This window comes from Adiantum capillus-veneris, chromosome 30, assembly GCF_014529385.1.
Source record: "Adiantum capillus-veneris isolate H3 chromosome 30, ASM1452938v2, whole genome shotgun sequence".
In the NCBI taxonomy this organism is placed as follows: domain Eukaryota; kingdom Viridiplantae; phylum Streptophyta; class Polypodiopsida; order Polypodiales; family Pteridaceae; genus Adiantum; species Adiantum capillus-veneris.
This window is the reverse complement of record NC_140960.1, coordinates 58,616,217-58,866,824: the sequence shown is the minus strand read 5'-3', so window position 1 is coordinate 58,866,824 and position 250,608 is coordinate 58,616,217. Positions and strand designations below refer to the sequence as shown.

The 250,608-nt window shown below is 45.6% G+C and overlaps 1 protein-coding gene and 1 pseudogene across 1 annotated transcript; both read right to left on the bottom strand.

Moving 5' to 3' along the window:
* Nucleotides 1-13,368: 13,368 nt before the first annotated feature.
* LOC147418026 (uncharacterized) lies at nucleotides 13,369-193,614 on the bottom strand. Its single transcript, XM_086506589.1, has 26 exons — nucleotides 193,243-193,614; nucleotides 192,972-193,163; nucleotides 152,954-153,290; nucleotides 152,701-152,785; nucleotides 152,348-152,576; nucleotides 152,150-152,254; nucleotides 119,742-120,106; nucleotides 118,396-118,444; nucleotides 118,205-118,291; nucleotides 105,995-106,114; nucleotides 105,641-105,880; nucleotides 98,939-99,082; nucleotides 97,980-98,491; nucleotides 97,705-97,797; nucleotides 97,538-97,619; nucleotides 62,626-62,676; nucleotides 62,477-62,551; nucleotides 62,298-62,397; nucleotides 61,988-62,123; nucleotides 59,780-59,874; nucleotides 20,449-20,561; nucleotides 20,249-20,358; nucleotides 20,081-20,165; nucleotides 19,843-20,008; nucleotides 14,200-14,318; nucleotides 13,369-14,030 (listed from the first exon to the last, which is right to left on the bottom strand). Exons 1-26 carry the CDS (start codon nucleotides 193,432-193,434, stop codon nucleotides 14,001-14,003), a joined length of 3,912 nt encoding a protein of 1,303 aa, XP_086362715.1. The 5' UTR covers nucleotides 193,435-193,614; the 3' UTR covers nucleotides 13,369-14,000.
* Nucleotides 20,810-21,892, bottom strand: LOC147418027 (uncharacterized; annotated as a pseudogene).
* Nucleotides 193,615-250,608: the final 56,994 nt, after the last annotated feature.

The following is a 250,608-nucleotide window of genomic DNA, read 5'->3' as shown; positions in this document are numbered from 1 at the left end:
ACCCTTACTGTTGGATACTATTCCACAAACATTGCCTTACAGTGGTGGCTTTACTAACTTTGGTGCTGTACCTGAACTCTATGGACACTTGCTTGTCTTTCTGGCATAATCCCCTGAATGAAACTTTTTTTATGAAAGCCCGACTACCTTGAAGTTCAGGTACTTGAAAGGTTGTTGGTATGATCTCAGTGCCCCTCCTAAATTGATATGTCTCTGTGATAAGCTGTCCTACCAACTTAATGGATGGATAATTGGAAGCTAGGATGGCATTTACTCCCAGATGATTTCACTATTCCTAATGATTTATAGTACTCGAGCATAACGGTAGGTGGGTACCTCTACCCATCCCTTTGTTCTATCTTGAATGGGATTAACCCCATTGAACCTTTCAAAACCCCCCTTCAAGGTTGCCCTATTTATTTCAACCCCTATTAACTTACCTGGGTTGCCCCAAGCAACTACCGCCTTGTGGTTAAGATTGCTTTCATATTGATTTCTACACACTTGATTGTGAGATTCTCACTTGCTTCCTGGGATACATCCCTTGAATAAGTACTGGTTGTCAAATTGGACCTTGATACCATTAAATTGGCCGTGACTCTGTCGTCCTTTTTTACTTGTCTCTCCATGCTTGCAGTGAACCTGATCTGAGCTTGAACTCCCTTGTTGAATCGATGGTTCATCGTGCGAACCCTCCAGTTTTGTTCCCCCCGTGGTTTGCTTTTCTACATCTCCACAACATACTTGGAAGATCAAGACATAGTCCTCCCTCTGTGATTTACTAATGGGCGCAACCATAGATGGTAAAGTTGTGTAGGCCTTATTTAATGCTTGAAAGATCGAGACATAGTCCTTCCCCTATGATTTACTAATAGGTGAAACCACAATTGGTAAATTCATGCCTGCCTTAATTACGGCTTGCATTGATTATGACATCTTACATTTATGATGCTATGAAAGCTTGGGTATCTACATCTCGCTAGCATACTTGGAAGATCCAGACACAGTCCTCACCCTGTGATTTACCAATGGGCGCAACCACACACATAAAGTCGTGCATGTCTTATTTACTGCTCACATTGATTTCTATATCTTGCATTTATGATGCTATGAAAGCTTGAGTACCCCTTATTTTCTATTTGATTTTGTTTGCAAAAGAAAGCAAAGCTAGGTTGTCTATGCTGCTTTCCTATTTAGTTGGGAGACTCTTGTCCTTAAGACTACATACATGATACGTCATGCGTTACAACATCTTGCGTGCCTTGCTACGTTGCATCCAATTGAAAATTGGTGAGGTTTTGGGTTTGCTCTAAATCTGAGCCTATGTTGATAGAAGAGGCTCATGTAGTTGCTAAGTGCTTAAAATGCGACGACCATGCTAAGGCTTTGCATGCTAAGTTTATGAATGCCAACTCACTATGAATTTGGCCAATACTTAAGGTGAGGGATTCCTTCCCCCACTGGGATGTTGGTTTTTTCTTTGTCTTTCTTACAAATGAAAAGGTTTTGACACTTGAGGGGTTCTTAGTATCCTGCCTCTAAATATATTTTTTATTTCATGAACAATTTAACCTATCTCTTCACTTTCTACTCTTGCATAACATATTTAACTTGTACCTTTTAAAATTTATATCTGGCAAATTGAAGAATTTGATAGCATTGATGGTTTTGGTCCTAACATTCTAAAATCTATAATATGCAAGCAGTAAGCATTGACCAGTAGTCCTTAGCTCTGCAGTACGGGCTCCGTTGGCTACTTTAAGACTTGAATGACCTTGATAATGGTTACTTGTTCTTTGAAGTTGGGTCTTGGAATGGCACCTGCCATACATAGCCAAGGCCAACAACATATCCTAAAATCTTTGAGAATTATTTAGGTATTTTAAGTGGGAACACAGGTGTAAATCCTTGACACTTATACTTGAGTTATCTTTTTCACAGTTATGATAGTAGTTAATCTAATAACTTTTAAGTAAGACATGGATAACAATTGATAGGTTCTTTGGCACCTGCCATACGTAGCCAAGGCCAACAAAATATGTTGTCTTGCCTATATGGATACAAGTGAGAATTCTATCTTTGCTGAAAAAGGTTTAGCTTTGCTACATCATTTCATCCCCATAGTATGGTTTAGTTCTAATGTACAGGACAACTGGAATGTGATGTCATTCTGATCATATTTTACAAAAATTACTCAAATACATAATCATTTTTGTGCAAACCACCTTCTATATGTCTAAAGCTAGTTGTCTTTGAACAAAATGTTCTTTCGTGTATAAGTAGTATCACAATACAACAACACACACTTTTTTGGGCAAAGCTTTTTGATTAATTTACAAGTGGGAAACCCCAAAGCAAAGAAAACCCACCGAGAAGATTATGTAGAAAGGGAAGGAAGAATATGAGAGTGTTCTACTCTAAAAAGCTCTAAAAGCATACTTATGAAAGGTGAAGAATTTTGGAAGATATATCTCCAGCATCCATAACAAAATGTAGTGATTGCCTAAGTGAAAGCTTGAAGAAGGGAAAGGGATGCGCATCGCATTTGTTGAAAATGAGAGCATGGCATCCCCATAGCGACGAGAGTGTCCAATATCAAACCCAAGAGAAGAAAACCGCACATCTTTGAAGGGAAGAAGGGAAAGTGCCAAAAGCCATAACTTTTTGCAGGACATTGCTGAGGCAAAACGAAGCCGTAAACTGACTGATATGCGGTTAAGGAAAGCCCTGGTAATGTGAAAGTCCCATAGCAAATGACTCTCTTCTGAAGTAGAGCAACAGACACATAGAGAGGAGATGATATGACATGCACTTAGGAAAGTTCCAACGGGAAGGACTCTAACCAAGCAACACCATTAGAAAAATACGTTCCTTCATCGTTAGACCCTTCTTCCAAATCATCGTTAGAGCCTTCTTCCATCAGGGATCAGATTTGGGTACTGACCAGAGCGCATTGCAGTGAGCCGCAAGGCAAGGTTGCGGAAGGAGAAGAATATAGACATGATAGACAGAAATGGAATCCAAAGGGGTGTCTCTGAGAGTCCAATTCAAGATGTGGCATGGGTAGAAAATCAACAAGCATGTGCTTAAGCTCCCTGCAAAGTGGATGATTATGCAAGATGTGGAATGGGTAGAAAATCAACAAGCATGTGCTTAAGCTCCCTGCAAAGTGGACGATAATGCACACCCAAATCAAAGCGGGTAGTGGCCAAAGGAAACCGAACCATGTGCCCAGAAGCATCAACCACATCGTTGACCATGCGTAGGCCACAACAAGAAAGGAAATATGCGTGATGAGGGAACGATCAACCAAAGTAAGAGATGAGGGAACGATCAACCAAAGTAAGAGAGAATACCTTATTCCAATGAAGGTTTTCCCGGCGAAGCAAATTCCCTATCTATTGTTGTGTGCCATGCCAAGATAGATGAATGGTTATTGTTTTCCAAGCAGAGAGCATAGTAGAGGTAAACAAATAGCCAGGAATTTAACAATTCATTTTTCCAAAGATGATCTTCCTTAAAGATAGGTGCTAGTGACCAAACCAAGGAAGTGGTGGCATGTTGACACATGGAGGCAACCATAACAGTCCATGGCTGCGTCTGCCTCATGAGGGCCAGCAATAATATTGCCTTCCCTGCAAGTATGCTCTTGCAGGGAAGGTAATATTATTGCTGACGAGCATACTTGCATAGGTCCAAGATATTTAAGTCCCCCAAAATGCTTTGGAGTGCAGAGTTTCTCCATTGAAAGCATACGCATACCTTTCCTGTGAGAATCGGCCTCTGCCATAAATGGGACAGAATATCTGGCATAAGAGAGGTGAGATGATGATGCGGCCAATGCAACGGTAGGTAAAACTGAACATATGCCATCATGATACTTTGAACAATTCGAAGGCAAACATGTAATGGCCATGTGTATAGCTTCCAATAATGTAATTTGGTATGTAGGCACTGCATAACCCAATCCAATTGCTGAGTATTGTTGACCGTCCAGCCAATTGGGTATCACATGTGGAGGCACAATTTCCCCATGCCACAAGAGATAATGCCAATCTTGTGCATTAAGGGCCAGAAGTTTATACTTTTGAAAATTGATGTTGAGACCTACCGCAAGACCAAATGTGACCAAAGCCTGTATATTTCTCGAACATCATTCGGGTGATTACAAGGCATGAACAAGTCATTTGGATATGCCTCCCAATAAAGTCCGGTCTTGATGGTAGCCATAACCCATGATGGTGACTAGAGTAAGTTAAATCATCTAGATGCAAGAGCAACGGGTGTGTGGCAATGGAAAACAACAAAGCACTGAGAGGGAAACCTTGCCTCACGGAGCATCCAAGAGGCCAAGACTCAGTCAAATCACCATCAAGAATACTTGAGGAAGTGCTAGGAGCATAGAAGAATTGTACAATATTGGCTAACCTTGGACCAAAGCCATGGATGAAAGCTAAGACATTGCATAGTATCCGCAGTGAATTCCCATTGCACAATATCAAAGGCCTTTTCAATGTCAACTTTCATGACAAGTACATCTTGTCGGGTATATTTTGCATATTTTATTCCAAACATGATATTTGCCTTATCTGTGATTTGTTGGACGAGATATGAGACCATATTGTGCCAGATGAATACTTGCAAGAAGGTGATCCTTGATACGAGTGACAATAATCTTGGTGAGAATTTTGTATATGACCGACATGAGAGAGATTGGTCACCGATGAGAGAATTGTGCACAAAGTGCTTGTTTTGGCAATAGCTTAAGAAATCTCTCTTTTCATGAGAATGGCAATTCATGCTTCTCCCATGCCGCATTTAACATGTATAGCAACGACATTTTGAGGGACTCCCAAAAGGATAGAAAGAATCCACAGTGAGCCCATCCCAACTAGCAGACCTCCAAATACCAAAGAGCAAGTGAGGTATTTATCATTATGCTGCAAACACACACAAGCTTTGCATGACTCTGTCAATTGACATTCACTCAATGGTCGTGTATCAGACATAGATAGGAGCTTTTGACAAACATATTTTGCATCCTCTACATCCCCACATAAACATTGCATGTAGTGTTGGCCATGACTTGAATTATATATTGTACGCGCATGACAAAGCAATAGCATGCAATATGAATATCAAGATGCATTTGGTTAAGTAGGGGAATAACATAATGAATCATATCACGAAATGTCTGATGTGTGATATGAGCATTATTGATATGTAGCAAACAAACGTGAGAGAGATATACACCTTCATAAGGTCAGAATAATTTAAACTTACGAATTATAAGAGGAGATAAAACGCTCACAAAACTACAAAAGCAAGAGACACAAGAAAACTAGATTAAAAAAAAAACTTTCTTTGTTACTAAACAAAACTATAAAAACAAACCATTATTCACTAGAAAATGATTTTAGAAAAGGCATAAGCAAAATAGGTTGAAGTAGCTTACTTGACTAAAACTTAAAACAAGTACTCAACTTTAAACTAACAAGGATAAGACATCTCAAAGAATTAATTCTAGAAATCAGACTCCACAAAATATCCTAATATAGGCTAAATATTAGAAATGAATACTACTACAAACCCACAAAGAAGAGGCTAAAAATAACAAAAGAAAGTAAAAAGCTCAAAACTTGACAATATGTGACCTCAACTTTGCTGCTTGTCCAAATAGGAAGAATAAGATTATCACCTTTATCATGCGTAGCTTGGACAATAGCTACAACATCACTACTCAAGTTGTTAGTGCCCAAGAGTAGTTGCAAGTTCGTATAGAGGTCATTCATGCTTTGAACGTACTCTACAAAACCAACAAACTAAGTTTTTATCACCATCCGGAGGTGATAGGTATACTCCGCCATGATAAAGGTTTTTATTTGTCAAGAAAGAGCAAAAATACTAGAAGCACTAAAGATCTAAACAATAAAATAGTGTGTTACTAAGTCAAACAATAAGTGGGCTTTTAGAACTTCCAATCCCAAAGGAATTTGAAAAATCTTAAGTTCTAAAAAGACACAACAATCAGTTTAGTTAAGTTCACAAAACTCATGAGAATATATTTCTCCACCTACAGAACTCGAATCTAAATAAAAATCTCAAAAAGAAGGAACACCAGAAACAAAAAGATCATCTACAAGGCGTCTTACATTGCATAACTTGTGCAAAAATATTGGACTAGTGTTAGCAAGTAAAAATATAGAAATTAACAATAAAGGCAACACAATCGATGCCCATAGGGACCAATTGTTTGCTTAAAAAGAGAGTGACCGACGGGTATATATAACTTATTCAAAAGAAAATACAACCCAATATATGATGTCAATGTTATCTACAATCCCGGTGAATCTCTTTTTCCCTTTTCCTTACCATTTAACCATAAAAAGTCGAAGTTCAAGGCCAACTTTTCTACTAGAAAAAGCCCTTAACCTAGCCTTCTCAAACTTGTATACAAAAACTTTTGAAATAAGACACATGACTTTGGATTTAAGGTTCTCCAAATTCAGCTTTGTATACAACATTGTAAAGTCAAAAGTTTGGAGACATAAAGGAGAATATTTCTCCTTAATGCTTCTTGAAGAGTTCAACAACTTTATAACAAGTATAACACAGATTGAATCATTTAAAATCCAACTTGAATCAGCAGGTATGTCTTCTTCCTTCAATAAAATAATTTTCCAAAGTTTAGTTACCCTAGGTAAAATGGCTTTGAAACAAGAACTAAGCCATTTGAAAACCTCTGTTATAGAGGTGTTACAAGAAGCAACTATAAATCGAGGTTTTAAAGGAATTTTGTGGAACTTCCAGACAGTAAAAAAAAAAGGTAATTTAAGATGGCACTTGAATACAAAATACTTACAAAAGTCTTGATGTTTCAAGATAACCTCTTGCATCAAAAGATCACAACCATTGTAAGTTTGAGAGTTTACTTCACCTCACAAGCATTCTATATAGAACTTTTTGCATGAAACAACAAAGTTATTAGAGCACTTATCTACGTAACAAATTAAAAAATCACAACGAAATTTCCTAAGAGCATGACGATAAAAAAAAGACAAGCGATTCCTTCCTACGAAGAAATGTTCCTAGAGCAAGATGCTAATTTTAAAGAAGCTTTCTTGAGGATTACAAACTTTCAATGCGTAAAAATAAGTTGAACTCCTAAAAATTTTACTATGAAACTAGAAATTTATTCTCTATGGCTTTGAGAAGGCAAGAGTCATCCAAGGAAGGGAGCCTATATTGCAGTAGAGGTCCCAAGACATCTGGATGCAAGAAACTCCACAAATCATGCATGTATGTACATGCAATATGATGGTCCAAGCGTGCGTTTTTGTAATGAACATGTGTGAGTGTCTTGTGGTGTTATCAGACAGAGCCGACGCATTCTTGAAGTGACCAGAAAGGAAGGCATTAGAGATCCCAACACATCTGGATGCAAAAAACTCCACAAATCATGCATCTACGTACATGCAAAATGATGGTTCCAAGCGTGCATTTTTGTAATCAACCTGTGTGAGTGTCTTGTGGTGTTATCAGACATAGCCGACGCATTCTTGAAGTCACCACAAAGGAAGGCATTAGAGGTCCCAACACATCTGGATGCAAGAAACTCCACAAATCATGCATCTACATACATGCAATATGATGGTTCTAAGCGTGCCTTTGTGTAATCAACATGTGTGAGTGTCCTTTGGTGTTATTAGACATAGTCGGCGCATTCTTGAAGTCACCACAAAGGAAGGCATTAGAGGTCCATAAATAAGAAGATATATCATAGCCCGTTGTTCAGATTGTATACACATACGCACCACCTTGCATCGGCCTGGCCATTAATCATACATTGCATAACGATCCAACGGCCGTTATGCGCAAGAACTGGCTGCAATTCATGCCGCACCATTGTCAAAACTCCGGAGTAATTAATTAGGCTAGCATACGCTATCCAATATCCAACACATACTTTAAAAAAAAAAAGTAATATGAGATGGAATCTAATGGGAAACCCAAAACGAGGAAAACCCATAGAAAACATTACATGTGGTAAATTAGAAACAATCAAAGTAGAGCTCATAACGAAGGGAGGAGAGCTCATCCAAGTCATGGGCAAATTGGAGAGACCGTCGAAGAGAGGTTTTTAAGAGGAATACATAATCTACCTGAACGTGCTAAAACATGGAAAAAGTACGTGCTCTCCAATCGCACCCTCCGGGATGTGTGCGTGCACGCGCGCGCTAATTGTAGGTGACAACGTCCACACTACATGGCAAGAACTGCGCAATTGCTCCAACTGTTGACTTGATTGCCGCAAGCTGGAATTTTTTTGATTGCTGACGTGGTGGAGATCGAGTGGCTTGTGAATTCTGGCTGCTGACTTGGCAGGGATCGGGCAAGTCTGATGCATGCCGAGTTGGCAAGGTTTGGTTGGCCTATCGGGCATCGAACAGTTGCACGGGAGGATTACGGCAAGGAGCTGCAACCGTTGGATGGCCCAAATTGGCTGCCCCACGACCCTCGTCCGGAATGGTCATCCAATGAACATTCCAATAAAAACAGCTGGTCGTCCGGAGTGGTCATTGGATGACCACTCCGGGCCCCAAAAAAATCTATGCCTCCATTTTCTTCCACTTTTTTGGGCCTATCAACATCCACATTGGCATGATATGTAAAAATAAGGCCTATCAACATCCACATTGGCACGATATGTTAATCCAACGTTACCTATCTCCACTTGGTCACAACTCTGCATGCTCTTCCCTACCCCAGAAAAATATATGCCTCCATTTCCTTCCACTTTTTTGGGCCTATCAACATCCACATTGGCATGATATGTTAATCAAACGTTACCTATCTCCACTTGAGGTCAGAACTCTGCATGCTCTTCAAGATACTTTTGGAGATGAGATAACTTCAAAGGGAAAATAGAGAGAGAGAGAGAGAGAGAGAGAGAGAGAGAGAGAGGAGAAGAAGAAGAAGAAGAAGATTGTTTTAACATCGTAGGAAACCATCCCAAGAGACCTTAAAGATCTATCCAACAAGGAGAGTTGAACTCAAGACCTGTTATTCAAGAGGGAAATGGCATAATCAATCTAACACACACACACACACACACACACACACACACACACACATACACACACACACACACACACACACAGAGAGAGAGAGAGAGAGAGAGAGAGAGAGAGAGAGAGAGAGAGAGAGAGAGAGAGAGAGAAATGTAATGTAATATTAATGCCTTCAAAAGGCCCAAATGACCTATGAGACCAAAAGGTTACATGTGGTGAATCTAATACCAAGTCTAGGTACAAAAAATACAAAGAATTGAAAAGAAATAATGGGTAGGGGTGGGTGAAAACTGATACAAAGGGGGATGCAAGAGGGGGGGGGGGGGATACAATGGAGCTCTCTGACAGTAAAGACATCATTATCCAAAAGGTTGTAGAGGTTCAATGTCCTCCACGGTAAGCACTCTGTCGTGACAGCTCCTATGTCGTATGGTATGGATCCTCTGTCGCAATCTGCGTCGATGTTGAGAGGGTCCCCTCATCCATGGGTGATGGGACTACCCCAACTCTATCGTCCGATCAAGCAGTATGCCTCTGGTGTTGCTATGTTGTGGGGGCTTTTCGAACTCCTTTGTCTGTGACTCAAAGAAATCTGTAATCTGCCGCTGTCGCTGGTTCTCTCTCATTGTGCCCGTCTTCAAGAGGTCTTCTCTGTGTCTGCTGTTGAGGCTACTAAAGTAGCAAAGAGCCATAACTTTGTCCGAGGTGCCTGGAATTGAACCCGTTAACACATCCTCTTCAAGCCTCCCAAGGCCGCAAAATCTCTAGTCAGTCTAGTCTTTACTGCTCTTCCCAAAGAAAACCTCAGCCTAGTAAAGACAGACCCAAGGTAAGTGTATGCATCTGTATACTCTACAATCTCCTGACCATATGTGAAAGTCGGTGCTGATCTCTTGATCCACTGTGGTGTGGTGTTAAACACCACAACCTTGGTTTTACCAAGGTATACAAACAATCCACTATCCTCTGCAAAACTGTGTTATGCATCCAATTGTTGCTGCATACCCTCTGGTGAGTCAGAGATCAACACAATATCATCAACATATAACAACAATGGGATCCATGTCCCTGTCAGCTGGGCACCTCTATCACCCTCTCTGTCAATGTAATCAGACACCTCATCAACATACATACAAAATAGAGTAGAAGACAATGGGAAACCCTGTTTCACCCCAATGGTGGAGTGAACTAAATCAGATATCCCCTCCGGGTGCGTACATGTCCCATCACTGATCTGTATAGAGCCATAATCCCCCAAATCAACACTATGGGCACCCCCATCTCCTGCAGTCTGCGCATCAATCGAGCTCTCGGTACCATGTCAAATGCTTTGCGGAAATCCACAAAGCTACAATAAATCCGTCTCCCATGTGACCTGCCCTCCTCAATCATGGCTTTGAGTGTGAGAATATGATCAAGAGTGGAGAAACCTTTCCTTAAACCGGCCTGGCCCTTTGCTCGTACACCCTCACCCTCTGTCCAATTACTCAACTGCTGCTCAAGAATGGATGCATACAACCGTGCCAATGTGTGCCCAACCATAATAGTGCGGTAATTCCCAGGCTCTGTAGGATCACCTGCCTTGAAGATAGGCACAATAGTAGACAACCTCCAAGTCTCTAGTAACTCTTCACACATGGCACGATTGAACAACATTGCAAGAACCAGGCTCTGTAGGATCACCTACCTTGAAGATAGGCACAATAGTAGACAACCTCCAAGTCTCTAGTAACTCTTCACACATGGCACGATTGAACAACATTGCAAGAACCTCTACTAGCATATCTCTAGCATGTATAAAGTGCTCTGCTACTAGACCATCATGATCATATGCCCTACTGGTTCTCATCCTGTCAATGGCTCTCTTTACCATCTCAGTGGTAAAGAAGGTGCTGGTAGGTGGGCATGGCTCTGTAGGATCTGGAAGGGGGTCTTGTCCAGGAACCGTATATAACGATGTCGCATACTAGCCCCACACATTAGGAGAAGTAATCACTGGGGGAGGGGACTTCTCATGAAAGAATCGCCATGCCTCTCCTGAGTCTCTACTCAAGAACAATTGACACAAGTCTCGCTCAATCTGGGCCAAGTAAGCTCGTTTCTTCCGTCGCACAAGGCGCCGTGAAGCAATCCGAGACTGTCTGTAAGTGATGACTCCTAAAAGAAGATACCTCTGAAGCTGGGCTCTCATCTCTCTGCACTCCTCATCATACCAAGTATTCTAGGGCATGCTCACAAAATGTCGGCTCCAACCTAGCTGAGTGTGTGGGTATGCCTCTAATGCTGCACCATTCAGTGTCTCGGTCAGTAAAGTGGTGCACTCCTCCACCGAGAGGCCAGGACCAACTGTGCATAGACGGCTATAGATCTCCTCTGTATAAACCGAGTCGAGTATTTGGTGTAAATATTAACGGATATGTGACCTACCTCCTGATGTCTGGGCTGTACTATACTGAAATGAAATGGACAATGTCAAAGATCATGATCCATTGCTACGCCCACTAGTCTGGCTCCCACTATGAAATCCTGAATACAAGGAATAAAGCTTGGCTGTGCCATAACATAGTCCACTTTACTGGCCCCGTGTCTGTGTGGAAAGCATGTGAAACCACCTATTCTAGGAAATTGCTGTAAGCCATTAAGTATGGCTAACCCATGTGTAGTCGTCATCTCCATGAGGTATCTCCCATACTCTGTCTGCTCTCTGTCATGTGAGCATCTGTCAAGCCCCAACTCACCCACATCCAACTCTCTAAGCATCTCATCTGAAGTGTCATAGAAGACTATCTGAAAGTTTCCCGTTCGGGCATTGAAGTCCCCTAGGAGGATGTTATCACCATCCCTAGAATAGTATAGACATGCCTGTCCTCTGGATGCAGCATATACTCTGGATGTAGCATATACTGGCGTACTGGGGGGAAGTAGCATATGGCAATGTATAGAAATCGGCCTATGTTAGCTCTCAGTCTCACCCACATGTATCTAGCATCATCATCTCTCCATACAATATGTAGTAGTGGATCTAACTCCTCCCTAAAAAGCATTGCTACTCCTCCTAAACCTCTACTCCCATGCTCAGATCTCGCGACCGTCCTATGGGCTGTCTCCCATCTGTATCCCACCGCATGTGGCATAAGCTGTCCACGGCCCTGATGAGTCTCCGAGAAGAAAACAATGTCCTTGTCTTTGAAACTGTCCTCAAAGGCACCAACGTCCAACCTCATAGATCCATTACAATTCCCCAAGTAGCTATCTTCAGTGTGGTCCCATAGGTCTCACACCGTCATGTAGAGCGGCACTCTACAATCACCACCCGACCATCTCTGAAAAAGGCAATCTTTCCCTTCTCCCTTGCCGCCGTAATCTCTGGCATTACCTCTCTCATATACGCAAGCTGTGAGAGAGTAAGATCATCACTGAGGAAAATACCTGTCTTCTTGAGTGCAGGCCTCTTTCTCAAGAATTCTTTCTTCTCTTCCAAGGAGGGGAATCTTAGTATGAGAGCTCTCCCTTTTGAAGATTCTCCCGGGCCATCACTCTTCTTGTCCACTCTCCATGCCTTTGTGTGTGAAGGCTTGTCCACCCCCCTCATGGATGTGAGGCTTGTGACCTCTTTTTCCACATTGTTTATGTCCTCGAGGCCGGTTACCCTCACATGTAGAGCCCGCATCTTCCTTCTTTGTTTTTCTTCGAGGGTCATGTTAATAAGAGTGGGTGTACAGGGAGCTTTCTTACCTTTCCCTTTCTTGGCGACCTCAATCAATTTTTCGGCCTCCTCTACTTTCTTTTGTGTTGCGGAGATGACCGCGGCCCATGACTTCTTTCTCCTCATCTTCCTTGATAATCCATATTTCTTCTCTCATGGTATTCAATTCTTCCATCATGGATGGCTGAATTTCCCCTTCTTTGAACCGCCCACTTTTTGCTGCAAGAAGTTCACCTTGGAGAGTTCGGGTTGTGCCTTCTTATGAAGCCGCTTGCTCTTCGACACGAGAAATCCTTTCCCATAGGTTCCTCTTCTCCTCTTTCCATTCCTCCATCTTTCGAAGAAAAGTTGCATCCATCTCTTTCTTCCACTTCTTCACTTCAGCCTCAAGTGTTGATATCCGCTTGTTGGTGATCGAGAACTTCATGTTGAGAGGGTTTAGTCATTGGGGAGGCCATGTGAAAGGTGTCAATGGGTAGCCCAATGGAGGGAGATCATGGCGTGAAAGGAGGAGGCAGCTCGAAGGGGAAGAGAGAGAGAGAGAGAGGAAATGAAATGAAATGTTATATTAACGTCTTCAAAAGGCCAAAATGCAAATCAGATGTACATGGTGTATGTCCTCCATCTATTGAGAAAGGACAAAAGGTACAAAAACTACACAAAGTAGTCATCTAGTTGTGTACAGTGTGGCGCACTGACGTGGGTGAGTTGTGTAGGAGGATGATGTGTACAGTGGCATGAAAGCCCCACAATTGTGAAGATCACCATTTGGAATATGATTGTCATCATGGAGAAATTTCTCCCCTATTACATTTTCTTGTATTTCTTCATTTTCATATGGAACAAGAGCTATTCCACTCGACAAAGGAATACCATGACCAAGGCTGGAGAAACTGATTTTATGGAGCCGACTTTGGATCCTTTTCAGCGCTTTTATGAGAAGGTGAAAACCATACTCGAGGACTGAAAATCTTGAAATTTAAGCTGGCCTCAAATCCTTTCTGTTAAAAATGGAGGCACCCATGTTTTCATTTGAGCTCTGAGCATGACCTAGATATCCTATGAATTCAGAGAACAACATTACGTGCTCTGAAAGCACACGTGCAGCTGATTGGATCTTCATTCAATGATCAAGCTTCTTGCATGTGTACTGAGTTTAAGTCCTTATCCATTTCAAGTCTTTGTCAAAAAGAAAATGCTTCTGTAATTATATACCTTGAGATCTACCTGCGCATCAACCTTATGCTTCCTATCTGCATCACGATAAAAAAGCAGCACTAGGCACTTTGACAAATTCTTTCATGAAGATAATGATAACCTCATTTTTATTATACCCAACCAAAGTATCAAAACATTATAATGCCAAGAGGATATATAGAGAGCAACATATGAATAACAATGGTGGAAGATAAGAGTGTCAACCTCACCAAACTGGGTGACCACTACCAATGTCTCCACAATACCGAATAATATGTTCTCACCAAGTACAGACCGGCGAGTCTCCACAGAAATGCCAAGCTTTCCAACAAGAAATTTAGTTGCTGCGTAACCCAAGCATGAATGTTTTAGCATACTGAGACTGATATGCTTTAAGAATCTATATATTGCCAATAAAACAGTGAAATCCAAACCAACAGATAAGCATAAAATTGAAAACCTTTTCTTCATTTAATCCACAAAGTATACTTAACTCTCCATAAAGCATGAACATTCTTTTAATTTTGTCTTCTGCACACAAAGATATTGTTTCAGACTAGGGAGTTTCCTTGATTCTGCACAAGACATCTGTAGGCCTTGTGCACAAGATAATAGTTCCTCAAAGAAAATTAGGAAATGGAGGTAATACGGGCTTTATGCTTTGCCTTGTAACATAGTAAGTGATCGCGATCGAAAGTTTAACGTTCCTTTTTACAAGGTTGTTAAGAGATTGGGATTCTAAGTACATCTAATGATGCAAAGACAAATGGTTAGAAAGAAAGGGTGAACCAAGTGTTGGAAGATAGACTATGAGCATATGTCAGGAAGAAGAAAACAAATTGGGAAGATTATTTCCCTATTCTTGAGTTTGCTTACAATAGTACAAAACACGTGACTACCGGGTTCAATCCATTTATGCTCATGTATGGTTTCAACCTAGGTCATCATTGTCGATGGGGTTAACCAAAGAAAACTCTAAACCATGTCAAGGACTTCCTTCAGGACCATATGGAAATGTTATCTACGATCGATAGTGCCAAATACCATTCACCACTTGGTGAGGAGTTTTGCACTCGAGATAGGGTGGAGTATGCTAATTTGTGAGTCACATACATAGCTGCATAGAAGAAGCACCCATCTTATCGAGGAGAGAGGCCAAACAATGATTGTAATTCTATGAGGTTTAGAGAGTATTTGTGCACACATGCGGTTTTAGGAGCCATGTTTAAACTATGCCTTATTGATACTTTACGTCATTTGTAAGTCTAGACTTGACAGCCAAAGGAGGTCGGGTCATTTACATGATAGGAACCTGAGGTGTCCATGATATCAAAAGAGAAGATAGGAGTAAGGCTTCAGTTCCACATAAATTCATCAAAGCTGAGATCACAGTTTGACTTGTGTCGGGAGAGGCACTTACCAGAAGAGTTTTTTGAATTTTCCCCCACAGCTCCCTTGCCATCAATATGCACCATTGGCTCTTGAGTCGTCTCACAACAGCTAGCTAGAGACGCTGATAATTCAGGCTGGTATGCATCGAGAATGGATGTCACCCCCTTTTTTTTTTGTTTTTTTCCAGCAAAAAGTGGGCCTTTAAACCCTTCACATTACATAGGTCCATATAAAATATGGGAAAAACCCTGAAGAGATACAATGAGATCATGGGGAGACAAACCACAGGATACATCTAGGATAAAGATACTCCAGTCAAGAAATGAAATGTACCTACTGGCTTGTAATAAGCCTACACAAATGTACCCGAAGCTCTATCCACTTCAGGCCATGTAGCAATAACCACAATGTAGAGTGCTATGTATTTGACTGATAAAAAGCCTCCACTGTAAAACTTCCTATAGGAGGTCACAAAAGCCAAGGGACTGTGAAACCCCTAGGCTGTGCCTCCAAAATCATCCGCATCCACTCTAACATTTCCTGATGCAGTACCCCAAAAAAGGACATAGATCTACGACACTGCCATATTGTAAGAGAGGCATAGATGTCATCCTAGTTTAAGCTACATGGCTGTAATGGATCAATTACCTGACCTATTCATATTCTCTTGATGCACTTTCACGTACTTTGAGCCACTCGGAGTTAATCAAGACCTTCACATCGAAGCTCACATAGATGTCAAGAGATTTTGTTAATGCCAACAAGGATTGGGACAAAAGTGGCGTTCTATTGGAGAAGCTTCGTCCTGCCATGGATGATGGACAAAGCACATGAATACCTGTCAAGAGATTTTGTTAATGCCAACAAGGACCGGGACAAAAGTGGCGTTCTATTGGAGAAGCTTCGTCCCGCCATGGATGATGGAAAAAGCACATGAATACCTTTCCCTCTCATGACCGAGATGTGCTATTGGCTAGGGACATATGAAGAACTCCATTGCACCAAGTAAAGATTGAAGACCGGAAATATACATTTGTGTCTTGCCGCCTATGTTACATTAGTAACATAGTAAGCTAGAGGCCGAGACACAGAAGCATTAGACATGTTGATGTTCTGCCTACTATGAGATTCAAGGGAATTTGTTAGGGATGGCTTTGCACCAATCTCAAGATTCATGCACTACGCTAACCGGAGATGCCCCGGACTCTAGCCATGAGAGGTATACATACTCAGAGATACATCCTTAAGGAGCAGGCCATTATGTTACGTCCCCAGCCATCAATATGGGTGCCTGCAGTATGTCCGACCAGTGTGAACCTGGCCCATAGGTTATGAAGCCCTTGGCAGCTTTGCCCGCACACCCGTATTGGTGTGGGTTTGGCTGTATGGGACACCGGCCCTTGTGGCAGAGGCTTGCCCGCTTGGCTGCAGGCTCCCAGGCTCGGGGATGAGCGCGTATTGGCTCTATAGCTGGGAGGTGAGCCCGATGTCCGCTCACTACGTGTGTCTAGGTGTGAATTTGGCTTGTGTCATGTCATGTGTGCAGGATGGATCCGGCTAGGGACTAACATTGGTATAAGATCCTCTTCCTGCTCGTATGCACGACATGGCGACGTGCACAAAACCACTAGAGCTCATGGGGCCGTGATGGCCCAGCCTGACAGGCTCTCCCAACTCTCGTATAGGGTGGTATGGGATGCTACTAACGAGAGAGGAGGGCAAGGGGGGCAAATGCCAACCGGTGGTGGGAATCTGGTGAAGCATCTCCACAAAAGGGTCTCTCTTTTAAAGAAAGATTGCATTTCCAAATAGCTTAGCTTGAAGCCTTTTCCGCCACCAACATGTGGGTTTATTGATGTTCCATAATGCATTGTAGTGTTCAACAACCCAAGGATCAAGCTGCAACTTTTGATAGAGATGCTTGGCTGAGATCTGCTCAAAAGGAATGCCCAAAATACACCAATCTTTATCTCTAGCTGTAGAAAGAAGAGGAGGCATCAACGTAAAGGGAGATAACATCTCCCGGATTAAGTGCCATAAAGGTCTATAATGCAACCCAAGGCCATAATGACACACAATGTGGGGGAAAAGAAAGCACCTGGCCTTGATCATTTATCACATCCTCAATTGTCCTTACATTCTTCTAAGAAATGAAGCATGCTCTATGACATTGTTGTTCAGCCAAGGCTTCGGAAAAGATGGCACTCCAATGGAAACTTACGAGTCTAAAAGAGTAACTTTGCTGAGCATCTCGCACGTGCCAACAAATATATGTTGTAACCTCTTTCCAATCCGCCAAAAGACAAGAAGCAAAGAGACACATTGAATCATTAGCGTATGCTTGTCCAGGGAAATGTTTGTCTAAAGGAAGAATCAAACCATGCAGCTGATTTGTTTCTGTCAAATGATCTATATATATCAAGAGAGGATGCATTCCAATTGAATACAACAATGCACTCAAAGGACAACCCTAGTGAACCGATCGACCTTAAGTCCATGCATTTGTAACAGAAAACTACATTCCTCATTTTAGTGCCAAAGTCCAAGCGAGCCATAGTCAAAGCAATGAAATCCCAATGTATTGAATCAAAAGCTTTTTCGATATCCACTTGCACAAGCAAGATATCCTGTTGCGTATATTTTGCATACTCAATCCCCATGAAAACATTGGCAATATTATCAATTATCTGGTTTCTAGGCACAAAACGGTATTGAGCAATATGCAAGCCAGAATAAAGACACGTCCTCAAGCGATTGTAGGCATACATTGAGATTCCCATGTATGATTCCTCATGATAAGCAATGGATCTCATAAAAGATTCCAAACTTGTGCAAAAAACTCCATTGTTAAAACATCCTAATTAGGGGATTTCCAAAGCCCCAAATGCTTAAGACTTTGATCCAATTCTGCTAGAGTAAAAGGCTCTTCCATGCTCAAAGCCTCCTGATCCGAGAAAATAGGTTGAACATGAGCCATTAACATTGCCCTAGCATGTAAAACATGTCGACCTGGAACCGAAAACAAAGTTTGATAATGAGCTGAAAAAGCATGGGATAGCTGATGCTTATTGGCCGTCCATTCTCTAGATTCTAACTTTACTTGCTTGATTGATTCCTCTTGTTTGGCACTTACACTTGAGAGCACTAGCATATGAATTTTTTTCCTTCTATAAAATCCAGTGAAGCTCACACTGAATTCCAAAACAGCCAGGGGGCTATGACGGTGGGCCATGTGGAAGGGAATGGGGGTAGCAACGAGGTGGCAATGCGGGAGGGGTAAGCATCGGGAGTAAGGAAGCAGCTATGAATTGCTTTAGCAAGGCAGCAGTACAGGGGTGTTAAAAGCAGACATTAGGCTAGGTGTAGGTGCAGGTCCAAGCTTGACAGTCGGTGATGTTCAGTCCTCTCTATCTTTATTTCTACCTCTCTCTCGCTTATGTCATCTAGAGCCAGAGACAGAGCTACATTACATATGTGGTTGCACAGTGTACTATGAGATACGAGGCCGTGTTCATTGTCTATTCAGAGAGGGTTTTGGGCCTCTATCTAGGGTCATGAGTTATGAGGATCAGAGATGTCTTGGATTGTATCTACTTGAGTTACACAGGCATAGAGACACTTTACTGAGGAGAGCTGGAGAAGTCCTGGAGACAGATTACAGATTTCTTTACACTAGATATTGGACACCCAGAGGAGCAGCCACCATTGCAGAGCTCTGCCCGCACTCATACTACCACTACTGGCATTCTCATAGACCGAGCATTGGAGCTAGGGAGATCTAGACGACTGCGATTGAGGAGAGGAGCTACACAGTATCAACAGAGACTACAGGAGAGGATTCGAGCCATACTTTCTCGACGTTTAGAGTGCAGATGAGGATGGATCTCTACCATATCTTCCCCCCCCCCCCCCCCCGCCTCCCTCTCATTGTAGTACACATTGTACTGGGCACCTTTTGTATTAGCTGGCACATCCATACAGTCTGTAGTAGTTCTATTTTTTGTTTCAGCTCTTTTGATTCCGGACATGGTATCAAATCCACTATGTTGTAATAGCTTGGTCTCATAGGTCATTTTGGCCTTTTGAAGACGTTAATACATCATATCATTTCATTTCATTTCATTTCTCTTTCTCCATCTTTGGGGATAGTTCTCTCCTCTTTTCTTTGCTTGACATTAAGGGGTAGTTCGTCTGAATATCACCTATCTCTACTAGCAGCTTTGAGAGAGGCAATCTTGTCAGATGCATTGGGCGTGCGTAGGCAGTCATGATCATCACCATGAGCTTGGACCCAGTTCTGGCAGAAGCTCTCTTTATTTCAAGCGTTTTGCTCCATGACACACAGAGACATGGACACATTGTACAATTGACTGTCTGGTGGACCAACTTGGTCTTTCAGACGTTAATAAAATCTTCTATTACTTCTTTTCCTTGTAGAGGATCTTGAATCCCTATATTTAAGCCCAGTGTAAATACCTGTAAAAGGCAGCCTTAAGTTCGCACATGATTCCAAACTCGGCAACAATCTTGTGAGGGTCATTTCAGTTTCCTCTTGTCTTGGTACATTATTGTCAGAAGAAGTTTGTTCAGTCTCTTGAGCCCTCCTTTTTGCAATGATGTCTTCGAATTCTAACCTTTCAACCTGCACACAGCTTGATGTTATTAATGTGGGTCACAATGCCACAACCGCAAACTAGTTCTTGCGCACACATACTTGATAGGCAAGTTCCTCATCTTTGTTTCGCAGCATGAGAGTGATCCCTTCTCCATATACAGCCAGAAGCAACTCACGGCTTGAACTGCAAATGATTTAGCCGAAATTATGTAGAATATCCTGTGAGTTTCTAAATTTTTCATAATTTCTTTAGTCTGATGTACATACAGGGGACATGCTGCTTGCACAGGATTATCAAAACGATGTGTTGAGAGAGGGGTGGCCACTGCAGCTTCTTGCACGTGAAAAATGCTGACTCCATAGAGCTCTTCTACAACCTGTCAGGACAGATTAGAGAACTGATCCAAGGAATTCCTGGGGTTACAAAAATCAGGAGAGCTGCACTGCAAAAGTCACAAGTATATTACAAGCAGTGTGTTGTCTGACATAGAAGCTAGTCCCGTGACAAAGCTTTTTCCTGGGCTTGGAAACTCCAGCGCTCTTTCTAGATGGACAATCCGTTTGTCTACAGAAGATTCCCCTGTCCCAAAAGTGGAATTTAGGTACATGAGGCTTTGATAGATGTACAATACATATAAACACTTTTTTTTAAGTATCCCTAAATACGATTGGCGTGCACACACACACACACACACACACTTTTTTTTTTTTTTGTAAATCTATTGGATTAATTTACATGTGGGAAGCCTCAACGCGAGGAAAACCCACCATAAAGATCTATACAACCGAACATGAGGAAGTCACTCCATATAGGAGCAAACTTCCAAACTAGAAACAATCATAGAAAAGTGTCAAAGTCGTGATGTCTGTGTCTTTTAGTCTACAGCAGTCAAACAAGGATTGCCGTAGAGAGCCTCTAAAGTGAGCGTAGAGCTGAAACTGTCGAGATTCAAAAAGAGTAACATTTCTTTTGGACCATATCGAGGAGAAGGCCCAAAATCTGACCCAATGCATGAAAATCGCATGCGGACGCAATTGCAGTGTGAGTTTTCCGAAAACCCAGAAAAGTTTCCCAAATGCAGCAGAAGGAAACCTCGAACGCAATTGCCTTGAAAGCACAAGCAAGAAATCCCGAGAGTTGGGGCAAAACCAAAGAAGATGAGGAACTGATTCCATTCGATTCGAGCATCTTCGGCAAGATGAAGAGGCAATGCGACGAGAAGCCAAAATCTTACCCACCGGTAATATGCCAAGCATGCATCTCCATAGAGACACTCTTTGTTTTAATGGAAACTTGCTTTTCCAATTGATGGAAAGAACCATTTTCCACCACCGCATTGACTTATGTATGTGCCAAAGCAAATTGCCATGAGACTGTATCCACGGAGGAGGCACAATAGCTCTGTAAATTTGCCTTGAAGTCCAATTAGCATAGAAACAGGTTTGGAACCTGGGGAATTACCAATGAGTTCCCAATCTTTAAGCCTATCCTCCTCATTGAGTATTGGTATAGGTATAAGAGGAGCAAGCAAAGCACATATGTCCCTCCAAATTGGCCGATGGTGCATGCCCAAATTAAGTGTGTGACAAGCACGGGGAAAAGATAACACAACCATTTTCATCCACAACATCCTCAATACGTCTGATACCCATTTTCATCAAGTTGTAAGCCTTGACCGGTTGAGTAACTGCCAACGGAAAAGGAAATACTGCAGATCAGTGAAGGCTTTCTTTTGGCAATGAGTTACCATTCAAAGAGGATCTCCCGGACCACTTAATCTGAGAAAGTACATGTTTCCAATCCAATATCAATCTTGTAGAGTGAGGGCAGCCAGGTATGGTACCTTCAAAGCGACCCAATACAACTTCCCATTGATCAGTGATCCAATGACCATATGCCTTTGTGTTCATAGAACTGCACATAGTAGCTGGCATGCGTGAACAAGGTTGTACTTGCGCGAAAAAATCAGCCAGCAGTGTGGCTTTGCGTGCCAAAGGATGGAAATGTATATTCAATATATTAAGCCCACCATGCGATCTTGGTGTACAAGTAGACTGCATTCTCAACAAGCGTAAAGCTTTGCTTTGGGGTGTGTCTTCCATAACAATTCCATTGCCTACGACATAAAGGCTGAAATGTCTTTATGCGTCCAAGATAGTAATGGCAAATAGAATTGAACATGTGCTATCACAATGGATTGTACTATTCGCAGTTGTACATGAAGAGGCCAAGTGGACAATTTCCAATATCTCAGTTTCTGTGCAAGCTTAGCAGTCACCCATTCCATTTGTTGTGTCGTTGTAATGAACCAACCAATTGGATAACCAAGGTGACGTATCACATCATGTGGTGACAACAGTTGTCCAGGCCATAAAATAGAGCGCCAGTCGCAAGAATTAAGAGGCAGCAAAATGGACTTTTTGAAGTTGATATGCAAACCAGCTGCCAGCCCAAAATCTGACAAAATCTTCATCAAAGCTTGAAGATCCGCACGATCATTTTTAGGCATAAAAAAAGAGTCGTCCGCATATGCCTGAGGAAGAAAAGAAGGACTCCCTGGAATTTGCACTCCATGTAACAAACTAGCATCAACCATCTTGTCCACATATAAAAGCAATGGGTGAGTGGAAATTGCATAAAGCAAAGCACTCAACGGACAACCCTGTCTAACAGAACGACCCAGTTCCCAAGGGTCAGAGAGCCCATCCGCAATGATAGCACGAGTCGTAGCCTCAGAATACAGCCAGTAAATAACATTAATCCATTTAGGACCAAAACCCAATCTAGACATAATCTGAGAAATAAAATCCCAACGAACCGAATCAAAGGCTTTGGCTATGTCTACCTGCAATACAAGTACATCCTGAGAGGAATATTTTGCATATTCAATGGCTATCATAGCATTCGCAATATTATCAACAATTTGACGTCTCGGAATGAACCCATATTGATGAGGATGAAGGCCACGATGAAGAATCTCTCTTACTCTGTGCACCATCATCTTGGCAACAAGTTTGTATACGACCGGCATAAGAGTGATTGGTCTCCAATCATCAAAGATTTCAGCCAAATGCTTTTTCGGGAGCAATTTCAACAAACCTTGTTTCCATGAAGATGGAAGCTGCTGTTCCAGCCATGCACTGTTGATCATGAGCAATAAAGCATCTTTCAGTTCATCCCAAAAAGCATGAAAAAATTCAGTAGTAAGACCATCCCATCCTGGAGCTTTCCCCTTCCCTAGTGCTTTCAAAGCATGATACAGCTCTTCATTTGAGAAGGGTTGTTCCAATGCATTCACTTCATCAGAATCCATAATTGGGGAAACAACTTCTAGAAATTGCAGTCTAGCACAAGATTCTGAAGCAGATAAAGGGGCAGGAGTAGCAAACAATCTAGCATAATGCTGAACGCATTCCTGGAATAGTTGCAGTTTCGAAGAAGTCCATGAGCCATCTGAAATTTTGATGCAAGAAATGGAGTGTCTCGGTCGCGAAGCATGCAAACTTTTAAAAAATTGTTTGGATGAATAACCTTTATCCGCTATCTGCTTTTCTCTAGATCGTACTTGCCATTTGTGAACTTTACGCATTTGATTGCATGAAATTACATGGTTTGCCTAACATAACAATTCTTGAACAGATTGAACCAACAAACTATCAGAATCCGAATCCATAATACATTGTCGATGTTGATTTGCCCAAGCGTGCCCGCGCGCGCGCACACACACACACCTTTTTTTGTAAATCTGCTTTGATTAATTTACAAGTGGGAAACCTCAAAGCGAGGAAAACCCATAAAAAGAAAAGGATACAAAAGACGGAGCACTATGAGGCTCCGAAGGCTAGAAACAGTCAAAGTAAATCCTGTAGGCATCAAGAGTGATGTCTCCAGCTTCATAGGCAAAATGCAGCGCTTGACCAAGAGATAATTTGAAATAGGGAAAGGGGTCAACAAAAGTGCCCTGGAATATTAAGGAGTTCCTATGATGCCAGATGGCCCACATAGTCCAAAATCTGACCCAGGTGAAGAAGACCACAAACTGAGATTGTGGTGACCGAAGCACCCCAAAAAGCCAAAATCGTCTGTGAAAAGAGCCAGAAGGAAAACGTAGTCGAAGAGCAGTCGACACTTGCCGAATGAAGGCTCTAGAGTGACGACAACACCACAACAAGTGTGGCACGGTCTCCTCAGCTTCAAAGCATCTGGGGCAGCGGGAAGGCGCAATATGCCGAGCATGCAACACACTGCCAACAAGTAGAGCTCCCACCAAGCATCGCAACAAAAAAACACGTTCCTTCAAAGGCAGATGACTCGGCCAAATGCGAGACAGTGCGTGTTGCCACCACAAGGATGACTCGGAAAGCGACCACAGCTGATTACCCCGATGCACAATCCATACATCAGCCTGAAGAATGGCATAGACACTGGCAGCTGAGATGCAGTCCAATCTAGTAGTAGCCAGATTCCAATCTGAGAAGCGAGAGTTTTCATCCAGAGGAGGAATGGGAGAATGAGCAGCAAGCATGTTTTGAATCTCCCGCCAGAGAGGAGAATAGTGAAGACCCAGCCGAAAGCGGGAGACGGCATCAGCGAAAGAAAGAACATAACCCGAGTCATCAACCACCTGATGCACCTGACAGATTCCTTTTTGGGAAAGAAAATACGCTTGGCGAGGAGACCATTGAACCAAAGTCGAAGCAAAAACCCTACTCCAATGCAGACTCTCCAAGTGAAGAGAGTTACCCCCAGAGGATTGTCGACCATCCCAAGCAAAATGCGAAGTGACAACCTTCCAATCAACAATTAGAGAAGAAATAAATGGACATCCAGGAATGTGTCCTTCAAGCTTCCCAAAAACAACATCCCAGTAAGTCGGTTTTCAATGACCAAAAGAAGGGGTGACAATGTGCGCACACAAATGTGTGACCATGAGAGCCCAGAGTGTAGCGCGGATAATGTGTCGTACTCTCTACAGTGGGTGGTCCTCAGTGCAATGTGCGTGACAATCTCACTCAAACAAACTGAACAGAAAAGGAAACCATAGACATCAACAGAGCTCACAAAGACACAACAGCAGACCACAACATATGACTCGACTACCTCAAAGACTGATACAGACTCTGGCGTGGCAACACACTCAGCTCCAGCCCAAGACTCACAGGTACAATGGGGGTGTCGAGGCTCAGATGTGCAGGGATGGTGAAGACGTGCTCTGTGTATAGACTCACTGCTCTCGAGCACGATGCTGGACCCAAGGTGAAGAAGATGATCACATCACCAACCGCTACTACTCATATGTACCACCATAAAGAGCCACCAATGGCTCATAAATGTAAGCCATGTGGTGACCTGGCCACGAGGTCCACTAGACCACCGTCGGTACCCTGCCACGTGGCACTGCTAGGCCAGAGGGTCCGTCCAGTGTGAACCAGCCTAGACCAACTGTCCTAACTGTCTCCTGTGAAAGTGACACTGTAGCCTGCTACAGGTTGCCCGCCACAAGACCGCTCACCATCTCGGCGAGAGGAATACTGAAAAAGTTGTGAAAGAAAACCACTAGGTACTGCATCCGTACATTTCTTGAAGCAGGTGCTAAGCCCAATCATAATGTGAATTAGCCATAGAAGTATTTCCTTGTGCTTTGAAGGCTTCTGCTAAAATAATTTGTTCTGAAATTCCTGGCTTCCATACTTTCTGTAAAGTTTCCGAAAAGACAGTCTTCGATCTCTTTAAAAGTTCTTCAAACTCAGAAGTGTCACCTGAAAGCCCATGAAAATAGCATGCACTTTCTAATCCTTCCTTGAACTGCTCAAATAGCCTGTCTTCCATACCAGCAGCTGCAGCATCATGTTGAGGAAGTATTCTTATGAGGTTGTGAGGGACTGGCAATGCCCTCAGTTGGATTGGGTGGCTTGTGATTAACGGGTTCTGAATGAGGAATGCTGGGAAATTCTCTTGCCGCACCATTTTCGCCAGATCGCTTGAAAGGCTGAACAAAGTCTTACCCAAGTTTGCAGACTTCCAAACGAATCGAATCACCTTCCTGCCGAGGATTCCACGATAAATGCATCGTAACCTCTTTCCAGGCAGATACTAGAGTGGAATCAAGAGGACATCCAGGAATGTGCCCTTCCATCTTGCCAAAAACCACCTCCCATATAGAGGGCTGCCAATGGCCAAAAGCAAAAGTAACAACATGCTAACCGAGGAATGCAAACATTAGAGTCCAAGGGTGAATTTGTTGCACAAGAATAGACAACAACATAGCTTTCCTCGCAAGAACATGCCAGCGCAAATCCAAGATATTAAGTCCACCAAGACATTTAGGAGTGAAGCTTCTCCATCGACATCAAGCGTAAGCCTTTTTCTTAGAGCATGAGTCCGCCACAAATGGGACATAATGTCTGCCATTAGAGAATCAAGACATCGGCGAGGCCAATGCATCAGTGGCAAAAAGAACTGAACATATGCCAACAGGATACTCTGAACAATTCGCAGACGAACATGCAAGGGCCAAGTAGATAACTTTTAGTAATGCAATTTGACATTCAAACGTTGCATAACCCAATTGACTGTCCGAGAGTGAGTAACATTCCATCCAATTGGATAACCTAAATGCCTAGTGATCACATTTGAAGACACAATCTCACCTGGCCACAACAGAATATGCCAATCAGTAGGAATGGAGAGGTAGAAGCTTTGATTTACAAAAGTTGATTCTAAACCCAGCCGCAATGCCAAAAACTTCCAAGGCTTCCATAATCATTTGACATCCGCCTGCTGATTACGGGGCATAAACAACGAATCATAAGCGTAAGCCTCACCAACGAATGTATGACCCGAAGGTAACCACAGACCATGAAGACGCTCAACAGAGGTCAAGTGATCAAGATAGTCAAGAGCGGGTGAGTAGCAATAGCATACAACAGAGCACCAAGGGGGCAACCTTGCCTGACTGAACAACCGAGAGGCCAAGATTCAGTTAATTCACCTTCCAAGATCCCCGAAGACGTGCTACATGCATACAAAAAATAAACCACATTGGCGAATTTAGGACCAAGCTCTAGGCACCTCATCGAGCTACATGCATACAAAGAATAAACCACATTGGCGAATCTAGGACCAAACTCTAGGCACCTCATCGTGGCGGCAATGAAGTCCCACTGTACAGTGTCAAAGGCCTTTTCAATGTCAACTTGCATACATCCTGTTGAGTGTACTTAGCATACTCCATGCCAATCATAATATTAGCCAGATTATCCATAATCTGGTGACTTGGAATGAAACCATATTGAGGCTGATGGAGTCCTGCAAAAAGATGGTCCTTAATGCGGTGCACTAGCATCTTAGCCAATATCTTATAAACCATAGGCATCAAAGTAATCGGGTGCCAATGAGAGAATCGCTCACAAAGAGCTTGCTTAGGCAGCAATTAAAGTAAACCTTCTTTCCAAGATAGTGGCAAATCCTGTTTCTCCCATGCTGCATTTATCATGAAAAGCAGTGGATGCTCAAGAGCCTCCCAGAAGGAGAGAAAAAATTCCATGAGTAAGCCCATCTCAACCGGGAGACCGCCAACGGCCCAAAGCAAGCAACGCACTATGTAATTTTGAAGCAGTGAAGGGGTCCTCAAGGCCACATGTATCTTGCAGGGATATGAGGGGAGTAACAACGGAAAGCATCAATTGATGCGCATGGCAAGCAGCCGAAGATGCCTGAGAAGGAGTAGCAAACACCTATCGATAATGCAAAACCATGGCATCACCAAGTTCTTGCTTTGAAGAAGTCCAAACACTTCAGGAAAGCATAACCTGCTTGATTGCCTGTGAGAGTCTTGAATGATGCAAACACTTAAAGAATTGCTTCGAAGCATAGCCTTTATCCATGAAAGCCTGTTGATAGGCATGCGTCTGCCATTTAGCAAGCTTTCGCTTGTCATTACGCTGAATACACGCAAAAGCTTCACATAACTCCGACATCTCAGAATTAGATAGAGGCTGCAAATCAGCCAACGCTTGCAGTTGTTGACATCCCCTTGAGTGCATTGCATGTAATGCGTGCCATAGTCACAAATAACACTTTGCACCCTCATAACAAAGCGATACCAGGCGGCATCAAGATCAAGATGCATATGAGCAAGCAGAGGGGGAATAACCTCAGAAATCATGTCACGAAATACTTTATGAGTGAGATAGGCATTGTTAACAAGTAGCAGACATTTCCTAGGAAGAGCTCGATCACAACGAGTCTGCCCAAAACTCACATCCAGCAAAACAAGGTAATGATCCGATAACTGCAAGGAGTAATCGATGTTGACCTCACATACAAATTCCTCATATTGTTGCAAATTAAGCAAATACCATCTATCCAACCACGCTCAATAAGAAGAGTGGGCAACATGCTGAAAAGTAAAACCAGAGGCGTTTGGATGCAAATGCCGCCATATATCAATCATCTGAGTAGAAGCAAAGAGATTATCCCATTCTTGACTTTTTGCAAACAACATATGTGAATTGCCAGTGGTACTATCATCCATCTCAGGGATATTATTAAAATTACCGCAGGGGAATACATTCGAGGTCCATGAGCGAGAAGAGATGTCTTGCCATAAAGCAGCCCTTTGTCTAGATGATGTATACGCATAAATGCCTCCAAATTCATACACCTAACCGTTCAACAAGCATTGAATCACCATCTAGCGGTCGTGCGGATCATTATACAAGAGAACTGGCTAAAGCTCATGCCGAACCAGCATCAATAAACTTGAGTAATCTTGCAAATCAGCATATGCAATCCAATAACCTGCAGAATAAGAACACTGACTAGCAAAGTCATGCTGATTGTGTTCTTGCAAAACCACAATATCTGCTTTACATGTATGTACATAGTGCCAGGTTAGTCTCCATTTATCAGGTTACATAACCCACGCACATTATATGAAATGCATTTAATGCGACTGTGCATTGGAAACCATATTTACAACGGCAAGAAACACAAGGATGAAGTCGAGATGCCCATACGGACATCTCCATCCACCACATCCATGCCAGAATCCATCAGCTGAGTCAAAGCAGGAAACTTGTCTACAGAAACTGCCTGAGAAGTGGAAGCCTCACCCAAAAATACATCCTTATAAGAGTGCATCGCTTTTTCCCAAGTGTCAATCAACGTGCGATTGTGATTGCAGGGAAGCTGCTTAAATGATACATTCTTATTGGCGTTAACCAGAGGAACATAATTACGGGAGGAAGGTGGAGTACGAATTTTCACTGTAGCACCCACGAGCCAACATTAGTTGATGGAACAGTTTTGCCTTTCTTTGCATTTACATTCCCAACATCCGCAGATGGCGGATTTTTGTTTTTCCCTTTATCTATATTGGAAGTCACCTTCATAGTAAGGACTCCATTCGATTTAGCTTCACCAACATATTTGCCTATAGGGGCAGGGGTAGAGGAAGGAACAACTGAAAGAGGGGGCTGCAAAATTGGTTTAGGACATTCAGATTGCATGTGACCGAATTTACCGCATCGAAAACACGACTTGGCAAATTTGCCCCATTTGAGTTTAAAAGGGCGCTTGCCCACCCAAGGATCCCCTGAATCCACCATAATTCCATCTGGGATATGCTTATCCGTATCCCACAAAATGCAAAACCTGTTGGTGTTCGCATCCAATTTCGGAGGGCAAAACACCTTGCCAAGTTGAGCAGCCAACAAAGGAAGAAAATGCCTCCACATGCGAGGAAAATCAACAATTTCCACCCACACACGACATTTGTGACGAATAAGACTTTGATAATCCTATTTGAATTAGTATCCAAGTTTGGGGGGGCACATCACTTTGCCCAACTGAGCAGTTAGAAGAGGCAAGAAATGCTTCCAAGTCCGTGGAAATCCGACTATTTTCACCCAAACTGGGCACCTATGTCGTATCAAGCTTTAATAATCTTTAGTAAGTGCCCATGGCAATACATGTGTCATTTGCATATTGAAAAACAAAGGCGACATTTCCAATAATTGGGAGCGGGCTTCCATGTCTGCCAATAACACCTCATAAAAACCACAGGCACCAAGATACACCCCTTGGACAGCTTGTCTTTTTAACAGAAAATCAACCCATTCACCTACATCTTGTGCCGAGGGCATCTTGTCAGGGAAGAACAAAATAACGGCATTCAACGCATATTGTGCAACCGGATCCATAAGCTGATGAACCGGAATAACCACTTCAGTAACTGGTTGTTGCCGTTCCCAGGCATTCAGAGCATCTGCAAAATCCTTCGACAAACACTCTTTAATGATTTTTGCAGCATCCATTGGGGAAAGATCCACCTGTTTCCTACGCTTATATACACCTTCTTCTGGAATAACCTACGGAAACCGCACTTTCTACACACGAAGGTCTACTTTCAATTAAAGACTACAGCTTGAAGCAGACGCCAGACGAGCATCCATGGGCAACACCAAAACTTTTTTTTTTTGATTTTTCAAACTTTCTTGGAAAGACTCTGCTGAACACAACAACTAAAAGAATCTCCTGCTGCAAATATACACACACAGATACACCCCTCGTTCAACGTCTATCAAATCTATTATCTTGTCAATACCTTTGCGAAAGAGAAAGTAAGCCTGTCTAGGAGAGTGTCGAACAAGAGTCTGAGCAAAAACTCTACTCCAATGCAAACTCTCCAATCGAAGTGAATTTCCACGGGCGTCATCTCTACCATTTCACAACAATTCGCTCGTGACCAACTTCCAATCTGCCACTAGGCTGGAAGCAAAGGGATGTCCTGGAATTGTAGCTTCAACTTTACCAAAAACCACATCCCAATACGACGGCTGCCAATGGCTGAAGACTGGCGTGAAAATCGTATGAGAGCACAAAAACGCAAGCACCTGTGTCCAGGGCTGTTTTTGCTCAACCAACACCAACAACAAAGTAGCCTTCCTTGCTGTAACATGAGAACAAAAAGAGGGATATTTAGACCACCACAACGTTTTGGAGTACAAAGCTTATCCATCGCAAGCAATCGCAAGCCTTTTTTGTGAGAGGAAGTGGACCAGAAGTGCTCCAAAATCCGAGACATAAAATCCCGAAGACGACGGGGTGGCCAATGCAACAATGGCAGGAAAAATTGCATGTATGCCACCAAAATAGACTGCACTATTCTGAGTCTTACATGGAGCGGCCAGGTAGACAATTTCCAATAATGCAATTTAGACATCACTTTATTCTCAACCCATTGCAACAACTTCGCATTGTTTTTTTTTTTCGAGAAAAATATCCTTCTATTAGTTAATGAAATTGCCCATAGGGCTACAACCACCTCTTCAAGAGAGGGCTACAACAACCATGATGGGGAGACTCTCCAAATGAAAAAACAGCATATGTACAATGAGGCTAAATCAAGAAATGGGAGGAGGGAAAAGCCACACAGGTGGACGGTAGTGCCATCTGAGTACACCCTTGACCATGGTGAAAAAAGGCCCAGGATGCCAGATGTAGCCTCCTACAGTGTCACTTTCACTTTCACAGGACAGTTAGTTTACAGTTGGGCTTTGGTCTGATCGGTTCACACTAGACGGACTCATTGGGCAGAGACACTTGGTAGGGTGGTCTAGTGGACATCGTGGCTAGGTCACCACTGCCACCTAGTGGGGATAGACTTAAATGATGTTCTTTATGAGCCGTTGGTGGCTCTTGATGATTGTACATATGAGTAGTCGTTTTGGGCCAGTGGCATTATCTTGTACGTAGTCGTCTAGAGTGAGTCTTTACACAGAGCACGTCTTCACCATCCCTGCACATCTGAGCCTCGACACCCCATTGTACTCGTGAGTCCTGGGCTAGAGCTGAGTGTGCTGCCACGCCAGAGTCTGTATCAGTCTTTGAGGTAGTCGAGTCATATGTTCTGGTCTGCTGTTGTGTCTTTGTGAGCTCTGTTGATGTCTATGGTTTCCTTTTCTGCTCAGTTTGTTTGAGTGAGATTGTCACGCACATTGCACAGAGGACCACCCACTGTAGAGAGCACGACACATTATCCGCGCTATAGGTGCTCTCATTTTGGCGATCATGGTGGGACCTCAAAGAAAGTCTCACTCTTGCGGAGATAAAATCGTGAAGCTAATCGGTTGTTATCGGGCTCCGTACACTTGCTTACACTGTGTAGATAGTCTGCAAGTCTGGTCCTCTCTCGCCCTGGTCCAAGTCCTAGTCCTCGTCCCTGGTCCTTGGTCTTTGGTCCTGGTCTAGTCCTCGCCCTGGTCCACCCTCCTCGTCCTGTCAGCTAGGTGGTCTAGTCACTGGATATGGACCAGGTGGTCTAGTCATTATCCTCACTTGTTCTGTGTTAGACCTGTGTTGTTCACTGCATGACACATACAAGGCGGTCAGTTGAGCGTCAAAGCGCACTACTGAGCCCTCTGAAGCACTATAACAGAAGACGCCCTGTGGTATCTAGTAGAAGTCCATTAACCTCATCAACCATACCTCCACATACGACATCCCCCATTCCTTCATCCCCCATTCCTTCATCCGGTTCCACATCTTCCAGATCACCTTGTAGCCTGCTACAGTGTCACTTCACAGGACAGGCAGTTGGACAGTTAGCTACAGTTGGTCTGGTTCACACTGGACGGACCCTTTGGCTGGGAGTGACACGTGGCAGGGTACCTACGGTGGTCTAGTGGACATCGTGGCCAGGTCACCACCACCACTCAGTTTGGAGATAGACTTAGCTGGCTGGACATTTATGGGCCGTTGGTGGCTCTTATGGTTGTACATATCAGTAGTCGTTTTGGGGGAGTTGGGGGCTTATCTTGCACGTAGTCGTCTAGAGAGTCTTACACAGAGCACTGCTACACCATCCCTGCACATCTGAGCCTCGACACCCCATTTGTACCTGTGAGTCCTGGGCTGGAGCGGAGTGTGCTGCCACGCCAGAGTCTGTACATGGTTCTTTGAGCTAGTCGAGTCCACATGTTCTGGTCCACTGTTGTGTCTCTGTTGTTATCCATTGTTTCTGTGTTGTTATCCGTTGTTTCTGTGTTTCATTCTGTTTGAGAGAGTTTTCATTTGTTTGAGTGAGATTGTCACGCACATTGCACTGAGGGGCACCCACATTGTAGAGAGCACGACGCATTATCCGCGCTACAGGTGCTCTCATTTTGGCGATCACGGTGGGACCTCAACTGAAGTCTCACTCTGTTGAGTAGCTGGGTTCTTCGCTTCGCCTGTGCAGCCTGTTGGTCTGGTCCAGTTTCACCCTTGATAGCTTAATCTAGCTGGTCTAGTCTCTCGCCTTGCTGGCCTGGTCCCCTCTCGCCCTGGTCCAACTTGCCTCGTCTCTGGTCTAGACCTCTCGACCCTGGTCTAGTCCTCCTCGTCCCTCGTCCCTGGTCTAGTCCTCCTCGTCCCTCGTCCCTGGTCTAGAGAGTCTTACACAGAGCACTGCTACACCATCCCTGCACATCTGAGCCTCGACACCCTCTCAGCCCTCTCAGCAGTTCATGGGACACTACCCAGCAGGTCCCTCTCAGCCCTCTCAGCAGTTCATGGGACACTACCCACAGCCCCAGGTCCAGTACTTCACTCAGCAAGAGTCTCAGATCCAGATGCCACACATGCAGAGCCAGAGTGTTCCTTGCTGTGACAGTGTTGCTGGTGCACACCGCCATGGTTGCGTTACTAGGCGTCCGGAGTTCACTTCAGGGCAGGTACTCCCATCCGCTGTGCAGCAGATGGCTGCTACAACCACAGGAAATCAAGGTATGCAAAGCACAGGACAACAACCGCATGGTTACACTATTGATCTGATGGCTCCTCCCGATCCGGAAGCTTCTGGAGCAGCAGTGGGGACGACCCTTTCCCTTGGGTGACAGGACTGTGCTCTTACCTCATCTTTCATGGTACATATAGTTACTTTTGCAGTTTCATTAAGTTTTGGCTCACCGAGACAGTGACCAGTCTTGTGGCGGGCAACCTGTAGCCTACTACAGTGTCACTTCACAGGACAGGCAGTTGGACAGTTAGCTATAGTTGGTCTGGTTCACACTGGACGGACCCTTTGGTTGGGAGTGACACGTGGCAGGGTACCTACGGTGGTCTAGTGGACGTCGTGGCCAGGTCACCACCACCACTCAGTTTGGAGATAGACTTAGCTGGCTGGACATTTATGGGCCGTTGGTGGCTCTTATGGTTGTACATATCAGTAGTCGTTTTGGGGGAGTTGGGGGCTTATCTTGCACGTAGTCGTCTAGAGAGTCTTACACAGAGCACTGCTACACCATCCCTGCACATCTGAGCCTCGACACCCCATTTGTACCTGTGAGTCCTGGGCTGGAGCGGAGTGTGCTGCCACGCCAGAGTCTGTACATGGTTCTTTGAGCTAGTCGAGTCCACATGTTCTGGTCCACTGTTGTGTCTCTGTTGTTATCCATTGTTTCTGTGTTGTTATCCGTTGTTTCTGTGTTTCATTCTGTTTGAGAGAGTTTTCATTTGTTTGAGTGAGATTGTCACGCACATTGCACTGAGGGGCACCCACACTGTAGAGAGCACGACGCATTATCCGCACTACACACCTTCTCCAGTAAAGCTCTCTCCTATTCTGCTACAGCAGGCTATTGAGCAGCAGGCTCAACAAGAGGCCATGGAGGCGTTGGCTAGTGTAATGGCCAAGGTAAACATCAAGTTCCCCACCTTCAAAGGACTCTCCTTGGAAGATGCGGACGACCATGCACGGAGGTTCGTATCTCTCTATAGAGGACGTGGACTTAACAGGAAAGATGCTTATCTGGTAACTTTTTCCATCCACCTTGGACGGCTTAGCAGACAAATGGTACAGCCAGTTTGCAGAGAATCATTTTGCAACTTGGGCAGACTTAAGACAACAGTTCTGTGCAACTTTCAGGCCGGGCGACTACCAAGAGAAAGTGTTGGATGAGTTGGCCAACATGGTGCTCCAGCCAGAGGAGACCTTTGCAAAGCTTATGACCAAAACCAAGTCTCTGGTTGCCAAGCTTCCCCAGCAACCCGGTGAATTCATGGTTAAGAAGTGGGTGGAGAAGGCGCTTTCAAAAACCTCTCAACAAAAACTCCGGGAGAGCCTCCGACTTGACGCCACTTTGGAGGAATTCATCGCAGCTGCTACTAGAATAGAGGGGGCTAGGAAGCTGTTCAAATACTCTCCTCACATAGATACTCCCTCTGTGTTCTCGGAAGGTAGTCCTGCTGATCCTTTGACTTCCTTGCGTAGGGAACTCGAAGCCCTCAAACTACAACGCACCCTCCAAGAAGAGAAATCAATCTCTCTGAGACAAGAGAAACCATCGCACCTTGAGGCTTTGGATCAAATCAAGAGAGAACTAGAAGAGCTTCGGTCTCAGCAGGACACTAAAGCTATGGTAGGTGCAGCTCTTGTCGCTCTCGTGCACATACTCCACAGGACTGTCCCCTTCGGGCTTATTGCCACTTTTGCGAAAAATCTGGGTACGAAGATAAGGACTGTTACTACATCAAAGGATTGCGGCAAATACAACAAAATCTAGGTCCTTCTCTCCAACAAGGGCTAGCACCTGCATCCAACATGGTCTCACCCTATGGCCATCAAAACCCGTTGCCTCCTTTGCTGACAACACCCCCTATGCAGCAAGGTATGCACAACAACTTTGCAGCTCACAGCTTTTATCATGCCAGTACTCCCTCAGTTTCCCAAAGCTTCTACACCTCAGCCTCCAGCACCATGCAACAACAAGAGCAGCGCGACCACCTCGTCCCTCGTTTCGTCCGTCTAATCGGCCAATCTTATGCTACAGATGCGATGAATATGGGCATTACCAAAGTAAGTGTCCTTTTACCTGAAGGGTCTCCTCCTTGTAGACATTGTCCGGAGTCTAAGGACCACTACAGTAAATATTGTCCCAAACAAAGGGCATCCTCATCTTCAGGCCCAAATCAAAATCAACAAGAGTTTACATTCCGGAAAATCAATCTAATCACAGTGAACACCGCCCCTCAGCCAACACCTGCTACACATACAGTTCAACCACAACAAGCAGTAGAGCCTACTGGGGTGCTCACTTGAGCACAAAGAGCAGCCCTGGGTTTAAGTTTGCCAACGGGACCATCCTGTCCAACCCTTCCGCAACCTGTTCAAAATGTCGCACCCGTAAGTGGTGCAAAGAATAGGCCAATCTCTATGCTTTCGGACATTGATGGAGCCTTCTTGGTAGCAGTAGCTGACTTGCAACAGGTCAAAGTTTTCGAGGAAGCCCAGGTTGTAGGAGCTAGGCCCACAGCGGAAGCAATCTTGAAGAACACCTTTCAGCAAGTGTCTCTTTATGAGATGCTCCGGCTAGATGCAACCCTTTGAGGTGACACCCTCTCAATAATTCAGTCTTTGTACCTTGGGACAGGGCCTAGTGGTGGGCATCTACCTGTGCAGCCCTTGGAGTCCTACATGATTTCATATCCAATTGCTCCCCTCACCGACTATAAAAGTCCACGTCTTACTGTATCTATTCTTGGGCAGCCATTCTCAGGCGTCATAGTGGATAGTGGGTCTGGAATCAATCTAATGCCCGAATTTACCATGTCAGCCTTAGGTCTGCAACCTACTCACCCTGCTCCATTCACTGTTACATTGGCAGAACAGAGGACAGTCTACCCTATGGGCATAGTAGAGAAGGTGCCTTTGAAAGTACAAGACTTCACATTTAGCTTGGATTTTGTGGTGGTCAGTCTTCCTCAGGTGGAGGGAGGATTACCTTTGCTGATTGGTAGACCATGGTTGTGGCATACTAAGGCACTTCATGATTGGGGAAACGACGCCATGTGGATACACACTCACGGATCCCAAATGCAACCAATCCGGCTTGAAGGAGGGATGGATCCAGTGGCTCATCATAGCTCATTGTCAGTACAGTCCAACCCCGACCATGAGTAGCCCATCCCACCTGATGGATGTGACGAGTACCTGCTATAGTGGTTGGAAGCTACCACATCGATGCCATGCTACATGGTCTCTATTCAAAACTTACCTGTGCCGCCAGTAACACTCTCTCTTCACACTCCTCAGGAGGACACAGATGTCCAAAGTCCTACAGCGGATAGTACAACAGTCGAAGAAGTAAGTGTGTCAGCCCCAAATTCTCATGCTTCGAATGACCCGCCGATGGAAGCCCTCGGTCTTGGGGAACCTATAACACATCACGGAAGGGGGAAGAAATCTCCTCTGCATGCACTCGCCAAAGATTTCCCCCTTCTTGGAGCATCTCCCAAGTCGGACCCCCTACAAAAGCACTCTGTCATGTCTGCATCTGAAGATTTACCCTTCGAGGAGCTCCCACAGGGATGGTTACAAGAAGAGTATGCAGAGTTTCCAATCGATCAAACACCTACACATGATGTCTTGAAGCTCCAAGAGGCAGCTCACCTCTCATCTTCAGAGGCACCCTCTCCAGCTACACCCCCGGACTCGGTCAGAGAAGTCAACCAGGGAGATCCTGACAACCCTCAGCACGTACTATTAGCAACTTGGTTATGGGAGCATCCCGCATTACTCAATCAGGTAGTCTCTTTCATACACTCCTTTAAAGATGTTTTTGCTTGGTCTTACAAGGATTTAGAGGGGATTCCACTAGAATTGGGTGTCCACACTATACCTCTGGTTGAAGGGGCTAAGCCTCTAAGAGGCCGAGCTTACAAGCTCAACCTGAAGTATGCTGAGGCGGTCAAGGTAGAGTTAGAAAAAATGCAAGAGGCAGGGATCATTGTACCTGTGGAGCACTCTGAGTGGTTATCACCAATGGTGATAGCGCCTAAGAAGCAGTCCAACAAAATCCGTGTGTGCGTAGATTACCGTGCTCTGAATAAGGTAACTATCCTAGATGGTTTCCCAACACCTTTCATTGAGCGTGTGCTCGAAGATGTAGCAGGGCATGTATTGTACAGTTTCATGGATGGGTTTAGTGGATACAAGCAGTTGGGCATCCATCCAGGTGTTCAGCTGAAAACGGCCTTTGTGACTCCTTGGGGTATTTTTATCTACACTCGAATGTCTTTTGGGTTGAAAAATGCCCCACCTTCTTTCAATAGGGCGGTATATCTCATTTTTTGCCCTCTGCTTACGGATCATCTTCGCATCTTCATGGACGATTTTTCGACCTTCTCAGGTGCTCAATGTTCAACCCTAGTGGAAAATCTAGAGGAACACCTCGCTCAGCTCTCTGCTGTCTTCCTCACGGGCAGAGAGGCACGCCTAAAGCTAAATCCTAACAAATGTAATTTTTGGTTACTGAAGGCACACTTCTAGGCCATGTGGTGTCTGCTAAAGGTTTAGCTTGCCTCACCCAGAGAAGATTTTGGCAATGTTAAAGTTACCACCTCCCATCAACCCAAAAGGGGTACAGAGCTTTGTAGGCCACACAGGTTATCATCGCAGGTTTATACGCATGTATGCACAGGTGGCTCAACCCCTAACCCGCCTAACCAGTGCTGCTCTTCCATTTCAATGGTTAAAGGCAGAGGCTGAAGCTTTTGCATACCTTAAAAAATGCCTCACTGAAGCGCCTATCTTGGTAGCTCCCGATTGGTCTCACACCTTTCATGTGCATACAGATGCCAGTCAACTGGCTGTGGGTGCGGTGCTGACTCAACCTAGTAAAGAGTATAACCTGGATTGCCCTGTTCACTATGCGAGTCGCCTACTCACCAAGGCAGAGTGCAACTACAGCACCACAGAAAGGGAAGGTTTAGCTATTGTCTATGCTCTGCAAAAATTTCGGCACTGCTTATTAGGGGTCCACTTCACAGTTATTACTGATCACCATGCCCTGCGATATCTGCTCAACAAGCCGCAGGTTGCAGGTAGAGTATGGCGATGGCTACTCTTATTTCAAGAGTTTGATTTCGAAGTAGTACTCAGGCTCGGCAAGCATCATGTCCTTGCCGACCACCTTTCTCGCGTTCACACTGGTGAACAAGCAACAGGGGTTGCTGATGACTTTCCTGATAGCAGCCTCTTTAAGGTGTATACCACTCCGGAATGGTACGGCGATGTTTTGCATCTGCTTTCTACTGGCCTCTACCCAGAGAATGCTTCTCCCCTGCAGAAGATACGCCTCTTACTGAAGTCTAGGCCTTTCACTCTGATTGGGGGCCAGCTATACAAATCAGGGCAGGATGGTGTTCTGAGGCGGTGTGTCTCCCCTCATGAAGTCGAGTATATTTTAGAGGATGCCCATAGTGGTCCCACTGGTGGCCATTACCCTGGTCATATTACTGCATAGAAGATTCTCCAGTGTGGCTTATGGTGGCCCTATATTTTTCGCGATGCAATTGCCTATGTAAAGGTATGCGATGTATGTCAGTGCTGTGGCCCTAAACCAAGCAAACAGTCAAACCGTCCTCTGCAGGTCTCTATGGCATGGCAACCCTTTGAGAGATGGGGCATAGATTCTGTAGGTCCAATTACTCCCTCTGTCCAACCCGGCAATCGGAAGTATCTCTTGGTGGCTACAGACTACGCAACAAAGTGGGCAGAGGTACTTGCAACAACGGACTGCACTGGCACTACGGTAGCTAAGTTTCTATACGAAAATATTTTGTGCAGGTTTGGATGTCCCTTGGAAATCACCAGTGAGACAGGGGTAATCACTTTGTGAATGAAACAATTTCTACCTTGCTGGCCAACTACAAGATTTTTCACCGAAAATCTTGTTCCTATTACCCTAGAGCAAACGGGCAGGCAGAGAGCACTAATAAGGTTCTGATAGCACTCCTGCGGAAAGCATGTCATCTTCATCCCTCGACTTGGGCTCAAGCTATCCACGGTACACTTTGGGCATATCGAACTTCTTTCAAAGCCACAACCAATCACACCCCATTTCAATTGGCTTTCGGTTTGGAAGCGATAGCACCTTTCGAATTCAACTCAGGATCCCCGCGAGTGGGCAGTCTTCGTGCCATTGGAAATTTGGAGTCGGCATCTGTCTCCCGTCGTTTTCTTTTGGAGGAAAGCCGAGGTTTGGCTTCACTGGCTCTAGAAGCAGAGTAGCTTCGTCATAAAGCCTGGCATGATCGCCATCTCAGGAAGCCGCAAATAACGCAAGGAGCACTGGTGCTACTTTATCAGGCCAAGTTTCTGAAAAAAGCAAAGAAGTTGGTCCTAGCATGGAAAGGACCATATAAGGTCATGGAGATTCTACCCCACGGAGCTGTACAATTAGCCACTCTCGAAGGAGATTCGCTGCCTTTAGTCAATGGATCTCGGATCAAATGCTATCATGCTTAAGCTGCCGCTCAAGGGTCTAACCGCGCGACAATCAAGTGTTGAGCTTCGCCGACTCCTGAACCTTTAAATAACTTCGGAATCACTATCTTCGGCATCTTGTTGTTCCATTTATCTTATCTCTTAGACAGCTCCTTCTGTTTTATCTTATCTCTTAGACCCTCTCCTTAGACAACTCTGCTTCTGCAGACTCTGTTAAGCTCAATAAGTTTGAATCTGGAATTGGATCAACTCTATCCTTCACTCTCTGCCTTCAATCTCTGTCTTTCTTGGGCATAACCGAATCTCCTCAATCTCGACTCAGGTCCTTTTCTTAGCTTTTGCCTCTCAAGTGAAACTGAGTTCTTGGATATACATAAATGCCTTTGTATCTTTGAGTGGGGTATTTATTTATGATGGTACTTCGCGTTTTATCTGCCACTGCTGATTCTTTCTGAGTACCTCGAATTTATCAATGCTTTCTATTAATTTGGTTGTAGCTAAATCTTTAAGGTCTCTGGGATAGTTTCCTACGCGTTAAATCTCCCTCCTTATTTTCTACCCTCCGCTTTGTCTCTCCTCTCAACCCCCTCCCCTAGCCCTAATGCTCGCCCTAGCCATACCCTTCCTCGCCCTTTCCCATCCCTCGCCCTCGCCCCTAGCCCTAGCCATACCCTTCCCCCTTTCCCTCGCCCTTGCCCTAACCCTCCCCTTCCCCCTTGCCCTCGCCCTAGCCTCCCCTTCCCCCTCGCCCTAACCCTCGCCCTTTCCCATCCCCTTGCCCCTCGCCCCTCGCCCTAACCTTCCCCCTTTCCCCCTCGCCCTCGCCCTAGCCTCCCCTTCCCCCTCGCCCTCGCCCTCGCCCTTTCCCATCCCCTCGCCCCTCGCCCTAACCTTCCTCCTCGCCCTCGCCCCCTCGCCCTCGCCCATCCCCATCCCCTCGACCCTCGCCCCTAGCCCCTAGACCCTAGTCCCTCGCCCTCTCCCTTTCCCAGCCCCTCGCCCCTAGCCCCTAGCCCCTAGTCCCTAGTCCCTCGCCCCTTGCCCCTAGCCTCTAGTCCCTAGCCCCTCGACCCTAGACCTAACCCAGCGCCCTCGCCTCTAGACTCTTTCGACAAACCAAAAATAAAAAGCAAGCGCCGTATATCCTGTGCAAAGCACTTCCCAGCAAGGGCGGTATTTTACCTGCGAAAAGCAAAAACGAAAAGCAGAGAGCGTTTACCTGCGAAAAGCAGAGAGCCTTTATTATAGCCTTGGTACTCCATTCAGTCCGTCATCCAGTACTGAATTGGGTCTCGCCCTTGCTCCTGCTACAGTGGGACTCATCAATCAGTATAGATGGTGAGAACTCGGAATAGAGAAAAGAATCTCCAATCGGAGGAAGAGTCCTCTGCCTTTGGGGATAGCTCTCAAAGTAAATCAGATTACACTCCTAGTTCAGAGCAGCTTTCAGAGGAATCTTCAGAGGAAGATTCACCCCAGCCAGTCACTGCTGACAGGGTCACCACTCTCCAGGTGCCTCGCTCGTCTGGTGCCCTCTCCAAGGTACCTTTAATAATGATATATCATTTACAGGCTCCGAATCCAGCACTTAAGGATGTGTTCTCTCAGCAGCAACTCATACACTTGGGTCTTCAAAATTTGGCCGATTTGTCTGCCAATATCTCTACTGCCAAGCTATGTTCCCTCTTGCTCACTTTTCCAAAGCTGAATGGTACTGCACCTACAGTGGAGGATATCAGACAGGCTATGGGAATATTGACTGTGCTGGCACCTCTGCATGCAACCAAAACCTTCTCGAATCTCTCACCAGAAGAAACTGCAAATGCTGTTAGGAACTTTTGCTAGACTCACATCCAGACTATCACAGGAGCCAGCAGCTGTATTCAGTGTTACAATATTATTTTTTACTGTGCGCACCGGAAAGAACAGGGGTTCCATCTTCCCCAAGTTCTCCAGCAATATGCGATGCTCTTTTTTGTCTCTACCACTGCCTGCCGTACCCATTTCACTATCTGCTGTTTAAAGCGCTACAGGACAGGGCAAAGCGTTTTCGGACTCAACGTAAAGGCAAAGCGGAAAGGTTCATTTGCTATGCAGCCCCTATTATGTATTGGGTAGTGCAGATTATGCAGCAAAAGGCAGATGCAACAGCTGTTCTCACCCTTCAAGATGACCCAAAAGAACAAAATCGTTCCAAAATGGCAAAAGGGAAAGGCATCTTGCGCAAGAGGGCAAAGGTACAAAAAGATTCGTCTCAGCAGCTAGCAACACTACCCTTCTCAGAATCACAGGTCAAAATCTCTGACGTCCATACTACAACACCAACAGTGCGTATGTCTACTTTTGTGGCCACCTCAACTTTCACACCACCTCTTGTGAGTAGTGTTGCAGTCACTAAAACACAACCTCCAGTTGTGTCGCCAGCACCACGTACTAATCTTAGTGCAGGGGCACCTAGGGATAATGCAGGGGCACCTAAGGATATTGCAGGGGCATCTAGCTTTGGGACACCTACATCTGACAAGCATGACATATATGATACTTTTACACCTCACGCCGATAGACTTTTAGAGGCGGGCAGAAGATCCATTTCGACGATTATCAATGTGGCCCTCTCATTGCAAGGTACCAACGGTCTGCATCGCGCTTGCTATGACGGTATGACAAGGGAAGTGCAGGCTCATCTTCAACGAGCGATGATTGCTACAGCTCAAGATCGCATAAGAATCTTAACTCAACAGGTAGTGGACCTCAAACATATTGTCCACACTCAGCAAAAACAGTTAAGAGAGGCAAATGATATGACCGCAACAGTTCAGGACCTCTCTCCTGTGGTACATACATTGTGTCCCTCTTGTGCAAAATACCAAGCTGTAGCCATTTCACAGGCAGTTCCAGCTACAGCTACAGCTACAACTACAACTACAACCCCGGTTTCTCCGCAAGTTCCTGCTATGGCAACACAGATACAGACACAGACGGACATTTCCAAAGCACATTCAGGGGATTCTCAAACAACAGAGAAAGCAAATCCTACCAATATGGAGTCTAAGCCAGCAGGCTCGGTCTCATCACAATTTCATGGTCCCTCTATGGCCTCCCCCTCCCAGTCCCTATCCTTTCCTCAGCACTTCTACGGCTTCCTTGGATTCCAACAACCCGTTCCACCTTCGCAGCCTGCCCAGTCTTTTCCTGGGTTTCCACCAGCTCCACCTACTCACCCGCACCCGAATCACCCGACGTAGCCTGCTGCTCATGGGGTGGCTACTCCATACCCGATGTACCCTCCTCATGGCCACTACCCCTCACCATACACTTGGCCTCCATCTCCTTACCCACCTTACTATCAGCCTCCTCCTCCTCCTCGATCATCCGACCACCAACAGTAGATCGCCGATATTTCAGTTCTTCAGTTCCGCTCTCCGGGACGGGAATCGGTCTTGTGGCGGGCAACCTATAGCCTGCTACAGTGTCACTTTCACTTTCACAGGACAGTTAGTTTACAGTTGGGCTTTGGTCAGTTGGTCTTTGGTCTGGTCGGTTCACACTAGACGGACTAGTTGGGCAGAGACACGTGGTAGGGTGGTCTAGTGGACATCGTGGCTAGGTCACCACCGCCACCTAGTGGGGATACACTTAGATGATGTTCTTTATGAGCCGTTGGTGGCTCTTGATGATTGTACATATGAGTAGTCGTTTTGGGCCAATGGCATTATCTTGTACGTAGTTGTCTAGAGTGAGTCTTTACACAGAGCACGTCTTCACCATCCTTGCACATCTGAGCCTCGACACCCCCATTGTACCTGTGAGTCCTGGGCTGGAGCTGAGTGTGCTGCCACGCTAGAGTCTGTATCAGTGTTTGAGGTAGTCGAGTTATATGTTCTGGTCTGCTGTTGTGTCTTTGTGAGCTCTGTTGATGTCTATGGTTTCCTTTTTTGTTCAGTTTGTTTGAGTGAGATTGTCACGCACATTGCACTGAGGACCACCCACTGTAGAGAGCACGACACATTATCCGTGCTACACCAGAGTCGAAGGAAAGCCTCTCTGCGCTCCCGCATGCGGTCGGAGCTGTCCTGGAGTCTCTTGAGCTGTCCTCTGAGAGTGTGGATCAGCTCTAGCCAAAGATCCTGAACAGTCTCTGTTGGTGATATAGGGAGAACATGCTCCGGACGGCGAGGGCAGAACACTTGAACTGAAGAGGTGACTAGCTGTACAGAATAATGCAGGGCATTGACTGTCGAGGCAGGGTCTGAACACACTGTGCGCGCAGAATTGATAGGAGCCAGGGACGTTCAAAGCAGTCCAATGCAGGAGCAGAGCTGCGCACAGTAGGTCGCGCAGAATAGACCAGAGGTCGCGTGCAGAACAGTAGAGGCAGCGCAATACTAAAGAGTACGTGCAGGACTGCAGGGAACTTGCTGGAAGTATCGCACAAGGTAGAATGCTCTCTCTCTCTCTCTCACAGACACTCTCTCTCACACACACACACACACACACACACACACACACACACACACACACTTTTTTTTGTTGTAAATCGATTGATTAATTTACTAGTGGGAAACCTCAAAGCGAGGAAAACCCACTGAAAGAATCATATACAAGGGGAAAAGCACAAAACTACTCAGTTGTAGAGAGTAGCTAAAAACATTCATATGAAAGCTGATGTATCTCTAGGTGATATCACCAACTTCCAAAGCAAACCGTAACGATTGCCTAAGAGAAAGCCTAAAGAGAGGGAATGGATCAGCATGAGTACGATTGAACATGTAAGCATTACGCTGACTCCACAAGATCCAGTAAGCCCAGTATCTGACCCACATAAAGAAGACCGTGAAACGCTGTAGCGTCGGGGAGAAAATACCAAATGCCCAGAACCTTTTGTGAAAAACAACCCTAGGAAAACGGAGCCGCATACAGGCCGATACATGGTGAAGGAAGTCTCTAGTAACGCAGCAATCCCACAACAAGTGACAAATATCCTCTTCTTCAGTCGAGCAACGAACGCAAGAAGAAGGACGAATATGACGAGCCCGAAGAAAAATGCCAATGGGAAGCACTCCAAGCAAACAGCGCCAAAGAAATAGGTGCTCTTTCAAAGGCAAATGGCTTTTCCACAAGGCAGAGAGGAGCCTCCTCCACCAAAGGTCAGATTTGTGCATGCGCCAAAGGGCATTACAATGACCATCAAGCCATGGTTGTGGTAGAAGAAGAGCATAAATTCGACCTGCAAAAATGTCTCGAAAAGGCGTTTCCCGAAGGGCCCAATCAAACATGCGATCACCGTCAGGCAAAGGTGAAACAGGTAAAAAGTCGAGCAACATGCTTTGAAGCTCTCTCCAAAACTGATGGTAATGCATGCCCAACCCAAAACGGCGAGCAACAAAGGGAAACTCAAAAGTATATCCAGTCTCATCTACCACATCCTCGACCACACGAATTCCACGACCAGAGAGAAAGTAAGCCTGCCGAGGTGAGTGGTCGACCAAAGTAAGAGAAAATGCCCGGCTCCAATGGAGACTTTCCAAACGGATCGAATCACCATCCTGCCGAGGATTCCATGATAAATGCATCGTAACCTCTTTCCAAGTAGATACTAAAGTGGAAGCAAGAGGACATCCAGGAATGTACCCTTCCATCTTGCCAAAAACCACCTCCCATAGAGAGGGTTGCCAATGGCCAAAAGCAGAAGTAACAACGTGCTAACCGAGGAATGCAAACATCAAGGTCCAAGGCTGAATTTGTTGCACAAGAGTAGGCAACAACATAGCTTTCCTTGCGAGCACATGCCTACGCAAATCCAAGATATTAAGTACATCTCCCACAGAACTCATACATCTGCTAAAATAACTTTGCCTGTAATACTGTGAATTGTCCCTAATTGAAAATTGTCTGACTCTGATACTGCAGCAGCTCATACAGAGTTCTGACAGCAGCAAGTAGATACAAGGGGTGAGAGAGGCCAAATCTGCAGACCTGCAGTTGAACACCAGCTGTCTCCACGTACTGTCTGCGCGCAGGTTCCAGATTCGCGTTGTGAAACAGTTCGAAAACAGGGAGCTCAGGTTGCGTAAGGCTAACGGCAGAGTAGAGGACAACTTTTACGCTGAAGGCTGAGGGTAGAAACGCGCAGGCTACAGCAACCCTCTCACGCACAGAGCTCAGGACAGAGCGCGCAAGACTCACAGCAGATTGCGTAGGGGCACAGTAGGGAAGATCACGCTCACTTCACACACAAACAAACAAGTTGCGCACACACACACACACACCCCCTCCCCCCCCACACACACTGACACTCATGCACACACACACACACATACCTAGACAAAATGCACATTGAACAAAGGCCTGGAATCAAACTGCGCAGAGGCGAAAGGCTGCTCTGAGGACTTCCTGTCACAAAGCAGAGAGTAGCTTGTGTAGGTCGAAGAGGCTCGCAGCGGGAGAATCTCGCAGAAGCCTAGAGGGTGCAAGTTTCTGCCCCAAGGCCGGAGGGGCGTTGACAGCGGTCACGTAGGATAGGGTTCCCCTCCCCCTCACATACTCACACGCTCGCGTGCACATACACACAGACAAAATAACTGCACACACACACACACACACACACACACACACACACACACACACACACACACACACACACACACGCATGCAGACATGTACACACACATGTGTGTGTGCGTGCGTGTGTATGTACTATATAGATGTATATATACATATATTTATACATCTGTATATATACATATGTATATGTATACATATATGTGTATGTATGTATGTATTAAATGTATATATATGTGTGTGTATATATATTTTTGTGTGTGTGAGAGAGAGAGAGAGAGAGAGAGAGAGAGAGAGAGAGAGAGAGAGAGAGAGAGAGAGAGAGGCACGAATCTGCAACCCTATAACCCTGTGTGTAGGTGTGTGTGTTGGGCTACGCGAATCTGCAACCCTGCGCAAAGACAGCCTGTGCGGCCAATTGCCCTATGCAAAGACAGTCTGCAACCCTGCGCAAAGACAGCCTGTGCGGCCAATTGCCCTATGCGAAGACAGTCTGCACGATCAATCGTCTTGCGCGAAGACTAGTTCTGCGTGAGGAGCGGTGTGCGCGACTTTCTACACTGCGTGTCTACTGTTTTACCTCATCAGTGGTGTTTTGTCCTCGCCGCCTTGAGCCTGCTCGCTGTTGTCAGACCTCTGTATGATCTGCTGTATCATCAACGCCAGGCAATTTACGGCTAGTGACAGTTTACAATATTCAAGGCATAGTTATTTTGCAGATATATACGTTCTGTGGGAGATGTAAATATCTCTGAGGTCTCTGTAAATAGATAAATTAACACAAAACACAAACAAAGTCTTTTGCTTTAGTTTTCGGTCGTGGTCCGGTTGATGCATGTCAGAGTTCCCGTGTGTCTTCAAGCGTCGTAAAGCCATGGACAGTGTTTCGAAGAGTGCTTCTAAAATCAACAGTTGTCTGATGAATACTTTGAAGAGGCCCGAAAAGCTTGGAATGGTCAGCCACCTGCCCTTGAGGTGCGAATTCTAGTACAAGACCTTATGGATCCGGTAGCGCAATATGCCATGAATGCGGTCATCTTGTTTTTCCCTGGAAAAATGCCCGTTGTGCACGATGTCAGACAGTGGGTTGATTTCCTTCTCAAACGCCAGGCTATCCAAGGCATTTATTTTGGTGCTCGAGGTTTCTATGAGGTTTTATTGGCAGATACTGAGGCTAGAAATCTTTTGCTGGAGATGTCTCCCATCTTTTTTGGCACGCAGATGACTCATGTTCTGCCTTGCGAAGGACTATCAAAGTCTTATTCGTCACAAATGTCCTGTGTGGGTGGAAATTGTTGATTTCCTTCGCAGTGGAGGCATTTTCTTCCGTTGTTGCCTGCTCAGCTTGGCAAGGTGATTTGCTCACCGAAATTGGATGCGAACACCAATAGGTTTTGCATTCTTTGGGATATAGACAAGCTTACCCCGGATGGAATTATGGTGGATTCAGGGGATCCATGGGTGGGCAAGCGTCCTTTTAAACTCAAATGGGGCAAATTTGCTAACTCCTGTTTCCGATGTGGTAGATTCGGTCACATGCAATCTGAATGTCTTGAACCAGTTTTGCAGTCCCCTCTTTCGGCTGCTCCTTCCTCTACCCTTGCCCCTATAAGCAAATTTGTTGGTGAAGCTAAATTGAATGGAGTCCCTACTATGAAGGTGACTCCCAATGCAGATAAAGGGAAAAACAAAAATCAGCATTCTGCTAATGTTGGAAATGTAAATGCAGGGAAAGGCAAAAATATTGGGGCAAGTGATGTTGGCTCATAGGTGGTGCCTAAAAAGACAGTGAAAATTCGTATTCCACCTTCCTCCTGTAATTATGTTCCTCTGGTTAACGCCAATAAGAATGTATCGTTTAAGCAGCTTCCCTGCAATGACAATCGCACGTTGATTGATGCTTGGGAAAAAACGATGCACTCTTATAAGGATGTACTTTTGGGTGAGGCTTCCACCTCGGTCAGATTCTATGGACAAGTTTCCTGCTTTGACTCAGCGGATGGGTTCTGGCATGGATGTGGTGGATGGAGATGTCCATATGGGCATCTCACTTGATCCCTGTGTCTCTTGCCGTTGTATATATGGTTTCTGATACACAGTCGCATTAAATGCATTTCACACAATGTGCGTGGGTTATGTAACCTTGATAAATGGCGGCTGACCTGGCACTATGTACATACATGTAGGGCAGATATAGTTGTTTTGCAAGAACACAATCAGCATGACTTTGCTTGCCATTGTTCTTATTTTGCAGGTTAATGGATTGCATATGCTGGTTTGGAAGATTATTCAGGTTTTTTGATGCTGGTTCCGCATGAGCTTCAACTAGCTCTCTTGTATAATGATCTGCACGTCCGTTGGTTCAATGCGTGTTGAACGGTCAGGTATATGAATTCGGAGGCATTTATGCGCATACATCATTTGGGCAAAGGGCTGCTCTATGGCGAGACATCTCTTCTCGCTCATGGACTTCAAATGCATTCCTTTGCAGTGATTTTAATAACACCCCTGGGATGGATGATAGTACCACTGGTAATTCACATATGTTGTTTGCGGAAAGGCAAGAATGGGATAATCTCTTTGCTTCTACTCAGATGATTGATATATGGCAGCATTTGCATCCAAATGCCTCTGGTTTTACTTTTCAGCATGTTGCCAACTCTTCTTATCGAGCGCGGTTGGATCGATGGTATTTGATTAATTTGCAACAATATGAGGATTTTGTATGTGAGGTCAGCATCGATTACACCTTACAGTTATCGGATCATTACCCTGTTTTATTGAATGTGAGTTTTGGGCAGTCTCTTTGTGATCGGCCTCTTCCTAGGAAACGTCTGCTACATATTAACGATGCTTATCTCACTCATGAGGTTTTTCGTGACATGATTTCTGAGGTTATTCCCCCTCTGCTTGCTCACATGCATCTTGATCTTGATGCTGCCTGGTATCGCTTTGTTATGAGGGTGCAAAGTGTTATGTGTGACTATGGCTCACATTACATGTAGTGCACTCCGGGGGATGTCAAGGATGAGAAGCAAGCTTGTCCACGGCTGTCCACGGCTGCAAGTGTTTGGCTGATTTGCGGCCTTTGTCTAACTCTGAGATGTCGGAGTTGTGTGAAGCTTGTGTGTGTATTCAGCATAATGAAGAGCGAAAGCTTGCTAAATGGCAAGACGCGTGCCCGTCAATAGGCTTTCATGGATAAAGGCTGTGCTTCAAAGCAATTCTTTAAGCATTTGCATCATACAAGAGTCTCACAAGCAATCAAGCAGGTTATGCATTCCTCACGTGTTTGGACTTCTTCAAAGCAAGAACTTGGTGATGCCATGGTTTTGCATTATCGACAGGTGTTTGCTGCTCCTTCTTAGGCACCTTCGGTTGCTTGCCATGCACGTCAATTGATGCTTTCCTTTGTTAGTCCGATCATATCCCCGCACGATGCATGTGGCCTTGAGGACCCCTTCACTGCGTCAGAATTGCATAGTGCGTTGCTTGCTTTGGGCCGTTGGCGGTCTTCCGGTTGGGATGGGCTTACTGTGGAATTTTTCCTCTCCTTCTGGGAGGCTCTTGAACAACCATTGCTTTTCGTAATAAATGCAGCATGGGAGAAACAGGTTTTTCCACTATCTTGGAAAGAAGGTTTACTTAAATTGCTGCCTAAGCAAGCGCTTTGTGAGCGATTCTCTCATTGGCGCCCGATTACTTTGATGCCGGTGGTTTATAAGATTTTGGCTAAGATGTTGGTGCACCGCATTAAGGACCATCTTTTTGTAGGACTCCATCAGGCTCAATATGGTTTCATTCCACGTTGCAAGATTATGGACAATCTGACTAATGTTATGATTGCAGGGTGGTCGAGGTCCTTGCTTGATTGTCCCTCTCTCGTGCTCCTAGGCCAGCTCGCGCCTTCTCTGCCTTGCGCATGGTTCCAGCCCTCCGTCTGGCTCCTTGCCCTGCGTACGGCTCCTTGCCCTGAGCGCGTTTCTCTGTCCTGCACGCCCTCTGCGACCTGTGCATGACTTGCACATGCTGCCTGTGCAGAGTACAGTATCCTGCGACCTGCAGCAAACCAGTGCTTTGTGCACCCTTGCGTCAGTGGAGCTTCCTGCAGTATTTGCGCTACCTTTTTTCTGGCTTGGTGTACAAACAGCTCCCTGCGATACCTTTCTGGTTTTTTTTAGCACAGGTGTTCTACGCAGCTTTTGGTCCTTTTTCAGCACAGTTTTCGAGGCACTGTTATTTTGCAGATGTATGCCCTCTGTGGGAGATGTATATAGTTTTGAGGTATTTGTAAATAGCTTAAAATAATCGAATCATAATAAAATAAAAACAATCAAAGTCCTTTGTATTGTAAATTCCATTTGGGTTTATTCCTCGCCGTGGTCTGGCTGCTGCATGTCAGAGTTCTGTGTGTTTTCAAGCATCGTAAAGCCATGGACAATGCTTCAAAGACTCTCTCTGAAATCAAAAGATGTCTGTGTGAAGACTTCGAAGAGGCCCGAAAAGCTTGGAATGGTCAAGCACCTGCCCTCGAGGTGCGTATTCCAGTGCAGGACCTTATATATCCGGTAGTGCAATATGCTATGAATGCGATCATCTTGTTTTTCCCAGGCAAAATTCCCAATGCGGAGGATGTTGGACAATGGGTTGATTTCCTTCTCAAATGTCAGGCTGTCCGAGGCGTTTATTTTGGTGCTCGTGGTTTCTATAAAGTTTTATTGGCATAATTGAAGCTAGAAACCTTTTGTTGGAAATGTCTCCCCTCTTTTTTGGCACGCAAATGACTCATGTTTTGCCGTAAGGACTCACGAAAGATTATCAAAGCCTTATTCGTCACAAATGTCGCGTGTGGGTGGAAATTGTTGATTTCCCTCGCACGTGGAGACATTTCCTTCCGTTGTTGGCCGCTTAGCTTGGTAAGGTGGTTTGCCCCCCGAAATTGGATACAAACACCAATAAGTTTTGCATTCTTTGGGATACGGACAAGCATATCCCTGATGGAATGATGGTGGATTTAGGGGACCCATGGGTGGGCAAGCATCCTTTTAAACTCAAATGGGGCAAATTTGCAAACTCCTGTTACCAATGTGGTAAATTCGATCACATGCAATCTAAATGTCCAGAACTAGTTTTGCAGCCCCCCTCTTTCGGTTGTTCCTTCGTCTACTCTTGCCCCTATAGGAAAATCTGTTGGTGAAGCTAAATTGAATGGAGTCTCTACTATGAAAGTGGTTTGCAATGTGGATAAAGGGAAAAACAAAAATCCGTAGTCTGTTGATGTTGGGAATGGAAATGCTTGAAAGGCAAAAATGTTGGGTCAAGTGATGTTAGCTCATGGGTGGTGCCTAAAAAGACAGTGAAAATTCTTAACTCCACCCTCCTCCCGTAATTATGTTCCTCTGCTTAACGCCAATAAGAATATATCGTTCAAGAAACTTCCATGCAATGACAATCGCACGTTTATTGATGCTTGGGAAAAAGCGATGCACTCTTATAAAGATGTACTTTTGGGTGAGACTTCCACCTCTCAGGTATATTCTGTGGATAAGTTTCCTGCTTTGACTTAACGGATGGGTTCTGGTATGGATGAGGTGGATGGATATGTCCCTATGGGCACCAAGACTTGATCCCCGTGTTTCTTGCCGCTGTATATATGATTCATGATGCACAATTGCAATAAATGCATTTCATACAATGTGCGTGGGTCATTTAAACTCGATAAATGGCGACTGACCCGGCACTATGTACATACATGTAGGGCAAACATAGTTGTTTTGCAAGAACACAATCAACATGACTTTGCTAGTCAGTGTTCTTATTTTGCTGGTGATTGGATTGCGTATGCTGGTTTACAAAATTATTCGGGTTTATTGATGCTGGTTCGATGCTGGTTCGGCATGAGCTTCAGCCTCATCTGTTGTATAATGATCCGCAGGGCTGCCGGTGGTTCAATGCTTGTTGAATGGTAAGGTATATGAATTTGGAGGCATTTATGCACATACAACATTTGGGCAAAGGGCTGCCTTATGGCGAGACATCTCTTCTCGCTCATGGACTTCAAATACATTTTTTGTGGTGATTTTGATAATACCCCTAGTATGGATGATAGTACCATAGGTAATTCACATATGTTGCTTGCGGAAAAACAAGAATGGGATAATCTCTTTGCTTCTGCTCAAATGATTGATTTATTGCGGGATTTATGGCGATACTTGCATCCAAATGTCTTTGGATTTACTTTTTAGCATGTTGCTCACTCTTCTTATCGAGCACAGCTTGATCGATGGTATTTGCTTAATCTGCAATAATATGAGGATTTTGTGTGTGACGTGAGCATGGATTAAACTTTGCAGTTATCGAATTATTACCTTGTTTTGTTGAACTGGAGTTTTGGGCAGTCTCTTTGTGATCGGCCTCTTCCTAGGAAACGTTGCTGCATAATAGCAATGCTTATGTCACTCATAAGGTTTTTCGTGACATGATTTCTGATATTATTCCCCCTCTGCTTACTCACATGCATCTTGATCTTGATGCTGCCTGGTATTGCTTTGTTATGAGGGTGCAAAGTGTTATTTATGACTATGATACGCATTACATGCAGTGCACTCGGGGGGATGTCAAGGATGCGAAACAAGCTTGTCAACGGTTGCAAGTATTGGCTGATTTGCGGCCTTTGTCTAACTCTAAGATGTCGGATTTGTGTGAAGCTTGGGTGTGTATTCAACGTAATGATAAGCGAAAAATTTCTAAATGGCAGACGCGTGCCCGTCAACAGGTTTTTATGGATAAAGGCTACGCTTTGAAGCAATTCTTTAAGCATTTGCATCATACAAGGGTCTCACAAGCAATCTAGCGGGTTATGCTTCTCTAAGGTGTTTGGACTTCTTCAAAGCAGGAACTGGCTGATGCCATGGTTTTGCATTATCCACAGGTGTTTGCTGCTCCTTCTCAGGTATCTTCGACTGCTTGCCATGCGCGTCAAGATGCTTTCTTTTGTTCATTCGCCGATCATATCCCCGCAAGATGCACGTTGCCTTGAGGAACCATTCACTGATTCAGAATTTCATAGTGCATTGCTTGCATTGGGCGGTTGGCGGTCTCCTTGTTTACTGTGGAATTTCTCCTCTCCTTCTGGGAGGCTCTTGAACAACCGTTTCTTTTCATGATAAATGCAGCATGGGAGAAATAGGATTTGCCTGTTTCTTGGAAAGAAGGTTTACTTAAATTGTTGCCTAAGCAAGCGCTTTGCAAGCGATTCTCTCACTGGCACCCTATTACTTTGATGCCGGTGGTTTACAAGATATTGGCTAAGATGCTGGTGCACCGCATTAAAAACTATCTTTTTGCAGGACTCCATCAGGCTCAGTATGGTTTCATTCCATGTCGCCAGATTATGGACAATTTGGCTAATGTTATGACTGGCATGGAGTATGCTAAGTACACTCAACAAGATGTGCTGGTTATGCAAGTTGATATTGAAAAGTCCTTTGACAGTGTACAATGGGACTTCATTGCTGCCACGATGAGGTGCCTAGGGTTCGGTCCTAAATTGGCCAATGTGGTTTATTTCTTGTATGCTTGTAGTACATCTTTGGGGATCCTAGAAGGTGAATTAACAGAATCTTGGCCTCTTGGTTGTTCGGTCAGGCAGGGTTGCCCCCTTAGTACTTTGTTGTATGCTATTGCCACTCACCCCCTATTGATATATCTTTATCACCTGACCTCTGTTGAGCATCTTCATGGTTTACGGTTACCCTCGGGTCGTACCTTCATTGGCCAGGCTTATACCGATGACTCGTTGTTTATGCCTTGTAATTAGCAGGCTGATGTTGAAGTGATCATGGAAGCCTTGGAATTGTTTGGCATTGCGGCTGGACTTAGCGTCAACTTTTGTAAATCAAAGCTTCTGCCTCTTCGTTCTTGTGATTGGCATAGTCTATTGTGCCCAGGTGAGATTGTTTCTCCAAATGTGATTACCAAAAATTTGGGTTATCCAATTGGATAGAATCACTCACTCTCAGAAAGTGGATTGGGTTATGCAACATTTGAATGTCAAATTGCATTACTGAAAGTTATCCACTTGGCCATTACATGTTCGTTTGCGAATTGTTCAGAGTATCCTGATGATATATGTTCAGTTACTTTTGCCAGTGATGCACTGGCCTCGTCGTTGTCTCGCTTCTCTTATGTCAGACATTTTGTCCCATTTGTGGCGGACCCATGCTCAGAAAAAAGGCTTGCACTTAATGTCAATGGAGAAGCTTTGCACTCCTAAACATCTTGGTGGTCTTAATATCTTGGACTTGCGCAGGCATGTTCTTTCTAGGAAAGCTATGTTGTTGCCTACACTTGCGCAACAAATTTAGCCTTGGACTTTGATGTTTGCATACCTCGGTCAGCATGTTGTTACTTCCTCATTTGGCCATTGGCAATCATCTATCTGGGATCTGGTATTTGGCAAGATGGAAGGGCACATTCTTGGATGTCCTCTTGCTTCCACTTTGGTAATTGCCTTGAAAGAGGTTACATTTCATCTGTCATGGGATACTCGGCAGGAAGGTGATTCGCTTCGTTTGGAGAGTCTCCATTGGAGTCGACACTTCAGATGAGATGCTTAGAGAGCTGGATGTGGGTGAGTAGGGGCTTGACAGATGCTCACATGACAGAGAGCAGATGGTGTATGGGAGATACGTCATGGAGATGACGACTACACATGGGTTAGCCATCCTTAATGGCTTACAATGATTTCCTGAAGCAGCCGGTTTCACATGCTTTCCACATAGACATGGGGCCAGTACAGTGGACTATGTTATGACTCAACCGAGCTTTGTCCCTTGCATTCACGATTTCACAGCGGGAGCCGGGCCAATGGGCATAGCAGTGGATCATACTCTCTTGACACTGTCCGTTTCATTTCAGTATAGTATTGCCCAGACATCAGGAGGCAGGTCACACACCCGTTATACATTTACACCAGAGACTGATTCCCTTTATACAGAGGAGGTCTAGGACCGTCTATGGGAAGGCACAGCTGGTACATACCTCTCAGTGGAGGAGTGCACCACTCTACTGATTGAGACACTGCATGGTGCTGCCAGTGGCATACCCACACACTCAACCGGGCAGGAGACGACATTCTACGAGCATGCCCCATAATAGTTGGTATGACGAGGAGTGCAGAGAGATGACAGCCTAGCTTTAGAGGGATCTTCTCTTAGGAGTCATCACTTACAGACAGTCTCGGATTGCTTCCCCGCACCTTGTGCGATGGAAGACGCGAGCTTACCTTGCTCAGATGGAGCGAGACTTATATCAGATGTTCTTGAGTAGGGACTCAGGAGAGGCATGGCGACTCTTTCATGAGCACTCTCCTCCCCCAATGATTAATTCACCTAATGTGTGGGGCCAATATGCGACATCATTATATATGGTTCCTGGATAGGAACCCCTTCCAGACCCTACAGAGCCATGCCCAGCTACGAGCACCTTCTTTACCACTCGGATGGTATAGAGGGCCATTGACAGGATGAGGACGGGGAGGGCATATGATCATGACGGTCTAGTAGCGGAGCACTTTATACATGCTAGGGATATGTTGCTGGAGGTTCTTGCAGTGTTGTTCAATCGTGCCATGTGTGAGGGGTTACCTGAGACTTGGAGGTTGTCTACTATTGTGCCTATCTTCAAGGCAGGTGATGCTACAGAGCCTAAGAACTACCGCACTATTACAGTTGGACACACATTGGCACGGTTGTATGCATCAATTCTTGAGCAACACTTGAGTAATTGGGCAGAGGGTGAGGGTGTATGAGCAAAGGGCCAGGCTGGTTTCAGGAGGGGTTTCTCCACTCTTGATCATATTCTGACACTCAGAGCCATCATTGAGGAGGGCAGGTCACATGGGAGACGCATTTGACATGGTACGAGAGCTCGATTGATGCGCAGACTACAAGAGATGGGGGTGCCCATAGAGTTGATTTGGGGGATTATGGCTTTGTACAGATTAGTGATGGGACATGTATGCACTCCGAAAGGGGTATCTGATTTAGTTCACTCTACTATTGGGGTGAAGCACGGTTGCCCATTGTCTCCTACTCTATCTGGTATGTATGTTGATGTCTGATTACATTGACAGAGAGGGTGACAGAGGTGCCCAATTGGCAGGGACGTGGATCCCATTGTTGTTATATGCTGATGATACTGTGTTGATATCTGACTCACCAGAGGGTATGCAACAACATTTGGATACACTACACGGTTTTGCGCTACACAGTTTTGGGTGCACTACACAGTTTTGCAGAGGTTAGTGGATTGTATGTAAACCTTGGTAAAACCAAGGTTATGGTGTTTAACACCACACCACAATGGATCAAGAGATCAGCACCTACTTTCACATATGGTCAGGAGATTGTGGAGTATATAGATGCATACACTTACTTGGGGGTAGTCTTTACTGGGCCGAGATTTTCTTTGAGAAGAGCAGCAGAGACTAGACTGACTAACGCTTATGCGGCTTTGGGAGGATGTGTTCGTAGGTTCAGTTCCAGGAACCTAGGACAAAGTTATGGCTCTTTGATACTTTGGTTGCCTCTACTATGCTATATGGGGTGCAGGTCTGGGGACCTTCTGTAGGCCAGGATGGTTGGAGACGTATGGAGAGGCCCTTGGTATCTATGATCTCTCGATTGATTAGAGCCAAGGCCTCCGTACCTCATGATATCATTCGAGCAGAGTTAGCTCCCCCCCCTATAGAGATTGAGGCGCTTACCAGATCAGTCTCCTTTGTACACAGCCTATGGGATACTGGTTGGCCCTAGAGTCCTCCAGAAAATTAGCTCTATAGGGGGATACATCATGCTGGTATGCACAGATGACATCATGGTTTCAGACACATGGCTTCACCATGGACAGTCTACCTCCTTTTCAGTACTCTCTATAGGCACCCTTGATGTCTCTGACACGGGTAGAGATTACTAGACTCATTCGTCAGGATTTGATCCAACTGGACATGAGGAGGACATGAATAGAGCCGGTACAGGAGTTGGGCACGAAGATGGCTTTCTATAGAGAGCATCTTCTCCACCTCACATAGGATGGGTTTGTGATTCGACCTAGCCATATGGACACACATCTTTCTCATGGTTCTGATTGTGCCATTGGCCAGATACGCACATCCTCACATCAGCTCGAGATTGAGACTGACAGATTCAGAGGGATACCAGCAGATAGCAGGATATGCCGCTTATGTCATCTAGAGCCAGAGACAAAGTTACATTACATATGTCATTGCACAGTGTACTATGAGATACAAGGCCGTTTTCATTGTCTATTTAGAGAGGGTTTTGGGCCTCTATCTAGGGTCATGAGTTATGAGGATCAGAGATGTCTTGGACAGTATCTACTTGAGTTACACAAGCATAGAGACACTTTACTGAAGAGAGTTGTAGAGAGACAGTCCCAGAGACAAATTACAGATTTCTTTACACTAGATATTGGACACCCAGAGGAGCAGCCACCATTGCAGATCTCAACCCGCACTTATACTACCACTACTGGCATTCTCATAGACCAAGCATTGGAGATACGGAGATCTAGACGACCGCGATTGAGGAGAGGAGCTACACAGTATCGACGGAGACTATAGGAGAGGATTCGAGCCATACTTTCTCGACGTCCAGAGTGCAAATGAGGATGGATCTCTACCATATCCCCCCCCCCCCCCCCTTCTCTCATTGTACTACACATTGTACTGGGCACCTTTGTATTAGCTTGTAGTAGTTGTGTTTTTTGTTTCAGTTCTTCCGATTCCGGACATGATATAATATTTACTATGTTGTGACAACTTGGTCTCATAGGTCATTTTGGCCTTTTGAAAACGTTAATATATCATTTCATTTCATTTCATTTCTTACTCTGGTCGACCGCTCGCCTCGCCAGGCTTACTTTCTCTTTGGTCGTGGCATTCGTGTGGTTGAGGATGTAGTCGCGATGAGGCCGGATATACTTTTGAGTTTCCCTTCGCCGCTCGCTGTTTTGGATTGGGCATGAATTACCGTCAGTTTTGGAGAGAAACATGTTGCTTGATTTTTTGCACATTACACCTTTGCTTGATGGCGATCGCATGTCTAATTGGAATCTTCGCGAACGCCATTTCGAGATATTTCTGCCAGTCGTATTTATGCTTTGTGTTTATGCTCTTCTTCTACCACATCCTTGGGCTTGCTGATCATTGTAATGCCCTTTGGCACATGCACAAATCTGATCTCTGGTGGAGAAAGCTTCTCTCTGCCTTGTGGAAAAGCCATTTGCCTTCGAAGGAGCGACCATTTCTTTGGTGCTGCTTGCTTGGAGTGCTCCCTTTCGGCACTTTTCTTAGGGCACGTCATATTCGCCCTTCTTCTTGTGTCCATTGCTCAACTGTAGAAGAGAATGTCTGCCACTTGTTGTGGGATTGCAGCAATATTTTCTCACCCGACACTACAACGTTTCGCGGTTTTCTTTATATGGGTCAGATACTGCGCTTACTGGACCCTGTGGCGTCAGCGTAATGATTACATGTTTCATCGTACTCATGCAGACCCATTCCCACTCTTCAAGTTTTCTCTTAGGCAATCATTACGGTTTGCTTTGGAAGTTGGTGATATCACCGCAAAGATACACCGGCTTTCCTATGAACATTTCTAGCTACACTGTACAGCTGAGTAGTTATGTGCTCTTCCCCTTGTATATGATCCTTTCGGTGGGTTTTCCTCACTTCGAGGTTTCCCACTAGTAAATTAATCAAACCGATAGTGTGTGTGTGTACTATATATATACATACACGTATGTATATACAAAATCTTTCATTCTAAGATGACAAAACTGTCCATGAAGTTGCTAGAAGGCCAAGTCAAAAGTAATGTAGATAAACAACATTCAAGTATTGGACAGAAAATTTGGAACCTAAAAAGGCCACCTTTTCTACCTTGTTCCAAAGCAAGTAAGTAGAGGACAACTTTTCCGAAGCCACCTACTGCAAGACTCGGAAACTCATCTGCATTGGAAGTTTGTAGAGGCAACCTACGTAGCACAAAATTTTAAATACCTTGAATAAACAGGGAGAGTGAAAAAGAAACAATATAAATTTCTACAGTCCTTTTTTAATGCAAACAAACTTCAAGGAAAGACATATTTGGTGCTATATCAAAGGATGCCCAGACGCGCTAAAATAGTATGATAGTGGAGGTACAGAATCCCATCTAGGAGGTGCAGAAACCATTGCTTATCTGACAAGGGACAGGGCATGGGTCTATAAACTGCCTCTCCCCTCTGTTCTTCAGCTATCAAAACAGTATCAGTATCTAGATCTACTCTTTTCTTCTCATCACCTATAGTTTTTGCTATTGTAGAATTAGCAATTTGACTTTTAATCTAGTTTTTAATCACAAACATGGTCCACATCTCACAGATATAAGGATGTGGTCACACAAGCACCAATTATCTGTATGCAACTCTTTCAAATTGGGCATGGTTACAAAAAGACTTGCATAGTTTCATATAAGCCAAATGCACATGTGACCATGCATACGGAACACTTCTTTCAAACTGATAACCATGCGTCGTGTGACCACTGCGTAGTCTGTGATCTCAAAATGTGGTGATAAGTTAGAAGATCCTAATAGGCTGGGTTCACAACAGCCGGTGGAAGATGAATGAAAAGGAGTGCGGCTCCACTGTGCAACTTGCACATTTCTGGACCCACAAAAGCTTTTGCCAGTAACCCCCCACCCGGAAGAGAAACTGGCAGATCGAGGAGCTTGAACTCAATCCTGTGGCTGTGCACACAATGGCTCTACCATAAAGCTGCAGCTCACTGGACAGCAAAAATAAACTATGGTGCTGCTTCTGTCTCTTGTGAACGAGGGGAGAGGCGGAAGATAAAAAGCAGTGGTTCTGCTGCCGCCTAGTCTGAACCCACCCATAGTTGCTGGCAACCCTTGTCTTTGTGGAAGCTGAGTTGGCATTTGGCGCTCCAAATTCATTAATCATTCATGTTAGGCAGGAAACTTAAGATACACAGCTTGCAAGGCAGACAAAGATTTAGGATAAGCATCCCCACGTGCATGTATTCCCTTGATTGAAATCGCCTAGAATGTCAAAGACAAGAAATCCAAAGCATTCCCACTTTATGTCAGCCCCAGACTTGAGCTGTAGGGACATGTGGTTTGGGACACTACAACTGAAACAGATTCTAAACAACAGGGGGTATACCTCCTTTTACACAGCACGGACCAGTTAGCCACGTTCTTCTGAAGTTCATAAACACCTCAGATTACACCTTTGATGCACTATAATGGAGATACTAGCAGGATGTGGGACGTCTATCCAGAAAAAATATTCCTTAGTTTCCAATGACATAAGGCAGGGTCTAAGCATCTCAAAGTCCTGCAAATAGGCAGATGTTTCTTCTGAGCATCTCACTGTGCACGTTGAAGAAATTTTTTTCTCTACTCCCGTGGAGAATGAGCCCGAGGATAAAGGTGACAAAAGAGGACGCACAGTAGCAACGATACCATGTAGTCGGTATGCGGCCGTGTATTCTGGTCGAAAAATCCCTCATGAATATCTCGTCTGGGGCAGAAGGAAGTGAGGAAAGCCTGTCACTATTTGTGTGGTTCTCTTGAGTAGCAAAACCAAACCCCCAGTATGTTTTGGTTTCAAGATCCCTCTCTGTGCTATTGTATGCTCCAGTTGATTACTCCCTCCCGTTCTAGCTTTAGTTTTAGTTTTGTCATTCACTTTTCCTCTTTTTGAGATGATAGAGGATACACAACAGTTATACACGGATTGGTCTCCTAGGCTGAGTTCGGCCTCAGAAGACGTAAACAAAATCTTCCTTTCTTTCGTTCTCTCTAGCCTGATTCATCTTTGTACTTTGCCTGAATTTTCCCTCCCCCAGCAGCGTTGCTTCCCACAACCTTGTTTATGTCCATCAGGTAGATGCTTTCAGATCACTGATGTTGAAGATGCTTTGTTCTGGGGAAAAAAGGTAAGAAACATGTGGAGAAAATGTGCCTTGTTCTTCGGTCAACATGGCCACCCATCTTCTTAATTCTGATCTCATGCAAACTGCACTCTTCAAATTTGCATGTATTATTGGAATGTTAAACAATGGTAGTAAATTGTTAAGAACCTGCTCATAAGCTCATGTTCATTATTTTCCAGTAATTTCTCTCTTGTACTTTCAAAGAACACACAGTAACAAAGAAAGGATGTTTCTGTTCCATGCTTAGCAACAAGATGGGCTTCGTACTGCATCTGCTGCTTTCCTGTGAAAAGAATTTTAAAAATGTCGACATCTTTCAGAAAATTTATTTCCATTGTCATGAACAAAATGACATGTAGAAGCTTGTGACACGGAGATGCAGGGACTGCAGGCAGTCAAACATCGAGATATTGTCTACATTAATATATCAAGATGGCAGGAAAATAAGCGTTATTACCGGGGCTAAAGGTTTGATAGCTGAGAAACGACAGAGAACCTAAAAGCGCATCCTGAACCTTGGAGCCCACAATAAGGCAGCAATCAACAGGCCTACTTGCCTGAAAAGTAAGTAACAGTATAAGACTATACACCTATAACTAATTATCAAGTCTTTTGAACTTAGCAGAAGATACCAACATTCTGATGATTTGGGAAAGCAATAGTTCCCAAGAATGTAGGTTGACAATGCTCCCCTAATTCAACTGTAAGAACCTGCATCTTACTCTGTGATTACATTAGCCATAAGGGACAATAATGCAAATTGCTATCGTCTGGATTTTGCTTACATTCTGTAGCCCTTGAACTCGTATAAAACACAGCCACGCAGAACTGGATCCCTACAATAAGAAATTTTGCAGGAAATGAGAATAAAAATCCATCTTTATTCATCGACCAAGATCATAAAAAGTTTGCTTCAAATACTACAACAAAAGGACACTAAACAATGATCTATTTCAGAGGACAACATAAAAGGGCAACATTTTCTTCATGCTATGAAACAATCATAGCTATAGGTCTCAACGCTTGTGAGCACCAGCATCAGGGTAAAACACAAGAAAAAGAATGTCTTCAAAAGGCCAAAATAACCTAAACTGAAAATTACAATAAGATTTGTGAAATGTGAGTGTGCCTGTGTGTAAAGAACCTTTTCATTAGTATGAGCTATGATGAGCTCACAGAAGATTGACTTTTGATATGAAATCAGCTCTTTGCATGACTTTCCTTTACTGTCACTCTTGGTCATTTATTTTCACAGTTTACATTGTCACTTATTTAATTGAGAGAACATGTACACGACCATTTTTTTGGGGTGTTGAATCGTTGTTTGATTGCCCATTAACATGTCCCTTGATCCAGAATAAGTGCTTGCACACAATGTCACATCTCCTCAAAGAATATTTTGTCCTTGAAAAACATAATTGGAAGGATCTAGATTGAGAATGGGAAATGGCTATTTAGCCCTTTCTCTCCCTAATTTCCCAATTATGGGATTTCACATCGTGAGGGGCAGAGATGTGAGTCGGGCAAGAGGCCTATATCTAGGCATGGATGAAGGGGGGGGGGGGGGGGGTGTCACTTTTAAGGCATAGCATTCAGCCCTGCAGGGATGATAGGACTGAAGTACGCCCAGTTTAATTCCATGTATTGATGATTTTGTGGTGGGCCCTAGGCTAATTGGGGTGGTAGTGGATCATGCTGTCCCGAATTTTGTGCTTAGTTTCTCATACAGTATAGTTGCATTGTCGCAGACACTCAGGCCCACTCCCTACACATTTATGAGGGAGACAAATCTGTCTATATTGATGAGATATATAGAGCTGTGTGTGAGGGTTTTCTTGATACTTGGCGCATGTCCACGATTGTACCTATTTTCAAATATGGGGACCCTACTTTGCTTGGGAATTACCATACTATCATGATTGGACACACACTAGCCAGATTATATGCATCCATCATTGAGCATGAGCTGAGCAAATGGGCAGAAAGAGGGGGCATCTGAGCGCCAGGCCAAGCTGGTTTCAGGAGGGGTTTCTCTATTCTAGATCACATTCTCACACTATGAGCTACTATTGAGGAGGGCAGATTTTATGGGAGGAGGATTTATTGTAGTTTTGTGGATTTCCGCAAAGCTTTTGATACAGTTTCGAGGGGCAGATTGAAGCGCAGACTGCAAGAACTGAGAGTGCTGGTAGAGCTCATATGGGGAATCATGGCCTTGTACAAGACATTTACAGGACGAGTGCGTATGCCCCTAGGGACGTCAAAGATTATTCACTCCACTGTTGGGATGAAATAGGGCTGCCCACTATTCCCCACTCTTTTTGGCTTGTATGTGGATGAAGCTTCAGACTACATAGAGAGGGAGGGTGACAATGGAGCACAATTGGCAAGGACATGGATACCCCTTTTGCTATATGCAGATGCTATTGTGCTTATTTGATACAACGCCATCTTGATGCTGTACACACATTTGTGCAGGATATTGGTATGTTTGTTAACCTTGGGAAGACCAAGGCTATGGTATTCAATACTACAACCCAATTCTACTTATGGACAGGACCGAGTGGAGTATACGGATATCTACACTTACCTTGGGGTGGTTTTTATTGGCCCGATTTTCTCCATGAGGAGAGCGGTAGAGACTAGATGACTAGAGCATACGCAACTTTGGGAGGTTTGGAGAGGATGTTTTCATAGGTTCAGTTCTAGGAGCCTCACACCAAGCTATGGCTTTTTGATACTCTGGTTGGCTCAGCTATGCTATACGGAATGCAGATATGGGGACCCTCAGTAGATCATCATAGTCGTCAGCATGGGCGTACAAATGGGTCGTGAGAGATGGAGAGGCCACTCATCTCGAGGATCTCCAGGATCAAGGCTAAGGGCCTTGGTTCCCCATGCAATCATCCGAGCAGAGCTGGCTGCCCCTCCTTTGGTGGCTGAGGCTCTTACAAGATCAATGGCATTCATACACAGCTTATGGGAGCTCCCGCAAGATCGCTAGGTTGGCCCTAGAGTCCTCTCGGCACTTGATAGCATAGGAAGATACATCATGTTGGTATGCACAGATGGCAGCATGGTTTGAGCTACATGGTCTCTCTATGGACATGCTTCCCCCCTTTCGGGCCACAGCCAGCACGTGGGCTGCCAACTCCTAGAGGAAAAAACAACTAAGCTCCACGTGGCAAGTGACCACTCTAGTAGCAGGGTCCCCAGTGTGTTTAGACTCACTGTCCAAATCGCCACAACTTGCTCTCTAAGCTCTGTGTCCAACAAAATCCTCTTTGGAATATGTAGCATAAGACTGCCACTCCGTGGTGTGATATGATGCGCGCGCTCGCTGCTACTGCTTCGCTCGCCATCACCAGACACCCCCCCGCTACCCCTTCTTTCTCTTGCCCCTCCAGCCTCTTCGCCATTGGTGGTTTTTTTTCTATTTTGGTAGCCATCCATGCTGCAGGAAAACGTCTAACCCCGACTTCCTGCAGTAATAGACACAGATGGAGGCTCGTCCTCCGCCCCAGAGGGACTCAAAGGAAGCCCCCTCGCGCGACCCCGTTGAGCCCACCATTGGACTTGCTCTGTCGTCAGCGGAGCAAGCAAGCTTTGCAGAAGAGGTAGAGAACCTCTAGGCCACCTTTGTTATCTGCAAGATGATTGGTAGTAGACCCAACCGAGGTGAGGTACGCGAACTCCTTGTAGCAGGGCTACAGTGTCACTGGCACGGATAGGCAGTTAGTCACAGTTGGCCAGGTTCCACACTAGACGGACTCTCTTACCAGGTCGGTGATACGTGGCAGGGATACGAGTGGTGGTCCAGTCGACACCGTGGCCAACGCACCACTACCACAGTTCAGAGATATGCTTAGCTGGATTAGATATTGGTGAGCCGTTGGTGGCTCTTTATGTTGTATATATCCGTAGTTGTTTGGGTATATAGAGGATCTACTTTTGTGTGGTCAGTCATCTTAGAGTCTATTATCAGAGTTGTACACAGCACGTCTGTACCATCCCTACACAGTTGAGCCTCGACACCCCCACTGTACCTATGAGATCTGGGTTGGAGCTGAGTGTGCTGCCATGCCAGAGTCTATACCGGTTTCTTTGAGTTTGTCAATGTTCGTGCCGTTCATGATCTGCTGAGTCATATTGTCGTTGTTGCTCTGTTATTCTTGCTCTTTTGTTCTTTGTCTTCTGTGTTTGCATTCTGTGGAGTGAGATATCACGCACATTGCACTGAGGAGCACCCACTACAGAGGGCACGACACACTATCTCCGCTACAGGTGCTCTCATTTTTGGCACGCCCGGTGAGACCTCAACTGAAGTTTCACTCCATTGTGCCTACAGGTCGAGGAGCTAGCTCGTTTAAGCTCTCACTCGAGCTAAATACTAGACTAGATAGTCTAGTCACTCGTCCTGGTCTAGTCCCCTCTCGTCCTTACTTACTTTGGCATCTCTGAGAAGGAAGTAATACTTGAATATAGCCAAAAGCCTTTTATTCCTTGCATAGTCTGGGTGATCAGTACTCAGTAGATCCTGACAGGCCTGTATGGTCGCATCTTTGGAAAGTTGGGAGTAAGTCCTAGTGGCTGGTTTTATAGAGGGAAAGCTTGTCATCCCCAAGGCATGACCAATGTGTGTAGCTGTGACTGTGTGACCGCGTACCTTGAGGAAAATCTTGAGAACTTCATGGACCATATCCACAGGGACCATATCCGGTAGATTTGCATCTGCCAACGCTGTAAGACCTAGCGTGTGCAATTGATCTCTGGATAGAGCTTCTCCAAGTAATGGATGAGGCGGCTGTATGTGAAAATTCAAGGTGAATTTGGCGTGACTTTTTGATGTCTGAGGCCTACTGATCTGATGGCTGAGCACTTGAGTGTTAGTCTTCTTTTTATCTTTAGGACGTACATTCAGATCACTAGAAGGTTCTGAATCTGGCTCCGACTCTGAGGACTCTGTAGATGATTTTTAACTGTCATCACTGGGATCACTTGAAGATATATCGTTGAGGCCGTGGCTGGAGTGTTCTGCATCTTCCTGAATCGAAGTTTCAGATTTATCAGACAAAGATCTCTGGTGCAAGTAGAGACTCTAGCAGAAAAATACCCTGAAGACCTAGTGATTGGGAAATCGGTTCTTCAATGAAGGGGTAAGCAATAGCCTCAGATTTCAGGCTCAAAAAGTTACGCGCGCTAGTGCAAGCACAGGAATGAGATGGGGTCCTTAGAACAACAGTAATCCTAAGGCTTGAATTATTTTACAGCCTTAGGATAAGTCAAATTAAATTATTTTAAATTGTCTACACTGGACCAAATGGCCGGACAAGTGCGAATAGGTAATGCCAGAGCAGTGCTGGTATGGCATTGCGCTGGGGAGCAGCTAACAATTTCATTAGTAGCATCTGTGTGTGCAGTTGTGAGTTAATTTGCACATTTCATTAATAGCTTAGGGACTTTTAAAAGTGAAAGTTGAAGGGTTTTTAAAGTTATTAAGTAAGTGTGCCAAGTGGCACACTTACCAATGCAAAACTACCTCTCTCACTCTCACTCTCACCCTCTCTCTTCCTAGCGCCCCCTCTCCCTGATGGCTATTTAGGAGCACCCCCTCCCCCATTTCTCAGTATTTGCAATGCTCCTACCCCCCCTATTGTGAGTATGCTCTACGCATTGGAGCCCACCATGGAAGCTTGAGAGCAACCCCTTGTGACATATGTGGTGGCCTCGTGCTCCTATTGTGTAGAACAAGGGTTCTCATAGCCATAGCCAGCTTTCGGTAAAGTTTCATCGCGAGAAGGTGCAGCGGGCACTCTCTTCGTAGAGTGTGATGGTTGTAAATTCTCTGTTTTCAGCCCCTAATCATCTCTCTTAGGGTGAATTTCAGCAAAATACATATAGAATCTAGTTCTTCTCTACCTACACTACGCACACACAAAGTTTGGTGCGATTCCATCGCAAAAAAGGTCTCTATTTCGGCTTTGGAAGGTGCTCAGGTAACATTTTCAGGTTATGTGCAAAAAATTACAGCAAGCATGTGTGCGTGCATTTTGCGTGTTTCTCCCTTGTTTTTATTGTAGGAATAACAGATTATGCAAAAAGGGACACAGTTAGCGGAAGGTAGACTCTCATTTTCGAGAGCTTCCGTTGAGTTTTGTGAAAGATAGACTCTCGTTTTCGAGAGCTTCCCAAAATCTCATAGCAGAGGGAAAATCCTCTTAGTATTTTGAGAGTAGCTTTCGCACTCTCTCAGTCAGAAGCAGAAAAGAAAGAATAGAGGACGGGCAATTGCCCCGTTACTGTGCTTGTAAAGATTCTCTCTTAGTAATAAAGATAATCTCTTTATGGGGGGGGACCAGCCCATCTTCTGGTCCCCAATGAAGTGTCAAGCTTTCTCTCTCTCTTTCTAATTCTCTTGAGTATTTGAAGTACAATTAAAAGTCAGTTTACGCTTCCGTATTATTTGTGACAACTGTTGCAGGTACTTAGGTCAACTGCCGAAAAGGTAGAAAGGGGCAAGGGTTGGGACTGGGTCGGAAAGGAAAGAGGGTGAGAGAAAGGCAGGTAGGTCAACGATGCCAAGAGGAGAGGGTCTAGGGGTGGTCAGGGGCAAGGGTAGGTAGGTCGAGGGGACTAGGGGCGAGGTATGAGGATAGGGGCAAGGGGGTTGATGAGGGGCAAGAGTATAAGGTGGGGCGAGACCAGGGACTAGGGTGGATGGTGAGGAGCGAGAGGATGAGAGTAGGGGTGAGGGAGGGTTAGGGAGGGCAAGGGATGAGGGTAGGGGCGAGGGAGGGTTAGGGAGGGGCGAGAGAAGGGAAGATAGGGGCGAGGATAGTGGGTAGGTGCGAGATGGGAGAGAGGCGAGGCCAGTAAGTTTAAACAACAACGCACAGAGGGCAACATGTAGAAACTTCGGATTTTTTAATCTGATCATGCTGTGTGAGACGAAGTGATTGCATATGCAGCGGTTAGCTTCACATTGAAGACATTGCATTGAGGAGCACCCACTACAGAGGGCACGGCACACTATCTTCGCTACAGGTGCAGTAAGTGAAGGTCTCCGTGCTAAAGGCTTGGGTGGGCTTGTGGTTACTGCATGACACATACAAGGCAGTCAAAAGAGCGACAAAGCCCACTACTAAGTCCATTGAAGTACTACCATAGAAAGCGTCAACCCTTCGTGCCAAGCAGAAGTCCACGAGCCCCATTACCCCTACCTTCCCCCTCAAACAGTTCTACACCTCCCCCGTCACCCCCATCAATCAACTTCTCATCCACTGTGTTACAACAAGCTCTTGCATAGACAACCATGGAGGAGCTCACAAGCGTTCTAGCTAAGGCGAATATTAAGTTTCCGACTTTTAGGCTCTCTCTCTCTCCACAGAAGATGCTGACGACCATGCCTGGAGGTTCGTTTCTCTCTGCAGAGGCCGTGGGCTCAACCTAGAAGATGCCTACTTAGTACTCTTCCCATCTACCTTGGATGGCTTAGCAAACAAGTGTTATAGTCAGTTTGTAGAGAACCACTTTACTACTTGGGCCACGTTAAGACAACAGTTTTGTGAAGCTTTCAAACCAGGGGACTTCCAAGAAAGGGTTCTGGATGAGTTGGCCAACCTGATGCTTCAGCTTAAAGAGACTTTTGCAGAACTCATGACCCGAACAAAGTCTCTCGTCGCCAAGCTTCCTCAGCCACCAGATGAGTTCATGGTCAAGAAATGGGTAGAGAAGGCTCTTCCAAAGACTTCTCAGCAAAAATTGAGAGAGAATCTCTGACTCGATGGCACCTTGGAGGAGTTTGTTGCGGCTGCTACTAGGATAGAGGGGGCAAGGAAACTGTTTACCGACTCTTCTCAGATAGAGACTGCCTCTGTACTCTTGGAGAGTCCGTCTGACCCTTTGACTTCTCTACGTAGGGAACTTGAAGCCCTAAAACTACAACGTGCTCTTCAAGAGGAGAAATCAATCTCTCTTAGACAGGAGAAGCCCCCACATCGCGAGGCTTTGGATCAAAACAAGAGAGAAGAGCTTAGGTCTCAACAGGAGACTAAGGCTATGGTATGGTGCAGCTCATGCCGCTCTCTAGGACACCCTCCACAGGACTGTCCCCTTCGTGCTTATTGCCACTTCTTGCCACTTCTGTGAAAAGTCTGGACATGAAGACAAGGATTGCTACTATATCAAGGGATTGCGGCAAATACAACAAAGTCTCGGTTTTTTTCTCCAACAAGGGCTAGCACCAACATCCAATATGGTTCACCCTATGGCCATCCAAATTACATGCCACCTTTGCTCAATACCCCTACTGTCAAGGTATGTCAAGTACTTTTCTATCTCAAAATTTTTATACCCATGCTGCCTCAACCCCTCAAAGCTTCTACACATCAGCCTCCAACTCTATGCAACAAGAGCAAAGACCACCTAGTCCCCCGTTTAGTCCATCAAATCGGCCCATCTTATGCTATAGATGTGGAGAATATGGACATTACCAAAGAAAGTGTCCTTTACCTGAAGGGTCTCCTCCTTTGCCGACATTGTCTGGAGTCTAAGGACCACTATAGTAAGGATTGTCCCAAGCAAAGGGCATCCTCATCTTCAGTCCAACTCAAAACCAACAAGAATTCACATTTCCGAAGATCAATGTGATCACAATGAACACCATCCCTCAGCCATCACCTCCTACTCATATGATTAGGCCACAACAAGTGGGGGAGCCCGCTGGCGTCCTCACTCGGGCACAAAGAGAAGCTCTTGGTCTCAGCTTGCCAATAGGTCCATCTCGTCCATCTCCACTTCCACAACTTGACCCAACTGAAGAGCCCTTCATTGGTGCTAGGAGCAGGCCAGTCTCTATGCTATCAGACATTGATGGAGCCTTCTTGGAAGCAGTGGCTGACTTGCAACAGGTCAAAGTTCCAGAGGAAGCCCAGATCACAGAAGCTAAGCCCACAACGGAAGCAATCTTGAAGAACACCTTTCAGCAAGTATCCCTTTACGATATGCTTTGGCTCGATGCAACCCTCGGAAGTGACACCCATCTCAGTCATTCAGTCTCTGTACCTGGGTGCAGGGCCTAGTGATGGGCACCTCCCCATATAGCCCTCAGAGTCTTACATGATTTCCTATCCAGCAACACCTTTCACTGATTATAAAAGTCCTCGTCTCACTGTATCTATTCTTGGGCATCAATTCTTCGGCGTCATAGTCGATGGTGGTTCTGGGATCAATCTGATGCCAGAGTTCACTATGTTGGCTTTAGGGTTGCAGCCTACCCGCCCTGCTCCATTCACTGTTACACTGGCCGACTTGAGGACAGTCTATCCAGTGGGCATAGTAGACAAGGTGCCTCTGAAGGTACAAGACTTCACCTTTAGCTTGGATTTTGTGGTGGTCAGTCTTCCCCAGGTGGAGGGGGGTGTTTCCCTTGCTTATTGGTAGACCATGGTTGCAGCATACTAAGGCACTTCATGATTGGGGAAACGATGTCATGTGGATACATACTCCTGGCTCCCCCATGCAACCAATTCGACTCGAAGAAGGTATGGATCCAGTAGTTCATCACAACTCGTTGTCAGTACAGTCCAACCCCGACCTCGAGCAACTTACCCCACCTGACGGGTCTGACGAAGACCTGCTACAGTGGTTGGAAGCTACCACATCGATGCCATGCTATGTGGTCTCTATTCAAGCCTCACCTGTGGATACACTCTCTCTCCCAGATCCTCAAGCTGACACCAGTAACCCAAGTCGTACAGCAGAAAGTGTGCCAGTCCCAGAAGCAAGTGTGTTAGTCCCTGATGACCATGATTCAAGTGTTCCTCTGATGGAAGTCGTCGGCCTTGGTGAATCTATAACACATCACCGAAGGTGAAAGAAATCCTCTGCATGAGTTCGCCAACGTTCCACCTCTTCCTTTAACATCCCTCGGGTCTGACGCCCCACCCACGTAAAAGCACTCTGCTGTGTCTGAAGACTTATCCTTCGAGGAGCTTCCACCAGGATGGTTACAAGAGGAGTATGCGGAGCTTCCAATCGATCAAACACCAGCCCATGATGTCTCAAAGCTCCAAGAGGCAGGTCACTCCTCATCTTCTGAGGCGCCCTCTGCAGCTACACCTCTTGACTCGGTCAAAGAAGTCAACCTAAGCGACCCTGACAACCCTAAGCACATCCTCTTAGCAGCTTGGTTATGGGAGCATCCTGCGCTACTTGATCAGGTAGTCTCTTTCATGCACTCTTTTGAAGATGTTTTTGCTTGGTCCTACAAGGATTTAGAAGGGATCGCAACAGAATTGGGTGTCCATACTATCCCTCTGGTTGAAGGGGCTAAGCTTGACAGAGGTCGAGCTTACAAGCTCAACCCAAAGTATGCAGAAGCTGTCAAGTCAAAGCTAGAAAAAATGCAAGAGGCAGGGGTCATTATACCTGTGGAGCACTCTGAGTGGTTATCACCATGGTGATAGCACCTAAGAAGCTGTGCAATAAAATCCGTGTGTGCGTAGATTACCGCACTCTGAACAAGGTAACTATTCCAGATAGTTTTCCCACACCTTTCACAGAGCGTGTGCTAGAAGATGTAGCAGGGCATGTATTGTACAGTTTCATGGACGGGTTCAGTGGATTCAATCAGTTGGGCATCCATCCAGGTGACCAAATTAAAACGGCTTTTGTGACTCCCTGGGGTATTTTTATCTACACTAGAATGTTGTTTGGGTTGAAAAATGCTCCACCTTCCTTCAATCGCACAATATATCTCATATTCTGTCCCTTGCTTACGGATCATCTTCGCATCTTCATGGATAATTTTTCAACCTTCTCGGGTGCTCAATGTTCAACCCCACTGGAGAATCTAGAGGAGCACCTCGCTTAGCTCTCTGCTGTCTTTCTCACGTGCAGAGAGGCACGCCTGAAGCTCAATCCGAACAAATGTCATTTTTTGGTCACTGAAGGTACACTTCTAGGCCATGTAGTGTCTGCTAAAGGTTTAGCACCCGACACAGAGAAGATAGTAGAAATCTTGAAGTTACCGCCTCCAATCAACCCTAAAGGTATTTAGAGCTTCGTAGGCCATACAGGCTATCATCGCAGGTTTATTATACGCATGTAGGCACAGGTGGCTCAACCACTGACCCGACTCACCAGTGCTACTGTACCCTTCCAATGGTCCAAACCTGAGGCTGAAGCATTTGCTTACCTCCAAAAACGCCTCAATGAAGCACCTATTCTAGTGGCTCCGGATTGGCCTATTCCTTTTCATGTGCATACTGATGCCAATCAACTAGCTGTGCGTGCTGTGCTGACTCAGCATAGTAAGGAGTACAACCTGGATCACCTTGTTCACTATGAAAATTGCCTACTCACCACAACAGAGCGCAACTATAGCACCACAGAAAGGGAAGGTTGGCTATTGTGTATGCTTTACAAAATTTTCTCCATTATTTATTAGGAGTCCACTTCATAGTTATTACTGATCACCATGCCCTGCGCTATATGCTTAATAAGCCGCAAATTGTAGGTCAAGTATGGCGATGGCTACTCTTATCTCAAGAGTTTGATTTCGAGTGGTACTCAGACACGGCAAACATCATGTCCTTGCTCATCACCTCTCTTGCATTCACACAGGTGAAGAAGCAACAGGGGTTGCAGATGACTTTCCAGATAGCAGTCTCTTTAAGGTGAATACCACTCCGGAATGGTACGATGATTCTTGCATTTGCTATCTATTGGCCTGTGCCCTGAGAATGCGTCTCCATTGCAGAAGAGAAGATTGCTTTTAAAGTCGAGGCCATTCACTCTAATTGGAGGCCAGCTCTACAAGTGCGGACCAGATGGTGTTCTGAGACGGTGTGTCTCCCCTCATGAAGTTGAGAATATTCTGGAGGATGTCCACAGTGGTCCCACTGGTGGCCATTACCCTAGTCACATCACCGCCCAGAAGATTCTACAGAGTGGTCTATGGTGGCCCTATGTTTTTTGTGATGCAATTGCCTATGTGAAAAGTATGTGATGTGTGTCAGCGCTGTGGACCTAAACCAAGAAAATAGTCAAACCGTCCTCTGTAGGTCTCTATGGCATGGCTGCCCTTTGAGTGATGGAGCATGGATTTTGTGGGTCCAATTGCTCCTCCGGCCCAACTAGGTAACTGGAAGTATCTGTTGGTGGCTACAAATTATGCAACCAAGTGGGCAGAGGTACTAGCGACAACTGATTGCACTGGCAATACTGTAGCCAAGTTTCTGTATGAAAATGCAGGTTTGGCTGTCCCCTGGAGATCACAAGTGATAGGGGCAATCACTTTGTTAATGAAATGATTTCAACCTTGCTCGCCAACTACAAGATTTTTCCTCGTAAGTCTTGTTCTTATTACCCTAGAGAAAATGGGCAGGCCGAGAGCACCAACAAGGTTCTGATAGCCCTCCTGCAGAAAGCATGTCATCTCCATCCGTCGTCTATCCACGGCACCCTTTGGGCATACTGAACTTCCTTCAAAGCCACAACCAATCACACCCCATTTCAGTTAGCCTTCGGTTTGGAAGCAATAGCACCCTTTGAATTCAACTCAGGATCTCCGCGAGTAGGGAGTCTGCGTGCCCATGGGGGCTTGGGGTCTGCCTCTGTCTCTCGTCTCACCCTATTAGAAGAAAGCCACAGTTTGGCTTCTCAGGCTCTTGAAGCAAAGAAACTTTGTCGCAAGGCTTGGCATGATTCCCTTCTCCGAAAGACAAAATTTATGCAAGGCTCACTAGTGCTACTGTGTATCAAGCTAAATATCAGAAAAAAGCAAAGAAGTTGGTCCCAGCTTGGCAAGGCCCATTCATGGTACAGGAAATCTTGCCACAAGGAGCAATCCAGCTAGTAACTTTGGAAGGTGTCCCCTTGTCGCTGGTAAATGGCTCCAGAATCAAATGCTATTATCCCTCTAAGTAAGCCGTCTGCAGCTATTTCAATCTTTGTAGATGTTCTCCCTATAGTATAATATAGGTTCTGCACGACCCTTCCCTCTTCTTTCACTTAACTTCCCACCAGAGTCGGTGTTATCATAATGTCCCTGCACACTCTCAGTCTGAGCTATTAGTCTCTACTATGCCTGTCCTCGGTAAACCTTCTCTACTGTGTAATTGGGGTGCTTGTTTCGTCCTAAACTTCTTGTAACCATCTCATTCTTTCCAGACTACCTTGTTGTATTGCTTTGTATCGTCACAGTCTTGTTTGAACACTCAAAATGGGTCTCTATAATGTAACACATGTTAGGTCATTAGGAAACATCTGTACACAATCATTCTCTTTCCATTCTTCTTTTCAGTTCTACTGAGTTCCTTCTTCTTCTTATTCCAATGTTTACTAAGTGCGGCTTTTGGGTCACTTTATTACCATTGCTCTCCCCTAAAGTTTATACCCACTCTCTCTCTCTCTCTCTCTCTCTCTCTCTCTCTCTCTCTCTAGAGCTTAGATTGCCATAATCAACCGAGTTTTCCCTAAGGTTTTCCCTCTCTCAGGAATCACCCTTGCCAGTTCATTCTACACCTTGACCTAAGCACTAACCCTCGCCCTTCCTACCTCCAGGAGTGCAATGTCTTCAATGTGAAGCTAACCGCTGGATATGCAATTACTTCGTCTCACACAGCATGATCAGATTAAAAATCCGAAGTTTCTACATGTTGCCCTCTGTGTGTTTTTGTTTAAACTTACTACCCTCGACTCTCTCCCATCTCGCACCTACCCACTACCCTCGCCCCTATCTCCCCTTGTCTCGCCCCTCCCTAACCCTCATCCCTCGCCCCTACTCTCATCCCCTCTCCCCTACCCTGCATCTCTCGCCCCTACCCTGTCCCCCTCGCCCCTCACCACCCACTCTAGTCCCTATTCTTGGCCCACCTTGTACTCTCGTCCATCATCCTACCCTCATCCCTCGCCTCTAGTCCCCTCGACCTACCTACCCTCGCCCCTCACCACCCCTAGACCCTCTCCTGTTGGCATCGTCGACCTACCTGCCTTTCTCACCCTCTTTCCTTTTCGACCCAGCCCCAACCCTCGCCCCTTCCTACCTTTCGGCAGTCGATCTAAGTACCCGCGACAGCGACCCTGCAAGAGTCTATACAGCGACAGTGGACAGCGTGAAGAGTCTATACAGCGATAGTACAGCCATACTGTTGATGTATGAGATTGTGGGAAATTTTGCGATGCATGCTGTTGTGGGAAAATTCTAGGAAGTGCATGTTGTGATGTGATGTATCAGAGACAGATATGTTGATATATGCTTCTTGTATGCTTCTGTAAGAATTCATCTCATTGGAGAGACTCCTGCAATCATCAGGCTTGTGCTCATCGGTAGACACCACACCAAATATTTGAGACTACAGAGACTCCTACGGCTTGAAAAAGAAAGCAGGTGCGTAAAAGGAACTTGAGCCAGAGATCTTTGTCTGATAAATCTGAAACTTCGATTGAGGAAGATGCAGAACACTCCAGCCACGGCCTCACCGATATATCTTTAAGCGATCCCAGTGATGACAGTTACAAAGCATCTACAGAGTCCTTAGAGTCGGAGCCAGATTCAAAACCTTCTAGTGATCTGAATGTACCTCCTAAAGATAAAAGGAAGACTAACTTTTTTGTGAATCTGCTTTGATTACTTTACAAGTGGGAAACCTCAAAGCGAGGGAAACCCACGAAAAGAAAGGGATACAAAAATCTGAGCACTATAAGGCTCCGAAAGCTAGAAACAGTCAAAGTAAATCCTGTAGGCATCAAGAGTGATGTCTCCAACATCATAAGCAAAATGTAGTGCTTCACAAAGAGATGATTTGAAATAGGGGAAGGGGTCAACATAGGTGCCTTGGAACATTAAGGAGTTCCTATGGTGCCAGATGGCCCACAGAGTCCAAAATCTGACCCAGGTGAAGAACACCGCAAACTGAGAATGCGATGACCGAAGCACTCCAAAAAGCCAAAAGCGTCTGTGAAAAGAGCCGGAAGGAAAATGCAGCCGAAGAGCAGTCGACACTTTCCGAATGAAGGCTCTGGAGTGGCGACAACGCCATAGCAAGTGTGCACGGTCTCCTCAGCTTCAAGGCATCTGGGGCTGCCGAGTATGTAACACACTGCCAACACGTAGAGCTCCCACCAAGCAGCGCCACAAGAAAACCCTTTCCTTCAAAGGTAGATGACTCTGCCAAATACGAGACATTGTGTGTTGCCACCACAAGGATGACTCGGAGAGCAACCACAACCGATTACCATGATGCACAATCCATATATCAGACTGAAGGATGGCATATACACTGCCAGTTGAGATATAGTCCAATCTAGTCGTAGCCAGATTCCAATCAGAGAAGCGAGAGTCCACATCCAAAGGAGGAATGGGTGATTAATCAGCAAGCATCCTTTGAATTTTCTGCCAAAGAGAAGAATAGTGAGGACCCAACCAAAAGCGGGACACTGCATCAGCGAACGAAATAACATAACCCGAGCCATCAAGCACCTGATGCACCTAACAGATTCCTTTTTGGGCAAAAAAATATGCTTGGCGAGGAGACCGTTGAACCAAAGCCGAAGCGAAGGCCTTGCTCCAATGCAGACTCTCCAAACGAAGAGAATTACCCACAGCGGATGGTCGACCATTCCAAGCCAAATGCGAAGTGACAACTTTCCAATCAACAATGAGAGAAGAAGTAAAGGGACATCCAGGAATGTGTCCTTCAAGCTTCCCAAAAACAACATCCCAATAAGTCGGTTGCCAATGAACAAAAGCTGGGGTGACAATGTGCGTACACAAATGTGTGACCATGAGAGCCCAGGGTTGCTGCTGCTCCACCAAGACTGGCAACAACATAGCTTTCCGGGCCAAAAGATGACATCGCAAGTCCAAAATATTTAACCCTCCAAGCCGCTTGGGAGAACACAGCTTGTCCATAGAGAGAAGCCGAAGACCCTTCTTGGTAGACGAGGTCCGCCAAAAATGCTCTAAAATATTGGACATGAGGGACTGCAAGCGCAACCGAGGCCGGGATAACAAAGGCAAGTAAAACTGCACATAAGCCACAAGGATGCATTGGACAATCCTGAGACGTACATGAAGAGGCCATGTGGACAGTTTCCAATAATTTAACTTGGAACGTAGACGTTGGAGTACCCAATCCAGTTTTTGCATAGCCGATACATTCCAACCCAACGGATAACCCAAATGGCGAACCAAAATATGTGGAGGAACAATCTCCCCTGGCCATAATATCTTATGCCAATCACACTCCTTCAGAGGCAATAGCTTGGATTTACAAAAGTTAACTTTGAGACCTGCTGCCAATCCAAACAAGTGAAGAGTATGCATAGTTTGCTGTACATCATCATAGTGATTACGAGGCATAAACAAAGAGTCATCTGCATAGGCCTGACCAGCAAATTGCCATCCCGAAGGTAAAGACAGGCCATGTAGCCTACCACTGGAAGTCAAGGAATCTAAATACATAAACAAGGGGTGAGTAGCAATCGCATAGAGCAGAGCACTCAAAGGGCAGCCCTGTCTCACCGACCGTCCCAAAGGCCAATATTTTGTAAGAGATCCATCCAACAAGCCCGCAGAAGTGTTGTGTGCATAGAAGAACAACACGACACGGGATATCCTAGGCCCAAATCCCAAGTGTTGCATGGTGCCCGCAATATAATCCCAAAGAACAGTATCAAAGGCCTTTTCAATGTCAACCTGCATGACCAATACATCCTGTCGAGTGTATTTTGCATATTTCGTACCAATGATGACATTCGCGAGGTTATCAGTAATTTGACGCCGTGGAATGAAGCTGTATTGAGATTGATGCAAGCCTTCATGCAAAAAGCACTTGAGTCGGTTAGCTAGCATTTTTGCCGTTAATTTATATACCACAGGCATCAGTGTAATAGGCCGCCAATGAGAGAATTCTTCACACAATGCATGCATAGGTGTCAACTTGAGCAAACCTTCTTTCCAAGAGGAGGGCAGTTCCTGCTGTTCCCAAGCTGTATTCATCATGAACAAAAGAGGCATCTTCAAATAATCCCAGAAGGACAAGAAAATTCCACAGAGAGGCCATCCCAACCAGGAGCTCTCCATTGACCCAAATCAAGCAAGCTGGCATGCAATTCCGGCCTCAGTGAAAATAGCCTCCAAGTCTTGAGCCTGCTGCATCGAAAGGATGGGAGTAACATGTGATAGAAACATGCGACGCGCTTGACAAGCTGCACTCGTGGGAGAAGAAGGGGCCTCAAAAATCTTTCCATAATGAGAATGTAGGGCGAGTGCTAGCTCTTGTAAAGTGGAGGTCCATTCCCCTGAAGGTAACTTAACTCTTCCTATAGCTTGAGACTGCCTGGAGTGATGCAAATGCCGGAAAAATTGTTTAGAAAAACATCCTTTATCTGCAAAAGCTTGTTGTCAAGCTCGAGTCTGCCATTTGGCCAATTTCCTCTCATCATTGTGCTTACACAGCGCAGAAAACAACTCAGTCGCTTGAGTGTCGGTAAGAGAAGAATGATTCGCCAAGTGCATTAGTCTGCTACAAGCATCCTTCGCCTGATTAACCTGTTCCCTTAATTGTGACAAATAATCCCTGCCATAATCCTGGATAACACATTGAACACGCATAACAAAGCGGAACCAGGCTATGTCCATATCAACATACATCTGGCAGATCAAAGGCGGGATGATATCCACAATCATAGCCCGAAAAGGATCATGCTTGAGATAAGCATTATTGACATGCAAAAGCCTCTTCTTGGGCAGGCGATCATTGGGATCAAAAGAACCGAAACGAAGCTTCAAGCATACAGGAAAATGATCCGAAAGACACATAGCATAATCAATCCTCAACTCGCATACAAAGTCATCATAATGTTGTATGTGAAAAAGATACCAGCGATCTAGCCGAGCGCGATACATAGATTGAGCATTATGTTGAAAAGTGAATCCTGGATCAGTCGCATGCGATAGGGGCCACAAATCAAGCCCAATACATGTCATCATAAATTGATCCCACGATTGCTGTTCCGTATGAAGCATGTGAGAATGCCCAGTAGTATTATCTCCATGGTTAGGTGCATTATTAAAGTCTCCACAGAGAAATGCATTAGAACGCCAACAATAAGAGGAGATAGCACTCCACAACCGTGCCCTATCTGCAGAAGCTGTGTATGCATATAAGCCTCCAAATTCAAAAACTTCTCCATTAAAAATAAATTGGATGACCATCCATCTCCCAGCTGGGTCATTGAAAACCAAGGTCGGGAAGAGTTCGTGTTGAACAAGTATAAGCACACCGGAATAGCCGGCCGAGCCTGCATAAGCTATCCTGTAGCCTGCAAGGTAAGAGGTCTGTCCTGCAAATTGATGCTGGTTATGCTCCTAAAGAACCACAATATCCGCTTGACATGTATGTACATAGTGCCAGGTTAACCGCCACTTGTCATGATTGCATAACCCACGCACATTATAGGAGATGCAATTCAAAGAACTATGCATTCTGATATGATATATACTGTGGGCGAGGAAATGACAAAATGGGAGAAAACTCAATTACCAGTGCCCATCGACACATCCTCCCCGGCTGCAAGCACCTTAGGAGGTGGGTCAAGACTTGGACCCGGAAGATTGAAAGTAAAAGCACCTTGCAATGAAGAGGCTTCGCTTGTAACAACTTCCTTGTAAGAACGGACCACCTTGTCCCAAGCTTCAGCCAAAGACGTGTTGTCATTACAAGGGAGATTTTTTTGAGCAACATTCTTCAAAGGGGGCACATAATTACAATAAGATGCCGGAATACAGGCTGTAGCAGCTTTAACGGGTTTCTTGGGCAGCATCCAAGTTTGGGAGGTTGAAGCCTGTTCTTTGCCTTTGTCTTTAATATTCGGAGAGGTAGAAAGTGCAGACAATTGTAGTTGTTTCCCCTTGCCTTTATTCACCCCGGCTGTCAGAGAGGAGGTTGAAGCACCTTTGGTTTGAACTTCAGCAGAAGATTTCGGATTTGAGTGTGGTTGAGGAGTAGGAACAGCTGAAGGCGGTGATTGTAGGTTTGGTTCCGGACATTCGGACTGCATATGACTGAATTTGCCACATCGGAAGCAAGAGTTTGCAAATTTTCCCCACTTAAGCTTAAATGGACTCTTGCCAACCACTACATCCCTAGAATCGATGGAAATACCTCCTGGTGTGGGGATATTTGTGTCCCACAGAATACAAAAACGGTTTGTATTTGCGTCCAGCTTCGGAGGGCAAATGACTTTGCCCAACTAAGCAGCTAGCAAAGGAAGGAAGTGACGCCAGGTGCGAGGAAAATCGACCACCTCAACCCAAACGAGACACTTGTAACGAATGAGACTCTGATATTCCTTGGTGAGGAGCCCAGAGCAGTACATGAGTTATCTGCATCTTGAAGAAAAGAGGAGACATTTCAAACAAAGCGTCCTGAGCATCCATGCCTGCCAGCAAGACTTCATAGAACCCGCGCGCGCCGAAGTAAACCCCTCAGACTGCTTGCCGTTTGAGCAAGAAATCAACCCATTGGCCTACATCCTGAGCTGTAGGCATTCTTCCCGGGAAAAAAAGAATCACTGCGTTGAGTGCATATCGAGCAACGGGATCCATAAGCTCCTGTTAAGGAATGCGCACTTCCATGACAGGAGCGGATCCTTCCCAGGCTTGACGTGCATCCTCAAAGTCCTCATGCAAACATTCTTTGATAAGGCTTAAAGCATCCATATCCGAAGATTCCATGGCCTTCCGGCGCTTGTATATACACTGCTCGGCCGAATCCATGTGAAGCTCCCACACACACACAATCTTTTTTTTTTGGGTTTTTGGATATTTGACTGCTATCGACACCGACAGACACACACAAGCTGGCTCTACAGGAATCTGCTGCTTGAAAACTTTAATCAAACTAAAAACCTACAGATTTACAGAACCTGCGTTGGAAGCTGGCTGTCAAGGCAAAGCCTGAACTGTAGATGAGGGAGGCCAGGGGCGCTCAGAGTTGTTTGTCGCAGGAGCAGGACTGCTCGCAGTAGTGGGTGCAGAGCAGACCCGGGGCATCACAGCGTTGAGGACGCGTGTAGGGCTACAGGGAATTCTCTGGTGGGACACCGCGCGCACACACAAGCTGTCAATTCAGAGACCTTCACGCTTTGCTATCCCACTGTGAAACCCTAGCTCGCTGCTGCCTGATTGTGAAACCCTAACTTGCTATAATCCGATTGTGAAACCCTAACACTGCTGCCCAACTGTCAAGGCGCTGGCACAGCAGGCGTCAGCACACACACAAGCACACACACAATCACACCCGTTGGCGTTGGCACAGCAGGCTTCAACACACCACACACACATACACACACGCGCGCACACACATAGGCCCCCACTGGCTGGGCAGAGTGGCGCGCGAGCAGACTTGGAGGCAGAGGCAGGGTCACGCAGGAGAGGAGGCCACACAAACACACACACCACACACCACACACAAAAAAAAAAGAAAAAAAAAAGAAGGAAAAAAAAGAAGACTAACACTCAAGTGCTCAACCATCAGATCAGTAGGCCTAAGACATCAAAAATTCACGCCAAATTCACCTTGAATTTTCACATACAGCTGTCTCATCCATCATTTGGAGAAGTTCTATCCAGAGCCTCAACTGCACACACTAGGTCTTACAGTGTTGGTAGATGCAAATCTACAGGATATGGTCCTTGTGGATATGGTCCATGAAGTTCTCAAGCTTTTCCCTAAGGTACACACGGTCACACACTCACAGCTACACGCATTGGTCATGGCTTGGGGATGACAAGATTTCCCACTATAAAACCAGCCACTAGGACTTACTCCCAACTTTCCAAAGATGCAACCATACAGGCCTGTCAAGATCTACTGAGTACTGATCACCCAAACTATGCAAGGAATAAAAGGCTTTTGGCTATATTCAAGTATTACTTCCTGCTCAGAGATGCCAAAGTAAGTAAGGAAAGATGCGATGTACCTATGTTGTTCTCTCACTGCGACAGCCTCTATTGTCTCATCCACACCATTCCATGTGGTTTCGATCAGATTCTTTACACATCTTTACAGTCCCGAGCGAAGAGGTTTCGAGCACAGGTGCATTCGGTACAGTCTAGCTTTCAGTGCTTTGCGGCTCCTACATTGGCTGGGGTGATTAACATATATGTAAGCCTTGTGGATGTGTATACCGAGATGCAAAGTACGCACTCCAAAGCAAAAGGAAAATCTATTGCCCATACATCAAGTTTACCCGAGAAGAAGAAGAAGAAGAAGAGGGCTCGAGTGATGAAGGACACAATAGAATCTCTAACGTTGCTACCAGTATCTGAAAGCCAGCAGCTTCGGGTGAAACATCCTATACGGCGTCCCTCGTCTACTCCCGCTACTTGTTCTGGGGTATGGTTGGGTGTTTCGGATCACACTATGCAGGTTTCAGCTGTGGCTTCTACAGGGTGTGCCCCTCTCCTTACTTCTGCCATTTTCACTTCTACCACAGTGACTAGCTCCAGCATCCCGCTTGCAGATGCTTCTTCTCCTATACCTATCCCTGTTGCAGAAACTCCACCATCAGTATCTGCTCCACGAGAAAGGCATGCTCCCAGTCCACCACCAGCAGTGCCACTTGCCAGCCCTCTCCGACCTGGCATCTTCTATTGCTTCGGATTCTACATCACTTTTTCACCTATCTGAGGATATTTTGCAGGAGTCCAGGCAGGCCATTGCTACCTTTGAGCTTGGGACAGAGCGGCTCGCAGCTACACACTAGCGTCACTCAGCTACTTACGCAGCTATGGAGGGATCTCTGCGAGTCGTTGAGAGCGCAATCACCAATCGGGATACTACTATTTTCGCACTACAGCAAGCCTTGAAGTTAAAGTCCCAAATGATTAATGACCTTCAAGCTCAAGTACAAGGACTTAGAGAAACGCTTCTACATGAAAATAGGGCTGCCCAGTCTACGATGATGGGTGTGGGATATGGATGGGCTGGATCAAGTACACCAATGAAAAATGCAGCAACAGGTCCTTCTCAGCAATTTATGGGACTCTACACACAACCTCCAGTTTAGTACTACAGTCAACAATTTCCTTAGGGGTTTCAGTCGGCGCCATTGCCTCAGATGCAGAACATTCCTTGCTGCGATGGGGTTGACGGTGCACACTGCCATGCCTGTGTTACTCGACGTCCTCAGTACACTACACGATAGGTGCTACCCTCTGCCCTGCAGAGCAGGTGGCTACTCCCTTCACAAGCGGCCCAATTATTGACAGCAGAGCCCACCAACAGCGGGGTTCCACAATTGATTTGATGGCTCCACCTCCAAAGACTGATACTTCGCGTGCTGTGGGGACTAATCTCTCTCTTGGGTGACTGCGTGGCAGTCTTTTCACCATGGCAATGCAGTGCCGTAGTGGTTTATTTGCAATCTTACGCTCTTTTAGCAGTTTCAGTTGTTTCTCTCACGGAGACGGTGAGTGGTTTTGTGTCGGGCAACCTGTAGCAGGGCTACAGTGTCACTGGCACAGACAGGCAGTTAGTCACAGTTGGCCAGGTTCCACACTAGACGCACTCTCTTACCGGGTCGGTGACACGTGGCAGGGATACGAGTGGTGGTCCAGACGACAGTGTGGCCAACGCACCACTACCACAGTTCCGAGATATGCTTAGCTGGATTAGATATTGGTGAGCCGTTGGTGGCTCTTTATGTTGTATACATCCGTAGCTGTTTATAGCCTCAACCCGACCTGCCAGTTGATGGCTGGCAGCAGGTGCACGGCTGGCGTCAACAAGGGAGGACACGCCACGCAACCCCCCTGTAGCCCAACAACATTGGGTTTCCACAGGGATCCGGCGACCCTTAACTAAGGTCCACCTAGCCCTTGCACATTCTATGAGACGATCCTCATAGGGTTAGTGAGAGAAAACCGATGTTGCTCCGACAGCCAACTGTGCAATCTTCCAGGCCGACCACGCAATCTGAGGCCGGTTTGGATGGGGAGTAATCCGCATCACGACCCTGAGAAACCAACCATTGTGTCCAAGGCCTTTGCACCTCTGGCTGCCAGAAAAACAACATGTATTATGAAGCAAGCGGCCTCGATGTCAGGAGGTGGGTCTCCCAGGACGTGTAAAGTCGTAGTCAAATACATCTGTAACGGGACGGCACCACGTGCCAACTGAAATGAGCAGACTAAGACAGATGTTTAACACTTCAAACAACTGAACACAAAGAAAGAGACTTGTTGTAGGTACAATTGTAGGTGTACTTGCTACCTTGGCAACTACTGAAGCTGCCGTGCATGATGTCTCCAAGACCGTCCTAATCTTGAAACCTATCCTGGACAAAAGCGGGAGGTACTCTCTCCTCAGGCCGGGGAAGTAGACCGAGATGGGCAAATCTTCTTCTTCAACAAGAATATCAGAAGCAGTTGTCGAAACCATGGCGCCACTATCAAAAGTGAGCCTTGATTGCACGGATGGCTGTAGCGCAGATAGTGTGTCGTGCTCTCTACAGTGGGTGCTCCTCAGTGCAATGTGCGTGACAATCTCACTCAAAACAAGCTGAAAACAGGACACAATAGACAACAACTCTCACAGACACAACAGAGCAACAACAACAGTAGACCACAACAACTGACTCGACTATCTCAAAGAACTGATACAGACTCTAGCGTGGCAGCACACTCAGCTCCAGCCCAGGACTCTCAGGTACAATGGGGGTGTCGAGGTTCAAATGTGTGGGGATGGTGAAGACGTGCTCTATGTACAGACTCACTCTAAACGACTACATAAAGATAATCCCCAAAATGACCCAAATGACTACTCATATGCCCAACCATAGAGAGCCACCAACGGCTCATAAATGTCAGCCATCTAAGTCTATCCTGAAACTGAGTGGTGGTGACCTGGCCACGATGTCCACTAGGCCACTGTTCGTATCCTGCCACGTGTCGTTGTCCAGCCGAGAGAGTCCGTCTAGTGTGAACCAGACCCGACCAACTGTACCAACTGTATATCCTGTGAAAGTGAAAGTGACACTGTAGCCCTGCTACAGGTTGCCCGCCACGAAACCACTCACCGTCTCGGTGAGAGAACCGCTGAAACTGCTAAAAGGCTGAACTGTAATAATAAATGACTACTGTACTGACATGGTGAAAAGACCGTCACTCATCATCCCAGAGAAAGAGTAGTCGCTATAGCTGCACTCGAAGGATCGGTCTCCAGAGGTGGAGTCATCAAATCAATGATGGAACTTCGTTGTAGGGACTGCTGAGCTGGTAGAGGCTGCTGGGCTCTATCCATAACCTGGCTCCTTGTGAAAGGAGCCGCCAGCTGCTGCACGGCAGAGGGTAACACCTGTCCGGAAGTGAACTGAGGACGACGAGTGACACAGCCATGGCGGTGAGCCCCAGCAACACCGTCGCAGCAAGGAGCACTATGCATGTGGGACGATGAGGACTGAAATCCGTGAGGGTACTGTGGACTGTAGTACTGAATTGGAGGCTGAGGCTGTGTGTATAGTCCCGTGAAGTACTGAGGACCTATAGTCTGCAATGGTGGTCCGGATCCAGTCCATCCAAACCCTCCCTGAGCCTGAGCCTGAGCTTGAGCCTGAGCCTGAGCCTGAGCCTGGGCCCGAGCCTGAGCCTGAGCCTGAGCCTGAGCCTGAGCCTGAGCCTAGCGGTCTCCATGTAGAAGCATTTCCCTAAACATTTGTATCTGTGCCCGAAGGTCTTCAATGATGTCCGACTTTATCTTCAAAGCTTGCTGTAGCGCGAATATCGTAGCATCCCGATCCGAGATGGCACTTTCGGCCACCTTCAGAGATCCTGCCATAGCTGCATATATGGCAGAGTGGTGCTGGTGCGTGGCAGCTAACTGTTCCGCTCCAAGCTCTATGGTAGCGATGGCATTCTTGGAGTCTTGTAATACTTTCTCAGAAAGATGTACCAGAGAAGTAGAGTCGGCCACCCCTGATGATGTCCCAAGTGGCACAAGTGGGTCACTATGAGGAGGCACTACTGGTCGAGTAGGAGCTTAAGGAGGATTTGAGACAGCATCTGAGATGGTAGTTGCCGGTGGAGTCAGATGCGTATGGGTGAAGACAGGGGAAGAAGGTAGAGGAATCTCTGAGGGAGAAGCCGCCGATTTGTCGTGAAATTTGGGAGTCGACATTGGTGGCGAGAGAGGAGTGGGAGACAGAGACCGCCGCTGAAGATGTGTGACTTTAGTCTGTTGGCTCTCCGATATTGGCAAGGAGATTAGAGATTCTGCTGCATCTTTGGCCACCTTTGCTTTTATCTTCTTTTTCTTGTGGATTGCAGGATCCGCATGAATGTTTAGTGATTTCCTTTTCCCTTGCACACATTGCGTATCATCATCTACTTCGTCTGGTGTAACAAGAATACTGACAACCTATGCCAAGAGAGGGGCTGCAAAGCATTTGAAGCTGAGCTGTACAGATCTCACCTGGGTCCGAAATCTTTTTGCCCAAGACTGTAAAGATGAGAAAAGGATCTGATGAAATCCACAGGGTTGGGCATGTAGCAAACAGTAAAGACCGTCCCAGTGAGATACTGTAGTGGGCAGTTCACATTTCCCTTTATTTTCTTTGGCATCACTAGCAAGAAAGTAGTACCTAAAGATTGCCAAGATCTGTTTATTTCTTTCATAATTCGGATGATTTGTACTGAGCATTTCCTCGCATGACTGAATTGTGGCCTCCTTAGAAATCTGAGAGAAGGTTCTAGTGGCAGGCTTCACAGCTGGGAAGGTTTTCATACCCATAGCATGGCCCAGCCTTGTAGCGGTGAGTTTATGACCTCTGACCTTGGGAAAGTTCTTCAAAAGATCATGAATCATCTCTATAGGAATAGTGGTTGGGAGATCTTCGGCCAGTGCTGTGAGACCCATAGTTTGTAGCTGGTCCTTGGAGAGTATTTGGCTGAGAGACGGCTGAGGTGGCTGTAGATAAAACGGCCAAGGAGAATGGTGTGCGACTTTTAGATGCAGCCGGCCGAGCAATTTCTTGGTGGATGACTTCCTGATTGCGTGTCTTTTTACCTGCTGTTTTTAAGTTTGTTTCTTTTGATGCATCCGACTCAGAGACAGCTTCTGACTCTGACTCCGAAGTTGGGGATGCCTTATAACTTTCATCGCTTGCATCACTTGAGGTGAAGTCATCCACATCATCCACATCTTGGCTGTTAGTTCCCGAATCCTCCTCCTCTTCAGCAGAACTCTCCTGCGGAGGTGGTGGCTTCTTGATCGCTTTTCTTGAGGGTTTGCTAGTACCTGCCATGATAACTGCAGTTTCTTCTTGAACTACTGATGTGCACACCTCGTGCAGAAAGACCCAATAGAGAGCAGAAGAACTTCAGACACTGTTAGGTTTTGAATAACCGAAAACCGGACTAGAGATGGCCTAGCGACCTGGTTCGAATTTCGAGCAGCTGGACGAATTTGGAAGTTTCCAAATTGGGAACGGTGAGTGAAATATGAGAGTGCAGGGCTAACGGACGAGTTTGAAAAAAGCTAGGGTACGAATTGGGGGGAAATTCGACTAATGGGTAGAGGGTGTAATTTGGGCAGTGCTAAAGTCCGGCTGCACTGGCGAGTTTCGGCAGGGGGCGAAAAAGGCAGTAGGGACGAATTTGGCCAAAGGAAAGGGGACGAATTTTGATAGGGCAGAGAAGGGCGAATTGGAGAAAGGGAAGGGGAGGGACGAATATGGAGGGACGAATAAGGAGGGGAGGGGGGACTAATTGAGACGAAGGGGATGGGGACAAACTGGAAAGCAGAGGGCGAATTTGGAAAGGGAGGGGTCGAACTGGGCAGGAGAAGGCAGTAGAGGGGCGAATTTTGGAAGGGAGGGGGTCGAATTGGGCAGAGGGCGAATTTGGGTAGGGAGGGGGTCGAATTGGGCAGGGCGAATTTGGGAAGGGAGGGGGTCGAATTGGGCAGAGGGCGAATTTGGTGAGGGAGTGGGTCGTAGAAGGGGCGAATTGGGTGGGGCAAGAGGGACAAATTGGGAGGGCATAGGGGCGAAATGGTGAAGGGGCGAATTGCGAGGGGAGAGAGGGACAAATTGGGAACTAGGGGAGGGTTCGAATTGGTAGGAGAAAGTAGGAGAGGGGTGAATTTTTGGAAGGGACTAATTCAGCATGGGCGAATTTGGGAGGGAAGGGTGACGAATTTGGAGAGAGCAGAGGAGGGTGGATTTAAGAGATAGGGGGTGGAGACTAATAGGAGAAATGGGATGATCGGCAGCCAATGCTCAAGACGAAATTATGAGGCTGTGCCCCTCCAGTGAGGATACCATACATCACTTTGCACACTTTGCAGAGAGGCATACAACAAAGAGTTTACCGCTGCTTGATTGCCCAAGCATGTCCTTGAATTTTGCCCATTGTGACCACAGTGGGAACAATGCCCAGCCATGTTTGAGGAAGGCCAAGCAAGGCTAAGAACTTACTTACCAAATCTTTACTGACAAGCTACTTATATGTGGCAGACCTTGAGAGAAGCTAGTAACCTTAAAGAAAATATCACAAAAGAGACTAGGAGCTTAACTGGAAATACCTTAGTGCTAATGTCAAATAACATTGATGATAGAACAATTAGAGAAAGAGTAATTGGATTGTAAGAAGTTGAAGACAATACCCAATCACCGAGACTGAGTGGGAAATGATACTTAGACTGAAAGATGGAAACTTCTACAAACCTAGCAGAGATTGAGACGTAACAGAACTCCCGTTCTAGTGGAAAGGTAGTTGGGAGGAGAGAGATGGAATATTTGAACCTACAGATGGCGAAATCGCTGTAGATTGCTTACTCAGAGTAACAGCACTTGATTCTGGAGCCATTTACCAGAGGCAATGGAACACCATCCAAAGTTACTAACTGGATTGCTCCTTGTGGCAAAATTTCCTGCACCTTGAATGGCCCTTGCCAGGCTAGAACCAGTTTTTTAGCCTTTTTCAGATACTTAGCTTGATAAAGTAGCACCAGTGCTCCTTGCGTTATTTGCGGCTTTCGGAGATGGCGATCATGCCATGCTTTACGACGAAGCTGCTCTGCTTCTAGAGCCCGGGAAGCCAAACTTCGGCTTTCCTCCAAAAGGGAAAGACGAGAGAGAGATGCCGACCCCAAATCTCCATTGGCACGCAGACTACAGACTCACGGAGATCCTGAATTGAACTCGAAGGGTGCTATCGCTTCCAAACCGAAGGCTAATTGAAATGGGGTGTGATTGGTTGTGGCTTTGAAAGAAGTGCGGTATGCCCAAAGGGTGCCGTGGATAGCTTGATCCCAAGTCGCAGGATGTAGATGACATGCTTTCCGCAGAAGTGCTATCAGAACCTTATTAGTGCTCTCCGCCTGTCCATTTGCTCTAGGGTAATAGGAACAAGATTTTTGGTGAAAAATCTTGTAGTTGGTCAGCAAGATTGAAATTGTTTCATTCACGAAGTGACTACCCCTACCACTGGTGATTTCCAAGGGACATCCAAACCTGCACAAAATATTTTCGTAGAGAAATTTGGCTACAGTAGTGCCAGTGAAATCCGTTGTTGCCAGTACCTTTGCCCACTTTGTTGCATAACCTGTAGCCACTAGTAGATACTTCCGATTGCCTGGTTGGGCGGAGAGAGTAATTGGATCCACAAAATCAATGCCCCATCTCTCAAAGGGCTGCCATGCCATAGAGATCTGCAGGGGACAGTTTGACTGCTTGCTTGGTTTGGGGCCACAGCGCTGACATACATCACATACTTTGACATAGGCAATTGCATCTCGAAAAATATAGGGCCACCATGAGCCACACTGGGGAATCTTCTGAGCAGTAATATGACCAGGGTAATGGCCACCAGTGGGACCACTGTGGGCATCCTCCAAAATAAACTCGACTTCATGAGGGGCGACACACCGCCTCAGAACACCATCTTGTCCTGACTTGTATAGCTGGCCCCCAATTAGTGTGAATGGCCTTGCCTTCAACAATAGAGGTCGTTTCTGCAGTGGAGAAGCGTTCTCGGGGTACACCCAGTAGAAAGTAGATGCAAAACATCGCCGTACCATTCCGGAGTGGTATCCACCTTAAAGAGATTGCTATCTGGAAAGTCGTCTGCAATCCCTGTTGCTTCTTCACCCGTGTGAATGCGAGAGAGGTGGTCAGCAAGGACATGATGTTTGCCGGGCCTGAGTACCACTTTAAAATCAAATTCTTGAAATAGGAGTAGCCATCGCCATACTCGACCTGCAACTTGCGGCTTGTTGAGCAGATAGCGCAGGGCATGGTGATCAGTAATAACTGTGAAGTGGACCCCTAATAAATAATGCCGAAATTTTTGTAGAGCATACACAATAGCTAAGCCTTCCCTTTCTGTGGTGCTATAGTTGCGTTCTGCCTTGGTGAGTAGGCGACTTGCATAGTGAACAGGGCGATCCAGGTTGTACTCCTTACTAGGCTGCGTTGGCACAACACCCACAGCCAATTGACTGGCATCAGTATATACATGAAAAGGGAGAGACCAATCGGGAGCTACTAGGATAGGCGCTTCAGTGAGGCGTTTTTTGAGATATGCAAAAGCTTCAGCCTCTGCATTTGACCATTGGAAGGGAGTAGTAGCACTGGTTAGGCGTGTTAGGGGCTGAGCCACCTGCGCATACATGCGTATAAACCTGCGATGATAGCCTGTGTGACCAACAAAGCTCTGCACCCCTTTTGGATTGATGGGAGGTGGTAACTTCAAGATTGCCACAATCTTCTCTGGGTCAGGTGCTAAACCTTTAGCAGACACCACATGGCCTAGCAGTGTGCCCTCAGTGACCAAAAAATGACATTTGTTAGGATTCAGCTTTAGGCGCGCCTCTCTGCACTTAAGGAAGACAGCAGAGAGCTGAGCGAGGTGTTCCTCTAAATTTTCCACTGGGGTTGAACATTGAGCACCTGAGAAGGTCGAAAAATCGTCCATGAAGATGCGAAGATGATCCGTAAGCAGAGGACAAAAGATGAGATACACCGCTCGGTTGAAAGAAGGAGCGTTTTTCAACCCAAAAGACATTCTAGTGTAGATAAAAATACCCTAGGAAATCCTTCCTCCACCTAAGGAAGACTGACCACCACAAAATCCAAGCTAAATGTGAAGTATTGTATCATCAAAGGCACCTTCTCTACTATGCCCACAGGGTAGACTGTCCTCTGGTCTGCCAATGTAACAGTGAATGGAGCAGGGCGGGTAGGCTGCAAGCCTAAGGACAACATAGTAAATTCTGGCATCAGATTGATCCCAGATCCACCATCCACTATGACGCCTGGGAATTGGTGCCCAAGAATAGACACAGTGAGACGAGGACTTTTATAGTCGGCGAGGGGAGCAGCTGGATATGAAATCATGTAGGACTCCAAGGGATGCACAGGTAGGTGCCCGCCACTACTAGGCCCTGCACCAGGGTACAGAGACTGGATGATGGAAAGGGTGTCACTTCTAAAATTTGCATCAAGTCGAAGCATGTCGTACAGTGACACTTGTTGAAAAGTGTTTTTCAAGATAGACTCTGTTGTGGGCTTGTTTCCTTTGATTAGAGCTTGCTCTGGTATGTTAAGCTTCTGCAAGTCCTCTACTGCTTCGATGAAAGCATCATCAATATCTGATAGAAGCGAGGTAGGCTGGCTCTTGACACTACCTGCTGGTTTGTCAGCTACTACTGGAGGTTGACTCATTTATGTGATAGGAGATGGAAAGATTGGACCACTAGGGAGGCTGAGGCCAAGAGCAGCTCTCTGTGCCCGTGTGAGCACCCCAGCCGGCTCTTCCACTCGCTTCGACCCTTCTTGAGAGGCAACTACCAGAGTGGAAGGCGGTGCCTGTGGAATGGAGCTTACTGTGATGAGGTTAAGCTTTGGAAATGTAAACTCCTGTTGGCTTGTGCTTGCAGATGTGGACGCTCGTTGTTTTGGGCAATCCTTACTATAGTGATCCTTAGCTTCAGGGCAATGGCGGCAAGGAGGGGACCCTTCTGGTAAGGGACATTTTCTTTGATAGTGTCCATACTCCCCGCACCTGTAGCACAAAATTGGCCTATTTGAGGGGCGAGGTGGTCTCTGCCCTTGCTGCATAGGACCGGAGGCCGACGTGTAGAAGCTTTGGGGAACTGAAGGAGTACTAGCATGATAAAAGCTGGGAGATGCAAAGTTATTGTGCATACCTTGCTGCATAGGAGGTGTTGTCAGCAGAGGTGGCAACGGGTTTTGATGGGCATAGGGTGAGACCATGTTCGATGCAGGTGCTAGCCCTTGTTGGAGAGAAGGACCTAGACTTTGTTGTATTTGCCGCAACCCCTTGATATAGTAGCAATCCTTGTCTTCGTGCCCAGATTTTTCGCAGAAGTGGCAATAAGCCCGAAGGGGACAGTCCTGTGGAGGATGCCTTGGAGAGCGACACGAGCTGCACCATACCATAGCCTTAATCTCTTGTTGAGACCGAAGCTCTTCCAGCTCTCTCTTGATTTGATCCAAAGCCTCCAGATGTGGGGGTTTCTCCTGGCAAAGAGAGATATTTTTCTCCTCTTGAAGAGCGTGTTGTAGTTTTAAGGCTTCAAGTTCTCTACATAAAGAAGTCAATGGATCAGCAGGACTTTCCGGAAACACAGAGGAGGTCTCTGTGTTAGGGGAGTTGTTGAATAGCTTCCTAGCCCCCTCTATCCTAGTAGCAGCTGCGATGAACTCCTCCAAAGTGGCGTCGGGCCGGAGACTCTCTCGGAGTTTTTGTTGAGAAGTTTTGGGAAGCGCCTTCTCCACCCACTTCTTCACCATGAATTCACCGGGTTGCTGGGGAAGCTTGGCAACCAGAGACTTGGTCTTAGTCATAAGCTCTGCGAAAGTCTCCTCTGGCTGGAGCACCATGTTGGCTAACTCATCCAACACCTTCTCCTGGTAGTCACCGGGCCTGAAAGCTGCACAGAACTGTTGCCTTAAGGCTACCCAAGTTGCAAAATGATTTTCTGCAAACTGGCTGTACCATTTGTGTGCTAAGCTATCCAAGGTGGATGGAAAGAGTACCAAATAAGCATCTTCCCTGTTAAGACCACGACCCCTATAGAACCACGACCCCTATAGAGAGATACAAACCTCCTTGCATGGTCATCAACATCTTCTGAAGAGAGTCCTTTGAATGTAGGGAACTTGATGTTTACCTTGGCCAAAACGCTAGCAAACGGCTCCATGGCCCCTTGCTAAGCCTGTTGCTCAATAGCTTGCTGTAGCAGAATGGGAGAGAGCTTTACTGGAGAAGGTGATCTAGAAGATGTGGAACTGGATGGAGGAATGGGTGATGTCGTATGTGGAGGTATGGGTGACGAGGTTGATGGACTTCTACTAGGTAATAAGGGTCATCTTCTATTGTAGTATTTCAAAGGGCTCAGTAGTGTGCTTTGACGCTCGACTGACCGCCTTGTATGTGTCATGCAGTGACCACCAATCCAACCGAACCTTGGGCAAGAAAACCTGTACTGGTTGAAGACAGGTCTAGACTCAGGCTGGACCAGGGACGAGGATAGATTGGACCAGGCTAGAGAGACCAGACCAATTGGACCAGGGCAAGATAGGACCAGACCAGATGGACTTAGACTAGGGACGAGGACAGATTGGACCAGGCTACAGAGACCAGACCAATTGGACCAGGGTGAAATGAAATGTTATATTAACGTCGTCAAAAGGCCAAAATGACCTATGAGACCAATCAGTTACAAAATAGTGAATCTAATACCATGTCTGGGTACAAAAGAACTAGAAGTGGAACAAAATACCATGTCTGGGTACAAAAGAACTAGAAAAGAACTAGAAGTGAAAAGAACTAGGTGAGAGAGGACCAGCCCAAAAGGACCAGGGCCTAGAGAGGAACAAACCACTAGGCTACACAGTGCCGAGCAAAGTAGGCGAAGCTAGTTAAACCCAACTAGCTTCCAGATAGAGTGAGACTTCAGTTGAGGTCCCACCGTGATTGCCAAAATGAAAGCACCTGTAGCGCAGATAGTGTGTCGTGCTCTCTACAGTGGGTGCTCCTCAGTGCAATGTGCGTGACAATCTCACTCAAAACAAGCTGAAAATAGGAAACAATAGACAACAACTCTCACAGACACAACAGAGCAACAACAACAGTAGACCACAACAATTGACTCGACTATCTCAAAGAACTGATACAGACTTTGGCGTGGCAGCACACTCAGCTCCAGCCCAGGACTCTCAGGTACAATGGGGGTGTCGAGGCTCAGATGTGCGGGGATGGTCAAGACGTGCTCTATGTCCAGACTCACTCTAACCGACTACATAAAGATAGTCCCCAAAATGACCCAAACGACTACTCATATGTCCAACCATACAGAGCCACCAACGGCTCATAAATGTCAGCCATCTAAGTCTATCCCGAAACTGAGTGGTGGTGACCTGGCCACGATGTCCACTAGGCCACCGTCCGTATCCTGCCACGTATCGTTGTCCAGCCGAGAGAGTCCGTCCAGTGTGAACCAGACCCGAACAACTGTACCAACTGTATGTCCTGTGAAAGTGAAAGTGACACTGTAGCCCTGCTACAATGGACACCCCAAGGGGGCTCATCCAAATGACCTTGGTCACCATCTCAGGAGTCTCAAACTCAATCTAGTAGTAACCATGCCCGAGAAACTATGCTCGATGATCTTTCCCACCTCCGAGAGAAGGCGGGCTTGGAGGAGATTGCGCACCTCGCCACTGCTAGGTCAGGTGCTGATAATCTTGTGGATGACAGATGTGGCGTGTAGGTGCTCCACCTCTGCCGCAAGCCTTGCTTGCTGCGTCGGATGGTGGGCTCCACAAGATCGAGCAAGGGGGCTTCATCTGATCCCTCTAGGGCGGAGCAAGAGCCTCCATCCATGTCTGCTACTGCACACGAGACTGAGGGCAGACTGAACAGAAGAGGGGGGAGGGAGGGGGGTTTTGAGAGCAAGGCAGTGCGGGCTGAGGCTGGCGGGAAGGTGGGGAAACAGCCCACGCAAGCGAGGGAGAAAGGTAGCAAGAGCAAGCGGCGGGAGGGGCAGTGAGTAGGGAGGCGAAGTGGAGGGGCGGGAGCGCAGGGGCAAGGGGCAGCAATGGAAAACGCGAGGGAGGGGGGGCGATGGCGAGGCAACGGCAACGAGCCCAGATCCTTAAAGTCTTCTTCTTCTTCTTCTTCTTCTTAAAAAGCTGCCCCCTCAGAGCTTATTGTCACTTCTTCAAAAAAGGTAGGCATGAGGACAAAGACTGCTATTACTTCAAGGGACTCTTGACGTCTGCAGCAAGGCCTTGCTCCTACTCTTCAACATGGGTTGACTCCCACATCAAACATGGTTTCTCCCTATGGTCACCCAAGTCACATGCCGTCTTTGCTAGCGAAAAATCCTATGTAAGCTATGCAAGGTACTTTTCCACCTCCAAGATTTTACCATGCTAATACACCTTTGGCACCTCAAAGCTTCTACACAGTTGTTGCTTCCATCCCTCACCTAACACAATGACCATCCCATCCATCTTCTTGGCCACCCAACCGCCGAATCTTATGCTACAGATGTGGCGAGTATAGGCACTATCAAAGCAAGTGTCCTCTTCTTGAAAGGTTTCTACCATGCTAACACTGCCCTGATGCAAATGACCCTTACAACAAGGATTGCCCAAAGCAATGCGCCTTTACATCCCAGGGCCTATCTGATTTCACCTTTCCAAAAATCAATGTTATAATTGTCAGCTCCAGTCCTCAGCCGCAACCCTCCACACATGCACTAGCTCCTAAGACAAGTTGCAGCAGACTGAAGAACCACTTGGGGTCCTCACACGGGTCCAAGAGCAGCTTTAGGGTTGCCCCTGCCGGCCACTACTACTCTCTCATAAGCTATCAAGCCATCTGCTAGCAACAAGGGAGAACAAGTACCTCTACTCACAAATATTGATTGTACATTTTTTGGAGGTAGTAGCAGATCTGCAACAGCTCAAGGCACCGGATAAGGCACAATGGACAAGCCTATTACCGAAAATATTCTTAAGCACATATTTCAGCAAGTCTGCCTCTACAACATGCTTCACTTGGACTCTGAATTCATAAGTGATACTCTCGCCATTATAAAGTCTCTATACCGAAGAGTACGTCCTAGTGGCGGACATCTCCAGTGCAACCTTTAGAGTCCTATACGATCTCTTATCCGGCTGCCCCCTTCACCAATTATAGTAGCCCACGTCTCAATGTCTATCCTCGGAAGACAATTCTCTGGTGTGGACGGCCCGAAGGGCATCAACATGAGGCCCGAATCACCATGCTAGCCTTAGTCTCTAGTCTACTAGATCAAAGGAGGGTCTACCCTTTGCGCATTGTAGACAAGGTGCCTCTGCAGGTACAAGATTTCACCTTCAGCCTAGATTTCATACCGGTGACCCTTCCATAAGTGGAGGGAGGGTTCCCCCTGCTCATTGACAGACCTTGGCTTAGGCATACTAGAGCACCGCATGACTAGGGAAATGATGACATGGAGATCAACACTCCTCGCTCACCAATGAGACCAATTAAGCTTGAGGGTGGAATGGACCTTATCTCTCTTTTTTCTTGTAAGCTATTAAGATATACATATTTTTCTTGAAGGTTATAAATGTACAGATTTTGTTTCAGGAATGAAGAAAACTAACCTGACATGAGGCGATGACACAATCACTAGCCTTGTGATAAGCTAACAGAGATGGTGTGCCATCAAGATGAATAACATCCCAACTGCAATAAGGTCTATATCAAGAGACCGAAAGACGATCATAATCACTAAGGAAAACAAGCTGACTTGAAGTTTTATAAAAAGTACCACAATTTAGGCATAATATCGAGGTGCGAAATCAGAAGCCGTCCATTTCTACATACTGCTATAAGGGAAAAGGGAGACCTTTCTGTGTGAAAACTGCACACTTAAACATACAGGACATAGTGTTAACAAAGTATAATTGAGAGTTTAACCATAGCATCCGGAAATCTAAAAGTGGACCCCTACCCGTTGAGTAATATACCATCATACATGTCAATTCATCAGCCAAAGACTATAAATTGTTTTCAATATTGCAGCTAAGTGTTAAATGCACAAACCTTGCCGTTGATGTCATGGAATAACGGCCTCCATGCACAGCACATGCACTAAGAGTCTCCTCGTCTCTTAAAACAAGTGCAGCATGTTCACTTGTATGTGCAAAGATGCAGATCAGAGGCTTCTTTGTCTGTATAGTTAGACTATGAGTGCCAAAGAAGCTGCCAACTAGAAGTGAGACCTCACTGCTACCAACTTTAAATGATGATCTATTGATGATCATAACCTCGAAAACCCTCTCCCTGTCATCAACAATCAAAAAACTATCTCCTTCTGGTTCTGCAGCAGTAAGGATTTCAAGATTTTCATATTCTTCAGGAAAGATCTTGAGTGGTGACTGCACACTCTTTTCACTTTTTGAATCATTGACTTCCATGCATGCAACAAGTAACTTGAAGAGATACAAAACACCAGCAGAATTTCCCAAAAGCAGGCATTGCAGGCCATCAAAATCTGCAACAGCAACTGAACGTATAGGTGCCACAGAGCCACACTCCACTTTTGCTAGGCCTTTCTGTATCATGGACAAAGTTGATGTTTTAAAACCTGTGTCTCTTGTTCTGTAATTTAAAAAAAAAAAGGATAAATGAAGTGATAAGACTCATCAGGGATGCAAATGCTACTCGGAAAATCAATTAGAGAACTTCAGACATGTAACTCAAGAATTTTAGGAGACAAAGCATACCGGATATGCTAGCAAGCATACTAGGTATGGTAGCAAGCAGGCTGGATATGCTAGCAAGCAGACTGGATATGCTAGCACGTTTCAAAGCTAGAATCTTTGCATGCTAATTAGCATGTATTATCTAGAGAATATGGGATTACTTAGCCTTATTTTATATTTAAGGAGATCTTGATCTTTGCCAACCTCATGGTATAATGATCAGCATGCAAACTAGTGAAGGAGGTGCAGGAGAGAACTAATCAACTTCAAACATAAATGTAAAAACAAGAGACTCACCAGGTGAGGCCATGTCAAGAGACAAGCCATGTTCGATATCCACTCTCCAGCTATAATGATGGCCACACCCTCTTGTAAAGGGAAGTCTATCTCCTTGCTTGCTGATGTAGATACTTGCAAATGACAAATCTCAATGGACGATAACTGTTTATGCAAACAACCAGGAAACCTTGTTCACACAATGAAGAAAGGAGAATCACACACCTTGTGCTTCAATACATCACACTATATTTTTTGCTTGAGATGTACAAGATTCATATCCACCATATTTATTTGGAGAACATATCCACCCACATCATCACTTGGAGACTTAGAGACTAGGAGAACAATTACTAGTACGTGGATAACATATTTTATCTAGAGTCCACCACACACAATCAAAAAATGAGGAAGAACATTAGCCACTTTCAATTATCCACACATGTCCCATGTCGTACTGCACACTTTCATGATTCATTTGACATTTACAATGTACATTGAAATTTAAGGATCTTCCACATGGTTTGCAGTGCACTTCTAAGATACAAAAAGTAATTAGAATCAAGTTTGATCAAACTTGCACACACATTGTACTGAGTTTGATACCCTACAGGTTCAGAGCTTCTGCACTCAGTAAACAACCGCTAGCCCTGATGAAGAACTTGCACACACATTGTACTAAGTCTGAGAGTCTGCACGAAGAACTTTTGCACTCTATAAATGCCAAAATTACAAGGCTACTCATGCAAAACCCCTCACCCACTAAAAGCAACCCTAAACAGTTGCAACCGTGTAGCACAACAGTGAGTATTGTGTGCTCTCTATGATGAGGGGTTACCTCTGTGCAGTATGCTGCAACCTCACACACTCACAAGGTGTAGTGCAAATAGTAAGGTACTAGAGGTACACACAACACAATAGAAAGATTAAGATATCGGTATAGCTTTGAGATCACAAGATGAACACAGAACTTGGAAGATATCACACTTGCTGAATTGACTACAAGACCATAATCAAGACTGAAGAATGGCTGGCAACACACCCAGCTCCAGACCAAGACTCAGACACAAGGTATAATTCAGGGCATTGGCCAACCAAGAGTAGTGAGGTGCCGACTCCGGACTGAGACTGAAATTGGAGGTGTCACAAAAGATGACGTGGCATGACCACGACCTGATTGGACAGAGCAAGGATAGAGCAAAGGACCCGAGTCTAAAGCCCAGCACATGTGAAATGCGGCAGGATTCGTGCCATGATTTGTGGGACATGTGGCAGTACGGACGTGCTGACGTAACAAGCCATGCGACAGCTAATGTGTCTGGCTATTATGAAAGCACTTGACTTATCAGGCTTTTGGGGGCGACTTGTTTTTAGTAAGAGGTGCTCTTGAGGGCACGGAGCTTTTAAATAAGTGCTTTTGTAACCAATGCCTTTAGATATGAGCCTAGAGGGCCACTCAGCAGATCTGTGCATACATTTGCAAAGTGAGCTACCTGGCAGTTATGCTCTGTGGATTTTAAAATAGAATTAAGTATCGAAAGGGATGCCAAACTTTGGGGCGAGTGCATCTGGAAGTGAAAATATGCCACTTTGTATGTTGCCTTCAGCTGGTTTTCAAGTTAAGTGTGATCACTTTTCAGTCGTGTTCGCGTGTTTGCTGTTGATTGAGAGCCTCACCAGTGGCTTGCTGGTTACAGTGTTATTAGAACTTCAAACGATTCTTCTTCTACAGAGGATCTAGTCCAACTTTTTAAAGCACATACCATGGATTCTAGCAGTGAATTAGACAAAGAACATGGGAGTAACCCAGCGACAGTACAAAGAGATACTGTACCCGAACTGAACTGGGATGCGAATGATGAAAGGCAAGCCAAGAATGAGTTGGAGGCTCAACTTAATGGGTCTTTGACAGAGGATCCAAATCTTGCAGGTTTTCGGCGATAGATGCAAGTTAAATTTTGTGCCAGTTGACTTCTCAAGTATACAAAAGATCCTCCATATGTGAAAGACATACATGATTAATAGCTAACCAAACTTTACTAGGGATGATAAAAGGTTCCTACTGCAACAAGTCAACAAGTTGATGAGGCAAAAGAAGAAAGGGGAAGTCAAAGCTTTTCCTAGTTATTTGGGCTGACAGTCCACTTTTAAATATCTTACAGAAATGAAATGTTATATTAACGTCTTCATAAGGCCAAAATGACTTGTGAGACCAAACTGTAACAAAATTGTGAATCTGATACCATGTCTGGGTACAAAAAGAGTAGAACAAAAATACTACTACTACTAGAATCCATCCTCATATGCACTCTGGATGTCGACAGAGTATGGCTTGAATCCTCTGCTGTGTAGCCCCTCTCCTCAATCGTGGCCGTCTAGATCTCCGTAGCTCCAGTGCTCAGTCGATGAGAGTGCCAGTAGTGGTCGAATGAGTGTGGGCCAAGCTCTGCAGTGATGGCTGCTCCTCTGGCTGTCCCATATCTAGTGAAAAGAAGTCTGTAATCTGTCTCTGGGACTGTCTCTCTCTAGCTCTCCCTAGTAAAGTGTGTCTATATCTGTGTAACTCAAGTAGATATAGCCCAAGACATCTCTGATCCTCATAACTCATGACCCTAGAGAAAGGACCGAAACCCTCTCTGAATAAGCAGTGGAAACGGCCCCGAATCTCATAGTACACTGTGCAATGACATATGTAATGTAGCTCTGTCTCTAGCTCTAGATGGCATAAGCGGCATATCCTCTTGTCTGCTGGTATCCCTCTGAATCTACCAGTCTCAATCTCCAGCAGATGTGAGGATGTGCATATCTGACCAATGGCACACCGCAAACCATGAGACATATGTGTATCCATGTGGCTGGGTCGAATCACAAACCCATCTCCCGTGAGGTGGAGAAGATGCTCTCTATAGAAAGCCATCTTCGTGCCCAACTCTTGTGGAGGCTCTATCCATGTCCTTTTGGTATCCAGCTGGATTAGGTCCTGACAAATGAGTCTAGTAATCTCCACTTGTGTAAGAGACATCGAGGGTGTCTGAAGAGAGTACTGGAAAGGGGGCAGCCTGTCCATGGTGAAGCCATGCATCTGAAACCATGATGTCATCTGTGCATACCAACATGAAGTGTCCCTCTGAAGAGCTAACTGTCTGGAAGACTCAAGGGCCAGTCTAGCATATCTGTCTCTAGTAGTATCCCACAAGCTGTGCACAAAGGAGACTGATCTCGTAAGTGCCTCAATCTCCATAGGAGGGACAACTAGCTCTGCTCGAATGATAGCGTGGGGTACAGAGGCCTCGGATCTAATCAGTCGAGAGACCATAGATACCAAGGGCCTCTCCATACGTATCCAACCATCCTGGCCTACAGAAGGTCCCCATATCTGCACCGCATACAACATAGCCGAGGCTACTAAAGTATCAAAGAGCCATAACTTTGTCCGAGGTTCCTGGAACTGAACCTGCGAACACATCCTCTCCAAGCCTTCCAAGGCCGCATAAGCTCTAGTCAATCTAGTCTCTGCTGCTTCCCCAAAGAAAACCTCGGTCCAGTGAAGACAACCCCAAGGTAAGTGTATGCATCTGTATACTCTACAATCTTTTGACCATATGCGAAAGTTTGTGCTGATCTCCTGATCCACTGTGGTGTGGTGTTAAACACCATAACCTTGGTTTTACCAAGGTTTACAGACAATCCACTATCCTCTGCAAAACCGTGTTATGCATCCAACTGCTGCTGCATAACCTCTGGTGAATCAAAGATCAACACAATATCATCAGCATATAACAACAATGGGATCCACGTCCCTGCTAGCTGGGCACCTCTATCACCCTCTCTGTCAATGTAATCAGACACCTCATCAACATACATACCAAATAGAGTAGGAGACAATGGGTAACCCTGTTTCACCCCAATGGTGGAGTGAACTAAATCAGATATCCCCTCCGGGGTGGGTACATGTCCCATCACTGATTTGTATAGAGCCATAATCCCCCAAATCAACACTATGGGCACCCCCATCTCCTGCAGTCTGCGCATCAATCGAGCTCTCGGTACCATGTCAAATGCTTTGCGGAAATCCACAAAGCTACAATAAATCCGTCTCCCATGTGACCTGCCCTCCTCAATGAAGGCTCTGAGTGTCAGAACTTGATCAAGAGTGGAGAAACCCCTCCTAAAACTGGCATGGCCCTTCGCTCGTACACCCTCACCCTCTGCCTAGTTACTCAACTGCTGCTCAAGAATGGATGCATACAACCGTGCCAATGTGAGCCCAACCATAATAGTGCAGTAATTCCCAGGCTCTGTAGGATCACCTGCCTTGAACATAGGCACAATAGTAGACAACCTCCAAGTCTCAAGTAACCCCTCACACATGGCACGATTCAACAACACTGCAAGAACCTCTACCAGCATATCTCTAGCATGTATAAAGTGCTCTGCTACTAGACCATCATGATCATATGCCCTGCTGGTCCTCATCCTCTTAATGCTCTCTTTACCATCTCAGTGGTAAAGAAGGTGCTGGTAGGTGGGCATGGCTCTGTAGGATCTGGAAGGGGTTCCTGTCTAGGAACTGTATATAACAATGTCGCATACTGGCCCCACACATCAGGAGAAGTAATCACTGGGGGAGGGGAGTGCTCATGAAAGAATCGCCATGCCTCTCCTGAGTCTCTACTCAAGAACAGTTGATACAAGTCTCGCTCCATCTCGGCCAAGTAAGCTCGTTTCTTCTGTCGCACAAGGCGCCGGGAAGCAATCGGAGACTGTCTGTACGTGATGACTCCTAAAAGAAGATCTCTCTGGAGCAAGGCTCTCATTTCTCTCCACTCCTAATCATACCAACTATTTTGGGGCATGCTCCCAGAATGTCGCCTCTGACCCGGCTGAGTGTGTGGGTATGCCTCTGATGCTACACCATGCAGTGTCTCAATTAGTAAAGTGGTGCACTCCTCCACTGAGGGACCAGGACTAGCTGTGCATAGATGGCTATAGATCTCCTCTGTATAAACCGAGTCAGTCTCTGGTGTAAATGTATAACGGGTATGTGACTTGCCTCCTGATGTTTGGGTTGTACTATACTGAAATGAAACGGACAATGTCAAAAGAGCATGATCCACTGCTACACCCACTGATTTGGCTCCCACTGTGAAATCCTGAATACAAGGAATAAAGCTCGGTTGTGCCATAACATAGTCCACTGCACTAGCCCCGTGTCTGTGTGGAAAGCATGTGAAACCGGCTGCTTCAGGAAATCGCTCTAAGCCGGTTTCACATGCTTTCCAAGGAAGGTTTCTCTCAAGGAATAGATGGAGAGATATTTATGATATTGTCTAAAGCACATTCCTTTAGCACTCAATAACTTATGGACCATGCTTTGGACGGTTACTCAATGTTGATGGGTTTCTTGATATATGCGACGGATCATCCAATGTCCAAAGCTTCACATAAATAATCTTAAAAAGTGAAGAAGAAAGGCAAGAAGGATGCACAGAAAAAGAAATCCACATGCCCTAAATTGTTTGTCAAGCAAAGATGGAATACTACAAGCAAGGAAAGCATTATGGGTGCGGTTATGTACGGCATGTGTTAGCAAAGTGTCCTAAGAAAGAGGAAAAGCTTGAAGACAAACCAGAAACCTCTAGGGCAAAGGGGCCAGTTCCAAAACAGCTAACTTGGTGATGGGCGCTTTTTTGTGCGAAAACCTTTAGGGTAAAGGGGCTAGTACTAAGACATCTAACTTGGCGACAAGCGCTTTTTGTGCAGGCAGCATGAAATTGGGCATGCAAAGGTGCAAATGGCACCTACCCTGCTAGCGAATATGTGGTCAAAAACCGCTGTGCAAGCGGCACGCTAAGCAACAAGCATGAGCTCTTGCAATAGAACTCAATGTAAAAAAGTCGAGCTCCAATAGCACACCATACACAGTGTTTCGTTGGACGAACGCGACAAGGTTTAAACTCGCACACGACCAACAGGAAAATCCCACATTAGCTCTGAGATACCAACTAAACAAGCTGGCTTGTCTTACTATTGGGTCTGATGCGTAAGTTTTATTGGGGCACCCCCAACTTGGTACTGGGGGCCGTACCATTATTAGCCCCTTTAAGGCGGCTGAGGAGTGAGCAAAGAAGGAAAAGATGAAAGCCGGACTTGTACCAGATTTCATGGGGACACCTGGAGACCACGAGGATGAGAATATTGAGCGCTGCAGAGCGTGCAACAAAGTAGAGGCCCTCATTTTATTTGACATTGGAGTCAAGGCCAATTCCATCACACCAGAGATGGCAGCTCGGATGGGAATCAAGCCTGAAGAGATGGGACCACAGATGGATGCAGTGTTAGCGGCATCAAGGCATCAAGTCATTACATTGGGTAAGAGGACTTCCATGTCATTCATGCCTTTGGAAATGTGTGATGTACTCTTGGGGTTTTACCTGGGCACCACAAGAACAACATTGTCATGGATTATTGGACTAGGAAATTCCAGTTAAAGAATAGTATGGGTAGAGATGTGGTCATTAATGTAGAGCTTAAAGGCGAGTCAGTCCCTTTTGTATTGGCTTCAAAACAAAAAGTTTGACCATGTACATTTCTTTTGGTTATCACATCTCAGAAAACAATAGAGAGAGAGAAACAAAATCAGCAATTTTGTACAGTCTAATTGCCTACCAAGCCTGCAGATATGTAGCCAGAGTTGGACAGAGATTCAAGTGTTTGGATTACCTCATAAGAATGAAGTCTCATACCAATTACATGATAGCCACCCTCAGCATCCACCCTGATTGAGTATAGATTCTTCTTGACAGCTAAAACAATCCCTTCAGGATGCAATGTAGCAGCTGTTATGCTCAACCGAAAATTGGAAAAGGTTGTTGCACATGTGCCAACAGTATCTGTAGGTGGTGACCATTCAGACACCAAAGGTCCTCCAGATCGCAACACTCTTACAGAATTGGAAGTAACCTGAAAACCCTCAAATGTTGAATAGAACTCAAGCCAGAAAACAAAAACATTTTCTATATCTAATACGAATGATGATTTAAAACCTTGAAGTTTAAATGACTGAGTGTCAACAACCTGGACAAGATATCTATCATGAAAATATGCTACAGCAAGTGTGTGGTGCTCAGAATCAAATCCTTCCATAAAGCAAGATGAAGTTCCCGTTTCTGTGAACTCCACCAATTGGCTTGCATCCTGTAAGACCAGAATGTTTTGTCATGTTAAGAGAATGTCTTGTCATTTATGTTCAAACATCTCTCATGGATGGACATTCCAAATTTAAGAATGCACATAATACATGTTGTGTGAGTCATCGTGTAAAGATATTAGCATAGGCACACACCCCTAAAATCAAAGCATACATATAAAAGTCTGAACTAACAAACCATTAAAGGGGCTAAACCGCTTGCCCAAAACACAAAGACACACACGAAAGCTGATGAAACAAAAAAAATCATTTACGTTTTTACAAAAGAGAAGGCCAAAACAAATTAGAGAAGCTCATTTGAATAAAACTACAGAGATTCAAATTCAAATTCATTGAAGTAAGGAAAAGGGAATTTAAAACCCTAAACCCTAAACTTCAAACTCATACAACAATGAAACAAGAAACTTTCAAATTAGACCTTTTTAAATTCATTGAAAGAAGGAAAAGAAAATTCAAAACCTTAAACCCTAAACTTCAAACTCATATAAAAATAAGACAAGAAACTTTGGCTCATTGAACTAACGAAAAGAGAATTTAAAACCTTAAACCCTAAACTTCAAACTCATACAACAATAAAACAAGAAAGTTTGGCTGGGAAATTGCTTCTCTAGTATAGCGACAAGAGATGCGTCGGAGCTGAGTTGAGAGGCTCACTGTTGCTCACGCCCCCCTGCGCACGCACCTGCAACCCCCCCCTTCGCCATCGCTCACGCCTCCCCCCTCCTCCCTCGCGCTGCGCGCTACCTTGCCCGCTGCCTGCTCCTAGCGCGCAGCCTGCCTGCCTCAGCCCCGCGTCCCCCCAGCTTCAGCCCTGCGCTCACCCACCCCAGCCTCGTGCCTGCCCGCCGTCTCTGCCTCGCGCTCCCCCTATCCTCCCCCCCCCCCCCCCCCCCCCCCCCCCCCCCCCCCTTTTTTTTGTTTCCAGCCGATGTCCAGATCCTCGGGAGAGTGTACTACCGGATAGAGTTCGAGTCTTCATAGATGACAACCAAGGTGATTTCGATGAGCCGGCTCGGCATCCGAGCAGCTTGAGCTTACTTCAAACGATGGCATCATGGTTTTGACCCTACTACAGATGTGCTTGAGGAGGAGGCCGACTTGCCGATTTCGATTTGCTTCCCAGGCTTGAGGCGAGAGTACCTCCCTCTTCTCCCTAGGATTGGTTCCATGTTCGGGACAGTTCTGGAGTCTCTGCACATTGCAACTTCAGTTGTGGCCAAGGCCGCAGGTTTATCTACTGTGCGGGTTCTTGTTCGAGACGCACACTCCCTCCCCGAAGGTGGTACTACTGCCTCGGGTGAGTGGGGGTTGGATCATACAGAGTCGAGTATTCGGGTCTCCCGAATCAGTGTTTGATTTGTAGACAAATGGGCCATTTGACAAAGGCATGCCCTCGTAGGAGACCTCGCCCCACAGCGCACGCGCAGCCTCCCAAGGCTGATCATGCCCAGCAGCTAGATACACAGGACACACAACTTGATACCTCGACAGAGACCAGCGATCAGACAGCTGACGGTTGGCAGCAGGTGCTTGGCCACCGCTGTAGTGGGACGGGCTCGCCCCACTGCTCCCCCTGGTGGCCGACCTCCTGCAGTTCAGCAGCACTGGGTTCCGACAGGGAATCGTTTTGACCCCCTTCAGCAGGACCCGCCTGATGTAGCGCGGATAATGTGTCGTGCTCTCTACAGTGTGGGTGCCCCTGAGTGCAATGTGCGTGACAATCTCACTCAACAAATGGAAACTCACTCAAACAGAATGAAACACAGAAACAATGGATAACAACAGAACAACAGAGACACAACAGTGGACCAGAACATGTGGACTCGACTATCTCAAAGAACCATGTACAGACTTTGGCATGGCAGCACACTCAGCTCCAGCCCAGGACTCACAGGTACAAATGGGGTGTCGAGGCTCAGATGTGTAGGGTGAGTGCGGAGGTGCTCTGTGTAAAAACTCACTCTCCTGACGACGATGCTGGACCAAAGGTGAAGAAGATGATCCCAATGAAAACCGCTAGTAGTCATATGTAACACCATAAAGGGCCACCAACGGCTCATAAATGTCACCCATGTGGTGACCTGGCCACGATGTCCACTAGACCACTGTCGGTACCCTGCCACTGCCACGTGTCACTCCCAGCCCAGAGGGTCCGTCCAGTGTGAAACAGCCTAGACCAACTGTACTAATTGTGTCCTGTGAAAGTGACACTGTAGCCTGCTTACAGGTTGCCCGCCACAAGACCGCTCACCGTCCCGATGAGAGGAATACTGAAAAAACTGTGAAAGAAAACATTAGGTACTGCATCTGTACATCTTTCTTGAAGCAGGTTCTAGGCTCAAAAGTGGAGTTTAAACACACTGCACTGCTTGCAAACGTTTACAGCTTTGAATAGGCGCGACTCCCTTTGATTGCATAATCCAAGAATCCCAATTGGCAAAAAATGATGCTCTACAGCAAAGAGATAAGCTCAGATACTAGCGCATCTTTATCTGTCCTAACCATAGTGATAGGAAAATGATATGGTCCATGCTTGCAGTTGCAAATGAACCTTGCCACACTTTTTGCAACAAAACTCTTCTCGAAAGGAGGGATGACCATAAGCCCGAGTAACACCGCAAATAGGGTTAAGCTGTAGGGTTAAGCTCCATCATGATGGCAGAACATAAAGGGGAGGCATAGATAGGGGGTTGGTTAGGGTCAAGTGGAAGGGAGGGGGTGGATAGGGGCGAGGGGGGTTGGGTAGGGGCGAGAGGGTGAGGGGGTGTGAGGGGGAGGGTAGGGACGAGGGGGTGATGGGGTGGGTAGGGGCGAGGGAAGGTGAGGGGAGGGTAGGGGCGAGGGTAAGTGAGGGAGAGGGTAGGGGTGGGTAGGGGCGAGAGGTTGTAAGGGGGTGGGTAGGGGCGAGGGTGAGTGGGTGAGGAGGAGGGACTAGGGCGAGGGGGTGAGGGGGAGGGTAGATAGGGGCAACCGAGGAGCACACAACTATCATTAGTAATATAGCTATCATGATCTTGATTTTGGAAGTCATCTTGCGAAACGCGCTCTGTGAAGGGAGTTTGTGATACACAGAGGAGAGCTTTGTTCTGGTCGGAGAAGCAGACACCAAAGGTGTTTATGTTTGAGGGGGTGTGAACTCCCGTAGAGGAGATTTCTTACTGCTTCTATGCTTCTTCATAGGCTTAGGTGGCCCATTAGGTTTAGTTACTGTGGAACCATTTGAAGAGGGTGTACCTTCAGGCAAAGAGTGAATAGAGACTCCATAACAAGGCATAGATTTGGTAGCCTCCAACCACTCCAGCAGATCTTCATCTGACCCTTCAGGTGTAGTAGGCTCTTCTTGTTCAGGGTTGGTTTCCATTGACAAAGAAACTTGCTGCACCACTGGATCCATACCTCCTTCTAAGAGGATGGGTTGCATTGGGGAGCCAGAAGTTTGTATCCACATTGCGTCGTTTCCCCAATCATGAAGTGCTTTAGTGTGTCGCAGCCATGGTCTTCCAATGAGCAAAGGAAATCCGCCCTCAACCTGGGGAAGACGAACCACAACAAAATCTAAGTTAAAAGTAAAGTCTTGTACCTGCAGAGGCACATTGTCCACTATGCCCACTGGGTAGACTGTCCGTTGGTCGGCCAACGTAACTGTGAAGGGAGCAGGGCGAGTAGGCTGTAGACCTAGAGCCAACATAGTGAACTCGGGCATCAGGTTGATGCCAGATCCACCATCAACGATGACGCCGGATAGCTGGTGCCCAAGAATAGATACAGTGAGACGAGGACTTTTATAATCGGTGAGGGGAGCAGTTGGATAGGAAATCAAATAAGACTCTGAGGGCTGTACAGGGAGGTGCCCGTCACTAGGCCCAACCCCCGGGTACAGAGACTGAATGATTGACAGGGTGTCACTTCGGAGTGTTGCGTCGAGCCTTAGCATGTCGTATAGTGACACCTGCTGAAAAGTATTCTTCAAAATGGCTTCTGCTGTGGGCTTGGCGCCTTCGAACTGGGCTCCCTTTGGGACCTTAATCTGTTCCAAGTCAGCCACTGCTTCCAAGAAGGCTCCATCAATGTCAGATAACAGGGAAGTTGGTTTGCTCTGAGCAATTTTGAAGGACTCGTCCTTTGGCTTAGGTAGACCAGATTGAGGAAGTGGGGACTGGCGAGGTGGACCTGTGGGCAGACTGAGACCAAGAGTTGCTCTTTGTGCCCGAGTAAGGACACCAGTAGGCTCCTCCACTTGCAGTGGCTTAACCACATGAGTAGCACGTGATGGTTGAGGCACGGTGTTGACAGTAATCAAGTTTATCTTCGGGAAGGTGAATTCTTGCTTGTTCTGAGTCGAGCCTAAAGACGTGGATGCCCTTTGCGTGGGACAATCCTTACTCTAGTGATCCTTCGAATCAGGGCAATGACGACAAGGAGGGGACCCCTCAGGTAAGGGACACTTGCTCTGATAATGCCCATAGTCTCCGCATCTGTAGCAGAGTATGGGCCGATTGGAAGGAAGAAACGGGGGACGAGGTGGTTGCTGCATGGAGTTGGAGGTTGAAGTGTAGAAGCTCTGAGGGGTTGAGGTGGCATTAGCATTATAAAAACTTTGAGTCGGGAAAGTACTTGACATACCTTGGACAGCAGGGGTATTGAGCAAAGGTGGCATGTAGTTGGGATGGCCGTAGTGGGAAACCATGTTGGATGCTGGTGCTAACCCCTGTTGGAGAGTAGGACCAAGACTTTGCTGTATTTTGTGCAATCCCTTTATATAGTAGCAATCCTTATCTTCATGACCCGATTTTTCGCAGAAGTGGCAATAAGAGCAAAGGGGACAGTCCTGTGGAGGGTGTCCTGGAGAGCGGCATGAACTACACCATACCATAGCCTTAGTCTCCTGCTGAGACCTGAGCTCTTCTAACTCTCTTTTAAGTTGATCATAAGCCTCTTGATGTGGAGGCTTCTCCTGTCTGAGAGAGAAGGATCTCTCTTCTTGAAGGGCCCGCTGTAACTTAAGGGCTTCCAGTTCCCTTCGTAAAGAAGTCAAGGGGTCTGATGGACTGTCCACGAGTACAGGGGCAGTATCTAACTGAGGAGAGTCAGTGAACTGCATTCTTGCTCCCTCTATTCTAGTAGAAGTAGCAACAATGTCTTCCAGACTAGCTTCAGGAAGGAGGCTTTCTCTGAGCTTTTGTTGAGAAGTCTTAGGCAGAGCCTTCTCTACCCACTTCTTCACCATGAATTCCCCTGGTTGCTGAGGTAGCTTGGCGACCAGGGACTTTGTTCTGGTCATGAGCTCTGCAAATGTCTCCTTGGGCTGGAGCAAGAGGTTGGCTAACTAATCTAGAATCTTCTCTTGATAATCCCCTGGTCGGAAAGCTTCACAGAACTGCTGTCTTAACATGGTCCAAGTAGTAAAGTGGTTTTAGCAAACTGATTGTACGATTTATCTGCAAGACCATCCAAGGTGGACGGGAAGAGCACCAGGTATGCGTCTTCTCTGTTGAGGCCACGACCTCTGCAAAGAGAGACAAACCTCCGAGCATGGTCGTCTGCATCCTCTGCGGAGAGACCCTTAAAGGTAGGGAACTTGATGTTCATCTTTGCCAGAACACTTGTGAGCTCCTCCATGGCCTCTTGCTCCTGAGTCTGTTGCTCACTAGCTTGCTGTAACAAAATGGGGGAGAGCCTTACCGGAGAAGGTGACCTGGAGGATGTAGAACCGGTCGAAGGAATGGAGGTAGCCGTATGAGTAGGTATGGGTGATGGGGTTAATATGCTTCTACTGGGCACCAAGGGTTGACGCCGTCTGTGGTAGTACTTCAGAGGACTCAGTAGTGCACTTTGGCGCTCCAATGACCTCCTTGTATGTGTCCTGCAGTAACCGCCAACCCCACCAAGCTTTGGGCAAGAAGACCTTCACTTGGGCAAGACGACCTTCACTTGGCTGAACCTTGGTCTAGACTCTACTAGACCAGGGCGAGTGACTAGAACACTTGGCTTGGACGAGGACGAGGAAGGACTAGACCAGGACGAGGACTGGGTGGACCAGGGCGAGAGAGGATCAGACCAGCAAGGCGAGAGACTAGACCAGCTAGATTAAGCTGTCAAGGGTGAAACTGGACCAGACCAACAAGCTGCACAGGCGAAGCAAAGAAAACCAGCTACTCAACACAGTGAGACTTCGGTTGAGGTCCCACCGTGATCGCCAAAATGAGAGCACTTGTAGCGTGGATAATGTGTCGTGCTCTCTACAGTGTGGGTGCCCCTCAATGCAATGTGCGTGACAATCTCACTCAACAAATGGAAACTCACTCAAACAGAATGAAACACAGAAAAAATGGATAACAACAGAACAACAGAGACACAACAGTGGACCAGAACATGTGGACTCGACTATCTCAAAGAACCATGTACAGACTCTGGCATGGCAGCACACTCAGCTCTAGCCCAGGACTCACAGGTACAAATGGGGTGTCGAGGCTTAGATGTGCAGGGTGAGTGCGGAGGTGCTCTGTGTAAAAACTCCCTCTCCCGACGACGATGCTGGACCAAAGGTGAAGAAGATGATCCCAATGACAACCACTAGTACTCATATGTAACACCATAAAGGGCCACCAACGGCTCATAAATGTCAGCCATGTGGTGACTTGGCCACGATGTCCACTAGACCACCGTCCGTACCCTGCCACTGCCACATGTCACTCCCAGCCCAGAGGGTCCGTCCAGTGTGAAACAGCCTAGAAGATCGAGATTTGGGTGAAAGCTTGACTCCTTGCAGAGGTGGGTAAGATGATTGACGCACAGACTCTAGGCCATGGATACTATGAACAACTAGCGTTGGAGAGTCGAACATGCTTGGGGATCTCATTGGTACCTACAATAGGAGCTCCTGAGTGCAATATGCAAGAAATCTCACTCCACGGCACAAGCTAGACAACTAAAAGACATGTTGACCTACTGAAATGTAACACAACAAAGACTATGCACTCAGATATGTGTAGCTACAGACTGGTTCGCAGCACGCACAGCTCTAGACCAAGTGCACACAAGGTACAATAGAGGTATCGGGGCTCAAATAGTGTGCAAGGAGAGTGCTGTGTGTCAAGACTAGACTTTGGACAAAGAGTCATACCCAATTTTACCAAACAGAGCATATATATATAGTAGCTACACAAAATTTATCACTCTTAACAAATATCTCTGAAAGACAGCTGCACATATCCAGACTATGGTGGTGGTGGTAGGCTGGCCACAGTGTCCACTCGACCACTCCTCGGTGTCCCGCCAAGGTCCTCAGGTCCACTAGACCACTGACGGCTATGGTCCATTAATCGAGAGTGTCGACCGAAGTATGAACGCAAGACCAGCCGTATCTGCCTATCCAGTGCAAGTGACACTGTAGCCTTGCTAGCTGACCAAAGAGCACTTATCGTCTCAGTGAGTAAAGCTGCTAAACAAAATTGCAAACTCTCACAAGAACAAACCTGGTATATAAAATGAAAAGACACCCGTAGCCTATTGATCATGAGGTTGATGCGGAGGCCAAGAGTATGCAGCCGGATAAGTACCAAAACTTGGAGGTCGAGGGTACATCGGAAATGGCATGCTAGCTTCCTGTGCTAGAGCAGATTATGCTAGATGGGGGGGCTGAGAAGCCGTTAGTGAGGAAAGGTGCCCGGAACATAGACGGAGCATAGACTGATGGTTACCAAAATAGGGAAGTAATGAGGGTGCAACAAATTGAAATGATGCCGATGCTTTCTTTGAAGAATCTCAATGCATAAGCCCCTCTGATCTCATACCTTGTGGAGCGCCACCTTGACAATCCACCACCCTGAACTAGCACAAGGAATACCCTCTGACAAAGTCTCCACGGGGAGGGGCATAGTAGCAAATGCAGACACTGGTAATAACCAGTGCACCCTCGGTAGACGGTGACCAAAAGGCACTTGTTTTGCGACATCGGCTGGAGCCCTAGGGCCACCACTGGTAATAGCAAAAAAAAACCAAAATATATCACTCCTGAATCCTCCACTGCATCCTAAGTTCCTACCTAGGTCCTCTCACCACAGCCTTAACATCCGTAACTTGGGCTTTCAGTCGCCTTATAGTATCATACTGTTTGACGATCAGAAAATCCTTAACAATGAGTGTTTGATGACATTGAAGTAGTTCCCAATACATGCCATCAGAACTTGCACCATGCATTTGATGAGTGCCTTCAAGAGTACTCAGTGCCTTGGTGATGGAATGGACAGCCCGACCATCACTCTTGAGGACTGTATCAGACAACTGAAGGAAATCGGCGGGTTCTTCTCTTTGAATTATAGAAGCATATGGTTTAGAGGAAGATAAATTTGAGGACAGGGTGGTGATGAATGTTAAAAGTGTCAGAGGTGCGATGGTGGTGCAGAGAAGGTGAGTAAAGCGAAATGGAGAGGGTGATGTGAAGAGAAGAAGCAGTAGAGAGGAGCGGGTGAGACGGATAATTTGGTAAAAGTGTAGTAAAGAGCTATGAGTACAGGTGCTCAAGGGGGCTGTAGGGGTGGCGGTGGGTAGTGATGCACGTGAATTGACCTGTACCTGACTCTCTGAGAAGGGTAAAGCCACAGGTCTGCTGCGGAGTCTTTAACGACCCGGGCTTATTTACTCTTTTCTTATCATTTTCAGCCTATGAACTTGGACCCTTTGCCCTCTTTGATTTTCCTTGTGCTGGACATCACCATCACCGTGTGATTGCAGCATCTCTACAATCAATTGCATAATCAGGGAAGCAACGCAATTAAAGGCTTCTGCTTTAGCTTTCCGCTGTGTTTGAAACCGTTTTACCCTTTCTTGCATAGACTTATATAATAGCTGGTGAAATGGGTAGAACAAGCAGTGACACAAGCAAGAGAGTGAATCACAGAGTGCAGGTGATGTAGGTAGGACCATCTGGGTGGGAGCCCTCACGTAATACGTTGATTCCAGCTGAGAGAGGTATGTGAGGGCTTCAAAAGTTCTTGGCGAGCACTGACCGTGCCACTTGATGATTAATTAGAATAAGTCTTTGTATCTGCTCAAGGTAATGGGAAGCTCTGCATCCCCATTGCCTTACCCAAATCATCCACAGTGTGAGTGTTGTCATTCAACTTTGGGAGTATTAGCATGAAGGCAAAGATCTTCGAATGGGATGCGTCTTCAACTAAATCTGCCTTCGCAAGATTTTGCACTCCCAAGTGCAACAATTACAGAGAAAGAGAAAACATCCTGGAAAGATGGGCGAGACATAGTAAGCATAGTAGTAGGAAAAGTTACTCCTACCTTTGCAATTGATTGCTTGAAATCTTCCTCAGTAGAGTAATCATCACATCTGATTCGTTTGCAGAACTGGCTCTATATTTGGATGGACAGTTGCTGTGGGACTGGTCTGAAGAAGAGGTGTCCTCAGAGGACTCGAACATAGCTATCTGTTTTAGGTTTCCAGTGCGAACCATGATAACCTGAAGAGAAAGACAAAAAATACGAGAGATATGGTCCCAATAAGACAAGATTGACCACAGCTTGCACCACACTACAAGCTTTGTATATCTTGATATTATCAGGAAGTGCATGATGTGATCCTTGCCAGTCAATTGTGGGTAATACTTCCTCAAATGTGGATGCTTTAAAGGTTTTCTTTGCACCACCTTTGGCTTGTCCTTCTGCAACATCTCACTGGCAGGAGGAGGGTCTCACGTCTGAGTTCTTGGCAGGATTCTGGGAGCGCTTATGGAACAGTAGAGAGCCGAGGCCTGTCACCATGTTCTAGTGGCTGGTTGCACATCGAGCTACTGTAATGGGGAGTTGGTTGATGCATACTCGCCTCTTGGCAGTATGTGCCGCCTGTGATGACTCAGTGTCACTATCCGTGGGACTACCCCATGGCACAACAGATTTGGCTTCGGATTCTTTTGGTTAATGCCTGCACTCTCCACAACCAGCCAGTACACTTGGGGTGTTGTAGCTTAGTCCACACTCACCGGCCCAGCACTTCGTTTTGAGATGGCTTTTGTTAGCAGGATGATTGTGATACACGAGGGCCGACCTACACTTCAACCAGCCAAAGAGCTAGTTCCTCAGAAGTGGAGCAGAGATAGAGAGTTGTGCTGGGAGCTCATCTGCAATCTGACACTGTGGTTCATCTGACGAGCCTGCTGCTTGCGCATTTTCGAGGCTCGACCCATCCCACCGGTAGAGACTGTCCGTGACATTTGGCTAGAGCTGGTTCATACCCTCAAGGGCCAGTTTGACAGACTTCAGGGTAACTCCGACCTCATGCGGAGCACCAAGAGGTCTTCTTGCAACTTTGGCGCCTAGGGCCCTTCTTCACAATGGTTTATGGCATGCCTAGATGGCAGTACCGTCCACCAGTGTGGTTATATCCTCCCCCCATCTCTTGATTTAGGCACCATTGTACATATCTTTTCACGGGGAGAGTCTCCCCACATGTTGTAGCCCTCTCTAGTAGGGGCATCTTCTAGCCCATTGAGCGGTTTTCTTAACTAATGGAAGGATCTTTTTCTTGGGAAAAAAATAACATCTAAGTAGGATCTCTTCTTGTTGTTGAAAGCCTTTGATGCTTTAATGTTCATCTTTGTCTTTGACTTAGGGTTGACTGATCCCTTCCACTACCCTTCATGAGCATGTGGACCTCTTCCTACTCACTCTGTCCGAAGCCTATGCAAGATCAATTTATGCCTGAGGCTCCGTAGTAGGACCACCCTCGTCATCTTCCTCCTCCTGTGCTGACCTCATCTTTCACTTCCTCATCTACAACTTCCACTTTCTCTTCCTCTTCCACATACTCATATTCTCCTTTAGATTCATGAGGCGCTAGTCTATGGTTGTTAGTCTCTGTAAATTCGGATTGGACTCTCCATGAAAGAAGGATTGATTGTTGCTCTTAAGCAAATACTTTAACTTGAAAGAGAACCGACCACTGAAAATGAGACACAGTGGGGTCAATTAGACGCAATGGCCCCTAAGGTAAGTGCCCCTTACGGTACTTCTCTATTGCTTGAACGCCTCACAGTTTCAACTACCGAGCAGAACCGCTCTACAACTGCATGAGTCTTTGGCTTCCCCTAGGCCTCATGTTTTCAGGCACCGTGCCTCAGCTGTGGAGCGTCTCCTCAATTCATCCTCTCTATACCCACCAACATAAAGAAATATTTACAGGGATCAAGTTAAAGTTTCGCTATCAAAAGCGGCTATGACACGGTCGACTTGGCTAATGAAGACTTTCTTCATCCCTTTCAGAAGTTTGTGAAAAGGAAAATGCTCTACGTTTAAATACAATCTTAGCATTGTAACAAATCATGTCCTCAGGAGCTACAAACTTGGAATCGCCTTCTACCTGTTGTTTTTAGTTTGGTTGATATCTTTTGCTGCCTCTATTATACAAGATTTTCATTTTTCCTCCAAGCTTGTCTCTCAAGGCGAGTTTCAAATCAAACAATTTTCTCTTGCAGATGAAGACTTGCATGTGGATTGGTAGCGGGTGTACATTTGTGTGTAGTGCGTCCTGTGTAGACCATGGTGGGTGTTGGAGAAGAAGACCACAAACCCCTATCCATTCAATAGCATAGAGTCTATCCATATAGTCATCACCATAAGTTTATGAATCACCATGATACCAGTGGTGTTAGATTTCCAGCCAGAAACTGTAAAGTAGGAAAAGTATTGCATTGGGGATCTAAGCATGTTGATGATACAAATGAAAAAACCACCTCCTGCCCTTCCATGTCTGCTCATAACAGGCTAACTCTTGATCTTCCATTAACTATCTGAATCAAGAAATACATTCAGCTTTTGTCTTTGAGATCTGTTGCCTTTTCTAGAGATACCAGATTTGGAACTACAGTGTCTTAATTGACTTGTATTAGTCACATAACTCATCTGTTGCCATTTGTACAAGCCCTAATGTAAAACTATTGAATGAAACTTAATGCTTTGCATTTTCCTTCTTGTTTGCTAACCTTTGCACAAGAACCGAATTCATCTCATTGCCAATATCCAGCCAAAAAACTTCAAAGGAGGTGAAAGGTCTTATTAGTTTAGCTCACCCGCACTCCATAGGAAAGAACAGCAAGAATGGAGTCTACATTCTGACATGGAAGCTTGATTGGAATGACTGTTGGAAGATCATCCATCTGCATAGTCACGAAACGAGAAAACATTGTGTCTTCATCATATGATTAGTTGCCCCAAAAAAAAGAAATATGTTGACGACTATCTTGGCAATCGGATTTCTAACCTGTATATCATATACTTCAGCTACTATTAATCTATACGCAAGAGTTGCTCTGAAACACAATCAATACTTGAATTAAAAAATTTTCAGGCTGGTCTGGAGCTTGCTTTGTGATTGTCTCAAGAGAGATAATAAATTCAAACAAACAACCCAAAGATTGAACAAATGCTAACCAAGAAAATCAGAAAATACATGCATCCGCTTACAGTAGTAAGTCAAAATCTCAATTGCTTTAAAAGTCGCGAGAAAAAACCTTGGCTACAAATGCAACTTCTATAGTGAAGATTCCTCTGGTATAATATGTTCAAAATGCAGATCACCCCAGGATATGCACTCTGAGGACCAACATCTAAGGCGACAGACTCCATTATTGGGAACTCCACATAAACATTTATTTTTTTGCGCCGCTTAAAATGATATGCTTTGGTTTGCTCATGGAAAGATTATCAAAGTTGATAATCTTCAATCACTTGTAGGATGAGAGCTGTTTTGATGGTCGTTTTTTTTGGACTCCAAACCTATGCTGCTGCTAAAGCATATACAAAATATTCGTTGTCCAACAGATTTGGTCACACACTTCCGAGTGTAGACCTCCTGATTTTGACCATCAAATTGCAACAACCATCAAACATGAAGCCCAGTTCCTGGTATTCCATCTCCCTGATGTGGAGAAAAATTTGGAACAGAACCATGAAGAGACTTTGAAACTCCAGGGCCTTAAACCTTGGATCCATCCTCCTTGATATATAAACTGATAGCCGCTCTTTCATGTGGAGAAATTCACATTCACAAAGATGTGTTCAAAGATCCATGCTCCTGTATTTGGTTAACCATCATCCCCCCTCCCTCTCGGATTGAGCAACTCACACTCGTTCTCATGAGATGGAGCATTTTTTGAGAAGCTAGCAACCGGAGAGATCATTTCAAAGTGATTTGGTTGACATGATATTTACTTTTAGATGGGTAATAGTTAGTCTAGTTGGGAATATACACCTCTAGGATTTCACTAGCATTCGCTAATGTACTTCTGCACTTTGCTCAATCAAATTGCTTCTTCTCAGAAAAATACTAGGGACTAAGAATGAAGATGGTTAGATAACAATGTATCAATTTAAATGTGCATGCCCTCTTCTACCATTTCAAGAAAAAAAGACAGTAGGCAAGTGTTCCTGCAAAGTTGACCAACTAATCAAGCATATATGGAGTGGATGAGTAAGTTATTCAAGCCCCATATAATTTCACCCAACATATGCAAGAAGCAGTGAACCTACTTGCGCAAGGAGTGGAGAAGTAAGATATTGAAGCTTCATATAATTTCAACCAACATACACAAGAAGTAGCAAACCTACTTGCGCAAGGTACCATTTACCACATTTCCACAAGCTAGCAAGAGTTGGTGATTTGAACTGTAATCATCATTGCAAATGAGCAACGAGTCATTCACTGGCGCGATGCTGTCAGATAGGAAGCCACAGTTCTGTGGTGTTTCCTTCTTTGAAGCATTCTCTTCTTGAAAAGTCATATGAAGTGTATTAGTGCTCAAACATTCTGGAAACATGAAAGTTTCTGAATCTGGTGCACAATAAGCAAATTTATCGTCGTAAGGTCCTCCTTGAAACAGTCTGAAAATATGTGCATCACCACCTTCACCATAAACAAACAGTATAGTCTTCTGCTGATCAAATGATCTGCCAAATGTTAGGCACTGCATTACCTGCTTAACAGTTAAAAAAATACACATCATTTCAGTTAGTTAAGCATTGAGAGGCTGTAAGTAAATTTCTGAAGCAAGAAACAGCATCTAAATAAATCAAAGTTAATGCTGAATCACCTCTCTTAGTCTGGAATACTGTGCATATACTATACCCTTGTAGCCTATTCTAATATTATCTTCACATGTGCATCATCTACTTAAACCATAGCAGCAGGAAACCTTGAGAAATGACACCTTGAGGAGAAGGAAATAGGGGATGCCTAAGAATTTTTGGGGAATGCATTTCCCTTGGGAAAATGGCGCCAAGCGGTGTTTCTCCCGGGGAGAAAGATGTTTCCTCACCCACTTGCTCAAGCTGGGGAACAGAAAATGGTTGCTTTTGGTATCTACAAAGATGAAAACAATGCACAAACATAAGAATAATTTGTCCTCATTGAAGGAGAAGAAGAATTGTCTTATGAAGAAATCGAGAGGCATATAATGCAGAGGTGGAATGAAAACTCAACATGAAGATAGCCGAGTGCTGCAGTGATATGTCTTAGTACTTACCGCACAATAACCATCATGTTTCAGCTGTTTTAATCTGACTTAATCATTTTGTCACGTGTTAGCCCATTAAAGGCTTACAATGAAAATGTGTTCAATTGCTTGAAGCCTAAATTTTCCATTTCTACAAAGTATGTTGCATCAATCTTTGTTTTCGAATTGTTCATTCTTAACTTCCCCAAACTCAAGGTTTTCTTATGTCTACCCGTCTCCCCCTAGTCCACTTCCCCATGATGACATAGCGCATATGTTTCCCCTCCTTGAAAGTTTCTGTATCTGTAGTTCTGTCCTCATCAGTGTCTTTACCTGTTTCAGAGTTTCCTATGTCTACCCGTCTCCCCCTAGCCCACTTCCCCATGATGACCTTCACTGTGATTTTAAGCCTCTAGACCACAATTTGAACAGCCATTTAATGTATAAATTATGTCCAAACCTACAAGTAACTCACCTATCTTGACTCAATAGCAAGACGCGAGGCAGACACTCCTCCTGCCATAGCAGCATCATCGTTGGTTTGGAATTGCAATGTGCAATAAGATCAAACACACTTGAGGATACGACGCATGATTAGAAACACGAGAAATAGTCACTGAATATGACAATCATATGCTCAGATATCCAGCTTTTGGAGGTATGTGTCTTTTTTCAACATTCTTGCTGTCAGTGTTAACAAGTAAAATTATGCTCCTATTGAATATCAACTGCCCAAAGAACTACAAACATGCCCATGTACAACATTAGAGGCATCGAGAGAATCCCAAGATACATCAAATAATGTTATAGGGCCATATCGTATAATGAAGGTGTAAATGCAGGATATGATTGCAAATGAGTAACCAAAAGTTGAGGCCGATTTATTCTTGAACCTCATACAGTATCTCCCGATCACCTTGCCGTTCTTCACCTTTCTTCCCTTGTGTGCCAATATTTATTCTTTCTAGGTTTGACAAGCCTAGATTAAGAAAGATTGCCGAGATAGGGAAAGCTTCATCCAAAGCTTAGTATGGACCTTTGTAAAAAAAAAAAAAGATCAAGGAATTGCCTTTCAAACTACAGATGCAAGATCATTGGAGGATTCACAATGCTTTTAATGGTAGTCTTCTTTCAACTTTTTCGAGGGGAGATATGATTGCAAATGAGAAACCAAAAGTTAAGGCCAGTTTATTCCTGAATTTTACCAAGTATCTCCATATCATCTTGCCCTTTTTTCACCCTGCTTTCTTGTGTACCAGTGTTTGTTCTAGTTTAAGGATTCCCTAAATTTCTTTGAATTCCAAGTGGTTGGAGAAGGTGACTTGGCAGATTACCCCTAGTTACTCTATACCTTGAGCTTTTGGTCTAGAGTCTACCACTTCAAAAGTCCAGGCACTTTTATTCGTTGAGTCTAATGCAATGTTTGCTGCAATAGAGGGGAGGAGACACTCCACTCTTTTGTCAACCGATCAACAGGATTGAGCTCATAATAGTCATATGGTTATGTTTTTTAGCACGCCTGAGAAATTGAGCTGACAATACTCTGCTTATGGGACTCATATGTTGTTTGCAACAGAATATACTCTTCAAATTTCTAGTCATGCCAGACTTTTTCAATTGTTCCGAGTTTGAGAAATGAATGTCTACCGCATTGCATCTTTGAATAAATAGTGCTTCTAAACATCTGAATGAGTTTGATGTGAAACTTTAAGATAACTAATTCTGAACATCTGGATGAGGGTAAAACAAGAAAAAAAAAATTGAAACACTAAAAACCAGCAGAAAACAGTGGCGAAACCCTAGAAAACAACAAAAAACAATCGTGAAATGTTGGACGTATGGAAACTAATTTATTTAACCTTGACACTAATAAAACGATAACTGAAAGAGATAAGACATAAATGAAAAAATTTGAGACACTATTTGTTGCTTGTAGGAACATGCTTCAAATTAATAAAACCATTATTAGCGACAAGCTTGTTCAGAAAATGATAGCTGGCATGTGTTTGATCTTTGGGGAGAAACTGGGACTTTCGGAGAGTGCGATGTCGGATTTGTTATTGCAGTAGAAGGGGATGGGTGCCGAATCAATGCTAGATGGAAGCTGTAGCTTGTGGAGAAGCTCTCGCCAGAAGCCAAGAAGGCGGTGACATACTCAGCTTCTGTAGAGGAAAGGGTGACTTCTGCCGCTTTGTTTGCCAAGAAACTGGCCCACTTGATAGCATAAACACATAAGCGGCTGTAGACAAACTGTAGGGATCATCACTTGCCCATGTAGCATCAGTATATGCGGAGTGGTGTGTAGGGATCATAAGAATATGTAAGGCTGTAATTTTGTGTGTGATGCAAATAACGAAGTGTATGACAAGCACCTTTATTGTGAGCATGGCAAGGCTTGGTGGGTGTGCAAGATAAAATGTGGCCAGCTTAGCATAAGTGAAAGCGAGTGCAAGAAATAAGATAACGTATCTGACCACAAAAGCATGCATAAGAAAATTGCGGCATATAAATATTTTATCTTTAGTGGTGAAAGCATGATATTTTGGAGCTAGCGAGATGCTCTGATTAGGCAAGGGGTGTGGTTTCTGATTCGATGAACATGAGCGACAAAGCTGTGTTCTACAAGAATCTCTGAGATGTATTTTCGTTGGCAAAGCTTTATAGATGATCCATGTGGGTCTCTTATAACTTCAATACCAAGAAAATATGTCATGGGCCCTTTGTCAGAGATGGGAAATTCCTTGCTGAGCATTTGGGTGGTGGGTAATATCATGTACTTAGTGGCTATAAGAGGGATATCATCAAGAAACGAGCCTAGAATAGCGAGGCCGTGACTAGTATGCCAGATATAGATATCATAGTTCACAGATAAGTGCTGCCATCCATTGCCATGCAGATAATCATGCATACGCACATATCAGTAGCGAGCATATTGCTTGAGATCATATTGGGTGCTTTAGTTTTCATATGTATGGGTGAGAATAGGTCAGCTGAACATATAAGGGCGGATGATGCATATAAACGATCTCAAATAAGTAGCCATGCAGAACAGCAATTTTTATATCAATGTGATGCGGGGGCAAGTTAAACTTGGCAGCAGTAATAATCACCAAGTGAAAGGTGGCCATATCGAGTATTGGTGAGTAGGTGTCGAAGTAGTCAATGCGGGTGCGTTGAGTGAAACCGCGCGCAACTAGGCGAGCTTTCTAATGCTCAACTGAATCACCTGGCCGCTATTTCTTGCGCAGCAACCACGTGCAGCTGATAATGTTGTGGTGGTTCCGAGGAGGGACAATATCCCAAAAATCAGCGGCTTGGAGTGCATCCAACTCTTTGTGAATAGCTTGCTGCCAAAAGATGGCCCTGGGAGAGGCCAATGCCTTGTGAAGAGGGGTATGAAGTTTTTCTTCAAGGGGTCCAAGAAGCTTCTCCTCAACTTGCTCTTCGTCAAGAACAGTGGCAAAGCGTGTGGCATCATAAATTTCATGCAGAGAACGGGTACGACGATTAATGCTTGTGTTAGTGGGAGAGGCTATGCCGGGCTCATTGAGTGGTGAGGTATGGGATTTTGACGGCTACTTCATTGATGCTAGAAGGGAGTGGAAAATGTGACGGAGTAGCATGATTGGAGAAGGATGTTGAGAGGTGAAGTGGATGAAGGAGATTGCTAGGAGAAACCGCCAAGGACGATATCTCACTAGGCCATGCAGCACGCTGAATTAGATGAAGACTTGCATGTGGATTGGTAGCGGGTGTACATTTGTGTGTAGTGCGTCCTGTGTAGACCATGGTGGGTGTTGGTGCACATGAGGAAATAGGTGCTGGGTTGATTGGAATAGTGCTCTGTTGAGGTGTGTGTACTTTTGAGGGTAGTGGAGGGTGATGGAGAAGGATGCTGAGAGGTGAAGTGGATAATGGAGATTGCTAGGAGAAACCGCCAAGGACGATATCTCACTAGGCGATGCAGCACGCTGAATTAGATGAAGACTTGCATGTGGATTGGTAGCGGGTGTACATTTGTGTGTAGTGCGTCCTGTGTAGACCATGGTGGGTGTTGGTGCACATGAGATAGAAGATAATCTCATGTGCACCAACACCCACCATGGTCTACACACGACGTACTACACACAAATGTAGTGCATCTCAGCTGGCAGTGTATATGCCATCCTTCAATCTGATATATGGATTGTGCATCATGGTAATCAATTGTGGTTGCTTTCCAAGTCATCCTTGTGGTGGCAACGCACATTGTCTCGCATCTGGCAGAGTCATCTGTCTTTGAAGGAACGTGTTTTCTTGTGGCGCTGTTTGGTGGGAGCTCTACCTGTTGGTAGTGTGTTACATGCTCGGCATATTGCGCCTTCCCACTGCCCCAGATGCCTTGAATCTGAGGAGACTGTGCCACACTTGCTATGGCGTTGTCGCCACTCCAGAGCCTTCATTTGGCAAGTGTCGACTGCTCTTTGGCTGCGTTTTCCTTCCGGCTCTTTTGACAGACGCTTTTGGCTTTTCGGGGGCTTCAGTCACCGCATTCTCAGTTTGCGGTGTTCTTCACCTGGGTCAGATTTTGGACTCTATGGGCCATCTGGCACCATAGAAACTCCTTCATGTTCCAAGGCATTTATGTTGACCCCTTCCCCTATTTCAAATGATCTCTTGGTCAAGCACTACATTTTGCTTATGACGCTGGAGCCATCACTCTTGATGCCTACAGGATTTACTTTGACTGCTTCTAGCTTTTGGAGCCTCATAGAGTTGTGCTCTTTGTATCCCTTTCTTTTCGTGGGTTTTCCTCGCTTTGAGGTTTCCCACTTGTAAAGCAATCAAAGCAGATTTACAAAAAAGTTGGTGCACATGAGAAAATAGGTGCTGGGTTGATTGGAATAGTGCTCTGTTGAGGTGTGTGTACTTTTGAGGGTAGTGGAGGGTGATGTGTGTGTGCTGGTAGAACAAGAGTTACTTACAGAAGGTTAGGCAAGCTGGATTCCACCGCTTGATATTGGTGAAATGTGCACTTCAGTTTAAGCTAATTGCTAGGCCATAAATTCCACGCTGGCTGATTTGTTAGATTGAGCCTTAATTGAAGGTAAATTTTCCACATCAGATGGGTTTAAAGAAAATGATGGCATTCTGGGACTCATGGAATCAATGAGAGGAACAGGAGAGGGTGCCGGAGAAAATTGTGGTGCAGTTGAGGCAATAGCAATGGAGTGTGACGTGGGTAGTGAGCGAGGCATGCAAGCAGAGGGTGTGCTTCCATGAGTAGCAGATAGAGGGGACACGATAGAGGTAGCAGGAGATGAGAGTGTTTCCAGGAGCATAGGCAATAGCCTAGGAAGGTGACTCTAGACGCAGGTCCATGGGTGTGGACAGGAGCCAGGACGATGGTGCTTGAAGAATCCCTCCTCATGAAAAGCCACTGAATGCCTGCGTAAAAATTGACCAGCAGAAGGTTGATGGAGGCGATACGCTTTGACTCAAAAGCAATCACCATATTCAACAAAGATACTTTTGATGGTACGTGGCGCTAGCTTGAGGAGTGGTAGCCGGGTTGGCAGTGGTGGCGAGCCGATTTTGTATGTAGTAGGCAATAGAAACTGCTTCCTCCCAGTAGGATGGAGCGAGCTGTGCATGTTCTAGCATTGCACGTGCGGTATCCATAAGTGTGCAGTTCTTTCTTTTGGCCATGCCATTCTGCTGTGGATGATCGGGGACTGTGAACTCGTGGCGAATTCCGACTTCTTGACATAGAACTTGAAATTCTCGTGCGGTGTACTCTCCTCTCCCCCTTTGTTATTCTCAACTTCTAAATTCAAGAGTTATGCTGATTTTCCACTTCTTGCTTGTATTGCCTGGACATGGTGAGTGTAGATGAATTGTCAAGCTAAGAAGTAGATGTATGTGTAGCGGGAGTATTCATCTAGGAAAGTGAGAAAAATATTTGTGACCAGTGAGAGTTTGTGGGCAAGGGGCCGCAAAGATCAGAGTGAATTGAGTTCTAGAGAGGATGTGGCTTGTCTGTGAGTGCGAAGAAATCTGTGTGTGTGTGTGAATGTGTTTGAGAAAGCGTCTGTGTGGTGTGTGTGAGTGAGAGAGAGAGAATCTGGCGTGGTGAACCTATAAACCCTGCGCGCGCACAGCCTGCAACTCTGCGTGAATCTGTAAACCTTGCGCGTGCACAGCCTGCGCGAACTGCATTCCTCAGCCTGTGCGAACTCAGCCTGTACGAACCTGCATCTCTGCGCGACTTTGCAAATCTGTGCGTAGATAGCCTATGCGGCCAGTAGCCCTGTGCGAAGACAATCTGCACGAAGACAGTCCTGCGCGCAGCTAGCCTGCGTGATCGAGTGCAGCGGGGTGCGCGAATCTTCACCTGTGTGTCTGTTGTCTACCCTCGCTAGCAGGTGTTCCCCCTTTGAGCCTGCTCGTTGCTGTCCGTCCTCAGTACGACCTGCTGCATCAACAATATCAGGTAAGCTACAGCTGCTAACAGATTACAGTTTTCCAGGCACACTTATTTTGCAGATGTATGCATTTTGAGGAGATGTACATATCTCTGACGACTCTGTAAATAGTTAATTCACACAAATACAAAAAAAGTCTTTTGCTTTAGTTTTCGGTCGTGATCTGATGATGCATGTTAGAGTTCCCGTGTTTCTTCAAGCGTCGTAAAGCCATGGACAGTGTTTCGGAGAGTGCTTCGGAAATCAAAAGTTGTCTATATCAAGACTTCGAAGAGGCCCGTAAAGCTTGGAATGGTCAGACACCTGCCCTTGAGGTGCGAATTATAGTACGGGATCTTATGGATCCAGTAGCGCAATATGCCATGAATGTGGTCATCTTGTTTTTCCCTGGCAAAATGCCTGTTGCGCCGGATGTCGAACAGTGGGTTGATTTCCTTCTCAAACGCCACGCTGTCTGAGGAGTTTATTTTGGTGCTCCGAGTTTCTATGAGGTACTATTGGCAGATACTGAGGCTAGAAACCTTCTGCTGGAGATGTCTCCCCTCTTTTTCGGCACGCAGATAACTCATGTTGTGCCTTGGGCACTTACGAAGGACTATCAAAGTCTTATTCGTCGCAAATGTCATGTGTGGGCGGAAATTTCTGATTTTCCTCGCACATGGAGGCATTTTCTTCCTTTGTTGGCTGCTGAACTTGGCAAGATGATTTGCCCTCCGAAATTGGATGCGAACACCAATAGGTTTTGCATTCTGTGGGATACAGATAAGCATACCCCGGATGGAATTATGGTGGATTCAGGGGATCCTTGGGTGGGCAAGCGCCCTTTTAAACTCAAATGGGAAAAATTTGCTAATTCCTGTTTTCGATGCAGTAAATACGGTCACATGCAATCTGAATGTCCTGAACCAGTTTTGCAGCCCCCTCTTTCAGCTGTTCCTTCCTCTACCGTTGCCCCTATAGGCAAATCTATTGGTGAAGCTTAATCGAATGGAGTCCCTGCTATGAAGGTGACTTTCAATGCAGATAAAGCGAAGAATAAAAATTCGTCATCTACGGATGTTGGGAATGTAAATGCAAGGAAAGGCAAAAATGTTGGATCAACTGATGTTGGCTCGTGGGTGGTACCTAAAAAGACAGTGAAAATTTGTACTCCACCTTCATCCCATAATTATGTTCCTCTGGTTAACACCAATAAGAATTTATCATTTAAGCAGCTTCCTTGCAATGACAATCACATGTTGATTGACGCTTGGAAAAAAAGCGATGCACTCTTATAAGGATGTACTTTTGGGTGAGGCTTCCACTTCTCAGGCAGTTTCTATGGACAAGTTTCCTGCTTTGACTCCACGGATGGGTTTTGGCATGGATGTGGTGGATGGAGATGTCCATATGGGCATCTCGACTTGATCCGTGTGTTTCTTGCTGTTGTAAATATGGTTTCCAATGCACAGTAGCGTTAAATGCATTTCATATAATGTGTGTGGGTTATGTAACCTTGATAAATGGCGACTAACCTGGCACTATGTACATACATGTAAAGCAGATATCGTGGTTTTGCAAGAACACAATCAGCATGACTTTGCTGGTCAGTGTTCTTATTTTGCAAGTTACTGGATTGCATATGCTGGTTTGCAACATTACTCAAGTTTATTGATGCTCGTTCGGTATGAGCTTTAGCCAGTTCTCTTGTATAATGATCCGCACGGCCGCTGGATAGTGATTCAATGCTTGTTGAACGGTCAGGTGTATGAATTTGGAGGCATTTATGCGTATACATCATCTGGACAAAGGGCTGCTCTATGACGAGATATCTCTTCTCGCTCATGGAACTCGAATGCATTCCTTTGCGGTGATTTTAATAATAACCCTGAGATGGATATGATAGTACCACTGGTAATTCACATATGTTGTTTGTGGAAAGGCAAGAATGGGATAATCTCTTTGCTTCTACTCAGATGATTGATATATGGCGGCATTTGCATCCAAATGCCTCTGGTTTTACATTTCAGCATGTTGCCCACTCTTCTTATCGAGCACAGTTGGATAGATGGTATTTGCTTAATTTGCAAGAATATGAGGAATTTGTATGTGAGGTCAACATCGATTACACCTTGCAGTTATCGGATCATTAATTACCTTGTTTTACTGGATGTGAGTTTTGGGCAGACTCGTGATCGGGCTCTTCCTAGGAAACGTTTGCTACTTGTTAACAATGCTTATCTCACTCATGAGGTTTTTACTCACATGATTTCTGAGGTTATTTCCCCTCTGCTTGCTCATATGCATCTTGATCTTGATGCCGCTTGGTATCGCTTTGTTATGAGGGTGCAAAGTGTTATTTGTGACTATGGCACGCATTACATGCAATGCACTCGAGGGGATGTCAAAGATGCGAAGCAAGCCTATCAACGACTGCAAAAGTTGGCTGATTTGCGGCCTCTATCTAATTCTAAGATGTCGAAGTTATGTGAAGCTTCTGTGTGTATTCAACGTAATGACAAGCGAAAGCTTGCTAAATGGTAGACGCCTGCCCGTCAATAGGCTTTTATGGATAAAGGCTGTGCTTCGAAGCAATTCTTTAAGCCTTTGCATCATTCAAGACTCTCACAGGCCATCAAGCGGGTTATGATTTCCTCAAGTGTTTGGACTTTTCTCAGGTGTTTGGACTTCTTCAAAGCAAGAACTTGCGGATGCCATGGTTTTGCATTATCGAAAGGTGTTTGCTGCTCCTTCTCAGGCATCTTCGGCAGCTTGCCATGCGCGTCAATTGATGCTTTCCTTTGTTACTCCAATCATATCCCTGCAAGATGCATGTGGCCTTGAGGACCCCTTCACTGCTTCAGAATTGCATAGAGTGTTGCTTGCTTTGGGCCGTTGGTGGTTTCCCGGCTGGGATGGGCTTACTGTGGAATTTTTCCTCTCCTTCTCGGAGGCTCTTGAACATCCACTTCCTTTCATGATAAATGCGGCATGGGAGAAACATGATTTGCCACTATCTTGGAAAGAAGGTTTACTTAAATTGCTGCCTAAGCAAGCGCTTTGTGAGCAATTCTCTCATTGGCGCCCGATTACTTTGATGTCGGTGGTTTATAAGATATTGGCTAAGATGCTGGTGCACTGCATTAAGGACCATCTTTTTGCAGGACTCCATCAGGCTCAATATGGTTTCATTCCACGTCGCCAGATTATGGATAATCTGGCTACTGTTATGATTGGCATGGGGTATGCTAAGTACACTCAACAGGATGTGCTAGTTATGCAAGTTGACATTGAAAAGGTCTTTGACACTGTACAGTGGGACTTCATTGCCGCCACGATGAGGTGCCTAGGGTTTAGTGTAGCAGGCTATAGTGTCACTTTCACAGGACATACAGTTAGTATAGTTGGTCTGGTCTGGTTCACATTGGACGGACTCTTTGGGCTAGGCAGTGACACGTGGCAGGGATACGGACGGTGGTCTAGTGGACATCGTGGCCTGGTCACCACCACTTAGTTTGGGGATAGACTTAGATGGCTGACATTTATGAGCTGTTAGGTGGCTCTTTATGGTTATACATATGAGTAGTAGCATTGTCTTCATATATGGTCCAGCGTCGTCGTCTTGATTAGAGTCTATACACACAGCACGTCTTCACCATCCCTGCACATCTAAGCCTCGACACCCCCATTGTACCTGTGAGTCCTGGGCCTGGAGCTGAGTGTGCTGCCATGCCAGAGTCTGTATCGGTTCTTTGAGATAGTCGAGAGTCATATGTTCTGGTCTGCTGGTGTGTCTCTGTGAGCTCAGTTGTTATCTATTGTTCCTTTGTTTTCAGTCTGATTTGAGTGAGATTGTCACGCACATTGCACTGAGGAGCACCCACTGTAGAGAGCACGACACATTATCTGCGCTACATTTGGTCCTAAATTCGCCAACGTGGTTTATTTTTTGTATGCATGTAGCACGTCTTCAAGGATCTTGGAAGGTGAATTAACTAAATCTTGGCCTCTTGGTTGTTCGGTCAGGCCCCCTTTGGTGCTCTATTGTATGCTATTGCCACTCACCCGTTGTTGACTTATCTTGATTACTTGACCTTTGTTGAGCGTCTTCATGGTCTGCGTTACCTTCGGGTCGTACATTCGTTGGCCACGCTTACGCTGATGATTCGTTGTTTATGCCCCATAATCAGCAGGCGGATGTCAAAGTGATTATAAAAGCCTGGAACTTCTTGGCATTGCGGCTGGGCTTAGAGTCAACTTTTGTAAATCGAAGCTTCTGCCTCTCCGTTCTTGTGATTGGCATAGTCTGTTGTGGCTAGGTGAGATTGTGCCTTCAAATGTGATCACTAGGCATTTGGGTTATCCAATTGGATGGAATGTTACTCACTCTCAGAAAGTCAATTGGGTTATGCAACGTTTGAAAGTCAAATTGCATTACTGGAAGTTATCTACTTGGCCCTTGCATGTTTGTCTGCGAATTGTTGAGAGTATCCTGTTGGCATATGTTCATTTCTTTTTGCCACTGATGCATTGGCCTCGCCAATGTCTTGGTTCTCTTATGTCGGATATTATGTCCCGTTTGTAGCGGACTCATGCTTTGATAAAAGGCTTACGCTTGATGTCGATGGAGAAGCTTTGCAATCCTAAAAGTCTTGGTGGACTTAATATCTTGGATTTGCGCAGGCATGTTCTTGCAAGGAAAGCTATGTTGTTGCCTACTCTTGTGCGACAAATTCAGCTTTGGACTCTGATGTTTGCATTCCTCGGTCAGCATGTTGTTACTTCTGCTTTTGGCCATTGGCAACCATCTATCTGGGAGGTGGTTTTTGGCAAGATGGAAGGACACATTCCTAGATGTCCTCTTGCTTCCACTTTAGTATCTACCTGGAAAGAGGTTACGATGCATTTATCGTTTGGAAAGTCTCCATTGGAGCCGGGCATTCTCTCTTACTTTGGTGGACCGCTCCCCTCGGTCAGGCTTACTTTCTCTTTGGACGTGCATTCGTGTGGTTGAGGATGTGGTCGATGAGGCCGGATATACTTTGAGTTTCCCTTTGCTGCTCGCGGTTTTGGATTGGGCATGCATTAGCATCAGTTTTGGAGAGAGCTTCAAAGCATGCTGCTCGACTTTTTGCCTCTTTCACCTTTGCCTGATGGTGATCGCATGTTTGATTGGGCCCTTCGGGATACGCCTTTTCAAGATATTTCTGCAGATCGAATTTATGCTCTTCTTCTACCGCAACCATGGCTTGATGGTCATTATAATGCACTTTGGCGCATGCACAAATCTGACCTTTGGTGGAGGAGGCTCCTCTTTGCCTTGTGGAAAAGTCATTTGCCTTTGAAAGAGTGCCTGTTTGCTTGGAGTGCTTTCCGTCGGCTTTTCTTCGGGCGCATCATATTCGTCCTTCTTCTTGCGTTCGTTGCTCGACTGTAGAAGAGGATATTTGTCACTTGCTCTTGGATTGCTGCGTTATTAGAGACTTCCTTCGCCCTGTATCAGCCTGTATGCGGCTCCGTTTTCCTGGGGTTGTCTTTCACAAAAGGTTCTGGGCATTTGGCATTTTCTCACCGACACTGCAGTGTTTTACGGTCTTCTTTATGTGGGTCGGATACTGGGCTTATTGGACCTTGTGGAGTCAGTGTAATGCTTACATGTTCCATCGTACTCATGCAGACCCATTCCCTCTCTTCAAGCTTTCTCTTAGGCAATCGTTATGGTTTGCTTTGGAAGTTGTTGATATCACCTTAGAGATGCATCAACTTTCATATGAATGTTTTTAGCTACTCTCTACACTTGAGTAGTTTTGTGCTCTTCCCCTTGTATATGGCCCTTTCAGTGGGTTTTCCTCGCTTTGAGGTTTCCCACTAGTAAATTAATCAAATCGATTTACAAAAAAAAGTGTGTGCGCACGTCCTGGAGGGTGCTCTTGATAGATTGGAGAGCACGTACTTTTTTCATGTTTTAGCACGTTCAGGTAGATTATGTATTCCTCTTAAAAACCTCTCTTTGACGGTCTCTCAAATTTGCCCATGACTTCGATAAGCTCTCCTCCCTTCATTATGAGCTCTACTTTGATTGTTTCTGATTTACCACATGTAATGTTTTGTATGGGTTTTCCTCGTTTTGAGGTTTCCCATTAGTGATTCCAAAAAAAAAAGTGTGAGAAAGCGTGCGCGTTAAATTTCTGCTCCTTGTCGCGAGAATCTCTTGCGCGCTGCTGCAACTCACTACGCCTGTGCTAGCGGGTGTGTGTGAGTGTGTGTGCGGGTGTGTGTGTGGGTAAGAGACACCTGCACGAACTTCAGCTTCTAGGCGCCTCTAAGACCTGCGCGGACTGCTCGTCCAGAGCCCTCTGCAACTTGTTGCAGCAGTTTGCACTCAGCACAGTAGTTTGCCCCTGCGTAGCCAAACCTTGTTGTCCTGAACCTGCTCACCCCCTGTCAGCTTCTGTGCGACCTGCTGCATCCTCAGCGCCAGGCGGATTACAGTCAGTACAACTCTAACAGTTAATAATTTTACAAGCTCTACAGTTTGCAATTGTACAGGCTCTTTTAGCTTTCAAGATGTATGTCTTCTGTGGCCGATGTATATATCTCTGCGGCCTCTGTGAATAGATAAAAAAACAAAAATACAAACAAAGTCTTTTGTTTTGGTTTCGGACGTGGTCCGGTTGCTGTATGTCAGAATTCAAGTGTGCTTTTAAGCATTGTAAAGCCATGGATAATGCTTCGGAGAGTGCTTCTGAAAGCAAAAGCTGTTTGTATGAAGACTTCGAAGAAGCCCGAAAAGCCTGGAATGGTCAGGCACCTGCCCTTGAGGTGCGAATTCCAGTATAGGACCTTATGGATCCGGTAGCACAATACGCCATGAATGCGGTCATCTTGTTTTTCCCGGGAAAAATGCCAATTGCGCAGGATGTCGGACGATGGGTTGATTTCCTTCTCAAATGCTAGGCTGTCCGAGGCGTTTATTTTGGTGCTCGGGGTTTATATGAGGTTTTACTGGCAAACACTGAAGCTAGAAACCTTTTGCTAGAGATGTCTCCGCTCTTTTTTGGCACGCAAATGACTCATGTTCTACCGTGGGCACTTACAAAGGACTATCAAAGCCTTATTCGTCACAAATGTCCTGTGTGGGTGGAAATTGTTGATTTCCCTCGCACGTGGAGGCATTTTCTTCCGTTACTGGTGCTCAACTTGGCAAGGTAATTTGCCCTCCAAAATTGGATGCGAATACCAATAGGTTTTGCATTCTTTGGGATATAGATAAGCATACCCCGGATGGAATTATGGTGGATTCAGGGGATCCTTGGGTGGGCAAGCGCCCTTTTAAACTCAAATGGGGCAAATTTGCAAACTCCTGTTTCCGATGTGGTAGATTTGGTCACATGCAATCTGAATGTCCTGAACCAGTTCTACAGCCCCCTCTTTCGGCTGTTCCTTCTTCTGCCCCTGCCCCTATAGGCAAATCTGTTGGTGAAGCTAAATTGAATGGAGTTTCTACTGTGAAGGTGATTCCCAATGTAGACAAAGGGAAAAACAAAAATCCGCAGTCTGTTGATGTTGGGAATGTAAATGCAGGGAAAGGCAAAAATGCTGGGTCAGTTGATGTTAGCTCCCGTAATTATGTTCCTTTGGTTAACGCCAACAAGAATGTATCGTTTAAGCAGCTTCCCTGCAATGACAATCGCACCCTGATTGATGCTTGGGAAAAAGCGATGCATTCTTATAAGGATGTGCTTTTGGGTGAGGCTTCCACCTCTTAGGCAGATCCTATGGACAAGTCCCCTGCTTTCACTCAGCCGATGGGTTTTGGTATGGATATGGTAGATGGAGATGTCCATATGGGCATCTCGACTTGATCCATGTGTTTCTCGCCGACGTGCATATGATTTCTAATGCACAGTTGCATTAAATGCATTACATACAATGTGCGTGGGTTATGTAACCTTGACAAATGGCGATTGACCTGGCACTATGTACATACATGTAGGGTAGATATAGTTGTTTTGCAAGAACACAACCAGCATGACTTTTGCTGGTCAGTGTTCTTATTTTGCTGGTTATCGGATTGCATATGTTGGTTTGCAAGACTATTCAGGTTTATTGATGTTGGTTCGGCATGAGCTTCAGCCAACTCTCTTATACAATGATCCGTAAGGCCGCTGGATGGTGGTTCAATGCTTGTTGAACGGTCAGGTGTATGAATTTGGAGGTGTTTATGCGCATACAACATCTGGGCAAAGGGTTGCTCTATGACGAGACATCTCTTCTCGTTTATGCACTTCACATGCATTCCTTTGCGGTGATTTTAATAATACCCCTGCGATGGATGATAGTACCACTGGTATTTCACACATGTTGTCTGCGAAAAGGCTAGAATGGGATAATCTGTTTGCTACTACTCCGATGATTGATTTATGGGGGCATTTGCACCCAAATGCCTTTGGTTTTACTTTTCAGCATGTTGCTCACTCTTCTTATCGAGCACTGTTGGATCGATGGTATTTGCTTAATCTGCAACAATATGAGGATTTTGTATGTGAGGCTAGCATCGATTACACCTTACAGTTATTTGATCATTACCGTGTTTTGTTGAATGTGAGTTTTGGGCAGTCTCTCTGTGATCGATCTCTTTCTAGAAAACGTCTGCTACATATTAACAATGCTTATCTTACTCATGCGGCTTTTCGTGACATGATTGCTGATATTATTCCCCCACTTCTTGCTCATATGCATTTTGATCTTGATGCTGCCCAGTATCACTTTGTTATGAGGGTGCAAAGTGTCACTTATGACTATGGAAAGCATTACATGCAGTGCACTCGGGGGGATGTTAAGGATGCAAGGCAAGCTTGTCAACAGTTGCAAGTGTTGGCTGATTTGTGGCCTTTGTCTGACTCTAAGATGTCAAAGTTGTGCGAAGCTTGTGTGTGTACTCAGCATAATAACAAGCGTAAACTTGCTAGATGGCAGACGCATGCCCGTCAACAGACTTTCATGGATAAAGGTTGTGCTTCGAAGCAATTTTTTAAGCATTTGCATCATACGAGGGTCTCACAAGCAATCAAGCGGGTTATGATTTCCCCAGTTGTTTGGACTTCTTCAAAGCAAGAACTTGCTGATGCCATGGCTTTGCATTATCGACAGGTGTTTGCTGCTCCTTCTCAGGCATCCTTGGTTGCTTGCCATGCACGTCAATTGATGCTTTCCTTTGTTCATCCAATTATATCCCCACAGGTTGAATGTTGCCTTGAGGACCCGTTCACTGCCTCGGAATTGCATAGTGCGTTGCTTGCTTTGGGCCATTGGCGGTCTCCCGGTTGGGATGGGCTTATTGTATTCATCCTCTCCTTTTGGGAGGATCTTGAACTTCCATTGCTTTGCATTATCGATAGGTGTTTGCTGCTCCTTCTCAGGCATCCTCGGTTGCTTGCCATGCGCGTCAATTGATGCTTTCCTTTGTTCATCCAATCATATCCCCACAGGATGTATGTTGCCTTGAGGACCCGTTCACTGCCTCCGAATTGCATAGTGCGTTGCTTGCTTTGGGCCATTGGCGGTCTCCCGGTTGGGATGGGCTTACTGTGGAATTCATCCTCTCCTTTTGGGAGGCTCTTGAACTTCCATTGCTTTTCATGATTAATGCAGCATGGCAGAAACAGAATTTGCCACTATCTTGGAAAGAAGGTTTACTTAAATTGCTGCCTAAGCAAGCGCTTTGCAAGCGATTCTCTCACGTGCGCCCGATTACTTTGATGCCGGTGATTTACAAGATATTGGCTAAGATGTTGGTGCACTGCATTAAGGACCATCTTCTTGCAGGACTCCATCAGGCTCAATATGGTTTCATTCCACGTCGCCAGATTATGGACAATTTGGCTAGTGTTATGACTGGCATGGAGTATGCTAAGTACACTCATCAGGATGTGCTGGTTATGCAAGTTGATATTGAAAAGGCCTTTGACACTGTACAGTGGGATTTCATTGTTGCCACGATGAGGTGCCTAGGGTTTGGTCCTAAATTTGCCAATGTGGTTTATTTCTTGTATGCATGTAGCACATCTTCGGGGATCTTGGAAGGCGAATTAACAGATTCTTGGCCTCTTGGTTGTTCGGTCAAGCAGGGTTGCCCCCTTAGTGCTCTGTTGTATGCTATAGCCACTCACCCGCTATTGATTTATCTTGATCACTTGACCTTTGTTGAGCGTCTTCATGGTCTGCAGTTACCTTCGGGTCGTACCTTTGTTGGCCAGGCTTACACAGATGATTCGTTGTTTATGCCTTGTAATTAGAAGACTGATGTCGGAGTGATTATGGAAGCCTTGGAACTTTTTGGCATTGTGGCTGGGCTTAAAGTCAATTTTTGTAAATCGAAGCTTCTGCCTCTTCGTTCTTGTGATCGGCACAGTCTATTGTGGCCAGGAAGATTGTTTCTCTAAACGTGATTACTAGGCATTTGGGTTATCCAATTGGATGGAATGTCACTCATTCTCAGAAAGAGGATTGGGTTATGCAACGCTTGAATGTCAAATTGCACTACTGGAAGTTATCCACTTGGCCATTGCATGTTCGTCTGCGAATTGTTCAGAGTACCCTGTTGGCATATGTTCAGTTCTTTTTTCCACAATGCATTGGCCTCGTCGTTGTCTTGACTCTCTTATGTCGAACATTATGTCCCATTTATGGCGGACCAATGCTCAGAAAAAAGGCTTGCACTTGATGTCTATGGAGAAGCTTTGCACTCCTAAACGCCTGGGTGGCCTTAACATCTTGGATTTGTGCAGGCATGTTCTTGCTCGGAAAGTTATGTTGTTGCCTACACTTGCGCAACAAATTCAGCCTTGGACTCTTATGTTTGCACACCTTGGTCAACATGTCGTTACTTCCTCTTTTGGCCATTGGCAACCATCTATCTGGAAGGTGGTTTTCGGCAAGATGGAAGGGTACATTCCTGGATGTCCTCTTGCTTCCACTTTAGTGTCTGCCTAGAAAGAGGTTACAATTCATCTTTCATGGAATCCTCGGCAGGAAGGTGATTCGATTCGTTTGGAGAGTCTCCATTGGAGCCGAGCATTTTCTCTTACTTTGGTCGACCGCTCCCCTCGCTAGGCTTACTTTCTCTCTGACCGTGGCATTCGTGTGGTTGAGGATGTAGTTGATGAGGCCGGATATACTTTTGAGTTTCCCTTCGCCGCTCGCCGTTTTGGATTGGGCATGCATTACCGTCAGTTTTGGAGATTAACTTCAAAGTATGTTGCTTGACTTTTTGCCAATTTCACCTTTACCTGATGGTGACCGCATGTCTAATTGGGATCTTCGGGAAATGCATTTTCAAGATATTTCTGCGGGTTGAATTTATGCTCTTCTTGTACCTCAATCATGGCTTGCTGATCATTGCAATGCCCTTTGGCACATGCACAAATCTGATCTCTGGTGGAGAAAGCTTCTCTTTGCCTTGTGGAAAAGCCATTTGCCTTTGAAGGAGCGACTGTTTCTTTGGCAATGTTTGCTTGGAGTGCTTCCTGTTGGCACTTTTCTTAGGGCACGTTATATTCGCCCCTCCTCTTGCGTACGTTGCTCCACTGCAGAAGAGAATATTTGCCACTTGTTGTGGGATTGCTGCATTACTAGAGACTTCCTTCCTGTGTATCGGCCTGTATGCGGCTCTGCTTTCCTGGGGTTGTTTTTCACAAAAGGTTCTGGGTATTTGGCATTTTCTCACCAACACTACAACGTTTTGCGGTCTTCTTTATGTGGGTCAGATAATGGGCTTATTGGACCCTGTGAAGTCAGCGTAATGCTTACATGTTTCATCGTACTCATGCAGACCCGTTCCCACTCTTCAAGCTTTCCCTTAGGCAATCGTTACGGTTTGCTTTGGAAGTTGGTGATATCACCGCAGAGATACATTGACTTTCCTATGAATGTTTCTAGCTACTCTATACAGCTGAGTAGTTCTGTGTTCTCCCCCTTATACATTACCCTTTCATTGGGTTTTCCTCGCTTTGAGGTTTCCCGCTAGTAAATTAATCAAATAAATTTACCAAAAAAAAAAGTGAGTGCAAAGAAATGGTAGTTGACGAGCTTTAGTTAAGGCACAAGCTTCGCAGAAAGTGAGAGGAGAGAGCTCAGAAGGAAGACCTATGACAAGCTTGTGATTTTTAATATTTGTATGATGTGATTGGATGTGTGTCCTAAGTGGTAGTGCCAAGTGTTGGCAATGGCTTGTGGAGGGGTATGTATAGAAGATGCTAGTGCATGTGCTTTAGAGGTAGAGATGCCAAGAGGATAGAGACAACCTTTCTTTGCAATACAGAGGGTCATGAGCTAACCGGAGGGAGCTTGAGTGAGTAGCTTTCATCTTGTTTTGGTGAATGCGAGGTTGATGCCTGCATATGTGAGCTCACCAGAAGATATGAGATTTTTTGCCAATCCTAGAACATAATAGACATTAGGAATGGTTGTCTTGCGACTATTTGGGAGTTTAATTTCCACATTACCATAGGCTTTTGCAAGATGTATGCTGTCATCCCTAAGAGACACTTCAAGTGGATGGCCTAAGTATTTGACATTTGTAAGCCACTCATAGTGATGAATCATGTGATCAATGGCTCCAGTCTCAAGTAGCCAAGAATTTGATGATGTGGTGCTTATAGTAGCGTATAACGCAAGAGGAGCATGATAGGTATCACCTGAGTAATTTGTAATCTCTATGGAGTGAGCTTGAGCTCAATGACCGCCATGATGATAGGAGTTACCAAAATAGGGTGGCTGGTTGCTGGTAGGAATGTGATCGTGCTAGCTAGGGTGGATGAAAGAGAAACATCGTGCACACAAATGCGTGTGTGTTGGCTAGATTATCACTCAAGCGAATTAGGTTCCATGATCAATTAACTTGGACTCATAAATACGATCTTGAGTATTTGCTAAGCCATCACAAGCTCACCACAAACAAGGGAGATATAATGCAAAATGGAACTGAAATGAGCTTTAAGTATCTCTACAGCCTTGCACCACTGCAAGTGAGATAATTCCACCTTTTCTCTCCTTGACTCATACTCTAGTACTCTAGAACAAATCTCACACTTTACAATCCTCCCCTTAAGGTTTGGACTAGAAAGAAACTGACAACTATGGCACACTCCAATCCAGAAGCAAAAAGACCATCTCCAATCCAGGAGACCATCCCCAATCGAGGGGACAAACTATCTCTAATTCAAGAGATACTCAACACCTCCCCTCAAACAGATGTATAAAACTAAGACCAAGCTAGTCCAAGCTATCTCCCAACAAAAATACAACTGAAAGGGAAATGCCAAAACAAAAGCTAGAGAATGTCGTCGTAGACTAGAAGGGTATTGTCGCCTTCTTCTTCATCTTCATCTTTGTCGTCTTTTGCCAAATAGACTTTGGGCCTTGGATTTTTGTTGGTGCTTCCTTTTGTCCCTTTTGAAATACTTGGAAGGAGGATGACTCTTCTTCCCACAAATGCTGCAAGTCTTCGATGCTAGACACTCCTTCGCTATGTGCCCTTCTTTGCCACACTTGAAACAAGTTTTGCTACTAGAGCCAACTGCAAAAGCTGCTCCCCCTGAAGTAGCATTGTAGCGCGGATAGTGTGTCGTGCTCTCTACAGTGGGTGCTCCTCAGTGCAATGTGCATGACAATCTCACCAAACAACTGAAAACAAAGAAACAATAGATACCAATTGAGCTCACAGAGACACAACAGTAGACCAGAACATATGACTCAACTATCTCAAAGAACCGGTACAGACTCTGGCGTGGCAGTACACTCAGCTCCAACCCAGGACTCACAGGTACAATGGGGCTGTCGAGGCTCAGATGTGCAGGGTTGGTGAAGACGTGCTGTGTGTATCCACTCGCTACTCTAGACGATGACGTAAAAGATGATCATGACCAAGCCGCTACTACTCATATATACAACCATAAAGAGCCACCAACGGCTCATAAATGTCAACATCTAAGTCTATCTCCACTGAGTGGTGGTGGTGACCTGGCCACGATGTCCACTAGACTACTGTATCCCTGCCACGTGTCACTGCCTAGCGAGTCCGTCCAGTGTGAACCTGACCAGACCAAAGACCAACTCTAAAGTCCAAACTGTACTAACTGTCCTGTGAAAGTGACACTGTAGCCTGCTAGAGGTTGCCCGCCACAAGACTGCTCCCCGTCCCGGAGAGCGGAAACTGAAGAACTGAAAGATCTGCAACCAAGTCTACTACTGGTAAAAACTCCAAAAGATGATATCGACTGGTGGTGATGATGGAGGGGGAGGGGGAGGCTGGTAGATGGGTGGGTAAGGAGACGGAGGCCATGTGTATGGTGGGGGTAGTGTCCATGAGGAGGGTACATTGGATATAGAGTGGCCACCCCATGAGCAGGAGCAGACTGAGTAGGGTGAGTAGGCTGAGAAGGTGGGACAGTTGGTGGGAATCCAAGGAAGCTGTAGAAGGGCGGAGGGAAAGATGTGGACTGGGAGGGGGAGGCTATAGAGGGTCTATGAAACTGTGAGGAAGCCGATCCTGCTGGCTTAGACTCCATAGTAGAATATGTTTTCTTAGCTGCTTGAGAATCCCTTGAATGAGCTTTGGAAACGTATGTGTGTATCTGTAGTGCCATAGCAGGAACTTGCGTAGAACTCGGAGTTGTAGCTGTAGCTGTAGATATTTGTGAAATGGCTATGGATTGGTATTTGGCACATGAGGGACACACTGAATTTACCACAAGAGAAAGTTCCTGAACTACGGCCATATCATTTGCCTCTTTTAACTGTATTTGTTGAGTGCGGACAATATGTTTGAGGTCGTGTACCTGTTGAGTGAGAATCCTTATGCGACCTTGAGCCTGAGCAATTAACATGTCCCTATCCATCGATCGTTGAAGGTGGCTGCGCACTTCCCTTTGCATACTGTCATAGACAGCACGATGCAGACCGTTAGTACCTTGCAATGAGATGGCTGCATCTATAATCGTTGAAATTGCTCTTTTGTCCGCATCTAGAAGTCTGTCGGCCTGAGGCGCAAAATTGGCAAACATGTCAGGTTGCCCAGAGCTAGGTGTCCAAGAGCTAGATGCCCGTGTAGTATCCCTATGTGCCCCTGCACTAGGAGTAGTAGTGGGTGGTACTGCCGACATCACTGGAGAGTGTGTTTGGGTGCCTGCAACACTACTAACAAGAGGTGATGTAAAAGTAGAGGTGGCCACAGAAGTAGTCATACTCACTCTTGGGTTTGCGGTATTGATGCCAGAGATTTTAACTGTGATTCAGAGAAGGGTAGTGTAGCTAGCTCTTCCGTCGAATCCTTTTGTACTTTAGCCCTCTTGCGTAAAGTGCCTTTCCCTTTGGCCATTTTGGAACGTCCTTGTTCTTTGGCATCATCCTTAGCATCATCTGGCAGAGTGAGAACAGCAGTTGCATCTGCTTTTTGCTGCATAATTTGCACTACCCAATACATAATAGGGGCTGCATAGCAATTAAACCTCTCCGCTTTTCCTTTACGTTGAGTCCGAAATCGCTTTTCCCTGTCTTGTAGCACCTTAAAGAGCAGATGGTGAAATAGATACGGAAGACAGTGGTGGAGACAAAAAAATGCATCGCATATTCCAGGAGAGGATGGAACCACTGCTCTTTCCGGTACGCGCAGTAAAAAATAATACTGTAAAATTGAGTACAGCTGCTGATTCCTGTGATAGTCACCATGTGAGTGCAACAACAGTTCTTGGCACGCATTTGCAGTGTCTTCAGGGGAGAGATTGGAGAAGGTTTTTGTGGTGGGCAAAGGTGCCAGCACATTTAGTATCCCCATAGCATGTCCAATATCCTCCACTGTAAGGGTAATTCCATTTAGTTTTGGAAAAGTGAGTAAGAGGGCACTTAGCTTGGCACTGGAAATTGTGCAGGAAAAATCTGTCTGAGCCAGATTTTGGAGACCCAGGTGTAGTATCTGCTACTGAGAGAACACATCTTTGAGTGCTGGGTTGGGCACCTGTAAATGATAGATCATTAGTAAGGGTACCTTCGAGATGGCACCAGAAGGACGGGGCACCTGGAGGGTGGTGACCTTGCCAACAGTGACTAATTGGGGTGAATCTTCCTCGGAAGATTCTCGGACAGTTGCTCTTAACTAGGGGCATAGTCAGATTTACTGTCACTGTTATCCCCAGAGGAGGCAGAGGACTCTTCCTCCGACTGGAGGTGCTGCTCCCGATTTCGAGTACGAACCATCTTGAAAAAATATACCAGAGAATCTGTTTGGAATCTGCAATTGATGACAGCATCTGATATTGATACTGATATAACTATTTTCGCAACTGAGGGGAGCTCCTTAAACCACAACCAGATACATTTACTCAGCCACATCTAAATACATGTACATCACTGTAGCAAGGTCGAGCTTGAAATTTTTTTCTGTTCTGAACTTAACTGTGTTCAACTGCTATTCCAATTACTATCCAGCGCTGGGTGGCCAAAAATTAGGTGGAGAGAGGAATTTGGAGAAGGCGATAAGAGGGACCACCAGATAGAGGGACCACCAGATGGCGAGGGAGGGAGAGAGACTACCAAATGGTGCTGCAGAGCTAGCTTTCGGCCTGGGCTGAAAACGCTTTGCAGAGCTGCTTGCTTTTCTTTTTTCTTACAATCTTGATTTAAAACGCCGAGGCTGTTTTTAGGTGAGTGTGAAATTTTGCCAGGTCAGCCTTTCTTTTAATTGGTATTTAGCTTACGTGGAGACATCGAGGCTAGCTGGTGGGTTCGAAGAGGCGAGGGCGAGGCCTTCAGGCGAGGGGAGGGCGAGACCAGCAGGCGTGGAGAGGGCAGTGGCGAGGCCAGCAAGCGAGAGGAGGGCGAGGTCTTCACAGAATTTAGTGCCATGTGAGGAGCACTAGAGATGATCAGAAGCTTTCATAAAGCATTAGTCGGTTGAGATAGTGGGTAGGCCAGTCAAAGAAGCAAGCAGAGTGAAGCGAGAGCAGTGTTAATCAAGAAATAATAACGAAAATTGATGACTCAAAGTGAACCACAACAAGAGTGATGAACTGTAATATTACCAAAGAAAGAGTCCTACAAAATTTAGAACCACGCTCACCGGAGCGGCGAAGGACCAGAGCAAGGAGAGGGTACAAGAGATACTGACAGAGTGGTTTTCCAAATTTTAGAAGCATGTCCATGCAAGCAGTAGAAGTAGTAGAAGTAGAGGGTGTATGAGATAGTGATGGGGAACATTAAGATCCAGTTTAGGGTTGAGGAGTCGGCGAAGATCAACAGTTAATTTTAGACCCTTGACCGTCAGCATACAGTATGATAGCTTTTGATCCTAGATCCATTGACTAAAGGCAGCGGAACTCCTTCAAGGGTGGCTGATTGTACGGCCCCTTGGGGTAGAATCTCCATTACCTTGTATGGTCTTTGCCATGTTGGGACCAACTTCTTTGCTTTTTTCAGATACTTAGCTTGATAAAGTAGCACTAGTGTCCTTGCGTTATTTTCGGCTTTGTGAGATGGCGATCATGCCATGCTTTGCGACGAAGCTGCTCTGCTTGCAGAGCCAGAGAAGCCAAACTTCGGCTTTCATTCGGAACGTAAAGACGAGAGACAGATGCTGATCCCAAATCTCCATTGGCACGCAGACTGCTGACTCGCGAAGATCCTGAGTTGAATTCGAAGGGTGCTATCGCTTCCAAAATCAAAAGCTAATTGAAATGGGGTGTGATTGGTTGTGGCTTTGAAAGAAGTTTGGTATGCCCAAAGGGTGCCGTGGATAGCTTGAGCCCAAGTCGCAGGATGGAGATGAAATGCTTTGCGCAGAAGTGCTATCAGAACCTTATTGGTGCTCTCGGCCTGTCCATTTGCTCTAGGGTAATAGGAACAAGACTTTCGGTGAAAACTCTTGTAGTTGGGAAGCAAAGTTGAAATCGTTTCATTCACAAAGTGACTACCCCTATCACTGGTGATTTCCAGGGGACATCCAAACCTGCACAAAATATTTTCGTAGAGAAACTTGGCTACAGTATTGCCACTGCAATCCGTTGTTGCCAGTACCTCTGCCCACTTCGTTGCATAATCTATAGCCACTTGTAGATACTTCCGATTACCTGGTTGGGCAGAGGGAGTAATTGGACCCACAAAATCAATGCCCCATCTCTCAAAGGGCTACCATGCCATAGAGACCTGAAGAGGACGGTTTGACTGCTTGCTTGGTGTAGGTCCACAGCGTTGACACACATCACATACTTTTACATAGGCAATTGCATCCCGAAAAACATAGGGCCACCATAAACCACACAGGAGAATCTTCTGGGTAGTGATGACCAGGGTAATGGCCACCAGTGGGACCACTGTGGGCATCCTCCAAAATATACTCAACTTCATGAGGAGAGACACACCGCCTCATAACACCATCCGGTCCTGGCTTGTATAGCTGGCCTCCAATCAGAGTGAATGGCCTAGACTTCAACAACAGTCGTCTCTTCTGCAATAGAGAAGCGTTCTCTGGGTACAAGCCAGTAGATAGTAGATGCAAAACATCGCCGTACCATTCCGGAGTGGTATCCACCTTAAAAAGACTACTATTTGGAAAGTCGTCTGCAACCTCTGTTGCTTCTTTACCTATGTGAATGCGAGAGAGGTGGTCGGCGAGGACATGATGGTTGCCGGGCCTGAGTACTACTTCGAAATCAAACTCTTGAAATAAGAGTAGCCATCGCCATACTCGACCTGCAACTTGCGGCTTATTAAGCAGATAGTGCAGGGCATGGTGATCAGTAATGACTGTGATGTGGACCCCTAATAAATAATGGCGAAACCTTCCCTTTCTGTGGTGCTATAGTTGCGTTCTGCCTTGGTGAGTAGGCGACTTGCATAGTGAACAGGGCGATCCAGGTTGTACTACCTACTAGGCTGAGTCAGCATAGCACCCACAGCCAGTTGACTGGCATCAGTAAGCACATGAAAAGGAAGAGACCAATTGGGAGCTACTAGAATAGGAGCTTTAGTGAGGCGTTTTTTGAGGTATGCAAAAGCTTCAGCCTCTGCATTGGACCATTGAAAGGGGACAGTAGCACTGGCTAGTCGGGTCAGTGGTTGAGCCACCTGTGCATACATGCGTATAAAAGTGCGATGATAGCCTGTGTGGCCTACAAAGCTCTACACACCTTTTGGGTTGATGGGAGCCACCATCTTCTCTCGGTCAGGCGCTAAACCCTTAGTAGACACCACATGGCTTAGAAGTGTGCCCTCAGTGACCAAAAAATGACATTTGTTAGGATTGAGCTTTAGGCGTGCCTCTCTACACTTGAGAAAGACAGTAGAGAGTTGAGCAAGGTGTTCCTCTAGATTTTCCACTGGGGTTGAACATTGAGCACATGAAAAGGAAGAGACCAATCAGAGCTACTAGAATAGCGCTTCAGTGAGGCGTTTTTTGAGGTATGCAAAAGCTTAAGCCTCTCCATTGGACCATTGAAAGGGGGACAGTAGCACTGGTTAGTCGGGTCAGTGGTTGAGCCACCTGTGCATACAAGCGTATAAACCTGCGATGATAGTATGTGTGGCCTACAAAGCTCTGCACACCTTTTGGATTGATGGGAGGTGGTAACTTTAAGATTGCCACGATCTACTTTGGGTCAGGCGCTAAACCTTTAGCAGACACCACATGGCCTAGAAGTGTGCCCTCAATGACCAAAAAATGACATTTGTTAGGATTGAGCTTTAGGCGCGCCTCTCTGCACTTGAGGAAGACAGCAGAGAGCTGAGCGATGTGTTCCTCTAGATTTTCCACTGGGTTTGAACATTGAACACTACTAGAGGGGCAGAGGCCCTGGACACAGTGGTTGGTTTCTTCTTCTCATTGTGCGGCAGGGATCAAACTGAGTGGACTATGGATACACTGATGGACTGGCTTCAGGTTAAGGCTCAAGTTCTCTCACCACACGGGAGACTTGGGAGTGACAGATTTGATAGACTCTGTGGCCGTCGGCCAAGTTCTCTATGACACCACCAGATACAGTAGGATATGGACACATTGTGGTACACTTTTTTGCTGACACGCAGAGTGTATCCTGCTATGTATATGTTCACGAGAACTTTTGGACAGAGGATGCAGCTTACGGACTGTAAGCCTAGCCTGACACTCCAAACACGTCTTTCTCGAGGTTGCTTGGATGCGGATTACTCCCCATCTAAGCATGCCTCGAAGATTGCGAGACTAGCTGCGATGGCAACATCAACCCTCTTTCACTGATCTCATGAGGATAGTCTCATGGAATGTACAGGGGTTGGGAACCTCAGTTTGTACGTCAGAGAAGTCCACTCAGACAGGAGCTCCAGAAATGCCTTTGTGGGTGGAGCGATCGTTATGCTTATGCTCAAGGAGCATCATTTATGTGAGAGCCGTACCATGCGCTGTGGAGAGATTTTGTGTGGTCAATTTGAGACTTTTTGGTTAGCTGCTTTTGGGCCTGGTGGCATTCAGGGAGGTGTATTCATCACCGTTGCGGATTCATGGCAGCAAGCCATTGTGGGTAGAGGCATTAGTGTGCCGGACAAGGCCTAGTGGGTCACTATGCGGATACATGGATGCCTTGTGGGTTTCTGAACATTTATGCACCCAACCATGCGAGTGTACATGCTGAGTTTTGGTCACATTTGGTGGAGTCCTTACCCCATGCAAAGCAATGGTGCATTGGGGGGGATTTCAACATGCTTGAGGACCCCTCAGACAGGGTTGGGGGCAATCATGCTACAGTACATGGGACTACGTTGGTTGCTTGGGAACGACTATGTATGACCTTGAGGATTTTGGATGTTTGGCAACATGCTGGCTTTGCACGGTCCTCAAACAGCCTCTCGTTTTCCGGATTTGACCGCAGAGTAGGCAGAGTGAATCAATCTAGGATAGATTGCTTCTATATTTTGCATTTTGGCAGGGACTACTTTCTTTGACCACGTGCCAGTGATGCTTACTCTAACTGCAGAGGAGTGGCAGGTGTCATGCTATGCATCCCTGAGAGGATTTGCTAGATAGAGAGCTCAGAGAGTAGGTGGCTACGTTGTGGACTGAGAGGTTGGATACTCAGGGGGAAGTTGCTACTAGACTGACCAATGGCCTCAGGGAGCTTAGTCGCTTCTTCCTCTAGGAGTTGACAACACAACTCGCTACTGCCTAAGAGGGGCCTGGCACAATAATCCCTCTGCCCACAATGGCCTGCTGCAATGAGTCCGCAATAGTCATACAAACCCCACCCTGGATACCTCCAGGTCCAAAAGCAGCTGACCAAAAGGTGTCATATCGTCCACGCAAAATATGACCACAACGCTGAATGCGGCTCTCAGACAAATGGTGCTCCTGAAGCATGAGGAGATCAATCTCTCCACCCACAAGGCAGCGCTGAAGCTCCTGACGCAATCGGCCCCTCTGTCGCTGAAACTGGAGCCCACCTAGTCCCTGTACGTTCCACGAGACGATCCTCATGGGAAACGAGAGAGAACAGATGCTGCTGCAGCAGCAAGACGGGATATCTTCGAGGCTGGCTTGGATGGGGAGTAATCCGCATCCGAGCGTCCTCTAGATAGGCGAGATTGCAGTGAGTGCCTAGCCCAAGCCCAGGTAGAGCGAGCCGTGCGTAAAGCAACCTCCTCTGTCCAGGAGTCCTCATGAATGTATACATAGCAAGGCAAACACTGCGTATCAGCAAAAAAGTACACCACAATGTGCCTACATCCTGCTGAGTCTGGGGGTGTCACCGCAAACTTGGCCAGTGGCCACAAAGTCTGCAGCAAATCTGTAACTCCAAGTTCACCCATGTGGTGAGAGAACTCGAGAACCTGTGTATGCAACCATCCCACCACTGAGTCGAGGGACCACTCTGTCTCGGTCCTACCACACAGAGGGAAGGAGAAACCAACTGCTAAGTCCAAGGCCTCTGTCCCCCTAGCTGCGAGGAACAAAGCGTGGACCCTGAAGCAGGCTGCCTCGTGGTCTGCTGCGGAATCGCCAAGAAAGCGAGTGAACCCGTAGTCGAAGAAATCCGAGCGGCGTCAGAGGTCAATGCTCGTCAGACCACGGGGGATGGCTGTAAGGGAAGAAGTCTGAATCTGCAGAGGGGGTCGCAAGAAGGGCAGACCCTCTCTCGCTAGGCGACTCGTGGTAAAGGCGCTGCTAAGAGATCTCCTAGCCGCCGGCGAGGGACCAATTTCCCGAGTCGACTGTGGAACTGGAGGAGGAGGGGGGGGAGAAGGAGCAGGGGGGGGGGGGGGGGGGGCGGAGGGGAAGAGAAGCGGGGTGGGGCGGTAGAAGTAGATGGGCGAGGAGGGGAGTGGGCGGGAGCAGATGGCGGGGGGGAGGATGAGGAGGAGGAGGGGAACTCTGAAGGTGGGGCAGCTGGCGAGGGTGAAGTGGAGGTGGAGGCTTGCGTAGGGGGCTCCTCCTGCTCAAGAGGGCCAAAACGGTTCCCCGTGGGAACCCACTGCTGCTGAGTAGGCACCTGCGGGCCACTCTGAGGGCCAGGCTGTCGCTGTGGCCCCTGGCGTCGACTGCGACGGGCCTGCTGCCACCCCTCCTCCGCTGGAGCCCCACGCTCGGAGGGTGGCTCTGAATCTGTGCACTGCGCCGCTGGCTGTGGCTGCGGCCCAGCCTTGGCAGGCTGGGGCTGAGGCTGAGGTGTAGGTCGAGGCCTCCTCCGTGGACAGGCCTTCGCGAAGTGGCCCATCTGTCTGCAAATGAAGCACTGGTTCGGGAGACCCGAGTACTCAACACTCTGTCTAAACCAACCCCCACTCACGCGAGGCAGAAGGATGGCCTTCGGGAGCGTGTGGGTATCTCTGACCAAAACTCGAACTGAGGGAATGCCAACCGCCTTGGCAGCTACTGATGCCGCCGTGTGAGGTGACTCCAGGACAGTCCCGATGGCGGAGCCAATCCTGGAGAGAAGTGGTAGGTACTCCCTCCGTAAACCCGGAAAGCAGATTGAGATGGAGATGTCTGCCTCCTCTACTAGCACGTCCCACCATGTTGCCACTGTCGAAAGTGGGCGCGTGATGCTCGGATGGCCAGTGGACTCATACCAATGACCTTGGAAGCCATCTCGGAGGTCTCGAACTCGATCCGACCTGACAGATCTTGAGATTGGACATTTGAGGCTTTGGGCTTGGGAGAGTCGCCCTCTGTCACGAGTGAGGTGGGACCTTGGGGAGTGGTTTTGGTGGGACTTTTTTGCTTCAGCACATCACCCCGGGACACTTTTCTTCCAATATACAGCAAAACCGGGGCATCACATTCTGGCTGCTCGGAGAGAGGCCCGCCCTGCTGTAGCAGGTCACTGGCAAGAGGAGGGTCTCACAGTTGAGTTCCTGGTAGACTTTTGGGAGCACCTGTGGGACAGCAGACAGCGGAGGAGAGTTCAATTCACTTGGGGTGTTGCCGCTTGGTCCACCCTCACGGGCCTAGCAGTTCGGTTTGAACTATCCTCAACTAGCAGGATGATTGTGATACAAGAGGGCCGGCCCACACTTCAGCCCATCACAGAGCTTATGCCCCAAGAGTGGGGCAGTGATAGAGAGCTATGCTGGGAGCTTATCTGCAGCCTGACTCTCTGGGTCATATGGAGAGCCCATTGCTTTCGCATCTTCAAGGCTCTCCCCATCCCCCCGGTGGAGACTGTACGAGATATATGGCTGGAGATGATCCACACACTTCAAGGTCAGTTCGAGAGGCTACAGGGCAGCTCCAACCGTATGCGGGAGCACGGTGACGCATTTCTGCGACTATGGCGTCCAAGGCCTTTCTATGCCATGGTCCATGGGGCTCCTAGATGGCACTACCAGCCACCTGTGTGGTTGTTTCCCCCTCCCATATCTTGATTTATGCAACATTGTACATATCTCAGTTTTTCACTGGGAGAGTTTCCCCTCACGCTGATGTACCCACCCCCTCTTGCTGGGCCAGTGTGTAGCCCGATGGGCAGTTTTATTAGCTAATAGAAGGATCTTTTTCTTGGAAAAATAAAAAAATAATGAGAGAGTGTCTGAGTGATGCAGTTCTGGATGTGTATGCCATAGGTGCACTGTCTTGGATGGATAGTTGTGAGAACTGCAGGATGTAAGTGTCTGCTGATCAATTGTGCTGTCTGTTTTGGCAGGTGTAATCAAAGGCTGCTACTCTTGTTTTATGGAGAGGGTATGTCAATGAATGATGACTTTTCAGGACCGTGCTGGATACATGCTAGCATGGCAGGACCGAATGGATGGGTGCTGATCTGGCAGATCGTCCGGACTGTGGCTGATGTGGCATCATAAGGTTAATGCTGCATGAAATGCATTTTGGAATTGCAGATGTTTTAGGTCATTAAGGAAATACAAATTCTTTTTCACCATTTTACTGATATTGTAAAAAGCGTTGCTTTTAGCTAGTCTACAAGCCATAAATAAGAGGCCATAACAGCAGTTGTGACACACATACAGTTGTGTGTTTTCTCCGATTAGAGGGCCATTATATGCTGTAGCCATCTTCAAGAAACCATAAAGAAAGAAATACCGCCAGGGGTGCCTTACAGGCTAATATGTCTCTTAGAGCTACGCTTCTCTCTCTCTCTGTGCTAGTGTTTTGTCGTGTCTTGAAGCTATGCCAGTATGGCGTTATAATCAGGTTGTGCACTGTTCAGTGCCTATTCAGTAGCTTCAGTTGGTTTCAACATACACGCTCCTTTGGCATGATTATAGAAACCTTGTTTTCAAAAAAAAGGAGCAAGCAATATGGTTTTCACAGCAAGCAAGAGAGAGGAGAAGACTTAGGAAAAAAGACATCTTCAAAGAAAGGAAGAGGGTTGTGGCCAAGGAAAGAAGGCTCAATGTTGGCTATGGTCCCAATTTCAATCACACATCATCTGTTGCAGTCTTGGTCACAATAAGCACTCTTGAAATTTACACCTTGGACCTCCTTGAGCTTGACAGGAAAAGTTCCACTATAAAAGTGGAACTCTTCATCAACACAACCCTGTATTTACTTTTTTTGGAAGAAAAGAAGTCTGAAACCCCACATCAATTATTTTGTGAAACTAACCTGAGCAACGGATAATGGATATACACACAATATTCTCTGCATTTTAAGTTGGCAGCAGTCCCTCACATCAATTATGTACAACATGGAACTGCTATCAGCAATAACCTTCACATTTTCCGAACCATAAAAGAAAACGTAAGGAACCGCCTCAAATACTACAATAAGTGTTATAAGCACAAAATAGGATGTGACTCTTACCAATGAGTTGTTATTGCATATTTCGTAACAGATTGGTAGTCCCTGTAAGGATATAACCAAAGATGACCTTGCTCCATTGACTTGGCAGAAAGTGACACTAGTGCTGGATATTGCAAGCACCCCAATCTTTGGTGGTAGAATTCCTTCTAATTGGGCTACACCTATGTCAAGCTCAGAAATAGTTCTGAATGCCCATGGTACAAGTAATCGGGTTGTAGGGTGCAAATTGCTGATCTTCATTAGACAGGAAAAAATGTTTTGACACTTGACATGGATCTCCAAGCTTAATGAAAAATAAGGAATCAACTATAATGCCTAATCTAATTTTTACTACTTGAAAAACATAGCATTACCTTATTTTCCACGGACCAGGTCTGAGCTGATTGATACTCAGGTCAACCACCCAACACTCCAAAGACAGCAAGTTCTGATTCAAACCTGAAAGGAGAAGGGCTGATAAAATTATAACCAATGCCTAGACAGATGCATAGATGGAAAAACATGCACTAAGAAACAACATGAAGTTGTCTCCCATGATAAAGTAGATCTTCAAATCAGAACCAAGCTGTCTACTACTATTTTCATACATGAGAGATTTTACCTCACCTCTGTTAGATGAAAGGACTACGAGTAAGGGTCGTCCCTCATGATCCAAAGCATTTGAGCTACTTGTCTGATGCTGGGTTGTATTTCCACCCACAAAACTTAGCCCTAGTACGTAAGGTGCCTTAAATGATGGGAAAATATCCACATGTTCGGTTGCCAGTTTCAACAAGTGAAGTTGCAAATCATGTGAATTCCTTGAATGCTTATCATTTTTTGTAGTTGGCGAAGATGATAATGCAGAAGACTTATTGGCATCAATGATCTGTCCCCATGACACACATACAACTTGTACTATCTCTTCAAAAGAACAAACTGCTATCATGGAGATTCCTTGTTGCTGCATGATATCTAGTAATCTCATGGCTAAACTCTCTCTCTCTCTCTCTCTCTCTCTCTCTCTCTCTCTCTCTCTCTCTCTCTCCACTTTGTACCTTTGTGGCATGATACCATTGCTCAGCTTACCAGCCACCCATAGAGTCGGCAGCACTCCTATCTCAGTTTTTCGTTTGTAGTTTTCTTTGTTTGTACCCAGACTTGATACTAGACTCATCATTGTAATCAGTTTGGTCTCATAGGTCATTTTGGCCTTTTGTAGACGTTAATATATCATTTCATTTCTCTCTCTCTCTCTCTCTCTCTCTCTCTCTCTCTCTCTCTCTCTCTCTCATCCTCCTAGGGGACTTCAATGCCCGAATAGGCAACTCTCAGACAGTCTTCTACGACACTTCAGATGAGATGCTTAGAGAGCTGGATGTGGGGGAGTTGAGGCTTGACAGACGCAAAGTCATTTGTGACACGGTCAGTTTCCGCAAGGTTTACAGTTTCAACCCGAAAAACGCAGATTTCAGCATTTGCGTTTTCAGCGCATCGTCGTTGCATCGTCGTCATCAACATAGAGTCAGAATTCAATAGATAAAGATTTGCAAATTTCAGCCCGTCTCGTCGTCGTCGACATCGTCGGCAAGTCCAAGCATTGTAGAGATTTGTGCAATCATAAGTAGACCGCTCTCGCCATAGAGAGTGGGGCCTTCGGAGGAGGGTTTGACAACACTCTGGTGTCGTATTCTCTTCTCTATCTATCTCTCAGTCTCATACACTTTCACGCACAGTGTCCATTCACTTTGTTTGTGTTCATTGCACTCTCTCATTAAGAACGGAAGGCTCTCCCTGCCATAAGAATAAAATAGAACCTTGAGCACAGTTCGGAGCACTCATCTTGAGCATAGGCCGCATAAGCAAATTATTTAAATTACATGCTCGTACGAAATAGCAGCACGGCGCAGCAAGATTACGCGTGAAGACTGCAAGCCCGGAAGCAAGATAGTAGCAAGTCTCTTGATGCAAGAGGATCGAAATGGTAAGTGAGCCCGATACATCTCTTGAACGACAAAACATGGAATCAATCTCCCCTGCACACGACCCTGCACAGGACACGGAAGCTGTCAATGTCTCACCTGTTTGCAAGTCGCGAGCAAAGACAACCTTCATGCTCACGAACAAGCGGATGGCGCAGATGGAGAGGGAAATGAAGGAGTGGAAAATAGAGATGGAAGGATGGTGAAAGGAGAAGGCCAACCTCCTTCAGATGGTCTTCAATGAAGGCACACAATGGAAGAAGGAGAAAGAGAGCCTTAACGCAGAAATACAGACATTCAAAAAAGAAGTCTCAGCCCTCAAACAGGAGAACCCAACCACCAAGATACGGACACTCAAAAAAGAAGTCGCAGCCCTTAAACAGGAGCTTGTTGATAGACTAAGCAGTGGACTAGAGGAAGGCGAATTTCAGCCCTTGGTAATAGATGAAATCAAGGAAATCAAGGAACAGGTAAGGATGATCACAGAGGAAGAGAAACTGAGTGTGGCAAAGGCATCTTTATGGGCGGAGATGATAACAAGGACACAGAAAAAGGCGGACGAGGCCGAAAAATGGATTGAGATCGCCAAGAAAGGGAAAGGTCAAGAAAACCTGTACACCGACACTTATCAACATGACCCTCGAAGAGGAACAAAGAAGGCAGATGCGAACACTGCATGTGAGAGTGACCGGTCTCAAGGACATAACAGTGTGGAGAAAGAGGTCACAAGCCTTACATCCATGATGGGGATGGTTTAGCCTTTGCACACAAAGGCATGGAGGGCAGGTAAGAAAAGTGATGGCACGGGAGAGTCTTCAAAGGGGAGAGCTCTCATACTACGAGCTCTCATACTACGCTTCCCCTCATTGGAAGAGAGGAAGGAATTCTTGAGGAAGAGGCCTACTCTCAAAAAGACAGGTATTTTCCTCGGGGATGACCTGACTCTCTCACAGCTTGCACATATGAGAGAGGTAATGCCAAAGATTACAGGGCAAGGGAGAAGGGAAAGATAGCCTTCTATAGAGATGGACGGGTGATGATTTTAGAGCGGTGCACTGCATGACGGTGCGAGACCTATGGGACCACACTGAAGATGACTACCTGGAATTGTAATGGGTCTATGAAGTTGGACGTGGGTGCATTTGACGACAGTTTCAAAGATAAGGATATTGTATTCTTCTCAGAGACTCATCAGGCCCCTGGACAGGTGATGCCACATGTGGTGGGATACAGATGGGAGACAGCTCACAGGACAAATGCGAGATCTGAGCATGGGAGTAGAGGTTCGGGAGGAGTAGTAGTGCTATTCAGAGATGAACTACAACCATTACTGCATATTGTACGAAGAGATGATCATTCTAGATATATGTAGGTGAGACTGAGAGCTGACACAGGTCGATTCCTATATATTGCCATATATTAATTTCCTCCTAGTACATCAGTGTATGCTGCATCCAGAAAGCAGTCGCCTTTCTCTATACTAGATGATGACATATGGGAGTTTTCTAGGGATGGTGATATCATTCTCCTAGGGGACTTCAATGCCCGAATGGGCAACTCGCAGACAGTCTTCTATGACACTTCAGATGAGATGCTTAGAGAGATGGATGTGAGTGAGTTGGGACTTCACAGATGCTCAGATGATAGAGAGCAGACGGAGTATGGGAGATACCTCATGGAAATGACGACTACACATGGATTAGCCATACTTAATGGCTTACAGCGATTTCCTGGAGCGGTTTCACATGCTTTCCACCTCAGACATGGGGCCAGTACAGTGGATTATGTTTTGACACAACCGAGCTTTGTCCCCTGCATTCAGGATTTCACAGTGGGAGCCAGGCCAGTGGGCATAGCAGTAGATCATGCTCTCTTGACACTGTCCGTTAAATTTCAGTGTAGTACAACCCTGACATCAGGAGGAAGGTCACACACCTGCTATACATTTACTCCAGAGACTGATTTTGTTTATACAGAGGAGATTTGGGACCGTCTATTGGAAGGCACAGCTGGCACAAATGGTACAGGCCTCTCAGTGGAGGAGTGCACCACTCTACTAACTGAGACACTACATGGGGCTGCATCAGTGACATACCCACACACTCAGCCGGGCAAGAGGCGACATTCTGGGAGCATGCCCCAGAATAGTTGGTATGATGAGGAGTGCAGAGAGATGAGAGCGCAGCTTCAGAGGGATCTTCTTTTAGGAGTCATCACTTACAGACAGTCTCGGATTGCTTTCCAACGGGACTTGTGAATCCGCCTTAAGTGCTTGTATCTCTGCAAAACTGCGTAGTGCATCCAAATGTCGTTGCATGCAAGCAATTCAGTTCCGCTCCTCGGGACGGGCAGCGGTCTTGTGGCGGGCAACCTGTAGCAGGCTATAGTGTCACTTTCACAGGACAGTAGTTTACAGTTGGGCTTTGGTCAGTTGGTCTTTGGTCTGGTCGGTTCACACTAAACGGACTCTTTGGGCAGGGACACGTGGAAGGGATAGGGTGGTCTAGTGGACATCGTGGCCAGGTCACCACCGCCACCCAGTTGGGATAGACTTAGATGATGTTCTTTATGAGCCGTTGGTGGCTCTTGATGATTGTACATATGAGTAGTCGTTTTGGGCCAGTGGCATTATCTTGTACGTAGTCGTCTAGAGTGGGTCTTTACACAGAGCATGTCTTCACCATCCTGGCACATCTGAGTCTCGACACCCCCATTGTACCTGTGAGTCCTGGGCTCGAGCTGAGTGTGCTGCCACGCCAGAGTCTGTATCAGTCTTTGAGATAGTCGAGTCATGTTCTGGTCTGCTGTTGTGTCTTTGTGAGCTCTGTTGACGTCTATTGTTTCCTTTGTGTTCAGTCTGTGTGAGGGAGATTCAGTCTGTTTGAGTGAGATTGTCACATACATTGCACTGAGGACCACCCACTGTAGAGAGCACGACACATTATCTGCGCTACAGGTGCTCTCATTTTGGCGATCATGATGGGACCTCAAAGGAAGTCTCACTCTTGTGGAGATAAAATCGTGAAGCTAATCGGTTGTTACCGGGCTCCGCACACTTGCTTACACTATGTAGATAGTCTGCAAGTCTGGTCCTCTCTCGCCCTGGTCCAAGTCCTAGTCCTCGTCCTTGGTCCTTGGTCTTTGGTCCTGGTCTAGTCCTCGCCTTGGTCCAGCCCTTCTCGTCCTGCCAGCTAGGTGGTCTAGTCACTGGTCCTGGACCAGGTGGTCTAGTCACTATCCTCACTTGTTCTGTGTTAGACCTGTGTTGTTCATTGCATGACACATACAAGGCGGTCAGTTGAGCGTCAAAGCGCACTACTGAGCCCTCTGAAGCACTATAACAGAAGACGCCTTGTGGTATCTAGTAGAAGTCCATTAACCTCATCAACCATACCTCTACATACGACATCCACCATTCCTTCATCCCCCATTCCTTCATCCGGTTCCACATCTTCCAGATCACCTTCTCCAGTAAATCTCTCTCCTATTCTGCTACAGCAGGCTATTGAGCAACAGGGTCAACAAGGGGCCATGGAGGCATTGGCTAGTGTGTTGGTGTCACCAGCGTGTGACTACTATCTATCCTTTTTGTTGATTTCTTTCTTATTATCTATTTACTTTCACTTTTTGGAAACACCCCTCGGGAAATCTAACTGCCCTGCATTGCATAGCTAGTGTGGAACTGTCCAGAGGGAGTCCAGGCATGAGGGCAAGAGAGCACTAAGGTTGGACAAGGACTATGGTTAGCCAAGTGGGGTCATTGACTAGCCAAACTGGAATCCTTTGTTACAGAGGCTACATTTCAGTTCTGGGTGTGGCTGCAGTGTACAAAGAGGGTCGAATGACCTAGAAAGATACAATGGCAGCATCTCCTAAAATTTAGGGAACTGCTATTTTGAGACCTGAAAATGTGTTTGCGTCATTAGCTCCGGAATGACAAGAGGAACATTTTATTGCTCTGCTGTCAAGTCAATTGATGCACCAGTTGAGATATTTTTAGCCCAGTTGGCCAAAATCGAAAACTGGGCGAGGTTTCACTCTGTGAGCCTTCTGCTACTTCTGGCCAGAGGAGGGGGCGCCTAAAATGAGAGAGGAGGCTGATTTTCAGTTTTCTCACAGGTTAAGAGCTACGGAGTGCTTGCTTTCCCTCTTATGCACAGTGCGTTGCCAGGAGTGATGCCCTGCACGCTACGCACTGCCCTCTCTCTCTCCTTTGGCAGTATGTTATGCCCCACTAGTGGGCTCTTCATTTGACCAATGTACAGTTGTGTGGGTTCATGCGCGATAGCCGAGGCAAGAGCCTCTTGCACAGGTACTGGAGTAGCTAGCGGCTAATCCCCCGCAGGTACAGGTGATTCGGAGAGGTTTCACGCTCGAAATCTCGTCCGATTCAAAGGGTAAGTAGCCCTATAGGTGCGGGAGCTCGAGGACTTGCTACGGATGCCACCGGCACGCGAAACGGAGTCCGAAACAGTAAATTACAGCCTGCTGTGTATTTTTGCAGGTTTAGGGTTTTGGCCCTAAACGGACCCTAATACGCCCAGGAGGTTTGGGGACGCAAGGGGACCGCTGTATAGGAGATCTGGCGCATTTTCAGGGCTGAAAACAGAGAATTCAGCGTGTTGCAGATTCTCGCCAAGTTTTGCAAAGTGCCCGTATGCTTCGGGAAGGTCAGTCAATGCGTGGGAATACTGACTGTGAAGGGTCCTAGTACAGTTATGCTGCCGAAATCGGGCCGGAACAGTTGAAATTCAGCCAAGTGTGTGCGGGGCAGCTTGTAGGGATCCACAGCGTTTATTCCCTCTCTTAAACAATAAAGAAATACCGAAAGGGGCGCCTAAGTTAGGGGCCAATCTGGTGTCGGTCTTCTCATACAGGTGCATTCTAGCATCTGTATCCCATTCCCCTCTCTTGTGTCATTATAGCACAGGTAGAATAGACGACTAATATTGGGTGAAAGCTAAATCAAGGTTTAAAGTAAAGTCTACCGCCCTTTTTGGATTGAACAGGCCGGTTTCATGGTTCCATCGACGGGATTAAATCACTTTTTCCCATAGAAGTGAGCCTTGGTCAGGTTGGGCTTGAAGACATAGGGGATCATAGACCAGACACAGGGAATTGCAATTATGGCTGACAGAGCAGATGATGTGACTGAAGAGGTTTCCTCTTCACAAGGTCAACAGACACATGAAGTGGGTGAGTCCTCAAGACCACCACAGACGGATGATGATATATTCAGGACCCAGTTGGCTACTCTTGTGGCTATGTTCACACAAGTAATGCAGAACCCGAGGTTTTTAGCCTTTCTGCAACCTCCTGTTCCGTCTCAGCAAGTTGGGTCACTGGATCATATTCAAAAGCCTCTTAAGGCTCGAGCACAGGTGATTCATACTGCACAGTCAATGGAAACACCTGTACACTTGACGGAGAACATGCAGTCTCCACAACCTGTGCCTAAGGTGCAAGAACAGGTGGCTGAGATGCCAGTCTTTCAAGTTGTACCAGTTCAGCCCGCCACCTTTCAACAGCCTATAGCTGGTTCTAATGGGCAGGGAAGCAACCTACAGGCTATGCAACAGGTCTTCCCACCACCTTCAGTACACCCTGGCTATTTTGGAGGTGGATCGGTATTCCAGAGCATGGCTGGTCATGCACCTGGAAATCAGTTTTATACGCCAGGAATAGTGTTCGGGGGTGCTCAAACGATGATGCCTAACCCTATGTATGGTGTCACGGGCATGCTACCAGGGTTTCAAAGCACTCAGGGCCAATTTGGGATGCCACATGCAAATTTTGGTATGGCTGGAATTACAAATCAGCAGCCAATCAAGGAACACAAATGAACCCTAACAGTGTTCCCATGTTTCAGTCACTTCCATATGACAACATAACGCCGCTGGAGAGGCCAACTCCATACAAAGAAGGTGGCAAAGGTGTGACATTCACGACCTTTACAGGGTTTGATGACAAGAAGAAGGCTCTCTCATTCCTCCAGCAGTTTGACAAGGCCTATGCAGGGGGAAACTTTATAGAGGCTTCAAAGGTCCGCAAGGCAGCCACTTTCTTGACAGGGAATGCGGGACAATGGTGGACAACTTTATTGCTTCAAGGGCAAGCTCCGTCCACATGGATTTACTTCAAGCAGATTTTTGCAGCAGCATGGTTATCTGATGACTTTGAAGCAGATGTCATGACAGAATGACACCTGCTTAATGCTGCCACTTGCAAGAATCTAGATGACTACAATCGGAAGTTTTGGGAAGCTTTACTTCCAGTAACTTCCTATAGGTTTGTGCCATTGACAGAACAGATTTGAAAAATACTGTTGTGGCCTACCCAAAGGATTGAGAAAGTACTGCACGAAGACCAAAGTCACTACTTTGACGCAGCTCATCGAGGTAGCAAACACTGGCAATGGTTTGCTCAAGGGAGAAGATTGTGAATTTAACAAGCGTGTCAAGGCAGGACCAGGCAAGAAAAATTCAGCCAAGAAGCACGTTCCCAATGAGACTCCTAAAGGGACTCAAGAGTCAGCCAACGCAGGGAAAGATAAAGCTACGGCTGAATCAGAAAAGAGACCAGCAAAGAAATGGAAACGACGTTTTCCTCGCAAGTCAGAAGAGCAAAAGGAGGTCCTGAGGACAGAGAACAAATGCTTTATATGTGAGCAGCCTGGCCACATTGCTTACAATTGTCCTACAAAGAAAAGGCCAGCTGATTCTGAAGACAAGGAGGACAAGAAAGGAAAGAAGCCCATGGCTGGTCTAGTGCCAGATATGGTGGGCGACAAGCCAAATTCAGATGCAACTGAGCTTTGCAGAGCATGGGGAAAGGTCAGGGATCAAACAGTGCTTATCTTCTTTGATCCAGGTGCCAAAGCCAACTTCATTTCCCCAAAATTGGCTTCAAAGTTGGGAATCAGACCTGAAGAGATGAGGTATACAGCAGAGGTACGTTTGGCATGTCCTGGCCTTACAGAGGCTGTGACACCCATCATCGGAAAGTTGCGTCTACATATCCAATCCTATGTATATGCTGAAGAATTTTACATCATGCCACTGGACGGATGTGATGTGTTGCTAGGTATTCCTTGGTTGTTTCGTGTACAGGGAATCATGGATGCCTACAACAAAAAGATCACTGTACAGAGCAGGGGAAAGACTGACATTCTGGATGTAAAGCTTAAAGGGGAGTCTATTCCCACTGTATCAGCTTCTGCTATTACTTCTGTAATGAAAAAGCATCTTTCCGCGTACTTGGTTTTTGCACGTGAAGTGTCAGATTGTGATGAATCAAATTTATCTGTGCTAGATAAAGAAAGGTCAATGTTTTTACAACAGTATAGTGACTGTTTTTTTGATTCATTACCGTCTCAATTACCGCCAGAGAGACCCGAGGACCATGCGATAGATTTGGTGCCAGGCAGTAGCCCACCAAATAAGCCTCCGTACAGGGTTAGTGCGGCTCAGCAGAAAGAGATAATGGGCCAAGTACAGGAGCTGTTAGAAAAGGGGCTGATTCAGCCCAGTTCACCTCCAGTGTTGTTGGTGCAGAAAAAGGATGGCTCATGGCGTATGTGCATCGACTACCGTGCACTGAACAAGAATACCATAAAGAATAGGTTCCCTATACCTAGAATTGATGATATTATGGACAAATTAGAAGGAGCAGCTATGTTTAGCAGGATAGATCTAAAGAGTGGGTACCAACAAATCCGCATTAGATCAGAGGATGTGCACAAGACTGCTTTTAGAACAACGTTTGGCCTTTACGAATTTTTAGTGATGCCTTTTGGTCTCACAAATGCTCCTGCTACGTTCAATAGGATGATGGACAAAATTTTCCGTCCACACCAGCAGTTTGTTGGTACATTCTTTGATGACATGATAGTCTACTCAAAGAATGAAGAGGAGCATAGGCATCACTTGGCCATTGTGTTCAAAGAGCTACGCAGTCATAGGTTGCTCATCAATGCAAAGAAAAGTGAATTTTTCTAGAAGAGATCCACTTTCTGGGACACATTGTCTCAAAGGATGGTGTCAGAATGGATCCTACAAAAGTTGAAGCGATCAAGTCATGGCCAGATTTGAAGACGGTGCATGATGTCCGAAGCTTTTTGGGACTATGCTCCTATTACAGAAGGTTTATCCGAAATTTCGATGAGATTGCTTCACATTTACATGCCCTTCAAAAGAAGGCAGTCACCTTTAGATGGACACAGAAAGAGATTTCAGCTTTTAATCTCTTAAAGGAAAAGATGACTTCAGATCCAGTCATTGTGTTGCCAGATCTTAGGAAGTCATTTGTGGTCCAGTGTGATGCCTGCGGTAGTAGCATTGGTGCAGTGCTAATGCAAGATGGCAGGGTAGTAGCCTATGAGAGCAGAATTTTGCAAGGGCCAGAGATGACCATGCAGGTCTATGAGAAAGAGTTACTGGCTGTGATTCATGCGCTCTTAAGTTGGAAACACTACCTGTTAGGTGCAGACTTTGTTGTCCAAACGGGCCATCAGACCTTGCGATACTTCTTGACAAAGACAAAGTTATCTGAGAAGCATATGCGATGGGCAAATATCTTGTCAATGTTCCATTTTCAGATTGTGCATGTGGAAGGCAAGAAGAACGTTGTGGCTGATGCCTTGTCAAGGAAGCCACAAATTTCAGCTGTGTCGATTCCTTATCATCATTAACTTCATGATATGAGAGAACAGTATGCAAATGATGAAGATTTTGCAAGGGTCTTCGAGCAGCTAATGGATGGACAATGTCATGAACACTATCTTCTCAAAGATGGGTTCATGATGATGCATGGAAGATTGTGTGTCACAAAGCCATTGCGACGCAAAGTTATGGAAGAAAGTTATGTCCCACCGTATGCAGGGCATCGTGGTATCGATGCTACAGTTAAAGCGGTTGAGACATTCTTCTACTGGCCTACATTGAGAAGAGATGTGGATGCCTTTGTGCGAGAATGCCTAATTTGCCAGAAGGTCAAGTTTGACAGGCAAAAGGCACCAGGGTTATTGCAACCAATACCTATTCCAGATAAACCATGGGAAAGTATTGCGATGGATTTTATCTTTGATCTTCTGAGAACGCAGACAAGAAATGATGGTATTTGGACCATCATTTGCAGATTCAGCAAATAGGCTCATTTGATTCCTGTCAGGAAGAAGATAAAGCCAGATCAGATGGCACGCTTGTTTATGAGCAATATTTTCAAGTATCATGGCATGCCACAGTCGATTGTTAGCGACCGTGATCCACGCATGACAAGTTTGTTCTGGAGAGGCTTGTTTGAGAATATGGGCACCACACTCAAATTCTCTTCGTCATTTCATCCTCAAACATATGGGCAGTCAGAAGAGGCAAATTCTACTGTCTTAGATCTGCTGAAGTGCTATGTGTTAGAGCATAAAGGAAAGTGGAAGCAGTATTTGCCATTGGTGGAGTATGCATACAATAATACAGTGCATTCATCAACTGGCAAGGCACCTTTTGAGATAGTTGAAGGTGGCAAGAAAGTTTCTCCCATACTGCATACAAAGGACAAGATATTTGAAGCAGATAAGCATGTTCAGGACATGGATGAAATGTACAAGAAGGTCAAAGTGGCCTTAGAAAAGACTCAGGCAAAGCAAAAGAAAGCAGCTGATCGTCACCGTCGTGAAGTGGTATATTCACTTGGTGATTGGGTGCTTTTACGATTTGAAAAGGCAAGGTTAAAGAAGATGAAGGGCAAGGAAAGACTGTTTCCAAAGCTCAGCATGCGTTACTATGGGCCTTTCCAAGTATGCGACATAATCAGTGATGTTGCATATAGGCTGAAATTGCCTGATAGTTGGAAGATTTACAATGCGTTTTATGTGAGTCTTCTCAGACCCTATGTGGGTGATGTGCCAGTTGAAGATTAGTTGGAAGTCGAGGAACTTGACGAGATCTTGGTCCCCGAACAGATTTTGGCACACAAAGAAAGGAAAGTGAAAGGCAAGGTTGCTAGGCGTTACTTGGTTAAGTTCAGAAACTATCCACCAATGGATGCTAAGTGGATGGAAGAAGGTGAACTTGCAGAATCACCAACTGTGTTATCACTTTACCTGGAAGCCTTCGATTTGCAACCTACCTTGACCCCTTGAGTTTCAAAGCTACATGGATTGTCAGTGTGACAATGGCTTCTGAAACAAATGATGTACATGGTATTTAAAGTGAGCTCAAATGAAATACATGTTACATGAATGTTAGAGCTGTACAAATTGTCAGTTTGGCAATTGCTCTTATGGAATGTCCAAAAGTTTGGTTAGTGCTATAGAAGTGAGTATTTCTTGTCAGTTTGTCAAGGATACAATAATTGCTTCTATTAAAGAGTACATGTGTAACTGCATTCTTAAACTGTCGGTTTGGGTATGCTCGAAAGTGTTACGGGATCCAACGTGTACTATAAGACATGGCAAAATGTGTAGCTACCAATTTGTCATTGGAAAGTTAGTGACTCAAAGCAATGGTAGAGTGCGCAGCTACCACTATGTCATTGGGACAGGGTTCACATGCAAGCAATACATGTGTCGACAAGGTGTTGAATACACTAGGGTTGACAATGAGCATGTATGTGTCGTACATGTGTCGATAGATGTTGAATACATCAGTGTTGACTGTAAGCATGTATGACATAGATGCAAACGAGGACGTTTGAGATTTCAAGAGGGGGGTATGTCACCAGCGTGTGACTACTATCTATCCTTTTTGTTGATTTCTTTCTTATTATCTATTTACTTTCACTTTTTGGAAACACCCCTCGGGAAATCTAACTGCCCTGCATTGCATAGCTAGTGTGGAACTGTCCAGAGGGAGTCCAGGCCTGAGGGCAAGAGAGCACTAAGGTTGGACAAGGACTATGGTTAGCCAAGTGGGGTCATTGACTAGCCAAACTGGAATCCTTTGTTACAGAGGCTACATTTCAATTCTGGGTGTGGCTGCAGTGTACAAAGAAGGTCGAATGACCTAGAAAGATACAATGGCAGCATCTCCTAAAATTTATGGAACTACTATTTTGGGACCTGAAAATGTGTTTGCATCATTAGCTCCGAAATGACAAGAGGAACATTTTATTGCTCTGCTGTCAAGTCAATTGATGCACCAGTTGAGATATTTTTAGTCCAGTTGGCCAAAATCGGAAACTGGGCGAGGTGTCACTCTGTGAGCCTTCTGCTACTTCTGGCCAGAGGAGGGGGCGCCTAAAATGAGAGAGGAGGCTGATTTTCAGTTTTATCACAGGTTAAGAGCTATGGAGTGCTTGCTTTCCCTCTTATGCACAGTGCGGTGCCAAGAGTGATGCCCTGCACGCTACGCACTGCCCTCTCTCTCTCCTTTGGCAGTATGTTATGCCCCACTAGTGGGCTCTTCATTTGACCAATATACAGTTGTGTGGGTTCATGCGCGATTGCCGAGGCAAGAGCCTCTTGCACAGGTACTGGATTAGCTAGCGGCTAATCCCCCGCATGTACAGGTGATTCGGAGAGGTTTCACGCTCGAAATCTCGTCCGATTCAAAGGGCAAGTAGCCCTACAGGTGCGGGAGCTCGAGGACTTGCTACAGATGCGACCGGCACGCCAAACGGAACCCGAAACAGTAAATTACAGCCTGCTGTGTATTTTTGCAGGTTTAGGGTTTTGGCCCTAAACGGACCCTAATACCCCCAGGAGGTTCGGGGACGCAAGGGGACCGCTGTATAGGCGATCTGGCGCATTTTCAGGGCTGAAAACAGAGAATTCAGCGTGCTGCAAATTCTCGCCAGGTTTTGCAAAGTGCCTGTATGCGTCGGGAAGGTCAGTCAATGCATGGGAATACTCACTGTGAAGGGTCCTAGTACAGTTATGCTGCCAAAATCGGGCCAGAACAGTTGAAATTCAGCCAAGTGTGTGCGGGGCAGCTTGTAGGGATCCACAACGTTTATTCCCTCTGTTGAACAATAAAGAAATACCGAAAGGGGCGCCTAAGTTAGGGGCCAATCTGGTGTCGGTCTTCTCATATAGGTGCATTCTAGCATCTGTATCCCATTCCCCTCTCTTGTGTCATTATAGCACAGGTAGAATAGACGACTAATATTGGGTGAAAGCTAAATCAAGGTTTAAAGTAAAGTCTACCGCCCTTTTTGGATTGAACAGGCCGGTTTCAGTTGGCCAAGGTAAACACAAGTTCCCCATCTGAAAAGGACTCTCCTCGGAAGATGCGGACGACCATGCACGGAGGTTCGTATCTCTCTGTAGAGGACGTGGTCTTAACAAGGAAGATGTTTATCTGGTACTTTTTCCATCCACCTTGGACGGCTTAGCAGACAAATGGTACAGCCAGTTTGCAGAGAATCATTTTGCAACTTGGACAGACTTAAGACAACAGTTCTGTGAAGCTTTCAGGCCGGGCGACTACCAAGAGAAAGTGTTGGATGAGTTGGCCAACATGGTGCTCCAGCCAGAGGAGACCTTTGCAGAGCTTATGACCAAAACCAAGTCTGGTTGCCAAGCTTCCCCAACAACCGGGTGAATTCATGGTTAAGAAGTGGGTGGAGAAGGCGCTTCCAAAAACCTCTCAGCAAAAACTCCGGGAGAGCCTCCGACCTGATGCCACTCTGGAGGAATTCATCACAGCTGCTACTAGAATAGAGGGGACTAGGAAGCTGTTCAACAACTCTCCTCACATAGATACTCCCTCTGTGTTCTTGGAAGGTAGTCCTGTTGATCCTTTGACTTCCTTGCAAAGGGAACTCGAAGCCCTCAAACTACAACGCGCCCTCCAAGAAGAGAAATCAATCTCTCTGAGACAAGAGAAACCATCGCACCTTGAGGCTTTGGATCAAATCAAGAGAGAACTAGAAGAGCTTCGGTCTCAGCAGGAGACTAAAGCTATGGTATGGTGCAGTTCTTGTCGCTCTCCTGGACATCCTCCACAGGACTGTCCCCTTCGCGCTTATTGCCACTTCTGCGAAAAATCTGGGCACGAAGATAAGGACTGTTAAGTGTTACTACATCAAAGGATTGCGGCAAATACAACAAAATCTAGGTCCTTCTCTCCAACAAGGGCTAGCACCTGCATCCAACATGGTCTCACCCTATGGCCATCAAAACCCGTTGCCTCCTCTGCTGACAACACCCCCTATGCTGCAAGGTATGCACAACAACTTTGCACCTCACAGCTTTTATCATGCCAGTACTCCCTCAGTTCCCCAAAGCTTCTACACCTCGGCCTCCAGCACCATGCAACAACAAGAGCAGCGACCACCTCGTCCCCCGTTTCGTCCGTCTAATCGGTCAATCTTATGCTACAGATGCGGTGAATATGGGCATTACCAAAGTAAGTGTCCTTTACTTGAAGGGTCTCCTCCTTGCAGACATTGTCCGGAGTCTAAGGACCACTACAGTAAAGATTGTCCCAAACAAAGGGCATCCTCATTTTCAGGCCCAAATCAAAATCAACAAGAGTTTACATTCTCGAAAATCAATCTAATCACAGTGAACACCGCCCCTCAGCAAGTACCTACTACACATTACAGTTCAGCCACAACAAACAACAGAGCCTACTGAGGTGCTTCACTCGAGCACAAAGAGCAGCCCTCGGTTTAAGTTTGCCAACGGGACCATCCTATCCAACCCTTCCGCAACCTGTTCAAAATGTTGCACCCGTAAGTGGTGCAAAGAATAGGCCAATCTCTATGCTTTCGGACATTGATGGAGCCTTCCTGGTAGCAGTAGCTGACTTGCAGCAGGTCAAAGTTTCCAAGGAGACCCAGGTTGTAGGAGCTAGGCCCACAGCGGAAGCAATCTTGAAGAACACCTTTCAGCAAGTGTCTCTTTATGAGATGCTCCGGCTAGATGCAACCCTTAGAAGTGACACCCTCTCAATAATTCAGTCTTTGTACCCTAGGACAGGGCCTAGTGGCGGGCACCTACCTGTGCAGCCCTTGGAGTCCTACATGATTTCATATCGAGTTCCTCCCCTCACCGACTATAAAAGTCCACGTCTTACTGTATCTATTCTTGGGCACCCATTCTCAGGCGTCATAGTGGATGGTGGGTTTGGAATCAATCTAATGCCCAAATTTACCATGTCAGCCTTAGGTCTGCAGCCTACTCGCCCTGCTCCATTCACTGTTACATTGGCAGACCAGAGGACAATCTACCCTGTGGGCATAGTAGAGAAGGTGCCTTTGAAAGTACAAGACTTCACATTTAGCTTGGATTTTGTGGTGGTCAGTCTTCCTGAGGTGGAGGGAGGATTCCCTTTGCTGTTTGGTAGACCATGGTTGCGGCATACTAAGGCACTTCATGATTGGGGAAACAACGCCATGTGGATACACACTCACGGCTCCCAAATGCAACCAATCCGGCTTGAAGGAGGGATGGATCCAGTGGCTCATCACAGCTCATTGACAGTACAGTCCAACCCCAACCCTGAGCAGCCCATCCCACCTGACGAGTCTGACGAGGACCTGCTACAGTGGTTGGAAGCTACCACATCGATGCCATGCTACATGGTCTCTATTCAAAACTTACCTGTGCCGCCAGTAACACTCTCTCTTCACACTCCTCAGGAGGACACAGATGTCCAGATTCCTACAGCGGACAGTACAACAATCGAAGAAGTAAGTGTGTCAGCCCCAAATTCTCATGCTTCGAATGACCCGCCGATGGAAGCCCTCGGTCTTGGGGAACCTATAACACATCACCGAAGGGGGAAGAAATCTCCTATGCATGCACTCGCCAAAGATTTCCCCCTTCCTGGAGCATCTCCCAAGTCGGACCCCCTACAAAAGCACTCTGTCATGTCTGCACGTAAAGATTTACCCTTCGCGGAGCTCCCACAGGGATGGTTACAAGAAGAGTATGCAGAGTTTCCAATTGATCAAACACCTGCACATGATGTCTTGAAGCTCCAAGAGGCAGCTCACCTCTCATCTTCAGAGGCACCCTCTCCAGCTACACCCCCGGACCCGGTCAGAGAAGTCAACCTGGGAGATCCTGACAACCCTCAGCACGTACTATTAGCAACTTGGTTATGGGAGCATCCCGCATTACTCAATCAGGTAGTCTCTTTCATACACTCTTTTAAAGATGTTTTTGCTTGGTCCTACAAGGATTTAGAGGGGATTCCTCGAGAATTGGGTGTCCACACTATACCTCTGGTTGAAGGGGCTAAGCCTGTAAGAGGCCGAGCTTACAAGCTCAACCCGAAGTATGCTGAGGCGGTCAAGGCAGAGTTAGAAAAAATGCAAGAGGCAGGGATCATTGTACCTGTGGAGCACTCTGAGTGGTTATCACCCATGGTGATAGCGCCTAAGAAGCAGTCCAACAAAATCCGTGTGTGCGTAGATTACCGTGCTCTGAATAAGGTAACTATCCCATATGGTTTCCCAACACCTTTCACTGAGCGTGTGCTCGAAGATGTAGCAAGGCATGTATTCATGGATGGGTTTAGTGGATACAATCAGTTGGGCATCCATCAAGGTGATCAGCTAAAAACGGCCCCACCTTCTTTCAATAGGGCGGTATATCTCATTTTTTGCCCTCTGCTTACGGATAATCTTCGCATCTTCATGGTCGATTTTTCGACCTTCTTAGGTGCTCAATGTTCAACCCCAGTGGAAAATCTAGAGGAACACCTCGCTCAGCTCTCTGCTGTCTTCCTCAGGTGCAGAGAGGCACGCCTAAAGCTAAATCCTAACAAATATCATTTTTTGGTTACTGAAGGCACACTTCTAGGCCATGTGGTGTCTGCTAAAGGTTTAGCGCCTGACCCAGAGAAGATTGTGGCAATCTTAAAGTTACCACCTCCCATCAACCCAAAAGGGGTACAGAGCTTTATAGGCCACACAGGTTATCATCTCGCAGGTTTATACGCATGTATGCACAGGTGGCTCAACCCCTAACCCGCCTAACCAGTGCTGCTGTTCCATTTCAATGGTTAAAGGCAGAGGCTGAAGCTTTTGCATACCTTAAAAAACGCCTCACTGAAGCGCCTATCTTAGTAGCTCCCGATTGGTCTCTCACCTTTCATGTGCATACAGATGCCAATCAATTGGCTGTGTGTGCGGTGCTGACTCAACCTAGTAAGGAGTATAACCTGGATCGCCCTGTTCACTATCCGAGTCGCCTACTCACCAAGGCAGAGTGCAACTACAGCACCACAGAAAGGGAAGGTTTAGCTATTGTGTATGCTCTGCAAAAATTTCGGCACTACTTATTAGGGGTCCACTTCACAGTTATTACTGATCACCATGCCCTGCGATATCTGCTCAACAAGCCGCAGGTTGCAGATAGAGTATGGTGATGGCTACTCTTATTTCAAGAGTTCGATTTCGAAGGGGTACTCAGGCCCGGCAAACATCATGTCATTGCCGACCACCTTTCTCACGTTCACACTGGTGAAGAAGCAACAAGGGTTGCTGACGACTTTCCTGATAGCAGTCTCTTTAAGGTGGATACCACTCCGGAATGGTACGACGATGTTTTGCATCTGCTTTCTACGGGCCTCTACCCAGAGAATGCTTCTCCCCTGCAGAAGAGACGTCTGTTACTGAAGTCTAGGCCTTTCACTATGATTGGGGGCCAGCTATACAAATCAGGGCAGGATGGTGTTCTGAGGCGGTGTGTCTCCCCTCATGAAGTCGAGTATATTTTAGAGGATGCCCATAGTGGTCCCACTGGTGGCCATTACCCTGGTCATATTACTACACAGAAGATTCTCCAGTGTGGCTTATGGTGGCTCTATATTTTTCGCGATGCAATTGCCTATGTAAAGGTATGCGATGTATGTCAGCGTTGTGGCCCTAAACCAAGCAAACAGTCAAACCGTCCTCTGCAGGTCTCTATGGCATGGCAACCCTTTGAGAGATGGGGCATAGATTTTGTAGGTCCAATTACTCCCTCTGCCCAACTCGACAATCGGAAGTATCTCTTGGTGGCTACAGACTACGCAACAAAGTGGGCAGAGGTACTTGCAACAACGGACTGCACTGGCACTACGGTAGCCAAGTTTCTATATGAAAATATTTTGTGCAGGTTTGGATGTCCCTTGGAAATCACCAGTGACAGGGGTAGTCACTTTGTGAATGAAACAATTTCTACCTTGCTGGCCAACTACAAGATTTTTCACCGAAAATCTTGTTCTTATTACCCTAGAGCAAACGGGCAGGCAGAGAGCACTAATAAGGTTCTGATAGCACTCTTGCGGAAAGCATGTCATCTTCATCCCTCGACTTGGGCTCAAGCTATCCACGGTACACTTTGGGCATATCGAACTTCTTTCAAAGCCACAACCAATCACACCCCATTTCAATTGGCTTTCAGTTTGGAAGCGATAGCACCTTTCGAATTTAAGTCAGGATCCCCGCGAGTGGGCAGTCTTCGTGCCAATGGAAATTTGGGGTCGGCATCTGTCTCTCGTCTTTTCCTTTTGGAGAAAAGCCGAGGTTTGGCTTCACTGGCTCTAGAAGCAGAGCAGCTTCGTCGTAAAGCCTGGCATGATCGCCATCTTAGAAAGCTGCAAATAACGCAAGGAGCACTAGTGCTACTTTATCAGGCCAAGTTTTTGAAAAAAGCAAAGAAGTTGGTTCCAGCATGGCAAGGACCATATAAGGTCATGGAAATTCTACCCCACGGAGCTGTACAATTAGCCACTCTCGAAGGAGTTTTGCTGCCTTTAGTCAATGGATCTCGGATCAAATGCTATCATGCTTAAGCTGCCGCTCAAGGGTCTAACCGCGCGACAATCAAGTGTTGAGCTTCGCCGACTCTTGAACCTTTAAATAACTTCGGAATCACTATCTTCGGCATCTTGCTGTTCCGTTTTATCTTATCTCTTAGACCCTCTCCTTAGACAGCTCTCCTTCTGCAGACTCTGTTAAGCTCATAGGTTTGATTCTGGACTTGGATCAACTCTATCCTTCACTCTCTCTGTCTTCAATCCCTGTCGGTTTTGGACATAACCTAATCTCCTCAATCCTCAATCTCGACTCAGTTCCTTTTCTCAGCTTTTGCCTCTCAAGTGAAACTCAGTTCTTTGATATGCATAAATGCCTTTGTATCATTGAGTGGGGTATTTATGAAAGTACTTCGCGTTTTATCTACCACTGCTGATTCTTTCTGAGTACCTCGAAATTATCCATGCTTTCTATTAATCAAGTATATATATTGGTCGTCGCTAAATCTTTAAGGACTCTGGGATAGTTCCTACGCGTTAAAACTCCCTCTTTATTTTTCTACCCTCGACTTTGTCTATCCTCTCAACCCCCCTAGCCCTAATCCTAGCCCTAGTGCTTTCCCTCTCTCCTCGCCTTTGGCTCCCTTACTCCCGCCCTCGCCCTAGCCTTGGCCTGCTTCGCCCTTGACCTAACTTATCCCTCGCCCCCTTACCCCTATTCCCTCGCCCCTAGCCCCTCACCCTCACCCCCTATTCCCTCGCCCATAGCCCCTAGCCCCTCACCGCTCGCCCTAGCCCCTTGCCTCTAGCCCCTCGCCTCTCACCCTAGCCCCCCCTCCTCTCGCCCTCGCCTCCTTCCCCTCGCCCTCGCCCCCTTACCGCTATTCCCTCGCCCTCACCCCCTATTCCCTCGCCCCTACCCCCTCGCCTCTCGCCCTAGCCCCCCTCACCCTCCCGCCCTTGCCTCTCCCCTTCCCCCTCGCCCTCGCCCCTAGCCCCTAGTCCCTCGCCCCTAGCCTCTAGCCCCTCGCCCCTAGACCTAGCCCTCGTCTCTCACCTAACCTGTTCCCTCGTCCTAGCCTTCCTAGCGCCCTCGCCTCTAGACTATTTCGGAAAAAAAAAAAAAAAAGCAAGCGCCACTTATCCTGCGAAAAGCAATTCGGGCGGTTTCTCACTTCTAAACAAGGGCATATTTTACCTGCGAAAAGCAAAAGAGAAGAGGAGAGAACGTTTTACATGCGAAAAGCAAAAGGGAAAAGCAAAGAGCCTTTATTATAGCCTTGATACACCATTCAGTCAGTCATCCAGTACAGAATTGGGTCTTGCCCTTGCTCCTGCTACACACAGTGGGACTCATCATCAATCAGTATAGATTCTCAGACACAGTTTATCAAGATGGTTAGAACTCGGAATAGAGAAAAGCATCTCCAATCGGAGGAAGAGTCCTCTGCCTCTGGGGATAGCTCTGACAGTAAATCAGATTACACTCCTAGTTCAGAGTAGCTTTCAGAGGAATCTTCAAAGGAAGATTCACCCTAGTCAGTCACTGCTGACAAGGTCACCACTCTCCAGGTGCCTCGCCCGTCTGGTGCCCTCTCCAAGGTACCTTTAGTAATGATATATCATTTACAGGCTCCGAATCCAGCACTCAAGGATGTGTTCTCTCAGCAGCAAATGATACACTTGGGTCTTCAAAATTTGGCTCAGGCCGATTTATCCTGTAATATCTCTACTGCCAAGCTATGTTCCCTCTTGCTCACTTTTCCAAAGCTGAATGGTACTGCACTTACAGTGGAGGATATCGGACAGGCTATGGGAATATTGACGGTGCTCGCACCTCTGCCCGCAACCAAAACTTTCTCGAATCTCTCACCAGAAGAAACTGCAAATGCTTGTCAGGAACTTTTGCTGGACTCACATCCAGACTATCACAGGAGTCAGCAGTTGTATTCAGTGTTACAGTATTATTTTTTACTGCGCGTACCGGAAAGAACAGGGGTTCCATCTTCTCCAGCAATATGCGATGCTCTTTTTTGTCTCTACCACTGCCTGCCGTACCCATTTCACCATCTGCTGTTTAAAGCGCTACAGGACAAGGCAAAGCGGAAAGGTTCAATTGCTATGCAGCCCCTATTATGTATTGGGTAGTGCAGATTATGCAGCACAAGGCAGATGCAACAGCTGTTCTCACCCTTCAAGATGACCCAAAAGAACAAAACCGTTCCAAAATGGCCAAAGGGAAAGGCATCTTGCGCAAGAGGGCAAAGGTACAAAAAGATTCGTCTGAGCAGCTAGCAACACTACCCTTCTTAGAATCACAGGTCAAAATCTCTGACGTCCATACTACAACTCCAACAGTGCGTATGTCAACTTTTGTGGCCACCTCAACTTTCACACCACCTCTTGTGAGTAGTGTTGCAGTCACTAAAACACAACCTCCAGTTGTGTTGCCAGCACCACGTACTACTCTTAGTGCAGGGACACCTAGGGATACTGCAGTGGCATCTAGCTCTGGGACACCTACATCTGAAAAGCATGACATATATGAGACTTTTGCGCCTCAGGCCGACAGACTCTTAGAGGCGGACAGAAAAGCTATTTCGACGATTATCAATGAAGCCCTCTCATTGCAAGGTACCAATGGTCTGCATCGCGCTTGCTATGACGGTATGACAAGAGAAGTGCAAGCTCATCTTCAACGAGCGATGGATAGGGACAATTTCATTGCTATAGCTCAAGATCGCATAAGAATCTTAACTCAACAAGTAGTGGACCTCAAACATATTGTCCACACTCAGCAAAAACAGTTATAAGAGGCAAATGATATGACCGCAGCAGTTTAGGACCTCTCTCCTGTGGTACATACACTGTGTCCCTCATGTGCAAAATACCAAGCTGTAGCCATTTCACAGCCAGTTCCAGCTACAACTACTGCTACAACTACAACTACAACCCCGGTTTCTTCGCAAGTTCCTGCTATGGCAACACAGATACAGACACAGACGGATGTTTCCAAAGCACATTCACGGGATTCTCAAACAACAGAGAAAGAAAATCCTTCCAATATGGAGTCTAAGCCAGCAGGATCGGTCTCTTCACAATTTCATGGACCCTCTATGGCCTCCCCCTCCCAGTCCTCATCCTTTCCTCAGCACTTCTATGGCTTCCCTGGATTCCAACAACCTGTTCCACCCTCGCAGCCTGCCCAGTCTTTTCCTGGGTTTCCACTAGCTCCACCTACTCACCCTCACCCGACGCAGCCTGCTACTCATGGGGTGGCTACTCCATACCCGATGTACCCTCCTCATGGCAACTACTCATCACCATACACTTGGCCTCCATCTCCTTACCCACCTTTCTATCAGCCTCCTCCTCCTCCTCCATCATCCGACCACCAACAGTAGATCGCCGATATTTCAAATCTTCAGTTCTGCTCCCCGGGACGGGCAGCGGTCTTGTGGCGGGCAACCTGTAGCAGGCTACGGTGTCACTTTCACGGGACAGTAGTTTACAGTTTGGCTTTGGTCAGTTGGTCTTTGGTCTGGTCGGTTCACACTAGACGGACTCTTTGGGCAGGGACACGAGGCAGGGATAGGGTGGTCTAGTGGACATCGTGGCCAGGTCACCACCGCCACCCAATTGGGATAGACTTAGATGATGTTCTTTATGAGCCGTTGGTGGCTCTTGATGATTGTACATATGAGTAGTCGTTTTGGGCCAGTGGCATTATCTTGTACGTAGAGCACGTCTTCACCATCCTGGCACATCTGAGCCTCGACCACCCCATTGTACCTGTGAGTCCTGGGCTCGAGCTGAGTGTGCTGCCACGCCAGAGTCTGTATCAGTCTTTGAGATAGTCGAGTCATATGTTCTGGTTTGCTGTCGTGTCTTTGTGAGCTTTGTTGACGTCTATTGTTTCCTTTCTGTTCAGTCTGTGTGAGGGAGATTCAGTCTGTTTGAGTGAGATTGTCACGCACATTGCACTGAGGACCACCCACTGTAGAGAGAACGACACATTATCCGCGCTACAGTGACAGCAGAAGATTACAGATTTCTTCCACTCAGTACAGATAGAGGAATTCGAGCAACCCCCAGAGCATAACAACACCAGAGGCACCAAAGGCATACTGCTTGATCGGGCGATAGAGTTGGCGCGTCCCATTGCCCACGGATGAGAGGACCCTCTCGATATCGACGCAGATTGCGACAGAGGATCCATACCATACTGGCGCGACATAGGAGCCGTCCCGGATACTGATGTATATGTATATGATGCCTCGACTATCAGAGAGCTCCATTGTATCAGCTCACCCTTTGTATTCCTTTTGTATCAGCTTTCACCCCACCCTTAGCCACTATTTTCTTTTCAGTTCTTTGTACTTTTTGTACCCAAACCTGGTATTAGATTCACCACATGTAACCTTTTGGTCTTATATCTCATTTTGGCCTTTTGAAGACGTTAGTGTTACATTTCATTTCTCTCTCCTCTCTCTCTCTCTCTCTCTCTCTCTCTCTCTCTCTCTCTCTCTCTATCATCCTCCTAGGGGACTTCAATGCTCGAACGGGCAACTCTCAGACAGTCTTCTACGACACTTCAGAGAGATGCTTAGAGAGCTTGATGTGGGGGAATTGGGGCTTGACAGACGCTCACATGACAGAGAGCAAACGGAGTATGGGAGATACCTCATAGAGATGACGACTGCACATGGGTTAGCCATACTTAACGGCTTACAGCGATTTCTTGGAGCAACCGGCTTTACATGTTTTTCACACAGACAAGGGGCCAGTACAATGGACTATGTTATGACACAGCCGAGCTTTATCCCTTGCATTCAGGATTTCACAATGGGAGCAAGGCCAGTGGGCGTAGCAATAGATCATGCTCTCTTGACACTATCTGTTTCATTCCAATATAGTACAGCCCAGACATCAGGAGGCAGGTCACACACTCGTTATACATTTACACCAGAGACTGATTTAGTTTATACAGAGGATATTTTGTATATGGAAAGGCACAGCTAGCACAGCTGGTACAGGCCTCTCAGTGAAGGAGGGCATATGATCATGACGGTCTAGTAGCGGAGCACTTTATACATGCTAGGGATATGCTGATGGAGGTTCTTGCAGTGTTATTCAATCGTGCCAGGTGTGAGGGGTTACCTGAGACTTGGAGGTTTTCTAATATTGTGCCTATCTTCAAGGAAGGGGATCCTACAGAGCATGGGAACTACCGCACTATTATGGTTGGACACACATTGGCACGGTTGTATGCATCCATTCTTGAGCAGCGCTTGAGTATTTGGGCAGAGGATGAGGGGGTACGGGCAAAGGGTCAGGCCGGTTTCAGGAGGGGTTTCTCCACTCTTGATCGTAGTTTGACACTCAAAGCCATAATTGAGGAGGGCAGGTCACATGCGAGACGGATTTATTGTAGCTTTGTGGATTTCCGCAAAGCATTTGACATGGTACCGAGAGCTCGATTGATGCGCAGACTACAGGAGATGGGGGTGCCCATAGAGTTGATCTGGGGGAGTATGGCTTTGTATAGATTAGTGATGGGACATGTACGCACTCCAGAAGGGGTATCTGTTTTAGTTCACTCTACTATTTGGGTGAAACATGGCTGCCCATTGTCTCCTACTCTATTTGGTATATGTTGATGAGGTGTCTGATTACATTGACAGAGAGGGTGACAGAGGTGCCCAGCTGGCAGGGACGTGGATCGCATTGTTGTTATATGCTGATGATATTGTGTTGATATCTGACTCACTAGAGGGTATGCGACATTTGGATGCACTACACAGTTTTTCAGAGGATAGTGGATTGTGTGTAAACCTTGGTAAAACCAAGGTTATGGTGTTTAACACCACACCACAGTGGATCAGGAAATCAGCACCTACTTTCACATATGGTCCGGAGATTGTGGAGTATACAGATGCGTACACTTACCTAGGGGCAGTCTTCACTGGGCCGAGATTTTCTTTGAGAAGAGCAGCAGAGACTAGACTGACTAGAGCTTATGCGGCTTTGGGAGGACTAGAGAGGATGTGTTCGCAGGTTCAGTTTCAGGAACCTAGGACAAAGCTATGGCTCTTTGATACTTTGGTTGCATCTACTATGCTATATGGGGTGCAGGTTTGGGGACCTTTTGTAGGCTAGGATGGTTGGAGACGTATGGAGAGGTCCTTGATATCAATGATCTCTCAGCTGATTAGAGCCAAGGCGTCCGTACCACATGATATCATTCGAGCGGAGTTAGGTGCCCCCCCTATGGAGATTGAGGCGCTTACCAAATCAGTCTCTTTTGTACACAGCCTATGCGATACTACCAGAGACAGATATGCCAGGCTGGCCCTAGAGTCCTCCAGACAGCTAGCTCTATAGGGGGATACATCATGCTGGTATGCATAGATGACATCATGGTTTTAGACACATGGCTTCACCATGGACAGGCTGCCTCCTTTTCAATATTCTCTACAGGCACCCTTGATGTCTCTGACACGGGTGGAGATTACTAGAGACATTCGTCAGGATCTGTGTAACAAACTGCTGACGTGTCGACCTACTGCAGACGGAGCTACTGGCTGAGGGGTCTAAACCCTAAGAAGAACAAGTAACAGAAGAAGTGTCACAAAGTGATGATGTGGTTGCCCGAGAGCAGAAACCCTAACCCTAAAACCTACAAACCCTAATTCTAGAAACCCTAGAAGAACAAGTAACAGAAGAAGAAGTCCTACCAACTTATGGGGACCCCATCCGATGGGGCCCCAAGTGACATAAAAGCATTAAAAATAAAGCAGAACACACTCAAAAGACTTTGCACATCAAAATATGATGATGTGGCACCTGTATTGACGTTCTGGAATTCGCAGCGGATTTTTAGGGAAATCCCCAAATTTTAGGAAAGTGATTTTTTGGGGTCAGCTTTTCATATTTGATGCTTTTAGGCTTTGGGCCTTTAAATATGAGCCTTGGGGGCCCTCTCTGGCACTCTTCAGCGCGCAGATTGCAGAGGAGGTGCTCCCTGACTGTTGTACTTTGTGAATCAGTAGTAATATAAAGAAATACTGAAAGGGGCGCCAAGGTTTGGGGCCAATACTCTCTGGGGTGCACTTCTGTCACTCCGTGTTGCGTGTTGTCTCTCTCTCTCTCTCTCAGTTCAGTTGTTATTGAACAGTTGTTATTGAAGTGCTAAAAGTCTGTTCAGTCTGTTCTTTTCTATTGGCACGTGGTGCCCGTCTTGTGACAACCTGATCCAGCTGGACACGAGGAGGACATGGATAGAGCCGGTACAGGAGTTGGGCACGAAGATGGCTTTCTATAAAGAGAATCTTCTCCACCTCACAGGGGATGGGTTTGTGATTTGACCTAGCTATATGGGCACACATCTTTCTCATGGCTTGCGTTGTGCCATTGGCCAGATATGCACATCCTCACATCAGCTCGAGATTGAGACTGGTAGATTCAGAGGGATACCAGCAGATAGAAGGATATGCCGCTTATGTCATCTAGAGCCAGAGACAGAGTTACATTACATATGTCATTGCACAGTGTACTATGAGATACGAGGCCGTTTCTATTGTCTATTCAGAGAGGGTTTTGGGCCTCTATCTAGGGTCATGAGCTATGAGGATCAGAGATGTCTTGGACTGTTTCTACTTGAGTTACACAGGCACAGAGACACTTTACTGAGGAGAGCTGGAGAGAGACGGTCCCAAAGACAGATTACAGATTTCTTTACACTAGATATTGGACCCCAGAGGAGCAGACACCATTGCAGAGCTCTACCTGCACTCATACTACCGCTACTGGCATTCTCATAGACCGAGCATTGGAGCTAGGGAGATCTAGACGCCCACAATTGAGGAGAGGGGCTACACAACATCGACGGAGACTTCAGCAAAGGATTCGAGCCATACTCTCTCGACGTTCAGAGTGCAGATGAGGATGGATCTCCACTATATCTTCCCCCCTCCCCCCCCTTCTTTCATTGTACTACACATTGTATTCTGTTTCAGTTCTTTTTTATTTCGGACATGGTATCAGATTCACTATATTGTAACGGCTTGGTCTCATAGGCCATTTTGGCCTTTTGAAGACGTCAATATATCATTTCATTTCTCACAGAGTTGCACTACACATGCCACTGCCCCGTCTACTACGAGATACGAGGCTGCTTCCACTGCTTGTTTAGAGAGGCATTTGGACCACTCTCCAGAGTCATGCGGTACGAGGATCAGAGATGCCTGGGTTTGTTTTTGCTCGAGCTACGCAAACACAGAGAGAGCCTGACGAGAGGACAGGCTAGGCAGTCTCAGAGACAGATCACAGCCTTCTTTAGAGCAGACATTGGACACCCGGAGGAGCTACCACCACAGCAGAGTTTGTCACCTTACACCAGAGGCACACTGATCAATCGAGTGACCGAGATGGGGAGATCCAGATGCCCACGACTGCAGAGGACTACACAGCATTGACGGAGGCTGCATCAGAGGATCTGGATCACTTTGGCCGGACATGCACGACACCTGGTCACACTACTGACCATGGAGGAGATTGATGACATCCGCCAACGACCGATGCTGGATCTCTTGTGATCTCTCTTGTGATTTAGCTATCCTAGCTAGCTGCTTAGTTCACACCTAGCAGTTTAGGATTCCATAGCATAGTATTTTCATTTTGTCATTTTGTTACTTTTGTTACTGTGACTTTGTATCAGATCCACCACATTGTAACTTTTTGGTCTCATAGGTCACTTTGGCCTTTTGAAGACGTTAATATAACATTTCATTTCGTTTCATCTCTCTCTGTGTGTGTGTGTGTGTGTGTGCGTGAGGTGTCAGCCAGCCCATCGCATGGAGCTCCAGCAGCTCTCTCACACTTTGCAGCAGCTCTGGCGTGGGACAGCAGTTCAGCCCCTTGCGCATCCAACCTAGCCAGCCCATCGCGTGGAGCTCCCAGCATCAGCCATCGCTCCATTGTTTCCAGCCATCGCGTTTAGCCAGTGCGGGTTGGAGCAGCAGAACCCAATCAATATTCAGCAGTGTTACCAAACACGAGCAGAAGTGAGGGCCTATGCAACAAGGGCCATTATGATGGAGATCATGAGCGCTTCACCAGTTTGCAAGTCCCATACAAAGGCAACTTTCATGCTTACAAACAAGCGGATAACACAAGTGGAAAGGGAGATGAAGGAACGGAAAGCAGAGATGGAAGGATGGTGAAAGGAGAAGGCCAACCTTCTTCAAATGTTCCTCAACGAAGGCACGCAATGGAAGAAGGAGAAAGAGGACATGCACACAAAGATACAAGCACTTAAGGCGGATTCACAAGCACTTAAAGAAGAGGTCTCAGTCCTCAAGCAAGAGCTTGCTGATAGAGCAAGCCATGGACTAGAGGAAGGTGAATTTCAGCCCTTGGTGATATAGGAAATCAAGGTCATCAAGGAACAGGTACGGATGATCAAAGAGGAAGAGAAACAGAATGTGGCAAAGACGTGTTCGTGGGTGGATGTAATCACGAAGACACAAAAGAAGTCCGAGAAATGGATAGAAGTCGCTAAGAAAGGGAAAGGGAAAGAAACCACATCTATCCCCACTCTTACAATCATCAACATGACTTTAGGAGAAGAGCAGCGAAGGAAGACTAGAGCTCTACATGTATGAATAACTGGTCTAAAAGACCGAGATGATGTGGAAGGGAAAGTCAAAGAACTTCTCCGCATGATGGGTAGTGAGGCTACTCATACAAAGGCATGGAGGGTAGGGAAGAAGACACAAGGAATGCACGCCAGGCACTCTCTCGTTTCACCCTCTACTGACGCCCCTTCCAGCACAGGTCGGTGTATGATCAGCTGATATGCCTGCTCGCGTCCTCCTGGATATGCTACTCGCGATTTACTAGAGAGCAGTCTGCTACACCATCAACAGTCTGCTCGCGACCTGCTGGATATGCTACTCGCGATCTGCTGAAGAGCAGTCCACTACGCCATCGGTAGCATTCACACAAAGAGCTCGTGCCTTCAACATTCCGTTCGCGTGCAGAGAGTTGGGGGGGGGGGGGGGGGGGGGGGGGGGGGGGGGGGGGGGGGGTGCATAGCAGCAAGGCCAAATGCCCAGTAGCAGGGCGCGCGAGGAACCAGACACACAGGGATATAGCCCTTGTCTCTTCCCTTCACTTCCGGTAGAGAGAGAGAGAGAGAGAGAGAGAGAGAGAGAGAGAGAGAGAGATGAAATGATATATTAACGTCTTCAAAGGCCAAAATGACCTATGAGACCAAGTTGTTACAGCATAGTGAATTTGATACCATGTCCGGAATCAAAAAGAACTGAAACAAAAAATACAACTACTACAAGCTGGGACTGTGTGGATATGCCAGCCCTTGTGGGATCTTCTCCTAGCAAGAGAACTGATCGCGAGAGAGAGAGAGAGAGAGAGAGAGAGAGAGAGAGAGAGAGAGAGAGAGAGAGATCTGGGAAAGGCTCACCACGCTCATGAAAAATTGTTCATACAAGTGACCACGGGTGGCTCTGACAGCCCCGATGGATAGAACCAAGGTACACATAACTGCAACCGCTACCACCATTTGATATTGCACACGAGACCACTAACACTACCCTAGCCTCCTATGAGAGCAAGGCTCTTGTGGGATCTCCTCCTAGCAAGAGAACTGATCTAGAGAGAGAGAGAGAGAGAGAGAGAGAGAGAGAGAGAGAGAGAGAGCATGGAACATCTCCTCTCCTGTGCCTGCACCTCGGATGTGGTGCTCTGCATCTGGATGATCACATCGTCTCCATGTAGATGCCTTGAAAAACGCAAGGAAGGTCTCCCTGCTGCCCATTAAATCCACCATTGTGTTGCCCTCGTCATGGTGACCGCTACTGGTGGGATGCAAAAACGCTAGAAGGTGCTGATGAAAAACACCGGCAAGGCTACTCTCCCATTGCGCATCGGATCACCCTAGGGCTGTCCCCAAGGGGCACCTTGCACCCAAGGCCTACGCACACCGTCTCCCTATGGTACCCTTGCCCACTCTAAATACTCCCTAGACCCCAGGTCCGCCAGCTGGCCACCAACCCCCACGACTGGGAAAATAGGGAAGAATAAGTGAAAACAGGTACCAGAAGCCTTGTGGGCTTTTGGAAAAAAACTCACAAGGCTGGGAAAATTACTCCCAGCCTGCAGGAGTCTACTAACAGCTATGAAAGCAAGCCAAAACCCCGAGCTAAACATAGCTAGAAACATCCCGACATGAGAAACCAACCTCACTCTGGCCACACACATCCACAAAACAGCCCTTACTCCCTAACAATTGTCTCTGGGAGAAACTGGGACCGACTAGACGAATCCAGACAGAGGCCATAACTTTAACACCCCCTCTCAGCTCGTGGAAAGGAAGACGGACCTGGAGGTTGGAGTGAGCAATCTACAATGATAAAGAGAGGGTTTCGTGGACGAGGATATTTGCAACAAATCTCCGCAGTAGAAAAGTGATATGTAGTATACGATTGTAGCAGGAATAGTGTGTCGTGGCCTCTACTATGGGTGCTCCTTAGTGCACTGTGCATGAACCTCACTCCAATAGAATGAAAACACAGTAAAAATGAACAATAGAGCAAATCAAGTGACTCAACAGTAGACTTTGAATAGCATGGGACTCGACTAACTCATGTGAACCAGTACAGACTCTGGCTGGCAGCACACTCAACTCCAAGCCTAGAACTCACGGGTACAATGGGGGTGTCGAGGCTTAAATGTGCAGGAAAAGTACAAATGTGTGCTGCTAGATTGAACAAACGACACTAGACTCAAGACTAAAGACTCATAAAACCACCTAGAACAACATACCAAGACTAAGCAAATATGAGCATATATACAAAAAAGACAGCCAACGGATAACTCGAATATCCCTGACATTCTAGCTGCGCCTATCTCCAAATTGTGGCGGGGAAGGACTAGCCACGGTGTCATCTATCCTGCCACGTGTCAAGTCTACCCAGTGTGAACACACGACCAACAACCACGACCACGACCAACTGTTGTCTTTCCGTGCAAAGTGACACTGTAACGCAGCTACGTGTTGCCCACCACAAGACCACTCACCGTCTTTGAGAGTGGTGTATTGTAAAATCTGCAGAAGCTCTACTATGGTGCGTACACTGGAGGGATGAAGACGCCCATGGGCGGCTAGCTACTGGTGTTCTAACGGTGGAGGTGGGAGCGGGTAGAATGGCAGGTAGGGAGATGGAGGCCAGGCGTAGGGTGGAGGAGGGTACACCGGATATGATGCACCGGCCCCTGCCATATAAGTAGCAGACTAAGTAGTGTGAGAAGGTGGAGCAGCTGATGGCACAAAGCCGGGAAAGCCACTGTAAAAGGGAGCATGGTGCGACGAGGGTGGCTGGGAGAGTGAGGCTACCAATGGTCCTCCAAACTGAGATGAAGCTGACCCCGGGTGTGGATAGTTGTTGGCTTCCTTGTACCCTGTGAACCCACGGACTTATCTATCGATGTATGCTCTTGGATTGCCCCTGCAGCAACACTAGTAGTACTTGGAGGAACAGTTGTCAGGGATGGTGCTGGTTATGAAACCACTATGGAATGTGCTTGGGTGCAAGAGGGACACACTTGACTGACTATGCAGGGAAGCTCAAAACTATTGCCATATCATTTTAGCTGCATGTGTAAAATTTTGACTATGTTTTTGAGATCCTACACCTGTCTATTGAGAATTCTCATGCGATCTTGAGTTTGTGCAATCAACACATCCTTGTCCATAGATCTTTGAATGTGGCTTCGAACTTCCCTTTGCATACTGTCATATACTGCCCGATGTAGGCCATGAGTACCCTGCAATGTGAGCGTTGCATCTACAATAGTTTGAAGTGCCTTTCTATCCGCACCTAGAAGTCTGTCGGCATGTGCCAAAATGTTGACAAACGGATCACCTTGCCCTGAGTTAGGTACCCTTGCACTAGTAGTAGGGGGCGATGTCGTCGTAGTGGGCGAGCTAATAGTAGGTGGCACTGCTGGGGCAACTGGGACGTGTGACTCGGCGCTTGCAATGTTGACAATGAGCGGAGTAAATGTAGAGGTGGCAAGCGAAGTGGCCCCTGCAACAGTTTTTGGAACGGCGGTCGGACTTCGAAAACTTTAACATGAGACTCTGAGAAAGGTAACACTGACAGTTCTTCGATTGAATTTCAATAACTTAGACCTTTTGCGTGGATTGCCTTTCCCTTTTGGCTTCTTGGATGGACATGGCTGCTCAGTGTCATCATCTCACTGAGTAGAAGCAATAGCATCTTCTTTCTTTTGCATATTTTGAGCCACCCAATATATAATGGGAGCGGCATAGCAGTTAAAATTTTCTGCCTTCCCTTTCTCTCGGTCCAAAATTGCTTTGCCCTATCCTGCAGCACCTTAAAGAGCAGGTGGTGAAAAGGGTAGGGCAGACAGTGGCAAAAGACAAAAAAGTAAGAAGTAATACTGCAAGATGGAGTAGAGCTGCTGGTTCCTAACATACTCTGTATGTGAGTGCATCAACAGCTCTTGGCAGGCACTAGCAGTGTCCTTAAGGAAGAGATTGGAAAACGTTTTGGTGGTAGACAAGGTACAGGCTCATTTCTTATCCCCATAGCACACCCGACATCCTCAACTATAAGAGTCACCCCATTGAGCAACAGAAAAGTGATTAACAAGCACTCAATTTACCATTGGAAATATTGCCAGAGAGATCACCCAGTGCAAGATTGTGGAGACCAAGGTGTATCAATTGCTGCTGAGAGAAAACATCCTTCAGTAGTGGGCTTGGTACCTATAAGTGATAAAGCATAAGAAATGGTGCTGTAGAGAGGGCACCAAAGGGGCTAGGAATATGTAGAGTTGTCATCTTACCTGGCGTGACCGCTGTAGATTGGAGTGAATCTTCATCTGAGGATTCTACGGCTAATAGTTGCTCTGAACTAGGCTTGTAGTCCGACTTGCTCCCATTGATGTCCCTAGAGGAGGAGGCTGAGGACTCTTGCTCAGACAGTAGGTGTTGCTCCTTATTTCGAGTGAGAACCATCTTGTAGATGATGACCACAATTGATTGATTAATTGTATCATAGAGATTGCAAGCGCTCCCTCAAAAGCGTACATCTTATGCAGGTCACAAATTTCCACACCAAGATACATTAATCTCGAATTTCCACACCTTAACACCTGCACCTGGATTTTATTGCAATCGTCCTAACCCTCACAAGGGGGATTCATGTGCTCTACTGTAGCCAACTGGAGCCAGAAGCCAACGCATGTGCCTTGAGCACGTTGTGAGTAGCAAGGGTGGATGGGAGTGTAGCGCGGATAATGTGTCGTGCTCTCTCCAGTGTGGGTGCCCCTCAGTGCAATGTGCGTGACAATCTCACTCAAACAAATGAAAACTCTCTAAAACAGAATGAAACACAGAAACAATGGATAACAACAGAGACACAACAGTGGACCAGAACATGTGGACTCGACTAGCTCAAAGAACCATGTACAGACTCTGGCGTGGCAGCACACTCAGCTCCAGCCCAGGGCTCACTGGTACAAATGGGGTGTCGAGGCTCAGATGTGCATGGATGGTGAAGCAGTGCTCTGTGTAAGACTCCTTACCTCCCGAACGATGCTGGACCAAAACTGAAGAAGCAGATGATCCTGACCCCCCGGCTACTACTCACATGAATCATCATAAAGAGCCACCAACGGCTCATAAATGTCCAGTCAGCTAAGTCTATCTCCAAACTGAGTGGTGGTGGTGACCTGGCCACGATGTCCACTAGACCACCGTCGGTACCCTGCCACGTGTCACTCCCAGCCCAAAGGGTCCGTCCAGTTTGAACCAGACCAACTAGACCAACTGTAACCAACTGTCCAACTGTCTGTCCTGTGAAGTGACACTGTAGCCCGGCTACAGGGAGGGGTGTGGTAGAGTAGAGCGAGGGCACAATTGCAGTGTATCAGCTTACGCGCTATGAGAAAGAGACAATTAATGCAAAAGAAATCGGTGGAAAGGGAGTGTTTTAAAAAATCTGCCATGTAAGATGATGTGTAATCAGAGGTTAATTGGGGCCAAGGAAAAGGGCGATTTTTTCTTTAACAAATACAGGCTAGTGGTGAATGGAAAAAGGCGACTGAGGGCCACCCTGAAGAATGGCAAGAGGCAAGCCATGGCTAGGCCAGGGCGAGGGTGAGGCGAGGCGAATGGCGAAGGGCGAGCCACCCTGGCAAATGGCGAGGGGCGAGCCATGGCTAGGCGAGGTGAGGGTGAGGCGAGGGCCAGCCATAATGAGGGTGAGGGGTGAGGTGAGGGCGAATGGCCAATTGGGAGCGGCTAGGCAGGCGACCAACCATGGCAAGGGCAATGGTGAGGCGAGGGGCGAATGGTCAATTGGGAGAGGCTAGGAAGAGCGATCAACCACCAAGGCAACGGTGAATGGCTAGGGCTGAAGGAAGAGCAAGGAGGAGCGGCTGGCAAGCCAGGGCAAATGGAGAGGGACGAGCAACGAGGATCGAGCTTGGCGAACGGGAGATAGCCGAGAGCCGAGGCGAGCAACCAGGAGGCCAGAAGGCGAGAAGGAGAGGACACTGGATAGTCGAGCTTTCAGAAGCAGAAGCTACAGAGGACGAGTAGTAGCTGGCGAGGAACTCAAGAACTCAAAACTTGGGAGTTGAGAGAGGCACGAGAGAGATAGAAGTATAGTTGAAGAGGCCAAGAAGAATTTGTTACAGGTAAGTTGAACCATTGAATGCATTTTGTATCTAATAAACGTGCACATTGAATTGTTAAGGAACATTTTGAAAAGCAGCACCAGAAGTTACATACTCTGAGAGTGAAGAGAGACTTAGTAACATGTGAGATAGTAACATGGGAGGGCTGTTAGTTCTGGGGGTGGTTAAAGAAGGAATAACTCTAGAGAAGTGTGAGATGGATGAGTAGTGCAAGCACAAGGGTGGCACAAAATTAGTAAGAGTTTAGGTTGAGAGGGAGTAGGCCAAACAAAAAGGCAATGAAGCGAGCAAAGTTAAGTTAGAGGAACAACAGAATAGAACTTGGTACTTTGTACAAGCAAATTCAATACGAACCACACAAGGAGTGATAGAGAAACCACATACAAAAGCTAGAACAACCACACAGAGTAGGCCTACCCAAAGCAAGAGAGGGGATGAGAGAGGATGGATTTAGAACATGGATAGTTAGGGGCTATTCAAATCTGAAAATTCGGGAGATAGTAGAGCTTGTCAACTTGCAGAATGAAAGCGCTTAATTCGAGACCCATTGACTAGGGGCAGAGGAACACCTTCCATGGTGGATTATCGTACGACTCATTGGGGTAAAATCTCCTGCACTCTGCAGGGACCTTGCCAAGCAGGGATGAGCTTTTTGGACTTCCTTTGGTAGCGAGCCTCATAGAGTAGCACTAAGGACCCAGGCCCTAATTTGGGCTTGCAAAGATGACGATCATGCCACGCTTTACGACGGAGCTGTTTAGCTTGGAGAGCATCGGAAGCTAACAATCTACTTTCTTCCAGCAGGGAGTCCACACCCCAATTGGCACAAAGATTGCCTACTCAAGGGGATCTTGAGTTGAATTCAAAAAGGGCTATAGCTTCCAAGCCGAAGGCTAGCTGAAAAGGGGTGTGATTGGTCGTTTCTTTGAAAGAAGTGCAATATGCCCAGAGGATGCCGTGGATAGCCTGAGCCCATGAAGCTGGATGGAGATGGCATGCTTTCTGTAGAAGTGCGATAAGAACCTTGTTAGTGCTTTCGGCCTGCCCATCGGCTCTTGGGTAGTACGTGCAAGATTTGCGATGAAAAATCTTGTAGTTGGTCAACAACGTCGAAATCAGCTCATTGACAAAGTGACTGCCCTGATCACTAGTGATCTCCAGGGTGCACCTAAACCTGCAAAATATATTTTCAAATAAGAACTTTGCCTCAATATTGCCAGTGCAATCAGTTTTTGCATGTACCTCTGCCCACTTTGTGGCATAATCTGTAGATATTTTGATTACTTGGTTGAGCCGGGGGATAAATTGAACCCACAAATTCTAAACCCCATCGTTCAAAAGGTAACCATGCCATTGAAACCTGTAAAGGGTGGTTGGACTGCCTAATAGGTTTAGGTCCACAATGCTCACATACATCACAAACCTTCACATGAGAAATTGCATCCCTGAACACATAAGGCCACCATAGTCCACTATGTAGAACTTTCTGGGCGGTGATGTGACCAGGATAATGGCCACCAGTGGGATCACTGTGGGCATTCTCTAGAATATGTTCACCTTCAAGGGGGGAGACAAAGCCCTTAGAATACCATCTAGTCCAGACTTATAGAGCTGGCCTTAAATTAGAGTGAATGGTCAGACTTTAACAGCAGTCTTCTCTTTTGCATGGGACATGCATTCTCTGGGTATAGGCCAGTGGATAGAAAATACAATACATCGCCGTACCACTCTGAAGTGGTATCCACCTTAAAGAGACTGCTATCGGAAAAGTCCTCCGCAATCCCTGTAGCTTCTTCACATGTTTGAATGCGAGAGAGGTGGTCAGCCATGATGTGATGCTTGAAGGATGGAGGACCACCTCGAAATAAAACTCTTGAAATACAAGTAGCCATCGCTACACTCGACTTGCAACTTGCGGCTTATTGAGTAGATAACGGAGAGCATGATGATCATTAATAATTGTGAAGTGAACCCCTAATAAATAGTGGCGGAATTTTTGTAGAGCGTAAACAATAGCCAAACCTTCTAGTGGTCTGCATACATACGAATGAACCTGCGATGATATCATGTGTGGCCCACAAAGCTCTGAACACCTTTGAGATTGATGTGGGGGGTGCACCCACAAAATGGCTACTATATTATCAGGATCAGGGGCTAAACCTTTAGCAGACACCACATGGCCTAAAAGCCTACCTTCAGTGACCAAAAAATTGACATTTGTTAGAGTTGAGCTTCAGGCGTGCCTCTCTGCTTCCGAGGAAGACAACAGAGAGCTGAGCGAGATGCTCCTCCAAATTCTCCATTAGGGTGGAACATTGAGTGCCGGAGAAGGTTGAAAATCATCCATGAATATGCGAAGATGATCAATGAGCAACCAATAAAAGATGAGATATATTATGAGATTGAATGAAAGTGGAGCGTTTTTCAGCCCAAAAGACATTCTAGTATAAATGAAAATACCCCATGGAGTCACAAAAGCAATTTTGATCTGATCAGCAAGATGAATGCCCAACTGATTGTAGCCACTGAACCCATCCATGAAATTGTAAAGTTTGTGCCCCGCCACATCTTCGAGCACGCGTTCGGTGAAGGGTGTGGGAAAACCATCCGAAATTTTTACCTTGTTCAAGCGCGGTAATCGACACACGTGTGGATTTTATTGGATATCTTCTTGGGTGCGATGACCATGGGTAATAGCCACTCTGAGTGCTTCCCAGCTACAATGATCCCTGCTTCTTGCATTTTCTCTAGCTCTTGTTTGACAGCTTCTGCATACTTGGGGTTGAGCTTGTAAGCTCGGCCCCTGATTGGATTTGCCCCCTCGACCAGAGGGATAGTGTGGACACCAAGTTCTGGTCAGATTCCTTCCAAATCTTTGTAAGACCAAGCAAAAACATCCCTTTTTTTTGCGAGAAAAAGATCCTTCCATTAGCTACTAAAACTGCCCATAGGGCTACAAACCCCTCTACTAAAGAGGGCTACATCAGAAACATGGGGAGACTCTCCCAGTGAGGAAACAAAATATTTACAAAAAGGGCTAAATCATGAGATGGGAGAAGGAAAAGCCACACTGGTGGCCGGTAATGCATTCTAGGAACACCTTGGACCAAGATAGAGAAGGACCCTGGGTGCCAAAGTCGCAAGAAAGCCTCTCGGCGCTCTCACATGCGGTCAGAGCTGTCCTTATGTCTCTCAAGCTGTCCCGTGAGTGTATGAATCAGCTCCAGCCAGAAGTCACAAACAGTCTGCCGGTGGGACATGGCGGGTCTCAAAGATGTGAAAGCAACGGGCTCGCCAAATGAACCAGAGTGTCAGGACGCAGACGAGCTCCCAACACCATTCTCTATCACTACACCACTCCTGGGGGGTGAGCTCTGTGGCAAGCTGGAGTGTAGGTTGACCCCCCTGAATCATTATCATCCTGCTGGTGGAAGCCAACTCAAAATGGAGCGACCTACGACTCGATCTTCAATGAATCCAAAGGGCACCACAGGATGATCCTTAACCGCCTTTGTATGCTGGTCCTCATGCTCTATTTGTCTATCTAGCTACTTTGGAACATCCTCTCAATCATGATCTGGTACGGTCTCCTCCTAAGGACTATCTGGGGCTACTCTAGGTTGTCCAACCTTTGTCTCACTACTCATCTATAAACAAGGATAGGTTGTGCCTGCCCCTTTCTACCGGTCTTCTATCTCTGTCTTTGTTGCTGCTAAGCACTCAACTATTGTTGCGAACTCTAAGCTCTCTAGTCCCTATCACACTGGTCGCCCACGGTCTTGCTTTTTGTAGAACTCTGGTAGGTCTTCTGTAGCTGAGAGGGTCATCCCCTCTTGTGACCAGTCTCTCTCTTGTCGCCCTCTCAGGCAATCCCTCACCAGATGCCTCATCTCATGACATCTAAGGCATTGATTTGGTCTGCCTATAACCACAATCCTCTATGAGTGTAGCACCCCTTTCTACTCAAAGTGATAGCATTTGAAAACTTTGTCTAGGACTACACTGAGCACATAAATAGGGATTCCGTGTAGGAGCTAAACTTAGCTTGATTGATGTCTCAAATTGAATCCTGAAGCAACCTCTTGTCAATCACAATCCTGGGTGCAGGTATATCCACAAAAACAGTCTTGAGGTAGTCCATCAACTGTCAACCTGGCTGCTTGCCACCCATCACCAAGCTAGAGGTTTCCAAAGTAGCCACCTCGAGGACACACACCCCAAGATAAAATGTTCAAATTGCCAATTACTATAAAAAAGTAATCCTAAAAATATATCATATACTTCAACTCAAAACAAAGCCCCTTGTTATTTTCGACCTTTCAGATCTCCTAGCATATACAATCTTATCAGATACAAGAGGTGGAAAATTCTCCTCATTTAGTGCTAAAAAATAAGAATAAATCACTAAGCTTAACAACTAGAAAATAAACATCAATTTGTTATTGGACAGGTAATAAGCAAAGATGGGGATGCAAGGACCAAAGTTCAAACAATGCCATGAGAATTCAAAACATTATGAAGAAACCACTTTATTTCGAAGGAACCCAATCCGGGATGTGGGTCTAAACCAATGCAAACTTATAGGGAAAGAAATAAGGAACATTTTCTTAGCTTCCACAACATCTTGTGCACCTCTCATGCAAGAGTGGTGCAGAATAGATTCTATCTTGCACATTGGAGGATGTTGGTACTATAGCTCTAGAAGTGAGGTTACAAAGCAAGAGCATTTAGTTAGCTCCCACAGCATCTGGCGCAACTCTCTCATGCAAGGATGATGCAGCAAGCATTGCCTTATATATTCAAGGTAAGCTTGCACATTGGACGATGTTGGTACTTTACATCTAGCTATGAGGTTAGAGAGTCGGACTTAGAGGAGGCTTGTGTGGCATTACATGTTAAGTGATAGTACTCAAGTCATTATCTGGTGCACTACCACGACAGTTTAAAAGGAGAATTACTTTCTTTGAGTCAAAATTAGGGTTGAAAGTCATGTTCAGGCATTGAAATTGTTCCTTGGACAGCTATTTTCCCTTCGTAGGTAAGCTAGTCATCACCAGCGAGTGAGCTGACCATAGTTGCATGATCGAATAGTGAGCGTGCTACATGCAGTCACTTAATAAGTGGGGCCTCGTAACTCATGCTGAGATGAGCATGTCACGTTTGCTGTCTGTTACAAAATTCAGATTTATTTAGTCAATCATTACTAAACAAAAGAGTACACACCATAGACTCTAATCGAAAGCCTTTGACTTTGGTATCAAAAATAAAAAGTGGCTTTGATAGAATAGTTTCGTTGATCACCGCCGATGAATCTATGCCAGCAGCCTTGAAAATTTGCAGCTGAGAGCATTCTGCAAGTCCACTTATACTTGCATCCCACTTAAGGATAATAATTTCACCCTCACTATCGACAACCTGGGTAAATATGCTTGGTTAAGAAGATGACTAAAAACAAATCAAATGATTGGGAAAAAGCCTCATGAGGTCATCTTACAAGAAGCAAGTCTAAAGCTTCCAAAAGGTAAGGATGTTGCTGATATCTTGTTGATGCTGATCCTAGAATACTTTCAGGAGCTTGCAGAACTGAGCAGCATGTTATTGGCAGAGAGAGTTCAACGCTGGTAGCCATAGATAGCTGATCATCCTCTACGTCCCACACTTCAATGGTTACCTGAGCACAAAGCATAATGGTTATGTAGAGATGAAAAACGTTATCATATGATGCATGCAGGTGGTGGAGGGTGGTTTCAAGAAAGTTGTCTGTCGAAGGTGGTAAGAAACTGAGGAAGAAAGGATGCAATCAAAGACGCTACTGAAATATTAGCTACTGAAATGTCGCCATAATGCTCAAGGAGCTACACAATGATTGGAGATAATTCTCAACTCTCGCAAGTTCTCTCAATGATACATAAGTCCATTTCGTTATGTCAATCCTAAATCAATGTAACCAAAAAGATGGGAAGTGAAATCTCTGGAAGAATGCGACATCCAAGACCAAGACAGCTGGTAGCAAATATCACACCTTAAAAAAAGAAGTAAGACCTCTTTCGTTCATCAGATGAAGTTTCCATCCTACACTCTTAGCTTCTCCAACTTTATCTCCTTAGGAGTTTTGATGGCACAAGTAACGACTAGATTGACTGTTAACACACGCCTCCTTCCTCCAAAACACGTACAATGAAGCATCACTAATCTCATGTATCATGTGAAACCCTAACAACTAATTGTAGTGAGCCTTTAATCCAACTCATTTCCATTGGAATCAATAATGTACCACTTGCTAGGTGCATACTGAGGAGGTATCTTTTTAGTCTCATGTCATTCTAGTCTTTCAAAAACAAAGACATCTTTCTTCCACTCTCATTTCTTTCCTTGTAATGGTTAATTCACCTACCGGCGTAAGTTGACAAAAGAGTGTCAACATACAATAATTTAGGCATCACTTTATTGGGCAAACATACAAGCAAGATACGTCTATAGTTATACCAGTGAATGTTTCCCATGCACTTTAGAGCACTTAACAAGACCTAGTGAGAAATTACAACATGTTGAATGTAACAGACTTGGACACTCCAAGTCAAGAATCTATCGCGACAGCACCAAATAACCACTTCAAAACAGTTCACAATTCACAATTGATTTACACTGGCCCGGCGGAGTTCCGTGCCTAGAGATATTGGCCCCAAAGACTGGAGCCCCTTTTGGTATTTCTTTTTGTATTAATCTGAGTTCAAAGTACAACAGTGGTTGGGTCTCACTCTCAGACTCTGCGTCCAGATGCCCTGAGAAGTGAGGCCCTGCCCACTATTTTAAAGATACAAGGGATGCCCAAAAGTAGAGCCCCAAAAGCTTAAAATCAAAAGCTCTCTCTCTCTTTCAAATTGCGTAGAAAAAGCAATATCAAAAACTGTCGTAAAAAGGCAACGCAAAATCCGCCGTAATTTCCAGCCGTCCGTATTGCTGCCACGTGGCATTTCTACCGCCAAAAATTAGGGTTTCCAGCAAAAATTAGGGTTTCTCTGGCAGAGTTTAGGGTTTTCAGCCACGTCATCACTTTGTGACACACCCGCCTCTTGAAAGCATTGTAATCACCCTCGATTACCCTACAAAACAGACAAAGGCCATAAACCGTCTTAGCAGACACTGACTGTTAGCACCTACGTACTAGGAACACACATCTAGCACATGTACCAATCGACAGTCACATCACACGACATCACAGGACATCACATGAAATTCAACATTGATTCGGATCTTAGACCATGAGTTATCTGCAATGTAGCTAGCAATCGCATCTAGATCCAGTCGGGACCTCATCGATGCCCGATTGACTAACCCCTATTGCAACCATATCTATTCGAGATCAATTAGACCGAAATGCTGCAGTCATTTCGTCTATTAGTTCCTGCACTTAAAAAGAAGTCAAGAACAAATAAGTTTCATATTCAGGAATTCTATTTCATAAAATCATACAGCAGAATACTGTCAGCTCTCAATATCCTTGAAGCTCAAAGAGACATCAGTAACTCTAGTATCAAAATCGAAGCATCTATTGACAAAGGAGCGGAGTAACTCCCCTCTTGTGCATCCCACTGCACCAGATCTCCGGCCAAGCTTAATTCTGGGTTCCATTTGGAGTAGACTATGCTAAACCAAAAGCTTCGAGGTAAAGTTTCACAATCTGAGGAGTATCTGCTAGGTCCTCCTCCTCCATCCACTTCGCATCCAATGCAGGATAGTTCTTGAACTTAACCAAGAACCGCCTTCAGACTTTACCTTTATTCTTCGTATCCTTATGTGCCAAAATCTGTTCAGGAACAAGGATCTCCTCGTTTTCTTCCACTTCGGGTTGCTCATCAGGCTCCCCATCATCAGGCACATCACCTTTAAAAGGTTTCAAGAGACTCACATGGAATGCATTGTGAATCCTCCAAGTGTCAGGCAATTTCAGTCGGTAAGAGACATCATTAATCTTTTCAGAGATCTGGAAAGGTCCGTAGTATCGCATACTAAGCTTTGGAAAAAGCCTCTCCTTTCCTTTCTTCTTTCTCAGGCGTGCCTTCTCAAAACGTAATAGCACTATCATCCTGCTTCAATTCCAAATCGCCACAATGGCGATCCGCTGCCTTCTTCTGTCGTTCTTGAGATTTCTGCAAAGCCTCGCAGACCTTGGCAAAAGCCGTGTCTAAGTCGCGCGTATACTCATCAGCTTCAAAAATCTTTTCGTTCGTGCTTAGGAAGGGTGGAACCTTCGTAGCACCTTCAACAATCTCAAATGGAGCCTTCCCTGTCGAAGAGTGTATCGTGTTATTGTAGGCAAATTCCACCAAAGGTAGATACTTTTCCCATTGGGTCTTTTGATCCGAGATATAAGACTTCAATAAATCTAGAACCACTGAATTGGAAATCTCAGATTGCTCGTCAGTCTGCGGGTGGAACGATGACGAGAACTGCAACCGCGTGCCAATGTTCTCCCAAATTGCCTTCCAAAACAAACTCGTAAATCTGGGGTCTCCGTTGGAGACAATCGTCTCACACATGCCATGTGATCTGAAGATCTGGGCCACAAACAGTCTCGCTAAGTGATCCGGCTTGACTGTTTTCTTCATTGGAATGAAATGAGCCTGCTTGCTAAATCTGTCAATAACAGTCCAGATACCATCGTGACCACTCTGTGTTCTTGGGAGATCAAAAATGAAATCCATTGCAATACTTTCCCAGGGGCGGGTGGGCATGGGAAAAGGCTGTAACAATCCCTGTGCTTTATACCTGTCAAACTTGACCTTTTGGCATACCAAGCAACTGCGCACAAACTCTTCCACATCCTTCTTGAGTCTCGGCCAAAAGAAGTATCTCTCTACCCCTTTCATGGTGGTAGCAATGCCGCGGTGACCCGTAAAAGGTGGACAGTGGCATTCAGTCATAACCTTTTCCCTCAACGGCTGTGTAACGCACAACATGGTTTTTCTCATCAAGTAGCCATCCCGAATGGAATATCCCGCTACTGTATCCCCATCCCGTATCCGTGTGAAAACGTCTGCAAAATCTGTATTTATGGCATACTAGTTGACCATATCCTCGAAGCTCCTACGATGTATCACGGAAATAGCTAGAACCAACGGCTTCCGAGACAAAGCATCTGCCACCACATTCTTCTGTCCCTGAACATCGACAATGTGGAAGTGAAACTGTGATAAGATGTTCGCCCACCGCATCTGCTTTTCCGATAGCTGCTTCTGTGACAAGAAGTAGCGCAAACTCTGATGGTCTGTAAACACAGTAAAATCCGCTCCGAGTAGGTAATGCCGCCACTGAGTAAGAGCATGGATAACCGCCAAAAGCTCTTTCTCATAAATCTGTGTGGTCATTTCTAGCCTTGAGAACAATCGGCTCTCGTAAGCAATGACATGGCCTTCTTGCATTAAGACCGCACCCAGACTACGACCACAAGCATCACAATATACTTCAAATGACTTCTGCAAGTCCGGCAAAGTCAAAATTGGTCCTGTAGTCAATCTCTCTTTCAATGTTTGAAAGGCAGTCACCTCTATGGGTCCCCATGAGAAAGGGACTCCTTTCTGTGTCAAGATATGCAAAGGGGAAGCAACCTCTGCAAACTTTCGAATGAACGGCCTGTAGTACGAACACAGTCCCAAGAAGCTTCTAACTTCATGGACATTCTTCAAATCAGGCCAATCACGGATAGTCTCTACCTTCGCCGGATCCATTTGCACTCCTGCTGCTAACACAATGCGTCCCAAAAAGTGTATCTCTGGTAGGAAAAATTCACTTTTCTTTGCATTAATCACTAACTTGTGATCTCGTAATGCCTGAAAGACCTGAAGCAGATGATCTCTATGTTTTGCCTCATTCTTGGAGAAAGCAATGATATCGTCAAACAAAGTGCCAACAAATAGCTTGTACTCTCGAAAAATCCTGTCCATCATTCGGTTAAATGTCGCAGGAGCATTGGTTAAGCCAAAAGGCATCACCAAAAACTCAAATAACCCAAAAGTCATCCAAAAAGCTGTCTTGTAGACGTCTCCCGGCGCGATTCTGATCTGATGATATCCACACTTCAAATCAATCCTGATAAAGCACGAGGATCCCTGTAATCTGTCAAGTATATCATCGATCCTAGGAATCGGAATCTGTTCTTGATGGTGATTTTGTTGAGAGCTCTATAATCGATGCACATTCTTCAAGATCCGTCTTTCTTCAAAACTAACAACACTAGAGAGCAATACGGTGAAGTATTAGGCTCGACAAGACCCTTTTCCAAGAGGTCTTTTACTTGGTTCATAATCTCTTCATTCTGTGCTCGGCTCACACGGTAAGGTGGCCGGTTCGGTGGTGTGCTTCCAGGTATCAGATCAATGGTATGATCTTCAGGACGAGCAGGTGTAACTCGCCTGGTAGGCCCTCTGAGAAGCAGTCGGCGTGAGAGTGGAGAAAATATTGGTGTTCTTTTTCAAGTTTAGACATATTTGTCCTATCCTCATCACTCAACTCTTTCATAAAGATCGAGTAAACAAACAGACTGGATTTCATTAATTTAGAAATGGCCGAAGCCGATACAATAGGGACAGACTCGCCCTTCAGTTTAATGTCAAGTACAATGGTTCTACCCTTCTCTATAGTCAATGTCGCTTTCCTCGCCCGATAATCGACCACGGCGTTGTTCTTGTGGTACCAGGGAATTCCGAAGAGAATATCACAACCTTCCAAAGGCATTATGTAAAAGTCCTCATGCCCTAAATACCCCTGACAATGCAGCCGAAGTTTGCCAATGACAGGTGTAATGGCTACGTCCCTGCCGGGTGCTACTAGAACTGCCTCTGCAAGTGGTCCCATCCGATCGGGAGTGATCTCGAGCCGCGCCGCCAATTCCGGTGAAATGAAGTTGGCCTTGGCTTCTCCATCAAAGAAGATCAGGGCCTCTTGGTCTTTCACTTTGCCCCAAGCTTGCCCCAAGCTCGGCAAAGTTCTGTACTCCCGTCCATGGTGTTGGGATCGGTACCCACACAATCTAGAACCAGTCCTATTTTCATCTTGCCGTTTCTTCCACGTTCCTCAGCTCCTCTCGAACTCTCAGGCCTTTCGTCATCCTTGTCATTTTGTTCTTTCTGTGCCTTTTTAGGGCTTCGGATATGTCCATGTTCCCCGCATCCAAAGCACTTCCCGTCCCTGATGAAGCGAGCTCTCTCCTGAGGAGTAAGCTTGGGTCGGGGCATCCTTCTTTTCTCGGTTTCTCTTTCTCTTTCTACTTTCATTCATTGAAGTCTGTTTGGCTCGTTGTGTCATGACCTCATCGGTGGGGTAGGTTAGACTGTCAGAGTGAATGGCAAAACCCCGTTTCGCATGACTCATCAACTCCTGAATAGAAGCTAACTTCTGTTCCAAGCAGTGATCTCGGATCTTTGTAGGTAGACCCAAGGTAAACCGCTCAATCTGTTCTCTGAACGAGATCTTCTTGAATAAAGAGGCGGGTAGAGAAGAGCTCCAGAATCTCTCGCAATAAGCGTCCACTGTATCTTTCTTGGTCATCCGAAGATGGTTCCAAGCAGCTCGTATATCACGTTCATACTCTTGAGTCAGCCAAGAAGAAATAAAAAGCTTCTTAAATTTTAGCCACTTAACTGGCGCAGTCTTGTTTAAAAGAAGCGTGGACCACCAAGTTTGAGCATTCCCCTTAAAATAAGAGGCGGCTCTCCGAATCTTAGAGTGCTCTGGATAGCGTCCTCCCGCAAAAGCGATGTCAAACTGCTGTCTAAAAGACAAAGCCTTCGAAGCATCTCTATATCCCGAAAACGTGTCAAATTTAATTGATTGTCCACCTTCCTTAAACTCTCGGACCTTCTTGCTTTTATCTTCCAGAAAGTCATATTGGTTGGCTTTATAAAAATTCTTCTTGTTTGCATAAAAGTTGCCATCGTCAGATTCTGAACTATCTGTAGACGAGTCCTCTGTAGAACTGTCACTCACTGGGCGAGATTTAGACTTCTTTGCCTTTTTCTTGCCCTTCCCGAAGCGTTGCTTCTTGCTTCGCTTTTTGCCTTTTCGGTCTTCTTCGCTCGAGTTAGAAGAGCTAGAAGAACTGTCAGAAGAAGAAGAAGAAGAAGAACTGGGTACTTTTCAAATCGAACATGCTTCTTCTGTTTCTTTGCCTTATCAAATGTCGACTGACGACCCAAATATCCCGGGAAGTCAGTGCCTTTCTTCTGCTTTTTGCCGTACTTTTTAGCTTTGTTTTGCGCGTCAAAAAGCTGAGCAATCCGTGCATCAACCACCTCTTCTAATTCCTTCTCTGAATATTTCTTGTCAACAGAAGGTTTCTTGAGAGCGGGTTTCGGGGGTTGTGTTGTGGTTTTCTGCCACTGCTCTACATGAGACAAGGAAGAAGGCGAGCTGTTCATTCAACTGTACCCACTAGTCACAAACACATTGTGTTCACTTATGCAAAAATCAGCCTCCTCTCTCAGCTTTGGGCGCCCCCTCTTGGGATGAGACTTCTGGAAGTGAGAGTTGACCCGGAGGTTGCTCTAGTACTGCCATGTGTTCAATTTGCTCCTTTTGTTTTAATTCCTAGTACCCACCAGCTTATAAAGTCTTGCTAAGGGGCATAAATGAATCTAACTCAGCCTAACCACTTCTTTACTAGTCGGATTCCAATGCCAATAGGCCCAACCAACTCGTAGCTGTCTAGCTTGATCTTGCGGGTGAAACTTTCAATCAACGACCGTTTCACACTAACCATGCAATGTTCGGGCATTTGTGATTTCAACAAGAGGGTCTCAAAAATTAAATATAAATCAAGGAAAAGAAACCAACAAATATAGTTAGTGGTTGTCACAGCCTCGTGGCATACCCCCCTCTTGAAATCATAAACGTCCTTGATTACATTCGTCCTATACATCCCACAGATCACCCCTCTTTTGAGCTTGTGTCAAGAACTTTGACCTTTGCTCTATTGAAGTGATTTGATTGGAGAATATGTGAGTTGTAAACCAAAGGCTTCAAGGTAAATCTGCAATACATGTGGTGAGGTTACCACTTCACTCTCTTCCATCCATTTTGCATCCATAGGTGGAGAATTTTACCAAATAACTTGTTGCAACTTTTCCCTTAAATTTTCTTTCTTTTAGCTTGTCCTCCATAAGTCTCGTCTTAATCCTGACCAACCTGCTACTCATATATACAACCATAAAGAGCCACCAACGGCTCATAAATGACAACATCTAAGTCTATCTCCACTGGGTGACGATGGTGACCTGGCCACGACGTCTACTAAACCACCATATCCCTGCCACATGTCACTGCCCAGTGAGTCCGTCCAGTGTGAACCGGCCAGACCAAAAGACCAACTGTAAAGTCCAAACTGTACTAACTGTCCTGTGAAAGTGACACTGTAGCCTGCTACTAGAGGCATGACCGGTGTTGGCAACCTCCAATAGTTGAGTAAGGGTGGCCACTCTGTTCTTTATATAGCAATTCCTAAGCCCTTTAGGCATCCCACAACAATACTTCTCTATCTGCTCTGTCAATGGTACAAATTTGGTACGAAGTTACTGAAAACAACCCTTTACAAAAACTTCCGATTGTACTCCTCTAAGTTTTTGCAAGTAGTTGCATTGAGTTGGTGCCAAACTCATTCACATCTGTTTGAAGTAAATCCATGTGGCGGGTGCGTATCCTTGCATCAATAATATCGTCCACCATGAACACGCATCTTCTTTCAATAAAGTGGCAACTTTGCGGACCTTCGAAGCCTTTGTCAATTCCCCTCTGCATAAGCAATATCAAACTGTTGTGGAGGAAGGTAAGAGCCTTCGTCTTGTCTTTGAAACCATTGAAAGTGTCAAACTTCGCACCTGCACCACCTTCTTAGTATGGTTTCGGCTTGTCTAACACTGTCAGATTGTCATGGGGAAGTGTTTGCAACATGGGTATAGTGTTTGGGATCGTTTGTGTTGATTGGAAAAACCAGCCATACCAAAATTTCCCTGTGGCATCCCGAACTGGCCATGAGTGCACTGAAACCCTAACTGCAAGCTGATATTACCATACATGGGGTTGGGCATCATGCCTTGCATACCCCCAAAGACTGTTCCTGGCATGTACTGCTGATTTCCAGGCACATAACCAGCCATGCTTTGAAACACAAATCCACCTCCAAAATACCCACAATGTACCGTGGGGATATCTGATGCATAGCATGGAAAGTAGTCCCCTGTCCATTTAGACCAACATTTGGGCTCTAAAAGGTGGCTGCCTGCACTGGTATAGCTTGAGGAATTGACGTTCTAGCCACCTGTTCGTGGTCAAAAAAGTTTGCCTTGGAGCCTCAAATAACTCCGCAACATGTGAATGCTCACTATCTTGTTGGGTCGCATTTGGGACCTGCCCTTGAGCTTCAACGGGCTCTACTAGATGAGAAGGTTGCCTTGCCTGCTGTGACACTGGTGGAGCTTGCAGAAAATCCATAAATCTGGGATTCTGCATCAATCAGGTAAACACATTCACAGCAGCAACCAATTGTGCCCTGAACGCATCCTCATCTAGTTGCCCAATCATTATCCATTGAGCTTGTGGCGCATTCACATCAACAAAAGGTACAGATAGTAGTGGCTGTGAAATTTCGCCAGCTTCATACACTTTGAGGAATAGTATGTCTGTCCTGTGAAGAGAAACTCTCTTCTTTGGTGTCAATAGTCCTATCAGCCATAGTGGAATTCCAAGTGCTTGTGCAATGGAAGCATGAAACTGGCCTGAAGCCTTACTAAAGGATGATAAACATTGACTTTTACCTGTGTTGAAATTAAGGTTGCAAGGAAGCACACATCTTGGAGAAGACCAAGGAAGCTCAAGGCACACAACAGAGAGTAGTATTACTTAGTGTGCAATAGAAAGATAAGTTCGCCCTAGAATGATGGGCGTATATATAATGCACGTGGGAAAAAACCTCCTAATGAGGGGAAAAATGCCCCGACGGTCCTAAGTGTGTTCACACACATCACTACCACATATGTATGGTAACAAAGCCCCCCTGGGAGTGGTGCGGTCAACGAGAGCTGGCACATAGAGTTTAGGAAAATGCCATGCCTTGAGGACAGGATCAGTCTACAAAGGGGAGTAAGCCCAAAGCTTTGCGGAAAGCTTCGAACTTCTCACGAGACAATGCCTTTGTGAAAAGATCTGCAGAATGTCCTGCGTTGGCACATAAGCCAAGTTGATCTCTCCTACTAAGAGTCTCTCCCTGATATAGTGATAAGGCACCTCAATGTGCTTTGTGCGAGCATGAAATAATGGGTTCCTCGCAACTGTCAATGCGCTCCGACTGTCATTGTAGATGATGTTGGCAGTTTCTTGTCCAACACCCAAATCAGCCATAAGGTGTTTGAGTCATACAAACTCAACCGTAGCTGTGAAGAGTGCCCTATACTCAGCCTCACAACTGGAAGTAGACACAGTTGCTTCTTGCTCAACCATGATACGCATGAACTTCCGAGCATGAAATAAAAACACTCGTGGACACTCGCGTGTCATCACAACCAGCCCGTTCTAAGTCTGAAAAAGCATGTAAATACTGGCGGCAATGATCTCCCCTTGGGATAGAACAACCGAAGATGTAAAGTGCCACTCAAGTAGCGAAAGATCCGCTTAACAGCTTGCCAATGCTTAGACCCTGGGCTATGCATAAATCTATTGGCCTGTGAGACTGCAAATTGAATATCCGGCCTCGTATTGCATACATAAATAAGGCATCCAACAACAATTTGGTAAAGAGTGACATCGGCAGGATCACCAACATCATAAAGACTCAGCTTCTAACCTGTTTTCATGGAGTGGTAATAGACTTGCAGTCCTTAAGTCCAAACTTACATAGCAATGTCTCTATGTAACATGTTTGACACAAGGCAATAACCACCCTCACACTGCTTAAACTGTATACCCAAGTAATGATGCACCAGTCTCAAATCTTTCATCTTGTCCTTACATCTCCACACTTTATCCTCTTGTGCTTTCTTGACAAAACCGCGAGGCTGCGCTACATAAAATTCCTCAAATATGTCACCATTCAAGAAGTCTGACTGATGTACATCCCAACCAAAATGAGCTGTCAATGCACATAGAAAACGCACAGTAGTGATAGGACAAGTGGGAGCAAAAGTCTCTTCATAATCTATGCCTTTGTGTTGTGCATAGCCTTTTGCAACAAGTGGAGCCTTATAGCGATCAATCTCACCATCCGGCTTACGTTTCAACTTATAAACCCACTTCGTACTAATGGCCTTTTTGCCAGGAGGAAAATCACATAAAGTCCATGTGTTATTTTCTATAAGTGCATCATATTATGATTGCATGGCAGCCATACAATTTTCGAAATTTTGTGCTTCATCAAAAGACAGAGGTTCCTCAACATCACATAAGCCAGAAACAGCCAAAGCAGAACAATCTGATGCATAAGATGCATGGCAAGAATCTGAAAGAGTACGACTAGACAAAGGTGCATCCAATTTGCTGTCACGCAAAGTATGCACCAGTCATTTTGGCATACCTCTAGCCTATTTATTCTCGGCCCTTTCCACATCAAGTAAATCATGTACATCTACATTAGTAATAGGCTGATTTGAAACCCCCATAGGTTGTACATTTGCCTCATTGGAATTTACATTCAAGTTTTGACCACTGAAAAACAAATTGTCATAAATGTCCTGTGAGCTTACATTAATGTCTCTTGGAGATGACAGCAAAGGCTAAACAGAATCTTCCACAAACACATCCCGTGAAACCAAGATACGCTTTGTTTATGGATGGTACAACCTGTAACCTTTGCTTTCAGTACCATTAACAACAAAAATGCATTTGCGAGCCTTATCATCCAGTTTTCTGCGCTAAATTTGTAATCACCCAAGTGTGGTAGATTGGTTATGCCACTTCCCTCTTGAATAACAGGTCTTGAGTTCAATTCTCCTCGTCAGATAGATCTTTAAGGTCTCTTGGGATAGTCTCCTACGACGTTAAAACAATCTTCTTCTCAGGTGTGTGTGTGGGTTGTGTGTGCGCGCTAATAAAAAGAGGAAAATGGTATAACCTTTCTACCACCAAAGTGTTGTAGATTGGTTATGCCATTTCCCTCTTGAATAACTGGTCTTGAGTTCAACTCTCCTCGTCAGATAGATCTTTAAGGTCTCTTGGGATAGTTTCCTACGACGTTAAAACAATCTTCTTCTCGGGTGTGTGTGGGTGTGCTAATAAAAAGAGGAAAATGGTGTAGCCTTTCTATCACCCATGTGACAGTGATAGATTGGTTATGCCATTTCCCTCTTGAATAACAAGTCTTGAGTTCAACTCTCCTCGTCGGATAGATCTTTAAGGTTCCTTGGGTTAGTTTGCTACGACATTAAAACAATATTCTTCTCGAGTGTGTGTGTGTGTGAGTCTGTGTGTGTGTGTGTGTGTGTGTGTGTGCGCGCGCGCACTCTAATATAAAGAGAAAAATGGTGTGATCTTTCTATCACCCACGTGTGGTAGATTGGTTATGCCATTTCCCTCTTGAATAACAGGTCTTGAGTTCAATTGTCCTCGTCGGATAGATTTTTAGGGTCTCTTGGGATAGTTTTCTACGACGTTAAAACAATCTTCTTCTCGGGGGTATGTGTGGGGGTGTGTGCGCGCGCACTAATAAAAAGAGGAAAATGGTATAACCTTTCTATCACCCAAGTGTGGTAGATTGGTTATGCCATTTCCCTCTTGAATAACAGGTCTTGAGTTCAACTCTCCTCGTCGGATAGATCTTTAAGGTCTCTTGGGATAGTTTCCTACGACGTTAAACAATCTTCTCTCTCTCTCTCTCTCTCTCTCTCTCTGGGCAAAGACAGAGACAGTCCCAGAGACGCATCTCAGATTTCTTCAGTCTGGGTACCACAGAGTCAGAGGGGACACCACCACCAGAGAGCTCGGTTCCCACCCATACACACATCAGCGGTACTCTCATTGATCGAGCTACAGAGTTAGGGAGATCGAGACGACTGCGACTGAGGAGGGGAGCCACGCAGCACCGGCGGAGATTGCGGCAGAGGATCCACAGGATTCTAGTACGACACCAAGAATGTCGATCGGGATAGGCTTCATGCTACTGTTATATTGTATCATGGTGACACTTATCCCCACTTTGTACCTTTATGGTGATACCATTGCTCAGCCTACCAGCCACCCATAGGAGTCGGTAGCACTCCTATCAGTTCTTTGTTTGTAGTTTTCTTGTTTGTACCCAGACTTGGTACTAGACTCATCATTGTAATCAGTTGGTCTCATAGGTCATTTTGGCCTCTTGTAGACGTTAATATATCATTTCATTTCATTTCTCTCTCTCTCTCTCTCTCTCTCTCTCTCTCTCTCTCTCTCTCTCTCTCTCTCTCTCATACAGCAGCAGCGCGAGCAGGGACAGGGCGACAGGGAGCAGGGGACGTGCAGCATCTCTTTCTCTGTTACAGCAGCAACGCGTGTAGGGACAGGGCGGCAGGGTGTCACCAGGAGGTGTATTTTTCCTGTTGCCTTCCGTAAATAAGTATTAGATATATTTATTTTATTTTTACTTGTTCGTCCCGGAACCCTTGAAAAGGTGCAAGTGGACATTGCATGGCCAATGTGAAACGGCTGCAGCCAAATGGGTTTCTCACATCGGGGATCTAGGTCGGTCAGACAGGGACTGCCCGGGCCAGTTAGCACTGAATTCTGATGAGTATGGAAGCTCGTGTGCGCCAAACTGGAATTTGGGCCACTCGTCAAGTCACTACAACTTTATAAGTTGAAAGGGGCCAGTAAATTAACCCACATTGTAGATGTTGGTCAAATGGTAGTCTTCAATGATGGTCGGGAGACCGATAGGGACGCCATGGAAGCACCTCCTAAAATTTAAGGAACTGCTATTTTTGACCGGAAAATGTGTTCGCGTCATTAGCTCTGGAATGACAAGGGGAACATTTTATTGCTCTGCTGCCAAGTCAACTGACGCACCTGTTGAGATATTTTTAGCAGGGAAAGCCCAAACTCGGAAATTGGGCGACGTGTCAGCTTGTGAGCGATTCTGCCACTCTGGGAGGCAAAAACGAGCTGCATATCAACAAAGGGGGCGCCATTTTCAGCCTCAGGTGGATTGTAGCAGGTACAGAAGCTATGGAATGCTTACCTTGCCCTCTATGCACAGTATGGTGACGGGAGTGATGCCCCGCACGCTACATACTGCTCTCTTTCTCCCCTACGTACAGTATGTTATGCCCCACTAGTGGGCTTCTCATTTGACCTATGTACAGCTGTGGGGAAATATGCTTTCGTGCCGAGGCAAGAGCCTCGTTGCACAGGAACCGGTGTAGCTAGCTACTGCACCAAAGCAGGTACACGAGAGGGTGATAACCTCTCGATTGCGCAGTAAATTCAGCATTGTACGCTTTCTGTTTTTTACTCTATTTTGGGGCTGTTTTGAGCCCAAAATGTTTCCAGAATCAAGGGGCACTTAGCCCAAGGTGCAGGGAACAATGCAGGGATAGTCGTGTGCCCAAATCAGGTCAAAAACAGGGCTGAACCAGAAATTACAGCGACTTGCAATTTATTGTTTTGTGCTCCCGACTGAGGGAATATGTCCGTGGAACAGAGGGCCTACCTTAGAAACTGATTCGGATTGATTTTGGTACCGTTATGTTGCCGAAATTTTGCCGAATCTGGAGCATACTTTCTGGATGCAGGTGTTGTCTTCCAGGGGCTCTTTTTGTAATTCTCTCTCTCTAAATTAAAGAAATACCGAAAGGGGCGCCAGTCTTTGGGGCCTACAGGGTGTCGGTCTCGTGTGCGCAGTGACATTCTAGTCGCTGGACGCAACTATGTTCTCTTCCCTTCTCAGTGCTCTGTGTAAAGTTTATAGGTAAATTGAAATAGTACCGCCCTCTACGTTGTACGGGCCGGTTATACAGGGAGCTGGGGACGTGCAGGGTAGAACTCACACAAGCTGTCTCGTGCGTAGGACAGGGCAGAGGCAGAGGCACAGGCACAGGCACAGGCTGTCTCGCGCGCAGGGCAAAACAGAGGCAGAGGAGCAGGCATTTCACGCTCTCTCTCTTGCATCTCTCTGGCAACCTCCTTGATCTCATTTTCTGCTGCACTGGTGTTTATTGTATCTGAAGGTCATCACTTGCATACTCGCTCTCACTTTGAAGGTCATCATCTGCGCAAAGGAGACCTCACAGCAAGGCGTCAATCACTTGCAACATGAGGATGATGAGCCACAACTCTAGCACTTTAATTTTGAAACAAATTTGATGATCATAGTTGCGTCACTACCGGGAGCAGCTTCCGATTTCTCTCTCTCTCTCTCTCTCTCTCTCTCTCTCTCTCTCTCTCTCTCTCTCTCTCTCAGGAAGTGAAACAAATAAGTAAGAAAGATAGCGGCGCACTACATGGCAAGAGGATGACAGCCATTGAAAGAGAGTTGAAAGAATGCAAAGCTCACATGGATGAGTGGAAGAAAGAGAAAAACTCAATTCTTGAATGGAAAAAGAGGGAGGAACAGGCGAGGGAACTAGAGCACAAGGAGTTCCGGGCTGAAATTCAAGCTCTAAAGGTAGCATCTCAGCCCTTCAGAAGGAACTCGACAAAACCAAAGAGAGAGGATGCCTTGAAGATGGAGAAATTCAGCCATCAATGATAGATGAGCTGAATAGTATACGAGAACAAGTCAAAGAAATAAAGGAGGAAGGAGAAAAGAAGACCTCATGGGTGGAGGTTCTCTCCAAAACGTAAAAGAAGGTGGAAGAGGCTGAAAAGTGAATTGAAGTTGTCAAGAAGGGGAAGGGCAAGGACATTCCGACTACACCCGACATCATCAACAAGACACTTGAAGAGGAACAATGAAGAAGGGTACGCGCTCTACACGTGAGAGTGACTAGCTGACCTGTTCAAAAGAACGCCAAGATTTTTCTCCACACTCATGCCGATTGCTTTTTAGAGGGCCTGAAGATCAAACCATTGATCTGATACCTAGAAGCACGCCACCGAATCGGCCACCTTACCGTGTGAGCCGAGTACAGAATGAAAAGATTATGAACCCAGTGAAAGACCTCTTGGAAAAGGGTCTTGTCCAACCTAGTACTTCACCATATTGCTCTCCAGTGTTGTTGGTTTTGAAGAAAGACGGATCTTGGAGAATGTGCATCGATTATAGCACTCTCAACGAAATCACCATCAAGAACAGATTTCCGATTCCTAGGATCGATGATATACTCGACAAGTTACAGGGATCCTCGTGCTTTAGCAGGATTGACTTGAAGAGTGGATATCATCAGATCAGGATAGCGCCAGGAGACGTCTACAAGACATCTTTTCGGACGACTTTTGGGTTATTTGAGTTTTTGGTAAGCCTTTTGGCTTAACCAATGCTCCTGCGACATTTAACCGGATGATGGACATGATTTTTCAAGAGTACAGGCTATTTGTTGGCACTTTCTTTGACGACATCATTGTTTTCTCCAAGAATGAGGCAAAACACAGAGATCATCTGCTTCAAGTCTTTCAGGCATTACGAGATCACACGTTAGTGATTAATGCAAAGAAAAGTGAATTTCTCCTACCAGAGATACACTTTTTGGGACACATTGTGTCAGCAGCAGGAGTGCAAATGGACCCGGCCAAGATAGAGACTATCCGTGATTGGCCCGATTTGAGAAATGTCCATGAAGTTAGAAGCTTCTTGGGACTGTGTTCGTACTACAGGCGGTTCATACGAAAGTTTGCAGAGGTTGCTTCCCCTTTGCATACCTTGACACAGAAACGAGTACCTTTTTCGTGGGGACCCACAGAGGTGACTGCCTTTCGGACATTGAAAGAGAAATTGACTACGGGACCTATTTTGACTTTGCCGGACTTGCAAAAGTCATTTGAAGTGTATTGTGATGCTTGTGGTCGTAGTCTGGGTGCGGTCTTGATGCAAGAAGGCCATGTCATAGCTTACGAGAGCCGTTCGTTCTCTAGGCCGGAGATGACAGCACAGATCTATGAGAAAGAGCTTTTGGCGGTTATCCATGCTCTTACTCAGAGGCGGCATTACCTACTCGGAGCGGATTTTACTATCTTTACAGACCATTAGAGTTTGCGCTACTTCTTGTCACAGAAACAACTTTCGGAAAAGCAGATGCGGTGGGCGAACATCTTGTCACAGTTCCACTTCGAGATTGTCCATGTGCAGGGACAGAAGAATGTGGTGGCAGATGCTTTGTCTTGGAAACCGTTGGTTCTGGCTGTTCCGCGATACATCATAGGAGCTTCGAGGATATGGTCGATCAGTATGCCACAGATACAGATTTTGCAGATATTTTCACACGGATACGGGATGGGGAGACAGTAGCTAGATACTCCCTTCGAGAAGGCTACTTGATGAAAAAGACTATGTTGTGCGTTACACAGCCGTTGAGGGATAAGGTTATGACTGAATGCCATTGTCCACCTTTTACGGGTCACCGCGGCATTGCTACCACCATGAAGGGGGTAGAGAGATACTTCTTTGGGCCGAGACTCAAAAAGGATGTGGAAGAGTTTGTGCGCAGTTGCTTGGTATGCCAGAAGGTCAAGTTTGACAGGCATAAGGCATAGGGATTGTTACAGCCTTTACCCATACCCACCCACCCCTGGGAACGTATTGAAATGGATTTCATTTTTGATCTCCCGAGAACACAGAATGATCACGATGATTTTCCGATTACATGGCACGTCTGAGACGATTGTCTCCGACAGAAACCCCAGATTTATGAGTTTGTTTTGGAAGGCAATTTGGGAGAACATTGGCACGCAGTTGCAGTTCTCGTCATCGTTCCACTTGCAGACTGACGGGCAATTTGAGATTGCCAATTCAGTGATTTTAGATTTATTGAAGTCTTGTATCTCGGATCAGAAGACTCAATGGGAAAAGAACTTACCTTTGGTGGAATTTGCCTACAATAACACGATACACTCTTCGACGGGGAAGACGCCATGTGAGATTGTTGAAAGTGCTGCGAAGGTTCCATCCTTCCTGAGCATGAAAGACTAGATATTGGAAGCGGATGAATATTCGCGAGATTTGGATACGGCTTTTGCCAAGGTTCGCGAGACTTTGCAGAAGTCTCAAGAACGACAGAAAAAGGCAACGAATCTCCATCGTCGCGACTTGAAACTGAAGGAGGATGATTGGGTGCTCTTACTTTTGAGAAGGCATGCCTAAGAAAGAAAAAGGGAAAGGAGAGGCTTTTTCCAAAGCTTAGTATGTGATACTACGGACCTTTCCAGATTACTGAAAAGATAAATGATGTCTCCTTCCGATTGAAACTGCCAGATACTTGGAGGATTCATAATGCATTGCATGTGAGTCTCTTGAACCCTGTTAAGGGTGATGTGCCTGATGATGGGGAGCCTGATGAGCAACCCGCAGTGGAAGAAAACGAGGAGATCCTTGTTCCTTAACAGATTTTGGCACATAATGATACGAAGAAAGGTAAAGTCCGAAGGCGGTTCTTGGTTTAGTTCAAGAACTTTCCTGCATTTGATGCGAAGTGGATGGAGGAGGAGGACCTAGCAGATACTCCTCGGATTGTGAAACTTTACCTCGATGTTTTGGTTTAGCATAATCTACTCCAAACGGAACCCAGAAACTCAGCTTGGCCGAAGATCTGGTGCAGTAACACAAGAGGGGAGTTACTCCGCTCCTTTGTCAACAGATGCCTCGATTTTGATACTAAAGTCAGTGATGTCTCTTTGAGCTTCAGGGATACTCAGAGGTGACAGTATTCTGCTGGATGACTTTATGAAATGGAATTCCTGATTATGATACTGATTTGTTCTTCACTTCTTGTGAGTGCAGGAACTGATAGACGAAATGACTGCAGCATTTTGGTCTACTTAATCTCGAATAGACATGGTTGCAATAGGGGTTAGTCAATCGGACATCGTTGAGGTCCCGATTGGACCTAGATGTGATTGCTAGCTACATTGCCGATAAATCATGGTCTAAGATCCGAATGAATGTTGAATGTCATGTGATGTCCTGTGATGTCCTATGATGTCTGGTGATGTCCTGTGATGTCGTGTGATGTGACTGTCGATTTTGTACATGTGCTAGATGTGTGTTCCTAGTACGTAGGTACTACCAGTCAGTGTCTGCTAAGACGGTTTATGGCTTTTGTCGGTTTTGCAAGCGTAATCGCGGTCGATTACAATGCTTTCAAGAGGGGGGTATGTCACAAAGTGATGACGTGGCGGACAGCAAAAACCCTAATTTCTGCCAGAAACCCTAAAATTCCTGCAAACCCTAATTTCTGCCAGGAACCCTAATTTCCGGAAATCGCGGAGGCAAAACTTTTTTTTTTTTTTTTAATTATTTTTTGGGAAATTTTGAGCGACGCAAATCTCAGCTTTTCGCTTTGATTTGGGAGAAAGAAAGAGAAAAAGAGAACTTGCTTTTTACTGACTCTCATTGAGAGAGAGAGAGAATCTGCTTTTGCTTTCAAGCTTTTGAGGCTCTGCTTTTGGGCATCCCTTGTAACCTTTAAATTAGTGGTGAGGGTCTCACTTCTCAGAGCATCTGGACACAGAGTCTGAGAGTGAAACCCTAACCACTCTCTTGTACTTTGATGATTGATTAATACAAAAAGAAATACCGAAAGGGACGCCAGTCTTTGGGGCCAATATCTCTAGGCACGGAACTTCGCCGGGCCAGTGCAAATCTATTGTGATCTGTAAATTGTTTTGAAGTGGTTATTTGGTGCTGTCGCGATTGATTCTTGACTTGGAGTGTCCAAGTCTGTTACAGCGATTGCCGAGGCAAGAGCCTCTTGCAAAGGTACTGGATTAGCTAGCGGCTAATCCCCCGCAGGTACAGGTGATTCGGAGAGGTTTCACGTGCGAAATCTCGTCCGATTCAAAGGGCAAGTAGCCCTACAGGTGTGGGAGTTCGAGGACTTGCTACGGATGTGACTGGCACGCAAAACGGAGCCCGAAACAGTGAATTACAGCCTGCTGTGTACTTTTGCAGGTTTAGGGTTTTGGTCCTAAATGGACCCTAATACCCCCAGGAGGTTCGGGGACGCGAGGGGACCGCTGTACAGGTGATCTGGCGCATTTTCGGGGCCGAAAACAGAGAATTCAGCGTGCTGCAGATTCTCGCCAGGTTTTGTTAAGTGTCCGAATGCGTCGGGAAAGTCATCCAATGCGTGGGGATACTGACCGTGAAGGGTCCTAGTATAGTTATGCTGCCGAAATCAGGCCAGAACAGTTGAAATTCAGCCAAGACTGTGCGGGGCAGCTTGTAGGGAACCACAGCTTTTATTCCGGAATAAAGAAATACCGAAAAGGGCGCCTAATTTAGGGGCCAGTCTGGTGTCGGTCTTCTCATACAGGTGCAATCTAGCAGCCTGTATCCCTTTCCCCTTTGTTGTGTCTTGAAAGTACAAGTAAAGTGGGCGACAAATTAAATGGGTGAAAGCAAATAAGGTTTAAGTCTAAGTTCTACCGCCCTTTTTGGATTAAACAATCCGGTTACATGGTTCCATCGCCGGGATTAAATCACTTTTTCCCATAGAAGTGAGCCTTGGTCAGTTTGGGCTTGAAGACACAAGGGATCATAGACCAGACACAGGGAATTGCAATTATGGCTAACAGACCAAATGATGTGACTGAAGAGGTTTCCTCCTCACAGGTCAACAAACACATGAAGTGGGTGAGTCCTCAAGACCACCACAGACGGATGATGATATATTCAGGACCCAGTTGGCTACTACTGTGGCTATGTTCACACAAGTAATGTAGAACCCGAGGTTTTTAGCCTTCCTGCAACCTCCTCTTCTGTCTCAGCAAGTTGGGTCACTGGATCATATTCAAAAGCCTGTTAAGGCTCAAGCACAGGTGATTCATACTGCAGAGTCAATGGAAACACCTGTACACTTGACGGAGAACATGCAGTCTCCACAACCTGTGCCAAAGGTGCAAGAATAGGTGGCTGAAATGCAAGTCTTTAAAGCTGTACCAGTTCAGCCAGCCATCTTTCGGCAGCCTATAGCTGGTTCTAATGGGCAGGGAAGCAACCTACACGCTATGCAACAAGTCTTCCCACCACCTTCAGTACACCCTGGCTACTTTGGAGGTGGATCGGTATTCCAGAGCATGGCTGGTCATGCACCTGGAAATCATTTTTACACGCCAGGAATAGTGTTTGGGGGTGCTCAAACAATGATGCCTAACCCCATGTAATGGTGTCAAGGGCATGCTACCAGGGTTTCAAAGCATTCAAGGCCAATTTGGGATGCCACACGTAAATTTTGGTATGGCTGGAATTACAAATCAACAGCCGAATATGGCATTTCCAGGTCAACTTAATAGCGGTCAAGGAACACAGATGAACCCTAACAGTGTTCCCATATTTCAGTCACTTCCATATGACAACTTAAACGCCGCTGGAGAGGCCAAGTCCGTACAAAGAAGGTGGCAAAGGTGTGACATTCACGACCTTTACAGGGTTTGATGACAGGAAGAAGGCTCTCTCATTCCTCCAGTAGTTTGACAAGGCCTATGCAGGGGGAAACTTTACAGAGGCTTCAAAGGTCAGCAAGGCAGCCACTTTCTTGACAGGGAATGCGGGACAATGGTGGACAACTTTATTGCTTCAAGGGCAAGCTCCGTCCACATGGATTTACTTCAAGCAGATTTTTGCAGCAGCATGGTTATCTGATGACTTTGAAGCAGATGTCATGACAGAATGACACCAGCTTAATGCTGCCACTTGCAAGAATCTAGATGACTACAATCGGAAGTTTTGGGAAGCTTTACTTCCAGTAACTTCCTATAGGTTTGTGCCATTGACAGAACAGATTTGAAAAATACTGTTGTGGCCTACCCAAAGGATTGAGAAAGTACTGCACGAAGACCAAAGTCACTACTTTGACGTAGCTCATCGAGGTAGCAAACACTGGCAATGGTTTGCTCAAGGGAGAAGATTGTGAATTTAATACTGGCATCAAGGAAGGATCAGCCAAGAAAAATTCAGCGAAGAAGTACGTTCCCAATGAGGTTCCTAAAGGGGCTCAAGAGCCAGCCAACACAGGGAAAGCCAAAGCTAGGCTGAATCAGAAAAGGGACCAGCAAAGAAATGGAAACGACGTTTTCCTCGCAAGTCGGAAGAGCAAAAGAAGGTCCTGAGGACAGAGAACAAATGCTTTATCTGTGAGCAGCCTGGCCACATTGCTTACAATTGTCCTCAAAAGAAAAGGCCAGCTGATTCTGAAGACAAGGAGGACAAGAAAGGAAAGAGGCCCATGGCTGGTCTAGTGCCAGATATGGTGGGCGACAAGCCAAATTCAGATGCAAGTGAGCTTTGCAGAGCATGGGGAAAGGTCAGGGATCAAACAGTGCTTATCTTCTTTGATCCAGGTGCCAAAGCCAACTTCATTTCCCCAGAATTGGCTTCAAAGTTGGGAATCAGACCTGAAGAGATGGGGTATACAACAGAGGTAGATTTGGCATGTCCTGGCCATACAGAGGCTGTGACACCCATCATCGGAAAGTTGCGCCTACATATCCAGTCCTATGTAGATGCTAAAGAATTTTACATCATGCCACTGGACGGATGTAATGTGTTGCTAGGTATTCCTTGGTTGTTTCGTGTACAGGGAATCATGGATGCCTACAACAAAAAGATCACTGTACAGAGCAGGGGAAAGACTCACATTCTGGATGTAAAGCTTAAAGGGGAGTCTATTCCCACTGTATCAGCTTCTGCTATTACTTCTGTAATGAAAAAGCATCTTTCTGCGTACTTGGTTTGTGCACGTGAAGTGTCAGATTGTGATGAATCAAATTTATCTGTGTTAGATAAAGAAAGATCAATGTTTTTACAACAGTATAGTGACTGTTTTTCCGATTCATTACCATCTCAATTACAGCCAGAGAGACCCGAGGACCATGCGATAGATTTGGTGCCAGGCAGTAGCCCACCAAATAAGCCTCCGTACACGGTTAGTGCGGCTCAACAGAAATAGATAATGAGCCAAGTAAAGGAGCTGTTAGAAAAGGGGCTGATTCAGCCCAGTTCATCTCCATTCTGTTCTCCAGTGTTGTTGGTGCAAAAAAAGGATGGCTCATGGCATATGTGCATCAACTACCGTACACTGAACAAGAATACCATCAAGAATAGGTTCCCTATACCTAGAATTGATGATATTCTGGACAAATTAGAAGGAGCAGCTATGTTTAGCAGGATAGATCTAAAGTGTGGGTACCATCAAATCCGCATTAGATCAGAGGATGTACACAAGACTTCTTTTAAACAACGTTTGGCCTTTACGAATTTCTAGTGATGCCCTTTGGTCTCACAAATGCTCCTGCTACATTCAATAGGATGATGGACAGAATTTTCCGTCCACACTAGCAGTCTGTTGGTACATTCTTTGATCACATGATAGTCTACTCAAAGAATGAAGAGGAGCATAGGCATCACTTGGCCATTGTGTTCAAAGAGCTACGCAGCCATAGGTTGCTCATCAATGCAAAGAAAAGTGAATTTTTTATGGAAGAGATTCACTTTCTGGGACACATTGTCTCAAAGGATGGTGTCAGAATGGATCCTGCAAAAGTTGAAGTGATCAAGTCATGGCCAGATTTGAAGACGGTGCACGATGTTTGAAGCTTTTTGGGACTATGCTCCTATTACAAAAGGTTTATCCGAAATTTCGCTGAGATTGCTTCACCTTTACATGCCCTTCAAAAGAAGGCAGCCACCTTTAGATGGACACAGAAAGAGATTTCAGCTTTTAATCTCTTAAAGGAAAAGATGACTTCAGATCCAATCATTGTGTTGCCAGATCTTAGGAAGTCATTTGTGGTCCAGTGCGACGCCTGCGGTAGTAGCAATGGTGCAGTGCTAATGCAAGATAACAGGGTAGTAGCCTATGAGAGTAGAATCTTGCAAGGGCCAGAAAAGACTATGCAAGTCTATGAAAAAGAACTGCAGGCCGTGATTCATGCGCTCTTAAGTTGGAAACACTACCTGCTAGGTGCAGATTTCGTTGTCCAAACGGATCATCAGACCTTGCGATACTTCTTGACACAGGCAAAGTTATCTGAGAAGCATATGCGATGGGCAAATATCTTGTCCATGTTCCATTTTCAGATTGTGCATGTGGAAGGCAAGAAGAACGTTGTGGCTGATGCCTTGTCAAGGAAGCCACAAATTTCAGCTGTGTCAATTCCTTATCATCATGAACTTGATGATATGAGGGAACAGTATGCAAATGATGAAGATTTTGCAAGGGTCTTCGAGCAGCTAATAGATGGACAACGTCATGAACAATATCTTCTCAAAGATAGGTTCATGATGATGCATGGCAGATTTTGTGTCACAAAGCCATTGCGACGCAAAGTTATGGAAGAGAGTCATGTCCCACCGTATGTAGGGCATCGTGGTATCAATGCTACAGTTAAAGCGGTTGAGACATTCTTCTACTGGCCTACATTGAGAAGAGATGTGGATGCCTTTGTGCGAGAATGCCTAATATGCCAGAAGGTCAAGTTCGATAGGCAAAAGGCACCACGGTTATTGCAACCACTACCTATTCCAGATAAACCATGGAAAAGTATTACTATGGATTTTATCTTTGATCTTCCGAGAACGCAGACAAGAAACGATGGTATTTGGACCATCATTTGCAGATTCAGCAAGCAGGCTCATTTTATTCCTATCAGGAAGAAGATAAAGCCAGATCAGATGGCATGCTTGTTTATGAGCAATATTTTCAAGTATCATGGCATGCCACAGTCGATTGTTAGCGACCGTGATCCACGCATGACAAGTTTGTTCTGGAGAGGCTTGTTTGAGAATATGGGCACAACGCTCAAATTCTCTTCCTCATTTCATCCTCAAACAGATGGGCAGTCAGAAGAGGCAAATTCTACTGTCCTAGATCTTATGAAGTGCTATGTGTCAGAGCATAAAGGAAAGTGGGAGCAGTATTTGCCATTGGTGGAGTATGCATACAATAATACAGTGCATTCATCAACTGGCAAGGCACCTTTTGAGATAGTTGAAGGTGGCAAGAAAGTTCCTCCCATACTGCATGCAAAGGACAAGATATTTGAAGCAGATAAGTATGTTCAGGACATGGATGAAATGTACAAGAAGGTCAAAGTGGCCTTAGAAAAGACTCAGGCAAAGCAAAAGAAAGCAGTTGATCGTCACTGTCGTAAAGTGGTATTTTCACTTCGTGATTGGGTGCTTCTACGCTTTGAAAAGGCAAGGTTAAAGAAGATGAAGGGCAAGGAAAGACTGTTTCCAAAGCTCAGCATGCGTTACTATGGGCCTTTTCAAGTATGCGACATAATCAATGATGTTGCATATAGGTTGAAATTGCCTGAGAGTTGGAAGATTCACAATGCGTTTCATGTGAGTCTTCTCAGACCCTATGTGGGTGATGTGCCAGAAGATATGCCACTTGAAGATCAGCCGGAAGTCGAGGAACTTGACGAAATCTTGGTCCCGGAACAGATTTTGGCACATAAAGAAAGAAAAGTGAAAGGCAAGGTTGCTAGGCGTTACTTGGTGAAGTTCAGAAACTATCCACCAATGGATGCTAAGTGGATGGAAGAAGGTGAACTTGCAAAGTCACCAACTGTGTTATCACTTTACCTTGAAGCCGTCGATTTGCAACCTACCTTGACCCCTTGAGTTTCAAAGCTACATGGATTGTCAATGTGACAATGGCTTCTGAAAGAAATGATGTACATGGTATTTAAACTGAGCTCAAATCAAGTACATGTTACATCAATGTTAGAGCTGTACAGATTGTCAGTTTGGCAATTGCTCTTATGGAAAGTCCAAAAGTTTGGTTAGTGCTATAGAAGTGAGTATTTCTTGTCAGTTTTTGAAGGATACAGTAATTGCTTCTATTAAAGGGTACATGTGTAACTGCATTCTTAAACTGTCGGTTTGGGTATGCTCGAAAGTGTTACTGGATCCAACGTGTACTAAAAGACAGTGGCAAAATGCGTAGCTACCATTTTGTCATTGGAAAGTTAATGACTCAAAGCAATGGCTGAGTGCGAAGCTACCACTATGTCATTGGGACGGGGTTCACACGCAGACAATACATGTGTCGACGAGGTGTTTAATACACCAGGGTTGACAATGAGCATGTATGTGTCATACATATATCGACAACTGTTGAATACACCAGTGTTGACTGTGAGCATGTACGACATAGATGCAAACGAGGACATTTGAGATTTCAAGAGGGGGGTATGTCACCAGCGTGTGACTACTATCTATCCTTTTTGTTGATTTCTTTCTTATTATTTATTCATTTTCACTTTTTGGAAACACCCCTCGGGAAATCTAATTGCCTTGCATTGCATAGCTAGTGTGGAACTGTTCAGAGCAAGTCCAGGCTTGAGGGCAAGAGAGCACTAAGGTTGGACAAGGACTATGGTTAGCCAAAGTGAGGTCATTGACTAGCCAAAGTGGAATCCTTTGCTACAGAGGCTACATTTTAGTTCTGGTTGTGGCTACAGTGTACAAAGGGGGTCAGATGACCTAGAAAGATACAATGGCAGCATCTCCTAAAATTTAGGGAACTACTATTTTGGGACCTGAGAATGTGTTCGCGTCATTACCTCCGGAATGACAAGGGGAACATTTTATTACTCTGCTGTGAAGTCAACTAGGCAGCCGGTCGGGAGATTTTTAGGCGGCAACCCCGAAACGGGAAATAGCCTGTAAATGTGCCAAGTGGTACCTTTCTGTGCACTTTCCTCATGCAAGAGAAGGTAGCGCTGAATTTATAGCTGGGAGGCTCATTTTGGAGCTCTCTGTCACAGGTTAAGAGCTATGGAGTGCTTCGTTTCCCTCTTATGTACAGTGCGGTGCCAGGAGTGATGCCCTGCACGCTACGCACTGCACTCTCTCTCCCCTATGGCAGTATGTTATGCCCCTCTAGTGGGCTTTTCAATTGACCAATGTACAGTTGTGTGGGTTCATGCGCGATTGCCGAGGCAAGAGCCTCTTGCACAGGTACTGGATTAGCTAGCGGCTAATCCCCCGCAGGTACAGGTGATTCGGAGAGGTTTCACGTGCGAAATCTCGTCCGATTCAAAGGGCAAGTAGCCCTACACGTGCGGGAGTTCGAGGACTTGCTACGGATGCGATCGGCACGCAAAACGGAGCCCGAAACAGTGAATTACAGCCTTCTGTGTACTTTTGCAGGTTTAGGGTTTTGGCCCTAAACGGACCCTAATACCCCCAGGAGGTTCGGGGACGCGAGGGGACCGCTGTACATGTGATCTGGCACATTTTCGGGGCAGAAAACAGAGAATTCAGCGTGCTGCAGATTCTCGCCAGGTTTTGTAAAGTGTCCGAATGCATCGGGAAAGTCATCCAATGCGTGGGGATACTGACTGTGAAGGGTCCTAGTATAGTTATGTTGCCGAAATCGGGCCAGAACAGTTGAAATTCAGCCAAGACTATGCGGGGCAGCTTGTAGGGAACCACAGCTTTTATTCCCTCTGTTAAAGAATAAAGAAATACCGAAAGGGGCGCCTAATTTAGGGGCCAGTCTGGTGTCGGTCTTCTCATACAGGTGCAATCTAGCAGCCTGTATCCCTTTCCCCTTTGTTGTGTCTTGAAAGTATAGGTAAAGTGGGCGAAAAATTAAATGGGTGAAAGCAAATAAGGTTTAAGTCTAAGGTCTACCACCCTTTTTGGATTAAACAGGCCGGTTACATACAGGCAGTTTACAGACGGTTTTCTATGACACCTCAGAGGAGATGCTCAGAGAGCTAGAGCCAGAGGAGATGGGCTTGAGAGATGCTCACACAACAGAGAGCATACAGAGTATGGGAGATACCTAAGGGAGATGACGACTACTCACAGTGGGGCCCAGGCCTGTTGGGATAGCAGTAGATCATGCACTTTTGACATTATCAGTCTCCTTTGAGTACAATACATCTCAGGCCTCACGGGGTGGTAGACATCCATGCTATACTTTTACACCAGAGACTGACGCAGTCTATGCAGAGGAGATACGTAGGCTTTTATGCACATCAGAGCCAGTATACACAGTGAAGGAGATCACATCTATGCTGACAGTGACATTACATGGGGCAGGGACAGAGGCATACCCACACCCTCAGCCTGGTCAGAGACGTCGTTCTGGGCACATGCCTCAGAACAGCTGGTATGATGAGGAGTGTCGACAGAGGAGAGCTCAGATACAGTGGGAGCTTGCATTGGGAGTGATCACCTATAGACAGTCTCGTATTGCTACACGACGACTAGTGCGATGGAAGAAGCGAACTTTCTTAGTCCAGATGGAGCAAGATTTATATCAGCTCTTCCGTAGTAGAGATTCAGGAGAGGCTTGGCATCTATTCCATGAGCAGTCTCCCCCACCAGTGATTACTTCTACAGAGATATGGGGGCAGTATGCAGCATCTTTACACATTGTACCTGGACAGCCACCACTACCAGATCCACCACATCCATGTTCGGCTACGAGCATCTTCTTTACCACTGAGATGGTAAAGGAGGCCATTGACAGGATGAAGACCAGACGGGCATAGGATCACGAGGGTTTGGTAGCAGAGCACATTATACATGTTGGGGACTTGTTGGCAGAGATGCTTGCACGGTTATTCAACCGTGTCATGTGTGAGGGCTTTCCTAAGTCTTGGAGATTATCTACTATTGTACCTATCTTCAAGACAGGAGACCCCACAGTGCCGGGGAATTACCGTACTATCATGGTAGGACACACATTGGCACGGTTGTATGCATCCATCCTTGAGCATAGGCTGAGCAGTTGGGCAGAGATTATGGGCATACGGGCACCTGGGCAGGCTGGTTTCAGGAGGGGTTTCTCCACACTGGATCATGTCTTTACACTCAGAGCTATCATTGAGGAGGGTCGAGCACATGGTAGACGGATAATTGCAGCTTTGTGGACTTCCGCAAAGCTTTTAACACAGTACCGAGGGCCAGATCAATGCGCCGACTTATGGAGTTGGGGGTACCCACAGAGCTGATATGGGGGATTATGGCATTGTACAGTTCAGTGATGGGTCATGTACGCACATCAGAGGGGATATCTGACATAGTTCACTCCACTATCAGAGTGAAACAGGGATGCCCATTGTCCTCTACTTATTTGGTATGTATGTTGATGAGGTCTCTGATTATATTGACAGAAAGGAGATAGAGTTGCTCATCTTGCAGGGACATGGATCCCTCTTTTATTGTATGCTAACGATATCGTGTTGATATCAAACTCACCAGAGGGTATGCAGAGACATTTGGACGCATTGCATAGTTTTGCAGGGGATAGTGGATTGTCTGTCAACCTTGGTAAAACCAAGGTAATGGTATTTAATACCATGCCACAGTGGGTTAGGAGATCAGCACCTACATTCACATATGGTCAAGACAGTATGTAGTACACTGATGCATACACATATCTTGGGGTGGTCTTTAGTGGACCGAGGTTCACACTGAAAGTGGCAGGAGACACTAGATTGACTCGTACCTATGCAGCCCTAGGCGGTTTAGAGAAGATTTGTTCGCAAGTTCAGTTCCAAGAACCTTTGGCTTTTCAACGCTTTAGTCGCTTCAGTTATGCACTACGGGGTTCAGGTTTGGGGACCGTCTGTTGACAGTGCTGGATGGAGTAATATGGAGAGGCCCTTGATATCTATGATTTCTAGGCTGATTAGAGCCAAGGCCCCAGTTCCACATGACATCATACGAGCGAGCTGGCTGCCCACCTATGGAGGTTGAGGCACTCACCATATCAGTATCATTTGTACACAGCTTATGGGACACCACCAGGGACAGGTATGCTAGGCTTGCTCTTGAGTCATCCAGACAGTTGGCATTACAGGGAGATACATCATGTTGGTATGCACAGATGAGCTCATGGTTTCAGAGGCATGGTTTCAACATGGACAGGCTGCCCCCTTTCCAGTATTCTCTTGATGCACCATCTTTGGCTCTTACACGGATGGAGATTACTAGACTCATTCGGCAGGATCTTATCCAGCTTGATAGCAAGAGGACATGGATAGAGCCATCACGGGAGTTGGGTATGAAGAGGGCTTTCTATAGAGAGAATCTTCTCCAACTCACGACAGACAGATTTGTCACATGGCCCAGCTACATGGACACACATCTATCTCATGGGTTACGATGTGCCATAGGCCAAATTCGCACATCTTCACACCAGCTTGGGATTGAGACAGGTAGATTCAGAGGCATATCAGCAGATAGTAGGATATGTCAGTTATGCCATGCAGAGCCAGAGACAGAGTTTCACTACATATGTCACTACAGAGTCTACTATGAGATATGGGGACGCTTTCATTGTTTACTCAGAGATGGTTTTGACTCGTTAGATAGAGTCATGAGATATCAGGATCAGAGATGTCTCGGATTATTTCTACTTGAGATACAGAGACATAGAGACTCTCTATTGAGAGGGCATAGACAGAGACAGCCCCAGAGACACATCTCAGATTTCTTCAGTCTGAGTACCACAGAGGCAGAGGGGACACCACCATCACAGAGCTCGGTTCCCACCCATACACACACCAGCGGTACTCTCATTGACCGAGCTATAGAGTTGGGGAGATCGAGACAACCGCGACTAAGGAGGGGAGCCACGCAGCACCGGCGGAGATTGCGGCAGAGGATCTACAGGATTCTAGCATGACACCCAGAGTGTCGATCACGATAGGCTTCATGCTACTGCTATATTGTATCATGGTGACACTTATCCTCACTTTGTACCTTTGTGGCATGATGCCATTGCTCAGCTTACCAGCCACCCATAGGAGTCTGTAGCACTCCTATCTCAGTTTTTAGTTTGTAGTTTTCTTTGTTTGTACCCAGACTTGGTACTAGACTCATCATTGTAATCAGTTGGTCTCATAGGTCATTTTGGCCTTTTGTAGACGTTAATATATCATTTCATTTCATATCTCTCTCTCTCTCTCTCTCTCTCTCTCTCTCTCTCTCTCTCTCTCTCTCTCTCTCTCTCTCTCTCTCAGTATATATGCAGCCATCTACCCCCATTGTATAATCACTACTTCATTGCCAAATTGGTTGGTTCGAGCAAATCTCTCTCTTGTGCATTCTCCTAGCTTCCTCATCATCGACTTTGACAAAGATGACCCTCAAAACTCTCGTACTCTGTGCCAGCTACTAAAGTCTACCTGGACCAACACACATTTGAGTGGTTTTTTACCAGACATCGTGTGTCACAGAACGACCTCCTTACACGCCCAAACCACATAGAGAGGGGGAGAGAGAGGGATAGCATAACAAAGCACTACCTTTGTCAATGATACACCCCCGCACTTGTGTACACACAACAAGGAGTCACATTAGTGGTGGGCTGAGAGCCTTTGCACGAGCAAGCTCAATATATCATTGTAGCCACGGACTATTTGACAAAGGTGGCAATCAAAAGCCACTAGAAAAAATGATGCAAGGACATCAGCTTTATTCTTGTATGAATATGTCTTTACAAGATATAGCTTGCTAATCAAGGTTTGAGTGACAATGGCACACACTTCTTGAATGAAGTGATTGTACACCATCTAGATAAGTTTATGATCCAAGCTACCAAATACCGAGGTTCTACCATAAAAAGATGATAGAGATCAGACCTCGACACCACAGAGAGATCGAGGAGAGAGAGTGGCTCAACTCTGAACATATCCATGCATATTCCACCCTCACTATGTGACACAGATAAGACTACACACATCATGCTTATACACCGGACGCATATAGTCTTGCATTTTGAGGCCCTAGCCATAGTGCTCCATCCTCATCTACATCATCCTCAACGAGCTATTGTGAGCTTTAGCTCTTAGTTTCAGTTTCAGTTCTAGGTCTATTCATTTACGCTTTCTTGGGATATCAGAGCTGTACATAGATTTGTCACATAGGTTCTGCCTCTAGAAGACGTTAATAGAATCTCTCTCTCTCTCTCTCTCTCTCTCTCTCTCTCTCTCTCTCTCTCTCTAAAGATGTGTGCCTTGCATCAATACAAGCAAGCTCTGCAAGCATACATGATGCATATAGTATGAGAAAACTGTCATGAAACTACCTGTTTGCAAAGAATGAGCTGGGGTGAACGGGAGGAAGTGAGAAAGCCGACGGAAGCTGCGGTCACAAGGGAGCCACGTTTCACCTGCTCGTACTGGAGTTTCATGGCGAAGCTTATTGACACACGCAAAATGAAACCTCAGCGTGTACGTGCTTCCTTCCTGCTCGAGTGAAATCTTGCCATGATACGCCAAGACAGTAGTGCCGTCTACAGGCTACCGGCAAACGGGGTGGCAACTTTATTACGATATCAATGCAAAATTAGAAATTCCATAGCCTCAAAGACAGAAATAAAATGCAAAATTTAATGTGCAGTTTATACTCAAGAAAAGGAATTTTGCTCTCTCTCTCTCTCTCTCTCCCAAGTGCGGCAGATAGGTTATGCCATTTCCCTCTTGAACAACAGGTCTTGAGTTCAACTCCTCGTCGGCTAGATCTTTAAGGTCTCTTGGGATAGTTTCCTATGACATTAAAACTCTCTCTCTCTCTCTCTCTCTCTCTCTCTCTCTCTCTCTCTATATATATATATATATATATATATATATATTCTCCAAAGCCAAAGGAAACCAAACGAACGCCAAGGCCTTTGCCACTACCAAGCCAAAGAACAAACACACACTTTCACACATGAAAATCCTCATGACATTAACTGCAAAAAGAATTGTAATATGATATCTTAAAAATTTTCTTTATAGTTTCTTTTAGAAAATAAAATCAACTTATATGCCCCTCGAAGCAATCATTGTTTTGAACTTAAGTCACAATGGCTTACATAATTAAGAAAGAGTCACTACTCAATATCCCTCTTTACAAGAAAAGGAAAACAATTACCAAATATTTTATAGAGTGGCCTACACATATAAGAGACAACACACTACAACACTAAATGAAGATATCGACGCACCTATATTGACGGCCATGCTTTTCCACGCGTATATTGACGACATTAGCGGGCGTCGCAATGTGCGTCGATATACGCGTGGAAAGGCTTTATTTGCCACGCGTATAGCAAGGCGTATATCGACGCCAAAAAAAATTGGAGAAAAAAAGCGAAACCCACACGCAGGGGCCATTTTCGCCTGCTCGGATCTTGGCCGAAACCTGCTACGCAGGTATTATGTCCATCTCCACCCTCCCCAACCCCTCTCTCTTGCTCTCTCTCTCTCTCTCTCTCTCTCTCTTTCCTACACACACACACACACACGATGTAGAGAGAGAGAGAGAGAGAGAGAGAGAGAGAGAGCGGTGTGTGTGTGTGTAGGAAAGAGAGAGAGAGAGAGAGAGAGAGGTGTGTGTAGGAAATAGAGAGAGAGAGAGAGAGAGAGAGAGAGAGAGAGAAATGTGTGTGTGTGTGTGTGTGTGTAGGAAAGAGAGAGAGAGAGAGAGAGAGAGAGAGAGAGAAACGTGTGTGTGTGTGTGTGTGTGTGTGTGTAGGAAAGAGAGAGAGAGAGAGAGAGAGAGAGAGAGAGAGAGAAATGTGTGTGTGTGTAGGTAATTAGAGAGAGAGAGAGAGAGAGAGAGAGAATTAATGTATGCTTAGGAAATTAAAACTAAAGAAAAAAAAATTAAAGAGAGAAATGAAATGAAATGTTATATTAACGTCTTCGAAAGGCCAAAGTGACCTATGAGGCATGAGACAAGAAAGTTACAATGTGATGGATCTGATACAAAGTCAGAGTAAGAAGATGACAAAATAAAATATTATGGAATCCTAAACTGCTGGGTGTGGACTAAACGGCTAAACGAGCTAGTTGGGATAGGTAGATCTCCTCCATGGTCAGTACTCTGACCGGACGTTGTGCATGTCGAGCCAAAGTGACCTAGCTAGATCCTCTGATGCAGCCTCTGTCGATGTTGTGTAGTCCTCCGCAGCCGTGGGCGTCTAGATCTCCCTAGATCAATCGCTCGTTCGATCATTAGAGAGATAGGGAAGTAGAGAGAGAGAGAGAGAGAGAGAGAGAGAGAGAGAGAGAGAGAGAGAGGTAAGTAGAGAGAGAGAGAGAGAGAGAGATAGGAAATAGAGAGAGAGAGAGAAAGAGAGTTATATATATATATATATATATATATATATATAGAGAGAGAGAGAGAGAGAGAGAGAGAGAGATAGGGAAGTGGAGCTCCAGCAGTTATGGCAGAGAAATAGGAAAATAGAGAAATAGAGAGAGATAGGAAAATAGAGAAAGAGAGATAGAGAGAGCGAGATCGAGAGAGAGAGAGAGAGAGAGAGAAAGAGAGATAGCGAGAGCGAGATCGAGAGAGAAAGAACGAGAGATAGGGTACGTAGACAGAGAAGAAACTATGGAACTAAAAGAGGCAAAGGGGTTTTGCCTGCTACATGCATTGCCATGTACACCTGGGAGTGCACGTATGTGTCTACCCATATAGGATTTGACCAATAAAGACAAGATTTTGACCCGGTGGTCCTGATCTCCGTACACCTCTGGACCGAGGTGTACGGAGATTGGGCAAGACTAGAGAATGCGAGGTAGTTTACATTGTGAGGAGTATATATATATATATATATATATATTAAAACAACATTCATAATCATCGTAGATGGCAACGTCATCAACTAACATGGAGGAAAAGATTGCATGTCGTGCACGCTCTGCAAGTATCAAATCCTGCGGAAGCGTAGGATATGTAATGAGCATGTGTACAAGTACGGAGAGTTTGCTAGAGAAACCGTACAGAATCTGCGATACGACTCCTACAGAACGGGCATTGATTCACTACAAGAGGTTATGTACTCTTGTGACGCTCTTAGCGACGGAAATACACTGGGTTTTTATAACCCCCGGCGTCGCTATGAGCGTCGCTATATAGCGACGCTCATAGCGACGCCTATAGCGACGCTTATAGCGACGCTCTCACAGAAGAGTATAGCGACGCATATAGCGACGCTACAGAGCCATAAATAGCGACGCATATAGCGACGCCTGAGAGAATATTTTTTTGGTGGCAGGGCATTGAATGAATGCCTGCCACCCATCAACCATATTGTACTTGATTCACTTTTTTAAAAAAGTGCAAAGGTAAATAATAGACCCAAAATAGTCACCCACAAGACGCATTGTTTGCAAAATTGACAATTATACACATCATAGACAAACTGAATTGATTGGCAAATGTAATAATGACAATTGTACAACATCATAGGCATAAAGAATTGATTGGCAAAAGGAATTGCGGTGACAAATGTAATAATATACATGGTTCAAAAAGACGTATAAAATCCGTCTCATGATACATAAGCTATGAGAAACCCTAAACTAATGCTATCTAGATACGGCTAAACTGACGTCGTCTAATCAGACGTCTCATCGCGTCCAAGCGGCGTATCTGTCGGATTCTGCAAAAAAAGACAATAAGACAGTTTTCAGTAAGTATAAACATATAACGACATTTATAAAACAATACAAAAAATAAAAAAGAGTAAACCCTAATACTAACCATGCCGCTGCGAGAACTGAGAATGTCCATCAGGGCGTTTAAGCCCTTCCTGCCTGCGTACTCGCGCTCGTACGGTGTGGGATCACGTCCTGTCATCGACCACTGTCAAAACATACAAAGATTTCATTATGTTAGAACTAAAAAACTCATAAACCCTAAACTATCGAACATGCATAAAGAGCAATGTGAAAAGACTTACAAAATCGGCCTCAAATGATGCCCATCCACCGCTCCCCAAGTGGTGCGAGCTCCCTGCCTCTACTCGCGCTCTGGCTGCATCCTTTTGTTGCTTCCACTTGTCGGGATTCTCGCGCGCTGCTTTCTTCGCATTCTTCCAATCTTCTTTGGCCAGCCAATCTGGCCTATTCCACCCATTCTTGATTGCTTTTTGCACTTCGGAACGCTTGTGTTTGCAGTATTCGCGCATTCGAATCTTCATCAGGTCTTCATTGAAGCGCTGATCCCGTGTTGGAACGGGAAACTCATCATGAAGTATGCTGATGACTCTGTTTTTTAAATCACTTGGTACTTCACTCCATTTGTTTAGTATATAGTGTCTAAACAGCTGAGAGCAAAGACCACGCATGCGCGAGATCACCTTCTTGCCGTCATCATCCATGATGATGCCGCCGCTGATGTCGACGGAGTAAGGCAAGCCCTCTGGCCGGTGACGCGTGAACCTGGGTGTCCCGGCAGGGGTCTCTAGCGGCGTGTCGATGGGGGTACGGACGTCAGGTGTCTCCACCGGCGTCTGGGCCCCGAAGCGAGGAGTGTCGAGTGGGGTGGCTCCTGGCGGAGTAGGTAGAGGTGTGTAGCTTCTAGGAACAGTCAGCCGTGCAAAACCTGGCGTAGACGGCGATGCTGTGGCTGGTGTGGGGGCGGGCAAAGAAGGGGAGGGTAAAGAGCCTCGTCGAACACGAGGCGGTGTGGAGGCATCGGTGGCGGAATCCCCACAACAACCGCCACCGCCACCACTAGAGCGCCGGTGTCTAGAAGAGTGTGACGCTCGTCTCGTCGACGCCGAAGCTTCGGAGCGCGCCGAATGCTCCGAAAGAGAGGGAGATGCGGATGGTGTAGGAACGCGCGATGATGCGCCAGAGCGATGACGCTCCACGTACCACTGTCTCTGCTGCGGTGACAAAGAAGAAAGAAACTCCTCATCATCCATACCTGCATTAAACACACGAATATTTAAACTTAATATTGAATGAATAGAGTAGACAATGACGCAAAGACCATTAAATACAATGACGTAATGACGCATATAAATACAATGACGCAATGAATCGAGTGGTAGAAGAGGCAAGTCGAAAACTCAGAATTTTCAATCAAAAGATGTGAGCGCGAGTAGAAAAGAGCGTTACACACCATGGAAGCTACTTAGAGAGCTAGAGCTTTTACAGCACGGAGCAAAATTGTTCAAATACAATATTTGTGGCTTTAAGAGATCTCTCTCTCATCCTCGCATAACTCAGCATAACTTCCTATATCTATATAGAGCTCTCCGTTTAAACACATATCCTCTGTTTCATTTTGTAGCTCCTCTGCATGCACCCCATATAGAGCAGTAGCATCTTGATGCTCGTCTGGCACCACCGCAGCGGCTTCTGATTGAGCATCTTCTCTGATCTCCTCCATTGATGTCGTTGTGATTGGCACATGGTAGCCTTCATACGTCCTTGCACTACGAGGGGCTAACTCTATGACGTACCACCAGTTTGATGTAGACTTTGTAGGATGAAATACTACCTGCCAAAGCCACATAACTTACATGAGAGCTTTCAAGCACATAACTTGTAAAAGGGGGATGTTAACTATTTATATACTTACTTGTTCACAATGCTCGGGTAGTACGAAAGTGTCTCTTAGGTCAGTCCATTTCTTAGTAGAATCCACCTCAAGAAAACCAGACTCTCCTCTACGCACAGTAGCGTTTCGACCCTCCATGATTATCTTGAACCATTGCACGTCGAACAAGTCGACAAAAAATCCTCTGTAATCGATCCTCAAAATCTCTTGCAGCGTGCCGAAGTAAGTGAGTTCCGCCACCACGGGATCTGCATCAGAGGAACGTCGTCGACTAGACTGTTCAAATTTTGCCATGATTCCACAATCTTGAGTAAAACGCTTTTTGTCGATTCGTTCCACCCTAAAATGTCGACCTTTACACCATGCTGCTGTGTATGACTTATACTACAACGAACAAAGATTATGAGTGGCCGTTCAAACGTTTATAAATAAAGTCACTTGCTAGTCGTACATTGCAAACTTACCTTGGTCGCACAACCCCGAGAGTACTCCCACTCTTCTTCAGTCACTTCGTCACCGCATTGTTGTGCGCTTTTCAATTGGTTGTGCAACCATCTTAAGCTCATGAAGGTTGGTAGGCTCTCCAGAACCGCTGGATAGTGCATCGGTGGTCGTCTTCCCCGTCTCCACTCGATTCGTGCCCTTTGTCGCTCTTGCTTTGCATCCTCATATTGTGAAATCCACTTTTGCATCACTGGATTGTGAAGCATGCAAAATCGGTTGATTTTAGCCTCTAGATCTTCCGTCATCTTCTTCTCAACACCGAGATTGCACATGACAATCCCAGATATGCGCTCATCATCTATGGTTCGCCATAGCGTGTCCCGGGATTTATCAAATCCGTCTAGCCACTCTCCAATGTACACTAGGGACTCTGATACCAACCAACCTTCTGCCATGCTACCCTCCGGACGTGCCTTTTGACGCACATATCCCTTAAGCGTTTTCATGAAACGCTCTAAGAAGAACATCCATCTGGAATGAACTGTGCCAGCTATTTCCACCTCATCAACTATGTGAATAAGAAGATGCACCTGAATGGTTAGCATTGTAGTAGGAAAATGTTTCTCAAACATGCACACAAGCTCCGCAGCATTTAGTTTGGCGAATGGTATGGAGTCTACGTCGATCTCCTTTTGTGAGATCCATTGCACCAGCTTTGCAAGTTTGTAGATTGTGTTACGGATGTCGAGAGACAAACATCCCTCAATGGCAACCGGTAAAATAAACTGTAAAGTATGTGCAGCAATGATATTAAAGTCCACATTTTATGCAATGATATTAAAGTCCACTATGAACGTACCTGACACATTTTATGCCAATCGTGTGACTTCAAACCGGTAAGCTTTCCTTCTTTAGTAAAACACGTTCGGAGCGAGTGCATTACGCCAGTGGGGGTCCGCAAAGATCGAATGGCCTCTTTTACTTTGCGTTCTTGGGCTCCTGTGAAAATCCATGGTGCTTTAGGAAGTTTTATCGATCCATCAGACGCTGTTTGTGGCCAATATTGCTCCATACGATCCACATTTCTAAGGTCAACTCTGGCTCCCAAAGTATCTTTCTTGCCGGTCAAATGGTCCCATAGTAGATTACCCACATTCTTGAATATGTGCATTGGATCGAGCAAGTGATTGATCACGAGTCGAGGCCAGTATGGTAACTCGTACCATAGAGATAGTCTCTTCATCCCTGGAGGCAATCCGTCATCGCACATCTCCTTCTGCTCTAACCATGCTTGTGCAGACATCCTTGGTGGCTCTCTTCCCAAAAAGCCGTCGCGTAACACATGATTCTCCGGAAGATACGCTTGATGACCTTCGTAGATTTGCTTCTTCAGTGAGGGTGCCCTACGTGCATTCAGTCTAGGTCCACATGTGACACATGCTCTGTATCCGCTTGTTTGAAGCCCTGCATGTATACACATGATAATAGATCAACTATGGGGAAAAACCAGATTTACAGTGTCTGAGAGAGGAGTGTCAATAGATCACCTGAGCATTCTGTTAGCCCGGGATAGTCATGCATGGTCCACATTAGAATACCTCTGATCAAAGCATTCCGTCGTCCTGTGTGTCGGCTCATATCCACCACCTCTATGCCAATCCACAATTGTTGTAGCTCTTCCAATAGTGGACGAAGATACACATCCATATTCCCCACTTTATATCGCCCTGGCACAATCAAGCTTAGCCATAGGTGCCCCTTCTTCGTAGTCAACCACGGGGGAATGTTGTAGTTGACGATGACAACGGGCCATACACTGTAAGATGTTGATCTTTGACCAAATGGATTTACGCCATCCATAGCCAGGCCTAAGCGCAAATTTCGAGCTTCCCTGGCAAAATCCGACCATGTTCCATCTATATGTTTCCAGGCTGCGCAATCTGCAGGAATTCGTAGCACACCATCCGAAGATTTATTCTCCTCATGCCATGATGCTAGGGCGGCCATGGACTTACATTCGAAGAAATGCTTGATGCGAGGAAGCAAAGGAAAATGTCGCAAAACCTTTTGTGGAATTTTTGTCCCGTGGAGATCTACTCGATATCTTTCGGAATCACATTTCGGACACTTCTCCATGTCTGTGTATTCCCCTCTGAAAAGAATGCAGTCATTAGGACAAGCGTGGATAGAATTGTAATCCATCCCCAAGTTTCGCAAAATCTTTCTTGCTTCATCTCGGGAATCTGGCATCACATTGTCAGCTGGTAGAATGTGCTCTTTCAGCAATCTACACAACATAAAAATATGATACAGTCGTGTAAAAATCTATCAGATCATTATACACCATGAGTTCTATTAAAGTAAACTAATTGTAATAGATCACCTGAAAAGCGCTGTGACGCTAGTGTCACTCCATCCAAACTTTGCCTGCATGTTGAGAAGAACCAGGAGTGCTTTCAATCTAGACATACGTGCTCCATTATACAATGATGTATCGGCTTCACTTTTCATATCATCATAGATAAGCCTTTCTGAATCCATGATCGTCTCGATCATTTCATCAATCTCGGGCTCAAACATTGCCTCGTTGGGAATGTGCTCTGCATGATCATCCCCCGAGCTGTCAGAGGCTACATCTTGTGGCCTCACATATGCTGCTTGACCAAAGCGCCTGCGAATACGTCTATTGGGTTGCAAGATTGCTGCTTGTTGGCCAGCGTCAGAGTCCGACGAGTTATAATTGGCAACAACTCGATCTATAATAGATGGATCGAACTCGCCAAATTCACGAACGTGCTGCAAAGAAACACGTCTTGTCCGTCGCACAGCATGCTTGCATTGATTACAAGGACATAAGACCCTCGTTGAGAGATAGGTGTTTCGGTTGGACGGTCCCACATCCTCGTCGCTACTCATAATGAGGATAAAAAACTTATAACCTAGACAACAAATTTAATATTCTATTGGCATTCTTCGTCTTATCTCTCTCTCTCTCTCTCTCTCTCTCTCTCTCTCTCTCTCTCTCTCTCTCTCTCTCTCTACCTCACATTCTCTAGTCATGTCCAATCCCCGCACACCTCGGTCTAGAGGTGCACGGAGATCAGAACCACCGGGTTATAATCTCGTCTTTATTGGTCAATACCTATATTTGTGGGTACAAGAAATCTAGACACCCACGTCTACATGATACTGCATGTAGTGGACAAAATCCCTTTGCCTCTTCTCTAGCTGTAGCACTTCACTTCATCTTAACATCTTTTCACAGTAGATCTTTTCACTGTTCGTCTAACTCTAAACCCTAAACCGTAAGTAATTCTTGCGTGGACTCGATCTAACGTAAATAAGCGTAAATCTAAATAAACGTAAATCTAACTAAAAATAAAGCTAAATCTAATTTAACGTAAGTCTAATGACTAGAGGTTGTCTAGATGGTCATTGTGTCGGGGATGTAGTGACTCTTGCCGCCCTGAAGATCCACCTTCTTCCCTATCTTCTGAAGACTTTTCACCAGTACTTTTGGATCGACGGAGCCCACTATGAGAGAAGGCAGCAATACCCTATATTCCATTGAGGGCTTTCTTCACCCGCTTCATGCAGGCATCGCAGTCTATGGAGACCCGCATCTAATCTAATATAACATAAATCTAAATCTAGCTTAAATAAATGTAAATCTAGTTAAAAATAAACCTAAATCTAATTTAATGTAAGTCTACATATAACCTAATCTTTAACGTTTTTTAAAATAGTTTCCTACGACGTTATAACTCTCTTCTTCCTGTGTGTGTGCGCGTGTGTGGATGTGTGTGCCAATAAAAAGAGATAAATGGTATAACCTTTCTATCACCCATGCCAAGTATGATAGATTGATTATGCCATTTCTCTCTTGAATAATAGGTCTTCAGTTCAACTCCTTGTCGGTTAGATCTTTAGGTCTTTTAATTTTAATTAGTTTCCTACGACGCTCCCTTAGTTTCTCTTTCTTTCTCTTTCAATGTGTGTGCGTTTTTTTGGATCGTATGCATGTTTTCTTTCTCTTTTCCTCTCTCAATGTGTGCGTTTTTTGTTTATGCATGTTCTCTCTCTCTTTTCCTCTCTCAATGCGTGCGTTTTTTGTTTATGCATGCTCTCTCTCTCTTTTTCTCTCTCAATGTGTGTGTGCATTCTTTGTTTATGTATGTGTGTGCGTTTTTGCACTCTCTCTCTCTCTCTCTCTCTCTCTCTCTCTCTCTCTCTCTCAAAAACACTATATGTGTGTGTGTATGTGTGTGTGTGTGAGAGAGAGAGCGAGGGAGAGAGAAAGAAAGGAAGGGAACATGAGAATGAGGAGAGGGAAGGAGCATACCTGTCTCTCCTTCTTCTCCTCGTGCGTGTGTGTGTGTGTGTGTGTGTGTGTGTGTGTGTAAAAGAAAAAGAGAGAGAGAGAGAGAGAGAGAGAGAGAGAGTGAGGGAGAGCGTTACCTGCTATTTGCTTGAGGGCGCCGAAAAACTCAGATCTGAGATCTGAGTTTTTGGGCGCGCTCGGTTATTTTTTTTACCCCAGCTGGCGTCGCTATGAGCGTCGCTATAAGCGTCGCAAATTTACAAAGAAATTTGCGACGCTCATAGCGACGCTTATAGCGACGCTCATAGCGACGCTCATAGCGACGCCGGGAATTTTTTTTTTGAGCGTCGCTGTGTGAGCGTCGCTAATGTGAAGAGCCTCTTGTAGTGATTTCCGCGACATAGCACCTACATCTGAGAGAGAGAGAGAGAAAAAAGATTATGCGTGAAGGTCCGACCAATATAGAGCCACGGATGGAAGCAGAAAAGGGCTTACAGACAGAAGACGACGGCATGGAGGAGATGTTGGATGCCTTCTTCCAGACAAGCGAGGAGAACGCGAACGAAGCAGCACCAGAAGCTGTGTGCCTATCTCCTGAAGACATGTTGAGAAAGTTGGCACGTCAACCAATCTATGAAGGCGCAAAAATATCTGTGCTTCGTACTTGTCTCGCGTTTTTGAATCTTCAGTCAGTGTACGGGTGGTCAGATGCAAGCGTCACTGCTTTGTTTAGGTACGTAATTTACAAAAGAGATTTTCCGATTGCAACGGTGATGTGCTCGAAGAGCTTTAATTTTAATTTAATGTGGCTTAAACAGGTTATTGCGGGAGCAACTTCTCCCGACTGGCAATGAAATGCCTCCCTCCAGGCCAGACGCAAAGCAACTTCTGACCTCAGTTGGCTTGGACTACAATAAGATTCATGCATGTCCAAATGATTGCATTATTTTTCGCCCAAAGCGCGTCCAGAGGGGAGCATGGCAGAAGGATGGCTGGTGCAAGAGTCTCTTGTATTGACGACCGAATTTCTATCCGTTTCTGACCCAGAAATGCCTCGATTGTGGAGCGATGAGGAGGATGCAAGACTGGTGGGAGAGGAGCCGCAAGGGCAAGGGGTGCGGAAGAAAATGAACCTGGCCATGCGAGGAAAGATCATGAAGTTCTGTATACTAAATTCAGCGCCGATGCAAAAATGGCTTGAAAGGTACGAAGAAGAGAAAGAGAGACGCAATCTAGAGCGACAGGATTTCAGGCGAAGTCGAACGACTAGAGGCTTACCCTTGCTAGACTATCTCGCTCCTCTACCTAAATTCCCTACAATGGCATGGTTGGACAAGACAGTGAGAGCAGCTCGACAGATCGGAGAACCCATATCTCTAGAAGAGGAAGAGCTAGCTATTGTATGTGACTGGAAGTATCATACATACATGGCACTGTGGTTGTATAGAAATCATTTCAGAACACAACAAATTGACAGCAGAAGAAACACGTTTGACAGTGGGGTAATGGTTAGTTTCATGCAAAAGAGCAGGGCCAGTGCTAGAGACACGAATGAGAGCACTAGCAACCTCGATTACTCTGGTCTGGTGTCAGATATCCTGAAAGTAAGCTTCAGGCGGTTTGAGATGTTTTTGTTGGATGTGAAGTGGTTCAAGGTGATTACTTCTGGTCGCAATGCAACGGTACGCAGAGATGGAAACAAACTTGTGCAAATAGATTCTACAAAGACTTGGACAGATGCGAGCGACACATTTGCTCTCCCCGAACATTGCGAGCAAGTGGTCTTTGTACCGGACCCTCAAGAGCGACAATGGTGGTTTGTGGTTCAGGTTGCTCCAAGAAATAAACAAGTATTTGAAGGGCAAGATCTCCTGGAGGAAAGTCAGTCAGACGATGTCCATACTACTGTGACATTAGATGAGATGGACGAAGGTATGGCAGAGGAAGCTGACAGATATACGAGGGATGACGCAGACGAGCCAGAATTGACACTTGTAGATGAAGATGCAATGGATGAAGACAATCTGCCAGAACGAGTTGGGGCAGAGTTATGTTTGCAATTAGAGATAGACGATGATACGGTGCAAGATCTTATAGATGATGCCTCAGTCGTCAAGGCCTAGGCCTGTAAGTGTTTGTGTGAAGACTTTGTATTAAAATTAATCTTAAAGTTAATTTAAACAACTGTGTTCTGACGCTTTATTTTACTTTCTTTGTGCAGGACTTTAGTATGGCAGACGAGATTCCAGATCTCGCTTCCATGAGTGCAGATGCATTCATGGGCTTCGTTACACGGATGACGCCTGCTCAGATGGCAGAGGCTTCTCATTACTGGGTAGCCAGAGGCACGAGTACTACGCCTCCGAGCTTCACACCCAAGGGTCCGACGCCTATGGGGTTCAGGACGCCTATGGGTACGACGCCTTCTTCTCCCATCACGGCCGCTTCGACACCTAGGGGTGGGGTAGAGGCGGGTACGTCCTCATCTCCGCAGCACAGGCGCACTCGCCGATCTCGGCGATCGTCAAGTGGAGGTGGTGGTTGCTGTGGAGGAGGGTCCACAGATGCTTCAATCCCTCCTCGCTCACGACCCCCGTCTTACCCAGGCACACCTCTCGACACACCTCTTGGCACACCTCGGACACCTTGGGGGGCACACGATCCTAGTGCCTTCAAGCTCTATACTGTGCGGGGAGATGGTTCTGTTGACATGGATAGAGTCGGGACTGAGATGCGACAGCGGATTCGCCAGCTCGTGGAGCTGTAGTTTTCGACCAGCATTCTGACGTCTTGGGATCAGCAAGAAAAGGAAAAAGTCACTTACATAGTGGAGACCATCCTGAGAGAGTACCAGCCTGCTCCAGGTTCTTCCGTTGTTTCGGTGCGGTGGATCAAGGGTGTTGCACGGGACACCATCAAACATCGATGAGATGCAGCTCAGAAGGCTTTCAGGACCGACTCGTCGAAGCCTTCGGGCATCCCACACGAGACGTGGTTGCAGATCACGGAGGATGAGCGGACAGCGGCCTCGTGGTTCAGACAGCAGCGTGAGGCCGCGCAGGTACGACAGATGACTAGGGGGACATCTCATCTTGGCAGCGGAGGCTTCGACACCTTTCGTTATGAGTTTGTGAGTTTCTAATCCAATCTTAACTATGGCGTTTTTTAAAACGCGATGAATCATGTATTCTTATTACTTTGATTTTTGTATAAACCCAGAATCTTGCGATGCATCGAGCTCCATCACGCGAGGAGGAATCAGATGGATATCGCAGAGGTATCTATGAAGTACTGAATGATCTTGAAGATTCGGGAGAGCCTATAGACTGGGAGGCCTTACAGTCTCGCTGATCGCTTGAGGTGAGACGTTAATATGTGTGAGTTGATTTAATTAAGTCAGTATATGTGAAGTAATATCAATACTAATTTTGTGAGTTGTCCTATGTGCAGGTTGCGACGCCTAGTCATTAGTGGACCAGATTTCATCTATATGCTTTGTGAGACACAGACACGCTTCTGTGTCTCTTTTTTGTACAAACAGTTAGTGTTCAGACAGTTATTGTTTCCCTTATGGTTATGATTATTGTCATTGTCATTGTATAAACAGTTATTGTTTCTCTTTCTGGTTATGCTTATGGTTATTGTTAATTTTGTTTATGGTTATGGTTATCTGCATTATGGTTTTGATCAAAGTGGTTATAGCCGGTTATGGTTTTAAGTTATGGTTATGCTTTTAAGTTATGGTTATGGTTCGTTATGGTTATGCTTTTAAGTTATGGTTATGCTTTTAAGTTATGGCTATGCTTTTCAGTTGGTACGGTTGTCTTTCATTGGCCTTAAATCTCATGTGAGATCCTACATGGATAGCATGTAGGAGGCGTATACATGATATGGTTTTTTTTGAAAAGTTTATGTAAAAACAAAGGGAACTCTGCCAAAATTTCTGCGCGCGAGAGCATGGTTGATATTTTGGTGCTGCTCGCTTTCTTGGGCAGAGGGCAAGAAGTCTGGATGCGGCTGTGTCCATCTTCTAACTGGGCACAGGCCAGGCTACCTGTCCTCTACCCAAGAAAAAAAATTTCTGCTATGGTCGTCGCTATGTACGTCGCTATCCGCGTCGCTAATAGCGAGTGCTTTCACAGCGACGCGCATAGCGACGGGCCGCGTCGATAACACGTTTTTTTGTTGTAGTGACACTTAGTTAATGCCTCTCTTATAAGAAAAAGTTTGATATCATGAACTTGCCATGTGGCACTGATTGAAAAGCTTTATCCAACAATCCACAATGAGAGAGAGTTCAAAATGGGGTGGCCAAAGATGAGAGAGTGGGAAGGAAGGAGTTTTTTCACAAATTAAATATTACCATGTTTATAATTGGTGCCTATGTACCGTTGTTATTACTATATGTATTACCATTACGATTACCGCCCTCCGTTTTGGCGCTAAAATATTTAATTTTAGGTGCTTCTTTCTATTTCACATTTTAAAAAAATTTAAAGAACATGATATTTTCACAAAATATGGACCAAAGAATGGGATTGAGACATGAAATTATGGTTATTTGTATAGATTAGCTTGCGCAAGACATCTGACCGCTCCGTCATGAATGATGGCTCTAAGTAGGACACGCATTGTGGCCCGATGTGGACAACCCTGCACGAAATAGAAGAGGCTCACACTCTCCTTTCGAATGCCACACACATTTCACACAAGCGAGTTCGGTCTTACATTCGGTCATTGCATATTCTAAAAGGCTTTACACAGTGGTGGCGACCAGCTCTTGTTCAATTAAAGCACTCTATAGTAGTTGGAGCACTCTTATTGTGCACAATACAAAATGCTGACTCCACTTGCAGCCATAACTCTTCAAACAACCACAAAAGAAAACGTGTGAAGGTGGATGTGTATGTGTGTGTGCATGAGAGAGAGAGAGAGAGGTTATAACCTTTGTCATCTACCTCCAGCATTACCAAAAAAAATCTGAGTACTCCTAAGTTCTATTTTACCAAAAAAAAAACTATAAAGCATTCGATATTTCTCATAAAAAATGGACAAAAAAATGATAAATATTTGTTCATTAAATTAATCACACCCATTTGATTAGCATAAATTAGCATGCTTGATAAAATTAGAGAGAGAGAGAGAGGGAGAGAGCAAGGAGGGGGCGAACGACAAATTTTTTTAATAGAATCAAATATATAGAATGTTCACTACAACACATCACGTGAATATCAACGTGTGTACCAGTGCCAAATAGCTTGTTTTTATAATGAAAAGTGACAATGTAAGCGTCAGTATTTGAGTCAGCACGCTGGTTTGTTCCCCGTCGGAATAAGCGTTGCTATAATCGTGGGTATGCGCGTCTAAAAAGACACTAGAATGGCAAGAATATTTTTGACGCGTTTTCCAACGCCTATATCGATGCTAACTCGGATCTGTATACCAGCACCTACACCGACACTCAAACCTACAAAACAAAAATTGGACAGAGACGACTGGCAATTGATGTTGCATGTACTACAACACCAAGAACCAGCCTCTCTGCCCAAAGGAAGAGTGGAAAAGCAACCACACTCCACCTATGGAATTTTGGCACTGCTCTTATTTTGGCACTGAAGAGCAAGAAGTACAGTTAGTACATATCAAAAAATTGTAAGCATAACAAAACCATAAAATCAAAACCATAAACATGACAAGATTCCAAAAGTATAACCATATCGTCGACTCCCAAACCATAAGCACAACCAAATGAAGATATTCTAACCATAACTAAAACATAACTTGACAATCGTAACTATAAGGATATGAACATTTTCAACCCATAATTGTACCATGACTTGAAAACCGTAATCATAACGATAAGAAGATTTTTATACCATAAATGTACCATGATTCAAACATTGTTTACCGTATTCACAACACAATTGCAAAACCATAACCATAACCTGATTGAAGGAGTACGAGCGGAAGTGCGACGCGAGAGAGAGTGCGAGAAGAAGAGCACAACGATATGGTGAACTCGCTCTACTGTAATGTGTAGAGCATAGTGAGTTCTTATTAGGTTTTTACAAAAGAATATGTGTACATACCTGGTGGCCCGCCCACTTACCTGGGCGACCACATTGGGCTTTATACCCCAACAACCTCCCACTTAAAGTCCAATGTGGTACTTTAAGTGTGAGAGAAGCTACTATACAAGCTAATATACAGGAGATGTAGAGAAGTGATGTACTACCCTACACCTAACTGCTTGCGAAAATGCGCAAAGCTCTCTGAGGGAAGTCCTTTTGTAAGTAGATCAGCAGGATTTTCTATGGTGTGAACTTTGACAAGCTGAAGTTGCTTATCCTCGAGCATTTCCCTGATGAAATGATACTTCACATCCACATGCTTTGTCTTTGAGTGATAAACTGGATTGCGAGCCAATTGTATAGCACTTTGACTATCACAATATAACACAGGCATCTCTTCTTTGATTCCCAAATCTGTTACTAGTCGATTAAGCCAAATTGATTCTTTGCATGCCTCTGATGCTACAACATATTCAGCCTTTGTAGTAGACTGAGTAACACAATCTTGTAATCTAGAACGCCATGATACTGCTCCACCAGCCAATGTAAAGACATACCCTGATGTAGACTTTCGGTTGTCTAAGTCACCTGCATAATCTGAGTCTGTAAAACCCTTTACACTTAGCTCCTGACTCCCATAGCATATACACATACTCTTTGTAGCTTTCAGGTATCTCAATATTCCTTTCACTGCCTCCCAATGTTTCTTGCCTGGGTTTGACATGTATCGACTTACTACTCCCACTGCAAATGCAATGTCTGGGCGAGTAGAAATCATTGCATACATCAAACTACCCATTGCAGACGCATATGGAATCTTATCCATTTCAGCCTGTTCTTCCTCAGACACAGGACAATCTTGTTTGCTAAGTTTCACATATGGTGGCAATGGAACACTCAGGGCCTTTCCCTTCTCCATATTGAAACGTTGCAAAACCTTGTCAATATACTCTGTTTGAGATAACCAAATCAACTTCTTTGATCTGTCTCTCTCAATGCGCATACCAAGTATATGACTTGCCTCACCCATGTCTTTCATGTCAAACGATTTTGCCATCTTTGACTTCAAAGCTGAAATTTCTTCCAAGTGCTTGCCAGCAATCAACATGTCATCCACATACAAAATAAGGATCAGCCAACTACCATCCTTAGTCTTCTTTGTATATAGACAGTGATCGAACTCACTACGTTTGTAGCCTTGAGAAAGCATAAACTTGTGGAATTTATGGTACCATGCCCTCGGGGATTGTTTTAAGCCATAAAGACTCTTTAACAACTGGCATACCCAATCTTCCTTGCCTTTCTCAACAAACCCTTCTGGGTGCTGCATGTAAATTTCCACATCTAAATCACCATGCAAGAACGCTGTCTTGACATCCATTTGGTGCAACACCAAATCTAATATGGCAACCAATGCAAGAAAGCATCTCAATGTAGTCATCTTGACCACCGGAGAGAAGACTTCATCAAAGTCAATGCCTTGTTCTTGCTTAAAGCCCTTGGCAACAAGCCTTGCTTTGTACTTTGGCTGACTATCATGAGCGGTGATCTTATACCTGTAAACCCATTTACAAGGTAGAGCCTTTTTGCCCTGTGGTAATTTAACTAGCTTCCATGTCTTGTTTTTATGCAGAGCTGTCATCTCTGACTGCATGGCCAATTGCCAATTCCCGGAGTCCTTCATTTGCACTGCTTCCTTGTAACATGAAGGCTCATTGCAATCAGTCAACATGACATAGTTCATAGATGGAACAAACCTATCAGGAGGTCGCGTAACACGTCCAGATCTACGCACAATAGGTGGCTTAGGCTCAGCCACAACCTGTGGTTCCACTCTATCCTGTCCTTGCTCCTCTTGAGCCCTGACATTTTGTCTTGCACGTGCAGGTCCATCTTCTTGGAAGACAACTCTTCTAATCTCCTCAACCCTCTCTGGTTTAGAATGATACTTGGATTCATTAAAGTGAACATCATTGCTGCGGACAACCTTTCTGGATTCGGGATCCCAAAGTCTGTACCCCATCTCACCATAATTACCATAGCCTACAAAGATGCACTTTCTACTCTTTGGCTCAAGTTTGTTCCTAAATTCCTTTGGAACGTGAGTATATGCCTCACATCCAAAGACTCTGAGATGCTTGTATGAGGGCATTTTGCCTGACCATACCATCTCTGAAACTGAATCCTTCTGCAAAACCTTGCTAGGAGATCTATTTACAAGATGAACAGCTGTTGATACAGCTTCAGCCCAAAACCCATTTGGCAGTTGTGCATTAGACAACATACTTCTGACCTTCTCTTGTATGGTCCTATTCATCCTCTCAGCAACACCATTTTGAGGAGGATTGTAAGGAGCAGTAAGTTCACGTTTTATACCTTTTGACTCACAAAAGTCCTGAAAGGCCTTTGAAACATACTCTCCACCATTGTCAGTGCGTAAGCATTTAAGCTTCTTGCCACTCTGATTCTCCACAAGTGTCACAAACGTTTTGAAAACACTAAACGCTTCATCCTTGTGCTTGAGAAAGTAAACCCATACTTTCCTCGAGTAATCATCTATAAATGTCATAAAGTAAGAAGCTCCCCCTAGAGATAGGTTAGGCATAGGTCCACACAAATCACTATGAACAAGTGCCAACTGTGTATCTCTTCTACTGCTTCTATGCTTATTTGGCTGCTGTGTTTGCTTACCATACAGACAATGTTCACAGAATTCAAAATCATTAAATGAAAAGCGAGGCAAATAACCAGAACGAGACAAGATTTCCATTCCCTTCTTGGACATATGTCCTAACCGGCTATGCCACAAAGAAACGTTCGGCTGCTCGGTTACATTGATTACATTTTTAGAGACATTTGATACATAAATCATGTAAATTCCTCCAGACTTTACTCCATGTGCTACTGTCATAGAACCCTTGGATATCTTCCACATGTTCTGTCCAAAAGTGGTGACGTAGCCAGCATCATCAAGTAAACCTGTGTTGATCAAGCTCTTTGTAATTACGGGAACATGTCTCACATTCTTCAGCGTGAAAGAAGAGCCATTCTGAAACTTCAATTGAACATCTCCAACACCTAAGATCTCACATGTCTGCCCATTGCCTAGCCAAACATGATCTTTAGTGGTCACATAAGAGGTAAACCACTCCTTGTTTGGAGACACATGATGCCCCTGAGTCTATAATCCAGTCACTCAGTGCATTTCCATCAGATGCTGTAAGAAGAGCTGAGTCCATTGTATTCTTCAAGAAGTAGATGTCTCCTGACACTAGACTGTCATCCTCTACAACAGTGTTTGTCACATTTATTTCTTGAATCTTCACTGAGGACTTGTTCTTCTCACCATGGTCTTCAGCTTTCTCTTTGCCTTTTTCTGCTTTCCATTCTCTGCAGTCTCTTTTCATGTGACCCTTCTTGCCACAATGGTAGCATTCTATGTCACTCTTGCCTTTAGCAGTGCGGGACTTGCTACGAGACTGATTCCTCTTTCCACCTTTGTACTTTTCTTTGGTCCTTCCCCTGACAACTAAGGCTGTTCCTTTGCCTTTGTCCATTGTCTTTCTATTGGTTTCTTCAGTAAGCAGACTTCCTTCTACACCTGCTATGTTCAAACCATCTGGAGGTGCAGAATTACTCAAAGCTGTGCGAAAAGTGTCCCAACTTTCCGGCAATGTGATCAACAGAAACATAGCTCTAACAGGTTCATCAAACTTGACACCTTGAGCTGACAACTGACTATAGATTGTGTTGAATTCATTCAGATGATTGGACATAGGTGTCCCTTCTTTCATCTTCAAGTCAACAAGCTTCTTAAGCCAATATACCTGTGAAGCTGCACTCTGCTTCTCATAAAGATCACTCAGCTTTAACCATGCTTGATAAGCCGACATCTCGTCTGCTACATTGAAGTAAACGCTTTCTGCCAAAGTCAGCATAATGGTAGAAAGTGCCAATTCATCCATTTCGCTCCATTCATCTTCGTCCATATCTTCTGGTTTTATCCCCTTGAGCTTTATAGGTTTTATCTGCTTCTTTTGTAACAACACGTGCCAAATCTGCTTCTTCCACAATGGGAAATTGGTTCCATCCAGCTTCTTGATATTGTAAAGAGCAGTGTCCTGTGATCCAGCCATAGCTACGCTTCACAGTAGTTTACTTTCCTGGGAAAAATTCGGCAGAGTTTCCCCTGTAAACTGACCTCTGAACCAATATCAACCTGTCAAATGAACCAAGAAAGCTTCAGATTCTGCAGAAATTTTGGCAGAGTCTCCTTTGTAAAATGGCTCTGGTGTACTAAAAACAGACCAAAAAACAGCTCAAAAAACCACTGTCTCTCTAACACTGTAAGCTGTGGGTAAACCTGTCCTGCACCTGTAATGTCTCTGACTGTCCTGTCACTGTCCTGTAAGCATAGACTGTGACAATGCCTCAACGGCAGTGAAGCAAAGATGCAATCCCAACTGTCTAACTCACAATCAATACATCCTAGCTGCCTATCTAAGGGTGCTCGAGGGATCGCTCCAAGACCTGTATCACCGAAAGGATCTGAACATTCGAGAATCCCCCAGCTCAATAAAACCTCACTCGACCCTCAACAAAGGCTGCAGTAAATCTGACAGTACATTGACTTCCCACAAAGTCATACATCCACAAATTTCCCACTGTATGTTGTAACCGCTGCGGCGGTTGTTTGCTGCGTGACTCACAACCAGCAAACCCTCAACAGACATACATCATCTCTGACAATACATCCCATGTGGAAGTACCTGCAATGTCAGGATGAAATCTGGAATATCAAGCAGCAAACACAAGCTACCTGATGAACTAGTGGATGTCGCCTACAGTCTGTGTGTAGATACGCCCGTGTCATATGTGACACGCCTCCAAGAACTGTGAGCCGTCCTTCGATGTGTAGACAGCCACAAATCAACACTCTGGGAGTGTCGATATCCTCAGCACCTGCATTCGTAGGCCGAAAACCCCAAATTTGCAGAGTCGGATCTGTACCCGCTGAGACCACGTAGTCGAAAATGGCCTGCGCAGAACTTTGTCGAAGCCGAATGGTGACCGAGATGACCTCAGAATGAAATTCACAGGCCGTGTCTTTGCCTGTCGAATTTCACTCCAATCTGAGCTGGTGACTCTAGCCTCTTGCAGTGCTGCCCTGAGCCCCGATCTGAGCTCTGATACCAGTTGAAGGAGTACGAGCGGAAGTGCGACGCGAGAGAGAGTGCGAGAAGAAGAGCACGACGATATGGTGAACTCGCTCTACTGTAATGTGTAGAGCATAGTGATTTCTTATTAGGTTTTTACAAAAGAATATGTGTACATACCTGGTGGCCCGCCCACTTACCTGGGCAACCACATTGGGCTTTATACCCTAAAACTGATTGCTATACCATAACCGAAGATCATATCCACAACATATTTACAAAAGCATAACCATAACTTGATTACAAAACTATAACCAAAGACCATAACCACAACCTCCCACAACATAATTACCAAGCCATAACCATAACCTGATTGAAAAACCATAACTAAAGAGCATATCCACTACATGATTACAAAACCATAACCAAGGCACAATTAAAACAAGTCTGACCATAGCACCAACCCAAAAGCATAATCGTAACCATAACTTGATTTCAACAGAATAACCGTATAAGATCGCAAGACTATAAGCATAAACATCTAACCATAAGCATAAACGTCAAACTGTATACAACGAATACAATCATCAGAATGACCATAACTACAAAAAAAACATAGATGAAAGATGTCACCCTCATGGTAATGCCTCCCAGTCGATGGTCTCTCCCTCCTCCTAAAGTTGGGTCAAAAGAGCCACAAGTCCATGCTTGTACCCATACTTCTCCTCTCGGCGTGTTGGAGGGCGCTTCATAGAAACTTCCATCAAAATAAACAATTAACCATAAGCTAAATATTAAGATAACATATACATATCTGTACTTACAAACTCATGCCAAAGAGTGTTGTAGCCTCCACTCCCAAGATGTGATGTTCAAAAAGACTCCAAACGTGCTCTAGGTTCATCTCTCTGCTACTACTGAAATCTCTAATGACTATCATGTGTCTCTTGTACAATCCCCACCCACTCCTCTGCGTCCAGCCATGTTGGCTTTGGACTATACCGGTCATGTACATATCTTTAGCCTCTGATCAACGGTGTGACATTGTGACAATCACACACTCAAGATCCAGTCATTCAAGACTGGACGTACCCCTCTGTCCGCCTATACTCTCTCTAAATGGCATTGACGATGTAATCCTTTCTATCATCATCCTGATCATCCCAAACCTCCATCACAGAGCAGCCAAACTAAATTGTACAAAGCTGTCGAATCCTCTATCACATGGCCTTTTTGGCCCTATCCATGAAAACAACCCCATCCTTGGTCTTGTACACTTGCTAGGATCATGCTCATGTGATCCCCAAGGTGTACGTGGTGTGCCTGCTGGTGAAGTATCTACTGAAGAGAGAGGTAGGCGCTCTCTCGATGGTGTGGACACATCGCTAGAACCCCTACCACAACAACCACCGCCTCCATAACGATGCCTACCTCGTCTCAAAGGAGAATGAGCCGTCGGTGTAACTGGCACACTCAACAGAGGTATATGGTTGGTCAGTGTAGGGGTCACACTCATCCTAGGTGTAGGGAAGGCTATACTAGGTCGCTGGAGGGACCATCTCTCCAAGGGTTCTATGCGTAAGCAACCTGCTTAGTGAAAATTGTGACAAAAAAGCATCTATCTTCTCAAGTGACATGTCGGTCGGAGTGATTGAAAAACTAAAGCTGGGAGAATATGTCTCGTCATCATCGGTCATGGCTACAGATACACAGATAACACAGATACAATACGTTATTAGTTCACATATCCATAAAAGAACAACTTAAGCAATGCAAATAACAACAAAACAAAACCACAACACAACTCGTTATATCTATCCCCAATGTTGTAGAATAATTGAAATCGGTCATAGGTAAGTGTTCAATACAAAAGAGTTCCTAGAAAAAAACAGTAGTCAATCTCTCATCTTCTATGAGAGCTGATGCACCAAAGATATCTATCTCAATTTGTACTTATGCATCTTCATCATCAAACTCCACTTCTACATCGCTCTCCACATCTACATGCGTATCTGAGAGCTCATCTTTGCTCACCACTAACCTCTAGCTTGAAATCCTCAATTACATCATATGTCGGCAGTACACTTTGCTCATGAATCTCTTCGACCTCAACCTACAATCCTTCACACACTTGTTTGGTCTGTGGATCAACTTGAATAACAAAGAGCCAGCGTGGTTTAGACAAATCTTTTTCATCCTTTTCATCACATAGTGGATCTATTATGAACACAACTTTTTCACAAATTTGTTGTGGAAGTGCGATGTATCCCGACCATCTATCCACACCCGTCTAGAGCTCACTTGAATTAGTCCACTCTTATCTTTGCGCACAGTTGCATTAGGTCACCTTGACGTTGACCTTAGTAGTCCACATTTAGGGCATCTTTGGATCAATTGAACCCAAAAACTCACTGATGAGAAGAAGAGACTCTTGCACAAGCCATCCTTTATCCATGTTACCCTCAGGGCGAGCCCTTTGACAAGAAAATTCTTTTAAAGTCTTCATGGATCTCTCAAAGAAGAACATCCACATGCTATGGACTACCCCAACAATTGCAACTTCATGGACCACATGCACAATTAATGCATTTGGATGGTAAAAATGTTTGTTAGGAAGTACTTCTCCAACATACACACTGCTTCAATAGAATTTGAGCGAGTTGCATCTATGTTGTCTTTTCTTATCTCTTCGCATTAACTCACTAATTTTATAAATTTTGCTTCTAATGTCATCTGTCAGACAATCTTTTATGGCAATTGGTAAGATTATAGATAAACTGTAAAAAATTGTGTCAATCGTAGGACTTAAGGCTATTAAGATTGTCATCTCTATTAAAATCCATTTCCAATAGGACTCTTGAATGAAGATATGGTCTTCTTCACTTGTTGCTCCTCTGCACGACTCAAAACCCATGGACCTTTTAGTATAGCAAACTTGTAATGGAAATGGCCCATGAACTTTGAGAATAGCGGAATTAGGAGAATTAAAGAGATATTTTTTGTGAGGCTACTTTGAGAACATAGAGGGTAAACTTAATTAGAGGTAGCAATATAGGCATTACACTTAATTAACTTGGCATGAACAATACTTTTGCAAGAGAGAGAGAGAGAGAGAGAGAGAGAGAGAGAGAGAGAGAGAGAAAGAAAGAGAGAATTAATTAACTTGACAACAGTCGAGGACCGGATTTATGTGGAGCCGGTCCCCCCTCCAATAGGCTTCTGTTAGATTCTCCCATAAAGAGAGACTTGGTATAATACAATCTTTGCGTTCCTTGTGACTGTGGTGATGCTATGAATATGGAAAGCTTCATGCATCACGAGCATAACATAAACTTTATAAAAGCATTAACCATCCCCGGCCTCAGTCCCAAGGCCTCAAACACCTTCGAAGGTGGAGAGAGCTAGCAGGGAATGAGGGTAGGGAAGAAGAAGAAACATTCATAGGAGAAAGAAATAGTGGCTCACTTATCATCACTCTTCTTGCTAGCATACATAACAGCATAGTAATGAAGATGGAGAAGATATCAAGCTTAAACATTGGAGCATGGCTCTTGGTTGGATTTGCATTCCATAGCCAAGAGTGTTGGTGTAGGCTCTCAACTTCTCAACAAGCTTGGAGAAGGAGATGGAGTTCTTTCACTTTCACCAAGTGAGAATGTGTGAAAAATGAGTGTGTGAGAGGGTGTATACCCCCAAGTACACCCCTTGCTTGCTTTGGTCGACCCCTCTTTTTTGCTCAAGCTTGAAGCTCATTGGACCCCTCTCATCCTAGCCAATCATATGTATATTGCATTTCAAGCAACATGGGTAGCATTAGGACAAGTGTCCTCCTTACCTCTTTGAGAGAGAGAGCTGGAAAATATCTAGATATTTGTGAATTGAACTAGAAGCTCATTGGACCCCTCTTTAGCCAAGCCAATAGGATTCAAGCACACCATGTGGCTAAGCATAGGGAGAGCTTGACATGTGTCCATGTGCCCCTTGAGAAAGGTGGTGCCATTTGGGTGAGAGGGAGGTTAAGTCAAAAGATTCCCCTAACTTTGGGGCTTTCCCCCTCCTTTGTAGGGTCTCCTTTTTACTCAAGCACCTTACCCCCCATGCATGGAAAGCTTCTCAAGCACCTTCCTCCTCAAGCATGACAAGCACCTCAAGCACCTTAGTCAACAAGCACCATACTCATCAAGAATGATAAGCACCTCAAGCACCTTAGACAGCAAGCACGACAAGCACCTCAAGCTTGGGCCGGGTTCCCACCTCAAGCACATCCCTAGCTTGCCTAAGGTCTAAGGACTTTTAACACTAACCTTTGGAGGTCTTTAATGAAGCTAACCCTAAGGTCTTTTAAGCTCAATAGATGCACTTTGCTCTTCGCTAGACTACCTCATTTTAGACCCATATTGAGATGTAACCATCTCTTCTCTTGGTCCCCTGCTAAAATAAG

Bases quoted from the DNA above. Each gene is read 5' to 3' on its own strand.
- LOC147418026 (XM_086506589.1), bottom strand. From the start codon at position 193,434: ATGCTTTGTGCTCAGGTAACCATTGAAGTGTGGGACGTAGAGGATGAT. The intron at 105,881-105,994 runs GTTGTTGACACT...GAGGGTTTTCAG, and splicing joins ATGATAGATATCTTGTCCAG to GTTACTTCCAATTCTGTAAG. The intron at 62,552-62,625 runs GTAAGCAAAATC...AGTAAGATGCAG, and splicing joins GAGTTCAAGGGCTACAGAAT to GTTCTTACAGTTGAATTAGG.